General features: G+C 38.8%; 5 protein-coding genes across 19 annotated transcripts; 2 read left to right on the top strand and 3 right to left on the bottom strand.

The window, feature by feature from the left end:
• The first annotated feature begins 38162 nt into the window (after positions 1–38162).
• Positions 38163–46096, top strand: NXT2 (nuclear transport factor 2 like export factor 2). 4 transcript variants are annotated; one of them, XM_049827835.1, is made up of 5 exons: positions 38186–38247; positions 39028–39169; positions 40472–40558; positions 41740–41884; positions 42802–46096. In XM_049827835.1, exons 2-5 carry the CDS (start codon positions 39116–39118, stop codon positions 42978–42980), a joined length of 465 nt encoding a protein of 154 aa, XP_049683792.1. In that variant the 5' UTR covers positions 38186–38247; positions 39028–39115; the 3' UTR covers positions 42981–46096. The 4 variants fall into 4 exon arrangements, with proteins under 4 accessions (XP_049683791.1, XP_049683792.1, XP_049683790.1 ...); XM_049827833.1 differs by lacking the exon at positions 39028–39169 and adding an exon at positions 40138–40219 and having other exon boundaries at positions 38191–38247; XM_049827834.1 differs by lacking the exon at positions 39028–39169 and having other exon boundaries at positions 38163–38247.
• Positions 46097–50233: 4137 nt separating this feature from the next.
• KCNE5 (potassium voltage-gated channel subfamily E regulatory subunit 5) lies at positions 50234–50849 on the bottom strand. The gene has a single exon (XM_049827838.1). It carries the CDS (start codon positions 50581–50583, stop codon positions 50272–50274), a length of 312 nt encoding a protein of 103 aa, XP_049683795.1. The 5' UTR covers positions 50584–50849; the 3' UTR covers positions 50234–50271.
• Positions 50850–56704: 5855 nt separating this feature from the next.
• ACSL4 (acyl-CoA synthetase long chain family member 4) lies at positions 56705–123716 on the bottom strand. Of its 10 annotated transcripts, none has more exons than XM_049827817.1 (18): positions 123635–123716; positions 108639–108733; positions 105052–105100; positions 76261–76304; positions 72604–73121; positions 72111–72288; positions 70267–70376; positions 70038–70176; positions 68443–68593; positions 67146–67269; positions 66296–66367; positions 63249–63388; positions 62600–62772; positions 62323–62397; positions 61903–62094; positions 61253–61367; positions 60413–60570; positions 56705–58551 (listed from the first exon to the last, which is right to left on the bottom strand). In XM_049827817.1, the coding sequence occupies exons 5-18, from the start codon at positions 72952–72954 to the stop codon at positions 58394–58396; spliced, it is 2136 nt and encodes a 711-aa protein (XP_049683774.1). In that variant the 5' UTR covers positions 72955–73121; positions 76261–76304; positions 105052–105100; positions 108639–108733; positions 123635–123716; the 3' UTR covers positions 56705–58393. The 10 variants fall into 10 exon arrangements, with proteins under 10 accessions (XP_049683774.1, XP_049683779.1, XP_049683781.1 ...); XM_049827822.1 differs by having other exon boundaries at positions 72604–72843; XM_049827824.1 differs by having other exon boundaries at positions 72604–72840.
• Positions 123717–124328: 612 nt separating this feature from the next.
• TMEM164 (transmembrane protein 164) lies at positions 124329–170201 on the top strand. Its single transcript, XM_049827832.1, has 7 exons — positions 124329–124426; positions 124718–125315; positions 140889–140938; positions 142590–142656; positions 153313–153391; positions 163264–163364; positions 163762–170201. Exons 2-7 carry the CDS (start codon positions 124851–124853, stop codon positions 163966–163968), a joined length of 969 nt encoding a protein of 322 aa, XP_049683789.1. The 5' UTR covers positions 124329–124426; positions 124718–124850; the 3' UTR covers positions 163969–170201.
• Positions 170202–173635: 3434 nt separating this feature from the next.
• Positions 173636–254186, bottom strand: AMMECR1 (AMMECR nuclear protein 1). 3 transcript variants are annotated; one of them, XM_049827829.1, is made up of 7 exons: positions 253718–254186; positions 217607–217717; positions 192699–192813; positions 184214–184304; positions 182405–182501; positions 177310–177383; positions 173636–176002 (listed from the first exon to the last, which is right to left on the bottom strand). In XM_049827829.1, the coding sequence occupies exons 1-7, from the start codon at positions 254182–254184 to the stop codon at positions 175893–175895; spliced, it is 1065 nt and encodes a 354-aa protein (XP_049683786.1). In that variant the 5' UTR covers positions 254185–254186; the 3' UTR covers positions 173636–175892. The 3 variants fall into 3 exon arrangements, with proteins under 3 accessions (XP_049683786.1, XP_049683787.1, XP_049683788.1); XM_049827830.1 differs by having other exon boundaries at positions 173636–177383; XM_049827831.1 differs by lacking the exon at positions 217607–217717 and having other exon boundaries at positions 173636–177383.
• Positions 254187–288358: the final 34172 nt, after the last annotated feature.

The raw sequence follows: 288358 nt of genomic DNA, 5'->3' as shown, positions 1-288358 counted from the left end.
CATACTGATTACATACAGTCTCTGTATGTCATTACATTATTATATGGATATGGTACATTCTCTACCGGACATATCTTTTTGAGGATGAGCATGTCTTGTTAATATGAGGAATATTGTCAGTGATAGAAAGAATATAAAAATAATAATTTTAAAGATTATCATAATTGTTGAATCCTGATCTGAGTCCTAAATATTTACTTGTATCTGCACATTACTTTATAAAGGGATGTCATTTGCAGTGTTGGAAACTTCAAAAAATACTGAAGAAGGTGATAATAGACATTTTTAAGAAGAACTAAGCAGCAGACCAACTGCAGCTGTCAAAGGCTGCAGGATTACAAAATTTGTTGTTTAAATTCAAGGACATCAAATGCAATAAGGAAACAAACACATAGAACACTGCAATAGTAAAAATGTTACACTTAATTATTTTTTACTATTGTGCAGTTTTTAACAGGCCGTATAAAGTCTGCAGAACCTGCAGCACTTAAGACTATTTTTTAAGGCACGTTGTAAATGGGTCGAACTTTGATTTTTCGGGGGACCTGTGGCTAGATATTAGTTGTTAAAATCTCAAGCAAAGACACTGTATTCACCTGAAAATGTAAGGGTATATTTATTTTGTAGCTTTAAAATGTTGGCCTAATGTGCCCTGCTGAAAATTGAAAGCAGTGAACCCTTCTTTTGCAAGTGCTTTGTTCCACACTTACCAGAAATCTTATAACAACATTGCTGAGATTTTGTATGTGTAAACACAATGGAAAATCCAATATTAATAAAGAACTGTTTCAATTTAAAATTTTAAAGAATACATTTTGAAATGCAGTGTGGACTAAATGAGAATATAAATTGTAATACGTATCCAAATTAATTTTTATTTTCAAAATACTGATTCAAACAATAAAGTACAAAAATAAATCTAGCAATCACAAATCCATTGTGTTTGCAAAAAGTGTGAGCTGACTCTGAGAAAGTTTTAGTGAAGCATGGAATGTACAGAAAACCTTGAATTCTTCAGTTTCATTTAGTTTCGTTTGGCAGTGTTATGGATTTAGTTCATTAATTGTAGTCTTCTTAAATCATTGTAATGAGAATTTCTCTCAATCTTCCATAAAGTGTAATACACTCCACTTAGGGGTGTTCGGGGAATGTCTGTATAGCTCAAACACATGTACCCAGGATCATGTGCACAGAATCAGACCAGCCATGGGGTTTCTGGAAAATGAAGTTTGAGCAAAAGGAGCACTTCATCAGGTCTGATTCTGCAGCCACACCCGGTGTGGAACTTTCCTTGAAGTCACGCACATTTTTATGAGATTTCTTGCCCTACTTTTGCAGACTCCAGAGACGTAGAGAAGCATCCAAACTTGCATGTGTTTGGATGAACTAACCAGTTTCATTTCTTAAGGACTCAAACTAGAGGGACAGGATATTTCTGAATTATGGGAAGCTTATGTCTGAATTCAAATACTTATATAACATTGACTTACATGGTGTGTGGATAAAAAAATGCCTGTGATAAGTGTCCTTAAAGCCAAATTCCCTCATGATCTTAGTCTTAAATTTTGATTGCCCTTGGGGAGTCGTAAAAACACACTTGGTAAACTAAGGGAAGTCTCCAGAAACACACGGATTTACAGAATTGTCCAGTATGTCCTTGCAGACTTTCATGGTGATGATCAGCGATGTCTCTGCTGCCTGTATCACATATTCCACAGAGCAGCCTGCATTATCGCACTGTCTTGCCAAAACCCCTTGCATTGTACTGTGGACAGTCTGGCAGTTACTGAGGTGACATTTGGAAACAATGCTGATATAATCCAAGAGTCTAGCCAAAGCCCATAGAAATCATTATATTTTGGGTTAAGCTTGAAACCATTTTGTGGTTTAGTTTCCAACCTGTAAAATGGAAAAAATACCACCTTTCTTCCAGATTTCCTTCTATCCTTCTTAGATTGTATGTTTTCTTGGGCAGGTATATTTGTCAAATATTATCTAGTATATTACCTGCATAGTACCTATGAAGATTTGAATTCCAATCTCGATTAGGTCTAGACTCTATGTATAATAAAAAATGATTTTACTAGGAGTAAACTGTAATGTATTTACAAGCTTTGTGTCTCTGTTCAGTCAAATACCAAGTTTCAACTCAAACTTTGAGAGTGGTCATAACTGTACTGTGTGATTACTACACCCACTGTGATGTGCTTATCAGCAATCTTCTTTGCAGTTATGTGTATTTGCTTTATTTTTCAACTGTCTCTTTGATCCTTCTCCAAGCTTGCTGTTCTGTGACCATTTCTGTTTTTATACCCAAGAGCAAAAGCTAAACAGGAGGGATGTGATTAAGGATTTAGCATAAACCTATTAGATACTGTGTCATTAAAAGCAAAAAGCACTTCCCGTGAATCAGAACATTTACTCTATTAAAATGGATAAAAGTACAATAGAATTCACGGATTTGCTTAACATTTTTAAAGAAAAGAATCCAGTTCTCTGTAGCGATAATGCCATGGGAACTAAAAAAGAGGCATTTTGTCTTGTTAATCACAGATGTTACTATACAAATTCTTATATCTGATCTACTTGGTACAAAACTGTATTATAATGATTAAATGCTAAAAGCTTTGTTTAAATAACAATAGGGTCATCTTGCAAGCTGATACCCTCCCATCTCACAGATGAAAAAGACAGAAATTGAAGTGTAGAAGCACAGCTCTTAATTGCAAAGAAGGTAAATTTTCAAAACTGCTAAATATATGAGACCCCATCAGCATCATTTTTCTCCAGCTTCCTGCCGTTGATACTGTGATCTACCATGGCATTACTCCAGTTTCATTGGGAATTACCTCTATTGAGATCTTGACCTATTAACTGTGCTGTGCTGGCTTCATGCTGATATTCGTTAACTGAATCCAAATCTTTCCACCTTGCCAATGATGTTTAATTCATCACAGCCACACTGATACAGCAGAGGTAGCAGTCGTCTTACATATGTACAACTTCATAGCTAGACTTGTTTATGTTGTAAATTAGTAATTAAACTTAGTTGAATTTCTGAACGATCAACACTTCAAAAGTCAGCCTCTAACTACCTATGGTTGCTCTTAATTCAAAATATTGGCATGTAAATTTAGACATCTCCCTCACTGATTTTTCTAAAAATGCATTGCCATAAATCACTTTACCAGTCTGTCAAATGAAGGACTATAATACTTATCTTTTTTCAGCCTAAGCATAATTTGGGAAGCTTAACTAACACTCCACAGTGTTCTTTGTGTGACAGGGGTTTTTTGGAGGTAAAAGCCCAAAGAAAGAGTTAAGGATGAATCTGAGTGATTAAAAAATCACCTTCTGTGGAAAGGACTGTAAATAAAGTAAGGGCATAGATGAACTTGCTCTCATTCCAGTCTTTTAGCTGCAAGGGGCCTCGAGCATACCACATGCTTTTTCACTTTTAGAGGCCCTCTACGTAATACAAATTAAAACCAGGGCATGCCTTTTCTTAGAACGTCTGCCAGGCATTTTATTTTCATAGCTGTCAACTTTAAAATCATGCTTTCCTCTTACTGATGTTTTGATAGAGGTGGAAGAAAAAAGTGTGCAAGTGAACTCCTGATTACTTGAATGAAAAGTGTTAGTCATTTGGACCATTTTCCTTCTGTCCTGCAGGTTCCTGGCTGACCCTTTTACATGGAGGTGGGGGTGGGGAGCAACATCAGTCTAGACAGAAGAGGCCAACAACTAGTTGTCCACTCAGGTTTCAGATTATAAATGAATAGCGTTCAATTTCTCACAGATGTTTGGCAGTCGCTGTGCTTTCGCTCTAATCACAAGCAGGATTTCTTCTGCCTGAAGAATGCAGTGACCAATAGACATACATAGACTCATAGAATAATGATTCCATCTGCAGTGGTTTAGATTTATCAACTAGAAAACAGTAAGTTTTTAAAAGTGAGATCACTAGGATTATAGTCTTACTAAATATATTAAATTATTCAGACCTGGCACATCTTCTTTTAAAGTTTGGAGGGTTGAATGTTTTTTTCACGTAGAATGATATTTGTCAGTGGATTTGGTCCAGCGATCAATTTAGTCCTTTAAATCTAAAGTCAGGCTGTATCTGTAAAGGCTGTTTAAGGATTAGGAAAAACATAGAGTTAAAAACTATATGTATGCCCAGCCTACAAATAGAGTAATGGTTTAGTTTTCCCTGTGCCACCTAATTTAAAAAATGGTAATCTAAAAACTGAGGCATTAAATACAACACTCTTAATTTCTCTTTGGACACTCAGAGCTTCACAGTTGCCAATTACCATGTCAAATTACCAAAAATGTTGTAACTCAAGTTTAAAAGCACATCTCTTTTTTTCCCCTGTATTAAAGAAGAATCTAATTTAGCAGCTAGGTGTTTAAAGGCTTTGATCTAGTCTGAACACAGGCAAAGGTCCAGGTTGTCTCCATCTTCTCCCAAATTATAAACCAAAAATAAATTCACTTACTGTTAACTGAAGTGAAAAAAAGGAAAGATAATACAGGTTGAACATTTTTTACTAAGTGTCAGAGTGTCATAGAATTTGCACAGTAGGGTGGTCAACAAAAAAATGATGCAAGAATGATGACAACAAAAGCAGTCCAGTGGCAAACAGGATAGTGTACAAAGATAATATTCCAGCTTAAGCCTGGGATAAAGAAGTTTTACTCACTGTATAAGTACAAGCTGATACTCTTCTGTCGCTGAGCACCCCAATGGCTCATTATAGTTGTTTATTTAGTTTATACTTCAAAATATACAATGAGAAAATTATGAGAAGCATATTACTTCCTGTAAAGTTATCCCAAATGTGAAAGAACCCAACCATACTGTGTCCCTTAACAGGGATTCTGTTCTAAGAGATGTATTGGGCAATACAAACATAAACATTGCACTTTAAAAAGGAAACAGAAAATGTAGGCTGAATAGCAGCAAGAACTTTGTGACAGAGAGACCTATTAGATTGTGAAATAATAGTCTCCCAGAATAAGTGCTGGAAACAAAATCACTTGGAACATTCAGGAACTGATGAACAAAGTCTACTGGCAATACAAGGAAGGGGACCATCATGCCTTAGCAGAGCAAATGACTGCTTCTTTCTTAAATTATCAGGGACTATCGTTTATTACTTTGTGCAGGAGGTATCACAGTACGTATAGCTGAAGTTTCCAGATACGATCACAATTCAAATAACATTAAAACAATACTGTCTCACTAACATTTGGAAATGAAAACTAGTGTAAGATAGTCAAAGAAACTCAAAAAACTGCCATAGACAGTCAGGGTACATACAGGAAAGGAGCAGGTCAATAAGGAATAAAACCAAGTAAAGGTCTTAGCCTAACTTCTCTCTATCCATCATTGTTTGAAAATGTTTGCATTGTAACAGAAAAGAGGAGAGACTGATTTAAAGAAGGAGGGTGATTGTGTTATTTTGAATGACTTGTTTAAATTTTAGAGGATATTCTGAAAGGACAGAAATAACTGAGGAGGATGTGGGTGAGTAGATGCAAAGGACTGATTGGAATTGGAAGAATACTTAAAAATGTTCCCGGCATTTCTAAAATCAATTTTCCATACTTACATGCTATAATTACCTATCTGTGATTTGTCAACAAAGGAACAAAAAACCTATCTGTTGATCTAAGTTTCCAGGAACACCACTCAAAATACACATTTGGAATGGCAAATGCTTAAAGAATTATTCAAACAACAGACTAAGAATTATTGTGCTGGAAATTTATAAATTTTCTTGCATAATTTTCAGTTATTTATGTCAAGGAAAATCACGGCCTCCGCAGGCTTTCAACCTGCATAATGACAGAATCATTAAATCAGCAACTTCTGATGTGTACAGTTGTTCCATTTTCCAAATTTTACATTTATGCTTCTGAGACTGGGAATGCCATACATTCCTAGCCAACATGTGGCTGGAAAGGCCAAGAACTGATGTCAAAATAACAACCTGTGAAGTGACAACTTTGTAAAAGAGGAGCAAAACAAAAACAAAAATCTATCTTAATGCTGCAAGATCAAGAGTTCCTTTCAAACATACAGTGATGGTCATTCATCTCCCATAATCTATATATTTACTGTATGTTATATTTAAGTTGCCAAGTATAAAAGCAAGGGCAAAGAACTTCCTGGGTAAAATTTTACTGTAAAGTCTAAACAACAAGAAATATACAGCTTCAGGCATGGAAGTTTGATTCTTTCTTTAAAGGATGTCTTTCCAGTTCTAACAGAAAATTATAAGCTATCTATAAATATCAGATCATAATAATTTTCATAATAATCAATATAGGCAGAAATTTATTTTTCTTCTATAAACTTCCAAAATTTCTGAAGAAAGGCTCTGATCCTCTAGAAAATTATATCAGTTTTTTGGACAAGTAACGTTCCTATAGAACATCTTTCTGTTTCTCTAGAACCTGTGGTTTTTTAGTCTATGCTACATTTTTTAGGCATTTTCCACAAAGGTCCAACTTTTGCTGCTATCCACAAGAGAAGCAAATATTTTATTCTATACTCTTTCAGTATTATTCCTTAATGGACCAGTTTGGGGAAATCTTTCTGCCCCATCTGAAAGTCACCAATCTCTTCCTTCTTAGTAAAAATGTCGTTAGATTTTTATCATTGCTTCTTACTGAACTTTGTCCGCTCTGAAAAACTAAAGCAGGTAGGTCAACAGAGCTTTCTTAATGCCATTGATTGATCCAGGCAGGATTTGGAAATATGAAATTCCTGGCTTTTGCTGCTGTATCCAGACCACTAGACCACATATTTTTACATCACGGAAAATGAAACCTGATTACTTTGCAAGATTTCTTTATGTGTTGCTTCTCTTACCCTGTTTGCATTGCTTTCTGCTGTGGTAAAGATACAAGATTCAGATTTTAGAGTTAAAACTCAGCTTTTAATGACTCTGAAAACTAAAATCTTTTGAAGAATAATACTTTTATTACCCCCAATGTTCAGATTACTGCCAGATCAATCAGCATTTCAGCATGGGATGACATTGTTTTCTTCTGGCAGTAAGTAGCCCACATTATGACTCAAGAGGTTGGTTTTCACTAGAAGTGCAGTTTTTCCAAGCCATATTCAACTTAACCGTATCATAATTTAGGAATTTAATTTGTTCCATATTCTTGCAACTGCCGCTCTTAGCAGTTGAATGGGTGGCACTATTTTTTTGAAGCTTGGGAGCACAGAATTTGTTTGCTTAGGCTTTTATAGAATTTAAGAAATTAAAAAAACAGATAATGATTCTACTTCTATATAAGTGCTTATGTATATGTGCCTAAGTACTTGCATACATACATGTATATAGGTTCTTACATATGTGTATTTTTTCTTCGAAAGTAACCTGGTTAATTTTTTATATTGTATTTGTATTTGTATTATCATGCAGATGCTGCCCCTAAGAAAAAGCTATTGCATGAAAATAATTTTGTGCGTAATAATACAACATAGGCATAGGCAGCCTATTCCACCCTTCCCATAATATTTTTCTGGGCAGGAAACGTCACAGGTTTTCTAAGACAGTCATAGATATGCCCAGAGCTCTGCAATATCTCAGTATTTGTTGGAGCCGGGATGGGGAGTAACCACAAAGGATATAATGGTAGTTCTAGTACAGCCTCATAAGGAAAGCATCTGAAGTGCTCTGCATACACTGTTCTTAGATCCAAATGTAGCTAAGAAAGATTTCAGAGGATGAGTGGAGGTGGACATGAAGGAAAGTGAAGTATCTGGGGAGAGGAAAAGAGGAGCAGAGGACTGGAAAATGGTAAGAACAAGGAGACTCGAGACTGGAGTACAAAAATTCAAGAGAACTTAGAGGAGAAAGGGGGGAATGTACCAACGGGAATGTCGGAGGGGCTGGACAGGGACCCTGGGGTTATTTCATCCTGAGGAAGGTGCGTAGTAAGCTGCACGAAGTAGCTGCCAAGCCGTGCACACATCTCAGGGTGGGTAGCCAGCACCAGCTAATGCCTTCACTGATGCTGCTGCAACTGAAGCTGAGAGCTACAAAGGAGGAAGACAGTGAAAAAGCCCCTTTGTGTCGCCCTTGCATTCCAGGCTGACAAACTATGATGCAGTAATGGACTGTGTCATGCCCATGTGAAGAGAGATCACTCCTCAATGAAATACATCCATTTCTGGAGAGGAAACGTGAAATTCAGATTGCATTAAGTGCTGCAGAAGGTGTTTTTGGCAAAGAAATGAGAATGCTGCATCAGACTGACGCTAATTGTATTAGAAGACTGACTCACAAATTAAATATGGCTCAAATTGACACAGAAAAAGCTATGGGAACTTTATTTATATTAATTGGTGTTTTGTTTTGGTTTTGTTTTTTATTTAAAGCAATATATAGCCGTTCAGGACTGATTCTTTCTTTTAGGTCCAGAAGGATGTGATATTGTTTATCTTGTAAAAGCAGCTGCTGCCTTTGTGCTTGTGTTCAGGAAATAGATAACTTTAATGATTCATGCCTCTTAACATTTATATACAAGAGCTGTATCAAGCTCCCTGTAGCTGCTGGACTCACTCACATGTTGGGCTGATGTCCAATAAGGGATGCAAGAGCATGTATGATAAATACTGAAGATTCTGTTAAGTCCAAAATTATTCTTCCTGTCGTGAGGATGAAGTAGGAAGGGAAAGAGCTTTCCCATTATGCCACAAAAGTGCAGAATCAATTTTGACTGCAGCCCTAGAAATTCTCCTTCATAGGAGAGGTACAGTGCAGGATTAAATGAGGTCATGCTTTCATCTCCCTCACACCTACTTCATTCTGGTGTGCAAAGAACTGATAAGAATAGAGCTCTGTATCAAAAGTGTGTAATGGGGAAGAGAAGGGAAGAGTGGAATAACAAGGGAGAGGCAGGAGGAGCGTTTAGGAGCCTTACCACCTCCCTCATGAAGGGAGTTCACAGTCGGGCAGTCTTCTGAGAAGATTTGCTTCATGGTACTTGTGCAATTGTCCTTATAGCAGTACATTATTGGAGGTGCAATGGCTGAGAGTCTGAGTAGCTCAGATTCAAACTTGTCTCTTAGTTTGATTTTCTATTGCTTACGTTCATCTTCCAGCTACATTTTATGAATGAAGCTAGTTGCCTCCCACTTGTTGCTTCTACACAGGACAGGAAAGCAAATGTATTACTTTTCAAGACGGGATGGCAGAAGTCCAAACATATCTAACAGAGGAAGGAAGCAATCTTATCAGCCTTTCTGGCCCATTGATAAAACCATAGAAGGAAATCATTCAGCTTTAAATGAGGAAAAGGAAGTCTCAGATAAAATTTAGAAGTTGCCTTGGGAGTTTTCATATCACATCAATGAAAAAGTCACATACAATTAACCAAGCATTCCAGCCTGTATGAAGTGCTTTATTTGTCATATCAAAGTAGAACTACTTACAGTTTTTGACAAGCTTCTCTACTGTGGATCAGTTGACATTTTTCTGGCCTGTCTACTTTGTCATATACCTTTTATCTAAGCTCTTTATGGAAAAAAGCTGCAGCAGCCATCCTGAAACATGTTTTTTTGCTCCATTCTTGTCATAGAATCTAATTTTTAGTCACCACTACACATGGAGTATTTTGGCATCTTGGTCTTATTTTTAATTAAAAAATCTAATTATCTGTATTTAAAGCAAATAATAAACACGGTTACTTGGGGGTTTTGTACCTAAGCTGGTATCTCTACATTTACTTGAGAGTAAAATACTTGTTCATTGGCTGCCTCTGTAAGCCAGGAGCATATTCTTGCCAAACTGTCTCACTTGCAAACTTGGTCATCTATCAAACATTGCTTTGTTACTCCAGAAGATCTGGTACTTTAAATTGTATTTGAATATTTGATCTCATCATTCTATTTTCAGTCTTATAATAGGTGACAACTGCAGTTACCATTATGGGTAGGAAGTTTGAAGCATAATTTCTTTTTAGGAATTTGAATGTTTTTCTCTGAAGAAATGAGCAGATTGTCTACACGTATCTAGTAGTAAATACATGGGATGGACAACTGTATGAGATTCCTTCCCTCTTGGAATTAATACTGTGATGGGCACCTGAAAAATGCCCCAGACAGCAGAAGACGTGCTGCTTTCCTACTTCAGGTTTTTTAATGAGGCTAAAATAAAATTCTGGCTGTTCTACCTACTTTATTGTTTACTTATTTTAAAGCTTCTTGTTTTGTTATCATGGACCCACTGTGTGGTTGTCAAGCCTGATTTACTAGAGCCTTGTTCACTGTGACCTTTAAAGTACAGCATGTTACTGTACCAAAGTCGGTTTTCCAGTAACAGAGGAATGATCAGTTGACATAGCCATGGCCTTTTACAACTTGCAGAATTTATGAAGTCATAGGCTTTCTTTGTGCCGTTCTTTGTACAGTCAGGCTGTAGGTCAGTAATATGTGAGCTAAGTCAAATCTTAAAATGTCTCTCTTCTATCCTGCCTCTACCTGTTAAAACATGAAGGATGCTTTATATACAGCAGAGGTAGAAGTATATCGTTGAGGATCCACCAAACAAAAAGAAAAACATAAGTTCTTACAGAATCAGCTGAACAGTTGTTTTCCATCTGTCAAAATGTGATAGTCCTGGTTGCTGGTCATTTTTCAGGCAAAAGAGGTAGAAACCAAAATATTCACTCATCCCATGCAGTCTCCAGTGTAGTCAAAACAAGCTCTACCAGAATGACAAATGCCACAGACCTTGGTCCAGTCAAGTGATTTCTTGGCTCTAACAAGCTGCTACAAAGTATTTTAAACTTTTCTTTGCAAATACTCAGACTGCCTCCCACTTCTGGTTGTCTGTAATTTAGGGCAGGACTCTAAAATAGAAAGGGGACACATCTGGGCAGTCTGCAAACAAGCTGAAATACATAATAGATATAGTATAGAAAAGATCTTTGAATTGTTTATAGGTGTAACAATTTGTCATATACATACATATATATATATATGTCCTGATTATTTAGCTTAAATGCTGAACAAGCTATGTCTTTAAAAAGAAGGGATTTTTCAAAATACTTTTTTTTAAACCAAAACACAACACAGATTACACGCTGACTTTCTGATGATATGATTTATCCTAGACTGAAAGAGAGGGATGAACTATATAACATAGAACTCCTGGTCACACTGGTTCAGTTCACAGGAGCATCTAGTTAGGTTCCAAATATGTTTCCATGTTTTCATAATAGAGAGTGATAAATGGTAGATAGAGCAAGACCTGTATGTCAGTGCAGTTGCCTGAAACCCTTAGAAGTCAGTGGATTGGAAGCTATTAAAATACAGCTTCTCTCTGTGTTTTCTTTAGCTTCTGGATCATTCCTTAAAATCAGATTACTGGTTTCACTTGTAACTAAGTACTTATGTATTGACAGTTACCCAGGGAGAGGTTAGAAGAAATCCATTCTATGCACACTGAAAGCAATATAACATCTCTTTATCTCCTGGAAGTACTTAGCCTCCAAACGCATAGTAGCCCCTCATTTGGGTTTGTTTAATTCCTCTGTGCACAGCCTATTCCAGCTATGATGTTTTTCAGGCTTGAACCAAAAAGGTAATTCGGACAGGTGTCGCACAGGTTTTAGTCTTCAATTAGGTCAAATTACTATTAAATCTGACAGTAAGAAATAGGTTAATTGCTTTAGACCCAATTTAACAAGAAGTAGCCCTTGTATAAAAACACTTGTCTTATAGAAAAAAAAGCACATTTTTTTAATCTAGGTGAAGGAAGAGGGAAACTTTGCTTTATTTTTAGTATCACAGTAAGAAAACTTTTATTTTTAATCTTTATAGAGAGACGTTCAAATGTTAATGTATTAAATAGTCAGTATAAACTCCAGGTCAAACCTGACAAGGTATAATCTTTTACAGCTAACAGAAGACTTCTTTCTGAGCCATTCTTAGGAGCAGGCCAGGTAACCTATGGAAGAGACAACAGTATTTTGCTCTCTTTCAAAGACTGAAATTTTGAAGAAATTGCATTTATTTCACATTTTACTTGAGCTTACACAGCCTCACTAATGTTCTAGTCATAAGCAGAATCAAGGATTGACCCGCTGTCTGCTTCTCTGCACTTTTTGACTGATTGGGGAATGAGAAGAAAGAATAAGGCAGATATAGTTCTTGCTCCCCCATGAACGTGGCTAAGCCACTGTAGGTCTCATTGTACCAGAGGGTTACTCCACAATAGTTCCTACTTTGTGCAGTATGATTTTCACTAGGACTTTGGCTCTTGGTAATCAAGTATGCCCAATAACACACCTGAAAACTTGTTATATAGGCATTTTAATCTTTCATATAAATCCTGAAGTGAATTAAACTGTAAAAAAAGAAGAATATCTTAATAATACTGATAATTTCCTGTTGAGCTTCATCTTACCATTAACTGTCTATCTCAGTCGTTTATAAAGCCTGCTTGACTTGTTGGTTTTATTTGAGAGGAACCTATGCAGTCTTTATATGTTGCTAACTGAAATAAAAGGAGTGGGAAAAATGCAAACATTTAATATATCTTCTTGTGGACTTGCACATCAGAAGTTTTATAATAGGTGTTTTCCAATTTATTGCTTTCCTACAGTCATTACTGGAATAACTCTGCCAAAACATTGATGGGACATATGTTACAAAGCATTTGCAGCTTCAAGACCTAAAGGGAGGGTCATTTTCTTCTGGCTGATTACATATCTGTTATACAGGAGAATGTGGCTCTCTTCTCTGAGAAAGCTAAAGCTTTGTTTCCCATCCAAGACTATATCTAGGTACCAGAAAACATTTGTAATAACATAGGAGATTAAGGCCATATAAAAAAGGAAGAAGAATGAGAAAAGGTTGATGGGGGGCAGAAAAGGGTAGTTTGGCTCCTCTGGCATGGAATTACATGTCTGGACTTTATCTAGCGAGCAGGTTTGACATTTATACTGTGTTTATCTCAGTGTGGCATCAGAGATCTGGATTTCTGTCTGTGTGACTATAATAAAGTCACTTTGCCCCTCTGTGCCTCCATTTCCACCGTAACCTCGTATTTGTCTTCATTTAGAATTTGAGTTCTGTGGCATTGGAAACTCTGTTCGTTTGTGTGTGTGCAATCCCTAAGGCATAAATCTCAGATGCAGCCTCTGCATATTGCTGAAATACAAACATTACTATTTCTTTTGTGACTCTGAAGGAGCCGTTTGATCTCTTTGCCTTTATTTCTTCAACTTTAAAATGAGACAGTAACTCATAAGTGGGTTATGAGGATTAACTGATTAGTACTAATGAAATATTTTTAGTTCCTCAGAAAGCTTTTAAGGACAGCAAAATATTGTTGAGGAAAAGGCAAATATATTCCATTTGGTTTTCATTAATTCACATATGCTATATGATTGACTTAAAAAATATGCGCTTTTGATCGATCACATAGAACAGTCCCTCTCACGGCAGAAGTTTCTTAAGTGTTGTAGCTGGCTTTTTACAGCTTTGTGCAAGGGAAGTGGAAAGAGGAAGGAACTGTGCATAAGTTTGCTTCAAGAATACCAGGAATTTTAATGATTTCCTGTGTCAAGTCTGAGGGTCCTCCTCTACCATTCGGGAGTGACACTGTGTAAACAACAGTAGAGTAACCTCGAAAGACTAGTGAGCTCTCTAAGAATTAAAACTAAACTAGTATGTGACTTTTTTCGAAGTATACTGGACCAGCATACCAGAAACCTGTTCAAATTTCAATTAAGAAAATGAAACAGCAGTCCGTATCAAAATCTGTCTCATTTTAGCAATACGAGGTGTTGAGAGCTGGGCTAGCAGTCTAGTGGTAATACCACCACAAATTAACAAGGAACCATTCCATCTTTTGTTCTCTCAAGTAACCAAGAATTAGGGAATCTTGCCATATACAGTGGAACACGGAGAATTTCAGTGCAGGAAGTTATATGGAAAGGCCTATTTGAAAGGGTCAGAAAAGCCCATTTTTCCCAGGAATCCATGAAATAAAAAGGACAACCTGCCAGCCTTTAACACAGATGGAGGTTAAAAATCCTTCTTTCCAAAACATTTTTCCTAGGGAATGGTAATAAGCTCTAGCTGCAGTTAGAAATCTTCCTCAGAGATGTTGTGAATGGCTAGGTGACTTAGTTGATAGTGGGAGTGTATAAGTAAGAAAACAGCTAGATAGTTTTTAATTTTAAAATTTAATCTTAAAAAATTAATTTTCATATTTTACAAGATTTAAGGTCTGGCTGGAAAGATATTATTTTTGTTACTGAAATGACTTAGCAATTCATATGGCTTTCTTGACTTCAGATATGTATATATTAGAACCAATAGCTTTTCAGTGATAGAACACTCCATAAAGGCTTTTCAAGTCAGAAGTATTCCATATTTGTTTCCAATTTGCATGGCAACAGGAAACTATCGTGATATATTTATATTTGCATGTGTATGTGTATATGTGCATATAGGGAATTTAGAAATACAGTAACCCTGGAGGGATGCTGAATATGTTCAGGCTGAAGAAGAGAGCGAGACAGGCTGCCTGATAACTGAAGAAACAGTTCATTTTATTCTGTGCGGGCAGGCAGGAAAGGGAGTGCAACATAAGCAAGACATTTCATTTGTGGTTGAATCCACAGATGAGCTATTGTAGAAAGTATTCTCCAAAACATGCTTACATGAGAGATGGGGCACGTGGTACTGATTAGATTTAGTACCAGCAGGGCAGTTTTATTGCACAGAAACATTACAGTTTGAAAGCTGCAAACGTGTTTCAGAAGGCTGTCCCTTTATTGTTACACGGCCTTAATGGGAATTAATGGTGCTCTGCACCTTCTCAGAAAGTGCTCTGCACCTTTTTAGCTGTGGCCAATGTTACAACTGGAAAGATTCAAAGCTAGACACAGTGTTTTCTTTTAATAGTCAAACATGCTGGAAAACAAAGGAGAAAGCATGCCTCACATTCCACTGAAGTCAGTGGTTTCTGTCTCTTTTTGCACTTCAGATCACTTCCAGTCCCGTTTGGCAGGAGAGGAACAGCCTGTGTTTGAGTCTGTGTTGTCTGCTTTCATACAGGGGCACTGAGCTCACACCTATCAGGCAGGGAGTGATGCACCCCTTGTGTTACCCTGCTGTTTCTGCTGTGCCCAGTCACTAAATGCCTTCTTGCCTATTAGCGGATAGATTAGCAGTACGGAAAAAAGAGATGATAAAAAACAAATGTACAGCCTTTTTTTTTTACTTGGTCTTCTCCTGGCATACCACTGATTTGATTTACACTCTTTTTTATCTAGGTGATACCTAGAAGTTTAGTCAGTGGAATGTTTAGGTGGATTTATTCAGATACATTAGATCTGTAAAATCACGGGAAGGAAAAATTTTGAGCATTCATTTATCTGAAAATATAATATCTGAAAAATGTCAGTAATTAAATACGAGCTTGGGAAACACAATGCCCAAAGGTTGTACAGTATTGTTATTCCTAGAGCATCTTCTGAGCCTTGATGTAACAACAATTCTGAAAAATGTTGAACGCCATTCTTAGGAATTATTTTTCTGCTAGAAACAGGTTTACACAGCAAATCAAAATGATTTTAGAATCAGTTTAACCAAATTAAGAAGGTTAAGAAAATATATTAGTATATGTTGGATTAAAAACACTTACAACATTTCAGCCTTTATTTATCTGTTTTCTGCTTTTTACCTCCTCTCTTTTTTCTGGACTATAAATCAATGGAATGCTAAATTTCCAGGTCTAGACTTTGTTTCAATGACTTTTTCCAAACCCGGGAGAATAGGAACAATAATAAAAATACAACAATAAAAACCACAGAAGACTCTCCCCTAAGCATATAATTATTCTTCCACTGTCAGTAATTCCTGATTGGATTCATGGTGATGAATGGAAGAACCCCCAACTAATTTCACTTTTTGATATAAATTCTCTTTCATATTTCCCTTTATCCTTAAACTACTGCTCATGAGAGCATTCTGCCAAGATAGTACCAAATCAGCATTTCATATATCACATTTTAGTTGTTTTCTAATTGTTTGGTTTTACATATGGATTTAATTTGTTCATCTAACAAAAGTCAGGGTAACCTGAACACACATGATTTAGCAAATATGCAAGATTGTATTATAAAAAAACACAACTAGTGTGCTTGCTAGAAGGAAGTGCCAGGGGCCCTCCCAACAAGAATTGTTAATTACTTTCCTCTTCAGCTGCCATAAAGAACTCATTAAATGCCAAATTATTTCCCTAAACAATGAGTAGCACTAGTTCCTCTTTGGCCTATGTGCTTATTTATTAAGAATTACAACTTCCTTAACTGATACCTAGATTCAAACGAAAATAAAATCTAACAGGGAAGCTATTTTTGAGTCAGTTGTGGTCAAGGAAAACATCAAAAATATTCTTTAATGATGAAAACACGATTTAGTTTTCAGGCCCCCAAATCTAAAAAGCAGCAATATGAAACTTTTCCAAATGTCCTCACATTTTATTTTACCCTTAAGCTGAGCCTGAGGACATAGGAAACACCAGCCTCAAGTGTCTGTTGCTTCTTAAAGTTCTAAATGCTTTCTAACAGGAGAGTTGAGTTATAGCTCTTCCTCCACTTGAGTGAAAGCACGAATAAAGTGAATAAAATACATACTGAATGAATGTTAAGTTTTGTAACACCTGGGCTAGTGCTGGGGTCAGATAACAGAAAGCGGAGATCATAGGATGGCTTTAGACCCAACAGGCTCCTGCAGAAATCAGTGGCAGCATTATTAGTAGCATGACATCACATAATGAACTTAAGGAACAACCCTGCTCGTCATTTGGTAACACTTCTGGGCTTTGTCAGGAGTGACCCTTGCCATGATCTTTTGCAACCCCAAAGAGTACCAGTTGACAGGAACTGCTAAATGGTAGTTACTGTTTTTAGCAGAACTTCTCTATATTACACTGACGAACGTGCATTCACTTACTGTGCAGAGAAGTTTATTAAAGGGCAAAATAGCAAACCATGTGATGGTCAACATCATCATTTCAGACTAGATGTGGTTCTGGCCACACCTCTGTTTTCCCTAGTCACACCAATTTTCTGGGTGTTGCTCTTGGGAAGTACAAAGACTGAATGCTCTGCTCGCACAATAACAGAGTGCTCGGGACACTGTTACTATTTTGATTTGTATTGCACTACTTTTATAAGTACATTCAGTAACTTTCAGTGTATTTTCTCACAGAAAGTACAGCACAGTCTGGGCCTGATTTTCATGAGCCTTCATTGCTAGTAGACAATAGCATATGGTAGAGTCATCTGACGTGTTGTTATATTTTCCTATACTAACCTTTTTGGGGAGGAAAAAATAAATAACTGTTTGACACACACACAAGGAATGTTGGTCTGCAACCCAGGTCAATGTAAGCCTACAAAATTCCTCTTGGTTTTATTGCTGGCATTGTCATTAACAGTGTTCTGGGCCTGTTATCTGGTCAGATGAATTCTTTTTCTGTTATTTCAAGACATTCCAGTACATTAAGCTTAAAGTTGTCATTGATGTGTATGCAGTTTATAAAATAATGTTACCATTACCTCACCATTTCACTTTGCAATAAGATACCCTCCCTCCTAGTGTTCTGCCCCGCAGTTTGACAATGTCATGTACTCCTCCCAGTGTTTTCCCCTCAGTAAAATCTATGACTGTGGTTTTCATAGTAATTGAATTACTATGCTGAAACAGTTGTGGCCGATTTCGTCACATTTTTGCTGAGGATTAGTGTGAAAGGTTATTTGGTCTTAGGTGCTATCTGACTTAGAGCAACTGAATCTGTACACAGTAGTTTGCGGTCTACTTCATTTCAAAAGGACCCAAAAACCCGTTGTGCTCTTTACAGTCCGGTCCTCTATAGCAAAATTTTGTCCCACGCTGGTGATCTCGGCAGCCAGACTCTGTACCAGCAAACACTGCCAAGGGCTGGAGTGTAGGCGCTTCCCCTTGCTGATGTTGACACCAAGATCACGTTGCTTCTTACTGCTCCTCCCCCTCTTCCTACTTACCTTTCTTGCTTTCCATGTATTCCAAGAGCGGACCCTTTAGCTCTTGACACATCTCCAGCCATGCATGTGCCCAGGCACGATCTCTCCTCTGCCAGCTGGAGAGTGCAAGCATTTCATAGTTTTCTTCCTTCCGAAGATCTTGTTTTATTGTCATGTGGACACATTTGATATGGTGGATCTTTGGAACGACCATTTTCGTTTTTAACACGTTAGTGCTGCATGTTCTGATGAAACCCAACAGCAGACAGCAGTCAAGTCATCGCCTCCTGAGAATCCTTATAGCTAAAAAGCCTTTGTCCGTCTCCTAACACAAGGTAAGCAAATTGGCTCCTAGGATGTACGTTTGGAGAACTGTGGCTGGGGTACTAGCAAAGACGTGTTGAAAAGAAGGAAGAAATGTAAATGAAATGGAGAAATATGTGCGAATGAAGGGGGGAGAGAGTGATGCTGAAAAGAAGAGAGAGAGTTAAGTCATGAAATTTTCATGAGAAGGCAGGCTGTGAAGGACAAGGCACAAAAAGAGAACCAAAGCTAAAGAAGAAAGTGAAAAGAATCAGTGAAGAGATGTAAACCCCAGTTCTAACAGACAAACTGTCACGACAAGTAAAGAACAACAGGCAGAAGCAGATTGCATCTCACTTTTTGTACTATGCTCCTGGGAGGTCTTTGCAAAGTGGAGAAGCTTGTATGCATACGTGGTGTGCTGGGTAACTGCTGGGAGGATTCCCTCTTGGAGCAGTGTGAAAAGGGTGTATCTCCATTTTTGTATCACTTTCATCTGGAAAGAAACCAGTGCCTCAAGAATTGAAATACCATGAGGTAAGTAGAAACAATTGTGAGATGAGAGACAAATACCTGGGCAAGTTCTTTTGCAAATCACTGGTGTAGACATAGAAAGCAGGTTGGTCCTTATCTTTAGTGATATCATCTTCCTTCCAAGTTCATCGTGAAACTTAATCATTGTACAGAGACTACTAACTTTAATCCTCATTAGGGAATAAATAAAAATAGACTGTACTCCAGATTCCCAACTCACTGAGTAATTACTTCGATTTCAGGATTTACAACAATGTAACTGCTCAGAATGTTTTCTCTCTTCCGGCATCCAAATTGCTTTGTCTGTGCAAGCTTCCATGTTTGGACTTATAAATACAAAGGCATATTTTATTAAGGGATGCAAATTAAAATTTTCTCCTGTTTTTTAAAGGCCTGCTTTCAAGGCACTCGCACCCTCTCATCTGTTGGGAAGCAGCTACGTTGCCTGAGTTTTCAGAGGCTGGATATCCACCAGTGCAAACAAGAGATAGGCGTCAGTTTATTTGGAATAGCTGCCAGTGTTGTGGCAAGTAAGTCTGTGCCATTTCAGGGCCCCTGCAATAACAGATGTCACACGTTGCAGAGAGGTCACGCCAGCTTGAGGATGCAGATACAGGCATAAGTTCAAAACATGGCAAATTTATTATTATTCAAGGGGTTATGTTATTTCACAACTCCTTTTCACAGCTAGAATTTTCCCAAAATAACCTATCCTTATGTCTATGACTTTAGTCTAAGACATATTAAAAAAGTAGTATACAGACTTGGGGTTATGGGTTGAAAACTTAACTAGAATTACTTATTTTGAAGTGTCATCACCACATGATCACAAGTAATCCACCTGTTTTTTTTAGAGGACTAGTGATTCTTTTTTTTTTTTTTTTTTCCATAAAATGAGTGGAGGGAGAGGGGCGGTCAGCAGAATTTACTGTTCATGTAATACCTGTTCAGAGCTTGACTGTTATGTCTACATCCTAAAATATTACGCAAGAAGGTAGAAGTGTTGTTCATGTTAATAAATTACATTTTGTCTGTAAACTTCCATTCTCAAATGAGTAGACATTACATGCACCTACTAAGCCTAAAACCCTTGATCATTTAATTTGTTTTAAATTGTACTAGTGGTCCATAAAACATCCACACTGGTACACCAGTGTAACTCAGTTGACTTTGGGTCTATCAATGCAAAATTCACAGAAATTTATCTGGAAGCTAGTGTAGTCCATGTCAGACTTTTTTGAGCTTATTGCCATTTTATACAAGCATCTAATTGCTGTAAAGAGTCCCAACAAGATGCTATAAGAAAACAATTTGAAGTAACCTGAGAGAATCGACAGAACATTGCTCTTTCTAGGATCTTATCCTCTAAACCTTCCTCCATGTAAACCAGCATGTTACCATTGTAATTCAAGTCTTCACTGGGATATAAGTGAAGTTATAATTTCTCATTGCCTGCTTTAGGATGCTGTAATATTTCTGACCTGCATATGTACAGTCTCAAAAGTCAGACAGACTTGTAAAGCAACTGACACTGAGATTTTTCACAGTAGTGGGCAGATGGTACCTACATGCAGGTGGATGGCTACAGGAGACATACTCTGACAATACAGAAATGGAACTGAGGAAGCCCCGTGCATTTTACTTCACAGACCCTTGGCAGTCTCCTGACCTTACTGCCTGAATTAGAATTGCCTTAGCATTTCTAGTTCAGAGTTTGTTTATGGCAGTGGCTTCTTTTTCTTGATAGTTGTTCAAGGTTGTAAAGATCTGTCTAAAAATAAAAATTAGAACGTGTCCCTTGTGCACATTTCTGTCTCCTTTCTCAAATGAGACCAACCAGAAAGCAACTGACACTAATACTCACAGTCTTGGTTGAATATAGAACATCGCTGAATACACCAGGGCACCAGTGAGTGCTGCGCTCAGTGCACAATGGCTGTGTGATTCATTCTGGCAAAAGACTAGCATTGTAACCTGCGTTAAGTCACTAGGAAGAGATGCTCTTTTTGTAGAACTCTCTGGGATGGGAGAAATAGAAGTATGTACTCAAGGTGTATAGAAGCCTTTACGGATCAATGACAAAATTCCCTTGGTTCTCAACAGTCTTCAATGTCTGGGGTACCTAGTGTAAATACTGCCAAATTTCCCTTTTTTTATTAATCCGTCAGGCTCTTGCATACTCCAGAGCCCACTTTAAATTATCATCATCATTGTGAATTTAAGCATATTTTGTTCTTTTTCTGAGCTTGCTAAGATGCATACCATCACTGTCATTTTACCTTCTTGTCTTTCTGCTTGAAACTGAAAAAGAACTTGGAAGCATTTGTCTGAGTGCCACATAATCTTATTCCAAGTATCTATGAATATAAAAATAATTCACTTTTTGAATATTTTTCCTATACTTTGCTTGAATTGTATGTGAGACACTCAAAGGTACTGTCTGTGTTTAAAGATCCTTTATTACAACATGATTTCCAAATTTCAGTAATACTATTTTATTTTGGTTTTATGGCTGGGATGTTAGACAGAGACGTAATATACTAAAAAGCTGTAGCTCTGTGTGGGATGTATGTAGCTTCTTTTAGGTAGCTTGAGAAAACATTTTGATATTCAAGAACATTCCCCCATAATGTTCTTGAAAATACCTAACATTTTGTGCAATCTGCTGAATTCCAAAAGGAAAAAATATTCTAAAATGTGTCAGACCTTTACATAAATATTCTTCTTCCCTCTCCTTTTGCTCCTTCTGTCTCAGGAATTGATGTTTTAATAATGAGCAGGAATCTTCACTAAAGACACAAGTATCATCTCTTTCTCCTTCTAGAGGAGTCTGTGTTTGATTTTTTGCAGATTTTCACCATCATTTCATCAAAGATCTACCAGATTGCAACAGATGCCTGAGCTGGGCTCCATGAGGTTGCTGGTTCTTTTGCTCCCCCAGTTGTAGAGTGCTGTGCTTGGAATGAAGTTATTTCTATTGCTTTTAATTACTATTACTAATTTTGCAGAGGTATGCAGTTGGCGATGGGAAGCCTGAGTACTTGGCTAAGCTAGTGCTTGCCTGTGGTAAATGTAGTTTGTAAGAACAGCTTAGATGAAGTTGTGGCTCAGTACTCCAAGCTTTTTAAACTCTTATCAGTGTCCTAGCCCAGTCTGAAAGGTTTTACAAGCTTTGCAAAATAAGAAAGCTTTCAGGTCCCCATCTAAGGTGAATAACAGTGCTCTACCTTTTGGTGGTTCTGGGACAAGACATTCTGACACCTACTATCCAGGATCTTGTTCCGTCACTGTTTTGGTGTGATCGGTACTTTAAAAATGAATGCCCAGACAACTGAAAGCCACACTTATCCACAATGAAAGATGGACGTATGTCTATGGTAGTGAACATTTACAAGTATACCTTCCAGTTTTTCATTCCTTACTCTTTGAAAACAAAGTTCCTCCATTGGTAGAAAGTAAATATATTGCACCAAATTTTGTCCTTTAGACTTTACTCTGACATGTGATGACTAAATGTTACCCTGATGTTTGACCTCAGTCACAAACCATATACTGCTTGGTAGTCTAAGAATGTTTAGCCCGTGTCTGACCTCATCAATCATTACTGGAGTGTGGAAATACCGCGATGCCGTCATCCCTCGTGCGTGGTGGGGAGCAGACTGCGTCAGGGTGTCGTTCAGGTGCCACCTCTCGGTGAGACGAGGAACAAGTGTGTCCAGGAAAACAGCTGGATTTGCTTTGGCTTCCCATCTCGCTGTCTTTTCTGTGTCAGTGAATTTAAAGATCGGCGGCCTAAGTTCACTGAAAGACTTATCCTTCCTTAACTGAATGATGGAGGCATAGGTATCTGCTGTTTATTTTTGACCATGTTCCTTTACACCCTTTCAAAATCCTTGAGCTTAGCGATGTTTAATCAGATGCCATTTTTGGAGGAGTAACATTTTGGGTGACTTGTTACAATAAGTCCACATTGTTGATCCGAAAAGGATTATTTAAAAAAATGTCTATATAGTATACTTTCATCTTTAGCTTAGTTCAAAAAGTAAGCAAATCTGTTATGAGGCATCAGCAAGCCATGGCTGCGTACAGCTGAGAGGAAAGCAGGTCATTTTCAAGGACAGGGCTGTTCTGCTTGTGTGGCATACACTCTCTGCCCTAGAGTTTCATAAAACACACATGCTTCTGATAATGCACGCTGGTACTGGGAAGGTTTTTTGAAGAGAGTTTTCCTGTCTGTTGATTTGTCGTATGTTGTGAGCAGTTTAAGTTAACATGCTGAATATTTTCACTCATGCCATAGTCTCCTGTGCCACAAACAGTACTTACAAAGAAGTAATTAGGTGGATAATTGTCTGGCAGGTACTATCTCTGCTAACTAGATTTCCCATCCATTATGTGCTTTACCGATTCTATTATTACCCATTGGAATATACATTAAAAGCAATTTTTTCAGGATGCATCTTGATCTACTTTTTTCATTACCTTCACTCCTGGTGCTTATCTCTTACTGTTCATAAACATCTATTTTGATGGGTACACTTCTGTTCTCTCAGTTCATCAGAGATATTACATGACTGTCTTCAATTTCCACATTTTCTTGTTATGCACATTTGTATGGTGATTTCATCAACTCTCATCTTAAAGCTTGTCTGTGCTTCGAAGTTTTTCAGGTCTACCTCTCCATTTCTAAGCATTCTCCTATCACATAATGTTGCTTCATTTCCTGTTGAATATCTGCTTCGCAGGAAATAACACCACAGTCCTCCCCGTTGCTCAATCCTGTAATAACGAGCTGCTTCATTCATCTAGTATTCAAATTCCACTGCTTCATGCAAAACATTCCCTAATAACATTTCTAATAAACACATTTGTTCTTTCCCCACAGCCATTACTCTCTAAGGTCACTCCCCAGCCCTGACTGTTGAAACGTCTTCCATACTTTCCATGATCTGAAATTTCCCTCTCCCTTCTTCCCCATAGTTTGTATAAAAGGTATTTGCTAGTCTTGTGTTCTTAGTCTGGCAATCTGACCACATCCTTCAATCTTCTCTGCCACACAATTTGATCTGCTGAACATTACTTTCCACCTCCCCTTACTTAGGTGTACTTAGCCCACAGTGAACCACCTTAAACTTGACCTTTTTGGAGGTACTACAGGATGTGCAATTTTGAGTAGAGTTGCACAGCTGCACAAAATCCCATTCGGGAACCCTGCACATTAGGTAAGAAAAAATGCTCAAAACCTAAGGACAGGAACAAAATGTAACATTTTCCAGTATTTCAAACCCCATAGAGAATCACTGATGACGAATTTAACAAGCAATTGTTTGTGTCAGACAATATGACAACTATTGAGCAAACAGCTGTTGTTCCAGATGGAATATGTATGACAGCTGGTGGGTCCAGGTGCATCGCTCTGGAATAAATCAACAGAGCATTGGCATGTTGGTTTATTCTCGGCTGTTTTGATGGCACTTATACCACTTTTTTGGATGCTCTGATCTCAATCTTTAGGAAACCATTTTTTGTGCAATGGTGTATTAATGTGTTGAAATTTAAACAATAGGGAGAGGATTTACAGTGATTATTAATAGATAAGAATTTAGGGGGACAGCCTATTATAATTCTGTGAGCACCTTGATTTTTTTAAAACATGATTACAGCAGATACTCGCTTTTCCTGTAGTTTGTCTTTTAGATATTCTTAAGGTGTTCAGGATCAGAGAGACCATTTTACCTATAAGTAGCTTACCTATATCTTCACTTTCCTGATTGGGACACTGTGCCAGGTGCAACAATGGCTGAACCTTTATTGAGGGAATTGTCTACTTTCTGAGAACTGAACTAGGATCAGTAATAAATGCCAGCTAGGTCCCTGAGTAAGTTGGATGGATTTGACTGGAGGTTTAAATGTGTAAGGTTCTACAGCCTATTACCAGTACACTGAATCATCTTATTATCTGATCTGGTTTAGTGCCTAAAAGGAAAGAGTATCTCTCAGAATTCCTGCAAAATAATCTTGAAATGTAAATCCAAAGGTCATCTAGGAAATCTCTCATGTTTCTGACTCAGCTGGTTTGGTCATCTTCTTTCTGAAGAGAATCTTCATATCCTTAAACCTCTTCCCAAGAGAACAGCAGCCTGGAGAAACAGTATTTTTGAAGATGATAATCCCTTTCCTTGCCTTTGATATAAACTCTGAAGGAATGCAGGAAAACAATTTGTAAAATGTCTTAGGCCTTGTTTTTTTCTGAATATTTACCTTTCTTGTCTGTTTGGTGATAAAATCATAAAGGTTCTTATAAATCACTCACAGCTTTTGTTGCCCCCATACTTACTACTATGTTTTTTAAATATATTCCTCATTGGCAGATTAGTACAATCATGGGAGTTAATAGTCAGATTTAGTGTTCTTTGGTGAATCAGTACTTACACTGCAGCAATGCAGAGTTTGTTATTAATAACTGTAGTGGGAATGAGAATTCATCCTACTGAGTATTTGTAAATGCAGTAAAAATGTAGCGGGAAGATTCACATGCTTTCTGTTATAAAAGATCCATTCCAAATGTTATAGCTTGTCAATAGAAAAATAGATTGGGCCATTATATAAAAGGTTATACACTGACCTAGCTTTGGGTCTCCATAAATAAATAGAACCTGTAAAAGAGTGGACATAAAAAGGAAATGTGTGTCTGGGCTTGCTCCTAAGCCCTTATTCTCATCTTTGGGACCAAACATCACTGTTTTAATGGATATTCCTTAAAATGGTTGGACAGAGGGGGGGACTCACAATCAGATCTTACATTGTACTTTTGATCCGAGGGCTGAGAATATTCAGGAAAAAGAGGAGTAGATGGTATCCTCCATGCAAGTCTTCACTCGCAAAGACGGCAGACTTACTGTTTTGTCACTGGGGAGCAGAGGTGAGTGGCAGCCTTTGTGTGACACTGATATCTGACAGTTCCAGGATCTCCATGGCTATCCCACATCTACACTGACAACTTCAAAGGAAGCACAGAGCAGGGGTTGCCTTCACAGTGCCCTACCAAGGTAAAGAATTTGCATGCAAGGAAACCTGTATGTAAAATATGGGGTTATCTGTTTGGAAAAATGTTTGTCTTCTCCCTACTAAGTGTAGAAAGTAAGTTATTAATGCTGTTCACTGCCAGAGAGCAAATTGTTAGTGTAGCCAAAGAGAACTAGGCCACTGGCCAGAAATGTGACAATGATTTTATGGAACCAAGACAATTCACTGGAAGTGCTTCTGCATGTCCTGTGTCTTACTTCAGTAAATTTGATTGGAGGGTATATTTATAGCATAAAGGAAAACACAAATGAGAATCAGCTCATTTTGTACAGTTCCTCTTCATTACTGATGACCCTTCCTGTTAAAAGGCTTGTGAATAAGAAACTTACTGTTCAAGCAGCCATGTTTGTTTATATTTGTTTCACTGACATGTTTAATGTCTCCTTGAGTCATTTGTAGGTACAAAATAGCACACGCTCTGATGCTAAAATTTATCCTTTGGGCTCCAAGTTGGGTCTCCTCTTGTTTCCATCTCATTATGCATGTACAAGGCTAGAAGGAATAGGGAGAGAAAAATTCCTTGTGAAAAACAAAGAGAAAAATTTCAAATATTTAGGTCTATTCGAATTGATATACTCCGAGGAAATCTAACGCACAGTTCCAGTTAACAGCTGCTGTAGGACCAACAGGGGGAACTCGCACCTGTTCCGTGAGTTCTCCCAAACTGACAGTAATTATTTTTATTTTTATTTTAGAAAAGTGATAATTAATTTAATAAAAGCAATGATATGTTGAAATTGTAACTGGGGGAATAACCTGCACAACATAATGGAGCTATTTTAAGTTGCAATACGTTTGGTACCCAAACTGCTTGATATTTTAACCCTGTCTGTATTTGTCTTTAATTTGAAATTGCTCTGATGGCTATTGATTAGTTTCATCTGAAACACAAGCATCTGTTACAAAATATTGATTTTTGCATCACCTTTTAGCCAAGTAGGTTAATTGAATGGTGTTTGGGGAAATTATTTCAGATGCAGTCTCTGTCTAATATTTGTCTTCAAAGAGCTGAGGAATTGTTTGACATTTAGCCAAGATATCTGCTAAAACTGGAGCTTGAGCAATGGGGCTGTGTAACTGAGGTAGTGATTAAAGTCACATTTTGAAGAAACTTTGTTTATTCCCTGTTTAGAGAAAACAAACAAACCAAAGGCCAGATCTGGCTTCCATTAGAGTTAGTGGGAGTTTTGTAATCTTTTTAACAGTTGACTGTTGGACTACTGACATTTTAGGGAACACTCAGCACCATTGTCTGTGCAGTTTAAGTTAGCATAGAGTACTGAACTGTCATGCAAACCCACCTATATTTACAGTGGTGTTTTGTATTGTACGTGGATGTGGTACTCAGGTCAAAATAGGTTTTTTTGGTTCCAGGTTTTAGTTCAAATTCAAAACCTAGTCTGGGTTTCAGTCAACACTTAGCAGACGGTATGCTTATTTACCAAGTAACAAGTGTTGGCTCATTAAAAGGAGACAACATATTTCTAACACTTCACCTTCTCAAATATCGAAGGGGAAAAGAAGGCACATTTTGTCAATTGAATCCCACTGAATATTCCTAGTAGCTCTACATTTATTTGTAAAACATTCTGGAAGAGACAGTAATGTGATAAAGCTTTTTTTTAAATAACCCCTTTCCTAAAAAGTACACTGTAAAATGTTGATGACAAACTGTAAAATAATGGATCATTGCTGCAAAATAATAACAGTCTCCCACCATCTGCTGATCTGTATATCTGTCAGGAACAATCAATATTACCGAAGCACTGAAAATATAATCAGAAGAAGAGGTGATAAGCGATTTCTGTTTCTCCTTTCCATAGTATGTGTTTTTATATCTCTTGTCTAAATGTTCCACTGACAGCGGGTTGCCTTCCAACTATCTTTCTTCAAATATTTGTGAAGCAAAAGGTATATGAGTCACTGTTTTGTGGTGGTAATGCTTATCTTGTGTTCTGTGTCCCTTAGTGGATTCTTTCGTTCAGTTGTCATTATTCTGTTGCAGTTAGTTAAGGGGTTCCAGGCATTCATACAGCCCATTTCCCTTTGGGCTTTGGCTTCGCTCTACTCTGCCCATGCAAAGGACCACAGAAATAGACTACTAGATGAAAATGAATCTGTTTCAGTGACGATTTCTGTTCCTTCTCTAGAGACAAAAGACCTTTGTAGAGAACTAATATGTTCCACTGATTTAGTTTGTTGATTTTATTAAGCTATAAATAAAAGATATATAGATGAAGCTTATGGAACATAAGTTAGAAAGCTATTAGGATAAGAGAAGCAGGTTGCAAAGTCCAATACAACATTTTTTCCTGTATGATTTAACAAGTAACTCAATAGATAAAAATAGATGTATTGGCTTTGCCAATGAAAGTTGACTGGTTTACTATCAGTGTGTCATTATGTGATAGAGAAGGATAAAACAGATTCCATTTTATATCCCTGAAACAGTTTAGTTGTTTATACTTGTGGTGAGAACCTAATTAATCTACTTTGGAGTTACCTTTCATCAGTACTCTGCTATCCACATTCTCAAAGTGAAAACAGTGAGCTTGATGCTTTCCTCACATTAAGAAAATTTACCACATTCCAACATAATTGCCTTTACTAAATAACTCCTATTTAGTCTGATGCGAGATTAAAATTATCAGGCCAGTATGTTCATCACTTAGAAGAGACCACCCTGGAATTCAGTGAGTTTATATATGCTCTCAGTGTGGATTATTTTGTAATGATGGAAAGGGTTTGTTTAGCAGGTGTGCCAACAAGCATCATGGTCTACAGTGAGTTAATAAGTGTACTTTTCACCATATTGATGTTTTTCCATTAAAAGTATATGGTTTCTTGGGTATAAATTTACATAGAATTAGGCTTCCAGGCAGTCGGATACACTGTCAAAACAGATTTTACACATATGTAAGTATTGAAAATACCCACACCTGTCTAACTAGAAGAGCTTCCATTGTACAAACTGGAAGAGTGTTTAAAAAAACACTACAATGCTGCAACCATTTCTACTGCCTGCCTGATGTTCACAGTTTTCGCAGCTTGACTGTAAACCTCTGCAGTCAGTTTTATTTTTTCACTTCTTGACTTGCTGGCTGTGCTCCCACAGCTGCTGTAAGCTGACCTTAGTGCCTGCTGCTGCCAGAAGGGGCAGTCCTGCCCTAAGCGTATGCTTCCATCACCTTCCTTGTGCCAGTATAGGTCAGGGAAATTAACTGAAAATCAGCCCAACAGCAGCATGATTTTCAGCCAGATCAGTTCTGTGATCAGTCTCAGCAAATATCTGCACAATTGCAGGCAGAAAGCAAGTGATGGGAATGCAGAACTGAGGATAGCACAGGAGAAAAAATGGGACCAGAGGTTTCTGGCAGTGGGTTGCCAGATATGTCAAATTCAGGTGGCAGCCAAAAGGTACCACTTCACAACATGGCAGGAGTTGGTATAACAGCGTGTTGGTGCTCTTCTCACCTGTCTTCCTTCCCTCCCCTTCTCATCCCAGCCATAAACTCCAGCTACTTACCTTTATTTGCCAACTACTGCTTGCAAGACCACTCTTGGATCCATTTCAGCTTGCCAAGTATATTGAGGGTAAGAAGAGGTGGCATCTTCCACCATTTTAGTTAAATTAGCGCTGTGAAAGGTGAACTTGATAGTCAGAACAGAGGGAGTAGATAACACAGAGAGCAGGGAAAGTCCCAAAGAAAGGTATGCTGCTTTCTCTGCTGCAGAGCTATTGTGCCAGCAAAACAGATCATAGAACCACAATTCAGATGCTCAGACAATGCAAAATATTTTACAGTATTCAAGGAATAAAAGTAAAACATTTTCATACAAATCTGAAGGCATGTACTCCGTTAATAATCATATAGGATTTTTGTAACTCTTCCATTTATAAAAAAAACAAGCAACAAAACTCTTCACTTCCATCTGGAAGTAAATGGTTCTTCACTGGAAAATGATTCCTTAAATGGTCCCAGGTACGTTTAGCCTGGAGAAACATTACTTAGCACTTGATTGTTGTTAAGTCATCCCACTAACCAGTTAATTGTTGTGGCCTACCTACTGATGCCCAGCATTCAAGTCTGAGCCAAATGTAAATTGAGCTCAGAATATCCTACAAGCTGACCTGAACTAACAGTTTCAGACAGCGTATAAACCATAATTCTAGCCCTGCAGGCCTTTCTCATCTGAGTGAACTTTGCTCAGTAGTTCTATTAAATCTATAATGTGAAATGGTTAGTGCTCCATCTATAGCTGATCTAAAAATTATTCATAAAGATTTATTTTTAATGAAAATTTATTTTAAACTAAATTAGACTATTCTCAAAAGACGTTTCTTTCTTTTTTGAAGGGGAAATGATATTGGGGAAAAAAATCAGACACCTGAAAATTGGGAGGAAAAAATTGCTTTTGACCAAAAACACATGAAAATTTGTTCACAAACAAAACTACCTTTTTTTTTTTTGTTTGTGTTCCTGACTTTAAAAATGCTGTGTTCATTGAAAGTATCAATGGAAAAGGAACTCATTTTCCAGCTCCTGTTACCCATAAATATCTGATACTTTGACCTGGACAAAAGGATGGGACAGCGATGGCCAATAAGTCTCACAGTACCTTTTTTTTTTTCAGATTCTGGTGGTCTCCTAGTGCAGTTTAGAACAGGTTTAGAAGTTGTGTTGTAGCTCAGATTTTTCCTTCTAATTTTCCATAAGTTTGGGAAGCAAAGTGCTACTCCCATTTGAAATTGAAGTCCTCTTGTTCTGTCTCTGAGCCTGATACAAATCTACAGTGAGATCTAGAATTGGGCTTATTTTACTAGTGCTCCAAAACTGGAGATGCTTCCCAGTATTTTATAGACAGAATTTTTCTTCAAAATGCAATCTGGCTATGTAAGTGCAAGTTATGTAAAGGGAAAACTGGATGCAAGAAAGGCATTCTTCTTTCCAGGTTTTAGTGAAAACTGAGCAGTACTAGATGGTGACAGGAAAAAGGACCAGCCAAACTATTGCAGCTACAGTTCTTGCAGCCCTGATGAGATGATTGTGGAGTGTGCTGGTTCAGCTGCACACAAGTTAAAGAAAACCATGGTCATGTGCTGCAAGTGATGCTTCTAAAATCCTTCTCAGCTGATGTGTATGATGCAAGGCACTGTACAGGTATTTCATACTTCAGATATCTTAATAATAGCTACTTGCAACATTTGCAAGTCCTGTTTTGTTTATACAGGACACCACTGGGAGCTGATATTACGCTGCTAAGTGATACAATATACTGCTGAAGCCATCACCAAAATTTCAGTCTAAAATTTTGAGATAAAAGGACAAGGGCAAACAGAACTACCTTACAAGCCTTAAGGGTGAGACTATAAGCTCCTTCCCTCTAGTATATAAATATGCCTGTGTGCACATATACATGCTTCAGCTATCAGCTTGTTACATTTAACTGTTGTGGAGTCCACTGTAATACAAATATGTTTACCCAGGTTTTACTTACATATGCCAGATTTTCATATGGGCCCAAATACTGTTTCATTACCTAATGAAATGGATAGGATTTTAAAGTTTCTTTAACTAGCAGCTGTGGTGACACTTTGAACTGACCTGTTCTGAAAATTTATCTCCACTTGGGAGTGCTTTGACATGGATTAAAATAGGACAGTTATTTGTACTTGATCTCACCATATCCCAGTGGGTCAGTGGAACAGTTATCACTTCAATATATAGCAAGTTCTGTTTTTCTTTAAAAAACAAGAGGGTATTTATCAGGATAAGAGTCATTACATTCCTCCAGTTCTGGTATGACAGGAATTTGAGGTGTAGTGGTGCACAGTCCAGAGTCCCCCTGGGATTGTAACAAACACAGCTTCTGCCTGGGTCTATCCAGAGTAATACGCCTTTTATGTTGAGAATGAACTGGCCAAAACAGGCTTTCTTAAGCCCACTGTAGTTTAATAAATCCAAACTCCACCTTTAGCAGTATTTTTGTATCCAGCATATAGGTCAAAGTGTCAATGTGCGGAGCACCTGAGACCTACTCCCAGTTCTCATTAAAAGCACCAGATCAAATCTTTGAGTTCTCATGCAGCCCTTGCTCAGGAAAAACCCTCAAACACTGAGTCATGATCTTCACGGGCATCGCATTAATGAGAACCTGTCTGGATTTGGCTAGTGTCGGTTGCTTCCTTTGTTTTAGGAGACAGTTCCTTAAACTTCTATACATCTAGGTAACAATACTACACATTTTGGTAACTTTAACAAAAGTTGAGAATACTCAAGTTTCACAAGAACCAATCACTATTCAAGAAGATTCATGGTCTTACAGAAGAGCATATATGACCTACATGACTGTATGAGAGCCTTTAGAGGTACTGCTTTAGCAGTTTGACAGCTGAAGTGTTATGTGAATCACTGACCTTGAAGGAATTCTTCCAGTAAACATCACTATACCTGATAGATCTTTGAACTGTTAATTGGACATTGTTAACAAGGGTACTGTATGCAGCATGCGATCAATGAAGGCTGATAAACTTAATAATAAGAGAGTGAACCTACCAGTTTAATTTTAATCACTGACATAGGCTGTGGATCATTTCTTTAGTCTCTATTCAGTAGAGTAGCTACTGAAATTTGCAAGAACCTTACCTTCTGCTGCCTCCTGGACTTGCCCTTCAGTGTTGTGTACAACATTGCAGTGAGATTTTGAACCTGCAGCATTCAAGCGTGTTATGATTTCAGTCATGTTACATATTTCTGAATCAATAAATTAAAAAAGCATAGTAGTTTGTTGGGTTCTTTTAATAGAGGATATGCTATTTGAAATCTGTCAGTGTTAATTATGGAACCTCAAAGGAGAATAAATTATAAACCCTTGAAAATTACAAATTCATTAATGTAAGTCCAGCAAGATTATTTGCAAAACTAAGGACTATTCATTTTATCAAGGGTAATCAGGACCTACAGACCTTATTTTAGTCTGTTACTGAAGTCATTACAGAAATATCAGTCTTTTGTGACACAGTACAAGGTTAGTTTGAAAAGTGGCCTAGCAATGTGCAGTCTGGCTTCATTTTTGTGTAGATACTAATGCAAGTGTACATAATTGTCAGGTGAGGATTCTGTGGGAAAGGTGTGAACTCTTTTCATCTTGTTGGAGATTGAATTCTACTTTCATTCAATGTAGTCATTATTTGCCCAGTGTCAAAATAATTTTCAATAAAAATCTATGCATTTTGTCAGTGATTCTGAAATTATCCAGTGCTTTGCTAACAATTTTAATTGATCAGCTGATGAAAACAAAAGAAAATCTGGCCTAATCCAGATGGCTGAACGCATTTCTGAAAGCTTAATACATTTTTGCTTATCATTAGTTATGATATTTTGAGTAAATTTGACTTAAGTTATAAAGCAGTTACTTCTAAGAATTACTTCCTATCTCCATACAGATATGGAAATAGGTCATCTTATTTTCCCTTCAATTGTGATTACAATTTTAATTCATTGTTCTTAATATTGGCTATTTGGGAAGATTTCCAGCAACTAATAATTTTAAAGGTTAGCATTATTGATTATAGAATCAAAAATACCCCATAATTCTAAGTTCATCTCACAGGTGTAAAAGCTGATCCCAGCTATTTCAACAAAGCCACACTTTTTGCCTCTGATCTGTTCTGCAAGATCTAAACTAACTCAAAATTTCCCTTCCATATGGTAAGTGGGTGTAGTAGAGCTGCATATTCTAGGAACCATCTTCAGAAATAAAGGTATTTTAATGAGTCATCTTGATGTAAGCTGCTTGAACTCTGCATGGGAGTTCAGTGTCATTACTGCCGAGTCCTTCTGGCATTTCTATCTTCTACGTTCCTTCTGGAATAGAAAGGGGTGGGGAGCATGGGTAAGTTGGCTTGAGGTATTAGAGATAAAGGCTGAGAAACTGTTAGGAATATCTGGGCTTTTGAAGAGAAATGATGAGTCGCACTTCGTTGTTACTTGAACTAAATCCAAATGCATATTTAGGGAATATTTGGACAGTATACAATATGGCTATAATTTGTTCAACACAGAGTGGAAATTCTGTCTGCTCATACTACTCTTAAGACTTAAATACCCAAATTAGAGGCTTGCTCAAGGGAAAGCAACTGAAGAAGGAGTCTTGCAGAAAATCTTTGATACGTTTCAGATGGACTCCTTTGTTTCCTCTGTAAATGACACTTTCTAAGGAAATAAAATGAAATTTAAGAGAATCAGATTTAGGTTAGGGTTCTGGAAGTCTAATTTTGCTGAATCAGCAAAACTGCCAGCAAAATGCTACAAAGATTCCTACTAGCTGGGATAGGTAAAGGAGTGAGAAAAGGTAAGCAGAGAGTCTCATTATTCCACTAACGTCATCTGGAATGGTACTTGGAGTTGTACATTTACATAAACTGTTTCATATAAAAACTACTTAAATGCTTCCAAATATGATAATTCTAGAATCATGGATTAGCAAAATCTGAAATTTTAAGGAAACTACTTAGTGGAAGAATAATTTTTCACTAGCAAGGCTCTTTACTGCCACGATTCTTGTCTCTTTTGAAGAACTAGTAATTTGTGAAGAATAACTTCTCATTAAAGAACTATGTTGAGTCTACTCTAATGTGTCGTGTTTATCCAAGAACCTACCAATTTTGTTCTTTGGTATAACTTCTACCAATTTGTGTAGGACAGACATCAGATTTACAGGTCCATCTTGGAGCTTTTTTAGAAAGTTGGCCTCAAATTTGCCACCTTCCATTCTTTCCATTCCTTCCATTCCTTGAGGACAGATCCTATTGTAAATTACAGATTACATACCATAGTAAGTATGTCCTTTAGGAGCATATAACCTGGCATATAACTTGTCACTATTTGTTTTATGGATTTGTTCTAACACCTTTTGTACTGACATTCCACTTCATGACAGATCCTCCATTTAATTCTCTTTTAAGAAAGGCTTTAATATATGATACTTTGTAAACTCCTTCATGTTGATCAAAGACATGACAAGTTTGTTTAGCTTTCTACTCCAGCCTTGTCTTCTTTTGGTACGCACTGACCACTTGTTGGCCTTACAGATTTTCTGGCAAGATTCTTGCTTTCAGTATGTTTGAAAAAGAATTTCATTCATAGTGTTTCTGCCTTAGTAAAACGTTTCCAGGACTATTTTTTATTTGCCTTACTTCCTTTTTAAATCTTACTAGCCAAACTCTATGGGTTTTTTTCTCCATTTTGAAACAACTTAATTTTTTGGAGGATGTCTCTCTACTTCTAATTCTCTACCTTGGCCTGTTATTAAGCATTCTGGACATTTTTTGTCTTTTGTAAAGCATGTCTGCTAAGTGGTACGCATTTGTTCTGAGTATCCCATATTTCTGATGTCTTTGTGCAGTTTCCACACCACCTGCAAATAATTTACATTTCTTGCTGCTCTTACTTTTTCAATTAAATACTGGGGTGGTGGTTTTCTTTTTTTTTTTTTTTTCTTTTTTTTTTTTTTTTTTAAATCTCTGTTTTTCCCAGGAGTTTAGACCTGAATACATTTTGGCCACTGTTGTGAGCCACTGAGTGCCTCTTTCACAGTAATATTTTGAACCAGGTCTTGCATACTGCTTGGTGTTAAGGAAAGTTTTTTTCTTGTTGTTTTCCCCAATTAGCTGATCCCAACAAGAAGTTATTATTCTAAAATGATATCCAAAATTTTGTGTCATCTTCAGAAGTAGCCAAGAATGAACTTCACATCCATGTTTTCAATTTCCCTTCCATTTGACATGTTACTTCACTGCATAATGACTGGTGCTAAGGCAAGCAGGCAATAGTCATAAAGAATCATCAAATTATCTACCTTCCTAATTTCCAGTGGAGAGTCTGCACCGAGTCCTGCTGAGAAGCGTTCTTCTGATTAACTGTTGCCAAAGAAACTTTAATGATCCCACTGTGTCAAGAATTTCTAAATAAACAATATATAATCTGTAGAGAAAAATCCTGACCTGACAGAAAGCAGGCTTGTGATCTAATTAGCTACTTAAGTTTCTACTATTTCTGAATTTATTCTCTACACATTACTTCTTTTGTTAGAGCAGCCATTAATATATGAGAGTTGAAGAATTTTTTTCCTCAGATCCCTATTTTAATGCATTTGAAAGATTCAAAGAACTTTGCACAATCTGCCAGCAACAAGGCTTGTGCTAAGCCTGTTGCTCTTCCAGGTTTCAGAGATGCATGTGAGTGAATGAAAAGGTAATGCTTTTACAGATACTTACCTCATTTCTATTGTTTTGTCCAGATTGTTCACAGTCTATGTCATAACACAAATGTAATTCCTTTGGTCCACTAGGATTTAGAGTCATCATTTCCTACAAATGTGATTTATAGAAAAGGAACATGACACTACCTTTTTAGACACATTGTCATCAATATGATGAAAATAAACATGAAACAGATAATGGACATACCAGATGGGACTGATTCTTTTTTAATTTTACACCAATGTATCTCAGAATGGAGTACAGATGTTTATATGATGAAGGTAAAAGATCAGAATTGCAGTTTTCAGTTCTGCAATTGTCTCCCTTTGTGACCTTGAACAAATCATATATAATTTCAGTGCCTTGCTTTTTTATTTGGAAATCGATGATAGCTCTTCTTTATGTAAGAGAGGTTTTATGAAGTACTTTTATTAATTTGAGGCAAATAGATAATATGGTGATGTAGTGACACTTGGGATTTCAAAGGGGAGGATGCTTTGAACTTTTGTATTAAGCAATCTTCATTGACCAGTTGTTAAGTCAGCAGGATACGCTCTTTCATAGCGATACAGCTCCTACATGACAAATTAGTATACAGCTGACGTGGCTGGATGTGATCCACTATACTAAAGGGCGTAGCCTCAGATGCCCGGACCCAAACTCAATCTTCTCCCAGCAGCCCTGTCACAGATGCACCTTTCCATTCCTGGAGTATTTGTCACCTTCAGTATATGATTTCTTCCTGGTCAGCTCCACATCATCTTTAGTAATTAATTACAGACCTCTTGAGTCTTGTCAGGTCTTTTCCTGTTATTCACCGCATGACGAAGATTTAACCAGCCAGCTTTACGACTCAGCTCGTTCCAGGAAAACGGCGCACGTTTCCTTTGTGCCCTTGCCCGGCTCCCTCCCTGCGGCGGGAGCGCAGGCCTGGGTGCATCCTGCCCTGCCGGCGCAGCAGCCAGGGACCTCGGCAAGTCTCTGCCATGCGTGGCAGCAAAGATGGGGAGAAAAGGTGCATGGAGGAAAAGCGCAGAGATCTAAAATGTACGTAAAATCAGGGGCACAGAGCTTATGCACTGACCTCTTTTTACATCCACGGTGTTCCAGACACAGCGTACGGTACCTGTGACCGTGCTCTCTGTGATAGCAAGTTGCACTTGTGCTATCAAGTGAGTAACTAACGTGTGCGATTTTCCACTCCAGTTATTGGCCAGGGTATGTGAGGCATCTTTATCCTTGTTTGCATGCGCAAATTAACGTATAGATCACTAAAATACCATTAACCACAGCACGTAAGATGTCTTGAACATTCTGACAGCTCTGGAAGACGTTGAAGTACCCAAACTCAGCGGGTTTTTATTCATTAAAAAATACTGATTCATTGTTTCATGTAGCTGGAAGGCACTGCAGAGAGGCCGTGTGATGCCCGTGTACTTCTCCGGGGACGAGGTCAGTGCCGCCCCACGACACCACTACTATTACCGATACAAGAGGCGACACTACTATTACCGATACAAGAGGTAGGAAGCCGATCACCGCGTTTCGTTAGCGTTGAGTGCCGCAGCGGAGCCGCAGCAGTCCTGGAGCTACCCTCAGACCTTCGCAGCGACCGAACACCTGTTGTTTCTCGAAGCAGGAGGAAGAAACGCCCTTCTCTGGAGACCGCTTCCCACCAGGCCGCCTCACAGACGGCTGGCCACCCACCGACGGCCCACCCGCGCTCTACAAACGCTACAAAACGACGCCTTTGGCTTCCCTCTCCTCGCCCGAGCGCGGCTCGTCCTCGGACCAAGCTCCAGCGACTGCGAGGACCCCGGCCCCGATGTAGAACGTCGACCCCCAGGCCCGTCCTCGCCCACCTCAGCCCGGCGGCGGGGCGCGGGGGAAGCTTTTCGGCGCGGCGCCGCCGGGCGGCCGGAAGTGGCGGACCCGAGCGCGGGGCACATCCGGCGCCCTCCCGCCGCCCGCGCGCTTCGCCTCCCTTCCCCATGGCCGCCTCTGTGGTGAGTCCCCGCGGCGCCGGGCCGGGCCGGCGAGAGCTGGGCTCGGGGCCGAACCTTCTGAGGCTGCGGAGGTGCTGAAACCGCGGGGAGGGTCGCCGGGGGTGCCAGGAGGTGTCCCGGCTGCGGGTGGGAGCGGGGAGGGAGGGAAGCCTCTCAGTGCGGGGCGGGGGGGGGGGGGGGGTGCGTGGCTCCTTCCCACCGGCCCCTCAGCCGCTGGCAGCTCCCGGGGCAGAGCCGGTGTCCGTATGTCTTCGGCGGGTTCCCCGCCGTTCCAGCTTCGCTTCCAGCGGCCGCGGCATCCTTGTACAGGGGCCTGAGGGCAGGCAGTGGTTTGTGTGATGAGCCACCGTGTTTTGGAGAGGCCTTAACTTCTTGGAATTGTCGTCAGAGTCCTCAAGGGCTTTTTTTTTTTTTTTAGGTTGGTTGGTTGGGTTTTTAAGTTGTGGTTTTCCTGTTAAACACTAGGAAGAAAGATTCCCGAGTGAGGTGATTAGACATTGGAACAGGAGCCCGAAGGAACTGTGAAATCTCCATCCTCGGAGATGTTCAAAACGTGGCTGGAGATAGGACCCTGAGTGGTCAGATCTACCTTTGATGTTAGATCAGGCTTTGAAGTTGGCTCTGCTTTGAGCTTGGATGTGGACCAGGTGGCTTCCAGAAGTTTCTTCCAGCCTAAACTGTTCTCAGAATTTAAAAATGTGTTACGGGCTTTGGTTATAAAGAACTTGCCCAGAGTATCAAAACTAACAAAGCTTATCTTCCATTTGACTTATATTGCAGGTGCCCTAACAGCTCATTCCAGTCTCCTGGTGTTTCCCTAACGCTCTTCCTCGCTGCCATTCTGTGTGTTTGGCAGCTAAATGGCAATATGTTTGGTTGCTGGTTAGAAAGTTTACGTGTGCAAGCGTGTGCTGGTCGGGAGGTAACAGCCCTCTACCCTAAATAACATAACAGGCTGAGTTATAATCACTGTTCCCTTAGTGGGAGGTCCAATACTCTTTGCCTCCTGGTGCCAAAAAGTTTCTCTTGGCCCTTGCTGGAATACAGCGTCTTTAAGATCACTTGGTCATCTTTGTTTGGAATTGGTCTGTGGGTTCAGAAATTGCTGGAGAAGATAGGAAGGTGAAGAGCAGGCTCGTGTCCTTACAGAGGGAGATCAAAGGAGTAGTATGTAGTAACATGAGAGTATTTGATTTTGTGGAGTAAGCAGGGATTATTTGATAGGCTGGTAAGTATTTTGCAGTATGGAACTTTCTCTGAATAGAAGTGTTTCTTGTGGTAATACTAGAGGAATTCATGGTAGTTCTGGTTTATATTCATTAAAGGCTGTCGAGAAAATGTAAGTAGTTAAACTGTGAAGTACTGATTGAGTTGCAAATATTGAGAATATAATGCTGAAATAGAATAATGATAAATGATAATATTTTAAACAAAATATCATAACAGAACCAAATGCAGTTTTGTAGATGTATGGGCAGCAGAATCACTGCTTTCCAGGATGTCACAGTTCAGGGTCTGTAAGAGGTCAAGGGCCAAACACCTAAAGAAACCGACCAAATAACCAAAAGAGATCACAGTGCAGTAATGTGACAACAAAGGCTGTTACCTTTGGATGAATAAAATAGAGAGGTGTAAGGCAAATGATGAGATGTGAGGAGAAGTGTTTGGTTTTTACCAAAGATATAGTGTGGATATAGCAGTGGAGTGATTGATACTGGAATACATCCAGCGTGTGTGCGTGTTCTCATTTTTATATATATATTTTATTAAATTTTATATATGTATATATAAATGTGTTTTTAAAAATGAGACTATGGTGGCAGTGTGATGGAGTTCTTGCTAATTTTCAGAAATATGTTGAATAAATCGTGTTCCTTAACTTTATTTCAGAACAGCCATCACAGCAACAAATATTTCACTGAATAATCGCATGTTCACACCACTTGGAGCCAGCTGTCGCCCGTTTTTCAATGTAAATATTTACAATTTAAATACAATAAATTTATCAGCATTCAGAATGAATCCTAAAACAGTCACCTTGCTAAAAGCTGGTATCTCCTGCATGTAGAAAAGGAGTTTGGAACCAATTTCAATGTTATTTGACATCATCTTTCAGTGAGGATGGAGAAGACCAAACAAAGTGATTTGTTGGAGAAATTGTGTAGATGGCTAGGTTGCATAAAATGGCCTAACTTAAGTATTTGGTATGATTTCTTCTCTCCAGGATTTCAAAACCTACGTGGATCAAGCTTGTAGAGCTGCAGATGAATTTGTCAACATCTATTATGAGACAATGGATAAAAGAAGAAGGGTACGTAGATATTTTTTTTACAATAGTGAGAACTGTCTCGTACATTTCTTGCATGTTTTTCTAACTAGCCTTAGCCTTGAAAGCACCTGAAAGTTGTTTACCATGTATTGTATTGGCCAGGTTGAGACCTCTGTTCCTCTTAGACTGCCCTGTAGAGGATTCCTTACGCTACTGTGTAGCATTGTTGTAAAAGGGGCCCTTTTAGAAAGTGCCTTAGACTTCTTCATGATAATAGTTCAGTTTGTGTCCAGCTGTGTTTTACAGGTACAGGATTTGGTCCATACAGGCAGATAAAACTTGCTTTATTTGTCTCTGAGGTCAGGATTTAGCTTATTTTTTTTCCAAACTTTTTTTATTAGCAGTTATTACTTCTATTTCTGGGAGTCTTCAGGAGTGCCTGAGGGTAAAATGGAAACAGCTCTATCTGGCTCTGAAAGTCTTCATGGACCACATTGACGTGGTATCATTTAATAGATAATGTGCACCAAAAGAGATCTGTGGAGGCTCTTCTTTGGAATTTTAAATGTGTTATAGCTGTAATTTAATAATTTTAGATTATGTGAAAATATCAGGAGTTGCATGTTACTTCATAGTCACTTTGCAAAGTAGGTTAGGCAGAGATGTTTCAACAGCTTGGAGGAGAGTTAGGCAGTTACTTGACTGTTACAGCTTATGAAACATTTGGGAAGTTCTGGTCTGCTGCTGCAGATAACTGTCCTTTTTAAGTTTCTAGTGTTCCTGGTCTTGTCTGCCGTTTTGGTTGGTTCTTTTTTTACCTGAAATTATCCTTTTCTGAAGTAATCTGTGTTGTGAGCAGACACACCCCCGAAAAAAAAAAAATCGGCAATAAACTTTCTGCAAAGGTAGCACTATCCTTTTGTTAGCAACTGGTTCGGTTCTGTCATTAGCTGTGTTGAAAGAAACTCATCAGTATTTAAATTTGGAGGCATATGAGTCACTGTGCAACTTATAAAAGAGAATATGCTCAGTTATTTTTAATTCTTGGTCAGGAGCACTAGTTGTTATAAGGAGCTAATGTTTCAGGAGGGCATTTTATCTGTCACAGTAACAGAAGAAATCAATAATTCACAACATAAGGATTTAAAGAATGTTGGTTTGTGTCTTGTCCATTGTATGTGCTTACACATTTTCCCCAAATATGTATATTCATAATCACTCAGGCTTTAACAAGACTTTATTTGGACAAAGCAACGTTAGTTTGGAATGGTAATGCAGTGTCCGGGCAAGAAGAACTGAACAAATTTTTTGAAATGTTGCCATCTAGTGAATTCCAGGTTAATATGTTGGACTGCCAGCCCGTTCATGGTAAGATTGTATTACAATTTACTTATTTATTTTTCAGTCTTTTTGTAACTGTTGAAAGTGAACTGCAATTATAATAGTGCTTAATACTTCTTTTGGAACAAGCTTAGAGAAAATACTGAGGGTTGAAATGTCAAGTTGTGCATAAGTAAAGCACAAATCAAGAGGTGCAGCGACTCCACACTGTCTCATGTCTGGGAAAATATTTTAAGGACTTTTTTCTTAAGATAGTATTCAAACACGATGTATTTTTATGTATTGAAAAAGTCTGGCTTATCAGGTTATGTTGTCCTTGACAATCTCTAAGTCAAGAGACCTCTACTGTAGACTCTGATACTGACCTGCAGTATAATGTGGAACAAATCATTAACCTGTATGTACTTTGATTTCTCTACATCTAGAATAGATGCTAAGTTCTTCAGATTTCTAATTAACAGTTGCTAATGAAAGGCTTACATAATTGAGAAGTTGATAAGTTCCCTTCTAACAGATATTTTGGGACTCTGAGGAAAAAGCCTGTGGTCAAGGACGCTTGCTTTGCTCTGCTGTGAAAAAGATATAATCTCTGATAGCAGGGGAAAAAAGTGTATGCAACTTGCTAAATATAAATATATATATGTATATCTCAAATAATGAGAGCTTGTTCTAAGCAAAAACTCGGGTGTTCATTATAGTCCTCTAAAATGAACAACATGAGATGAAAATAGAAAAGCCATTAAAAAGCAGTGTAGGTGAGCAAATACACCATTGTCTGTGTAGAAATGGTACAACAAAACTATACTTTTCATGGGTGTGTAACAAATTGTTAGCCTATAACTAGGATAATCAGAATTGAATGAAACTTCTGTGTATGTTTCCTACTTCTTTACCTGTTAGCCTTTGTTCGAGTTGTTTTCTTTGTACTTTTTCTCCTTGTGAAGAGCAAGCTACTCAAGGCCAGACAACAGTCCTCGTGGTGACAAGTGGGACAGTAAAATTTGATGGTGACAAGCAGCGCTACTTCAATCAGAACTTCTTGCTGACAGCACAAGCCACACCTACCAACACAGTGTGGAAGATCGCCAGTGACTGTTTCCGCTTTCAGGACTGGGCCAGTTAGTGAGGATTGGCTACGGGAAGTGACCTCTCTCATTCGACATGTTGAAGTTAGCGGTACGGACAGCCATTCTCCACATATGGGAAACGCTAACTCTTCGTGTTGCAGCTGTGATTCTGGAAGGTCTGCAGACGTTTCGGAGTTGATCCCGATGACCATGGGTTTAGTAGTAAACAATCATAAAACGTGAGAGGTTGCTTGTGTTAGTTGAACGTAATAAAATGCTCAAGGTAGTGAGGTGTGTTGGAATCATTCCTAAAATGCCTTACAAGCAGCTATGCTGCCACTTCCAGACCTCTTGTGTGTAGTGCTGAAACTCTACTATTTGAACACAAAATCCTCTTAATGTACAATTCTGACCAAACGTGTAATTTTTTCAACTTGAAAAGACCTGATTTTACAGTAGCATCTTCCCTCTTTTGGAGAAGATGCTTATGGCATGTAGATAGAGTTCTCAAAGCTACCTACTCTTGATTGTAAGAGGCTAGAAAGGATTGACAATGATTTCTGGTGTTTGTGAAAGTAGGAAATACAGCTCCTCAGTGTGTAATCTCTCAAATAATCCATTGGAAAGCTAATGTTACAGTCTGATATGAAAGGACTAAATAGTCTCATCAGGTTTCCTTTTGGCTTAAGCTTCTCAGCCTTTGGTTGTAGTTAATTTACACTGATCCATACGCAGGACATGCTGAACGATTCAGAGCTCCTGTGCCAATAATTCTTGTCTCATGCACCTGAAGGACTTCAAACTGATTACTTTTCTTTTGAAGTCTTACAGTGTAAGAAATAAGTCAGTTACATTGTTTCTGTTTGCTTTAACTGTAATTTCTGTTGCCATGCAGTTTGGACTATTTTTCCCATATTCAGTCTGCAGGTTTTGATTCCCTACTGTCTTTTCAGGAAACACTATAGTAAAAAAGTGGCACTGAAAGTGTGCATTACTGTGAAGCCTTCAATTTTTCTCTTCAGTACTGTTATTCAGAACAGGTGCTTTGATTATTTTCAACTTAGAAGAACAGCTCTGAACGCAAATACCATCCTCTCATGCAGGTTTTTGCTGTAGTTTTCATGTTCTTTTTAAATATTGCCTTTAATTATTGATTCTGGGGGTTTTGTTTGTCTTTAAATTTGCAGTTTAAAGCTTTCAGCTGCTTTAAAATAGTTTTCAAGACTGCAGGTTAAGACTGTCCGTCTTAACTTGGGAACTTAAGAGTAAATCTGAATAGCAGATTTGTTTCAAAGTGGTACATTTATTTGAAACTGAGTAAAAAAAAAATATAACAAAGTTTAGCTATATATGTGAGAGTACAGTTGCTTGTAACTGAAAATACATGAGGGGAACTTGTAACGCTGATCTTAATATGTGTTGCAGTGACAGCAGCAACCTGAATACAAAACCAGTTACGACTGCAGCTCACTTGTTTTTATGACTTAAATCAGGAAAACTGTGAAAATGAACAATGTCTAACTTGTGTAAAACATCTTAAAAAATCTGTAGTTTGCGACATAATCCCACAAATAATGGGATGCTTAAGTGGAATGGGTAATTTTATTTCTTTTTAAGGCACTCTAGTCTTTACATCATTAAGTTAGAATTAGTAACCTGTCTCTATTCAGAAGCTGTTTATGTTCTGAACTATTGTGTAACTGTTTTTCAGCCTGAAGAATATGAATTCCTGCAAAACAATGCAAGAAGTCCAGAATTTTTGAAAACTGTAACTACATTGTTATTTCTGTATGTAGTGAAGAAGGAGTCGCTCTATTTAATTACTGTTTGTTCTTAACAGAATATGCGAGGTTCATATATTTGTATTTCTTCTAGAAGTTTGAAAAGAAAACTTAACCCTAAATTTGCCTGTTAATTGATACAGCATTGTTGAATTGTGACAGTGGCATGGTGTGCTTTTCTGTTATTTTTAATTTGCTGTTGATGACATAAGTAGTGTTACAGACCGGCTTTGCATACACAAAACAGGTGTTGACTTTTGAAATGTTGTAATGGGTGCAACTGTAGCATTTGCTTGTTGAACTTTGAAGGCAGTCACCAGAAGACACACTTCTATCTGTACCTGATAAGCTTGTCCTGGAAATAAATACTTACCAGGTTTTTTTAATTCAAGTTTTAATTTGTATAGTAGTTTTTAAGCTTTTTCTAGGCAGATTGGGAGATTTAGAATATATGAGGCAATGTTTCAATCAGATGTTATTCTTCTCAATTATTTTCATGTTATTCAAATGCAGGCTGCTTTTAAATCTGACTTCTGCAATTAATATTAAAAAACCCCAACCAAACAAAAAAAAGCCGCCACTACATGGAACATTACCTAGGAAGCTTACTATCTGGCCTAGCTGGACAAACCCAGTTTAAACTCTTACTTAGTAAGATGTGTAGTTGGAATTGGACTTGGTGTGCGTACAGGGTTTTTTGGAGAGAAATTAGCAGAAGAGAACCTACAAATGCTTTTTATTCTGTTCAGTACAAAACCATCTGGCTGGTTTAGTGTTCCTTGTTGCTGATTCTGCTCTAATATCAGAAATTTACAACGGGTGTCTATAAAGTGAACATGTTTATGCTCTAAGCTGTAAATGGGAGTTAATACTACCATTTTTTGCTGTTTGATACCACGTTACTAATGTACAACTCGTCGGTGAAGCAAAGCCAGCTGAAGAGCTAAGCACTTCCACATAGTAAATTGTGGCTCCTGAAGACTTGACAGATCTTCTCTTTTGTGTATGTTCCCTGTATTGTCTTTCTTAGTCACTGTGTTTATGTTGCTTTGTTCTTTTGGCGTACTACAGTTAAATTCACTTAAAATACTTGTGCTGTTCCTTGGTCTGGAGAAGAGTGACTTTTTCAGGTGGTATGAATGATTTGTTCTGATAGTTTTGATATGCACATGCTTCCTTATCCTGCTTGGAGAAAAGCACGTTATAAATAAATACTGTTTTATCAGTAAAGTAACTTTCTACATTTGAATATATTTTGTAAGTTTTTGAAATTGTTTAAGACCTGTTGTAAGATTAATTTAAAAAAAAAATAACCCTACCTGATGTTCTGCTTTTTTATTATTAGAAGTTTTCATAGTTTGTTCTTATGATATTAAAAGTGCAAGAAGTAATTTGTGGCTTCCTTATCTTTATGACTCGTGTTCTAGGTACGAGTTATGTGTTCTGATTGTCGCAGCATGGTGCTGGGCACTGCAGAGCAGGCTGGCTGTGAGCTCTTTGTCAGCGCTGCAGTAAAAAAAATGTGGCTGGAATAACCACCCTATAGCAAATGCCTCCCCAAGAGCACTGTCAGGCAGTAAAGGGTGTTGAACTGGCTGGAGTAACAATCTCAAATTGACGTTTCCCTCTAAAATTTACTGAAGTTTAGACTGCTGTCCAAAAATTACCTGAAGTCAAGCAAAACTTCTGGCAGATCCTTGGACTGTAAATATTTTCACAGAGAGCATATTGTTGTGCCTCTGCTGTTTCTCTGCTAAGAAGAAATGAAACACTCAAATAAGGAATGGTTCACATGACAACTCTGGTGATTTATTAGCTTTATTTTGCTGTTTAAAACATCAGATTACTACTGAACGTTACACGGTGTAGACAGCAGCTTTTAGTTGCTGGCAATGAAAAGATGGGGATGCTAATGCAAGGTCAACAGTTACGTGGAAACAGACATTGTTCTAGAAACAATGTGAAATATATTGTAATGTTCTTGCTGTGTTTGAAGGTGTAGATTTCAGTGAGGTTTTGCAAGCAGCCACTTTTTGTAATGATCCTGAGCAAGGCTCTGACAGCTGATGCAGTGTAAAGGTTTAGGAGTGCTGGGAAAAAGAAATCACATTTAGGGCCAAAACAGAAGATATTTTTGCATGCATGTTGAAAGTGAATCCAGAAATTGCTCTTTCAGTATTCTCCCTGGGCTGAAGAAAAGAATAGTTAAGTCTTTCTAAACAAGCTTTTCTTTTCTGATCTTAACTGAGAAGAAGTAGGTCACTGACAGCTGAGCTTATTTCTTCAGAAGGCTGGGTTTAATAATATAAATAAATCTATCTTGTTATCTTTCGTGTCCAGTGATTGAATGGACTATGTTGACTAAATGGCCATTTTGCCCTGCATCAGTAATACAGGTGCCTTAGAATATACTATTGATGGAAAAAAGTGTGTTGAATTTCAGTGGCCAATTTTTGTTTTCTTCCAATCTAATTCAGTTCAGTCCCAGTGGGTTTGCAGCTTCATGGTTTTTTAACGTTTCCAACCAGTACACAATGTATTGGACTGATTAAAACAAACAAAAATAAATAAATGTTGCTGCTGGGCTTAATACTTATTTATGGAGGTCTCTGTATGCCACAATATGAATTCCTCTTGGGCGTTCGAGTACTTTGGTGTGTGTATTCGTGCCAACAGAGTAAGAATGAACTCGACGTGAACTTACATTACCGGCTCTGCAACGTAACCTTCTGCCAGCTACGGCATGTTCCTAGGTTCTGAGCGTTTAAAGCAGACTTTTCTTCAGAACTCGGCACATCCGTGCTGAATCCTTAGGCTCATCTGGATGGAACGATCCTTAGGGGCACTGTGAGTTCTTGTGTGTAACTGAATTGATTTAGGAGGCTTGAATTCCTAACGGACTGACGTTTTGCTACTCTGAAAGGCTTAATTTTATTTTTCATTTTCTCCCGGCCCTGGGGCAGTGCTGCTTGGTAGGGCAGTCTAACCTGGTTTCGTAGGGTTCCTGTTCCCAGCTGAACTCTGCGGGTGTTGCTTTCATTGGAAAGTCTGAGGGGTTCATTCGAGTGGGTAGTTCTGTTGTCTGAGTTCCATAGGACTCTTAACTCCCCTCTATAACTATTCCATGGTACACTTTCCTCTTTAATTTGTGATTAACAGAGTTTAGAACAGTATGTGGACTGTAACAAAAAATGGTACTGTGTGTTTATGGGAAAAAAGATAAACTGTATTAAGCATATCTGTATGTATGGTGTATATCTTGTTCCAGTGTAAGCTCCAGTTAATGCACGATGATGTTATCTTATTTAAACATCTGTTTGAACTGTAAGAATAGACGGACTGATGTAAATCGCAGATAACTACAGTTCGCTGAGACCTTGTGATTCTTTCAGTTATTGAAAGGTACAGATAGAACAGCAGATAATTAGAATTAGATGCTTTGTTACTTGGCAGGAGGTCTTGTGCTTTCCGTATTTGTGAACCGTCTAATGAAGGGTAAACTTTTTCACAAGGGTAGTCCTTTTTTTTTTTTTTTTTTTTTCCTTAGGTAGGACCCAAATACAGTCCCCTGGGGGGGGGAGAGAAATGGATTATGAAGGTACGTAATCAGTGGTATTTGTTGGACACTGACTCAGAGGGACTGCCACAACAAGCTTTCAGCTTTGTCTGCAGAATGAAGCAGTGGAAGGCAGTTAGTCACCAGCCGATATTAAATACAATGTGTTAAGCACACATTTGAGTGTCCACTGCATTTAATGTCTGCAGATCTCTCAAGAAAACTGGAACAGTCCTTCCCCTATACTTGTCTAATCTGAGTTCAGGGGTAGCGGTTAGCACGGTAGTTCCCAAACACTTTCTAAGCTGTTAGTCTGTAATGCCTCTTAGAGGCCAGAGTCCTGCTGATGGGCAGCGGTCAGGCAAGAAAAAGAGAAGTTAATCACCGAGACAGGTTAAATAAAAGGGTTTGGATGTGCATAACGATTCCCTTTTTCTTATAGGGGGAAACTTTGGTTGTGGTCAGCCTAATTCTGATTGTACCGAAGGAAATCCTCACAGAAAATCTTCTAGTGGGGCTGATACACTGTTTTAATTATCCCAGTGTGAAATTTCATTAGACAGTCAGCTTCTGCAGCTTAAAATATATAAATGTGTGCATCTATGTATTGCTTATGGCTCTTCAACAAATCGAGGCTGAAGTTAGCACTTGCATTTTCCAGAGATACTGTCTGAACCCCTGCAGATGGAGGTAGCTGACTAGAACTTTTACTGTTGTCTAACTGCTTGACAGGGGATTTTAAGAATATAGGCAGTTTGTTGGTTTCTCTGACATCCTCTTCCCCACACGATGCTAACTACTGCGTTTTCTTTGCCAAGCTAAAGATTTCACATACATCTACTGATAGAACGCTGGCATGTAGTACTATTGCATATACTCCCATTGAAATTGTTTCTGGAGCTTGAATTTTTTCCGTGCCCCATACTTTTAAATTATTACAATGTCTAAGTATTCACAAGATACTGGTTGATATGTAACAATACTTTGTAATTTGGTCTGTGGATATTGTGGTAGTTTTCTACAGTGACAAAGCTGACTTGGCAACGGCCGCTCCTCTCAAGGGCTTGTGTTTTGTTTTGTTTTTTTAAACTCATCACTTGAGGTATTCAGTTTACAATGATTTCCCACAGTTATAGTAGAGATAGCAAGATGCAGTAGTTGCCAAATATAGGAAAGCCATTCAGCTGTGGAAAGAACAGGCACAAGTGTTAGGAAACCGAAGTCTACAACGTAAAAATCTCTCCTCCCTTGAATTTAATGTCAAAGCTTCTTTTGCCTGCAGTGCGGTTTGGGTAAAATCCAAATAGTAGTTTGGATTGTGTAGTGCAGCATTGCTAGTGAAGGTACTTGTTCCTCGGAATTGTTCACTAATCTCTATCTGAAAAAAAAACCCAAACCAAACCAAGCAATGATAAGACTATTAACGTGGCTGGAACATCAGAAGCAACCTTTGCCTGCCTAGCTTTTTTTGTAGAAAGCGTACGCTGTAGGTTGTTTTACTCTTCAGGTTTAACTTGTACAAAGATAGCCTTGGAACCGCGCGTCTCCGCGTGGGGAAGGATGTTCCCGACGGCTTCGGCGGTTCCCGTGCGTGGGCAAAGCCCCGTACCGAGGTGGACGGGGCGCTGGCGCTTTCCGCGTGGGAACGACATCGCTTTCTAAGCTCTTTCTGGCGAGTGCTTCCACGTAAGCCAAACCAACCTTGCTTTAACTGAACGAGACCCGACCCTCCCGATCGGTTGTACCTGGCGTAACTCTCGGTGCTCGGAAGCGACCGGAGGGCCCGTCGCACGATAGCGGAGCCGCTTTGAAGGAACGCGGAGCGCTGCCCGCAGCAGCGGCACTGCGCGGGGCGGCAAACGAGGTAGAGCGCGGACCGATTTTAAGGCCGACGACCTTAAACTGAGCTCTGAAGACGACTGATGAGAGAGAGGCCTCCCTACGTACGCGGTGCAGGCGTTTATTGATGAAAAGCGGTACAAACCAACCCGGGAGCAGGCCGCGCTCCCATCAGCCGGGGCCTCCCTCCTGGGCCGGCTGGCCCGGGCCGCCGCCGCCGTGGCCCCAGTCGCGTTCGATGTAGAGGTGGTAGGGATCGTGCTTGGACTCCAGCTTCCGTGAGCGGGTGTAGGCCAGGATGAGCCCCCCGGCCAAGCAGCCGTAGAAGATCATGATGAGCAGGATGTACAGCGAGGCGTCTCCCCCCGGACCGGAGCCGAACCCGGCTCCCTCGGCGCTGCCGTTCCCGCTGCCGCCGCGGCGCAGGTCCCGCAGCAGCGCTCCCAGCAGCGCCTGCAGCCGCCGCGCCTCGCTGCAGTTCATCCCCGGCCTCGGCGCCGAGGGGAGCGCGGCTCCGATCCGATCCGGTCGGTTCGGCTCTGCGAGGTGCCCTGCGCTCGGCTGGAGCCTCGGAGGGAGCCGCTGGGACAATGGGCTTCGCGCTCCAGTCCTCAGCTAGCGCTGGGGTGAGCTGCTTGGAGAAGCCGTGTCCGTACCGGTGCGGAGCGCCGGTGCTCGGAGTGCCGTGCCGGCAGTGAAGGTGAAACGGCTTGGGCGACAAACCCCAGGACCGAGCCCCTCTGCTGGAGAGGCGGCAGCCTCTGGCAGACCCAGCCTCCTCCCAGGCAGGGAGGAAAGAAAGAGCCTGGCGTTCGAAAAGGCTGATTCCGCTTCCTCACCGTGCCCGGTTTCATTCAGATGCACGCTCCCATGCTAGAAGGGATAAAATGATCTAAATCTGTCCCAAAGGTGCAGCTGGAAAAAAGCAATCGCGTAGAAAACAGCTGAGCAGTCAGCGCGCCTCTGCCCCTGGGAGCAGGTCCTGCGCAGGTGAGAGTGCTGAGCCCTGCTCGGCACCGGCTGGGCTCCCTCTCCTCTGGGAGGGAACCGCGAGAGAACTGAGAAAAATCTCCGCTCGGAGAACAGCGCAAACTGGAGACCCCTTTACAGGCTCCCTGAGTTACAGAAGCAAAATCTTCCACAAAAGTAAATTCGTGGGAAAATCCACATCCACCAAAATAAAGCCAGGAAGGAGCTGGATCTAGTCACTTGAGCTTTGCCGGCTCACCAGCCCTGTTGCAGGGCTCTGTGGCAAAGCCCGCGGGCTTAAGAGCCCTCGCCCAGCACCGCGCTGAGAAAACCACGGCACATCCACGCGGCGTCCCCGGGCAGGCTGACGGAGCGGGTTTGCTCTCGAGGGGCACGTAACGGAGAAAAGCAAGGAGGTGTTGCAAGGAAAGGTGGAGGCACAGGAGCTTAAGCAGCAGCAGCTGTGGTGGTCAGACACCCAGAGGCAGAATTAATTGGAGTAATTAAAACAATTGGTAATTAGCTGAAGAGGGTCTGTTCCTTGAGCAGAAAGGCCTGGAGAGGACTGAATGTTGTAGGTTGGGTTTTTGGCCGTTTCCAGTATGCCTGTGCCAGAGAGGGTCCTGAGGCTGCAGGAGACAGGCAAGTTTTTTCTCCCCCTCCGCCCCCCAGCCCCTTCCCTCCCAAAGCTCTGTGCCCATAGTTATGGGGGTTTTGAAATCCTAGGAGTGCTTCAAGGGCCTCAGATTTTTTCCTGCTCCCAGGTTGTTTATCTGGTAACTTTTTAAATTCAGTTGTCATTGTGCTTGTAGTTGAATGTGGCAGTTGCACGTGTTGTAGATTCACAGTCTCTCCAGCGTTGAGAGTCGTTTTTACACTGTCCGGTTTCTTTGCCCATTTCCAGGCGGTGGCATGGGCTGATGATCATTGTGTTCTGTCCCATTTTCCCCTCATTGCTTTCAGGGAAAAGGATGTATTTTAACAGCAGACCAGAAGGAGTGCCCGTCTGTAAGGGCAGCTGGAAAGGCAAGCTGGCGTGGTATTGACTTGGGCTTTTCTGTGTGAAGGACTTGAGGCAAGAGTGTGGGTCCTGCTGGGTGAAGTTCTGAAAGAATAGCAGCTGCTTTTCCATAATGCTTCTCTTTTAAGTTGCTCCAGAAGAAACACTAGTAATAAATGGGATGTTTCTGCAACAATATATTCTCCCTCCTCCCCCCCCCCCCCCCCCCCGCCCTCCCCTTAGGAGTTGCAATTCATTATTTCTTATTTCTGTGTCAGCAAAATACAACTGAGAAACCCTCTGGTTACGATCTCTACTCCCCCCAGCATCAGTGGAATTTACCAGCTATAGGGTACGAGCAAGAGATTGCTGCCTAGTCAGTAAGATGTGTTTCTGTTGTATATACAGGTGGGTTTTCTTCTCTTATGAGTCCTTTTACAAAATCATGTCTCTTAAGCAAAGCTTTTGGCTCGGATAATGTTGCAGGCATCTTGCCTTTTCATTATCTGTGGGTGACCTACTGAAACTGTATTGGTGGCTAGACAACGGAAATAAAAAAGCAAATACAATAGATCATAGTTTTTAGTAGTTAGAAGGGCTGAGTATCCATTTAGAATCTCAAAAGAACCAAAAACCAGTCTGATGATTTTTCCTCACATAGCACCAGGTTTTGATCTGCTTTTCTGTAGTATGTTTTTTGTTGGTGTGAACTAGTTTCTTGGTATCTTTCCTCTGAAAGTAAGGACTCTGCTTGCCAGTAAATGCTTAGGATGAGTTGTATGTAGGTTAAAACTGAATCAGACTGACTTCTTAGAAATACAGCTTGGGTTGTGGTGTAGTATTTGTTCGCAGAGCTCCTTAAGAAGTCACTGTCACCACCCGTGCATTTCCACTCCTCACAGCAATATCATTTATCGTTATTGTGCTATGGCAAGTGTTCAGAGCAGAGGTCCAGGTTTTAAAAATAACAAGGGGAAAAAAAAAGTCACAAGGTGAGAGTTACGTGTTCTGGAAGGTAGTGAAGTTGGAGGCTTTGGGAGGCAATTGCCCTCAGATGTATAGGGCAGGGGAGGGGGTATTGTATTTTGAACGTAGGGACAGAGTGGCCCTGGTTAAATGGCCCTGGTAAAATTTCATCAAAACAGGCTCATCGGGAGAGATTGTGTTTGCCTAGACTTGGAAGACAGAAAGTGAAGTAGGGCAGGCAGCTATAGAGCACAGTGATCCATTCTTCGTGTTCACTCCCCGGGGGAGCACCGTAAGTAACGAGCTGATCTGTATCCAACAGGAAAGGTTTAGGTCAGATACTGTGTTGTTTTAAAACAAATAAAAACCCCAGCAACACCTCCCAGGGCTGGGACTTTCGTTAAGTGCTGAATCAATATGCGGACTCGCTACCCGAAGTCGTAGTTGGTTGGGCTCATTTTATTCTTAAATAGGCTCTATGACGCTATAGGCCTGTTTCAAATCCAAAGTGCTAAATTACTTCCCCCACCACTTCCTTATCTGTGATTTAAGTTTTACTTTTTAAAAACACATCTCTTTGCTTTAGCATTTTAATGATATTGAGATCATGTCTTGGAGTGACAGGTATTCATGCTCAGGGTCTGGATTTTCAGAAATAATGGGGATGGCGTAGATGTGGTGGTCACACTTCTGTAATCGAAGACGGGTGAGGGTAAATGCAGAAATAAGCATGTGTAACAAACACATGGTGACTGCTGGCATCTGTTAATATTCATTGTTAACCAGGTTACTGGTGTTTCAAAACAGGAGAACAGAAAAATGCAACAGGTTTTGGTTGGTTGGGGTTTTTAAAAGCATAGGTGAGGACTCTGAGATCAGACACTGCACCCAGAGAGCGCTCTGTTTGTCTAATTTAATTAGCATTGTTCTAGTGTCAAGACTACACGCTTCCAACTGAAGACAGTTTTGGACAGATTACCTGTGATAATCAGCTTTGTTAAAACACTTTATCAATATAGAATGGATCCAATTTTCTTCAAAACCTGTCTCTCCTCAATAAAGGTGTAGCAAGATTCTAGATATTACAGCTCCCAGTAGCAAAGCAACAGTGCAAACACCACCCCATTTCTGTCAGAACTCATTCAAATTAAATTATGTGAAAATGACAGGCCAACAACAAATGTGTATTTAGTATAGTCAGCCCTATTCCTCCACGGCTGATGTAATCCTATTGTGTTAAAAAAAAAAAAAAAAAAAAAAGAAAAGAAAAAGCCATCAATAACCTACTTTGCAGCAGCAGCAAGTTAACTGGAGTCACGTTTTGTTTGTTAATCCAGGCAAGGTCATGCTACTGTAGAATACCTGAGTTTTACTCTACGTGCATCGTCCAGAACTCCATGTAAGCAGTGACTGCAAGTTTTACTGATTGTATTTTGTAAATCACTTCTGTGGCATCTTATGCGAAAGAAGCATGAGACTTGTTATTTTTAAGCTCCTAATGTTTAAATTTTAGCCTCCAAAAGGGAAACTGATTTACTCTCATGTAAGTAGAGCTTAGCTGTTAGGCAGGCTCAGTTAAAACAAAACAAAACCAAACCCAAATACATACTGAGAATTTATTTCTTGTGTTGCAAGTAATAGCAGAACATTGCTGATTTACCATTAGAATACAACGTAGTTATTTGAAACCATCATTCTGGGATGTGGTAGATTTGGGGGGAGAGGGTTGACTGAAAATCAGTGACCCGTGTTCTCAACTTGCGTCCTGTTCCTTATACAGCCAGAAAGCATCTGATGGGAACTGCAGCCTAATGTACTGGCTTACCTGGCAGGCAGCTCTCTACATCGCGTTACGCTCAAAGTTCCCTGATGTTGTAATGGGCACTAAAATTGCATTGGGTTGGTGAAATACCACCTCGCCTACTCTTAAGGCAGTAACTTATTACTTTTGCTGTTCGTACTTTTTTTTCCTTGCAAGCCATTCAATGACATCTTACTGTGACGTGCAGCATTACTGCTGCATTATGTGCAGGAACGGGGTCTCCTCTTCCAGCCCCCACCCAAGGTTCTGTGTCAAGGTTGTTCCTGAAAGGTGTTTGTTTAACCTTCATTGATTCTGAGGCTCTGAGACGTTCGGTGGCAAAGATCTTGAGCAAGTAGTTCAGTATTTAGTAAGGATTTACTTTTGTTTTGAAGTTCTGTGTCTCTTTTAGAATGTCACTTAGTGTAAACTTACTCTGTTCCTCCTCTTCCACTGGTGACAGCTCTTTCGTGCCTTTGTTAGGGTAACACTGGATGTAGTTGAAGGTTAATCATCTCTTGTCCTGTGCCATTCCCCTTCAGGGCAGCTCAACTTGACTATAATCTTCCTTCACAGCTCAAGTTTTCTCCTCCCACTGTTACTGTAGTTCTACTCTGGCTTTCTCTAGATATCCCATGTTTTTTGAAGTAGAGGGCCTAACTATAATCTTGTATCAGACGTGTCCAAACTGGATTTTGTTTCTCAGACTTAGGAGGATAATTTTTAAATTCTGAACCTGCTTTCTGAAGAACTTGCAGCTACTTTGAACTTTCACATTTAGGAAATGAACTGCTCCCTCACACTTCAGTCCCATATTGTATGTCCTTTCAGTCAAGCACAGGATATCATCCGCAACTATCACATAAGGGTTTTGAAGCCATATACTATCACTTCATCTGCATCCTAGTTCCTTACTTTTAATAATGTTCTTACCGAACTGCAAGTATGATATTTGCAATTAATTTGTGTATTTGAAGGCAGCCTGATGTAATCCTTCCCCTTCTCCAAAAATGCTTGAAACGCTGATGCGTTTCAAATTGTCTTTGGTAGCCCATCCACATTTAGTTAATTTCTTAAAAGAAAAACTAGGCCCACTCTAGGCTTTGTTTTCAACGTCTGTAGCATGTACCCGTTGCTGCTGCTTTTGCGAAGTTCTTCTAAGGTATGCTCAGTTTCAGAGAGAATGTGAGGCACTGAACCGTAACTACAGACAACTTGTGCAATATATAAAGATTTTTCAGAACACAAACTTGTTGAACCATTTAAACTGTATTCCACTTTTGAAATGTTAACGTTGTGTATATGTGTGTATATATATATACACATTGCAAATAGCAATCCTCAGTCAACCAAGACACAGAAGATACTTGCAGTCTAGATAAAATACATTTCATATAAATACATTCATGGTTTTAAAAAAAAAAATCATACAACCTGCTGACAGACTCAAGTGCAAGTAACTTTCTTACATGTATTTAACTTTTGTGATGTTAACAGGCTGACTAAAGGCTATTTAATAGTGACCCCTTTTAAACATGGAAAAATTGGTAATGTGGCTCCAGGACCGAGTCATTTAAAAAGCTGCTACTGATAGGGGAAATATTTCTTGTTGTCATAAGCCCACTGTATGTTGTCTTAAAAAAAAAAAATAATTTTCTTTTTTAGAAAAGCTATTTCCTTGTTCCTTTTAGTGACTCTTGTACTTCCATGCACAAGTAGATACAGTCAGCTTTATGTACCAGATTTTCTTTTTCCCTTCCCTCTCGGGGTTCTTGGAAGATGAGCTGGCAGTGTTGAGGACTGGCCACAGAAAGTTATGCAGGGGGAAGTCTGAAATTGGTCCCAAGGAGAAGGGACGGTTTAGTTAATGAGTATATAGCCATGATTTATTTTTGCCAAAATCTGCTTGAACTGGAAAAAAGAAAAATACACATACATGCAATAAAGGAAAAACTTGCCCTGAAATTGCAAGTTAGTGTGTTCAAAAGAAGCATCGTACAAAATCTTTTACTTTCTGTACAGTGACAATACCAAATAATTTTTCATTTTAACCATCATATACACAACACAAATATTATGAATAGAAATCTATAAATACTTTAAAATGAATTTGTAATATATAGCAGTTGAGGGCCACAGCTGTACAAAATGTAAGCAACATATATAAAACCATTAAGAAAGTGCAAAGTAGAACAGTATCAAGAGCCTCCACTTTTTACAGCATTTACGGTTCAAGTGTGAAGAGCTAGCAGGGATGCAGGAGCTCAGTTACAATTCAAAAGACACAGTACAGGATTCTGCACACAAAATGATGAACTATTATTAAATTATAGCTTCCCACTTCTTCACATCTATGACTTCCAGTTAATAAGAGAACACTTTTATAATGAATTTCTGTAAAGAGTGATTTGTCCCTTCTTACAAGTTCTCTAGAACAAAGGTTCCCTGGTCACAGACTACTTTTCTGTAAGTAAAACAAGACAACATGGGAAACTACTGTTGGCTTCTGGTTGCCTTGTTATGCTTACCATATTTAAAAGGTGAACGGAAATACCTTTCCATAAAGTGAATACAGACTAAATTTAGACCCTGATCCTCTACATTACAGACAGCTAACCTGTACCATTACTCAATGTATGTGAAGGTCTAGAGCATCAGTGCCTTAAAAACAAAACCCCCAAACTCCTTTGAGTTTCAAATCTACTTAGAGACAACTGCCCATCAATTTCACTGTTGGTTGCCAGCCAAGATGCAAGTTTTGCATTCTGCGTTCAGGTGATGATTTCTCATCAGTACCTCCTGTAGCAGTGCAAGTCTTTGTTTTCTTTTATGCTCTGTGTCTTACTGGAAAGCTCTGCTTGAATTAAAATACAGTGGCAAGTAAAAATGTACTTGGTGAGTTGGAAGTTGAAATATTCAATGATCTTGACTTGGGTTAGAAGGCTTTTCAGTTCACCTTTATTTCGGTACGTGTGTTTTATATTCTTTTTTAGGCACTGTAAATATTCAAGATACTAACTGATGTGCAGAAGAATCCATCCATTCTCAAGCAATGCATTATTAGTGATCTCTAGCAAGTTCTTGACTAAAGTTATCTTGGTTTTGTTTTTAAATGGAGAAGGGTAGACTTCAAATACTTTTTTCCTCCCTCACTAAGTATCTTACTATGATAGAAGAACCATCACAATTACATAGTTTTTTCTCTTTGAAATATAGGCCAGACTTCAGAATGAATTAAAGAGAAGTTGCAAGCAGTCTGAATGTGCTAGAGAAGCAATAATAATAAAATTACCTGGTTGTACTGCTTCACATAATGATGTCTGTCTCAAAACTGGAGATGATCACATGAAACTCGACAAAGACCATCAGTGTCTAATCTGCTAATAATTCAGAATTTGGAGTCTAAAATATTCTCTGTTGTACTTGATACAGATTATAGGAACACTCATCCATTTGGTATATTTTCTCAATGTGTGATACCTACAGTATACGCAGACATCCAAAACTGAGGCGTGAGAAGGAACCCTCTGCACAACTGTCCGGTCAAGGTAACTTGTTTATTTGCCTCCATACATTCTTTCGATGTCGTTGAGGTAATGGTTTTTCAGTTCTTTCCTTTTCAGCTTGAAAGCATCTGTTACTAACCCAGTCTCTGGGGTCCATGGTTCAGGGCTTAACCGTACTTTGATGGGTATTTCAAACCTTTCTAATTTCACTGCAGGGACAAGAAGAAATAAAACCATGACTAAGATTACATCGCCAAATGAAATACTAATTCATGCTACCTAAAAATCTAAGGTGAGCACCCTGTAGCTTGTATAGTAAGGTGTCCTACTTCATGAAGTAACCTTACAGAGGGGCCACAAGCAACTTTAATCTTGTACCAATGCTGAGTGCTGGTTAGTGTGCAAATATTCTAATAACACACTGTAATTACAGCTCACATTGGATGTGACGGTGTAAAATCTAAAGCTTGCAACAAATGAGTGGGTAGCCTGAAGATCCGAGACTACTGTCACAAGAGGATCTAGAAATGTAGAGCTGTATCTTTATTATAGGAATGTAGTAATAACTAGATTAACTCAGACTAGTCAGATATACTTCCTGTTTAAATTATAATGAAATACTTCTATACTTCCCATGGCTGAATGACTCTTTCCCAGATTTTTTCCTTCCTTAGAGTTTGTTTAGAGTTCAAAATAAAGGGACGTCTCTGTATTTTTGTTACATTAGTCGCTTATTTTCCCTTTAGCTGGAAGCAGTTGCTTGACACATGCACAGCCTCACTGCAACCAAAGCCGCTTCTACCTCTTGCCCAGACAAGAGGCCAGAGAGGGGTAAGCAAGGGGAAGGAAGGTAACTGCTTCGGGGAGAAGGGCAGGGAGCTGCTGCGTGTGTGTAATACTTGGTGGACTTTGCCGTCAGCTCCTGCAGATAGGCCTGGAATGGGATCCCACATCCATAGACTTGTGTTGGGATGTCTGGGACAACCTGTGGCAGCACAGCCTCAAGGTGGCAGCAAACGAGGGCACTGGGGATCCCTGGCTGTAAGTCTGTCTCCAGGTGCTCTTCTGTCTCTACCTTCCAGCCGGCGTTGGAATGTACTGTTTCATCTTACTTAGATACCTGCCTGCTTGTGATGAAGGTGCATTATGTTCTGCTAAAAATGAGAATGTTCTCTTTAAAATAGTTTTGGAAAACAGTTTTGAATAAATTAGTTGTATCTCAATGGTAGATTACTATCTAGAAGGTAGAAAAAATGTACAAGCAAAGATTTTGAATAAGCAAAGCTATATGGATAGTGATTTGCTTAGCTCATGATAGAAAAACATAGATTAATATATTTAAAGCCAAGTGTGAGACCTACTGATTTAATTTTTTTTTTTAAAGGCAAGACTTAAAAGTGTTTTTCATTCTTGTTTTCTCAGTTTCAAAAGGCAGATTCTCCTCTCTAAAGTTTGAGGGGCACTGCTTAGCATGTGCTTCAGTCCAGTTTTACTACTTCCTTGTATAAGGTGCCAACTGCTTTAAAGAATTTTTTCCCCAGTTAGTTTGTTAATTTTTTGTCCCCATCAAGGATTGATGAGGCTTTTGATGATTTGGTACCACAGCAAGGAATAGCAGGCTTTTAAGCCATTACAACCACAAGGATTGTGGTTGTTCAAAGCTGTATGGGACAAAGTTGTGTGGGAAAAAAATCTCTTTGAAATCTCTTGCTTGACTAGTTTTCTCACCAGCAAAAGTCTTGTAACTTTCTTTCCAAATTGACAGCTCTTTTGGAACTTATTTTAACTGTGTTAGACAAGGAACCTGTCTCTAGAATTTAGTTGAAAAAGAAATTTCAGATTTTTTTAGAAAATGAAAAAAGATAGAAGTAGTTAATATGACCAAAAAGTGTGTCAGTTCCTGGGATAATAGGCAACAATTTCATGTGATTTTTGCCTCTGATTACACTCTTAAGTTTTGGCAGATACAGAGGCAACAGGAAGAAGGAAGAACAGTTAGTGAGGATAATGGGAAATTTTTGCTGGACAAGCACCGTGAGATTGGCTAGCATAATATGCCGCTTTACTTACTCTTGTTTGCCACTTCTTTAATCTCTCGCAGTATTTCAGCTTCCATTGTAGGATTGTTACAAATATCTACCCAGGTTCCACTGATGCCTTTCTGCTCAGCTAATGCTGTCAGCTTCTTCTGATTAGGGACCACAAAACTGATCACGTAAGACTGGTCACTACCACAGGATGGCAACAGAAAGAAGGAAGAAAGATTCAAACAGCTGAGCCTTCCATTTCAGGGTGTAAAATGCTTACTTGATGTTAGATGCACAGATCCATAGCGCTTTCTGAACTGTAATTATTCCCCCATACAGAATCCTTCTTGTACATTAAATCTTCACAACTGATGACTTATCAAAGGTATTTTAAGTTGGTTTACGACGTTAGGTTTGATCGGTATCGTGCTTTGCTGTAATTTCATGAGCGCACACCTTGGTTTAGCTTCCCAGCTACATCTGGTGTTTAGCTCGTTCTCCCTTCAGGTAGTGTGTTTGAGTTGGGGGAAGGAGAGGAGAGACTGGGACTATTTCCAAAACGTAGTGGAGAGCTTTGGATCAGGCCCAAAGCATCCAGATCAACTTTTCTCTGGTATTCTGACAGAAAGCCAAAACACATGCTAAATATAATGATATCCGTTTGGGGAAGGGATAGGATGGAACTGGAGTGTATTAGGATAGGAGAAGTGCCAACAGAAAGAGATAGGTCATTTCTTCAGGTTTTAGGGATAACTTGCACTCTGGTAGGTGCGTTTGTTCAATGGAAACCATGGAAAACGATAATATATCATCACAGAAGTGGGCCAGAGCCTATATTTCACGTTTACCCTAAATGGAGTTTCTAAATTAATACCACTCTTACCTTTTGGCATAAGCACAGATATTGTCAATCAAGGGACAGTTCTTCAGTGCTGCCTCTACTTTGCCCAGAGATACGTATTCTCCTGCTTGTAGCTTTACCAAGTCTTTCTTGCGATCTAGGAGTTAAGGGGGAAGGAAAAGGAAAAAAAAAAGCTTGTTCCATTTTAAACTCTTGCATTTCCACAGGCTCATTTGCAAAGCCACTATATATGTATTTTGTGCAATGCTATGCAAAATTCTTAATGAATATGAATTAAAGCATCTTACTAAAATTTTAAAGCAGCTAATGGCATGTATGTATTCTGCCAACTTTATAAAGGCTTCTGTAAAAAAGTTTATATAGCACTATGCTTCTTGTCACACAACTTGTATGAAAGTGATGGGGACTCTTATTTTAAAGCTTTGTAAATAATACTAAAAATTAATCTTACATTTAAAGTCCATGTGCTAAATTTAGAGAGTGATAATGTCACAGGAAACAGCATCGCTTCCAGAATTTTCCTACAGCTGTGAGGACTTTTGGGAATGTTTTGTACACTGTGATTCTGGTAACCTTAAACTCTGGCAAAACCAGCAGGATTAACAACATGCTTATAACTATGTTTAGTCAAGATCTTGTAATATATTAAGATATCAAAAATTGAGGCCAACCTATGATCTGCAGACACCCATCTGGATGAAATTCCCCTATATCTCCTGTACAGAACCATCTCTGACCATTCTCATCAATGGAGAACTCTTCTGTTGTCTTCTCTTCATTTTTAAAATATCCCATTGAGACGTTAGGTCCACCAATTAGAATTTCTCCTCTAGGATTAGGCTTGTCTTTGTTAGTATAGCCCCCTGAAAACAAGAAAATCCCCACACAATTATTTTAAACTTGTATATTCTGCTGCCAAGAAAGTATTTTGAAACTTCAGCTTGAAGTTAATGCACACAAATTGATGACTATTATAAAAGATAAAGAACAATTACTTCATATGCCACACCTAGCTAAGCAGATAGGCAAAGAAACCAGCTAAGCTGTGGTTACATTAGTTACTCTGAAATCAAAACATTTAATACTCTCACCTTCTTGCCAGTCTCTCAACTTTATTTCACAACAAATAAGAGGAGCTCCAACTCTGCCGGTGCTGTAATCAGCAACTTAGGGAGAGAACAAGGAAGAATACAGAGATTTTTGTCATTTGAAATATAAACTCAAACCTTAAATAAGGCAGCAATTTATCTCAAGTTACTTTATTGCGCTTAAGAACTACAGATATTTTCACTTTACAAAAAATCCACTAAACCCCCATGTATATGTTATGTATCTTAAATTATGTATTTCCAGAAGCATTTTAACTACCTTCTGTAATTGTTCCAGCTCCACAGGTTTCTGTTAGTCCATAGCCTTGACCAACAGGACAGCAAAAACAGATGTTCATGAATCTTTGTGTTTGAGGCGAGAGCGGTGCTCCTCCAGAAAGCATCATACGGACATTCCCTCCCAGTAGTGCCTTTACTTTTTTAAACAATAGTCTTGAAAGAAGGAAAAAAGCAAAAAAGCATTAAAAAACATTCACGCTGCTCACTTTTTACAAAAAGACACAAACGTTCTTTTTCCTTTCTATCTGGAACACCTTAAAAATTAACTTAATCATTCACAGATTTTAGTGGACAGCAGGGATACTCAAAAACGTTACCTCTTGTGTAACACTTGAAGATGGCAGAATTCCTGTAACTTAACTAAACAAATTAGAAAATTTTATTACTTAAAAAAAAAAAACCACAATCCAGTGAAAACTAACTAGTCATCTGTTCTGAAGATTAGTCATTCCCACCATTAAATATTTTACCTGTTTCCAGGAAGGACTTGGATTATTTCAGTTAGTCATTAGATGGTATTTTCATGTTGGATGAGAATTGTCTGATATCAGATAGCTTAGATGATTATTCTCTTAGACTTAACAAATCACAAAGAAAAAGGTAACACTTGGACTGTGAATTATACTTACACGTTACACAGAGGTGCATCGTATCCCCTCTTGATTTGTTCCAATTTGTAGTCATAGCCTATCTTGAACAGAGTTCTCTGAATATAGTTCATCTCCTGAACTTTACTCATGACATTTTTATAAATTCTGTCCATTATTTCCTACAAAGTGTTAAAAAAAGCAAGGAAATTACCACATAGAATAGACTAGCATGTGTAAATTAAATTCCATGTTAAAATAAAACCCCCATATTATTCTTCCTTTAAAACAGATAATACAGTAAGAGCGAAAATGTCTGCATCACTGGTTAGGCAATGCTTGGCTAGAATGTTTTTAATATGTGACCAATTAGTCAATCTATAGACCATCGCAGCATGGAGGTATTTGAAATGGGTGGAATGAAGTATCAAAAATGCAGTAGAAAATTAGTGACTTAGCCTTACTTTCCTCCATTGGGTTTCTTCTCCTGACACCAGTATCCCTAGAGAGGAAGAGCCCTGATGCTCTAGCATATACCTGAGATTAGAAAACTTGCCTTGAATTAGGCAGACGGGTAAGTCAAGGGCTGCAGGTCTTCAGGCATACCGCAGTAATTCATAGTACCTCTTCCATTTCTACAAACAGCTTTCTAAACTTCAGATTTGGTTTTAAAATACCTTCCACCCCCCATTCTGAAGATGTCTTCTCTACCAACCACAGCTACAAATCCTGGGTAACATACCATAATGAAACTTGCTATGTTATATGGCTTATGTTACTGGTAACACCTTCACCTGTCCTTCAAATGTGACTAACTGATTTGGAAAGTTTTGAATTCAAGTTTTAGCTAAATCTCTTTGCTAAAGCTTGGTATATGCCATGCAAGATTGATCGTGCTTAGGAGTCGTGACGCTGTACTTTATGCACAGCAATTGGTAAGCACGGGAGAATGAACTAAGAGATTTCATTTCACCGCTTCCTTTTCCAAGTGAGGTTTTTCAACTTTCAAAGCAATGTGGTTGCAGTAATTCTAGTTACCTGACAAAAAACCCACAATTTCGTCACAGGCAAGAAATTAATTTCCATTAAAATAATAAGCTTATGATCACTAAAACACACAGAACTTAAATAGTGTTCAGACTGGTGAAGTATTTAACAGAAGTTTAAGGATTGGCTCCTTCAAGTTTGTTACAGAGCACAATGCTTTGAAGTATTTACGTGCTTTCTAATAAGTCAAATTAAATTTGAAAAGAAAGCTATGACAATTATGTACTTTGAAATATCAGAGATCAAAACATTAAAGTCTTATTAGAAACTACTCTCATTAGTGTTTTTTATTAGTTCCTTCAAGTCTTCACAATTAGGATTTAAGACAAACAGGAATTTCAAAAAACTGTACACTATTTTCAGCCCAGTTTACCTGCAGAATATCATGTAGTATTTCCAGAAGCCAGACAAATATCTTAAAGCAGAATTAATTGCAGGGTTTTTTTAGTCTTTTAAAGACTACAGAGGCGTGACAAGGTATTCAGAATTACAAAGGCTGGAAGAAACTATTAACCCTTACTATAATGTTCTGATTGAATCAAATCTTTAGAAATATTTGTGTGTCTGGATTCTGTTAGAATTATTTTCCATTTCATTTCTATTTTACTTTCTAATCACTGGTGATGTTACGTTTTGATGATAAAAACATGACATAGTTCTAGGGAGAAAAATATTTATTAGATTACATTACTAAGTGTTGTTCCTACTAGGGCCTTCTGATGTGTTTTTTCCTCTTTGCTGTAGATTGTTGAACTCTAGATCCTGTATGCTATCAACTGAAAATGGATCATCAGTTTCAATTTTATTTTTTCTTTGCTAACTTCTTTGTGATAGTAAGTCTGTAGACTCAAGACATTTAGGTGGGGTTCAACATTATCACTGTTAATTCATATGGAGCTGTCTTCATGGACTTTTTTTTGCACATGCATGAAATATACTCCTTCCAAGAGGGATTATGGCCGTATTTAAAATTTAAACTGGTTTTGCTGGTAGTCTAGCATTTGAATTCTCCCCAAGAAATAAATTTAAATGGATGTTTTCCAAAAAGCTGGGGTTTTCAGCTGTATTAATCTTCACTTGGTTAATTATTAAGAAAAAGACCAAGCCTATATATATATATATATATGATTATTACTTTATAAAACAAAAAATGCAAGCGAGTAATTAATTTAGAAACTCTTGGCGATTCCCAAAAGATGCTGCAGAACAACCAAATCCAACCAAAGCTCACTGTTCTTAAACGAGGTTAAATCCTCCTACTCACCCATCACCACCACGTGGCAAAAGCTGGTGCTACCAGTGTTATGAGCAACAGACGTGATATGATCATAACAGAAGCACATGTGATTCCAGGACATATGAGGAAGGTTTTTATATTAGAAAGATGCAAACACTTGTGTATTTTTCAGATAGCACTAAGACCTTGTGGAATGCAGAAGCCTGGTCACCCAAAGACCAACATAAGCTACAGAAGTAATAGGGGTTATAGTTTCCTGATCATTTTTTCCTGTAAGAGGAGACTAAGCGTGGCCTGCTTACCCTAAGAACAGCAAGAGAGACTTAGTCTAAGTGTTACCTTGGAGACAAGCAGCTGAGATTGAGCATCCCAACAACTATGGCAGCGCAGTTTAACTTGCTAAGTTCTGTCACTCAGCCAAATGCCCATATCCTGAAAGTGTCTGTCTTGGCCAAAGCCACCCTGCTTTCTCCCTATGCAAAAAGGAGTTTCAGACTGTGAAGGTCAAAGACTTTTTGTATCCTATTGTTGTATCAGTAGCTCAGTAAATGTCACTTGTGACTATTAAAACACATTTACAGTTTTGGATCAAAAAGGCTCTTGGCTTTATATTCTTGTGCTTATCTGCAGCATCAGTACTCAGTTCAAGCAATGACAACTGGAATTTCTATATTCTGCTTTTTTCCTTTTAGTGACAGTTACTTACATATGAAGAGGAAAAAATGTTAGCAAATAGATTTTTCTAGCATGAACATGATAGAAAGCATCAGATTTTTGCTAAACATATCTGCTTCTGTATACTTACAGGCACGGCTGCCATCAGCGTAGGCTTAAGTACAGTACAGTCTCCTTTGCTTCCCTTCTTAATTTTACTGGACTGTAATAAGGAAAAAATGTCAATCTATGGAGCTGAAAAGCAAGCAGCTCTTTAGAAAAGGACTAAAAAAGAGGGAGATACATTAGCATGTAATTTGTTTAAATCTTTTCCCCTGTCCCTCCAAAAACATTTCCTGCGTATTTCCCCCACGCACATTGTGACGGAAAGTGATGATTAACAACAATTTCAACCGAAATACTAGATGTTTTACAAGCCCAATCTGGTTAAGTCCACTTTGTAGATCTTTTTCTTACCTATTCCCCCTAGTACTTGCTTTCTCCTTCATCTTCCTCCAGGAGTTGTTTTTTTTTGCCTCTATACCAGCAAAACATACAGCAGCCTTTTTTTCCAGCTTAATTTGCTCTTAATTGTTAAATGGAAAAAGGCAAAGGGCTAAATAGAAGATCTACAATAACTGGATAAAGAACTGATAAAGTGAGACCAAAAATTTAAAATCACTTTAAACAGTCTTATGTTCAGCTCATTTCTTAATAGCTGTTCTTATCCTGATATCCAGTGGATAATGCTATATGCGTTTATTAGGTTTTCTTTTAGATTTCTTAAGTATCATAAAAGTAAAGGTTTTAATAAAACATATGGTATGACCCCCTGCTATAGTTCACCAGGAACATTAATTTGCATAATTTTATTAAAAATTACATTTCTGATGTGTGCCATGTACATCAGCATTTCTTTAATGAAGTAGGATAGCAAGCAAGGAGAACGCAGACTGCAAAAGCTAAAATTTGCTTTTGCTCCTCTCCCCACCGCCCCTTACCTGATCGGATAGCGTGAGTGGAGAGGAATAGCCAATCCTGCAGCCGTAAGTGATGCAAGAAATTTCTGCTGTCAATTCTAATACGTGGGCCAGAGGCAAATAACCGATGTAAGTATCCTTGGGTCTAGAAAAAGAAAGGATTATCTAATTAACAATGATGCACAGGTAGACTGAAAATACAGTTTAACAGTTTTATTGTGTGCTTAGTTATTCCTTTGTGAAAGACTTGGATCACAAGTAAGGCTTATTCTTCTGCACACAGGAAGGGTGTGATTTCAAACCACAGTTTATAAACAAAATGGGGAAAATACTACCTTACTGAAATCAGTCGGAATTATGGGATTTGCCTTGTTTTCTAGGAAACGTAAAGATTCCCTAGTGCTCCACTGCTACTTCCTTTCCTTGTGGGAGAAATCATCCCAGGTACGAAACTAAGGATGAAATCGCTCTATTTTATAATAATCACCAATGATTTACAAATCCTTGACAGTCATCATAGTGTCTCCTTCTAAGATACATTAGTAGAAAGAGAGCTGATCACTGAAGTACTGAGGCTTATTTCGGGAAATAATTTCTCAGTGATTTCTCAGCAAGAAACTTAGAGCTGTCACTTAATAGAAGCTTTTAGCATCAAGTCAGAACTGGTTTTATATCCTATCACAAAAGTAGTTTAGCAACACAGCTTATTTCAGCTATTAAACCCTTCGTGAATGCAGTGACAAACACACCTGCATTCATGAAGAATTTCCTCAAAATATTAGCGTGAAGGAGTTTGCAGTTGGTTTTACTATCATCAATGCACAATTTATTACTCTCCTGCTCATTTTGGTGAAGTGCACTTGAGCAGATTCTGCAACATGTGCATTATCTATCCAACAGAGCTGTCTCTAGATCAATGGACGTGGTAGGCTCTGACAGACTTCCTAAAGTGATCCTAGCTGCCTGAAAACATCTAAAAAAAAATTTCCCAAGTTTGATTAGATGAGGAATCTCCTTATTTGATGGCATCTTCTGATGCACAAGACCGCAAAAATCCATCACAGACCTAAAGCTAAGGGTAATAAAAAAAAAAAAGTAGAAACAGCAAGCGAGACGAGCTAAAAGGGTGTCCTTTTCAAACAACAGGGTAAGTTCACAAACACAAGATATATTTCTTATAAATTAAAGATTAGTAGGCTTACAATAAAGTTAAGAAATCTGGTACCACCCGATGCTAGCAACAGACTTTTATAAACTTGCATATTTTTGGAGGTTCTGTTTTATCTCTCCGTACACATGACAACTAAGTGTTTCTTACCCCAGTCCAGGTATTCTCTCGCACTGTCCTGTCATTCCAGCTATTAAGTTTTTATGCATCATCATCACTCCTTTAGGTCTCCCAGTAGAGCCACTGGTGTACATTACTAAAGCCAAGTCTGTAGGAACAGGTCTGCTTGGCAGAAGGCTTGCTACAAAATGCAGGAGAGAAAAACTGTTATTGATTCTTATCTACTTTCTAAAAGATTGTTATTTCTGTAATTAATCAATGTCAAAGTGTCTGTAATCAATGTGAAACAGGTGCATCAGCAGAGGTAAGCACAATGTACTGCTAAGTGGTTGGTGGTGGATGCAGATGAAGAGACTAGTGGTCTGTTTTTAAGAGGAAGGGAGGGAATGCAGATTTTGGAAGGAGTGACAAGTATTTGGGCATCTACACAACCTGGGTGATACTTTTGCTATTATGTCTTATAGCTGACCGAAAGTTTCATAGAAAAAGCCTTCTGAAGATGTAGTAAACCTGTCAAGAGCAGTGAAGGGGAGAAATACAGTACTGGAGAGAAAATGGTTGAGGGAAAAAAAAAAAAACACAAAAAAACCCAACACCCCAAAATGCTGCAAGTCAGCTTTTCTGTCAGTCACTCTTCCAAAGCCAAGGTTGAGAGCTAAGACTACTTTTTTTTTTTGAAGTGAATCTTCCTCAGGTAAGCTGCTAGTTAGTGGAAAAGCAGTAAGCTTACAACACTTGACTTTTGATTTTTGTTTTAATCCCTTGGCATTCATTCTTAGGATGAAAGTTATTAGCTTTCATGGCTTTCACAGGTAGAGAGGCAGCAGAGTGCCTGCAAGGGAAGGAGAGTTTTCGGGGAGGGGGAGGAGGGGGGGAAACAAACCACCAAACCACAAAACACCACCCCTCAAGGTAACTGCCAGTTTGTATCCATACCTTAAGCTGATCAAAGATAAGCAGTAATGAATATGTGCTTCCCTGCAAAAAGCTCCTTTGCCAGTTTATCTCCTCTTTCATTGAAGAGAGAGATTGGGCTAAGCACAGAGTGCTGATTTAAGGAAAAGAGATGATCAAGGTTGGTTTTTCCTTCCTTAAAGCAGAAGTTTACAGTCACTCCTGGCTGCCAAATGTAGCAAGGGATGTAATGGTTATTCCTCTAGCCCAAGGTGCTTTTTAGCTACAGGTTGGTTAAGAAAAAAGACATTTCCAAGCCAACAAGCAAAAAAAAGCTTCAGGTGCTTTCTCCTCTTTTCTTAGGAAAAATAGTGAAAATAAGATGAACAAAAGGTAAGAGTAGCAGAAAATGGAACACTGCACCAGGTTCTATTTCACTTCCTAAAACAAAGGTGGAGGCTTAAATTATTCTGATTATGGTTTAGAAGTTAAAAATAAAGTTTTATGCTAAAATATCTGACACTTGAACAAAGAGGCAGGATGATAAATAGAGAAAACAATTTTTCCGTTTATTTAAGGAAAGCCAGAAGATGAACTGATAATCTGCCGCTCTCTTTGTGTTAAGAGACCTGCACGGATGGGGATTTTTTCTGCTACGCATCCCTCTTAACCTAGGTCTGATTTCACTGTTAACATTGCTTCATTAGTTCTCTGTGAAGTGATTCACTTACCATTTTCTGGTTTGGCTCCCAGCTCTTCTACTGTCTGCATACTATGAATTTCCACATTTTCAGGGTATTCCGATTTATTGATAGTCTTCTTGTCCACATAAATGATATGTTTAAGACAGGAGACTTGGGGCAATGCCGTCTATAAAAGAGAAATTAAATTTTTAGCACTGATCACACTGTAAAATTATTATAGGGTTGCTTGTAGCAGGTGAAGCTGGTACCAAATTACCTTAAGTTTGCTCTCAAGAAGTTCTACACTAGTGACCAGATATGATGCTCCACACTCATTGAGACCATAGGTAACTGCCTCTTCACCCAGGGTGGCATACAACGTAACGACTGTTACAGTAAGGAGAGAGAGAACATGAAAGAAATGTTAAAGTAATACTAAATGCAAAAACTGTTGCTTTAGCTCACTGGAAGGCATTGGGGGGGTGGGGGGGGCATATGTAAAATTAACTCAGGAATTTTCTAATTTGGAAACAGAACAGCTTTTAATTTTTCCACATCAGAATTTTATGCCACAAGAGATCTCTGGAATGAGGAGGACAGGTGTACAGGAAGCCTTTCTTTGACCACCCTCGTGGTAAACACTGAAGAGGCTTCCTAGAGAGGTGGTCAATGCCCCAAACCTGTCAGTGTTTAAGAGGCGTTTGGGCATTGCCCTTAATAACGTGCTTTAACTTTTGGTCAGCCCTGCGTTGGTCAAGCAGTTGGACTGGATGATCATCTTCCAACTGAAATAGTCTATTCTATAGAAGAAGAGAAATCATCAAACCCCAACAATACTGCACTAAGCAATCACAGAGTAAGCAACTGAGAACACGTGTTCTGCCCCAGAGCTCTCTGCAACCAGAGCTCGGGGGGAGAGGTGATGTTGTAAACATCACAGGGCACCAGTCACAGCACTTCTACAAGCAGCTCTTTCAGCAGTGTCAGCTCCTTTGCTTGCTCCTGTGAAATTACAGATGGGGGCAAGGCAGAGAATCAGACTGGTTTTTGTGTTGCCAGATTATTTTTAACCCTGACTGGGTACAGTGATGTCACTGAGTGCCTCACAGGCACCAAGGAGTTCATCTCTTCCCATCATCTCTCTATTGAAAAAAATACCTTTCTTTTGTATTGTCTGCTATCTCAAACTCTTACCTCCAAAGACCATTAAAGGAATTTAATATTCTTGTGAAATAGGGTTCATGTGGAAGGGACAAAAAGAGAGTAATGTTGTATAGCTGATTCTTCCCGCCTCTCAAAGCATGAGAATCAAGACCCAATTAACCATCCTCTCCTACTTCAATAGCAATGTCAGCTCTTCCATTATTGCCCTTTAACAGCCTCTCTGCATACTCTACTGTATGACCTACTCCTCACACAGTCAGCTACTACTAATACTGGAAGAAAAATAGGCAGCCTAAGCGCAAGCAAAAACATAAGGTGGCAACAAAAATAAGCTATGGGTCATAGTGTGTTGTACGCAGACTGGGCCTGTGAGTGCATAGTAACCTTTGCCACTTCACCAAGAAGTTTGTATGCATTAAGTCAGATGAGAGATTTTTGACAGCTTAAATAAAATTAAAAAAAGAAAAAACCCGTAGACATAATTGTAATGAACTTGAGCAGTTTAAAAATGTCACCAACCTCAGATAGCATATGATTTTGATTACCATTCTTTTCTCTTCTAATAACTATTTCATGTTTTGGATGCATAAGTCAGAATACAGACAGAAAATACTATAAAAACATTCCACATTTTGGGGGGGAGAAACATAACTACTGACATCTTCAGAGTATTTTAAAAAAACCTGAATAGTAACCGTACTGTTCTGTCATTCTAACATCTAGCACATTACTACAATAAAATCAGAAAAAATAGTCTCATAAGTATGAGCAATTTAATTTTAGGGATCTCTGCAACGCATAGAATAGACTGGAAACTTCTAAGAATCAGACCACAGGCAGAGCAAGTTTATAAAATTCTTACACCATCCATGATGGCACTGGCAGATTCTTAACAGCCAAACCAGTGCTGAGAAATGGTTCTAAAATACATTAGAAGTAAACAAGTTCAGCACTCACGAGGAAAGTTGTACTTGAAGCAGGTTAGGGCTACAATCATCCATTCTGCTCGGGTCTCACAGAATATGACAACAGTACTCTTTGGGGTCAGTCCCAGGGCAGTCAGTCCACTCCCCAAGCGATTCATCTTCTCATTTACTTCTTCATAGGATAACCATCTGTAAGTTCCTAAAATTAACTGGTGAAGAAAAAAAAACACCTGTGATGACAAGAAGCTGCTGATACAGCTCTACAAGCTTACATGAGCTGGTGTGTAACAGCATTAAGTGCACACACTGCCATTCATTAAGAAAAAAAAAATTGCTTTCATTTTTGTTGAAGTAGAATAAATAGTGCATCCTGTATTCTGTTATATTTTAACTACTATAAAATGGATGGTTTATATCATAAGATAACAATTAAGGAAGACCTCTAAGGAGACCTCCGTTGTTGAGGCTAGATGCAAAGCAGCTCAAAACCAAATCAGAATTAAGTACAAAATTGTAAGATTTACCTTTTTGAACACTTTTCCATTTGGTTGCATTTCATTTTCTTCACTCAGTATTTCTCTGGTCCCAAGACAGTCCTTCTTCCCAAACTTTGCTAAAGCATGGTCAAACAGCTTGTCCAATGTGTCTGCTCCAGGAATGTTTATGTTTGCTAGTGAGTCAAGATGAGTGACAGAACGGTAGGGGCTTCCAGGTTTGTCCGAGATGGGTTTAGCTTTTAAACGTTTTGCCATAGCCTTTTTCTTCTTGGCATTGGTAAGAAAATACCATGGAATAAATACAAGCATACTGTACACAGATATTAACAAGTACACAGGCAGCAAGAGAATGGCACATACTTCTAGCCTAAGTTTCATTGCAGGTATTTAAAAAAGAAAATCTCTTATTGTGTTCTGAAGAAGGCAAGAGCAAAGCAGCAGTGTAGTATGGTGTAGGAAGAAGCAACAGTAAGTGAAGCTTAGGTAGTTCTGTTTCCGAGTAGCTGCTAAAATTTTAGTAACCTTTGAGAGCCAACAGTGGACACCTGTGGGTGAAGACCAGAGCCAAGCAGAGAGCAGGAAAAAAAAAAAGAAAAAAAGAATTAAATTAGTAATATTACAGTCAGTCCGTTAGTTTTAGTCCTTCTAAGAGTTCACTTCAAATGCATCAAGACAAAGGAGACTGAAGTAACTGATTTAAGAGGCATGTACACTGCATGAGATAGCAGTGTACTGCTCTGAAGGCAAAAGAGGATGAATCTTTTCCATACTTGTTTGTTGCATCCACAAATATTTACTTTTCAAAGACTTTTCCCCCTTATCTCTGTTTGAATAGTTCAGGGCTGTTGAGATGAAGTCTGTCCTTTACATCATAATATTGTGTTTAAGCTACTTGAGTAATGCTACAATTGCGTAATTATGGGAAAGGTCAACAGTTGTTTTCCCCCTAAATATTTGTACTATGGAGAAAAGATACAGTAGATCTCTTTAGTGCTTTTCAGATTATATCAATTTATATTCAGATTAAAATGTATCTTGATACAAGGTCCTGAAAAGTCTACATGTAGTCATCCAAAAACAATACAATATTCTAACACTGCTTTATTAACTTTGCCCCAGCAACGGAATTTTTTATTTTTTACTTTTCAACTATGAGTGTCAGGCTCTTGGAAAGGCATTACACAGATTTGCTTTCCCCCCTCCAAAAAATACTTCAATATATGCATTTCAGAACTCCAGGTACAGAAAATGGAATCCAATTTGACCAATTTAACCCAATTTAAAATAAGCCACAATTTGGCAAGATTTTGTCTCCATGTCAGAAATCTCTCCTCATTAAGGAGGAAAAATAAGAGGCAAAGGTACACTAACAAAAGAGCAGTACCTCAGACACCCAGGGGAGTGAGTAACGCTGACTAGCTTATTGCAAAGCCCAGTCTTTCATGGACAGAATCCAACAAACAGAACAGATGAGAATAGGAGAACTTCCAGGGCTCCATCAAGAATTAAAAGAACGTGGACACACCTCAAAATGTACCTTCGTTAATGTATTTGCCACCCTCAGGTGATGAGGGAGGCTACAATTAACATTTCAGGGTAGTAGCAGTCAGATGACTGCTACTAACAGCGTAACAGCAATCTATCAATGGGGTTTTTAATAAGAATTCCAACATCTGCAGTTGTGTTGTAGCTGATATCAACAGCATTTAATGTAATGTAAGATTAAGAGATCTGCAGGTGCTTAAAATAACATGATCACCATGTTAGTTTTTTTAATTAGAGCTAGAGAATAAAATTACTATTGAATGATAGTATAATGTAGTAAAATAAGCTCAGAGTTGTTCAGAAAAAAAGAGTATTCTGCATGTTTCTTTTTATAAAAAATGAATGCTACATTCTTTTCAAAACATATATGCTTATTCTGCTGTAGTTAACCTCCTCATCATCAACTGCTCAGGAAACAGTCAAACTTCAGCAGAAGAGATATAATTTTACTTCCCTAAGCTCCAGTTCTTTAAAATGAAGGTTTACTGGTTTATAGTACAAATCTTGTATGATATTTTCATTCCAGTTAATTCAGTGCTCCAAAAGCAGCAGTTGAGCTTGTATTTAAAACAAAAGCCAGCCACAGTGCTAAGACTACAGTAAGAAAACTTCAGGGCATGCCCAAGATTAGACACAACGCTAGATGTTAAAATAAACCCCATGGAGAACTCCCACTGCTCTTCACCTTCCAACAAAAAGCATATGACCAGACACAATGACTTGGATAAAAAGCAGACTTGTTGGACTAACGCAAACAATTTTATATACTGAGACAGTACTATAGCTTTTATTCAGGCTGAGTAGTAGCTTTTTCAGAAGTAGTCCTAATGGTAAAAAAACTACTCGCTAATAATTGAGAACTGACTCATTTAGAAAGGGAGGAGAGGAATGGGCTCATATTTACTTAAATTCTTTAGCCAATGTTCTGGACTGACCCCTACTATAAAAAGACATTTACTTTAACTTTTCCATTCAATTTAATCTCCTGTACATTAATTTTGTATTTCACCTATTTAGTTCTTGTATAACACTGAACAACCACAAAATTTTCAGAGTATTTTCTGTGTACATGTTATTATTACAGCAAATACAAAGAACTGAAGATCATACTTCCACACGTTGATTTGCTTACTACTTTCTAATGAAATCTATATTGACTAATGGTATCTATTAATATATACTTATTGCAATTATCTAATCTTTCCACTGCTATTTTCCACTCCCTCTTATTGCATCTAGGCAATAGTGAATTGAACTGAAGTCTCTGGCGTAAGAGCTGTCCCTTTTTTTACCATATCTAAAATGGTGGGGACCTGCTCCTCTTGTCATCTAAGCACTGATGAGATGCAAATAACATGATGACTTGCACCAGTACTGTCATGATTCAAACATATATTTCACAATATCCAATTCACGTTTTATTACTGATTATCAATACTAAGTCTTTAAAACTGAACTAGGTTGCAGAATGGATTGTAGGACTGTGTGTGAAGAGGACTGTGTTTGAAAAATTACATCCTACTGATGTAATCTAATAATCCTTTCTACATGCATGAAATGTGTGGGTTTATATGTGAGATGATCTTCAAGCTGACCAAGCAACAAACTCAACTCAGTGTTGAACACTAACTTAAGAACTTTTACAGTTTACTGGAACAACTTTCTAACATGCTAAAAACCATCATCAGAATGTTTCAAAGTACTGGCTGAAATAATAAAGTAATGATAAAAAGGTCTTAATGGGAAAGAATGTTTTCCTAAAACTGGCACGCTGTTGAAATCACTTTTAACATTTGAATTTTAAGTGCATGGACAAACACACTTCGTATACTTGCAGCCGGTTAAGCTAATGTTCACATTAGCAAAAGTTAAAGGTTGCATTTCTTTCACTTTGAAATTTCAGATTCATTTGAAATACTTTAAAAAGTGTTTATAAAAACAGGTAACTTAATTTGTACACATTTGTGGTAATTTAAACTGTTTCTATCTTGACAAAAATCAGCTGTAATTCTTAAAAGACATCAGTTAGAAAAACTTACTGTCCCAAAAAGACAGACTTGGCCCTTTCCTTTGAACATATTCATATAAAAAACTGACACACACACACATGCATATATATACACCCATAGGTATACTTACAAGGTATCTGACAGCAATGAGTGGGTTTTCAGTGATGATTAGATCTGTATTAAAACAGAAAAACAGAAACTATTAGAGGTTGGGAATTTTTCTGCCTTGCAGAAAGGAAGAATCTTTAGAATTTCTATCCTAATGCTCCTGAAGAAGAATAGCCCATGAATTTTGACAAAGGTGGCACACGCTACCCATACAAGAGGAGAGCAATGATATTATTGGAAAAGACTAAGCTTGCAAACTACAGCATACAGATAAAGATGAAGGTACCCAAAAGGAGTTTAATTTTTAAGGGATCCTCCCCCTCCCCCCATTTAAACATGTTCTGAATAAAGCTATGAACAGAAGCTTAATTTAATTTTAAAAAAAAAGAAAAAAAAAAGGCAAGAAAGAGACTTCAGATTCCGTATGGTCCATTTTTCTGTCTCAGGGCAGAAGCAACAAGACCTTTATCATTTGTGATGGATGAGTAACAGCAGAAACATTAACTCAGTACCCAAAAAAGTCATAAGGAACATGAAGTAGAGTTTGGGTATTGAGGTAAGAGGACAGTTTACAGAACAAAAGCATGGTTATGTAGGTCCCATGACCAGTGAAAAAAAAAGATGCCTATATGTAACTATACAGATGTGGCTTCAAAAAGTCTACTGCATAATTGTTCTCTTGGACTACTTGGTTTTATATACAGAAAGCTTTTAACTGATGTTTAACCTAGTTATATTTTATTAGCCCTCCCCGTAAGTCTAAAATTTCTGTCAAGGTACCATTTTTTACGGACTGAACCGGTGTTAAACATCCCTTACAAAATACTCCCACAAACTTTTTCTCTTTTAATATGAAATAAGAGGTGCAACAATGATGTTTTTAGTGTTACTGCATTTGCATGTGGCTGTATAAGATTTTGATCCGTAACGGGATGATCCCAAACTTGTGCCAAATAAATTTTTACCGTATTTTAAATAGAATGCAAAACAAACTGACATACTGAACTTACAAAAGTACCTCCATACCAATTCCATTTGGTTAGAAGCCAAATTTAGCTACTCAAATTACACCTTATGCCTTCAATCTCTTATTTAAGTTCAATTGGACTTTAAGAGAAAGTATAATAAGATACAACGTTCACATCGATGTACCACCAAGGATACCTTCAAGGCAAGCCAACCATGCATTACTAAAGTATAACTGTTATGTTCAGTAAACTTTCTCTTTCCTCAGAAATGAAAGAAAATGTAGCACTCATGAAAAATTTCACTGTATCAAAATAAAACCATTATGTAATACTAGAATATTTAGAATATGTAATATTTTATATTGATTTACAAAGTTCATTATTTCTCTTAATTGTGCAATGTAACCAACCTGTTTAGACGCTTATCTATTTTGGAAACAGCAGAGCTTCCAGTTCTTGATGTAGGAAACACAAGTTCCCAGCAACAGCAATCAATGTGTGCCAGGCATGACTATAGTCTAAGAAAAAATCCAAACCCAACAAAAATAGATGTAGTTTCTCTCCTAGATAGCTGTGCGTTTCAGCATCTCCAAAGGATTTTCCTCAGGTGAATAAGCTTCTAGCAATTCTGAAATGGTAACTCTCCAGACTAGAGTTCATTTATCATTGCCAATGATATGTTACAGTGTTCATGTTAGAAACCTCACTCATGAGGTGACGTTTTCCTTAGTACTGTTATACGCTGGGTGTTTACAAAACTTCTATAGTTTGAGCTTACTGTAGAAAACAAATAACTGATGCGAATGCTCATACAAGCACTGACACTGTATTTTATGGACTGCCACACATGGAAGAGCTGGTTTTTGAGTATAATCTGACTTTGATATCCTCAATTAAAAGCTTCAAAGACAGATAATATCCAACACACTATTCCTGTCCTGCAGCCAGGGCCACGGAACAAAGTCTGAAATCCGAACATAGATTCTAGAACAGAAGACACTCCTCCCTTTGTAGTTTTTCATGAATTTAACTGAAAATCTAAGAAACAACTGGCAACTATTCTTTTTTTAATACAGAAAAATAGCTTTTAAATAGTCACAAAAGCTTATGGGACTAAGTAAGAACAGAAGTATGCATGGGGAATGGGGAGAGGGTTTATGCCTCTGGAAGCAACTATTCACAGCAGAGGAAATGCCCTAATCTTCTCTGCATTTAACTACTCAAACAGAACAGGATCAACTTATCCAGGCACACACTACTAGAATTTCTAAGTGAAACTCAACCCCTAAAGAAGTACCTGTAGCTAGAAATATTATCCTATGCAGTTTAATTTTAATGAGGCAGCAAATTATTATCTTTGCTAGAAAAGGCTTTCATTAGCCCAAGGCCAAAACACTGTAAGGGTTTCATATTGAACATATATGAATAACAGTGTTTATTGTCCTTCCCCTTGTGTTAAAAAGCTTGCCCGGGGTCCAATTTACTACGTAATAGCATGATTAGAAGAAAACACACTTCTTTTTCCATCTACTTCAAACATTATTTGAAATGTTTTTTCATTGTGTTAGGGAAGTCTTCTAGTAAGAAAGATGACATTAGAGAGGAAAGGGTAGTATTCTAGTTTGTGAAGAAAACCTGGAATCTGCAAAGCCAGAAGTTGTTTAGTTTAAAAACACCAGCGGAGGAAATCCTGGTTGCCCTGCAATGGAGCTCTTGCCAACTTCAAACGGAGACACAATTCTGGCTTTAGCGTAAGTACTCAGGGTTGACTCCTTTCAGGAAGTTCTGAAATCTTCCAAAAGAATCCAGTATGAATAAGTAACAACTATTTCTGCAATTTCTCTAGCATTCCAGCAGGTCTAAACATTTTGGAAACCACAGTAAGCATTCATAATTTGTAAGCGGAAAGTTGGTTCTAAACAGTGAAAAAAACCTGAGTTGACCTGAGTAAGTACATTGGTTATTAGTTACAGTCAGTTTTTGGAAAGGAATTCAGTCAGTATCTAGATGTCCTGAATTTGTTCCAGTACTAGAACTGAAAGAGCCTAGGATTTCAAAAAGAAATTACAGAAAGACTGAGAAATATCACATTGCCAGGAAGATGCAGCAAGCTTAAACGCATACTACCAGGATCTCTCCAAATTTGTTTTTTCCAGATTTAAACCTGTCACACACGAGAATGAGAGAACATTTCTACAGATGAGAAGGATGATTAAATAGCAGTAAGAGTTAGAAGAATCTTGTGGCTAATTACAACTCTTTTTGGGTTAGAAAGATTTAAAGAATTAAAACTAAGGGAAATGATTCAGGTTTTACATCATGTCAGTGTTTTTTATGAAAACAAACTGCGAATATTAATCCAAGTTACTCATGGTATTAAAAAAACAGTATGCAAGGTCCGATTTTTGTTCCTTTCTCGCAGGCCGATTTCTACATATTTTCCTCTTGCACAATTTTGTACGTCAAAGGGCAATGAAAACTCCAGAGGTAATTTAATCAAACACCAGCAGGTTTCAGCAGTACTTCTGTGCTCTATCAGTGCAACAGTAGCTCAAAGCCTGAGAGTTTTCAAGAGCTCTTACTATATAAATACTAGTACCTATGTCCCAACAGACAGAGAGGGAGGAAAGTCAGATATAGTAGATCCTGATATAAGTTGAGGGTCCCTGTTTAAATATATATGTGCTATTTGAAATAGCAAAAACATACGTAGCCTTAGGAAATCTTGTTTCTCTTGCTGCTGCCTAAAAAGTAGTTAATACAATGTTTTACTTAGCTACTAAACAAAGATCAGATTTATTTTTGGTTTCAGGAACAATATTATTTTTGTCCTTTATATTTACTACTTCTGTTTTACCGCCTCAGAACACAGACGCACTTAATGTCAATCAGAAGAAAAAAAAAATCAACTTGTAAGTGTCAAGTGTCATACATCTATTGCTGCAACAACTATTGTAGTGAAAACCAGACCAACCATGCTTACCCAGTATTTCTCAATTATCTGACAGACCGGTGTGAAACTCTCTCCCCTAATCTTGTAACATAAGGGCAAGCAAATATTTGGTGAAAGTGTAAGAGCTGTTTGTGTGCCCCAAAGGCAGAAAACATAAAAGGCCAAGGCAAGATTCCACAACTGAAAACTGTCCACTGAGAATACACTGAACTGGGAAAGTATTTCCTCTAGACCCACCTCCATTACTTTTGCCTCATTAAATTCTATCCAGAATCTGCACTGTAAATACCTAAGGCTCATTCACTCCAATGCTTCCTCTCTCACAAGCCCGTACTCAATCTGTACTGGTTATGCTGTGATCTGACAAAAACCCTGTGGTACACAAGATTTCAAGTCAATCCAATTTATGTTACAGTATTGTGAATGCTAGCAGTCACTATAGCTAATAGCAAACTTGGCTGTTTCAACGCTTTTTTGTAGTAAAAGGAAGTAAGTGAGAGGCATCCCTTTGTTTCATTGGCATTTTAGTTACTGAACATGGTAAGGACTGGTGGCTTGGACAGACAGTATTTCAGAAGAGGATGGAAAAGGAGAAAATCTATAATTGAAAAATACTGAGAGTACCTCAAAACTCCTCCAACATCTACCAGACACACTTGGACTAAGGACACAAAAATTCACAAGAAAAATGCATATTCTATACTAACAAAGAAGTATTTACTTCAGCCTGATCCCCTCAACATACACCCCAATCTCATCAGGCTTTATGGCAAATGTTACTCTTATTCCAATGTTTCAACAGCAGAGGGATGTGATCATTCTGTTTCCACCCACTTTTTAAAACAAGCACATGAAAAGGCAAGCAGGACGATCAAGGACAAGTTTTAGAGGCTACGTGGCCATGGAAGTTCTCCAGCAAAAGCTATGTAAACAGTCTAGTAAGAATTGATAATCTCTCTCTTCCCGTGTGTAATACAAAATGGATAGACTGACTAGTTTTGTGTTTAGCTACGCAACCATTTTGCAAAGGAAAGATTATGACTTACATGGCTCTGACGATCCAACTAGTGAGATTTAAGTTATCATAGTCTTTTAATTTTCTGCTTCTTTCTCAGCAGTAAACACCTTTGCAAAAATAGAAAGTAGTGCCCTCTTCTAAGGTTCTTGAATTATATACAGTCTAGAAGATCAAATCAGTTTAAGACCTACAAATATAAAGCCCTATTTGCCACACCTTCCATAATGTTTTTCTTGCCTGCAAACTTTGATACCCCAAGTCAAATAATCCCCCAATACATACAATTTATACTAAAACCAGTTTCATACATTTCATTCACTTCATAGAAGATCTGTCACTTGCTTCCCTGCATGAAAATCATGCCTCCTTTAAATACAGACTAGGTAAGTTCAAGCTTTTTGAAAACCTTCTCTTATTTTAGGCAACTTCAGAGAAATTCCAAAGCTTGTTGTTGCACCTATTGTTTTGGAGCGTATTACAACAGAACATCTTTGCATTCGCCTATACTGTATCAGTTTGAAAGTACAGACTGGAGATCAATTCCTCTCTTTATCGTTGTTTTATTTTTAAGCATTACAAATGAAGCCAGTTAAATTAAAAATAAATAAATAAGGAGTACTGAACATCCAGACTGTTCTGTGTAGGTCTGCATCATGGACTGCTTGTGTGGTCTCTAGCATAATATGTAACTACAAAGAAGCATTTAAACCTAATTTTTATAACCAGATTATGTTTAAAATTTTAATTTTTAAGGGTGCTTCTAACCTGAAAATGTGACTGCAGATACCTATTAGAGGCCAAAAAAAGACAGTTCAGCTAGAAAAGGGAAAAGTAAAACAATGCCAAAGCTCAAGTGACACTTCACACTGAACTTGAAGACGTTCCCTCCATTTTTTTCTGTGTGGAATACAGGCATCTGAAAACTGGTATCATATTCTGTGGTGTTTTAAGTCGAGCAGTTTTACTTTGCACTGAAAGGGACTAGTAATACATAAGTTACTTCTTTCAGGTAATAACTTCTTAAACTATGCCACCCTTTCATCTCACTCAGCAAAGAACTGATAGTCCAGATTTTGCTTCTGTCTCCTAATTGGAACACAGCTGACAAAGCAGGAACTTCCTCAAAGCTGGGTTTCTTAACAGAAGCTGTTACCCAACAGAAAAATTAAGAACTCGGATTTCCCTGCATTTTCAAGGTGCAATAAAAGTAAATAACTGATGTACAGTGTTTTACAGCCTTCAAAGCCAGATGTAATATTCCTGTTTCTGTAATGTTAATGAATGTGTGATGGAGGGTACTGCAGATACGTAAGTTACGTTCGTATTTCTAACTAATGTTTTGCTTCTAATTGCTAGGTGCTTCCCTGCATCTATTGAGCATTCATTTTTACCTGTTTTCAACCTATTAACAGTATTAGGAACATATGCATAAACAACAGGTTGTTTAAGAATTAGGGTGCTCATCTCCCCTCTTATGTTATCACCCTAGGCTTATGATAATCATTTCAACAAGCATCCTTTCACAGTGTAAGGAAATTAGGACATAAAGTGCTTTTTGTTTCACAAGTAAAGATGAAGGAATACAGGAAATAATCTCCCTGGATAAAAGTTTTTCAAAATTTACCCAGAGACAATGTCTTAACACTTAATATGCCTGTTGGATACAACTGCTTCACCAATTCTTAGAGTGCATGCATTCAAGTTCAGGCTCTGATCAAGTCATGCTATTAGGGTTGGACAAATGTTAATGATGTTTTATTCAACAAGGCAAAAATTCATTGACATTACCCTAGCTACATAGATGAAATATTAACACTTATTTCCTGGCCTTAAATCTGTTATGTTACCAAACATCTGCACAGCATGACCTAGGAGGAACTCTATGTACTCTTGTGATGACACATTAGCATTAATGGCATTACCCAATATAAAATAAAATAGTAACATGTATCTATTACTACATATGAAAAAACAGTTAGGAAAAAGTAAACACTGAATCATTCTTTTTTAAACAGGATTCAGCTAATAGATTCGTCTGACCGAAGCTTAGTAACATGAACACAGGAGAGCCAGTCATTAAAAGCTACTTCCTTTATTTATAAATTTCCTGAAATCTAGCAGCGTTGCTCTGTCATAACCTTTCTGTGAAAGGAGCAACTCAAACAGTAAAATGTTAAAGTGCATGAACACAAGTCCAGTCTGGCAGCCAAACATGCAATGTAATGACAGAGATCATCATAATCCCTCTTAATGCTCTATTGAAGGAGTCCAGTAATATTAACCTCCTGCGTTCTAATGAAATCCAGACACAATAATGGACTACAACAGCTTCTCCCTTTTGTAGTTACCCTGACAGATTATGTACTTCTTAAGTGTGTTGCCAACAGTGACTGTTGTGTAACTTAACAGACTAAGGTTCTAAATATAAATCCATATTACTTCAGAAAACCTGTCTCTTCAGCTTTCATTTTGACAAGAAATTCTGCTACCAATTTTGTATTTACCTTTATTGCTTTTAAAAAAACTCCACTGTCTCTCATCAGTTGCATTAGGTTGCTTTATTCTCAGACATTGATCATAATTTAGGTAGTGAAATTAATTACATACTCAAAAAAAGGGGGGGGGGGGGGGAAGGGGGCTGGGGGAAAAGTAAATGTTCCTTATCATGTACTACATTAGCAGTCTTTTGCCTACCAAGAAGTGTACGGGGGGATGGGGAGGTTTTTTCTAAAGTTCCTACAGGTTTTTCAAAGTTCTGTGAGGACAGTCAGCAAGAGGAACACCAGAGTTGGGAAATATCCTTTCCCTTTTCTTTTAGGAGCTCACATCCAAATGCAAATTCCTCCCTTTTTTTGTGACTAAGCAAAAAGAATTAGGCTTTCTTATCTGCAATTTGAAGAAATTCTGTCTCTGCAGATGTTCTGATATACAGATGACTGGGTGTGCACTTAAAAAATACAAGTTTAAGAAAACTGTTCCCACCCACGGTCATTTGAGATGGTAGCCCCTGAGATTTCAAGCATGAGTCATCTCTATTTTTCATTTTCATTGTGTAACGAGTTAAGCTGCAGAGGAAGATGGTTTGAGAGTCAATAAAAATTAGGAGTATTGGGAGCAAGCATATTTTAATCTTTTGCACAATCACAGTATTTTCCAGTGAAAAAGCAATGATGTCTTTTGTATGTTCAAGGAACTGAATTTTATTGTGGTCTTAATGCAAAATTTTAGCACAGTCTATTGCTTGGTTCATGGTGAACCTATCCTATCACTTTCCAGCCAAATATACCTAGATTCATATCCAGAGATATCTATCATCTCTAGATCCACACCTGGAATTTCCAGATAAAAGATTTACCTAAGATAGGACTTTGTACTGCAACTTTTTGCTCACTTTAAACTTTTTGTGAGTCAACTTGCTTTCCGCTACTTTCATGTGCTTTATGATAGACTGAGATATCTTTAGGGTGCATTTCTTATAAAAACATTGTTTGGCAAGTCAAGTATTAATTTTTATAAGGAAGATCCAGAGGTATAGACTGGGGACAGGTTGTACGTGGATAATAAAACAATGCAGCGTATACCAATTTAGTCAGAGAAGTTGGGGATTTTGCCCATCAGCAAGGGAGATAATACTGGTGGTGGCATTTTCTACCAGGGAAGGCAACCTTACTGGCTTACTATATCATAACAGTTCTTTGATTTTTATCTGCACTTCAAAGAGGAAGTGAGATGACCAAGCAAATTTCAGTACATTTTCTCCTAAAAAGCAAAGTACACATCCAAGGTTTTAGATTTAACAGCTCTAAACAATATTTTGTTCAGTCTGAGCAGTGTAACACCATCAGAACAGGAAAACAATGCAAAAATAGTCCAAACATAAATATTCATGCTAAGACAGGAGAACAAGGTAGAAACTAGCATGATTCTTAGAGAAAAGAAGTTTCAAAAAAAAAAAGGAGGAAAAAAAGACCTCCGAGACAGTTTTAAACAGCAAGGTTTTGAACTTCACCACCCCCTAATACACATGCATGCACATTTATCACACTTCTTATTTACAGACACCAATACGCTTGTTTAAGGTGTACAATTTCAGAGGCAGGCAGCTTTTGATGTCCTTAGTCCAAAAATCCAAGCAGCTTTTGCAAAAAGGCAGAGGACGTACTTACACAGGACTGGGTCACAACATCACATGCTCAAAGCCTGAGCTCGAAGCGGAGGCAGCACAGAGCAAGCTGGCTCTGGCCCAGGAGGTACATAACCATATTATCACATACTTGTGCCTCTGCTAATATGTCCTACCCCTCTGCAAAACGTACGAGCACAGGACAGCTGTGCACTAGCACAGACACAGAGCTTCCTGAAAGGAATTTGTTCGAGCCCTGCAGGCTCAGAAGACACAAAAAAAAAGCGTGCGTGAGTATTTGGAGCAAACCACACAGCTAAAACTCAAGCGGCTTGATGGCATGACTTGATATTTAGGTAACTAGATCACCTTTAATATGAATAAAGCAGGAGTCAAAGTAGAAGCTGCAGAAGAAAGAAACTGTTTGTACAGCACTAGACTAAACAGACAGTAAAGTGGTCAGACTTAACACATTTTGAAGGAAGCATGAAGAGGAAACTGACGCTGTTGACCATTCTTTCAACTTATTTTTAGGAACTTTTTTGCTCTGAAAAAGGGACAGAAAAATCCTTAGTATGACACTGTGTATCACAACAGCAATTCATGGTTAATAATAAAAAAAGATAGAATTTAATTTATTAACAAATAAAGTGATACTCAAAAAGCTAACATTGTCAGAAAACGTTTCCATTTTCAACTTAAAAATACACAGTCCCCACTCCAAGTCTATCACTATTTGGACTGATCATTATAGTGATGGTAGAAGAAAGTTCCCTGTTGGAAGGTTTTAGTCAGGGTTATTTAAGTGCCCACTCCCTAGTAATTGTCAATCTTACTGCTTCCTAGCACACAAAAACCCAAGTCACTCTTTACCTTTGATGCAACTGCAATTCAAATGTTTCTAGGTAAATAGGCCAACAAATTCACAAAAAATATAAAAAAGAAAAACATTAAATAGTGAAAATTCTAGGCATCTCTTAGGTTATAAGCATATCTAAACAGACTATTCAATCCACCATTTTCCTGGATTGGTAATATGAGCTTTGTCAGCTGTTTGTTGTTGATACCATTTGTGCAACTGCAAAATACTACCTGCTACTTGAAAACATGGAACAGGCTGATCATGTACTTTTACTTTAGGTCAGGGCATACCACTAGAAACTCTTTCCATTAGCATTCTCAATTTTCACCTAAATGGCACGTTCTGAGTGCCTTCAGTTGCTTGAATGAGATAACATGCTAGCAAACACTGTGCCTGATAAGAAGTTTTAAAATGCACTCTTGGTTAAAGTCAGCATTATGACATTAGACTACTTTTAATAGCAACAACTTTAAAGCTTACCTTTCTTAAAGATCAATCTACTTAATGCTATCCAAGTTACAGAAATATTTTTCATTTTCAGCTTTTGAAGGAAAGGTAAACTTATGAACTAAGAGTTAATACATAACAAATTTATTAAACTGTTTTGTCTGTCTGAGGAACACCTACAAATTACCTCAGAGAAACAGCCAACAGAAACCTTATCCACTATGGCCATTCAGGGAATAAAATCACACACACCCCCTTTACATTTGCATCCAACGTCTGCGCACAGACTACGACTCAGAAAGGGAGGAAAACAAGTCTTAGAACAGTTGGTGTGGTCCTAAAATCTCATCCTTTAGGTATAAAGTAGTACTAGCATACACACAAAGTATGTTTGTATCTTATTTACATGCATGTATTCCAGAAATTATGATCCAACCGCAGTGGAAGAGACCTGCACATACAGGTATCCCAGAGAAGGTTTCCCTAAAGCCCTGCTCCTCCTGCCATTAACCCTCCTGCCTCTGCTCACTGCCACTGCTTGGTCATCTCTCTCCCCACTGCAGTTCAGACCAATTGGGTCTACGTTAAATGAGGATTATTTTCCAAACAACACTAACTTTTTAAATGGATGTAGGTTATACCTGAATAACTGCAGTATTTTTACACTGGGAAACGGGAAGAGAAAGACTACAAGGCTGGTCGCTGCCTGATCTTTTTCATTAGGTAATGTGATCTGGAAAGAGTCTTATTTCTTCATATATGATTATCATTCATCGAATCATCTTTGAGCATTCAAATAATCTGAACTCAGCTCAAGGCTAGAACAAGTTTTTATCTGGCAGTTTTAGTCTAACGTAACTGAAGACTGTTTAGCATGCTCTCTTTTTCAGTCAAGTTTTACGGAACTGCAATGTACACTGCATGGGTATTGTTATTTAAAGGCATGTAAGAAAAATATGCCTGAAAGATGAAGCTTCAGTGAAATATTGAAATACCTATACAGCTTCTCTTATATGAACTTGAACAGCAAGGATGATGTGTAATCCATAAACAAGCAAGACTGAGCCCTGACAAAGCCAGAATGGCAAAAAGTAAGATACTGATACAAGCAGGATGCTCTCCATGGTTTTCTAAGGCATAATCTTGCTCCAATCCCTGTTCCAATTCCCATTTTCTCACCCTGCTTTTTATTGAAGAATAGCAAGCTTAGCTTCACCTTCCACTTATTCCTCTTCCCTGCAGTGATACATTTCATAACAAAAGCACTTTTGACCAAGTTGTTCAAGACAGAGGCACTCATAAAAATGCAAAATTATTTGCATGCTTATGAAATAAACAGAGAATCCATTTTCATAATAAAAATTAAACACATCTGTCTAACAAAGGCACAAAACCAAGGCTATCTTAAATTCAGTATTAAATTTTACTATGCAAATACACAGTATGAATCAGCTTTACATACAAGCGTCTTCATGGAAAGTAATATTCAAAATGACAAACTGATGGTCTACTATGGACAGACAAACTACTCCATCCTCACTTCCTACTACCGCATCTGGTGCAAAAAGACCACAGGCACCACAAACCAGGATCTCTTGCGTTTTTTTTCATATTTCCTTTCTGTTGCTGTATCACTTTGCTGTTACTTGACATTTACTGTGAGGGTGGTGAGGCACTGGCACAGGTTGCCCAGAGAGGTTGTGGCTGCCCCATCCCTGGCAGTGTTCAAGGCCAGGTTGGATGGGGCTCTGAGCAACCTGGTCTGGTGGAAGGTGTCCCTGCCCATGGCAGGGGGGGTTGGAACTAGATGATCTTTAAGGTCTCTTCCAACCCAAACTGCTCTATAATTCTGTGATTACCACTAGCTGCAGATTTACTGTCTCAACTCTTCTATGTAACATTCAAAGCTATAGAAAATACTGTTGTAAAACGACACCTTACCTATATACTACTGTGATTCTTTTAGTACGTATGTTTTCATTGTGCAAAAAACCCCAAACAAAACCAAAAGTGCCATATCAACAACAGAAAAGAGGTTAGAGAGGTTAGTAGTCAAAGCAAATTTTAGGATATAATGCAACTTGAGCAAATTACTTTATTGAATTGACATAAAGTGACCTCAGTGTAATGGAGACTCTGACAGAGAAGTGAAACCAGTGCAACAAACCTGCTGGTTCTCTATCAGAGTCTTCAAGTTTAGCTTCACAGCAGCCAACTCAACCCAAATCTGGACTGCTGTGATCCCACTTTGACTGCTCCCTTGGGCTGCAAACTTTTGCAGGCAGCCAATTATACATAACCTTTAAGTCAAGGCAGTTGTCCGATGTAGCTCCCTATTCAGTCACACAAGTGCCAGTGCAAGGGAGGAAGTGACAACCTCGGTTTAGTTCAGCTGACATGGAATTACTTGCACCTTTACACTGTAGCTTTGTAAGCACTTAAAACAAGCTTAAAATGGAGCTACAAGCATAAAAGGAAGCTACTGCTGAAAGAAGTAGCCTCCACCCATTTTTTGCTGTCCCAGTCTGTCCCTTCCCTTTTGCCAGGAGCCAGAGCGAGCGAGTACCGGCTGCAGCTTTTGCAAGCTTAGTGCGTCCGTGGAAGTGCAGTATTAGGAAAAAAGCAAGCAGAAGCTGTAGCGTGATAGCTAACCCACTTTTCTCTTTATTGAAAGCCAAAAAACCCCGACCCCAAACCCCATTCCCAGATTTCTTATTAAAATTTTATTACAGATTATGTATTCCGAAACACTTTAATATGCATAATTTGTTCTTTATTGAAGGTCAGGAGTTAGTAATTGTCCTAATCCAAAGTGGCTGTATGGTACATAAAACAGCAGCTGACTACTGAGGTGACAGTTTAAACTATGAAACAAATGTCCTCATTCATAAGTTTTTGGGGTTTTGCTCCGAGCCAACATCATCACCGTGCAGTGATATGCAGTTTCCAGCTCCTCAGACTTAAGTAGCATATTTGAAGTAGTGACATTTCATCGGCTGCTCAACAACTCTTGCTTCTGAGACAAAACATTTGTTGAGAATGACTCACTGTGGATTCTACTTATCATATACTTCAGGTAAACTGAACACACTGTCTTTTAAAAAATTATTGCATGCATAACTACTAGACAGGAAACAACTAAGTACCTGACAGATTACTAAAGCAATATGTGAAGTGTATCAGTAAATCTGGCCAGTTACATCAATTTGCTATTTTTTTTCAGCTAGATACCTGCATCCCCTTATCAGCAAGTATCACAATACAGGCTCCTTGTAATCTTACCTCTAGCTTCACTCAACCTTACAAACTCAACAGAACACTGATGGCAGCACTCATTTAAATGTGAAAAGACTCATTCAGCTGTATGTGCCACCTGCCATAAAGATGTGCAGAATTGTGAACTGCAACACTGTGTGAAGTTAGACCAAATGTTTTGTAGTACCTGCTCATCTGTAGCCTAACCTGACAGTGAGTGCTCTTCATATTTCACCGAGTGTGAGAACTGACGGTGCAGGGCATTAGATTAGACTGCAAATAATGAATATTCATGTTTCTGCAAACACAACTTTCTTAGTAGACTTTTTGGTTCGAGTTGTACAGGTGGCTCCTAGTGTACAGAAACACACATAATAAAATTTACAAAATAGTAACTTATTTCATATATCAAATCAGACTTGTAGCCAGGTGAGCAATCATTACATGAACACAAAAATAAATTATTTTTATTTGGGGGAAGTTCTTATTTTAGCAAATACTCTTGTATATGAAGCTTGCTATTGACCCGAGTAAGCTGGATGTAGAGCGAGCAACTCAGTTGCTCAGTTTCCAGAAACACAGCATACCTTTAGCTTTCCCTTTAAAAGACCAGCAAGAGGTTGACTTGAGTTTCAGGCTCATCAGTACATGTTATCCTGAACCAAGGAGCATAGTTCATATGTTATAGCAGAGCAGCTAACAAAAAATTCAAGGACAGGAATCAACAGGTGTGTCCATTGATGCTGCGGAGGGTAGAGAGAGGAATGAACAAAGAACAGCGGGCTCTCTCCAGTGCCAACGGCTGGCTCCTGTTAGGAGCTGTCAGCCCCTCCGGCCATACTGTAGCTGGGGCCCTTTGGGTTCCACAGCAATAAATGGGCAAGTTGGGAAAAAATAATCCCAGGAAAAGCTATCAGATATATCAGTATGACAGTGTTTCTGTCTGTAAAAAACATTTGAGCAACTGAGGGACAGTAAGAAAAATGCATTTGCACTAGCAGACTATTAAAGAAAACTGAACACAGGTGTTAAATCTGTTCTTGCTGTGACACGTAACAAAGATTTTCTGGCAGCCATGGAAGAGCAGCCTTAGGACACACATGTGCTCTGCAGAAACCATTTATTTGTTTTATATTTCTTTTCCAAGAAACTGAATAGGGAAATACAAAAAACCCCACACTTATAACGACCACTGACACTGAACAAAATTTCTCTTTGTTGTATCACATACTTAAAATTATGATTTATTCAGTTCCTCTCTGTGCTAATATTTTTTACTCCTATGAGGAGGATTTGTGCAAACAAGGCTCTTAAAAAGGCTTAAGGGTCACTTACCAAGGAGAACATTTATTCGGGTTTTTTTTTTTTAATGGACTACCCTCCATTTCTAACCATGGAGCTGAGTCGATGGCATGTAAGGGATGTAACAGCTAAGAAGCGCAAAGAGTCTGGTGGGCAGAGGCATGTCTAAAAATACACCTATGTGGGAATGGGAGGAAATATGTTAAATAAGCAGCAGCTTTTGCACGCTTGACATTTGTTTTGAGTTGTGTTGTTTAAGGGTCAAAAATTTCAGCATGGAAATAATAAAAGTGTTTTGGAGTGCTCAGTCCCCGATAACCCCAAGCGCAGGAGCCCACAGATGTCAGACCACACACTGGTGCGCACATGAGCATTACTGCTCACAAGCCTTGTACACATGGTATGCTTGTGGACTGCCATGGAAGAACAATATTCAGTAAGAATCTTAGCTAAAGGGACTACTACTACTCAAGTTACTTTTCTAAAGTTACACAGTAAACACACAAACAAGCAGGTTTATAAACTAGATATCTAACTGCAGTAACTATAGTTGAAACTGAGTAACTGCACATACAGAGGAAAACCTCAGTGAAGATGCGGTTCAGAATGCACATCTTGTATCTTGTAGCACATAGAACAGTGGTTTAGGAAAAAAGCAGTAATCATCCTTTCATGTTACTTGAATCTACTGTTGTGTTTCCTAGAACCTAAGTCACATTTATTAAGCATTATTTAAATTTAAAATGCTACACAGTTAGGTAAAGCACCTAGTCAAGTAGAACAAGGATCAGAGTACACTGTACTGTTTTCACTTTAAAATGGGTTGCACAGCATCATAAAATAGCTTAAAAAAACCCAAACAAAAAAAGCCAGGTCTGCTGTACAGTTCTAACAAGTAATTTTGCAAAACACAACCATTAGCTAGATGTTAAGAAAAATGTTTTCCATGTTAGCCATGCTTATACTACAACAAAAGCGCAATGGGGTAGGCTAAAGGTGTCATTAACAGATATTTTAAAAATAAATTATACATTTATTATAAATTTAAATATTTTTTAAATGAAATCCTCTGAACACAAGCATTTCTGTAACTGTCTTACTGTAACTGATTACTTACAATCTTATTTTCTATAGCAAAGAGAGTTATAACAGAATACCACTTCAGAGTTATTAAAATAATAATTTTAAAGTCTCTTTAATTAGTGCAAATTTTAAGAGTACAAGTACTAGAATGTAATGTGCTATTTTAAGTCTGTCCTTGTCATGTCAACTTGTTTCTAATTTCAGAGGCTTTCAAGCATACCCAGATTTTTTTTTTTAATTGATATATACATCAATATTCTAACTGCCATTATACACTTATGCTATAAAACATTCCCAGTTATCAGTTTATGGAAATACAGGCATTCTCCCTGCACACTAACAGAAGTGATGAGCAAAAATCATGAGATGAGATGAGCTGCAGCATCATCACACAGTTTGAAGTAAAACAGATGTGCACACAGGTATTCTGTTCTCTTTTTTGACACTTAACAGCTGCTATTGACAGACCAATGAGTTTATAATAAGAATTAAAGAAGAAATATAAATCTATTGCCTAATAGGCAAACTACAAGTATGCTTTTAGAAAAAGATGCTCAACTGATGAAGCAGTAAAATACTCTAGGGAATCAATAGTCACATCAATATATATCGAAGGAAATCCTAGTTCGTTAGTTTTGTCCTCACTGAACAACAGTGGCATTCAAGTGTAACAGACTTAAGAGTCTCGGATTTAAAGTGATAACCAAGGATCTACCTTGGATCACTTTAAATCCGAGACTTTTAAATCTGTGATAATTGGTGGATCACTTTATCTCTACCTTGGAGATAAAGATATCACACCTTGAAGCCCAGTGAACTCCCAGCTGCACAGTATCCATCCATTTGGCATTAACTGTACTACAAAAACACGCAAAATTTAAATACAGGAGAAAAAAAAAAAAAAAAGATATTTTCTCAATATCTACGACTCCTTACAAAACACTTTACTGAGGTAAAAAGTACTCTTTAATTTGAATGGAAAGTCCAAGTGCTTGGCTCTATCTGAAGCAAAGAAAGAGGGAAACAATTCCTTACATCCTTCACATTACACAGCTATGAATCTAAAGGCAAAGCAAATAAAATGCATGCTGCCTTTTTGATGTGGTAGCATTAGCTCCAACCTCACTTCCGCTATAAGCAACTCACATACACAAACTTTAAAAATCAGCCATTATACAAATTGACATTCTGGCAACATGTTGGCTAAAGGAAAACATTTCCCACCCCTCCCAGCCCCGTGCCCACAATCACCTTTCCTTACTTGTTCTGTTCCTCTATTTCCCAAGACTGCCTGTGCTATTTATTTCCTTACTGAAAAATGGTTCAATGTGCCTTCTGAGTTTTCTACTATATTTGGGATCATCTTAAAATGTAAAATAACTCTCCAGCCAATTCTACCAACATGCCTCGCTCACACACACTCCTCATATCTAACCTCTGCAGAAGATCGAGTTCAAGCCAGCACCAAGTTTAGTCCTGACTCAAAAGCTACTATGAGCTATGGCAGCACAGGTCAAAATTAGCATGGTCGCCTGAAGAGTTGAAAGGCTTCCTACCTAGGGCAACAACAACAGCAGCAGCAGAAGGAATTTCCACCCCCACCACTCATTCCTAACCTCTGTATCATGCACTTGGTCAGATAAATAATGTTACGCACATCTGGCACATGATGAAAGCCGTATCTTGATTACAAGTACACTTTATATGAAGTATTAGGTAGGCACTGATAGCCCTAAGAAGTGGGGCAGGGAAAGCAGACCTGCTGTAGTTTAAGTTCTGTCCAGTTATTTCTGTTGATCTCGGCCAAGTGGCTCAATGCAGATCACACTAGGTACCTCCTGCAGAAAAGAAAACTGAAACCACATCTCCCAAGCGATTCTGGCAACTGGCCAGAAGATCCTCCTCTTTGCAAGCACAAGTCTCATTCCATATACTGTCTTTTAGTTCACGTCCATATAAAACAAGTGAAAACTTCGTGCAGCTCCAGCATATCCAGGATTAAGGCAAGGTTGTCCCCGTCTGCCACTCAGACCACAAACAGCAATCTGTGAGAGAGGGCCTTGGCGCTGGCAGGCTTCATGTCCACCACCAGTCATTACAGAAACCTGTCACACCACTTCCAGTGTGTGTTTTACTTTCAGTGCAATACAAGTTACTCTGTGGGTGAGTGGCCACAAAAGAAATAACCAGCACTGTGTTCAGCTTTCATTTTTATGTGCCTATCTACAGGGTTCAAGATTTTGAGGAAACATACAGCTACTAAGAGTGTCAGCAGATTATGGGCAATCCTGATTTCCCTCCCCCACCCCCAACCGAAAAAAACAAGGAAACAAAAGAAAAGCAATAGCAAAGTATTAATAATTCCTATCCACTATAAAGCATAGCTCTACTAGCAGAGGAGAAATACTTTCTTATGCTTTCCCTTGGGCCCTTCCGTATAGCTAACCAATTCCACTAAGCACCTTCCAAACGAAGATGTGACAGAGCAATCCCAGTTACAGGGAGAAGAGGAGGTAACTTTGGAACAAAGATGAACACCAAAGCAGTCACTCTCTAGCTGCTGTAGAATGCAGGAAAATTAAACAGCATAGCCAACTTTTGAGATGTGCCTTCCACAAAAAGGGTGGAAGACATCGCACCATCTAAATAACAATCCAATATATGAACAAATGGAACAGAACTATAAATTTTGTTTCTCAGGAAATTGCTTCCCTCCTTCAACGAAATTTCATTCTCTCCTGAGAAAATACATGTCCTGAAGCACAGTGACCACAAGCTTAGTTGCGTATACAATGAAGATTTCCCTTAATAATTAACTCCAAGTCTTTTTTTAGCTCAACCGATTCCTTATTCAGAACAGTTTTCTTATAAACAAGCACTCATTCATTTGTCATATTAACTACCTAACTCTATTAATCATTAACTTCAACAGATTTGGCATGTTTACTTGGCTCAGGCTACTGTTTAATATTTCATTTGGGTATTAACTTCATATAAAACAGTGTAATAGGCTGCATCTATTTTACTAGATATGTATCTTTACATCACTTGGAATGTATCTGTATCTAATGCCTTGCCTTAGCGATTTGTTCAACAGTGGTTTCTCCAGTTTTATAAAAGGACTGAAGCATAATCCTCATGTTAGAAGGATGTGTCATCCACTGAACACTGGTAATTTATTATGCTGAAAATTTATAGCTGCTGGTAAGTGTTAGATTATTCAATCAACACACAACAGGCAACGCCGTCACTTGTTTGCACAGTATATGTTACAAATAGCGTTAAAGGTAATACATAAGTAAAGTTTACACGAGATGCAAATACCCAAATAATTAACACATCATGAAACCTTACCACAGTGGGGTTCCTGGGGGGGAAAGTTGTCTTGTCTGTTTCAAGTTTATACAGTTCTGTAGTTTAAACAACAATGAAGGGGAACTGGCAAATACAAAGAAATGAGAGGCAAGTTAAGAATACATTAAATAATTTCTAAAATAGCTTTTATGTGGAAACATTTAAGGCTTCTGTAGATCTGTATTAAAACACAAACTTTGCATCCATGCATGAGGAGCGGAAGAAAGAAAATGAAGCCAATCTTTCTGAAACTGTGGAACATTGCTAATTCTGTCTCTTGTTTGGGAGAAAAGATTGGTTTGGAGATTTGTTTAAAATGTAAGATTTTCACATCTTAGGAAAAAAAAACAAACCACCCATGTCTTTCATCATTGCAATTAGTCTGAGATGACAAATCCCAAAGACTGGAAAAGTAGAACTTAATTAAAAGAAAAAAAAAAAATCCTATGTTTCCAATTCCTATTTGTAACTTCATTTGCTAATTTTTGCACTTAAATTGGCAAGGCTATAAATGCAAGGTTGTCTATAATAGGAAATGACAAAGCGTGTCATATTTGTATTTTTATGCTACAACAGTCCAAGATGAAAAGAGCAACCGAGTAAGGACAGATATTATCTTTAACCTGATAGTCATCTTTTACAACCATCAGGGACGACAGCTGTCCGTTTACTTTATAAGAAGCAATCCTTAATTTACACCAAATTTCTCTACAACCTCCATCTATATTTATTGAGCATCCTCACTGGAAAAAAAAAAAAATCGAATACGAAACAATTACATTAGGAAAAAAGGTGTTATAGTACAAAATAGTTCAAAGGTTGCTGTAATTATTTCATTAAAGCATTAGGTAAACCAGCGGCACTAGATAAGTGCAGCCCACTGTCCTTGGCCGGTGGAGTGTCTGTCCACTCTCCTCCTGGGGCAGGGGAAGCATGCAGCACACGCACACGCTCGCTTTGCATCCAAAAATCCACAAAGCGGACCAAGACATTTCAGTACACGAGCAAAGCGAAACTCATCTCAGGGGAACGGGACGACAGAAATACTCGACCGGTTGCTTGCTTTACTTTTAACAGGTGCTCTTATGACGTGAAATCGAAAAACATGCCCCGTGCGTAGTGCTGAGCAACGAATCGCGCTTCCCTGGGTTCCTGCGTGTGCTACATCAGCATCAGACCATATCCTGAGCCCAACCTCCTTTTCTGCATCTAGAAGTAGGGGGCGGGGGGGGGGGGGGGGGGGGGGCTCACAGGGAGGAGATGGCACTGTTGATGTCTCGGGCAGGCCCACGAAACCCGCCGGCTCCCCGGGAAAGCGCCGAGGAGCAAAGTCAGGGATGCTGCGAAGGAGCGGGGAGCGAGCAGCCCTGCCCCCGGCACCGCTCAGCCGGGCAAGAGGCCGGCGAGGGAGCAGAGGATCCTGCTGCCGGCCATCAGCCACAGACAAGGACGGGGAACAAGGCGGAGGGGGGGGGAAGGCGGCACAGCCCCGGGAGCTGCGGCGGAGGCCAGCCCACGGCGAGGGGAGCGACGGACGGAAAGATGCTCGGGGAGCAGCCGGGCACCGGGGGGGAGCCTTACTGCAGAGAACGGACGCTCCCGCGCAGGTTTATTCGGGGTGGCCAGCCCGAGTACACGCACACACACACAGGCTCACACTCACCCCCTCAGCCCCCGGGAGCCATGCCCGCGGCTTCAGGGAGTCTGGGAGGGATCTGACCCCACGTCACCCCACACACACCCCCACCCCCGGCGGATCCTTCCCTCAGCTGACCCGGCTGCCTCCGCCCAGGCTGCTGCCCGCCTGGGCGGTCCCACCGCCGCCGAGAGCCGGCCCCGGCGCCCCGATCCCTTCCCCGCGGGCAGGGCGACCCTCCCTCCCGCCCCTCACCTCATCCCAGACGCTGACGGGGCTGGGGGGGGGGGCAACGAGGGGAACCTGCCTCGTCTCGTCCCGTCCCGACCCACGGCCGCCTCCCCGGCCGTTACGCGCACTCACCTCACCCCACCGCCTCGTCCCGGCGCTGCTCGGCGGAGAACGGGGCCGGCGGCTGTACCGGCCGCTAAAATGGCTGAGGGAGCGAAAGGGGGGGGAGAGGGGAGGAGGAGCGAGCCCCCGCTCTGCCGGCTCCGCCGTCCAATCCTCCCGCCGCCGCCTCGCTGACGCGCCGCCGCGGAGGAAGGGGCGGGGGCGGGCCCGCAGCGAGGCCGCCGCCGGCTGAGGAGAACGATGAGGAGGACGATAATGATGAGGACGATAATGAGGAGGAAGGAGGAGGAGGGGGGCGTCCCAGGGCGGCAGCGGGGGTCGGGCCGCCCGCCCGGCTCCTCGGTAGCGGCTCTGGCCGTGACGCCCAGCCGGGGTCTCCGAGGCGTCGCCTCTGAGGGAGCCTGAGGGAGGAGGATGTGGCGGGAACGCGGGCTGGCGGCGGGGTTCAGGCAGAGCTCTGCTGCCCCGCCGTCCGCTCCACTGCGTTCGTTTTCCAGCAGGGCTCGCAGCCACAGCCAGACCGATGGGCACACGGCAAAAAAACCCACTTCGAGGCCCAGCCCCAGCCTCCCTGCTCTGGCTAGGGGGCCCGAAGTGGAAGCAGTAAGGCGACGAGGCCCCATCGTTCAGGCCGGACAGGAGAGCGCCGGGGGTCTGTCAGCCAGTTTTGCCTCCTGACGATCCAGAGACCGCCAAGCCGGGTCGGAGGCCTCTACGATCTAACTCGGAACAGAAGAAATGGGTTTCAGCAGCAGCAGCAGCGCTGACGAGAGCAACTGGGATTACTCACAGCGCGGTTCAAAAAGCCAGAGGCCACAAATATCTCTATGATTCATGCAAAAGTTTGCCAGATGGTTTTACGTGTTTTGGAGTCTCGGGCTGCTTCGTAAGACAACTAGCACAAAATACCCAACTTTTGATGAGATAGATACAGAGCCGCTTCTTAACAACGTGTAACGGAAGAGGAAACATTTCGTGCTCCCTCTGCACCGAGCACAAGTCCAGCACAGTCCTCCCCCAGCCCATATGGAGTGGGACAGAGTGTGAAAAAAGCAATTACAAAACAAGCCAGAGCTGTATTTGGTAACAAGAGTTTGCTCCTATAAAAGACAACACCTTGCAGGAGGCTAAAATTTCCTGGCAACAACTGCATATGCAATGTGGCTGTTATATTTAATAGTTCTCATTCTTGGAGAAGCAAAAAGCACATCACTTCCTTGGATGGAGGCTGAACTGAATCACTGTGTGGGTTTTGCCTTGCTTGGGCTGTATGAATTTTAGGGCACTCACTTATTACTCTCGCTTTGTTCTAATTTGTTTCAAACCCCATTGTTTGGCTTAATGTCAAAACATCATCAAATAATCACTAATGAGAGGGTGTGGATTGTGCAAGATGCCCAAAGGCATATCTGTTTTATGCAGATTAAATGTTTTTTTGATCTAACCTCCCTGTACTTGGGGAACATTAGGCAAACAAACTTGCTACACCTTTTTTTTCCGACTACAACACCAACACATTAGCCTATTTTCTAAATCTTTCTCATAAGCAGTAAATGGGTAAGAGAATATATTGGTAATTTCTTCCAACTATTTTGCACTTCCTATAGTCTTAAGTTTTGAATTAACTGAGCTTGGATTTACCATGATGTGTCCTGCCAGTGGGTACAGAAGCACATCTTGTGCGTAAACCAGCTAGAGCACTGGAATGGCCGTAGTGGGTCAGAACAGTGACCAAGTTAGCATGGTATGCTGTTTCCAATGGTGCCTGGTCATCTCCTGGGCAGATAATGAATTGTGCAGCTCAGAGACTTTTAGCTAAAAGTAGTTTATTTCTGCTCTTGATAGACAAATTAAAGGAAGACAAATCCGATTGCTTTCTTAATCCATATACGCTTTTGGCATCTATGGCTTGATGTAGTTCCACAGTTTAACTTCACACTGTGTGCAAATCACTTCTGTATGCTTTGAGCCTTCTGTCTGGTATTTCCATTTGATGTCCCTTGACTTTTGCGTTAATTAACTGTGAATTATCATTCTCTCTTAACTGTCTCCAGGCCACTCCTTGTTCTATAGATTTGTACCACAGATTCCTCACGCTACTACCTCATTCATCTCTCTTCTAGGCTGACAAGTCTAATGTTTTCCAGGTGCAGTTTCATAGTACCTCCAACAAATTCAAGTTGGAGCTTCCATCTCTCTACCTCAGACTGCATGTTCTTGCTCCCACATGGATTTCAAGTGCTCCAGGTTGTGCGCTCCTACTAAGTGCAACTCTTCCCTCCCCTCTTCCTTTATGTCTTCCCTCTTGGAGACCTCACCGAGCCATGGGACCTCCTCATCAACCTCTTCTTGGCCCTGGACAAGCTGGCCTTGAGTGCCTTAGCAAGGAGCTCAGTGGGGAATCCTGGTGCCGGCGGGGCTTGTCCACTCACGTCCCCAAGCTGAGCACCGCTGAATGACATCCAGGTTCAGTGGTGTCGTTGGGGGTGCTCAACAAAATGCTTTGTTTGTTTCAGAAGGATGAACATCTAAGTCAAATTAATGATTTCAGCAAAGTTGGAAGCAAATTTTGGTTAATTACAGTCTAAGGAAAAAATATAACCTGTCAGGTTATCGTTAGAAAAATGAGTCCTAAAATTAAACTTCCTACGGACAGGGTATCCAAGAGAAGAGTCAAATACACCTTGTTCTGTGGAGGCTTTAGAAACAGCACTTTGGGAAACCTTTCGTGTAGCTACAGGTATGCAAATGCCTAACTGAATTACACAGGATTTACACAGTTGCTCTTTTATTTGTCAGAAGAAATAGTTATGTTTAAACTAGTTCTTTGAAAGCTTTCAAACCTTCTTTTTTGAAAATGAAGCAGAAACAGATTTATTTGCTCTGTATAAATAAAGGTATGGTCAGCTAGCAACACCCTAAGGACAAGTGGAATGCTTCCAAAGCCTTCAAAACAGGTAGCTAAGAAAAATAAGCCTGTTGTCATGAAGCTTACATTCACTACAAGATGTCTGAAACGCCTTTGCAAACATTTTAGGAGTCCACAAACAAAAATTAAAACTGCCTTTATATAACAATATGTCACATTATCTTTAAAACCAAATCTGACTGAAAGGATTCTCTTTCTCTCTGCTTCGTTTCTTTCTGGTAAGAAAAACCCAGCAATGGATTTCTCTGGAATGTGATCAGTATAACAGAACTTTCCAGACAGTGCAATTGCTCTGTACCAACACTAATTTTCATCCTTATCATACAGGTCCAAAAGAAGCAAGAGAAAGGTGTGTGGAGGAGAGACCAAAGTCAGTCTAGAAGGTCTCTGGTTTTCACCCCTGATTCAGGGCAAGCTTGCAGATAGTCAACAACTTCTCACCTCACTCCTGGTATCAGCAAAGGGATTGCATAATGTTAGCACTTCTAATCTAAGTAGTAAATCAATACTTGGAGCCTTGTGGGTTGTTTATTTATATAGGAGCAGTGACTGCTGAAATCAACTATTTCCTTGATGCAATCCTGTTTCTTCACAGAATGTGCAGTAAGAATCAAAACAACAGAAGACAAACTTTGTACACAAACTTTGCCATTTTGTAGCAAGCACTCTCCAAATAAAGTTGCCTTGGTTTTGTCTCAGGCTGGGAAAGTTTTAACATGTTCCTTTTTTTTTTTTTTTAATTGTATTTCTGCTACTTCTCAATAAACTTGGAGCACATCATGCAAAGAAAAAAAAGCTGAAGTATGTCAGACCTCCACATTAACCCTGCTCATCAAGAGTAACATACTTTTGTTCACTCCAGGTCTTTTTAAACTGCCTCTCAGGTTTTAAAAGAAAACACAACAAAAACAACATAGCAGTCAATCATACACATTTGGTGACACACAGGATTATTGATCTCTCCAAGGAAGTGCATTTCAAGGAGGAATTTCAAGTAGGGGGGAACTGAGGGATGGCCTATCAAATAAAGGGCAGTGTTTTAAGAGAAGGGGCCTACCTCCAAATGAATTGTTTTGTTCTTTGATGCTTTTTGTTCAAGCTAGTTCCATTCCCTTCTTACTCTTACACATGAAACCAGACTGGAAAATTATCTGCAAATCTGTTTGGAACAGTTGTCATAAAATAACCAATTTCTGTATTTTACATAAAGAATAAAAAAATCTTTATCACATCTAGTATTGATAGCCAATATACTGGGCCTTCTGGGGAAGGAGCAGGGTGAAAGTAGAGACAAAATTTGATAGGTGTTCTGAACTAAAAAACTTAAATCAATTTTGTTACCCTGATCTACACAAATATCACTTCTCATTCTGAGTCATTATGTAGAAAATGTACAGCAACTTGCAAGCATTACGTAATTAAATCTTTGTTTTAAGCCATGTTCCATGCATGAAATAGAAACATGTACCTGCTTGCAGACATAACATTTGTATTCTGTAAAAACAGCACATTTATTACCTGCTCAGATTTGCACAGAGTTTAGAGCTACTTTCTTTTCCAGAGGTAATGCTTGACAATAACTTTCTGCCTGCTTAGGCAGCAAGAGACAACTTGCTGTAGTATTACCCACGTACCTATTACACCCCACAACACCTAGATATCTGCAGCATTTCAGAGACTGTGATGTACTCAATTAATTCATCGGACATAGGAGGCTGCACTACGCATCAATATGTACAGCCCAGTAAGCTTCGAGGTTCCATAGCCATGATAGCACACATATTCATGGGGCTATGCTTGGATTTTGATTCTTTCATCCAAGGGAGCACCTAGATATTTAATGGGTCAAATCAGCACTTCATAGACAGTACCGCTGAGATCGGTAGGTTTGCACACTCCATAAAGTCAAAGGAGAATGTAGTTTCGATGTTCTCTTACTGTATAATTTATGACAAAACTGAAAAGCTCCATCAGGAGCAGAGCTTTAGAGTATTAGATCCTACATAGGATGCTGTATGGACATGGAATTTCTGACTGAAGAATATACATTTTATGAAAGGAAAGCAGTATTGACAGAGGTATTTCTGATCTATACCATACTAAATCTAGGGAAAGATTTGGCACTCTATATTAAATTTTATTGGTGCCAACAGTTACATGTCTTATTAGTAGAACATATGCAACTGTACAATCATTAGATGGCTATACAAAACAAAGTACCTAAAAATGATTTTCTGGACTTTAGAGGGTACTTTGAACAGTCATTAGAAGGAGGACTTTGAGTAGTTCCCACATAATGAAATATGGTCTAGTGCTGCCTAGAGACATTCAAAAGAAAGTAAATAAAATGCTCTAAAAAGGAAATGTTTTCTTGATTTTTTACAAGATCCAGCTTGAAGCACACAACCACAGTTAGCAATAGCCACGACAGGCCAGGCTTACTATAAAGAGCCCATTAGATTAGTTTAGATCATGGCTAAAAATATGGCTAAACAATTGTCGTCTTCTGGTGTATTCCACACTCTTCTCATCAGGATCTCTTGAGTCATACAATTTCCTTTAAGGGAATCATAACATTTCAAACACTATGCTGCCCTAATTTAGTATGAAACCATTTGGGGAATTCATTAGAGCAAAGACTAAAATCCGGTGAGGACCTTGACTTCAGTAGTTGTTCTATTTACATATGCCACGGCATAAGTTTGTCTTGACAGAAACAGCAAGGCCAACCTCCTAATCAAAACTTCTTGCCATAATCATTTTTTTTTATTTAGAACCTAAATAGCAAAAAAAATTTACTTGTTCACCTTAACTTTATTCCAATTCGTCATCTGAGTTCAATTTTTATAAAAACATGATACTCGATCAAAAAAAATCATACAAGTCCGAATCATGTATGTCTGTGGGCTGGCTGCTACTTCAAGTACATTTCTGAGAAATATCTAACAGGCAAGTACAAACAATATCTTCTGTTGTACTCCCATACAAATCATTCTCACAAGGAGCAGTTGCATGTGCACACATTCCTCTGAATTTGTAATGTAAGAAGTAACATTGGTAAGATTAGAATGACTCAACTTGTTGCTTATCTGTTTGTAGTCATTCCTGTAAGTTTTGGAGGCAAATATACATCAGTAGGTTTACATGAAGGACAGACATGACCTTGTGTCCAAAACATGTTTTGGTGCATGAAGGAATGCTTAGTCATTTTAGAATAACTGGCTCCCTATGTAACAATTTAACTATTACACAAAGATTAAATGGTGTGTTTCTTTGTTTATTGATGTTTCATTTCTTAAGGCAAAAAACATAACTCATAATCCTTAACACTGACAGACTGCAAGCTCTTTTCTATACTTATTCACATAAAATCACGTCTAAGACAAATTTCTGAAAATAATTTGGTGATAAATTGGCAATCTACTTATGCAAGTCTTATAAAGTCGTCTTGTTATTGTGAACTCCCTCATGTGATTTTTGTTAAAGAAACTGTAAATGACTCTTGGAACAACTGTTTCTATCATTATATATCCCTACAAGAATCAGTACAAACTGATCCTGCTTTCATCAGGTATACTTCCTTTTTGTTTCGGATGTGCCCAGAAGGTAAAGTTAGAGTCACAACACAAAACTCCAGCCCAAGGACAGAAAAATTGTATATGCTTTAACGCAAGTAGGTAGCCTTCCAGTCTTAAAATATTCTACACATACTGTCTAAATTACAGCAAGCTGCCAGTCTGCCCTGACATGCTCCAGCAGTTCTGCTTCAGCATGTTCCTGAACTTGTAAGGGAGTCCTTACAAGACAGTCTTGCAGCTTCCATCCTTTCTGTCATGATTTACAAGATGGAGTACCTATAAGAATCTCATTCACCCAGCTTGTCAAAATGTCAGGATTTTGCTGGAATTCAAATTATGTTATTTTCATTCTGTCTTTGCAGCAAAACTTTCAGTCATATCTTGATTTTTCTAGCACAACCTCTTTCTTCAGAGGCTGATTGATCGCTGCGTTGTTTCCCATCAGTCCAACAGAATTGCCTCCACAGCACTGTGGACCATTGAAAAAAGAACACAAATTCCAGGAGAAGAGCCTTTTAAAATGTTATTTATGGACAGCTTGCAGTAGTGGTACAGACCCCCTCAGCAATTGCACATATTGCACTGAACAGTGTAATAAATGTGTATGATTTTTTTTTTTCTTGGTCACCTTTCAGAAATCACCCACAAAACATTCCCCACATAATCTTTTCTCTCCAATCCACCTATGTTTATACAGGCTCTTGCTTACATGGGCAAAGATGCCAGAGTAACCACTTCTCACATTCCTAGTAGCATTTTTCAGTCAAAAAGTTAACATTTCCTTTGCATAGTAGCCTCATTGTCAGAATGTTTGGGTCTAAATTGATCTGTTTCTATTCATAAACATTTGTGGTACACAAAAAGTCTATCCATGAAAAAAACAGAAATACATACAAAGATGAGAAGTACACCTTAACACAGTGTCTTTCAAAAAGATATTTGAATTCTTACCTTAAAAAGTACTTCCCATGAGATCAAGGATTTGACTCAGTGCTCGGATCTGTAACATAAAAGCACTTTTAATGAAGAGTCCAGGTGAACTTCAATCTTTAATGCTATGGTAAAGTTAACAAAACCAGGACTGTTTTAAATGCTTGCACTTGTGACATTGACTTCCCTTTTGCTGTTAAAACAGAAGAGAATTCTACTTACACAATCAGTTTGTCCTATCAGTAGCTGCTACCTACTTGTCCATGTTGTTCCTCGGGTTTACGCCTAGCGTCATATATGTAAGAAATATTTCTAAGAGAATATTTACACAATACTTCTAATGACTACGCTTTCGTTTCTGTCAGTAGTTCTATTATGAGTTGATTCCTGGAGTCAATTATTTAATTGATTCACATGACACTATATATGCAAATTGTTTGGAAAAATAATTGTTATTGTTGTAGTAGTTACAGAAGAGGTAAACGCTTGTAAATGAAACCTGGTTCGGAATATTTGCAGACACTGGAATTGGGGTAGGGAATGGCTGCATTCTGAGGGCTTCTCTGCTCCTGCTGCTCTTGTACTCAGAATTCAAAACTGCCTGAAAGCAGACACCATCACATTATCTGTAATGATACCTGGCTCCAAAGGCCAGCTCAGGTATCAGTATTACACACAGCTGACAAATACCACGATAACAGTTTCTTTTTGTTCAGGTGAATAGTATCACTTACAGACCGATTTTCTTACAGGACAATGATAGTTAAGAAAGATGATGCTGGGGGAGTTTCAGCTTTAGCCTACCTTGCCTAGATAATTTAACTTCTTCATTAATATACAACAGAAGCATCTTCAAATAAAAGACTTGTAGCAGCTTGAGAAAATTAGAAGGTAGTGCAAAAATAGGCAGGGTAACAAAAGGTACATTATATTTGCTAGACAAACAGCCTGAGCAATTCCATTTCTTACCAAGATTTAGAATATTATTTTCATGACTTCTTCGAACTATATCACTAGGCTTAACAAGAGATGTTACTCTTCACAAACTTTGCCTTGCTTATCCCCTGATTATCAAGGCTACAAACAGCACTATGACTATTTCTTCTTTAAGCATTATTGATCAGTATTTACAGTAACACCCTTCAGGAGAAAAGTCAAGAGTAGCATAAGTCATAGGTAATGGAGGACTTGTGCTAATTCTCAGAATTTAAAGGGTTGCTTAAAACAGCGCAGATATATTTCTAAGATGTGTTTTCACACCGGATTTATGTATGTTATGGTGAACTCTGAACTCCCAAAATACCAGCTACACCTGTCTTGGGCTGGTGTAGTAATTTCATTCCTTCTTAGGAGCAAATTTCCCATCTTAAAAAGTAAATTCTGTGATTTGGAGACTTACAAAGCACATAATAGAACATAATTTCACCCTTTCCCCTTTTTATCTCTGCTGTCTATCAAACTTTGTTTTGTATCTGAACACACTCCCTTACAAAGTAATTTACTCTCGACTATTTCTTTTTCTTTATGAATCCAGCCTGCAATATGCTTCCATTGAACTTAACTGCAAGCTTCCAGTACTGTCACAGACTATATGTTTTATGTCCATGTTCACCAGAGCAGACCTGGCTGGCTGGGAGGCGGGGGCAGACAAGCTTTGCAATGCTTTTTGTGCAGTTGGAGTGCAAACAGTTGGTTTTAAATGTTACAGAAGTGTTAAAACACCTTAGGCAGAAAGCTTGTCAAGGCAATTAATCAGGAAAGACCACAACTCAGGAGTCAGGTCCAGACCAGGGCTCCTCCTCTGCAGGACAAAAGATGTTGTCTTGTCCAATGACAGAAGCTACTTGTTTATAGGGACACAATTCCAGCATCCCTGGGTTTTTTTGTTTATTTTTTTGTTTTTCAATGAACTCCAGAAAAAGCAAGCATTACCTAGAGCTTGTGGGTAAAAGGGAAAAAGAAAAGGAAGTCCAGCAACGTCTTTTTAGATTAGAAACCTTCAAACATAAATAAAGGAACAGTGCAGGTGTTTTAGGCTCCCATCCCATGAAAGCACCACTGGAAACAGGGCTGAGGCCACAGCCGTGCACAGCACATCCATACTCTGACAGGAGTTGCATTTGGACTCCTATCAGTGAGTAAATGTGAACGTTAAATCACTAGAGCCTATTTTCAGAGATGCTAATGGGAAATATTTTAGAAAACTGTACCTGGAGGATCTGCAAGAGACAGACATAGTTTTTAGGTAATATGTATGTATGCTGGATAGACTTTGCAAGCTACATTTATCTTTCCATAGCATAAACCGATCTTTATTAATCTGGAATTTTGGCATCATATTTGACTCCTAAGAGACTTTCACTCAATGATTTATTCTTTGGGACACAGAACCTTTGTGTCAGATAGGCTGTCTTACTTTCAAAATTACCTGTTAATCTAGCCAAGTGGGGGGTTATTCCCTAAAATTAAATCATGTAATTCATATTTCCCTGGGAAGCAATATCAAAGAAATGAAAGAGGAGAAAACTTCCTGATTCACCTTCCTCTCATCACCAACTGCAAATCTAGATTGCTTTCGGATTTTAATCTCTGTTATGTTATCCTTTAAGGGGGAGAAAAGGAAAGCGGGCAGCAACACCACCATGCTTTAATGAGCTGTGAGTGTAGTGATTGGCATCAGTAATCTCCAAGTTCTGCCACTAAAATAAACTGCTTATCCTTTCAATTTAGGGGTACTGGTAGCTCAAAGATGCTGTGAAAATTAAGTAGCTAATGTTAATAATAAAATTTAAAGATGCATGAAGTGGTTATTACAATGTGGACTGGGGAGAACACCCACTCTTGTGAATTGCTTACACAATTGATCCGGTAGCTTTTCTCCTTAGACACTCGGGAAGACAAGGACTCAAATATCATCATGTCAAGTATGATGTAGAAACAAACCAACAAAATCAATGAGATAGATAAATTGGATTGCCAAAATCCCCACTGTATTTTACTTCTAAAATTTTGAAGGGTAAACTTGAAATATTTTTGATGACTGAAAGTGGAGTGACATTGCTGACATGGCTGAACACTACAGAACTGCAGTAGCTATCTACTCTGTTATCAATTCATTTTTATCTCATTTGATCTGATTGTAATTATGTACCATTCCAGGACCAGTCTGAATGATACTAGCATAAACCATGCTACTGAGGTTTGCTCTTCTCCTAATGTCTTTGTTCAGTCTATCCACAGTAGTACTGATGGCAGCCAAACATTTAACTATATGTTTTCACAACAGTGCCGGCAATACCTTGTAATTCCAGGTACCATCTTTTATTGAAATTCTTCTTAGTATTAGCCCATGAAGTACACAAAACAGAAATATTGAAACACCTCTGACTTTTTTACCACAATTAGGAAGTCTGAAACTTCAACTTGAGCATTTGACACAACGCTGCTGAAGAGAGAGAATTAAAAGCTACATCCTTATTCAATGTTACAATGATGTTCACTTCCTTTCCCAGAAATGGCTGACCACAGGAGAGAAAGCCCATAGACTGAAATACTGCTATGCAGAATAAACAATTACTCCTATGAACAGCAGATCTAATGAAGCCTACCTGTTGGGTTTTTTAAATAGATTTGAATCCTTAGCTCTTTTTCTTCCATGGAGTCCTTGTTTAATAAGGGCTGACCTCTCATTGCACAACTTGTGCTGTGAATATAAAAGATCATTTAATATTATTCAACATTTCCATGATAAACCAGATTGCCATGTGACTGTACATGCAAATCCTGTATATCTGCAATTTTGACCCAATGTCAAATTCTTTTCAAAAAACCAAATTGATCTCAAGTTTAAAAACACTCTCAGGCCTTTAACTAGGTAAATCACATGTAGCTGTTTACACTGTTGACAGAAGTTATCTGATGAACTTCAGCCTATGCAAAGGGTTAAAAACAATAAAAAGCTTATAAGGTGGGATACCTTTTCCTCATAGAGCTTTTATAGTGAAGTCTGGGGTCAGTCCTAGTTATCTTGTGAAAGAAGCTTTGTCCAATGCCTCGGTCAGGAAATTCAGATTAGAAAAAACTGAAGCACCAGTCTCCTTGTTCAAATTTACTCACAAAATTAGATTTATAATGAATGCTACTGTTTCTTCCTTTTCCCCATATTAATAGTTTCAAATGTGAAATACTTTTATACTCTTCTCCAATACACTACAACAGCACTTGAAGTGCATAGAGTACTTGCAGTGTAGGGGAAGCACTACAAACAGAAGTGACACTCTAATCTGTAAACATCTCCTTTGACTTCTGCGACTCATTTAATGGTAAACCTATCAATTAATTTCTGAGACTTCTATCCCATTTTCTCTTTTTATGTAGTCAAACCAGCAAACGCTACGTCAATGCAATTCCTACCTCTTTATACCCCATGCACAAAAATTTAGGACTTTTCAGAATTCATCTTGCAAATAGACATAATTAAACCTGGGGAAGTTACTCCCCAAAGCAAAGGAACAGATACTGCCACAAAAACAAGACTCAGTGAGAACTGGATCAGGCACTTAATGAGCTTCCATTGACTTCAGCAGCGTAGGACTGTGTCCTTCCTAAGAGGCCATCAACTTAAATGACTGAAATATTACCAAATATTATCAAATTAATCTCCAGTATGACCCCATTGACTTCTCTGGTGCTACACTGGGCACAAGTCTGGCCCACATGCTATAGAAAGTGTTGGCACAAATGTAAGGGAGTTCAGGAAAAATGGTAGAGGATTTGTGATGAACAGGAGGCTTAAACAGTTTTAAACCAAACACCCAAGATTTAACTTTAGACTAATTATTTTTCTATGGTGTAACTTAATGGCAATTCCTCTTAATACTGGATTAAAAAGTTTAAAATAAGCAAGCCATATTCAATGCCATGGGAGGTCTACAGTGATAATACCAATTAAGCCTAATAATCTCCTAAATCTGTAGCTCTAAGACATTCCCCTGGGTGTTAGTTGATACTTTAGCCAAATACTGAAATGTGAGATTCAGGTAAAGAAACAAATCAATAGTCAGAGCAAGATTAAAATGCCTGCCATTAATCCAAAATAATCATAAATAAATGCTGCAAGTTTTTATCTAATTATCAACATATTCCCAGAAGGACTCCTGCTTTTTTCCCCACAGGCTAAGTGAGGAAATTGAACAAGGATGTGTAATATTCCATGATAACATCAAGATGTTTAGGCCTGTCTGGAGACAGAATGGGTGCAAGTGCTGGAGCTGATGAGTGGACTTTCTGAGAATTCTTGTTCAAGGTATTTCAAAGCAAACTACCCCATTTGCAAAGAAGAGATGAACCCTCGCCCTTTCCCTAACACCCCCCCTTCTAAGGATCAGAGAAGAGAGGGGAGGGAAGAAGCACCTGGAAATTAAATTTCAGAATCTGACTGAGAATTTTAAAATCCTCGGTTCTACAAAGTTTAGACTACTACGCTCTATTCCTTACAGTTTAGCCAAAATATGTCAGATTATTCAGGCCATTCAACATCCAAAAATATACTGTGGAAGCCTCTTGCTTCTGCTAATAGGCAGACGTATCTAAGTGTCTGTGTAGCAGTACTTAAGCAGGATTGTCAAGAGTTAGATTTACTGTTTATTTTGACATTCTATTGACACAACTTGTATCTGTGCCTCAAGCTCTACCCCAAATTGCTAGTGAGCTGTGCTGCCTGCATCCTTTACTGATTTTTTTTTTCCAAATGATCTTCCCCAAAACCACTCTACCTGTGTAGTATGGCAGTGACCAGTGGCACAGGTAATTTCCATTTCTTTGCTAAAAATGACCTGCTTCGAAGCAAGGAAAGGACAGCTGTTTAATAGCAGTAACCACTACAAGACTGGGAGCCTGACTTTTTTTCTGAAGAGGTGCAAACCAGGCTAAAATCAAGCAGGACCTGTGCTGCCACCTGCTGCGCAATCTTATTTATTTTTTGTTCTCAATTAAAAATGCAAGCAATTTTGTGACAAAGATTCTATTGCAGAATGCAGGTGTCTAGCCTAATTTCTCTCATAAAAAATCCTCTAGAGGGGAGGAGTTAGACACATACGGGAATGGAGAAAAATGTGTCTTGAAGCATTTCAAAATGTACACTCATAGTGCTTTCATGCAAAATCAAACAGGCGGGTGCCTCAGCTGAGAAGGTCACACACGTCTGCTCTGTGATATTAGTTTACATGTGCACTATCTGCATGTTTACAACCCAATCTACTTTAATCTCTACAAAATCAATAGTCTCAAAATACCAACTACTGCTGACATTTAAACTGTTTTACAAAGTATGTGAATAAATGCATAAGAACTATTTTTAACCCTACAGATAATACAAAGGTTTGGCTACGTGTTAATCATACTAAATTGCACTCATGTGCTTAACTGAAGGTCTTTTCCCTGTTCTTTTTAAAGAAAAGCAGAAGGTTTGTGGGTTTTCCTTATTCACAGAACAGATAAGTTGCCTCAGCTAAGAAATTTTCACATCAGCTGTATAAGGCTTCCCAGCAGACTTTCTTCAGTTACTAGATAAGCAGACCACTACGTTTGTCTCTCTCAGAACTCTTCCACCCGCTACTGAAACACAAAGATATCTAATGAATAAGAGGAATACTAGACTTGTGTCACTTTGCAAAGCTCTTTTAATTCCTCATGAGAATTATTCTAGATAAGTGCAATATATTAAAGTTAAATACTGTCTTGAGGTGGAGGGAGGCAGAAATTGCTGAAAATAAAGCAGACTAGTAAAAATCTGTTGAGATCTATGTTGCATTCAGTACATAGACAGAACAATTTTCTCCGTTTGATCACTAGTGCCCCTATGCTCTCTATAATTATTATTAAAACTTTTGGGGAAAAGATGGTGAGTTGACTAAAATATTGACAAAGGATAACTAAAAATACTTGGAAAACATTTGCAAGATCTTGTGAACAGAAAAAAAAAATCACCATGTTTATAATAGTACATGTTTGCAGAAGGTATTTTGTTGCTGACAATGCCTCAGTGATTGGGTGTTTCTCCCCTAATGTCACTGAAAGACTTGAAGCCCTTTTCCGAACTCACCCCTCTACCCAAGACAGGTTTAATTAGATCATTTGCATGAACCCACTTGCTCACAATGTTTCAAAGCAGAAAAAGCAAGTCTCAAAGGAGCTTTTTCATGCTCAGTGCTACTGCTGAATATCATATCTCAATTCCTCTTCAGTTCTTTTCTTCCAGAGTTCCAAACCTCATAGTTTCTGCACAAACTAATTAGTCCAAACTTTGGTATTTGCTTTATACCTAAAAGCCAGGATTGTAGCTCTACCTGGATGGCTTTTCAAGTACTCTCTCTTGAAAAATGGTTGCTCTTGTCCTAGATCTTCTCACAGGGTTTCCTAGTTCCAGATGACTTCTCTAGGCTTGTATAGACCTCTTTTACAGGAAAATAAACATTTCTGCAAGAGTGCACATAATGAGAAAATAAGAAAACTAATGTCAAGCATCAGTCTTAAGCTCTATACTAAATGTACACATTGCATTTATGGATGCAGTACCATGAAATACAGGGCATCTATTCCCTTCTTAAACCTTTTCCCCACTTATCTCCTGGGATAATACATATATAGTACTGCCCAACCTGGAGCCCGTTTCCAGACTCTTCTTCCAATGAAGGTTTCAAAAGCTCAAACAGGGCTACATGTTTCAGGTGACTGATTTAAGTCACAGTGCAATTTTTGCTTCGTATTTTAATGGGAGCTGGAGCAGACCTGCCAGCTAGCAAAACTGTCCAACCAAAAGATACTAAAGAATTGTGGGAGGACATCAAGATCTCAACAGAGACGTCAGTGCTTTGGTATGGATGTTGCACTGTTGTTAAAATCTACTCTGTATTGGTAGAATGCTTTGAACTTGATCTTGCATCACTCAAATAGTTTGTTCACCTCTGTCAGGTATTTCTGGGGAACAAAGTCAGATTCCGACATATTACAAAATAGTTCTCAGAATACAAGGAATTATTTTGATAGTACCAACTAGACCGCACTGATTATGCTGCACTTTCTTCCATATTAGTATCACCTCCCTGTCAAGTAATAGCAGGTAGTCTTCTCTATCCACAAGATACCAGTGAAAATACCTTCAAAGGTAAAGAAAGCAATTATATAGATACCAAGTATGTTTTAAATATACCTTATTTCATTTACATAATTTGCAGATACCTCATGGCATTACAGAAATAGGAGAGGGCATTACACAGATGGTTTTAAAGAAACTTTTGAGAACGCTGTACCTTATTCTGCTTGTGTGATTTTTCTTTGTTTATCTAGCTGACATTTGTGCTCTTTGGACTTTATAAATGTCAGCAAACAGATCTGAAAAACACGAATAACTTGAAATGTTTCAAGCTGCGATATAAATATTTTTGTTACTTCTTTCCCCCTTTATTGGATAAAGTTTTCAACTACATGCTTCCAGAGGTCTGGCCACTCCTTTGAGCTATGCACCTACACCACAGTTTGTGCTTATCCCTTTTTCTCTGTTTCTAGTAAAGAAGGCTTTAGGGAAATAATTTGGGTACCTCTTTTCACCATTAGTCAGAGTTTCTAAATGGAAAAATCTCTTACTGAGTCCAATATGATCTACTGGGTACAACACCTGTACTGAGTACCATAGCCCTGACCCCCTGTCTGGGCAGGAAAAGATTGCGTCAGGGTTGAGATTGTGGAAAATGTCTTCCCAGCAATCAGCCAGAGGAGCAAAAAAACACCCAACTAGCTCTGAAGCATGAGGCATACCATTAGCCAAGCTGTTAAAATGCTCTCAGGTACATAAGCCATGAATCCTGATAAATTTAGAGAGCTCTGTGGTAAATATTTCTAACATTTATGAAAGAGAATAACAGGGGCTGAGCTATCTGGAGATCACAGACCTGAAAAGGAAAAACTCTTTTGCCTTCCCTGCTCTATTACTGAAAACTGTTAGCAAGCATCCACTGTTGTAGTATGAATAAAGGATTCATCTGAATACTGAGATGAGAACATAAACAGAGATATTAAATCTGCATAAGATACTTATTTTCTTGTTTCCTTCAAACACTGTGCATTACATTGGCCTAAGCAAAAAAACCTCTTACATTTACACATCAACTCCATTCAAAAAAAAATGCAATCCTTACACATTTCAAGAAAACTTAATTCAAGTTCTTTATCACTAAATTTCAGTCCAGTGACTGCTGCGGTTTAAAGCTGGTTCCTTCCTACCCCATCTCATTAGAGAACTGCAAAACCTATCTCCCTCTTTCAGCTCCAACAGGACAGATCACAATTCCTGCCTGCCCTCTGCAAACATTGACAACTTTTTCCAACATTTGTTCTGTCAATGTATGAAGTCTTAAAAAAATGCTTGGTGTGCCTAGGCCCCTGCCAAGCCCTCAGTGACCAAATGCCCTGTCACCACACCTTTTGCAGAAACAGGCATATATTCTTGGTATTTGAAGTAAAACTCCCTTACAGAAGAGCATTGTGTCTCATGCAGGTGTCTCATGTATCATTAGAACACAACTAGTCCAATTCTTACTATTTCATTTCCTGGGGGTACAAAAGTAGTAAGAACAACAGTGAAATAAAACCACAAAAATCGTCCTGCTACTGAAGAATAAAGGGTGGTTCGTGGTTTTTTTTAATTGTGTTAGTTAGTAGAGCATTATAATGAGCATTTAAAAGGGTGAACAACCACTGGAGGGCTCATTCTTCTCTAGAGTCGTTTTAACAAAATGCTGAACTAAACCTTTCAATAACAAAGAATATAAACATGACCTCTGTGTTGTGTGAGGCTCCTACACTTGAAATGCATGAACTTGCACAGAAAACATCTGAATATACCCATTTTTCCTCAATAACTTTTTAAAACAAACTCTAAAGACATGCTTCACTGTGGTCTTCACCATGGGTTGCAGGGGAATCCTCACTGACCTGGGTATCTGCAGGGTTGTTTCTCTCACATATTCTCACTCCTCTCTCCTGGCTGCTGTTGCACAGCAGTTTTTTCCCCTTCTTAAATATGTTATTGGAGAGGGGCTACCATCATCACTGATGGGCTCGGCCTTGGCCAGCAGCAGGTCCCTCTTGGAGCCGGCTGGCATTGGCTCTATCGGACATGGAAGAAGCCTCTGGCAGCTTCTCACAGAAGCCACCCCTGTAGCCCCCCCGCTACCAAAACCTTGCTGCACAAACCCAATACAAGGGTATAAAAGCAGCCTTTTGGTATTTTACAGCATCTATTTTCATGTATTATATTCAACAGAAATGTTAAAATGTGTGACTGGTATCTCTGTATGCTAATAAATGATAGGAGGATCTAACAGAACCCATGTCTGGCTCAGAAATCTTTGCAAAAACTGTACACTGCCTGATGTATCGCTGTAAAAGCTGAGGTGTTGAATGCCTCCTCCCCAAAATGTCAAAAGACATAAAAATACACAGTGATAACACAATAATATGTCATAATAGGCCTGATCATATACTATTTCAAATACAAGTACAAATTTCGTACAACTTAATTAACCAGAGATTACATCATGTAATAGTTGTCCTTCCTACCTTCTGTTTTGTTTCTGAGACTGGAATTACATTTGTTTCACATTATGTTAAGTATAGCGGTTCCCTGATTTTGAATACCAAATGTCACTGCGGTATTATAAAGGTAAATTACACACAGAAGCTTAGGGAAGACACAAGTGTTCAGAATCTCTCAGGCTGAGATTCATAAGTAGTGACAGAGTGTCTCATAATCAGAATTTAGATTTCAGTTTTTAAGACTGAACTCAGTCTTAAGTAAAAGGGTTTTCAGTAAGTCTTTATGGATGTCAGTGTGCCCCTTAAACTACAGCAAAACAGAACAAAAATAGAAAGCAGATTCTTCTCCCTGCAGGTTTAAAGAATCACATAACTCCTACATATACCAGTCATAGCTAAAACAACTCTAACAAACATGAACCAGGCTAACAATTCTTGTAAAACTAATATGGCAATCAAATTAATCAATTATTTCATTCATTGACTTCACTTATTTTTCTGAGACAGCAGCATGAAAAGTACCCTGTAGTCTACCTATAGATATTTCAGAGATCACCTTCCATTTGGGTCTGGTTCACTGAAGGACTGGCTAAGCGTCGTTAGGGAATTTATTGAATTGTTGCGGTTATAAGCATCTATAAGCATGCATTATATTAATATAATATTTTGACTTGGAAGGCAACAGTGGGAAAAGTGCTGTTAAGGCTGACCTTCCAAGAAAAAGAGTTTGGGTGGTTCTTTGTGAAATGCCTTTTATTATACTTCGCAATATTATGGTGCTAGCACTGGACATGAAACAAAGCAAATGCCTTGAAAACTGAAAAATGGCTAAACAATACAGGGGACAAACACAAAAGGGAGTGACTGTCATTGAGCACTTTAAGGCATAGTTTAGTTACTGATGTGTGAAAAGAGCAGTCATCTTCTTTCCATCAGTTCTCAAGACACTTCAAGTTTAAGAACACATAAATAACATCTGGATGGAAACTTTGATTTTCTTAAGAACACATTTTATATGTTTTATAGCAGATCCTTTTTTTTTCACACTCACCTTAACAAAAATATTTTTCCTCAACCTCCAAACAACTTCAGAAAATGCCTTTACTCATTTAACATATGAACATACAAAGAAACGTTTATCACCATTTCTCAGATGTATCCTCAACCTGTATTACCGTTCCTGACAGTGCTGTTTGACCTTTTTAACTTCAACATGGGTACAGTAATTAATATGCAGATGAACTGTTAACTATGATTTCCTTTATCTCAAAGCAAGCCTCACACATTCATGATGTTTCTGCGTTTCTCCCTGCTTTTATGTCCAACTGGTTTTGTGTCTATTAATATTGCAGCTTTTTATATAAGGGAAAAAATAAGTCAAATACTGCAAACATGACAGAAATGTGATTCAGTGAAAAGCTGGTTCACACAGTTTTCATCTAACAAGTTTCTGTTGGTGGTTTATATAATTATTTTCAGTCCATCAGATTAAAAACCATGAAAATGTGATATGCTTTTTAAGCTTTTATTTTGAATGGTTCAAGTTGACATTTACTTTTTTTCAGTATTGTCTAGCATATGTTCTAGCTAAATTAGCTGACAGGGAGAGATATGATAAATGCAACAGCCTTTCATCTTTCTCTCAAGAAAATTCCTTCAGAGGAAATCAGCAATTACACTACCACAAGCCTTTCTTTAAATTCATAAAAAATATATGTGAGCAACTGACTAAACAGAAGAAAGTCAGAATAACTGATGGAAGAATCTCTATGAACCTAGATTTGTAGCAACAAAAAAAAAGAAAAACAAACAACAAAATTACACAAAAAAGCCACCCTGTACTGAGTGGCTTACCAGACTGACTTTTTCCAGGTGGTTGCCCTATAGGCACTTCTGGTTGCAAACGTAGTTTTCAAAATGTGAACTGTAGATAATACAACATGAAAAAGTATAGTACCTATAAGCACCTCCTTTTCTGGGGGCAGCGAATATTTACTCTAGGGATTAATGACAATATAACCACCAGCTCTTGATTATTTCACTTGCTGATATAATCATTCAAGAAGAAAGACAGGACCTTACTGATTTGCTGGGAGGCATAGTCTTGTGCCCTAGGAGGGAGAGTGCTGATTTTTTTGCCAAAACTTGAGAATGAACCACCAACCCAAACATGATCTTTTATAAGCTATATACAAAACCTGGATGATTTAGTCAGGGTAGGGAAGCAATTTTTCTAATTCGTGAATGGAAGAAGGTACATTTGATTTAATTCCTGGGCTACAAGGAATGCAGCAAGAAGACCAGATGAAAAGTGGAAAGAGGTAGGATGTTAGTAGAAAGCCAAAGAGACTCTGGTTTCTATTTTGTACAGAAACAAGCCTTCTGGTTTACAAGTCTAAGCAGTAGAAATGTTGTTGCTTTCTGCACACACGACTTGACTATATTCATGCTCATAGTCTGCAAGTGCTGCCCAGTGGCTATTCCAAGTCTCATTCTGACTGCTGAAAGCATACTTCAGATGGCAATACTGTGCCCACTACTGTTCTTTGGGCAAGAAATAACAGACTAACAAGGAGTCTCAACCCAGCTTCCATTTTAAACTTATGAGAGTGATAAATTCATTGCTGACTCTGACTCCATTTGCATCTCCAGAGATCATCAGATCAAAGACCCTGCACGTAATGTTCACATTATTTTGTTAAAAAAACTTGTAAATAAGCAGCAGTACTTTAACTGACCACCTAATCCCAACTCTTTGCAAAACCTGTCCCCATTCCTGCTTTTTCCTTCAATCCAGGTGCCCTCTTTCCTTCCTGTTTTAGGTAGGCAATTCTCATTTCCTTCCTAGTTCCTACGTCTGCAAGTAGGAATTCACACAAGGCTCACTTCTCACTATCTGGACCAAGCACATAAAACTACAATAATGCTAATTTGCAAGCTGAGGGAACAAAGCCAACTGTTGTCCCCAATGCACAGCCAAACTTGCAAGACTGTGTCACTCATGGCTGACCAGTAATAAAGGTGGGAGAAGACAAGACAAAATGGAAGAGAGGATAAAATGGAAGAGTTACAGATGTAGCGAGGTGGGAAGTTTTTTTGGTGCAGTGCTGACTGCCACAGACTATGTGAAATTAGACAAGACAAAATCACTTTATGCTTCAGGTTCTTTGAAAAAACAGGACTAAAACCCCTTCTTCCCTATGCTTCGAAGAGATGCATCAGCTCCAAAACAACAGACTGGTGTCAGAGGACAGCGAGGGAAATGTGCTCAGAGATCTGACAATTGCACCCAGCTCCAACCGTTATTAAGATGACAGTCCCTCTCAGGGTTTGTTGTTTTTTGTTTTGTTTTGTTTTTTTAGCTTTACATTAGTACCCACAATCTAGTAGATTTTTCTCCTAAAGCTGTGGTCATCTGTTTTTGCATAATACATTATGAGTTATAAATAAAGGATTAATCATTCATCCTGGCACTTCAAACAATTTAGTTTTCCATCAGCTAGAAGACCCTAATAAACTCCTAATCATTAGAAATCTTTTTATTCCTTTGTGCATAAAAATGCATAATAAATTACAGCTTCACTGTTAGAGTAACCCTGCTGATGTCCTCAGCTATGCCTGTGAATATTGTTATCCACCAGAAACATTTCAAGACTTAAAATATTATTTTACTCTGTTGCTCATTTTGTTTGTGGGTTTTCTTTTTTTCTTTTTTTTTAAACAACTCATACAACAAGGACACACAATTTCTAGTAAATCTACAGGTGTAACTATATACTGATGTGTAGAATCACATTTCTAAAATACAGCAATATAGCTTGATGTTGAGGAAAGGTCTCAATTTTTACACATAAATTCATCGGATTTGAGGACAGGCTTAAGCTAAGCACGTGCTTAAATGCTCTTCTGAATAAGAATTCAGGTCTTTTAGTCCCTCTGCTTTGGAGTTCAACTTCCAATGCTTATTGATGATATCTACCACATACAAACAAGACTTCAGGCCTTGCCTTTATTTCCAGGCTTACTTAAGATGGAATTTGCAAATTGTACATTAGGGAGAGACAAGATGCAGAGTTCTATTTTACAGGGGGAGCAACATTACATGAGCTGACTTTGAATTTCATACGTGGTCAGGGAGCAGCGAGAGTGGGGCTGCTCCACCAAGGCAGGAGCCAAGGACGACCACGCACGGGTAGGGAAGCGACCTTGCCAACAAGGCTGCGATCCCACAGCACCGCGCCAGGCCAGCAGAACCGGGCTGGGGACGGCGACGGGTTCCGTTGAGAGTCCAGTGATCATTAGAGAAAGGAGGGCTGGCAAGCCAGGTCCAAGGCCAGTGCGGGAGGCCCAGTCAACAAGTCGGGAACCGCCAGGGACAGAGCTGAGGACGGAGGTCTGCCTACGGCACAGCCTGGGTGAGGACTGGGGTCCAGAGCCAACACGGAGCTCCCAGGCAGATCACCTGCCAGTAGAAGCCCCACACAAGGCTGTTCTGGGTGGTTAAGGACTACTGGTACACCCAGGGCCCTGGCATTTCTTCATGGATTAACGTTAGATTTGACCATTTTTATATTTCAAGAAGCCTCCACCAGAAAAATAAATGTCATGTTAGATACGAGAACAAGCCTCAGGCTCTTGTGCAAGCACTTTAGTTACGGGAATTTATTGCTTTTAGAGAATCATTTCTATTGACATAGGAGATATATGTGTTTACAATGGAACTTAGAGCCTAAATTACTCAGTGAAAGGATGAGAAGAAATGGTTAACAAACAGAAAAGAGCAACGGCTTAGCATTCAGTCAATAATACTAAATTGTTATTTGCAGTTTTCAGAGTGCTTTTCAAAGAAGCTGAGGAAACTGAAAAAGAGAGAATAAAGGAACTCTGCCTAAGCCACCCAGCAGATCAAGATCAGAGAACCAGATCTTTTGTATTTATAGTGGGTCACAGTCTGAAAATGAATGAATGATATTGTGCTATTGCAAAGAAATCTCAATCGTACCAGGATGTCCAGTTTTATACCAACTACGTTCCTTCTTTCTAATGAGTGGGAAATCACAGCAAAACAAGAAATCAGCAGGTCGCCTCCTCCATCGCCATGACCCAAAGTAGGATCAAATAGAGCAGCAAAGTGCTTCAGGTTACAACTACCTCTGGAATTATAACTATAATGTTAATCAGTTTCCTCATACAGTCGACCACATAGCCCCAGAAAAGCTTATGGTGTAAGACAGTGTGAGAGAAAATGAGTAGCAAGGGGAAGAGGAAAGGCAGTGATAATTTATACCAGGCAGCTTATACCAGTATAATGTGGTGAACTATGATGCAACTTGATCTTACTGAATATATTCTTTATTTTTTTAGAAAAGCATGTTTCCGAATGGTCAAGACTATTTTAAAATTTAATCCTGTCCCCCTCAGCTTTGTGTCACCTGCAAAATTAATAAGTATATTCTCTGTTCTGTTGTTTACATTGTTAATAACAAAAAGACCCAGACTGAAGACAGGGTCTAGGAACCCAGCAATATATTCTTTCCTTTTGACAGTGAACTACTGCTTGCTATACAGTCAGTTTTGTATAGACCTTAGAATACATTTACCCAGACCGTATTTCTCTTTTTAAAGAAAATGTCATGTAAGTGTCAAAAACCTAATCAAACTGACAACAGGCGCTGTCCTATCCACAAGGCCTGTTCCTTACTGGAGGAGAAAATCAAGTTATCATCTGGCGTGATTTATTTTTGACAGATCCATGTTGAATGCTATCATTCCCTGGTTATCATCTAGGTGCTAGTAATAGTTCGTGAGGTTATTTGTCCTAGGATTTTTCTGGGCATTTAAGCTAATTACACTGATTGAGCTGTATTTCTCTGGCTCTGTCCCCCCTTTGATAGCAGCCATTTACAGTTGCCTCTTCTGCTTTTTCAGCATCTCATTCACCTTCTTAGTTCAGCCAATTCCTTAACTGTCTTTCGATCACACTCACTAGACTCAAACAATTTGAAAACCTTTGGTTTATCTGAGTGCTCCTAATCTGTTGTTTACCTACTCTGGGCTGAGCTAATTTATTCTCGGCATCACCAGTCCTAACTATCTGCTTGCTTGTGATCTTTTTTGGAAGTCTGATACCACAAAGGCACCAATCACTTCAGCTTTCTTTATAATTTGTTGAGAGATTTTCTTCTCTGGTGAGTAGGGGATTAATCTTTTTTCTCTGTCTTCCTCTTAGTATGAATATACTTATGGAGCAATTTTTATCTGATAGCTCTTGATAGTTCATTTGTTTTGCAGCATACTTTTTTTTAGTCTTTCTTTCTTATTCTTAGTAATCTGACCTGTCTTTCTTTGTATTTTCTTCATGTGCTTCAGGTCAACAGAGACCTCATGATGTGGTCAAGCTAACCTTAGTATTATTTCTATTCTACTCATAACTGAGATAAATGCACTCTTTGAATTATTTTCCTAAAGCATCATTCCTTTTCTTAACTCCTTTCTTTAGACTCACTTCCTATGAGGTCTTAACTATTAATTGCTTAAGTCTTTAGCTTTCATGACATCTGTTTTTATTTAGCTGTTCTCTTTCCTTCCTCTCCTATGGACAACAAACTGTCATTTTGCAAATGCTCTTCTTTGTGGGCAAAATACCGACCACTTTCATGTTCTCAGCCAGTTACTCTTCACTGGCATTCTCTAAAAAAGATACCGAACCACCCAGCAAAGCCCTCATATTCTTGTGGCTAGTCCATGTTCTAAAGAAATCACTACATCTGAGATACCAATACTTGACATCGTATTGCTGTTCTAATTATAGGTCTTTTTCACTCCACCAAAGAAAAGCTCAGGAAAGGAGAAGTCCGAGAAGCAGACCACAGACCACTGCAGAAGGCGAGACACTGAGTGAAATGCAAAGGCAAGGTCTAAAGCTGCCTGGGACTGCTTTTAGCAGCAGTAGCTGTCCTCTTGTGTGTGACTGAGGGAGTGGAAAGGGACAGATCTGTTCCAGGTTGTTCACGGCAGCAGACAATCCAATTGGTAGACCCCTTGAGAGCAAATACTCGGTGCTTATCTTTGTGAGCAGTATTTCTGTATTTTAGAAATAGGGGAAGAAAAGAACTGCCAAAATATTGGTGTCAGTGCTGAGCTGCTTGTTTTGAGTATTCAGGCTGTGAAGCAGGTTAACGCAGCACGTTTGTGTTGCAGGTGTGTGCATGTCCAGTTAGCGCGGAAGGCATTTGCAGGAGGTTTGTGCCTATTCAGGTTGTGCATCCGGTTTCTGCACATTCACTTTCTGCAGCAGGTTTGTGCGTAATTAGATCAACAAGAGGTGTTGTAATGAATCAACAATGGCTGAGAAAACAGCAATTTGTAGAAGAATTCTTATCAAGCTCTAATTGTGGAAAGGAGCCCTTGAAGATCTTGGAAAAGCCTGGTGGGTCCCCCTTCTTACCCAAAAAAAGAGAAATTTCTTTCACAGCAGAATGGCACGCAACATACTGCCTCCGGCTTTACAGTCCAGGTGTTGCTGCCTCCCCATCTGTATGGAAATCACTTTGACTCAGCCAGTAGAGGTACCTGCTTGGTCTTTTCAAACTTATTTGTGGAATTGAGCTTTTATTTTCAGTAAAGCAGGCTCAACAGTTTGGCTGGTGACTGTGCTGCTGTAGTGCTGTCCTGCGGAGAAGGGCAGCCCCGTAACAGTCAGGAGAGCGACATGCTACGGGCAGGGTATGTGAAATGAAATCTGTCGTACGAGACAGCTCTCGGGTTATGTTCATTCGTGGTTCCAACTACCTTGCCAACATCCCCTTAACCCGCTACTCTACCTAGATCTCCACCTGCCTTTGCCTTTCACGTAGAAACAAAGAGTTCCGTATTTGCAGTGCAGCCGCTTCACAAAGCCACAAACCGGTTGCACCCAGGAACCAAACCCGGCCTCCGCCACACCAGGCGCGGTTTTGCACACACGCTTGCACACACACGCAACGGGGCACGGCTGACAGCACACACTTACCCCCACCGTCAGGCCGGGGCTGGGCTGAAGCCCCTCTCAAGTTTGGCCCTTTGCGGTGCGCCGTGAAGAACGCAGGCCACTGCCATGTCTCGGCCGGCGAATCCCACCTGCGATGGCACTTGAGAAACTAGTTTATCAAGTTAAGGCCGCTTGTTGAGTCGAGTCGGCAGCGGAGAGGAAGACTACCGCCGGCCCTTTACTTCCTCTCGGCCGGTGGCACTGAGGGGAGCCGGGCGGGTGGGGACGCCAGGCCGAACCGCGGGCAGCTGTGGCGAGGAGGAGGAGGAGGAAGAAGAAGAAGGGGAGCAGCCGGGCGAGAGCTGGGGCACCAAGCAGGAGGAAGGCGAGGACGCGGAGAGCGAGGGAGAGGGGAGCGCAGCCCGCCGAGGGAGCGGCGGCCGCGGAGGTGAAGGGAGGCGGTGGGGAACGAAGGCAGCAGCCGCGGGAGGCGGGAGCAGCCGGGGCGGAGGGAGGAGCGGGCGGCCGGGCGCAGCCAATTCGGGGGGCCTCGTCCATTTTTCGGCGTGAGTCAGGCACGTCGGTGGGGTGATGCCACGGCGCTGGGAAGGGGCCGGCAGAGCCGCGGGACGCGGCGGCAGCCGAGAGCCACCCGCCCGCTCGGGCTCGTACTCTCAGCCCTACGGCCGCTGCTGAGGAGAGCCCTGCTTCCTCCTTCCCCTCCCTCGCCGAGGCCGGCGCCATGGCTGGGGGCGCTGGGCCTGCCTCCTCTCAGCCGCGCCGCGCTCCCTGACGGAGCGGATAACCGCCCTTCCCGCCCGCCGCCTGACGGAGGTACCGGACACATCGCTGCGCGGCGGGAAGGGGGGGTGGGCGGGCGGGCTGAGGGACGCGGAGGAGGAGGAGGAGGAAGGGCGGGCTGTGGGAAGGGAGGCAGTGGCCCGGCGTTGGGAGCGGGGCGAGGCAGGTCGTTCTGCTGTCCTGCGGAGGAGGGTGAGCCCCGTGAGGGAGAGCGACGGGTGCCGGGGGATGGCGGCGGGCGGGGAAGAGGAGGGCTCCTGAGGCGAGGGGCTTTTCGCCACCGCTCACGGGCTCCATTCATCTGCGGCTCCTCCCTTCTGGCAGGCTGCTGCGTGTGTGGGTCTCGTCCTGGCGTCGAAGGGGAAAGCCAAAAATTAGCCTTGCCCCAAGCGGAGCCGCTTGCTTCTCCAGAAGGTTGGGAAGGAAGGGGACTACAGAGGGGCCGTCCTTGCGTTTCATGTTTCGTCAGCCCGACAGCATTTTGGCTTTGATTCCATCTTGCTCCTACCTGTTCCTGGACAGTGACGGGGAGGAGGAGAGGCACCGTCCCACCATGTCTCGTTACAGCCTCCATAATCTCCTGGACTGGATGTATGGGGGCGTGGACCCCAGCTTTGCTGGCAATGGAGGGCCAGAATGCGCGGCCTTTCTCTCTGGGCAGCAGCGCTTTCTGGAGAGTTTGGTCTTCCTCAGCGTGGGCGTCGTGGAGATCCTTCTGTCCCTGTGGAAGCTCAGGCAGCTGCATTTCAGGGAGCTGGAGGGTCATCTGCTGCAGCAGCCCCAGCCGAAGCAGGAGAGCTTGGGCAAGAATGTGCTGCTGGTGGTGCTGTGCCTCATCTTTGGGCTGGAGGTGGGGTTCAAGTTTGCCACCAGGACTGTCATTTACCTCCTGAATCCCTGCCATGTCGTCACTATGATGCAGGTAAGGCTTGTGTACCGTCGCCAGCAAGTTTGCTTTAGTTTTATGCTTGCAGAACGGTATTTTTCCCGTAGGCAGTCTGTGGACCAAAAGCGCGCAGCAAAAGTACAAATGCCAAGAATTGGTATAAATGTTTTAAAACTGACTTGGTTTTCAATCACCTGAACTGAAATCTATGGAAAAAACCCCCACCAAACTAAGTCAAATGAAAAGGTGAAACTGTAGCTATGACTAAGGGCCAAATCTCTGTTGAAAATGCAGAAAATTAAGACTTTCTCACCACTTGCTTCCACCTGATCCTTGTTTCAAGAATAGAAAATGCTGTTTGCACTGACAGCAGCGGTAGAATTTGCACCAACTTTAATGAAAACAAGATTATTGCTAAAGTGGCTATGTAATTTACAGGAACTTTTTCAAGCAAGTGACTTTTAGGGGTGTGAATGTATTCTGTAAAGGTGTTGAAGAAACAAATTACTCTTTATTTGTGCAGACAATGTTGATTTACCATTCTAATTTTAGAAGCTGAATAGTAAGGAAACAAGTGTTACCAGTGTCTCTTACATGGGGTGAACAAACCAATCTGGCTTAATACCTGTGGATAAACTATGTGCTTTAATGACTTGTGGCTTGGTTGTTGATGCATGATAATGTGCAATTTGTGTAGCTTCCAGAATAATGGAAACATTTATAAGTAGTTATTGAACTACAATATCTAAAGCTTACAGGCTGTATTTGTCAGTAGTCCTGTCCATGTACTTAACTGGCAGTTTCACTGAGCTTGGTAAGGAGCGTGGGAGATGCCAAAAATAATAATATTTTGTTTAATTTTGCTAATATCGTACCCTCAACGCTGGACAACTTACAAAATTTAAGCTCAGGAATTAATAGAAGAATGTCAAAAAGGCTTTCATAAAAGCTGCTGTGATAACAACATCTGTCTAAGATCAGTAACAGATGAAAATCAGAGCAATGCCGTTCTTACTCTCCCTTTGCAGAATGCTAAGTGATCTGGGCTGTATCGGATCAAGCAAGTTGTTAGTTTCACTCCTGGAGAGCATTTCCTAACAGGGATGGAAACGTTTTTCTGGTTGTAACAGAGGTTTGAGGGGGGATGGGTATTATTTCAAGAGGCAAAAATGCAGCTCTTACGCCATATTCAAGACCTTTACAGCAATTAACTTACAGTTCCAGAACTTAATTAGTAGGTTATGTAAATTCCTAAGTAATGATGCAATGTTAGCTTAGTATTTTACACTATAGGATACTTGCCTCCTATGAAGTGGTATCAATTGCTGTGCAGTCAATTAGTCAGTATTGGTAATGAATGAGAAAGCAGAAGGTATGCAAGAGCTGTAGAAATAATTAAAATAAAATAATATAGCCACGTGCCATTTCTTGGCAATGATCAATGTTTACTGGAAAAATTTCCTATTAATTCTCTGGGAAGAAGGTGAGGATATGTTACCATTATGATTTGAAAGTTTAGTTGTCTTGATATGGTATTATAATAGGGTGTAATGATGAGTATTCAGCTAAAGCTAATGTGTATACATAAATGGGGGAGCTAGTATTGTTTACCTCATTCATTGATGCTCTCCCCCAGGAAGACAGAGACTTAAGCTCTGTAGTCAGGCATGGGCAGTTTTTAATCTCTTTTTGATCAGTTGTGAAGCTTTTTTAATAATCCTATGCTAATTACTCATTAGAAATGGCATTTCAGCATTTGTGAAATTGAAAAGATGGGTATGTCAGCAAAATTCAGAAGCCATGTCTCTTCATCCTCAAATAGATGTATTAGAAATAGACCTGGGCTTAATGTAGGGAATGAAAATATCTGCAAAACCAACATCTTTCAGCAGGGAAAACAGGTTAGATACAAAGATCATAAATGAAAAGTAATACACAGTAGTTGGGATCTTGCAAGCATTGTTTTTCTGGCCTGCATTTGCTGAGGGCAACAGATTGGCAAGATGAAATACATGAAAATATAATTTAACCTTTGCTTCTGTTCTTGCAGTAGTTTATGCATAATCCTGCTGCTGTGCCCAAACATTAGGATGAATAAAGTAGGAGGTGAAGAGATGAAACATGCTACAACAATCAAGATCACTTTAAAGGGAAGCCAACAGTAGCTATTGGTAAAGGTCTCTTCTTTCACTCAATTTCTGTTTTCCTTTTCTTCAGCTGAGACTGTTTCACCTCAGAGCAACAAAGGCTCTGGGCTCTGAGCCAAAAATATTTGGAACTGGAAATTATCCTTCAGATTTTCTCAGCATAAAAGCAAAAGTCCTGCTTTTAAAAGACCTAAGACTGAAATGAAATCACAAAATAAAATGGGAATTACATCTGTGGTGCATTTGGGCAGACAAAACTGCATAATATAATGTATACTGAGCTCTACAAATGAGTCTGTTTTGATCAGATGTCTAATTTCTGCCTATCACACCAACCTGTGTTCAGATCAAATCTTTTTGATGACTGGGAAGAACTAGTTTAGATGTGTCGTCACAAGGATGAAGTGTCAATCAAATGAACATATTTAACTGCCTAAACAGTTCTCATCGTGTCATGGTTTAACCCCAGCTGGCAACTAAGCATCACGCAGGCGCTTGCTCACTCACCCCCTGCCCCAGTGGGATGGGGGAGAGAATCAAAAAAGAAGTAAAACTCGTGGGTTGAGATAAAGACAGTTTAATAGAACAGAAAGGAAGAAAATAATAATGATGATAATAATAATAGAATGACAATAATAATAAAAGAATGGGAATACACAAAACAAGTGATGCACAATGGAATTGCTCACCACTTGCTGACAGATGCCCAGTTAGTTCCTGAGCAGTGATGTGCCCAGCCTGGCCAACTCCCCCCAGTTTATATACTGGGCATGACATCATATGGTATAGAATATTCTTTTGGCGAGTTTGGGTCAGCTGTCCTGGCTGTGTCCCCTCCCAACTTCTTGTGCCCCTCCAGCCTTCTTGCTGCTGGGCACGAGAAGCTGAAAAATCCTTGGTTTAGTCCAAACAGTACTTAGCAACAACTGAAAACATCAGTGTGTTATCAACATTATTCTCATCCTAAATCCAAAACATAACAATATTCCAGCTATTAGAAGGAAAATTAACTCTATCCCAGCCAAAACCAGGACACATGGTTAATCAGTTTTGGAGAATTTGTTGCCATCCTGCCACCCAGTTGAATTACCTAGGAACAGTACTACTCGCTTCCAGCCCTGGTCCTGGTTTTGGCTTTTTGCATAGCTTTTGGAAGAAGAAGGGCAATATTGTTTCTTCACCAGTGACAGAAGTGCAGTACCATTGAGAGATAAATACTTCAGTTTTTAAAAATCTCTCTATATATTTTAAACCAAGGAGGAATGAAAATTTCTGTGGTTTATTTGACAGCTATCCAATGGGGATAGGATTGTTTTTTTGCAGTACAATATTTACTTAGTGTGTGGTGCAGCGGCAGGGGGGGAAGTCTGTGAAGGAATTCATACTAAGCTCTTTCTTTAGATAAAGAGTGTTCTCATTGAATATTATTTGAATAGCTCTATTAAAAAAACCCAACAAACAACACTTTCTTTTTAGGACTGAGGGTGGGACCAATGATACTGATGTAAACCTGGCATGAAAGGGTATCCTAAAAAGGAAACATTAAGTCCACTAGGGTGTTGCAAACCTTTTCTCTTTGGCATAGCAGGAAAAAAAATCATATATTTAGGGGACCAAGTGTTATATTTTCAATACATTAATAATTTTGAGTATTTTAGGTCCCGTCGTTATGGTATTGAAATTGAAGATGGGAAGGGAATCTTTTAAGTTTCTGATTCAGCAGTGTAAGAGGGAGGATTCACCCAACAGCCAATTACAGCACTACTGTAATTTCTTTAAAAGTTTTGTAAAGGAGACTTTTAGCAGCATCCAGAGCATGGTTGTTAAGTATATACGCAAATGGTGTCTCCCTGTGCATGAGCATCAGAATACTTACAGCATTGCGTTAGTGAGGTGAAAGGAAAATTTCATGCCTTGCAATGTCAAAACCAATTATATCAAAACCAATTTGTTTATCTGTTCTATATTCTTTAAAGTATACATTTTTTAACTTTTCAATTAAAACACTTGTGGTCACATAGCAGTTCTTCACTCCAGGTTCAGTGAAGGAGCAGTTAGAATTTCCATCAAAAACTGTGTGTTCCTCATGATTTGTTCCTGTACCACCAGTTTGTAATTTCTGACACGCAGATTTTGCAAGCTGTTATTTGCAATCAATGCAGCTTAATGAAAATGCATAAAAACAGGTGTTGCTTGATGTCCTGTAAGACATCAAGCTGGAGTTAACAGGCAACTATGGTTAAATGTAGACAAATATAAACCAAGACCCAGAGTTAAAATTAGTCTGTATTGCAAAAGAGAAATTTGGAAAACAAAATGTAAGGAAAAACTATTATGTGAAGCCATCTAAATCAGAGTTTGTGGGTAACAATGGTAGTGTGAAGTGATCTCAAAAGGTCCTGTCCAACCTTAATGAGTATGTGATTATTATTTTTTTCTTTTTTTAATTTTAATTTTAGATTTGTGAGTTGGATCTTGAAGCTGATAGTTTTAATTTGGTTTCTTGGAGCTTTGCAAAGACTATTCAGTTCTGAACACTGAAGGTTATGACTGACCAGTTTGTAGAAATTAAAAGTGTGTGTGTGTGTAAGTGTCTTGAAACCTTGTTCAGGGAAGTGGCAGAAACATGACTGTAATCTAATCCTAAAATGATAGGTACACCTAGTCCTGTTAAACTGTTGTGAATTGTCAGCTTGCTTGATTTTAATATGCCAGTGCCTTCTTCCAGAATGGTGACTTAATACCAATCTGTAAAATGAGTTTTGGGACTTTTGTTTTGGGAAGAGGTTTGCAAGTGTTCTTCCTATAGAATCATTTCTTAGTGGTAAATCCTCAGCTGGTAAGTTGTCATAATTCTCGTCTAATTCTACAACCAAATTATTGCATTTAAGACAGTTAAGGACTGACATTTGTCTAGAATAAAGAAAATGTTTTTGTAGGAAACACCTGTATTGCTGGATGATTACTTCAGTGATCTTTATAGGCAAAGAGAAGTAAACTAAAGGGGAAGTGATAGGTGGAAAAAAGACAAGGGAAAGAAGTATAGGGAGTCTGGTTTTGTCCAGTGATCTTGGTCTGATGTTAGTGTAACTAAAACCAGTGCATCTGCAGTTCAGTAAATAGTAAATCCTGTGTTCATTATTTCTAGTTTTAGCTTCTTTTGAGACCTGGGTCTTTTCTGTCCTCTGCAAAAGAGGCCACTGTGCTTTTAGAAACAATGGGCTGTTTTTGGAACTTGCATAAAAAATGTCTTGGCTGAATTCTGCATTGTTTGGGAATATGTCCCAATGCATAACAGATTAATTATCTCCCTCTCTCTCCACTCCTCCTTCCCTCTCTTTTTTTTTTTAACTTGGAAAAAACATGATTATATGGTCAAATGTGATTTTTCAGGTGTGAATCTGGGTTTAATTTGCATACACTGCTCCTAAATGCTTTGTAATATTTGGAAGAATCCAGTTAAATTGTGTATGGTTTTCTATATTCTGTCTCTTCAAAACCTTGAATTAAAATTAAAGGGACGTTCATATCCTGTCATTTGGGAGTGAGTATGAAGAACCTTTGATTATAGAAATGCAGTAAATTTTTACAGAAATAACAGTGAGTAATGTTATTGGGTTATGTGAGCAACAGCCTGCAAGTAAAAGTTTAACGAGTTATTAAATTTTAAAGCAGTATTCTAAATCAAAGATATTTTTCAATAGTTTTGTTCATTGCTTAATGTATTAAGATTGTTGGTCAAGATGTAGAGCAGCGAAGGCAAACTTCCTATGAATATTTATACATTTTTCAAAAAGTCTCTAACTGTAAGGTTCCAAAATCTTCCTTTTTGTATGTGTGCATATTTCCCTTATCTACATAATTTTTTTGTGTACCTCCTACGTTCCAAAACCTGGTACTGCTACCTCACAACTTGTAATTTTTAAAGTACCTCAGAAGACAGGACTCAATTTTAGGGGGTATGATAAAACTGAAATTTAGTAGAATTTGATACGCTAAGGACTGTAAAAAAAAATTCGAATATTTAAGAAAAGCAAGGCTATATATTTGGAGTACAGTATGATTTATTTCCAAATCATTACATTTAGGGGGTGCGTGAGAGTGTTGTAGCAAGGTCAACAATCCTTTCAGTGCTCTGAAATGCTATCCAGTAGGCAGAAAATTCATCACTTAAGTGGAAGAGGTGTGTAATCACAGCTCACAAACATATCGGATTATGAAGTATGCAGCTCGATTTTTAGATCTGCATAATACACAAGTCTTTATTTTTACAACAGCAAATTAACTTGTGATAGTTCCTCTTTAAGCTGATTGCTAGAGAGGAAATAGTGTGTGGTGAAGAAGGGCAGGTGAAGAACAATTACAGCACTGAAAGCACCAGTATTTCTTGGTGGCAAGCCTTATTTCTTGCAAAAGAGTGCATTTTACTGCGAGAAAGATGATAGCAGCTCAAGGGGCATAGATATGAAGTGACAGGTCATGAGGCAGGTCTTCAGTTCCTTTATACTGGGTGTGGGATGCTCCAGAACTATTACTTTGCCTTTCAAAAAAACCCATGGCTCGCTTGTATAGTTTAATCTGCCCTTGGTTCCAATAACTGTCAATTTTTTCTTAATTATTACAATTCATTTTTAAGCAATGATTTTGTTGTGTTTGAGAAAACACTGTCAACTGAAGTTCAGAGGCTTTAACTGATACTGTAATTAATGTAATGACTATTTATTGAGCTGAGGAAAAGCTTTTCTGTGATAGTTTTAACACTGTATATAGTTTGTTTCACCATTGTGCTTATTTTTAGTAAATCCCAGCACATAGTAGAGAAATTGAGAAATACTAGTATGAGGCAAGGCAAGGATTCTTATTCAGAAATAATAGTAGTTTTTAATTTAGTATAAAAAGAATAGCAAATGTGTCAGAAGGCTGTGAATTGCAGTTTTCTTTGAAGAGATGACAGTTCATCCACTTTAACTTAGACAAGATTTGGCCAGTACATGCTTTACCTTGAGCTGAAAACGTGCATGCTTTGGTCGAGGTGATAGGGATCACGGTAATATGTCATGCTACCAGTGAATATTCTAGTTGAGGAATTGGAGTTTAACGCTCTAGGTTAAGCCTTTGTTTTGAAGTTGCTAGGATATGGAAATACCTGCTGTGCTGGAGGATAGAATGCATATGTTGGTAATTCTGTCCTTTCTTCTGTATATTCATAGGAGAAAAGAATATAAAAAGTGGGGAGTTGACAAGAAGTAATCTTACTCTCTAAAAAGGAGTAGGAATTGCATGAGTGGAAATTCTAGATGAAAAAGCTTAACTTTCTCTTACCCCAAATATTTACACTGAGGATTATTATCTAAAGGCCATCAGATGAATAATTAGGTAATCAGATACTGGTTTGTTTTGATGAGATCATCACAGATTTAAAGCAAATACCCAAGTGTAACATGTAGTTTGAGCAACATGTTATGGAGAGACAGGCCTTTTTTTCATTTCTTTTTTCCTCTTTTGCTTCTGTTTTCCTCTTCTGTTTTGTTTCTTTATTCTTTCTTTTTTTTTTTTTTTTTTGAGAATGTATTGTATTTTTAGGATGGATTTTTTTAACCTATTTAGCAGTTTCATGCACCATTCTGTGTAGGTTGTTTGCCAGCTGATGTTTCAGGAATAGCTGCCTGAGGCCTTTAGGAACTTCAGTAGAGTGGTGGACTAAATCAAATAGCAGCAGTAACCATATTGGACACCTTTATAAATTCCAGAGATTGGGATGACATTCATCTAATTATTTCTATTCTAAACCCACCTTATTTGTTGTCTCCCTTGCACTGCTGTAAATGTTTACACGCGTAGTCACAGATTATGAGTTTTACCACAGTGGTTGTACATCAACCACATTTCACTGTAGCAATTTGAACTGTGTTGACGTTCACCGTGAACAAGTTCTGTACCATGCATTTGAAACCTGCGAAGAGTGTAATGGGACTCATGTTTCTCGTGACACTTCCTCAGGGGTTTAGATAGATGTGGTAAGGGTTTACATTTATTCAGATTGCCAAGTAATTAGTGTCAAGTGAATTTAATTGTTTATATTTTAACACTTTAGTAGTTAGTGAAATGCCAACTTAAATTATCAGGAATATGATGCTATATGCCTTAGCTTTTTATGGATTGTGGTACTATTGCTGTTTCTTTGGCAAAAAAATTATCTGTAATAATGAAGCTATTAGATATTTATTATTCTGCTGTTTTTAAAGATTACAAATTTCTGTTGTAAAATCCTACAAATTGGGGAATTGCAAACTGTGACAAGAAAGAGGTATTGGTGACTTGAGGCGGAGTAGAGCAGGACTTTTCTACAATGGTTTTGCTTCTGTAGGAAACTAATATGAAACGTCACGCTTGGGGAAAAAGTAACAAAAGTGAATGTATATGAATACGCACATGAAAATCTTACTGTGAACTCATGCAAGCTTCCACAGTGTCACTGACAGGTATAAATGCAAGTTAATCTAAATTCAGTGCAAACTAAATTTTCTTAAGAAATAGGATGTTTGAATATTATTATTTTTTTTAATTCAGCCTTTTTTGTCTCTTTTACCCCCAGGTAAGTTTTTGATTGTCAGGTTTTGCTAAAGCATTAAACTGGGAATGGGGAATGAAGTAATCCACTACTAGCGAAGGGCTGGTGCAGATAGTGATTAGAGAAAAAGGAAGAAAAATAACTGCAGTGACACTTTTTCTCTGAAATACTAATTCCTAAGATGTGATAACTAATGCTACTGCACACATAGAAAAGACCTGAGTCTTATGTTAATAATTAATCCTAAAATACAAGAAGTCTAGAAATCTTTCACCTAAGACTGTAAAAGGGAAGAAGGTGAGTACTGGTTTGTTGAGTAAGCAAACTAAGCCTGTGGAAGGGGACACTAATCTAGAATGTCCCAATAAACAAATATAATTTACAAGACATTAAGATTGTAGAGGTTGGAAATTGTTCAACTTGGTACACTTCTTTCATCCCTGGGTAGAACTGGGAAACTGGAAGGTTGGAAGGAGGGACAGGCAGCTGCTTATATTCCTACAGTCTGGTTTATATAACACAGAAACTACTTTTACTGTAGTATTACTTAATGCTCTGCCAGCAATGTTGTTTTGAATCATGAGTATTCTTAATGCTAGATTAACAGTTCCACAGGACACATTAATTAATCCCTGAACCTGTCTGACTGCTGCAGTAAGGCAGCTGTGATTTTTATGCTAAAATATTAAACACATTCAACTTGCTGCTATTTAGCAATGAAAATGTTACATCTTTTGATCTCTGTTCTCTTTTCAGATTTGGCAGTCTGAACTTGTCAAATCACAGTTACAATTTTTATTTTTTTTTAAGTTACCTTTTAGAAGGCAAACAGATGGCTGTTCTGTGCTGAATTGATAGTTGACATCTAACTCACCTAGATGCTGGATCAAAGCTCTAGGATGGAGTTGTTAAAACCATTACTTTCTGATAAATGATAGGGTGATTGTTTTGAACTCACTTAAAAAATTTATTTTAGAGTTAATTAACAAAATCTTCTACATCTTTTAAATTAGCTGCTTGTATGTTCCTTGCCTTAAGTTTTACCATTGTGCAGGAAAATGGATGTATGGTAAAATACACTTAAACTTAACACTGTATCTTAGCCTTTTAAACATAGCTCTTAATCTCTTCTGCTCTGGAGTGTACTTCGATACACCTAAGAAAGGTTGAAAATTTTTGCTTTAGTGCAGATTGATCGAAGCCTGCTTCTCCCTCTTTTTTTCTTTTTTTCTTTTTTTTTTTTTTAAATTCATTCCAGTTTTGGATAAATCCAGTTGCCATTATTTTTTCACATTGCTCTGAATATTGCAAGTAGAAATTAAAATCTAACCTCTTGAAGTTTTCATTTTGAAATGGTATACTAAAATAATCAATTTATGATCTGGTTACGTGATCACAACTGGAATGTTTGAAAAGAAAAATATGTTTCCAGTCTGCTGCAACGAGATACTAAATCAAACAGGCGGCTCGGGGACAGACAAGCTGCTGTTTTGAAAGGTAAATGAAATCTGTGCTGCGTGTGTGAGGTGCAGTGGTTTTACCTGTAGCATGTGTAGCTATCTTCTGCCAGAAACAAATCTACTCAGACATCTGTAAGTGTTCCATTGATATTATAAGTGCTACTTCGTGTGGTGTTTAATATGGAATGGTTAGAGTTGTGTGACTTGTTCTTTTCTTACCCTGCTACCTTTGGAATTGTCGTCTTTTGTGTTTTTAGTTTGTTTGTGATCAGACAAGATGATCTTTCTGTTACGTGTATTTCTGTTTCAGCAGGACGAAGACTGGTAGAAGAAAAGCCTTTCATGACAAGTTTTGATTGCACTCTGCCTCAGTGTACTAACTGAAAAATAGTGTCATTAAAATACTTCTGAAGGGAGCTCTTAGGTGTAGTATTTTGTAGAAGTTTGGAATGTTTTGGAATAAAAAACCCCAGCCAAGTCATAGGACAAAAAAATAAATCATCGGTGAGCTCTCCCTATTTAGAGTGCTCATGGAGTGAGGCAATAACATTCAATGAATAGAATGGTATCCAGGCTTGGGTATTTGAAGAGGTGTTTTACTTCAGTTCGGAGACAGTATTGCTGTTACACACTCCAGTTGCATCCTTTTCAAACAAAAGATTATGCATGTCTTTTGAGAATAGCTCTTGAGATTTTTACTAGTCTTGATTTTTGAAATGTTGAGTACTAAAACTAGTGGTAGAATGTGGCATTCTTACATGTCAAAGAGACTAGGAAGTACTAGACAAGTGAGAAAATTTGCAGCTGACATTATTTTATGGCAATGGTCTCCAAACTTTTTGGACTTGTAACATAACATAAATATATACATCCTTGCCAGTATCTGAGAATTTTCCTAGACATAACTCTAGCATGTACCACAGCCTCCCATTTTAGGTATTTAATCAATTTTTTTTAGGATCTCTATTTTAGGCAAGTCACGACTCATAATGGCAGGCTGGGTAAAATGCTTGCAGTCATTCAAGTGTAGTAGATTTTAGCTACTATAGGTAGTAGCTCACTAATATATTTGGGACTGTATGTTGAAGTTTGAGTTTCTCAATATCTGAGTATGTTGGGGTTGTAATAAGGCAGATTTAGTAAAATCTGCTCACCTCATGACCGCTTCCCTCCCCCAAAAAAGTAAGTAATCCATAATAAAAGTACTGTAGAGGCACTGCTGGATTAAAAAAGCACAATCATACAACAACAAAAGCCTTTTCCTTTCTTACTGTTTTCAATCTAGCAATACAGTTAAATGGAAAACAGGAAACCAGATATGTTTGATGGTTTCTGTTCTTTACTTTTTCCCCCCCTCTTTATACTGATGTACTTGCCCATTGCTGAAGTCTAGGTGTGCAAACGGTAAAAGAATTTGTTTGAATAAATTTCTGTACAAACTTAAAAAATCAAATAACAGAAACCTCTAATATCTCCAAATTAATTTGATAATTGCAGCACATGTAATGCTTGAGGTGCAAAAAGTGAAAATACCATTAGGGGTTAACACAGTGCATAGAGATTACGAAATTGGATTGTGTTAAAGGGAGGACAGATTAAGGTTATCACAGTTCTTTTTGGTTTCATGATGTTGCAGTCTTTTGTAGATTTTGGGGTGTTTGTTTCAGTATTAGATTTTTTCCACGCTTCTGAAATTTGGGTACCCATACCTATTCCTGTCATATTTTGGCACTAGGAAAACATATAATCAATAAAAAAACCTAACTTGCTGCAAAATACCGGCTTACTTTGGTTGATAATTAGCCTTTTTTCCATGCATGTGAGTTTGACTTTTACCTAGAGACACCATTGCAATGTCAAGGAGTAATTTTTTTTGTAAATTCTGACTTCTGAAAATGAATTTATGAAGAATGATCTGTTTTTTCCCAGCTACCCAGTTCATTTTTAACAGTAACATTTCACTTGTTTGGCTATGCTTTCTTTTAGTGATTAAAAAGGGAGTGAACGTAACAGGGATTTGTGGAGGGCCAGTGTAATACTTTGTGATACCTACTTATTGCTATCTGTCAAAGAAGTTTTCTGAATAAACTAATGCAACGTTACCTTCTTATTGTCTTCAGAATAGTCATTTTACATACAGGGTCTTCTACCTGCTACACTGACACAAATTAGTAATATAATCAGGTTTAAGGAAATAATGATCTCTGAAGTTTACTGAACTCAAAGGTCTTTCTTGGGAACTCCATCAAATACTGAATGACAGTCGCACATGTTTCTTTTAGAAAATTAAAAAAACCATATTACTATAGGTGGAAAAATACCAATCTTTTCCTCCTGCCTTGCAGTCTGTCCCATACCTGTAGATAGCATTTGGAGCTTTCTCTTCTTCTTAGTGCATGGTTAGAAGAAGGGAAGGTGGAAGGGACTGATTTACAGCCCAGTCCTGGGTTTGTTCAGAGCAACTGTAAGTTCAGTCTCTTTAAGATCTTGTCACAGTGAAGGAATAGTTAAGCAGTGCGATCCTGTACCTTACAGTCTCCAAATTACAACGGCCCTGCTGATCCATCATGTGTTGCGATGTGACCTTTGTATTTGGGCTTATGCAGGGGAGTGCTGGCCATGCAGTTCTTCATGCCAGAAATATTTCCCATGGGGATGGACGGTGATATTTATGGTCTTGCAGAGCAATTATGAAGTGTATTGACAGAATTTCTGACTTTTGTTTTCATCTGAGTCCTCAAGGTTGAAATGAACTTCAGTTTGTGGATGTTATGAGCTTCTCTGCAATTTATTGCCTGAGAAAAATTGTAGTATCATCTGGTCCTGTGCTGATGAAAAAGACTTAGACATACTGACTCAAAATGTTGTCCCCACCTAGGACTTGTTATCTATACATTTCCTCAAGGCTACTCATGATTTTGACCCTCACTTTCACTCTCATTAGCCTATAGGCTTTTCAAGATTGAAGAGTCTTAATGTGTTAAGTCAGTTCTATGCTTTTTGATCATTCTTGTTGGCCTCTATAACCCTGTTCTAATCTGCTTTTTGGGGGGGATGGAGAGAGATTAAAGGGGAAGAGAATGATAAGCACTGTGCCCAGAATTCAGCCTATCAGACAATGTTTATAGCTTATTTTTCCTGCCTGAAATAGTTACTTTTGTACATTTTGGATTTCAGGTTGATTCTTTTGTCCTTCTTTTCGTTTTTAACGTGAAAATGTAACAGGTGACAGATCTGACAGAATAAGGAGGGACATTGAAGTTGTTTCTTAGAGTTTCTTCTAAATTGAAAGTTTAGTTACTCTGCCTTGGACAAGGAGAAGCCCACTTCAATGTGCTTTAAAATATATTCTGCCCTGTTTACACTAGAACTCTGCAGTGTGCTGGCAAAGGGGGGCTACATCTGTGCTAGCCTGAGTGCGTAAAACCTTGAGAGTTCCAGCAGGAAAACAGGCTGGGAACTCTTCACAGCCATGCTGCTAATTTAATACGACATTGTTTGGTTTATAAAACATAGCTGTTTCCTTCTGCAAGGCAAAGGATTTTATTTCCAGTATGACAGTGAAATATAATATGATTATGGGATAAGTATGTGAACACTTGTGGCAGAGCTTGTGAGCTTGTCTGCTGTGAACTAGGTGTTTTAAGACTGCTGATTACTGAGCTGAATGATGACACTTTTTACGTTTTAATCTACTCAGTGATATAGTTATTTGAAAATTGGATACAAAAGTGTCTTGTAAAACATCCTTTTTAAGAAGTTGAGATTTATTTATCAGGAAAAGTATATACATATTTAGAGAGACAATGCTTGATATTAAACTGCTAAAGCTGAAGCATTTGAAGATCTCTTCCATTATCCTAAAGTTTTAACATAAACATTCTAGTTATGATTTCTCTGCTGCCATAAAAAATGGAAGTCAGGCTTATTTTCCGAAAGATCATTTACAACAGAGGGACTTGCATGCTTAAAAGTATTAAATATTTATTTTTCCCTCATCAGTTCCTGAAATTGTGTTTCATGCAGCAGAGTTGATGTAAAAATAAGCAGCTGTGAATCTTGTTCTCTTCTTTGCCTGTCTCCATGATAGTGAAGTATTTTAAATTGGTATGTCCATTTCAGTCATTGTAACAATGCCATCTTTTTTTTAATATTACCTATTTTTTGTCCTCAGTGGTGAGATTCAGATAGTATACAGATTTGTATTGTAGTTTTTGCTTTGCCGTGTGGTAGTTGTACTGCTGCAGCGAGTACATGATCTGGTAGTAATTCATCTGAATATACATCAGAGGCCTCTTCCCAGCCCTGCAGCACTTCAAAGAAACACGTTTGGTGAATTGTCAAATCTGACTTGTCCACAAAGCAGACATATTCTCCAGATGTTCTCACCTGAAGTGATTTAATGATAATTTGGTTTGTAGGTTGGCAGTGAAATAATCTATTGTGAATTTATTTTTGCAACAGCAGTAAAAAGCGTGATCTGTTCTTTTTCTGAAATACTTAGCAGACAGCAGGCCAAAGTTTGTTCTTTGCAGTAGTGGACAGTATAAAAAAACCCCGATTTCTATCACTGAACGCTTCTGTGGTAATCTCTTCATAACTAGAGTAAGACGCGCTGATACGAAATTTTTTAAGTTGCTGTGAGAGGTTTTGGACAGCAGTATCAAAAGATGACAGTTATTCTCTAAATTTAGATGGGGCATTGTTGCAAATCAACAATACTTTCTTACATAAAAATGTAAATCAGGTCCTATTTATGGTAGGAGTATGGCCTGTAAAGAAAAACAAACATGCTGCTCCAATTGTATTCAGTTCCTTTCAGTCTTGTGAAACAGCTGGCTGATAATTGGTGAAATTTTTACAGTACTTTAAAAATACTTTATTGAGTGTGTGGCAATGGACGTATTCAAAGATGACTACTAAACTTATGCCTAGAGCAGGTACTGTGGTAGCCTATGTGAAGAGGCTTTTATAGACAGCCGTCTCGCATGAGATCTTGAAGAGCTGGGTCTTGCACTGGTAAAGTGAAGGGAAATATTGTCATTGTAAATGCTTGGTCTTTAGCTCAGCAAGGACCTTATGATTGAGAGCTAAGGGGGCTGCTCTAGTAAAATGATTGGTAATACAGTAATCTGCTTTATGAGAGACCTGTTATAATGACAATATCAAACAGGCTAGAATTTGACTTGTTTCTTAGGCACTGGCAGAAGCCAAACCCTAGATGCTGCTCATACTGCTTGAATCCTTTTATATGTAGATAATATGAGACCCCTTAATTTGTTCAAGATTTTTAGTCTTTTCTAGCTCTGCTGTAGAACAGTTCTTCTGGTTAGAAATTATTTGTGACATGCAGAACTGGGAAAGAAAGGTACAGAAAAAGGAGTCTAAAAGAGATCATATCATTAATTTAAATTTGTTTCTAACGTTTCAGATTTTTCTTCTTGCCTGTCCTCCATGTCGGATTGCAATGATTCTCTTCAGGTAATGCCTCTACTATACTTCTGTCTACTTGCATAATGTATTTTAAAAGTTAATCACAGCTTAAGTCATAAAATATTAAGATATCTATCCAGTTGGAAAGGTACATTGGTTGGATTGAAAAATGACACCTTGAAAAGGGTCAGGGCTTGAATTGTGGGTGTTGAGCCGCACGCCCTTAGTTCTTTTGTACTAGTGGTTTTGGCCTCGCTTAGCAACATGAATTAGTTTGGTAACAGGTGAGAATGCAGGCATCTTTCTACAGATTAACGTACAGGCTTGTATAATGTATGTCATGGGCCTTTTACCTTTTTATTATCCTCACTAAAAATTAGTAACTGGGCTTCATTGAAGGCTGTGTATACAGTATGGGTCTAGTTTTAAAATTGTGGCTATAAGTTAAATAGTGAAAGCAAATTCTTGCTGACTTGGGTATTTCTCAAATCTATGCAATCTTTTCTAAAATATTGTGTATTGTTACTTACTTCGGGAACCACAAGAGTTTCTAATGTGCAGGAAGCTCTAATGGACTACTGCAGTAGAGTCCAGTAAGCAGCAAAGGGGGGTAACTAGTCATATTGTGGGGAGGGTCATGGGACTTCCCAGGCAGAATGGTAATCAGGAATGGCTGTAGTTGCCACCGTGACAGTTAACTTGGCTCTTTCTTGTCAGTGACTGGAAAAAATAATATTGGGGGCACACCTCATGAATTATTTTGGAACTGCTACTGTCTCTCTGCAACTTTTTTCTGCTGTTCCTTATTTGGGCAGGGAGTGGGCTGAATGCAGAGATGCTGTGTTAGTGTCTCCATCTCGGAGAGTGTGCAAAGTTATGTCTGGCGTCCAGGAAATCCTGGATTTACTATGCATTTGCAAAAGACCAGTTGCAGAGCAGAGGCCACAATATTTGTTGCTTTTCAGAATGAGCCTTTCTGTTTTCTGACACCCTGACAGGGTATAAATTACGTTTGAAAAACTGTTTTGAAATTGTAATACCTTTTCCCCCTCAAGTTGCTTTTAAAGTCCTAACAGTTTATGACAGGCAGTGGTTGTCAACAGTTTATTCCTTACTTTGTGTCTTATGTAAAGTAGACTGAAACAGTACTGATACTATTTTTGTGTTCATGTGACACAACAGTGGTTCAGAAAAAGATGGCTGAAAGCTATACAAAATACAGTATTATAATACTACTTTCCTGCCTTATTTGCTTAGGACTTTCTTCTTTTATTTAATGGACTTCTTCCAAATTCCTGAAACTTTACTTTGAAGCTGTATGTTTATAGAGTTAGACAGGAGTAAAAACCTTTATCAAATACATTATTTTAAGCTCTGAAAGACAAATGAACAGCAAAATTCTAACTATTTAGCAGCTTGCATCATGAACAGGATTAACACAAATGGGCAGTCCAGGCTTTCTAGGAATCCAAAGCTCATTATAGAAGGCAGTCCTCCTTTAGGAAATTATTTAAGTGTGTATTGAAAGAGAGGTTTTTGTCCTGGTTATTGTATTTAACAGTGGTTTTATTCAAATTTAAGCCAAAAGAATTTTCTTAAATCTCTTGCTACCTTTTATTGAAGAGATACTACCTAAAATATGTGAAAATACTGCATTTTATTTCCATCTGTGAATATAACATCACACCTCTTTTCTCAGGTTGCAGATGCATATGCTCAATGGGGCCCTCTTGGCATTGCTGTTTCCTGTTGTTAATACACGTCTGGTGAGTGTCCTGTACTTTTCCTCCTCCTTTTTTATTTATTTCTGAAAGATATTGTTTGGCAAGATGTTAGACCTTTGCTTGCTTTGGCCTTTTACAGTTCATTTTACCAGGCTGTAGATTCCTGGTACAGGTCACTACAATGGAGCCAAAATATGAATCTTGGAATTTTGGGTTTATAAATCAATGTGGAAAGCTAACACTGCTGTATTCAAAGTGTTAATTCCATCCTAGCCTTTAAATGGAGGAATACTTAATGCCTTTGAAAGAGGCTTTCACAGGCTAGTGTTGTGGCCTGTGGTCAAAATTCAGCTTAAGGCTTTTCAGACTATATGTAAGTGTAAGATTCCTCAGGCATGGAAAATGTCAAATGGTGGTGGTGGTCGTCACCCCGTCTCCCCTAAGGTTAGGCACAGCAGCTTTCTTTTTTCCATCCAGGTTTTAAAATCTGCTATAAAACTCCTGTCTCCTGGATGAAAAATTAGCCAGTGGTGTCCCTAGTAAGATTCTTAAACCTATCAAGAGCTAATGATAAGAAAACTCATCCTGAGTCTGAGTCATATGAAACATTTCTAAGGATTATTTTTAAGAGCTGTTATGCATGCATATGTAGGGGGTGTGTGTATGTGTATATGCCTATATGCTTGTTCACTTTTTGTCATTTGACTTATTTGCAAAAAAACGCAGTTTTTTTATTTGCAGTTATTGTCTGTTTTTTAAGGTAGAGTTCACTTAAATTTATCTGCTTATGTGTTTATGGTGTCTGGATAAAGTACTCATATCTATATCCATATAGCATGTGAATTAATGATATTATTGACAAAATTGTTGTGGACTTCAGACTCCATTACAGATCTTGTTAGTGGTTATCCATTTGCTAAATCTTGACTGTCTCAATAAGATTAAGTATAAAAATCTGCATCTGTACTGAACTTAATGGATGATACGCTATGTTGATTGGCCACACTGGTAGCTAGGAGACCTGAAAACTGACAGTTTTATTGTTGGCTCGTAAATGGTTTCTTTTTTCCCCTCTTTAAGACTATAAGATTTTGCACTGAGACACAGTTCAGTTACTAGAGAGAGGATAATACATCTGTAGGCTTTTACATATTAAAAATAATCTTCCATAAAACATGACACACATGCACAGGAGGTTGGATTATATTTTTCAGATTTCAGTGGATTTAGTAGTATATAACCCTAGAGTTCTTTCAAGATTTACGTTGCCCATCCTAACCTGGTAACTACATATATTCTTTTCTATACTATAACAGCTTATGTGCAGTTTGCAATTATGTTTTATTAAAACTTGATACTGCTGAAGGGGCAGCAAATGAATAAAACCAGTGTTTTTTCCTGATAAGGAGAAGTCTTTATTTTGTATTTCAAACTATCTAGTTTGTAAGTAAATATAAACTTTATCATAACAAAATTATTTTTCTGGGTAACCTTTTAAGGATAAAATGTTGAAATATTTAATACATCATTAGCTTGTATTTTCTCTGCCACCATCATAGATCTCATTCGTATTAGGGCAGTGGTGATTAAATAGGAAAAATACAGACTACTTATAAAATTCTCTCCTTAATTGAGGATAGAGGAGCCAAAGGATAATGTCCAAGAGCAAATATTTTTGGAATAAATACAACTTAGGATATTTTTGGCCTAACAGCTGCTTGCTGGGCTGTTCTCTTTTCAGTGTTTCTTCTGGCACAGCGTAATGTGGGTGATGTTTTATAGCACTGCTGCTTTGACCCAGATTCTCTTGTGGTAGACATACATTCTGCTCTGCAACTGTCACTGTAGTTTTTTACACTGACGTTGTCCTGAAAGCAATAAATCTCTCTTAAAACTTAGTAGGAAGTTCAAAACAATCGCAATAATTTGGTCCATGCTGTCTGCTCTGGTTTGTAGTATCTAAGTGGAAAACTTTTGATTCAGTCAAGAACTGTTGTGTCTTTATGCCTCAACTTTTTAATTTCAATTTTATGACATTAAGACATTTATTTTAGCATGTACATTTCATACAAATATTTTGTATACTTGGTTACATCCATAAACAGTTGTAATATATAGTGTGTGGCACAAAGAGGATGAAAAATTGGGCACCTAACCCAACTATTAATTTAGAAGTGAGGAGGGAGGAGATGTCTGGGGCAGAGAGAGATCTGAGGTCAGTGGGAACTGGAAAGCAGGAGACTATTTGCCTCCCATCACTTTGAGAGGTTGTACCAAATTGATGTATTGCTCTAAGTACCAAAACGCCTTGCTGTTACCTTTCATAGTGTAAAATATGTTTTATCCTTATGAGTTACTTGATGTACAGCTGGATGTTGTCTTGTTGTAGATAGTTTATGTTGTCTTCAGCTGACATTCTCCTAAACCTCTCTCTTCGATGTGGATTGCCTGTCAGTTACCTTATAGGCAGTACATGATTACTGTTGAGCTGTAGTCTCTTGGAGAAGCCTGCTAATTTAGCAAGTTCAGCAGTACAGCACATACATGCTAGCTAGCAAATTGTGTATCATTATGGAGATGAAAGCAGTGAGAGGCAGGTGAAAATATTAGATGTGTTAGGAACTAGCAGGTGTCAGGATTTTGGTTCTAAGTGTTAACCTGTTCAAAGTAATTTCCAGAACACCTCTTACAATGTTTTGTGGCACAGTCTGTTGGGGTAACGTATTTTTGCTACCCATTACGTTACTTAATGCATTGTAAGTATTCTTTTTTTATATATCATTCAATGCTAAATTATCCTGAAAAAGAAATTTTTCAAAGCTTCTAGCATAATTTGACATTTTCCATTTTCTTGTAATGTATCCGTTAAATTTTTTTAGAATGTCAGTCATTTCGAAACTATTCTTAAATGTTAGCCTGTTACCAGTGGAAATGGAGAGTTGAGATATTCATTGAAACTACAGTAGAAATTTTCTACCTTCTGTTGTTTTAACCTTTCAGTGACACTATACTTGTTAAAAATCTTGTTGGACTGTAATGGGCACCTGGGATAGTGTTCCAAAAAAAATGTAGCCTGAAAGATGAGGTCAGTCTATTCTGTTCTTTCCAAGAAAATTTTTTCCTGCCTTGGCATGATGTTGAGGTGCCAACAATTAACAGTCTTGAACAACAGATGCACCCACTTGTATTTATTTGGCAACTAACTATTCCAGTTATTTGCTACATTATTTACAATGTGCTGATGGAGTGAAATTTTGTGCATTAGAATAGTCATAATCATAGGATAAAGACAAATCAGTTTGTTTCTTATTCAGTTAATGTTTTTATGAGTTCTTACTACCCTTTCAGAAATGAAGGGTATTTTAATTTTCTCTCATAATTTCATTCCTTTCTCATGATGCAATTCATTCTTGGTCAGCATTAAGAATTTGCATAGAAAATGGGGTAGTCTTTTATGACCCTTAAGTAAATAGAGAAGAAGATGCTAAGGGAATCAGATTGTTAGGTTCCCAAGTGGCAGCCTAGGAAGGCATAAGATGATATAGAGGAATAGAAAGATGTCTTTTTACTCTGTATTCATATTATATGGAATACAGTGTAGGTCCTGATAACCTAGCTATGTGACTAAATTCATTTAACTGCCACAAAGACTCCAAGTGTTTGGAGAGTAAGTGTTTTTGTTTGAACTTTCATATTGCATTTATCAAATTTTAAGGGAAACCCTTTCCACTGGTTTAAAAGTGTTTTTTTTGCAAGCTGATGTCCTGAAAATGTTGATATAAATAAAGTAAAAAAACAGGACATGTCCCAGAGGTGTTGGACTTGCTGTCTGTGCTCACACAGCTGAGATGGTACAGTTTTAATGTTTCCAGAAGCCACTATATTCTATTATTAGAACTATTTGGCTTGAGAGGAGGTACACATTCTAAATCTGTTTCAGGAACAGAATCATACTCTAAGCAGTACTTACATTGAATTTGTGTAGTAGAGTAGATCATTGCCTGCTGTATTTCTGTTGGCCGTTAAGGTAATAATTCACTGTACTAAATAGTTTGCCTGAAATGCCTGTGCCTACACAGCAAAATGGAATAGGTTTTGGTAGCACATTAGGTCATATCTAAACTGGCTTAATCTAACTGGCACAAGGAGAAATAATGGAACGATTGCACATTGTGGGCTGTCGAGAGATTGTGCTTTGGTTGCTGGTAGGTGCTAAAGCCAAGGTTTCTGCATCTTTTGGAAGTCATCTATGCTACGTGCATTAAAATGGTATGGGTGTGTAAGTGGAGCCTACAATCACACTTTCATTTGGAAATGTAAATCTACCTTCTGCTGGTGGTGATAAATAGGCCTAATATTGTATCTAGAGGAACTGGAAAAATACTACTTCTGAAATCGGTATTACTTATCTTGTATCAGTCCTGGGTTTTGACTTGACCTTACAAATGCCTGACTATGCCCATTGCATCATTAATGCGAGCTGGTTTGTATAATCAAATTGAGTGACCAGAAGACAGTGGTGCCTTTTTATGAGACACAATAGGCACCAAGTATAGCACTAGTCAAATACTCAAAACACCGATAAAAGTCAAAACAAATGCATTCAGCCTAGAGTGCACTGAACAATGCCTCTCCCTGATTTTCTCGGTGAGCATCATCCTCTGCAGTGGCAGGCCAACTGTCGCGGTTTAACCCCAGCCAGCAGCTAAGCCCCATGCAGCTGCTCGCTCACTCCGCTCGTGTCGGGATGAGGGAGATAATCGGAGGGGTAAAAGTGAGAAAACTCATAGGTTGAGATAAAGACAGTTTAATAGGTAAAGCAAAAGCCACGCACGCAAGCGAAGCAAACCAAGGAATTTATTCCCCACTTCCCACGGGCAGGCAGGTGTTCGGCCATCTCCAGGAAAGCCGGGCTCCAGCACATGTAACGGCTACTTGGGAAGACAAACACCATCACTCCAAACATCCCTCCTTTCTTCTTCTTCCCCCAGCTATATCTATTGCTGAGCATGACGTCCCATGGTCTGGAATATCCCTTTGGCCAGTTGGGGTCAGCTGTCCCAGCTGTGTCCCCCCCCAACTCCTTGTGCCCCCCCAGCCTCCTCGCTGGTGGGGTGGGGTGAGGAGCAGAAAGGGCCTTGGCTCTGGGTGAGCACTGCTCGGCAACAACTACACTGTCCCTGTGTTATCAGCACTGTTTTCAGCACAAAGCCAAAATGTAGCCCCATCCCAGCTACTGTGAAGAAAATTAACTCTATCCCAGCCAAAACCAGCACACCAAGAAAAAAATTCTCATAAAACTTGTCAGAATTTAGGGATGTCATGAGTTGGAATCCTGGGGCCTTGCCCTACCTGGATTTTCTGGAATTCATATACTGCTGAAAATACAGTTGTGTTTCTTGCTTTGTTATGTTTCTGGTCTCCTCCACCTTTGTAGCAGGATATTATTTCTAGTCCTGTGTTCTACGGTGTCTTCACTCTACAGACTGTCAGCACAAGAGATGCTCTTTTATAAACTCTCTTGAGTTCTGTAGCTTGTACATGCCAACACTGTCTTTGGTAGCAGGTGCAAATTCTGGTTCTTTCCCTCTGTCTATAAGCCTCACCCTAACAGGATTAATTGAAAATGAGGACTAGATAAAATTCATTGGTAAAACTGATGAATTAATGATCTTTTAAGGGAATTACAATTCCCTGCACTAACTGGATTGTGTAGAACAGCTGGGAGGGTGATACTGGTTGAGACACCTACTTGAAACAGAGATTGCTTATTGGGACCCATCAATATGTGTTCATATCAATTACAGACAAGCGGGTATATGGCAGGAAATCTGAAAGAAATACTGCCCCTAAAATATAATGAAAAGGAATTGTTGCAAATAAAATCTGGGATGCTGCTTTAGACCGTCATGTGGATGGGCGACAGCCCTGCTACGTCTTTATTTGAAGGGGCTTTGCTGGTGACATTAATGCCAATATTAACATAATTTTTTTTCTCAGTCTACTCTTTCCCATATATTAAAATATAAGGGAATGTCTTTTCTGATCTGTGCCAGATGTATAAGCTGGTGCCTGAGCTGTAGAACTGCACAAACAGTGTAACAATAACCTGAGCATGGATCAGCTTCTTGGCTGTTTGCCAGTTCGGATGTGTGCTGGAGAAATGAGTTATGGTAAGACTGGAAATAGTCCATTTTCCAAATGCCACTTGTGTTTGGGTTTTTTTTTGGTGGCGTTTTCTTTTAAGTCTTCATGTCAGTTTTTAGACCATTCTTCTAAGCTTCTCTGTCAGCTGTTTATTCTCTACCAAATACGTAATTTGCTATCACAATCCTAAATATGCTGAGAAGTAACCAGTGTGTTACATGGGCCTAGTAGCTGTTTGCCCCATGATTTTTGTATTGTATAGCACTATATAGGTTCCTCCTTTCTGTTGTTTAATCTGTTCTGTGGTCTGCTTTGCAGGTAAAAAGAAAAGCCTGTGTTTCTGGTTCATTTCTTTGATTACTGATTATGTTTAGGAAACTAGCTACTGATTATAGGTTATGAGTCTGAGTTACTGATTATGTCTAAGAAGGTGGCTGGTACAGAATGACATTTGATGTTTACTAGACTTTGTGCTACATGTGCTACAGAAAAGACCAGAATCTGGGAGTTGAATTCCTTCTATTCCTTTTTCTGCCGTACTCTGCAGTCTTTGTAAAGGATGGTGGAAGGAGAGCTCTTGCACAGTACAGTGCTTGAGGTGTTGTTGCAAATAAAAGGCTAAGGTATAAATAATTAACAGAGGGAGGAGTACTACTTTCAGAAAACAGAGCAAAGTGGTAACCTCCTAGCCCACTGAAAACCAACTGCTGTGTCTAAGTGGGTTTAAACTCATTTAAACTAGTATTGTGTGCCATACCCTTTTGGGGGAAACTCTCATGGAATATCTGACTTTGGAGCTCAACTCAGCTGCTGTCTTGAAGAGATTTTTCTAAAGCTTAGTGGAAAGATCTAGTTGCTTCCTTAGGGCAGTAGCTGGTTTGAGTTAGGACATTAAGTACGTGCTCAGAGGACTGCTGTTGATGGCTGTGACTCTTCAAGCTTAGAGATGCAAGGGTGAGCTTTAATACTTCGTGATACAGTTTCTTCTTTTCAGTCTCCCAAGCAATATAAGCAGCTGCTAGGAGTTTAGCTAGACTGGTAGAACTGTACATAACTTTCCTGTTCCTGGGGTGGAAGTCTAGTGCCTGCTCACTATTCTTGGTACTTTTCAGAGGACCTTCAGCACGTGTCCAGGGAATGTGGCACTTTTGAATCTGCATTATACCAGGCTCTTCCTGGAGGAACAAAATGCCATTTATTTTTCTATCAGAAACTTCATTACAAAATGTAAAAAGTGAATAGTCTGAATATTTATTTCCAGAGTACTTTGTTAGCACGTTTTGATCTTGTATTTTAGAGGAATTGTGTATGTGAGTATTAGTTTGGTGTGTTTTGAAATGTATATGATTTTATACCAATGTTAAAACCTAGGAATGGATGAAGCAGATTTGCTTTGCCACGAATAGGAATCTTTAAAGGAGAAAAACTTACTTATTGTCTTCGGTAACAGAGTAGCCTGTCCTCTATATTCATTCACACTGTTAAGGGAGCCTAGAATATAGTAGAAGAAATAGGTAATTTGTCCTTTTGTCTTGTAGCATTAGTTATTTTAAGATTCTGAGTAAGCGAAACAAGATGAAATGCAGGAAGAGTGATGCTGGCAACTGGTAGGGTACACAGGAGTTTAATACAGAAATACCAGCAAATAAATTGGCAATTAATATACAGAGTTCAGATGAGTCTATCTTGGTAACAAATATCCAGTGATTCTGAATCTCTCTGGGGACAAGTGTGGTTGAAGAAATGTACCATGAACATCATTGGTTTGTTACTAGGGAAATACTGCTCTTCGGAGCGGCTGCTAGGTTTCCATGGTGGCATCTGACAGGAGAGAACAAGCCTCTTGGGGCCTATGAAGAAGGTCCACTTTGGAGATTGTTGGAGTCTGGGCTTAAATATGTGTGGCCTTCACGAGTGCCTATGGTCAAATATTAGTAGAGGGACCAACTCAATATTTTCACTTAGTTTGTTCTGTAAGTGTTGCTTTGATTTTTTTTATTTTTTTTTTTTAATTGCTCAGACTTTACCACTTGTTGAAGCGCTTACTTGTTTTCACAAAGAGGTTCTTTAAATCCTAGATTGATGGGTGATCCCTCCTACCTTGTCTTCACTTGCAGTTTCTCTTTGCATTTAAAAGGTACCTATCTATCTGCTATCTGTGAGTGAGTCTTTTATTGATAAATCAATTTATAGACAAGACCTTTAGAGCTAGGTGAGTCAGTTGCCCAGTACAACTTTATAGTTCATCTTTTGTGTTTGTTCTTTTTCTGTTTGTTGTAGCCTGGCTGTACAGCTTGAGTGCTTGGTTGTACAGAAATTCTGCTTTTGCGACTCTATAGCAGGAAATGCACTTGCATAATTAGCCAGGCTTCAGAACAAGCAATCTTTTATAGTGGAAAAAAAGATGTTTTGTTTTACAAAAAAAAATATTGTCAACACTACTGCAGCAAAACAACAGTTACTCTGTTTTCAGAAGTGTCCCGAGCGTAGTGTTTGTGTAACTGGCCGTCACAACTCTGTGAGTATAGAAGCCCTTATGAAACACAGATACTAAATAGAGAATGCTCCTTGGCAGGAGTGAGTGCCTCACGTTGTGTTGTTTATATCAGGAGCTATTGTTTCTGAAGCATGCATGTTCCAACTGGGAGAGGTACAGCTTTTTCTCCAGTTAGGAAAACTGCTTTAGCCTCTTTCAAAATAATTTTGATTCCCCTCTGTTTCTCTCAACAAGGGACAGCAGAAAAGGTTTAGATTCAGGAAATGTCGCAACTTCTGTGAAGTTCTTGCTTATGCATACTATTATCTTGCTTGGTTTTATGTTTTGATACAAAATACTTGGAATAAAATAACCCAACAGATTGTATGGAAGATTTTTTTAGCTTAGACTCCCAAGGGTTGGCCGAACATCTTGAAGGTTGCAATCAGGACACTGATAGTGTTCAGCTGGGGGATGCCGGGACTAGCAGAATCTAGCTGTTGGTTTTAGCATCTTTTATATTCAAAATAGGCTATAAGAATTGTTGAATTTAAAAGATCACTATATTAATTACCAGCTGTTTATTGACCGCTTTTAGGAAGAAACCCAAACTCTGTTTCAACATTTCTTTACTTCTGTTGATGTAGAATTTTTTGTAATGTTTCTGTTTCAAGTATGACTGAAGTCATACCTCAGTGTCTCAGAAAAATAATAGAAAAGGAATGCTTTTTCCCCTTTCCCTTTCCTCCCTTTTTCCCCTTTCCCTTTCCTCCCTTTTTCCCCTTTCCCTTTCCTCCCTTTTTCCCCTTTCCCTTTCCTCCCTTTTTCCCCTTTCCCTTTCCTCCCTTTTTCCCCTTTCCCTTTCCTCCCTTTTTCCCCTTTCCCTTTCCTCCCTTTTTCCCCTTTTTCTTCCCAACAGACAAGCCGCAATGGTAACACTTGCATCTGGATTTGCTTTAGCCTGCAGAATGATAGAATGAGTCTGCTTCTGAACCAAAGCTAATGGCTTTGTGTTATTCCTGTGAGATTTCATACTTGTGTGGTGGTATTGTCCAGTTTTCACTTCTGAGAAATAATGGACAAGTACGTCTTTTCAGCTTTGTAAGTGAGCTGCAACAAGAAGTTGAATTCTCAATTTTGAGTTTGAATCATTTCTACTACTGTTCAGTTGTAAATGTGCTGCTTTAGTTTAACAAGTAGATATAGGCAAAGGCATTTACAGATGGGAATAACTTTCAAATACAGTGCATCACCTTTTCTAACTGTCAAAGAGCTAGAATTAGTTGGGTCTGGATTAAGGGGCTCAAATTAAACTCGGAGTTGTGGTTCAAGTTATTTTTAGCACAGTCTGTCTGACTTCTCCTCTAAGAAGTAACATGAATTCAACTAAACACACAAATGACTAATTTTAATTTCCCAAAAGTTGTCAGCAGGTGAGAAATACGTGATTTACTACTAACTGGTAACTTGTTTACATATATCCTTCTGCAGCTTCTCTTAAAAACCTATAAAATATGTGTTATTTTATATTTGGTGAAGCTTAGCAGTTTCACACAAGCATGCAGATTGCTATAAATCAGGTCTTTTGGTTTTTGCACAGGCCTCCTTTTATATATTTATTTATATACTTTTATATATGTAAAATACCTCATTTATAGAGTTCTGTCGCTCACAAGGTAGCAATTATCTTTTCTTTCTAAATAGGCTACTGTCATATGGGGTGTGCATAGTTTCTGGTTTGATTGCTTGAGGGTTTTCCATTGTTATTGGTAATTTATGCTAACTAAGAAAGGGAAAAGAGCAGTCTTATGTTATTCCTTCTTTGTTGTGCTTCTGGCTAATTTTGAGAATTGTCTACTTGAAGTGCTGCATTGCATTTGTGGCAAGGGGAATGGAATGGGTGCAGTTAGCTGCACCTTCAAAGCACTGACTATTAATGTCACCTCTTTGTTAATATACATCGGTGATAAAATAACTGAACTGAAGGGATTGTCATGGGTTATAAGGAGAATGGTTCCTTGTAACTCAGCTGTTAGTGATGAAAAACATTTACAAATATTTTCCTTATTCCACAGCTTCCATTTGAAATGGAAATTTATTACATCCAGCATGTGATGCTTTATGTTGTGCCCATCTATCTGCTGCGGAAAGGAGGTAGGTTGGCAATTTAGTCTGTGCGCATTGAATTGGTCCCATGCAATGAAAAAGCTGTGTTTAATGGTTACCACAGGCTTTACTCTTGCTTTTTTTTTTACCAATTTTCTCTATGTTGTTACTTAATAGTTTCTGATGTTATGTTGGAGTTGTAACCTGGGTAACAAAGACTTGTATCAGGCACTGAAATGGGAATAAAAAAATGGTCTTTTGCCCAAAGGGATATCAAGAATGTATTGTCATAATGTGCACTATCTTCTTGAGTAGCATCTCTGCCATATTGCAACGTTCTAAGTTGTTGGTGGGATGTATTTTTAAGACTTTTGCCTTCTTGGATGTCTCTTGAGAAGTACTGCAACTTAAAATGAGCTGAAAAAAAAAAATATTATTGTATCCCCAAGTAAATATTAGTCAGCTAGTTAGATAAATTCCTGAAATTCTGAGGCTCTAATGAAATGTAGAGACACATATTAGTGAAATGAACTAGCTTGCTTGTTATCTCTTCTAACAAGATTACTATCTTGCATTTACTTATAATAATTCAGTAAATCTGGGCATCCCAAATTGTTCTACTGGCCAGTGATTTTTCTAATTGTCGCTCCTTAGAAGGGAACGAAGTATGTATTCACCTGCTGTGATGCTCTGCCCCCCTCTAGCGTTGACATGCCTCCAGCTGCATTTTCTAGCAGAGCTAAATTGTTTCATCCAGGAAATAAAAGATGATGATTTATGGTCCAGATGTTTAGTAGCCTTCAATGAAAACCCCAAGGATGTGATGTCAAGCAATGGGATACAATTTGCCAAATGCTCAGAGCAAGCATAGTCAGCCTCTTCCATTCTGGTGAATCTTTTTTATTTTATACCAGCGGTCACTTAGCACCTTTCACACTTATTTCACTATGGGTTTGTAACCTTTTTGTTTTTCACTGCCGAGTGAAACGAAATTAAAATGATCCAAAGGAAGAAGTGAAGTATCATACTTCAAAAGATCATAATGCCAAAAGAAATATGCCAGCCACATTTAATTTTAATCCATCTTTGATATCTTAAAATTCTGGCAAATAATGCTAAAGTGCAGTATAGTTGTAGAAGTTACAGGAACTCCTAATCATTGCAGAAGGGGTCTGGGGAGAGGGGGGACAAATATAAACAGCCATGTAGTACACTGTAGGCAATGACAAACCAAGCTCTTGTGGTGTCACTAAATCACTTCTTTTGATGGCCTTGAAGTTCCCATATAACATCATTTTAATGCATGTATTTCTTTTGCTTTAAAGTTTGGCCTTGGATGTTACTTGATGTGTTCCTCTGATTTTTGGTTGGTTGGTTTGCTTTGGTTTTTTGTTTGTTTTGAAGTAAAGGTTCTCTGGGTTCTTCAGCACCAGTTTTCTGGGGCTGACGGGACTGTATCTGCGGTTTGAAGGGCTTTGTGTTGTACAGTTGTCACCCTAGTGCAGTTTTCTACATTTTTGGCCTTTATTAATTTACAGGTATTTGCTGCCATCTAATGTTGACATGATAGTACTAGAAATTTCTAAAAGGCTAAATATGCCAGCCAAGATTGCCCTAGGCTGTGTAACTAGTAACTGTTCATGTTCTTATGCAGTTGACTACTGATCACCTTACTGACTGTAATACCTCGTTAGCAAAATGCCCATGGACTTTTGTAGTAGTTATGGCTAGTGCCACAGGAGACATAATGTATGATTTTTGATGGAAAAATTACTCAACCTGAAAACATTTGTTAATATTTTGTCATTTCACTAGCACCTTTGTTTAAAGTACTTTCTGAGTAGATCACATCCTTTAACCTAACTATATCTTGTGAAAATTGGGTTTTCATCACTGATGTCGATTAGCATGCAGCTTTATTTCTGTATTTTAAATGGAAATTTCCATCACTGAATCTATGGGTTATGGTTGTGAGAAGTAATTGAAGGGTAGTAAAATTGGAAAAATGAAAAGGAATGGATCATATATGGAAAAATATAGTACTTCAGTTTTATTGGGAATCTGCCAATATTACTGAAGGCCATCACAGGATCTCAATAGTAGTATTAACATTTCTCAAAGGAAGGTTGAGCAGAACACCTGAAGCAGCGTTGATTTGAGGCTCATTCTATACTGAACTGCATGTCCAAGTTTGCTATGTCCAAGTTTGCTGACACGCTAATCAAGTATCATACCAGTCATGCACACACATTCAATATCTGTTGATGTGTTTCTTTTTTGAAAGGAAACTGGGTGACAGTAAGCAAGGGCTATAATCATTTGTTTTCTTTCTCTCCCTGCTATTCATTACAGTGGTGAAGACGGGTCATGTTGCACTGGCAGCATCACCTTCATGTCCCCCCCCGCCATGTAAGTGTGGGGACTTTGCTATGCTTAGGATCAAATTGATGAGAGAGATGTTCAGAACTCAGGCTTCAGTGTTGCGCAGTGAACTCACCGAAGCTTAAGCATGTATTTCCTCTTGGGGATTAAGACCTCTTTCTTCCTCGTCTCTCTCCCTCCCCTCTGTACTGGGTGAATATAAATTTCCATAATTCACTTTCTAACATATTTTCTTTCCAAGTGCACATACGCGTGTACACATAAACATGCATGCCAGGCTAGACAAAATAAATGTTAATGCACTATAGCTCAGGTATTTCTTGGCTGCAGTAAGAGGCTCTCGTGCAAAATATCCGTCTGTAGTGCAGATACAACAGGCCAGCACAGAAGATTCCTAACTCATATATATCTGTATATCTGTAGTTGGCAACTTTTTTTCAGAATGAATCTCACCTTGTATCACCTGTGAACCCTGCCAAAAATTATAGTATGCATCTGGGCAGGACACAGCATTCCTGAAATAGCTGGATAGGCTGAACCAAAGCTATAGGTCAGTTTTCTCTTTTTGTTAGGTGAGACCTTTGCTTCCCTGTCAAAAAAAAAGTATGAATGTTTTTTGCATCTTCTGGATTGGTTTACTGTTGCATCATCTGAGTGCTAGGATTGGCAAAAGGGAGGTGCAATGAATGAATTGTCAAGGTGAAAGGAAGAAGATGGGAACCACAGCAGTGCAGATTTAGACCATGGAACCAACCCCTTCATTGAAAAACTCCTCAAACCACTTTCATTTACAACCAAGCTGGTCTTCTGAAGCATATGAGTATGCTCAGATAATTACACTTTACACTACTGGGATACAGATTACTGGTAGGAGGCTTAGGGAGACGGCAGCCGAGGAAGTGTAATGTCTCAACTATTTCAACAGTGCATTAACCTGACCTTCTAAGATCAAGGTATTAGAGACCTCCAGTGGTGGTCAGGACAACTGAGTTTTTCTAACTGTATACTCTTAACATAAAGAAAAAAATATTAGTTTGCCCTGCATCAGCCTTAGAGACTCACAGTTCTGACTGTCGTCCTTAAGCTAGTTTGGTCAGATTTTCTGATGGATTTGACAAGATTAGATGTGCACCTTATTTCAGAGCTTCAGATCGTATTGAAATTTAATTAAAATGGAATTGTTATTTCCTGAATGCTGTGAGCAAATGATAGCATTCCACAACAGTTTGAAATAAGGGTTAATTTGTAGCAGCTCTCTAGCAGAGGAGTTCAGGAGATAATCTTCCTTGTGTTTTGAGATCCCCAGCATTATTGAGTTGACTTAATAACTTAATGAAGTAGAAAAGGATGTTGATGTTGAGGTTTTTTTAGGATTTTGTCACTTTTAGGAGCAATTTGATGTATGAACACCTGTACCTGAAGTTACAGGGTATCATGTTTGCTTGATCAGAGGCCTTTGTAGTGGTGTCACTGACACGTTAGCCTGCAGGGGGAGATAGTCTCCAGCATCCACTCTGTCCAAATGGCTATGCAGATTCTCAAAATTCACAATTCAAATGCAGGTTGTCCACAACTGTTGAGGAAGTAAATTGATTTGGTTGTATTATTTTTGAGCGGGGGGAATCTTCTTTTGGAGCCAATAACTGACAGTAATGGCCTTGTAAATTCTGGACAGTCCTGTGGTCTGGCCCCGTGTATTTTAAGAGCTGATTCACTGTTGTACAGCTGTGCACAAGTGGACAGACATACACACCCTAAATAATTAAGTAGGTGAGTTGTTTGTTGGGAGTAGAGTCAGAATTTTCAGCTTATAAGGCAAGTGCTGTATCTTTATAAGCAATAAAGAAACTGTCTCTCTGACTCAAGTCATAAAGCCCTTTTCTTTTTTGATCTAAGTGTCTTCAAGAGTGGTATCAGAAGAGATGAAGCTCTATGGCATTGTCAGAAAGTCAGTAGAGGTTGATGGTTTGTTTTGTTTTGTTTTTTTACTTTTTTCCCCTTTCATGGAGCATGTCTCTGTCGCACTTCAGATAGATTGACAGAAGCAGCTCTGTATAGCCAGCTTTCTTAAGGGCACTGCAGTGTTTCTTACCTAATGAGAAGCTGGGCTATGTTGTAAGATGTAGAACACAGATACCAAGTACAGACGAAAGGATCATTTTTCCTGTGGCTGTAAACTAGGAAAGCGCAATTAAAGCAATTGCAGATCTGAACTTGTGCTTTTCGTTGGCTGTTAGGACTTGCTGGCAAGAGTGAGGGAGTACCATATTTAAAGATATTTCTAACTGTTGTACCCTTTCTCAGGCACTTCCCCACTTTGTGACACTTACCTGTATTTAGCTGCATCTTTCTTTAGCTTTTAAATGGAGTTATAAAGCAGGCTTTATTACATACCTTAGTAGTAATTCAGGAAAAAAAAAAATCACTATATATTTGAATATAGTTACATAGTCATAAATCTAGTTTATCTCCATCCTCGTTGAAATACTTGATAATGCGCAGTATAGCTCTTTTTCTGAAAGTCTTAATTATTTGGAGACCTGTCAACTCTTGTGTGTTATTCTCCTACTGTCCTGCTAGCAGCTTCTATGTTGTGAGTCCAGCTTTTCTCTACCTCCTGAATCCCATGTATTTGACATAAGTGTTGGTTTCACTGTGCAGCTGTGCGTGTACTATGGCACCTTGAGCAGCAGGGTGCCATCAGCTGGAGGTGTGTGCCCTTGCTCTGGCTGCAGGCTCATGCTGCAGTCTCTCATGTAGCTTGATGGTTTCAGGATAATCTTATTTGATGATTTAAGAGAGCTGGAGAGGAAGAAGAGGGGACATGTATGTCTTATGTTGTGTGACCCTCTGAGCCTTATGCACTGGGCAGTTACATTTCCTTTGAAACTATGGTGGCCTATTATGAAACACTTAAAACTAAAGAAGGATGTTTATGTGGCATTCTCTGAGTGGGCCCAAGGTCTGTTAAAGACTTCTCTCCCTTACCAGGAGATGGAGAAGTTTAGAAGGATATGTACCAGTATATTGGGGAACTACTACTATATGAAGGAAGAACTGCTGCTGCTTCTTTATGGAATATAAAAAATGGTTCCTGAGAGGAGCAGGTAATATAAGACTCCTGTCTGAGCCGATTCTGATGAGACTAGCTGGCATTGAGGGAAATGGAAATCTTCTGGCATAAGGTAGTATTTTGAAATCTACACGTAGATTCAGAACAGCTGTAGGGGAAACTGGATTTCAGGCTCATCCTCTTGAGAACATTTTTCCTGTTTTCCTCTGGAAAGGAAGTTTGGTCTCTAGGCTAGCTCAATAGGCCACACAACTAGAATTAACCCTTTGATCAAGGAAAATAAAATGGAAATAAATCTGCCCTCACATTTTTATAAGCTTGAAAATGAAGGAATGGTAATAGTTGGTCTGAGTTTTGGATTAAGGAGGTCTACCTGTAATTGTGAAGGAGAGTGTGCTGGGCTGGAAAACTGGTAAAGGTCTATCAAATGTAGTGGGAATGAAAACCAGACATTAATTAGGAAAAAGAGATTATTTTAACACCCTACTAAATTAAAAAATTGTACTATATTTAGGTTCTGATTCGAACAGAGGAGTAGTCTTCTCCTGCATTATGTCTCACAAATACACAAGGAGTATTACCTTCTGTTAAGTTGCATTCAAATTTTTACAAGCCTATGTTTTGAGAACTTTAAATAAAAGTAATAGTTTACAAGAATACTAGAATTAGCACAAGACACTACGGGGGGGAAGCAGTATAAAAGAAATTGAGTCACTTTGTTGATTTTTAAAGCCATACTTCCATTTCATAGATGGCAAAACTAACCACTTGGCATGTTCAAGGTCAACAAATTCTTGTTGCAGAAGCAGATGATGAACCGCAAACTCTTCAATCTATATGAAAACTTTTCTATCGATGCTATTGAAATAATGAAGCTTAATTTAAAGTGAAATATCCACTGCCGTGCTATTTCAACACAAGAGCAAATATACGGCCTACTTGGATGACCCTGATTTGGAACGGTCTCAACTGTCTGGGGCATGAGCATTTTTGAGAATGAGATTAGTGCCAGACTGGCAGTTGGATTAAATTTTCGAAAGTGCTTAACATATAAGAATTGCCTGTGATCCTTAGTGAATAGAGGGTGAAACTCACTGCTACCTATTGAACTTGATTTTCTACGTAAGCAGCAAGTAGCTTTTGCCAAAGCCAACACAGGCCATTCGAACAACCACTCAGCTGGGTCTCAGTTCTCCTGTTTGTATGTTTCTGTTAACAGACTGTACTACAGAAAATAGACCACATGGCTCTGTTATACAGTCATCTGTTGAATAGCAGGACTGTAGAGTAATAAAATCTGTAGTGATTATTTATCTAATGAGAAATGCACAGAAAATTATCCCAGGTATGAATTTAAAATGAGTTTCCCAAAGCATACTTGGGAATCCAGAGCTCTCTGAAATGTTTTCATGTGGAGGTTGTTGTTTCCTTTTTGTCCCTTGATGTCCAAAATAATGTTACTGCTGAAAATCTCACTATTATTTTCAGAATTGCAAACTCTAGCAAGGAGGGATTTTTCTATATAAAGCAAGATCAAAAGTCTGTAGAGGGTGAGAGTTGCTAATACATTTTTTTGAAGTTTTGCAACAGAGAGAGGATGTAGCAGTATGAAATTCTTTGCTGGAGGGACCCAAACAGCTCACCTAAGTGACTTCTGAAACATGATTCCCTGACTAGATTGAAGCTGGACATGAGAAGCTTGGGTTCAAAGCCAAATTATGCCACTGATCTGTTTTGTCATCTTGTATAATTTCCTTAGTCCACTTTTAATGACTGCCTTCTCCCTCCAGTCTTGTTTCATAGCTGGGTTCACTTGTCTATTTTAGTGTTTATATACTACCTGCACTGTAAGTCCCCCAGATATGAAGGTCTCTGGATTCTGGCTTTTCTGAATGTTTACCTCTTTAGACTACTACCATCTGTTCTCGGGCTTTGTCAAATACTTCTGAAATAACACAGGCAACTGCCAACCAGGCGAGTTTATGCGAAACCAAATTCGGTATAGTGCTACTCTCTGCCAGTTCCTGGGAGCTGTTTTAGATAGCTTATTTAAATTTTATTTTGTGTTTTGCATCTAGGTTAAACATGCACCTAAAACTGCAAAGACAACACAAAGAACCTTTGCAAGTCAAATGATGTTTTCTTTGCTCTACAGCTGAGCAGGGAGCACAAAGACTTTCTGTATAGCTTGACCAGGTCACTTAAAGTTGGTGCAGCCAAAAATAGAGCCATGGTCTCCTGAACTCTGACACCAAGGCTAGCTGCTGCTTCTCTTGCTCTCTGTAATGAAAAACCATATTCAAGGTGGTATCATGTATCTGATGTTTTCCAGCAGTGGAGTTTAATGAATATCATTGCTATTTAAGTAAAGTCTCCTGTACCATTTTCTAAATAGGATACCAGCTCTTAAATTGTGCTTGCTAAGTACATTCGAAGAATTAGACTGCTGTGAATTTTTTTCCCTTTACCTGTAGAGTACTCCACTTAAAGTTACTCATGTAGAGTTCACTTTTACCTTTGGGTTTTGCTTATAGTTCAGACACTTCTTCTGACCTTCACCTTCCCACTGGATAAGAAATCTTATTAGCTGCGTTATGCTTTCAGAGTAGCTTCTCTGCTCATATTTATCACGGTTGCACCGAGTCACAGCTTGCTTACTGAAACATGGTGTGCCGTTGTATCTCGGGTAATTACATTAATATTGCTGCTCATTAAAGTCAGTGAGTGATATATGGAGTGCATATGTGCTGCTGTCATTCAAGCATACAATCAATTCCTTAATCTCTGTTGACTAGCAAGAGAATAGCTATGTTATTTTGAGTGGACAATGAATAGATGTACAGGTTTAGACAATGAAGCGTAGGTAATTTTGAAATTGTAACGTTCACAGAATTATATCTAAATTAGATTATTTCAGGTAGCTACTGCAAAATCAATCTGAACTGGCATGATGGGTACAAGCTATGGAAGAAAACTGTGCAGGAAAGAATTGTAAAAGGGCAACAGGGATTGAGAAAGCAGTGCTCTAGGGATTTTAAACCTGAGACAGGATGTACCATTATACGGTGGTGTCGTAAAGCAAGTTAACAGCAGTTATTTGCCTTTATCTACATATGACACCATACATAGGCATACTCATACCAGCTTTAGTCTGGTGAGTTCTGTCATAGCTAGCTATGCATGTGTAGTTAGTTCCCAGTAGCCCTGTACAGTATATGCTGAAGTCTGTAATTACTTCCAATTACTTCCTGGTAATTACTGAATGTGCTAGCTAGCAAAGGCTAATATGAATATTGCACTCTGTGCTGTAAGCTATCCTTTGAGTACTGGATACATGTTCCAATATTTAATAATATCTAATGGATCAGAGAGCAGACAAAGGCAGATAAAAAATGCCAGCGTATTTATACAATCATCTGAAACTCTACAACTTCTTATAGCAGCTGAGCAGCATGACATGGTGCATCTTTTTTTTGCCCCTAGGTTAAGTTATTAAAGTCATAAGGAAAATAGTATTTTTCCCCATATCTTACACTGAAATTTTTATGTGTGCTAGTAAGAGTGTTGAGAACGCTGTAAACTCTTTTTGTTCTCACCATATGATGTTTGAATATTTAATTCCAGAAACAGTCTTCTATCTAAGGGTGATTCTATTAGATCTGATTGCCTTGGTATATTCTAGATCACGTGATACTGTGTTTTGTCAGTAAATTGACAAAACCTAGTTTCAGGAGGAGAGAGAGAAAGGTGAACCCAGGAATAATGTGATATCTGCTACTTCATTTGAAGGGGAAAAAAAACCTTTACAGTATCTGTAATATCTACTGATTATAAAATTGTTTGTAGTGTATATCTGAAAATACCTCCACAGCAGTTTTCATTTAAAAGTACAGTCTGTCATTAATGGATTGACCACTTTATACGGCTTTTCTGTTCCTAGGCTTTATTGGTGCAAGTTACTTTTTAATAGTTGTTAAACTATTAAAAACTAGGAAATGGTAATTAGGCTATGTTCTAATACAGTGCTGTGCAAGAACTGCCACTACCTAGGTTAGTTCTGTGCATGCTGAAGTCATAGCCCCCATAAGAGGCAGGTGTTTAAGTATAAATAACCTGATTTTTGAAGATTCATTGTATACCATTACTGTATTTTAAAATCATTTAGTACTTCTGTGGTAGAAGGAAGAATGCAGTACAAATCACTGGTGTTGGTGAAAAATAGGCAAGCTTCATGAGGTAACATATTGTACATTTTACTGCTGGACCAGAAGGAGGGAACAAACTGAGCAGGACGCTCCAGGTAAGAAGTAAGGCTCTCAAATGTTAATTACTATAATGGTATTGAGTAGGTTATCAGCTAAAGCCAGATGCCCTAACATCCACAGAGCAGAAGAGAGGATTATTCATGAGTGTTTGATGGACACAGCAATTCAGCTGAATACTAATGTATTCCTTTCTTTTCAAGGTATCTACACTCCAGAACCACTCTGCAATTTCTGGTGGGCTCTTTTATCCACGGGGTTTATGTTTGTGTATCATTTTAGCATCTTGCAGATTCTGGGATTGGTAAGTAAATAGAGGTTAATAAATGGATAGTTTGCAAGTACATTCAAAGTAAAAACACTGACTAGTTTTTCAAAACATCCCGCTATATATGGATAAGACTACTTGCATGCAAATTTTTAATTGCATGATCTAATGGGCATTTGTATCTCATATCTCACAAGCATTGGTAAAATATTTCATAAATTGATTATATACCTGCATAAATCCACCTATTAAATGCGCACAACTGAATTTGGACCTGCTTTCCTTCTGAAAGCTGCCCTATTTGTGTTGAACAAAGGAGTGCCACCTAAACATTTTTGATTATTATGGTATTTTCAAAATTACCATTTTAGGTGTCTGAATCAGTGCAACACAAAAATACTATTAATTTATAAATTTGTTGTCACTTTCTCAGGTTACAGAAGTGAATTTGAACAACATGTTGTGCCCAGCCGTCTCAGATCCTTTTTATGGGCCCTGGTATCGAATCTGGGCATCTGGACATCAGACTGTCATGACCATGACTCATGGGAAACTTGTAATCCTACTGTTTTACAGTGCTGTCCCCATCTTTAAATGTAGCATGGACTTGCTTAGACTCCCAGCTAAGAAAATAGACTGAAATTTCTCCCCGCGATGTAGTATACATACAGGAAGCAGAGATACTTATACTGGAAAACAAAGAGGAGGGATGAGACGACAATGTGTTTATACTTCTCCCCACAGTTTAATGCCTCAAAAACACCTCTATAATCAAGTGAGGGGTTTTTTAACTGCTGTTTCTCACTGCCTATTGCCAATGGCAAAATTAGTGGCCTTATTCTGGAAAAGGTTCATGTTTTATACATTTTGTGTAGATTACAGTAGAATCTTGCTAAGCTACAGTTTAAAATTAGGCCAGGATCTGTCCACATTCCAGCAAAGAGAGTGGCAATGCTACCTCGTTTTGACTTATTTTCTATTAAATAGAAGTACGCTTATATCATAGGATAGGAAATAAAGCTGAATTACAACACTCCAGTAATGTGAACAGAACACACGTTGAAATGCATCATCCTGGCTTAACTCTTAGCACTTGAAGGTTGCAAAATGGTCAAAGTGAAACGATGTACACCTAATCTCCCAGTTGCAAGTGCAAAACAGTGAGGTTCTACTGTATTTTCTTTAAGCTGGTTGAAAATGTTGGGGAACAATAACTCATTAAAAAAAAAATTTTTTTTTTTTTTTTTTTTAAGCGACTACTTGATTTCTAAGCTGCTGTGGATAAATATCTATCTGGCTAAGTCTCATCAGATCTTGATGCTTTGGTTATGCTTTTATTTGAGTGAGTGGAAAAACACCATGTTGAAATAATTTCAAAAGACCATGTTACGTATAAGCTATGATAACGTATTTCATCCACTGTTCTGACCTGACTTGGAACAAAAATGTTTTTTTCACTTAGCTTAGATTGGAGAGGGAGTGGAGATACAATGTCCAACGTAAACATCAGTTTTCCTTTTTTACTTACTAAAATTTTGAAACATTCCTCCTCTGTGTTCTAACACTGATCTTCACTCAGTAGAGTGGTTAGTGAAGAAACAAAATGAAACTATGTTCTGTCTCTACAGCTCTAATACATTCTGTATACTGATTTTAAAATACAGATATAAAAAGTCAAATCAGTGCAGGCCTCTACTGAGCAGAAAGTGTTCCAGTTTACTAGTATGACTAAATCTTCCTGTCAACATGTCTTGTGGACAACAGGATGTAGATAGGCAGAATGATAAATAGTAAACTGTGTGTACCTGTTCAAATTTTCCAAGGCTAGAGGAGAAACTGGTGGGCAGAGTGACGGGAAATCTTGAGTGTGTTCCTCCAGGTAGTTAACTGTGAGTCTATTATGCAGACTGTTGTCTTTCAGGGGTATAGGAATTTTGTTGTACAAAAGTTTGTTGCAGTTTATAGATTCATTGTGTTGTCAAAGCTGTGACTTGTAAGATAAAACAAAACCATACCTCCTCCAGCCGGATCACCTGAAGATAGGTTCTGAAGTTAAGGTACAGTCATTTATACCTCAAGAAGGCAAAGTAAGAATGAGAAGTGGTTGACTTTTTTTTTTTTTTTTTCTTAAAATAGAAAAATTTTCATTGGACAGGGAACCAATGGCTACTTGGAATATTTTTTATTCCATATAATTAAAAAAAAAAGTACACCTCAATCCAAAATATAGTCCCACATTCTAATTTACACACTGGTTCCTGGCTTTCTTCCATTCCTTGCTGTGTATATATATACATAATAAATATACTGTACTCTCACAACTTGAGAACATGTGACATATACCTAAACTATCCATCAAACATGTATAGCTAGTCTTAGTTATACAGACTGTATGGCTCCTTGTCTTTTTAATCAGAATTCAGCCTGAGAAAGCTATGCACCTGGTAATAAGAACTGCCAGCATACGGAGTTAACTGTCAGCTGTTGATCCTGCAAATGTCTAAGTACATAATGAATTTCATCAAGTAGTCTCACTGCTGCCTCAGTAAAGCTGGGCATATGTTACTTAAGTATTTGTGGAGTGGGGCCTAAAGAATGAAGGCATTGGTACTGAAGGCCTGAATCTGTCTTTGGAAGACCACTTAATTAGCTGCTGGAGTGATAGAAATTTTTGCTATTTATTTCAGCAGATTCAGTATTTCGTGGTGAAATACAGGATGTTGCTGGGAGATGCTAAGATGCAGTGCTGGATGTTAAAGCGTCCCCCCTATTAATATACTTCATCTCCTATGAATAGCTGAATGAAATCGACAGTGATTCTTCCCTCCCCATAGTTACTGTCAAGTGTATCATGGTTTATTTATTTACTTAAGAATTTGGCAAAATGCCTTACGTTGAATTCAGTCCTGTTTAGAAGGAATGTTTGGTATTACAATAGAATTATTTTAGCCAAATTTTGCAAATACTATTTCACATTATTATTTGCTTAACTTCACTGACGTTTTGGTTTTTTTAAGAATCTTTCCTGTTGCTTTATTTTTTCTTCAGAATATTGTAGCTACTGGGAAAATTTCTGAGTTACGTCACAGTAGCAGGCTTTTTTTTTTTTTTTTTTTTTTAACTACAACATTTCCTGTCTATAGTCATATGCTTCAGGGCATTCTAAACAAGTATAAAGCAGCTGCTATTTGCCACCATTGACTGCCTCTGGTCAATTAAGACTGCAGGAGCATTTAAATAAGCTCAGGTGTCTCAGTGCAGGCTGTTTGCTTTGCAGGCAAAGTTTGTGAGCTCTTCCGACTGACTTAAAATTCAGTAGCAGGAATGGCAATGTTAAATATAGCTACCTGAGGGAAGTCCCTGGGGCAATTTGGATGAAAGCATTCTTGGTGCAGTTGTACCACTTGTACCATTCACTTTGATAGCAGAACCACTGTAAGTGATTGCTTCTGCCTTCCCTCCCACCCTGTACCACAGAAGTCTGTTTCTGTCACTGTGCTGTGACTCACGCTTTTTCTCTGTTACGCTGGTCCAGTTGTTTTGAGTCATGGTAGAAATTTCAGGCATAATTTCAGAACATGGAGTATGCTGACACAATTGCTCATCAAAACCAATGGGACACTTCTATTCCCCTTCCAGACCTTACCTGTTCAGGTTCTGGAGCTTGTTGAATTCTTCTGTACCAATTTAAGTTGCTAAAATGGCTAACTGAAGAAGGAAATTTGGCAAAAAAGCAGAGAGGTAAACCAACTACTGCACCCAGTAAGGATTTTGGAGGTATTGGAGCTGCTGTAAAAGAGTTGAATGGTGCAGTTGGAGGCAGGTGGGAGGGAAGGCAGTGGAACCTTCAGCTTTTGTTTGACAGTAAGCTGTTGCTTCTTTGCTTGTTGTACAGTATCAGTGAAGCTGGCTGAGATAGAACAGAATCATTTAGGTTGGAAAAGATCCTTAAGATGATGGAGTCTAACCATAAACCTAACACTGCCAAGTCCATCACTAAACCACATCCCTAAGCACCGCGTCTACACATCTTTTAAATACCTCCAGGGGTGGTGACTCCACCACTTCCTGGGCAGCCTGTCCCCGTGCTTGACAACCCTTTCGGTGAAGAAATTTTTCCTAATATCGAATCTAAACCTCCACTGGCACAACTTGAGCCCATTTCCTCTTGTCCTGTCGCTTGTTACTTGGGAGAAGAGACTGACATCTACCTCATTACAACCTCCTTTCAGGTGGTTGTAGAGAGCGATAAGGGCTCCCCTCAGCCTCCTTTCCCCCAGACTAAACAACCCCAGTTCCCTCAGCCGTTCCTTGTAAGACTTGTGCTCTAGCTCCTTCACCAGATTCGTTGCCCTTGTCTGGACACGCTCGCTCCAGCAGCTCAGTGTCTGTCTTGTAGTGAGGGGCCCCAAAGTAAGGCTTTTAAAATGTACTATTTCATTTTGGTTTATGGTATGGCACCACAAGAAACGGTATCAGCATAGCTGAGACACAAGCTTCACAGCAGGTGAAGAACAGGTCAGAGTGGGAGCAGAAGGGGAATGGACTTCTGAAGCTAATGTCATCGAACTTCCCAGCCTTTATTCCTCAGCTGTCTCTGGTATCTCTTTGGAATACGCATCAGACAGACCTTGTTCAATGTGCAGGATATTGGTCTGACTGGGTAAGACGAATACTTAATCTCCATAGGAGGTCTTTATTCTCTGCCCTGGCAGAGGCCAATTTTCTTTTCCCTGATTGGTTTGTTTCATAGGCAGTTATGCTATATGGATGATTTCTTTGGTTGCTTTTATACTTATTTATGCTGGAAATTAAAGAACAAAACTGTACTGCTATCCTTGAAAGCTAATTGACATTCTCTCCTGTGGTATTATGCGCATGATCTATGTCAAGATAACGTGAAGCTGTTGCCCAGTACCTGGTGATGAGTTTTTACATTGCAGCAGTGCAATGTACAATTGAAAGGGTAGTCCGAGTCCTCCCTGGTCAAATGTTCCTAAATCTTTTGCCACAGTACTAACAGTTAGGAAAACGTTAGCAATAGCTATGGGGCAGAGCAGGAGGGGAACCAGATAGCCAGACAAACTATTCCTTTCAGCAGCAGCTTAAGCCGACTGTAAAATCTCACCCTGAAGCGGACTGATTTGCTGTCCACTAGCAAGTCAGGCACAATACCAGAAAAAATTCTTGTGCAGTGCCAATGCCTAGACTTCACGGAGAAGTTGGTATGTATTAAGGTGTCTGACCAGAGCCTTCTGCTCTCCTAATTTCTAGTACTGTAGGCACTTCAAACAAAATAAACAAGGAGAAATGAAATTGATTGCTCCTACTGCCAGGGACTGTCTAAATGTACCTCCCAATGTACACATAAATGAAGCATTAGTAACTACAATAAACTTGTTTACCGATCGGTTTGTTTATGCAGCCTCAGAGTAAGTAGCCCTCTAAAGCAGAAAAGCGAGCTAGCAGAATTTCTACACCCACCACCACATCTGGCAATTCAGCCTGTGAATATTGAGATTATTGTGCCAAGGCTTTAGCTGTCCAGGATACATGCAGTACTATTTTTCAAGGATTCAGACACCGTACACAGTGTTTGAGCTGTATCTGTTTAACTTCCTCCTATTTAAGCACCAAAGAAGAATTTGCATCTTGTTTCTTTTGAAGGGTGAAAATTAACAGCTCTTAACCGTTCTTGTATAAATCAATGAAAAGCCAGAGTCTATGACCACACCGCTCTACTTGGTTTTCGTTCAGCTTCTTAGGGCTTGACAAATGCTGCTTATAAGCAAGGAAGTCAGTCCATTCGCGTACCTTAAGGTTATAGAGTACCTCATTGTAGATTTATCCATCTGTTTCTGGCCACAATCAGGGTTTTGATATTTCTGTATATTTGATATCATTTTGTAAAGCCCAGTTTAGTTTTTCTTTCAGGAATGGCTACTTGCAACTGTTAAATTACTGTACTTTTATGTTCTAAGTCAGTCTTGCATCTAAACACCACAGGCATTTGTTTTCTATGCATCTATAGCTAATGGAAAATATAGACGTGCTGTTTTTCCTCACTGTTGCAATTGTTTCACTAGAGGTGGATTCCTAGCAATTCAATTAGTCCTAATAGTTAACAAAGCTCTGAAAAAGCCAAAAACTAGGAAGAGGGCATGTCAGCCCTGTTAGGAGGCGAAAGGTTTCTGCAGGCAGACAGGTCAACTTTGATGTTTTCATTTTTACAGTGACAAGACTCATAACAAATCTGTTGATTTTTGTGATCTCGTACTCGAAAGTGATATTGCTGTAAATGTCTTGCAGCTTTTAGTGTAACTTAGTCAAAGCCAAGCCGTTTTTTTAAATGATTTTATTTTTTTCTTCAGGGTCAATTTTGTACTTTTTTTAAATTATTTCTGCATTTACTGAGTCATTATCTCAATGCTGCAGAGGACGCAGCAGGCAGAACAGCGAGCGTACCCACACCCCTCTCGCCAACCAGACTGTGCCGGGAGTTGCTCAGGCACTGGGCTGAAGCACACAGCGGTCTTTGGAAACGTGCAGCTCCAGTTCCCCTACCCTCTAGTTCAACCGTGGCGTTATCCAGGCACAGAATGGTACGGCAAGGGCAAGGATGGATGTGGAGAGGCTCAACTGCCACATATGCTGTTAGTTCTGAATAATTTGTAAGAGTGTTATGAATTTTGTAAACTTTTTAATGTGCTAAAACTTGGTTATGAGGTAACATTTACAAATAAGGGGCAATTTGTGTACTTGTTTTTGTATTTTGGTCTGATGTTCTTTTTTGTTGTTGTGCCCTAAGTCCAGATCACTGGGCAAATAGTTGTTAAACCTTTGAATTAAAATAAATAAATGCATTTTAATGGATACTGTACAGTTGTTATCATTCTAATTGTGCCAGGCACCGAGTCTGTCTTGCTTAAGACTTTTTAAAACCAGATAGGAAAACCAAAATTGGCTTTCCACTTCAATTTGTAGTATTTACAGTTAGAGTCACAGAAGGACTTTAATTGATAGCTAATCATCAAATCAGATAAGAATATGGAGTCTCCTGTCAAGCAGTCTGTACTGCTAGATGTAGTCCACTTTGCACATAGCAGTTTCTGTAAGTGAGAACAATGATTACCAGGATTTCTGGAAGTTTTAAGCATTTAAGTACAACCTGTGCCTGTGATCTGTCAATCAACATGACCCAAGCCTGAGTTTACTGGCAGACCTCACTGTAGGACATCATAAATCCTTTAATCACTGTTTAAATATTCCCTGTCCATGTCTTTCAGGTAAAGAGCTCAGGAAACAGCATTATAGTATTATGATGCTTTCTTTACGCTTCTTCTGCTGTTCTTGCCATGACTTTGGCAGGCGTCTTTTATTTCCTGTTCTATGTCACTTTAGTAGAAGATCATGGAACATGTACAGAGGTTTTTAGCTCAAAACTTTGTTCAGAAAGCTACTGTAATTAAGGAACTCAATCTTACACCATAGGTGATGGCAAAGTCGTTTTAATGCACTTCAGAATCTGGCTGTAATTAAAAATACATTTAAATAGACTGCAGTAATGTTGTGAGCCAGTACATCTCAGACAAGCAGGTATTCATTTCATTGTGGAAGTTTCCTGGCAAATACTGTTCCTGCAAAAAGAACGTACTGGATCTGCCCACCTGTATTATTATATATGTTATAGAAGTTTTAAGTTTTCATGCAGCTGAGGAACAGAACCAATTCTCCAGCTTAATTTCTCTTGAACAGTCTAAAGACTGATACAACAGCTTAAGTAGAAATCTAGTATGAAGTGCTTTATGGAAAGCTGAGATGAATTTGCAAGCAATTTCCTTTTTCAGGCATTGCTAATTATCCTTTGCATCTCTCTATAACCCCAATTGTGAAGTCAGTCTTTCATTGTTTAATACCAATAAGCAAGTTTCCACCTCTGAAACATCTTGGTACTATTTTGCTAGTTTGATTTTTATGGTGTGATAACTCCATAGCTAGCTAAAATAGCAAGAAGAGTGGGAACTTTTGGTAGCAGTTTTAACTAGCTATACATCTCAATGGACTGTGAGTTTTAGGTGGGTTTTACCCAATTCAGACTAACGATACCAAATCTGTGAGATACTAAAACAATGGAAGCTATTTACTGAGGCAGGTTTTCCCTTCAGAGGTTTGGGGTTTTTTGGGGTTTTTTTTTGTGGTTTGTTTTTTTTAATCTTCTAAATCAAGCCTTCAAAGCAAGTAGAGTAATGGCCGCATCAATCTTCAACTTGTAAAGGTTACATAGCTTTTATTGGTTTGTTTTTAAAGACTCTGCACCTACAGACAGGAGATCTATTAGTATTGAATTAGTTAAAGGCAAACAAAAGCACTTCTAAAATCAGATCTGAATTCCAGGGAGATGTTAGAAATTTCTTGCTTTGTCTCAGGAATTACCCTACAGAGGAAATAAATAATACATTCCCTTTAACTCAGACTCTCAGTGCACTAAGAATGTGGCTCAGGGAGCAGAATTCTCCAAGTCAGTTTTACCTGTCCGGGTACTTTGTTTTGTCATCGGCTGGACTGCAGGTTTGTGGCTTCACAGGAAGACGCTCCTTCCCGTCTCTCTGGTGTCAGCACAGCTGTCCGTACCGACGCAGAGGGTTGCCGAGGCTTCCTCACCCACTGACCAACACCCCGGGAAACTCTGCTACCAAGCTGGAGTTACTGCAGGGACACTGAAAACTGCCATAATGAAATAAAGGTGCTGGTGTGCTGTTCTCTTTGGCTCTGCTCAAGTAAAACAATGTAAAAACGGCCCCACTGTGTTAAGACTAAAAGTTTTTGGGGAAGGGGGAAAAAAACCTCCTCCCTGTCAGTGCAAACTCTGCACTGTAATTTTTTTCCATAAAAATTATATCAACGTGACAGTCTCCACATTAGCTAGGTACGGTATGCAAGATAAGATAAAGAAATCCCTCATGGCAAAGTAAGCCTCGATATTCTTTAAAATCACACCTACTGCTGTAAGTGTAAATATGAAGAAAATGTACTGAAATTATTTTAGGCGATACTTGAAGATGTTCTTTGATACAGTTTGCCACATTACTCCCTTGAATAATGTTGCTACAAGTAGCATAGGCAATGTGTCCTTACACCAGTGTAACTGGTTCTGCAACAAAGTTTTGCTTCAAAAGGTTAAAACCACTTCCCCCTCCTGGAGAATAAGGAGCCCAAGCCTGGACAAAATTCCATGTTTAAAGTTAGACATAAAAAGTACAAAACTGAACTGATATGAATACTGATAAATATACTGATATCAATAATGATATAACTGATATAAATGCTGATTGAACTTGGAGTGTTTAGTGACTTGCTTCTGAATTAGACTGAAAGCTGCATGCACCTGTCCGCAATCTGCTCCTACGGCAGGCAAAATAGAGAGACAGAGTTAATCACAGAAAAATACTTCTAACACATCATCAGCCTTTAACACTAGGTGCAAACGTTTAAATAGAAAAATTGACCAAGCCGCACAATTAAGCAGAGAAACATGAAAAGAAATAGTGATTCTTTTTCCTTATTTTATTGGGTAAATGATTTAAAAGGTAATAACAATAGTGTTAAAACTACTACAATATCTTTCCACAGCCATATCTCACAGACCCACAGATAACCTTCTATTTTTTTTTTTTTTTTTTGCTTTTTCCCCGTTTTTCTCTTTTTAAGCCGTACTTATATTAAAATGCCCATTTCAACAGTTTCTTCACACTAATAGCAATTAAATGTGGAAGGAAGGAGGATCTAGTTATAAAGGAAGGGGGTTCAGGTAATCTGTGATATTATTGTAATCAATCAAGTTACTAAGAAAGGAAAAGACAGAGGCCTTACAAGCTACTCCAGGTAGCTCTAAGCCCATTGTGTGTCACCATTGCATTAAAGATAACTCAAGATGCTGGTGAACAATTTAAAGTAATTCTTTTTGTAACATATAAAACACTAAAATAACTTAGAAACTAGATCCAAATATCTTGAAAAGAATCAACTTTGATATACAAAAACAGTCATAAGTTGTTACAAAAGTTTCAAACAAAAGTTTGTTTTCTCAGTGCGTTTATGTACCAGCGCAATTACTGGGTCCAGAGCAAAGAAAGAGGTTTTTATTTTTTATTTATTCTTTAACAGTAATAAAAAACGAGGAAAACATATCTTTGTATATAAAGAATCATTGCTGGTCTTAAGAATAAATGTAACCAGAAACCCTTAAATCTGAGAGGCACACTTTGGGTTTCTCTCTTTTTTTTTTCTTTTTTTCTTTTTTTTTAAACTTTTTTAAACATAAAAGGAAAGTCACCAGTTTATTTAAATGGAGGAGATATTCAGACTCCCCAAATAAACTTAATTCAATTAACATCACTAGCAAAAATCAGTTAGAAACTGTACAAAAATAAAAAAGTTAACACATTTAATCCTGCAGGGATTTTGTAAGGACTGGAAGGCAGGCTTTAGGAGCAGCATTTGGGCATGGCTGGAGGCTTCTTTGGTTCGATCTAACACACATAAGAGATGTAACCTACTCCAGACAACAATTTTAAAAACCCGCACATTTGAAGACAAGTAAAGAGGTCCGTATACAAACGCCAGGGTGTGCAAATGGATTCGCCTGCCTTGATTCGATAGTGTATCTGAGGTCAGAACTCTAGCGTGGCCTCCCCCTGCTGTCATCAGCATTGGGGTCGAGATGGTGAGCAGTCAGTGCTACAGCGGTCTAGGCAGAAGGAAGGCCACTTGAAGCGTGACTAGGTAATAGTTTCACGTCAAGTCTACAGCTTTGTCGTCTCAATTCAGTTTACAGAACAGGGTTCTTAGGAACATTAAGCAAAAGAATTAAAAAAGCCCCCAACAATCTCTTGAATGGAATAAGGCAAACTGTGTAGTGCTCATAAAAATTAGCATTCCAACTTAAACAGTGAAATAAGCTACTTGGTTGTACCTTAACTTCTTACAAAGTACCCCAAATTAAGACCAAAAAAAATTTAAAAGTCTGTATCTAAACCCAGCAATATATCTAAAAGGGTACTAAACATAACTACAAGGGAATGACGTTTGTGAAAGCAATTGTTGCTCAGCTTTAAGCGAACAGACCTGTTCTGTCCCAGTGCATGTCACAGTGAACTGCACGTTTTGTACAAATAAACCTACAATTACACAGAAACGATCCATAGCATTTTCAGCACTTGCATGCTGAGGAGGTAGGTGCCCTAGAAACACTGTAGATAGACTGATTATTCCAATCTTTTAAGAAAAATATCATACAATCTGATTGACCACAGACTCTGTAACAGTTTTTTAATGAGTGATACAAAACTCTGGTCCAGAAGGGTCTGGCATTAACTCATTTCAAAAGCACACCTTTACAGTTTGTATAACACCCTTTTAACTATATTTTTAAGCAACAGCTACTAAGAGATAGACAAAAATGCATTGTGCATTATGCTGTATACAAAAAGGAGACAAAACTATCCTTTTCTCCCCCAAGCCATGGTGGGAAGTATTGCTGACCTTGTCCTTAAAAACCTGCAGGATTGTTTATTCATCAGTATATCATTATTACACTGGTAAGAAATTCTGTATAACATCTGCATATATCGAAGATTTTTTAAAAAATCTGATATGATTTTAGATCCGCATGACCAGTCACGTGACCTGCTTGAGGTTGATTAGCACCTTTCAATACATATATATTTTTATATATAATAGATCTTTTTAAAAAACTTCTAACAATGAGCTCATACAGAAGCATGAGCATGCTGTAACGAGATGACAGATAAAGATGGGGTTGGATGACATTTTTTTTTTTTTTTTTTTTTTTTTTGCAGCAGAATGATTCAGTTTGTGCTCAGTTTCCCTATAAGGGCAAGAAAAAAAAACCAACACAACTCTATCAGGTAGCCACTTGTTCACAATTTCCACTTGAAGACTAATCCATTTAAAAGTGTTCCCCAAGTAGAAACAAGACAACAGTATCATCCAAAATAGCCTCTGTATAAACATCTATTAATTTTTGCAGCCTCTGGCTGGCATCTTTTGGCTCCTGAAATTTCAGGCCCTCTGCTTATAAATTAAGGCATCACAACTGAAAATGTTAATATTTGGACATCAAATGCTGTGGATGAAGGAATACCAGAGACCTTCTACAAGAACCTCCATGGAAATTAAGTGGCAAAGCTAACCTTGCGTAAGGGATGAGCATAATTTATCCGTATCTGGTTTTGAAACCCTATTGAAACATTTTTACAATTAGTCTGATTTTTTTAACAACTGAATTTTAATTGATTTTATCTATTTGAATTTTATATATCTATGTATTTACAAACATTCATTATTCAAAATAACTGGAATTTCTGCTTACTGTGTTTTACTTACTCATATTAGGAAGGTCTTTTCTGTAATAGATGGCGTGTATTGTCCCCTAGAATACGCACTGAACTACAACAGGTATTAGTGGGAGTTCTGCAGGCACATGAGCAAGGAGCTAGCTCCTACCATAAACTGGGCTTGCAAATACACCACGCATACCTTTTACTAATTCCTATTTTTACAGCAGGAAAAAGTTGCGATCAGTTTTCTTTCTTCTGCCGTGTGGAGGGGTATCAGAATTATTACACAGTACTTACAGCTCTCAAGTACTATTCCTGCAATAGATGAAAACATGTAAAATTATGGCATACTTGTCCTGTGCTCTTTCACAACAGTCTTTTTTCTTTTTTTTTTTTTTTTTTTAAACAATAGTTAACGTTATCTAACTATTCATGACTTGATAAAACTCAACAAGTTCAAAAGCAGAAGAAAGAACAAAACAGGGATTTTTCTTTTCCAAAATAGGTTTGCTATAAAAAAAAAAAAAAAAAAAAAGAAAAGAAATCTCACTTTAAAAAAAAAAAATCCCCAGAAACCTGACACCAGAGCAGACTCAATATAGTTTGCTAGAATGTCTGGCATATTTGCTATATTTTTTCTATGAATTTTATATATAAGTATATAGTTATGTCATAGTCAAAGGCACTAAAATCTAAATCCGTTTTCTTCCTAATATGACATTGGCTACTCACCAACCTGTTTTTAAAAATGAATGTCACTCCTAATTTGAGATCATCAGAAAGGCATCATCTCATTACAAATGCATTATTATGACTAGTCTTGACAGGGCTGGATTGCCCTTGGTTCCCAGCACAAAATGGGAGACAAAGGTATCTGGTAGCCTACTGGATTATGTCATGCCCTATCAATTAGACCACTTGATTCTGAAAATGCTGCCGTGTTAACGTCACCTCTCATTGTACATGTAATTGCTTCTCTTCATCCAAAAAAGCATTTTGTATGTCAGCCTTGACGTTTTGGCTGTATGTGCTGGATCTGAAGATCATGTACATAGCTACAAAAAAAATCTTTACTGTGGGGGTGAGATATTGTACGCACAACATTATTAAGAACGTTATGAAAATGCAATTCATTGTCTAGTATAATACCTGAATCTGATATGTTTCATTCCCTGTCACACCTACTAATGCAAAAGCCATGAACGCCTTTTTGCTAAGCAAAGCATCCCTAACTGTAATCCTTAAACTCTTCCTTCCATCCACAGTCACAGAAAGCCTTGATTGATATCATTCAATGTTAACAAAGTAGAAATTTAAAATTTCATAAAAAACCCAAGGGCTATATATGCTGCAAAAAAATCTGCAGTGACTCAATAATAAAAAAAGTATGGGATCTTTGTAGTAATGCAGTTTTCCCTCCCGTTGCCATGATGAGCTTAACCAACTAAGAAGCCTCAACATGGCAACGGAAACTATCATCATAAAATGGTACAGTAATAGAGATAGCTAGACCAAGAAGGGGCAGGGTCTCCTGGGAAGAGGTCTGCAGAGAGGTCCAGTGACTGGTCATGCGGCTCAGTGTCAGGAATAATGGTTGTACGGTGGAAGGGGGTGCCCAATACCATTTTGGAAGTGATGATGCTGACGATGGGCAAGATACTCTGTGTAGCTCATCGTCATCTTCTCACTACGGTACCTAGAAAAGAGCAAAGAAGCAAATTCAAGAACTGTTACCAGGAAGCTGTAAGTAGCACCGAAAATACTGCACTAGTGGTATGTTTAACGATAACAGCTCTGTGCTTCTGATGTTATGAATAAGACTAACTTCAGTTGCGCAAGGGCAGGGAGGGAACCGCCATGGCTGTCAGGGTCATTCTTGACTCACGTGATAAATCACAACATAAGTGCTTATGAAAAATATTTTAAGCAAACAGAACTGTTAAAAATTGCTGCCTACTACGTTGCTTGAAGCAGAGGGAATAGAAGCTCACGATGATTTATTAAGAATGTCCCATATCTTCAGCCAACTCTCTATATAAAACCTAGGAGAAAAACTAAACAAGCACTACAGATTTTTGGACTGTTTTTAAACAATCAGTATCAATTGCCTGCCAAATTCTGCTATTAAAATAATCCCAGCTACATTAAATGGCATTACATTCTTTTTAGACTAGAATCATAGACTGTCTCAGGTTGGAAGGGACCCATCAGGATCGAGTCCAACTCCCTGCTCTTCGCAGTACTACCTAAAACTAAACCATACGACTAAAAGTGTCGTCCAGATGCTCCTTGGACTTGGACGGGCTTGGTGCTGTGACCACTTCCCTGGGGAGCCTGTTCCAGTGACTGACCACCCTCTCGGTGAAGAACCTTTTCCTGGTGTCCAGTCTGAACCTCCCCTGATGCAGCTTCATCCCATCTCCTCGTGTCCTATCGCTGGTCAGCAGAGAGAGATCAGCACCTCCCCGTCCCCTGCTCCCCTCGAGGGAGCTGTAGACTGCAACAAGGTCACCCCTCAGCCCTCTCTTCTCCAAGCTGAACAGACCGAGTGACATCAGCCACTCCTCATAAGTCTTGCCCTGGAGGCCTTTCACCATCTTGGTCATCCTCCTCCAGACACAGTCTAACAGTCTGATGTCCTCCTTCTATTGAGGTGCCCAAAACTGCACACAGTACTGAGGTGGGACCGCACCAGTGCGGCGTAGAGCGGGGTGATCACCTCCCTCGCCCGGCTGGCTGTGCTGTGCTTGATGCACCCCAGGACACGGTTGGCCCTTCAGGCTGCCAGGGCACTCTTAACTCATATTCATCTTGCCATCCACTCAAAACCCCAGATCTCTTTCCACAGGGCTGCTCTCCAGGCTTTTGCCCCCCAGTTTGTCCATGTAACCAGGATTACCCCATCCCAGGTGGAGAATCTTGCACTTGCTCTTGTTAAATTTCACACGGTTGGTGGTTGCCCAGCTCCCTAGTCTATCCAGATCTCTCTGCAAGGCCTCTCTACCCTCAAGGGAGTCCACAGTTCCTCCTAGTTTGGAATCATCAGCAAACTTAATTGACTCCTGTGTCCAGGTCATTTATAAAAATATTAAAGAGCACTGGCCCTAAACCTGAGCATTGGGGAACCCCGCTGGTGACTGGCCACCAGCCTGATGTCACCCCATTTACTAAAACTCTTTGAGCCTGACCCATCGGCCAATTGCTCACACAACGTATTACGGCCTTGTCTAGCTGTATGCTGGACGTTTTGTCCAGAAGGGTACGGTGAGAGACGGTATCAAAAGCTTTGCTGAAATAAAAGAACTCCACATCTACTGCTGTCAACTAGATGGGTGACCTTGGCATAAAAGGAAATTAAGTTACTTAAGCAGGACTTTCCCCTCGTGAACCCATGCTGGCTATGACCAATGACTGCATTCTCTCTCGCATGTTTTTCAGTAAGTCCCAGAATAACTTTCTCCCTAATTTTACCAGGCACTGAAGTGAGACTGACAGGCCTGTAATTACCAGGGTCTTCCTTCTTACCCTTCCTGAAAAACAGGACGATATTTGCCAGCTTCCAGTCGACTGGGACCTCTCCAGAGTCCCAAGACGGTTGGAGAGAGGTCCCACAATAACATCGGCCAACTACATGTAACTAAAAGCAGAATCCAGGCCCTGACAACAAATGTCTTAGATATACTTGCATCAGTATTGTTTGACAACAAGGAACATATTGCCACATTTACACTTATCCGTGGAAGTGTAAAATCTACACAAAACCAACACTATTCCACATTTCCACAAATTTCACTTAAAAAGACCTTGCATAAGAGATCTGACAGATGAGGTTTGGTGAATCCAGCTAGTGATTTAAAATATTGCCACCTCTCCTTTCTATCATATTTTTCTTCTGGAGTCGCTCTGGTTGTTCTCTCCTCTTTTAGGTCTGAAAAAAACACAACAGATGGCTCAACCACTTGCACTCACAACCCAACACAAAAGTTTAAACTACTGTGGAGTTAACCAACTGCAGCAATTAAGGTGGCAAACACATTTTGCTTCTGTTGCCTCTTTGCCGGAGGAACAGCGCAGAACATCTTACACTTGCAGCTTTTTGCTTCAGTGGACGCGTTTCAGAGCACCAAAGGTGCCCGCACTTCCTCGATACAACAGTGTTTGTTAATGATGTACTAATTTAACAAATGGCCGCTGGTCCTTGCTGAGAGATTAGCTGCAGCTCGTCTTGAATTGCTGTGAATGGTAAGCGGCACTCTGCACTTGACGAGTAAGCCGGTCTGTGAATGAAATCCCCTGCCACTGAAACTAAACCGTAAGCTTGGCAGTTAATGAAGGTTGTAAGTGGGTCAAAGCAGGCCAAAGGCTGCCTGACGGGAATCACATCTGCTCGTTTAAGCAGAGGGAGGAGAAAATGCAGTTACTGTCCTTACACGTTCTAGACCCCTAGAACCGGTACTCTTCTTTCAGCTCTGCTATTTTTTAGCTCTCTTCTTCAAAACGGGGCCAGAGCTACTGGGTATTCACTTGCAGTGAAGATAGTTAGCAATAGATTGGTTTTGATCAGCTTAGAGCTTTATTCACACGCAGGCCATTCACTTTAATGTAGAGACTTGAAAAAGAAGTTAAAAGGCACTTATTCCACTCTTCCAATAGATGTTTTACTGTATGACAAGAAGTTATTAAAATGAGACTCTAAAAAAAGGTTGTCCGATGCTGGGAAATGGTTACTATTTTAATACTACTGTTTATAATATGTTAGTAAAAGCTGGGGTTTTAAGCAAGTAAAACAGCCAAAAAAAATATTTCTTCTGAACATTAAAAATTATGCTTTGTTTATTCCACTTATCAGGCCAGTGATTTTGCTAGCAGTTTGGATGTTGTGAACTTAAATACACTAAACATGGGGGGGTTTGGTGGTTTGTTGGGTTTTTCTGGGGGGGCAGGGGGTAGGTTTTTTGTTTGTTTTGATCTGTGCTCACATGCCATTGCTCCAAACAAAATCATGTAGCTGAAAGAAAACATGTGCTATACAGAATTTTTGTTTCTTGGAAAAATATATTCCTTATTTATTGAGGTGTGCAGAAATTGTCATTTAAGTACTATAGCACTCTTACTCTTGCCCTCAGCTATCTCCGTATATTCTTTTTGAACAGAAGATAGATTGGGGTTCTGCATTTGGAAATTCAGCTGGATTCTGTAAATCCTTCCTCCCTAATTTAACTTTCAGAATAGCATGTTTTCCTTACTCACAGCTACTCCACAGTAATCGGGTTCCTACAAGAATCCAGAATTCGGAAGAGTCATTGAGGTACAAAGTCTTTATTCTTCCTCCACAAGATCACTGAACAAGCAGTTCCTCTAAGACTAAAATATTTATCTTTCTAATAAATTCTTTACCTTCTATCTGGTCTAAACATTAACCTCTACTAAGTAATAGCAAGATCTGTAGATGAAGATGACAAATGTGGGAGCTAAAAAGAACCAGAATCTCAGGTCTTTGTCCTATGAAAGTACATAAAGAATCAGGAGAATCCAAGTATTTTCAAATGTCTGAAATGAAAGGATTGGGTTTTCATTATGGACAAGGAAGACAAGTCTGGCTTGCACCTAGCTGCACTAAGTAAATAAAGAACTTCCAAAGAAATGAGGACACAGAAACAAGAGTAAGATACACAACATTTTTAGAACTGATCTTGTGACCTACAAGTCCCTAAAAGTTGATAAAAGATAGGAAGGATTAACAGTTTTGGAAAAAGGATTCTAGCTTTGTTACTTGTATTAGCTGTATGTCCAGTGTGGCCTCCCTGAAGAGGATGAACAGTCAATACTTCCTTATGACATAAGATTTGGAAAAGTCTTATTTCTCGAAGCATGGAATAGATAACTAGAGTTTAGCAGTCATTTTACACTGCCAGCTTATAAAAATACACAGTTTTAGAGGCGTTCTTATAGACATTTACTCCTCCACCCTTCACCATGTAACTATAATATTATGGGCAGAATCTCTGCTGCCAATTCTAAAATATTTTGGCTCCCACCCACTAAGAAGCCCTCAGGAACACATTTTATTAAATTAGCAAAATCAAAATACACTAGCGTGTGAGTGACAGAGTATGGAATAAAATATTAAATTCATGTCTTCACTCCTGAGACTACGCTGACATAGTTTAACTAGTACGCTGACTGTCAGATCAGCTACCTAGTTTGCATACCTAACATCTGTTCAGATAAGGGAAACCTGTATTCCAGAGGAGATAAAAAAGACCAGGTGCTTTCTCTGGGAACTGAACAGGTTACTAGGACTGAGGGGCCTCCATGACTTCACAGCAGCAGACCCATAGTGCACCATCTGCTCAAATACAAATCGACAATGGCAAGTAATCCTTGTTAAGAGCCGCCAATGAACAAACTGTAAAAAGCAAGAGCTAATACACTGCTAAGATTTTCCAGAGTTACGAAACAAAATTTGCGGGTACCCTGACACGTATGTAGCCTGATATTTCACAACAGCCTTTTCTTTCTTGCTTAGTGCCACTAATCCCTATGCAAGGCACAGACAGTCTCAAAAGTCCATACTGCTATTACGAAAAGAAAGAAATCTTTAATAATATATACAGGAAAGTGTACTATTAACATCTGAAATAAGCACTTACCAGGAACGAACACACCGCAGTATTACAAAAACAGGACTTATCTATAGTATCCCATGATGCATACCTGGTTAGCTTTATTGTTTTCCTGAATTCATTAGTAATCGGAGCTTTGTAGCCTCCTTTCCTCAATAAGGAATCTATGGTTTGAATGTGGTCCCATCCTGTTGAATTTTACAGTAGTAAAAATCAGTGAGAAGTACAGCAATAAGAATAGATTTTGCAAAAATACAGTACAGTATGTAGTGTTATTGATAATGAAAGGGCTCTGCTGAAGTTCTGCATAAAACATACAACGTTCTTCCCTACTTAAGAACAGCTGAAGGAAATATGACATACAGGATTTCTTTACACACAAAGTTTTCTCTACGAACAACATATATTCAACGTCTATTTTTTTATCTTGTAGTTGAAATATTTTAAAAGCGGACCCACTATATCCAGGTGTCCTAGATTGGGGGCGAGATACAAAATTAAACTTTTCTGAAAGGTTCAGGTACGATCATGTATCACAATCACTTTATACATTATAAATGGATATGACAGTATGAAAAATTAAATTTCTGTATAAAATAAAATTTAAAAGAATTATTAGTTGAACATGTGCAGAGAACTTCAGAGATTAGACTTCTTCATAAATATCACAACTCTACAGTGATATGTCTAATTTCAGAACTACTAGTCTGGGTAATAAAAAAAGAAGTGAAGGATTAAAAATACAGATTCATTACTGTTCTCAATAAAATCTTCATGCTATTCAAAACTCCTACTTACTGATTTAAAAGAGCCTAATATTTTAAGTAGCTGTTAGACATGTTATTTCCAAAAGATGCAATTAGATTAGTCACATTGTTACATTTAAAAAAAAAAAAGAAAAAGGTAGTTTTGAGTACATAAAAATACAAATGGTAGTTTTGGGTACTTTATAAAGAGTCAGATTGCAATGCACAGTCTACTAATACTATTTAGAAATTTAAACACCATCCCCCCAATTCCTGAATTTAAAAGAAGCTTGGAAAGTCTCTAAACTTTTAAGTGACTATTTGGAACCAGAATTATCAATTAAAGATGATCCTCAGTAAAGATTTCATCCTATTCCTTAGTAGACCAACTCAAATATAAAAAGTGGAGGGGGGGCGGGAGGGGGGGGGGGAAGGCAGCAAAGCAAAATGTAAAAGATTGAGATACGCTGTCAAGCTTGGAAGAAAAAAACCAACATCGTGAGTAGCCATAGTCAGCTGCTTGGTCCAAAAGATTACTATTCAACAAACTCTACTATAGTTTTTTTAATTCACAAACTTAAGTTGGTGCCTCTATCAAAAGGGACTTTAGCAACATTATTCTGGACTTTCGTATTGGAAGTAATTCCCTTCCATCCACCAAAAACCCCAGGACGCCAGTCTTTTTAAAAGCAACTAAGTACTAGCAGAAAGTACCCAACTGGAAAAAAACCCAAAACAAACAACCCCACCATAATCATTGCAAATTTAGGAATAAACAAGCTGTTAAGATAATTGACCAGACTTCCCATCACTTAACAGTTTTTGCATGTCACTAATATCACAGCATAACAAGTATACGAAAATTGGCAGCTTTTAACAACCGTAGTTGGTTGACAGCACTGTACCACCCCTCCATATTTTGTCTTCCTACAGCTACACAGCATTTACGACTTGTTTAAAAAACAGCTACAGTTAACTGAATCCCTATAAGGGGACCGATACAGGCATGTAATTGGCATTTTATATAAGAGTCTTCTTACAATTAAATATTGCTCCATCATCTGACATCAGTGCAAGGTCAAATATTGCATTTTAGATTTATATGTATGTTTAAATTCTTCACCAGATCATATGAAATAAAGTGCAACAATGACCTTGCTCCTTTGCAACCTCCGGTAAGTAGGTGGCGGTGCGTTTTGATCCTTTTTCATTGATGAATTCTATTCTAATGCCATGTACACCCACCTGCAAGAAATGGGCAACTTTATTAGTACACTGAAAGAAAGAAAGATACAAGAGATTTCTAACGTGATAAAGCCCAAAACGTGAACCTTTCAGTGGTTAAGACCATTTTGCAAAGAGTTTCAAGAGGTGGTACTGAAGTGAATGTAATCTTTTTGAAAGGTGTTCACATTATAGCCTTGTAAGATCAGTAGCAGCACAAATATGGTCCTCAGCTCCCCACCACAGAGCTTCATCTCTGGTCTGAAGGAAAGCCAGCTGAGATGCAAAGGTTGTTCTGTCTCTGGGTTTTACTGTCTTCTTCTGACACTGGCAGCAATGTTGTTGCTGATAAAATCACCTGGTTGCCAAATATAATCTGCAGGCAACCAAACAGCTGGCAAATCTAATGATGCTTCAATTAAGAGCATTAATTTTGTTCAAAGTAACAACTGAACAATGAAAGATTTGTCACACTACGAACTTGAGCCTGGAGCCTTCAAAATTTCTGCTAACGTATGACGAGGAAAAGGAGGTATTCCAAAGCTTTCAGCTTCAAACTCCTATTTCCATGCTACTTAAGTACTCTGATACGACAAAATGCCAGTAGGGAAACCAAAATTACTAATACCAAAGAGTTAGACATATATAAAGTTGAACTGCCAAACAAACAAACAAACAAACAAAACGGCTAGGCACCTTTCCAGGGCATTGTTTAAGCACCCCTGTTTTCAAGGTACAATAATTCTGTTGAGAGTACCTGCACTTGGATCAGGCATGCCATAAAAGATACTCCATTGCCAGTAAGTTTTCAGTTGCTTTTGAGTTCTGTGCGTAAACACAAAGCATTAGTAGATGGACATTTTTATTTTCATGCCCACATAACTAAGATGTTATTTCCATTTAAATCCAAAGTTCCCAACATTGTATGTGGAAATGAATAGTTCATGTTTAAAAGGGTATGTTATTTGGTACGGCACTTCTTTTTGGACACAAAATTAGTAGAAAAATGCTGTAACAGTTTTTCCAGTGACAACCTATTTTACTGTAACCGCATGACTGTCAAAAAACAAATAAGGAATATTTACAAAGCTCTACCACTTGTTCAATTAACATATTTGCTTATATTAAGACTTTATTTTTTAATCTTTATAATCATTATATGTAACATAAGCATGGGGAAATGGGAGGAAGAGTCTCTTATGGCTGGCCATGGCCTCAACTATTTTCCCCCATGAACCTAACATTCCTTACATAGGAAAAATGACTTGGAGACTAATGAATTTATTAATTCACTGCAAATTTTAACACTCCTAAACCTAACTTTCATAACATATAATCGCTACAGAGATCAAATCTCTATACTCAGATGATGTAATTATGAACCCAAAGGACCTGAAAGTAAAATGAAACAGTGTTAGAAGCTGAAATGAGCCTACTGAGTTTATTCCAAGAACAGAGTAAGTTTTTGCAGCTGGTGATTTTGTAACTGTTGATATTCAATTGCCTGAGCACCGAGATCAAATATTTTCAGGTTTTGCACACCTTCAAATCCTGCAGAATATTAGATTCTAAATTCTACACAACTGTTTTGCATAACAGCGACCATGTAGTATTCATGAGAAACTAACCAGAAGCACTAGGGATGTATTAAGTATGATGCAACATTCAAGCAGTAGGTAATTGCATTGCACTGGATGTTTCCCATTAACCATTTTAATGGCCTTTTAGGCCCATGTCTGTAGAAGAGAAAGATGTAAAGCAAAATGAATAGGGCAACACAATGGCACCCACAACTCCTCCGGTTCAGAAAATTTCATAGCATTCTGTGAAGCATGAATTCCAACTGCGTAGCTAAGCAGTACTCCTAGTCCAGTACAAATGGCTTTTCATTGTTTAGCTCTAGTTAATCAAAAACAGGCCGGAGTTAAATAAATGGAAGCCCCACACAAGCAAAATAAGAATGATCCACGCTAAGACTGGCATGGGCACAGTTAGGAATTTATTTTGACTTCCTCAAGTAGACCAACGTTCCTGCATTGATGAAAACTTCTATGAAATTTCCTAAACCATTCCTCTCCAAGATGGGAGGTAAAGGGTAGGTACGTGTTTGGAAGGCATTAACTGGACTGTAACTGGCTTGCCTACCAGGCTCAGCACAGAACGTCATACAAAGCCTATGGCATACTTCTCAAAACAAAGTACTGATACACTACAGGCAAATGTTTGTAGAATAACATCTGTCTGTGCAGTTCAGAAAAACAAGCCAAACAATCATCTTCTGCAAATGGAGTTTTACATTCTGTCTCGTCTATCACTATTTATTAGGGAAATGACTACACAGAGGTATCCTGAGCTGCGGAAAGACCACACAATTGCCGTATCAGCCTCCCAAATGGGTAGGAATCTATTGAGACTGTTGCTACTGGGAGAGGAAAATGAGATAAGGAGAGACTTTGAAAGGCAACAAACCAATCTCCTCCAACAGAACTATTTTTATAGGGTTTAGAGCCTGAAATTCTGTATACTATTTATCCAGTACCTGTAGATATAAACTTTTTGGCCCACTGTATAGGTGGCCAGAGGCTACCTAAAACTAGGTCCAGTGACACTATTAATTAAAAAACGCAGACCTTTCCCTAAATCTAAGGATTGCATTAAACTACATATTTTACTTCTGAAGTGACCTCAACAGAACTTCAAACTTTGTTGTGTATTTATACATACTCATTTATATGCATTCTTTTTTTTAATTAATCATTTATTTACATACACTATGGAATGGGGGAAAACATGTACACACATTTATTGTTTTGCCAGGTGCTTCTGATACTTTCTAGATTATTGCCCGTAATGCCTTTCTCTCTCTATCTGTCTCAGTTGGGCTAAGAAAGAATTGCTCCAAACCCCACCCCGAAACCAAAGTTCAAGCAACTCTCACGTTCGACTGTTCTGACTCAAAGTTCCAAATACAGTTTCCAAATGTGTTCCTCATGTACTGACTCTCCAGCCGTACTAAGAGGAAGAAATAACATGATTCTCATTAGACTATCAACATGAAATTTGGATAAGCATCTAAAACATCAACACTTGTTGAAATTTAAGCTTCTAGTCCACTGTGGAGTAAACGATCATCTAGTTATTCTGTTCAGTTTTCTCTACTGCACTGAAACCTGTAAGAGATTTGCATGCAATTATCACCAATTACTTTAAGACAATTTAATTGTAAACATTTTTTCAGAAATACATTAAAACAGATAACAAACAACCTGTTACAAAGGATCCACATGGGATACCCCGGAGCTGGAGTAGCGCAACCCCTCCTTGGTGTCAGAAACAAGTGCCTGCCTGGTCCTCAAGTTCACTCACTGTTTGCTGTTCTCCTCCGCTCAGGACTGGAGCCACGGCTCGACGGACAACCCTCACTGCCGGCGGAACCGCGACAGATTCTGCTTGCCCGCTCTCAGTTCTACCAGCACAAGCGTTCACGTAACCCCATGACGAACCAGACCAGGCTGTTCTGGGTTACGGCTAATCCTTCTGCTGACTTACAGCTTGTCAGCTCAAGCTTTGACCAGCGGCAAGCTATAAACATTTTCAAACAAAAAAGTTGGCCTGTAACTTGTACGGTGTTCCGTATGATACCACATAACACAGTAACTTTCCCCATTATTTACCTAACTAGTACTACGAAAATAACCATATACAAACTTGTCTGGAAATGGAATGCATCAGGTTAAGCGACAATTGCTACTTATTAGAAGCTGACCCCCCTTTTTATTAGCCGAATTCTACAGCTTTTTAGCCTCGCACATGTAGCAAATATGCTGGCTTCTTTCTGATCGTCTTTAGTAGGGCTTAAATATTACACTCTGATTGAACAATGGAGGCAAAAGACTACTCAGGAGATGTGTCCTCTGCTTCATGACAAGCGTTTTTTTTTTAACGAATCATGTATTTACATACATGGAATCACTGAATATTGTCCAAACAGAACAAAATATCGAGATCAAGACTCTTTCTTCTCTGTTCCAAGGAATATAAGCTGCGAAAATTTCTGGTGCCGCTGCACTTGCAGGAAGGAAAGAATTTCCACAACTCTTAAATGTGCTAACTTTGTCAACAATGAAAAGCCGCCTTTCAGTCAACATTATTGGCTACAACTATTTAAGCTAATATTTAAACCGGGGCATACAGGCTAAAGGCCTTCGGTATCACCACAGCAAGCATGGACAATTCTGCAGCTTTTACTTTACTGAAGAACAGTGACTTCAGGGCAAAGATCTCTTTCAAGGTATTTTAAGGAAGAGCCGCTGGTCAATTCTAGTTATTTATTACCCTGTTGGAATTACAATAATGTTTTCCAAAAATTTTCTTCTTATAATTACATACATTCATAATGTTTTAATACAAAAATAGGGAGAGGGTCTGAATTAGCAAGACAGGCTTTACCTTCTAGCAAAAAACCTCACAGATTCTTAATTAAATTAATGAGAAAATAAATTTAAAAGGTGTTCATTTGCTGTAACATGAAATAGAGAAGAAATTAGCGGAGGCACTTTTTTTTTTTTTTTTTTTCCCCCTAGAAATACAGAAAAGCAAAGCAAAGCACGCAGGGGATACATGAAATCATTTCCCATTGTAATGTACCTTGCAGCCGTACTCTCTCAAGGAGGCAGAGCCTGTAGCACCAAAGTTGGAATTGCAAGACCTACAACATGATCACACCTTATATATGGCATTTCTGGAATCTGAATCCACTCACAGGACCTTCCGAGTGTAGGCTTATTTGCCCAAATTGCAGACTTCCAAGCTTCACAAACCGAACAGAAGTTCTTTCTAAAGGACCTAAAGCCACGATACTTCACAGCAACCTATTCAAACTCTTCTACATTTCTTCTGTTGGGGTGCTGCTAGCTACACACACAGTTCCCAGTGCAACACGAGATGCAAGTGTATCTGCATTAAGAACAAACTGCAAAACTGGAGGCATCCTGAGTCAGGAATTCAAATTTGTGCAGGAAAGAAAAGAGTCAGTAGAAGGACAGATCAAAAAGATGAGCTCAAGGAGAATGGAAATATGGATAAAGCTGAGTTTATGTGGGGAAAGAATGACAGCTATCAATATCAAATGTGTTTAAAAATAATTGGTCTTTATGACTTGTCTCCCAAGTAGTCCTTTGATATCTGATCTTTAATAAAAGAGCAGTAGTATCAAAAAAGGAAAAGTACGTTAGAGTTTCTCATGTTGCCCGCCTCTTTGAGATGGAAAGGCTGTGAAACTCCACCCCAGCAGCAACTGGACCACAGCAACGTTTCATGGGTTCTGTCTAGCAGAAATGAAGAACCAGTTCATACACTCCCAGTGCTCATTTCAAAGCCCTACGTCTGTTCAGCTATTCAAGTGCACTGCAATTCATATGAAGTCACATATAAGTCAGAACACTAAATTATATTTTAGGAAGCATCCTCATGAACGATGGCACTGAAGTGGTCCTTTAAAAGTTTGTACTTTCTCCTAGTTACTTTTATAAAAAGTGAAAACGGCAGCAATTTGTAAAATCATATGGGAGCTAATAGCAGTCAATTCACTCATATCTCCTGTTTACTTGGTTAAGTTTCTGCTGCAAAAGGATCTCACATTGCTTTTTACAACTGAAATATTAATTTACTTAGTTTGGGAAGATAATTCATTAATCAGAGAAAAGAAGCTTTATCACTCTGCTTCAGGATATAGGAGACACTCCTGAGTCGTGTCTTCAGACGATCTTGTCTCCAAGCCACCGGAGCACTGCGAGTTGTCTGAACTGGCAATTCTGAAATATTGTGATCTCTGTCAGCAAATTGCTGAATTGGCTCCCACAAGATCATCAGTAGCATACCTACAGAGGTAAGGTCTCCTAACCAGGCTGATGTTTTTCAGGATGATCTGGAAATTAGCATTATACGAGACGAAAGATGCAGAATCTCTTTACATCATACTCTAGACGTCCTGAAATGTCTTTCTGCCATTAATATTGTGTAACTGCAGCTCCCTTAAAAGAAACATGGATGACATAAGCTATCTCACTGACAGGGGTACAAACAGTGGTGAATCATTCTTTTAAGAGCCAACAATTACAAATTTTGTCCTTCTCATATTTATACACCACCCCCCGCCTTTTACATGGAAAGCTTGTGGCTCATGAAGCAGCTTTATATGACACCATCACTTAAGAAGCATGTTTAACTTATAGGAAAAAAGGAGAAAAAAAAAATCATGGAACCTACTTGGTGACCTTTTCTTAGAATTCCTAGGAATTTGCTAGAGGTTTTAAAAACCTATCATTAAAGAAACCTTACGTGAAATAGGAGAGAGCAACAAAGCAAATGAGTAACACAAGAACTATTATATTTCTGACCCCTCCATTCTTCCCTCCCAAGTCAGGGCTTTTCAATAAGAAGAATCGTGAGAATCCATAAAATCAGGCAGAACTGAGCAAGGCTACAGTTCTGCATTAAGCTTGTTTACACTGTTGTTGAAGTCTCTAGGATTCTGCAACAAGATATAGAAAGGACATAGAAAGTAAAAGCCTCCTTTGTTTCATACAAGTCTTAAAGTTATGAATCAGAAATCTCCCAAGGAACAAAGTTAAAACCAGTCTTTCCAAGGGAGAGTGGGTTTTTGAACTCAGGCTTTGGTTTCAGCTTCTCTTTAAGGATGAATATTTTGGTCATCTTCAAAGTTTATTATTGAGAGAATAAAATGGCATCTAATAATATTAATAGACTACCACATGGAAAGAGCTAAATGCTATTTCATTATGCACTTCACACTTCTAAAGAGACATTTTCTAAGTGTATTCATAGTCTGATTTTTTAATAAATTATAATAAATGAAATTAAACTGAAAACATCACAATGGTCACTACCAGAAGTCAACCTAGTAAAGCAGAAAAATTCTACTAGTTTTCATTTTGACTTCCAGCTTGGTTTAGTATTAAGTCCCCACAGTTTTGATTACTTGAAAACATTGTTTAAAGCACTCCAACAGCTCAGTGACAAGACAAAACTACCGCTCTGAAAAAAAGCTTCTTGTTGAGAATGCACACACACAGTTTCAGCTAAGATTTATTTTTGGTCTGACATTACATAAAAAAATGAGTAGTTCTGATTATGGTGAAAATGCTGATAAACCCCAAAGGAAACTTGCATCTCATTCAGAATTACATATCAGAAGGTAAGAAGCCTTTGTCATTATGAGTTGAACAGAAAATGCATTTTTATTAGATTTTCAGCTACTGTAATATTCATAATGCTGAGATTACTGCTGGGTACCACCATTCTGATACAGTAGGGCCTCTTACCATTTTAACAACAAATGAAATTTCTATTCAATATACATTTGTTATATGTGAATACAATAGAAAGCCTCTTTTTCTCTTAAAAAGGCCTAAATATTTCATAGGGCCAAGTCATTATTAAAGGGAAATACTGTAACTTGTGTGGTGTCTCTGGCATTGTAACATGTCCACTATCATATATGACAATTTCAAAATTTTTTTTATGTCCACTCAAATATAGACTCAAAGGGTAAGACAAAAGTCATACTGAGATGAGAAGTTCATCTTAAGTAACTTGTTTTTTTGCAACTGTCTAATACCAAATAATTTTGGAAAAAGCAGAAGAATACAGAGTAACCCTTCCCTTCAATATACCTTCCCAGAAATAATTCTAAAAGCAGCATTTGCTCCTTAATCTCTTTTATGCTGCTGTTCCAAGAAAATGCATGCACATTTCCTAGAACCTAACAATTAAAATAGATTCAGCTCCACGCATAAGTAGCAAAGAAAAACAAGAGCAGTGATTTACTTGGCCTCGCTGCGTAAGGACTTTGTGGGGTCTGTGCAGGCCACTCTGAAAGCAAAGTTAGTTTTGGGAAAGATCGATGGCTCACTCCTACAAGCTAAATAAGGCAGCTTGTTTTGGGATGGCAATGTTTTGCAGTGCTTGTTTCCAGAAGCATACATCAGACTATTAACTTTCATACTGAAGCATCCTCTTCTCAGAATCAATGGCCTGATCTACCACATTTCTGTAGTTACCTATGCTGCAAAAGAGGCCTCAGGACACCATCACTCAGACAATACCTTGCTTGATGTAGTCTTAGACATAAATACGGCTGTGCAGACCGCTCTTTCTCTGAATGCCTAAGTGGGCAAAAATACAACTTCATTCCATTTTCATGGCTCAGACTTTTAAGGTGATGATAGTTCTATCAAAAAGGATCTTTTGAATCTATGCACAAAACAATGTGTATAGAGTACAAACCAGTGACAACTACACTAAACATATGCAGATAATTTAAATGGTGTGACTTCTGCTTTAGATGTTCATGGTATGAAAGTAATTTTCTTAAAAGGTATCTGACATCCTTACCTCCCAGTCCATGTAGTCACATACATCTTCAAAGTTAGTGAGTAGAGACACTGAGCAGAAAAGCCGTGGCAGCTCATCCCTCGTCATTGGGGGGAAACGACTATCTTTAAGGGCACTGTTGAAGACAAAACAGAATTTCAAAGGATTTTTTTGTTTGTGTTTGGGGGTTTTTGTTTTGTTTTGTTTTTTAAGTTCAAAGTTCTAATGAATCAACTGAAAAGTATAAAGGACAAAAAAAATCCTGATGAAATGATGACCAGTTTGATAATCCAGTTGCCAGTGTAACACTGACCAACATTCCCAACTTTTTCCTTAGACATCTGTTTCAATTCTTGGCTGGCCAGTCAGGTGGTGTTCTGAGGGTCATTCTTTCCTGAGCTCATTTTGCTACTGTGACCATCTTATTAATGAAGCAGCAGAAAGTTTTTTGAAAAAGTTACAGAAGCAATAGCTCTTCTACTTGCAATTTAGTAGATCCCTTTCAAAAAGGATTAAGCTATACAACAAAGTAGAGAGGGAAATTCTATAGGCTGCAATAATCAAACACATAATACAGTAATCAAACTGTAGAACTTAAATTATTCAGGGGGGGGAAAAAAATCCAAACAAGCAGAACACTCTCCAAAAAAGAATATTATTCCTGCTTATTGTGTGAATATAAAAAGAGAAAAACATCCAAGGGCTCTACAGACCTGTAAACCTACGGGACTTGAAGATGTTCTGCAAAGCAGAGGTAACGATTAGTAACAGTGAAGCTTGCAAACAGCTAAAGCTAATCCTCAGGCCAACGTACCGTTCTACAGACAAACACACACCTAATGGGGTAAAATTCAATACAGAGAGGACCTATCTGTGCACGTTCCAGCACGCTTTGAAAAACAAAGCAGTTAACAGACAGCAAGCGGTACCACGAGTAAGAACATTTGTAGAAACCTACTTACATAAGTTTGGTTAAGAACCAGTTAAATTGGAAAAGGGAAGGTTAATGTGAGTATGGTATCTCATAATTTTTTATTCTTTTAAGATTTGAAATCTGACTTGTGTGACTACAAACATGCTCATCTCCAACAAAACCAGTGATCTGCTAACTGAACTTCCTGATGAGTAAAGAGAATTTAAGATTAAGGGACCTACTAAAGTGCTACCAAGTTCTTCACGTGTCTCATTGTTTCATCTAACAATTAGTTCATTCTTACCCATTTTACTTGGCATACAGTCAGTGGTTGCCATTAGTTGATATAATTACAGCCATGGCCATGGTGTTTAGAATGTGGCTGAAGTCTCTGCATCAGATGCCACCATTTTATACAAAGAGTAGTACAACTTTATTAAAGCAGACCAAATAAGGACGCATAAGCAAAAAAATGTAAAGTTTAGCTAAAGGAAACAAGATGGGTGAATCATGACAGATTTGAATACTGATAAAAAGCTGAGATACGAAACCTTCACGTGAACACAGTGGAAGCACAAAGGCACACAAAGGCACAAAAGCCTCAGGCATATACAGCAAACAAAAGTCGTTCAGTTTTAGTGAAAGCAGAGCAATGCAGTAAACATTGCATACTTATTAGCAAGCTTAGCTGGCTAATTCCATTATTTAATAATATGACAGTGGCCTAAATACCTTGCTTTCACGTAACTACCTTATGATAACTAAAATATTATCAAATGATAGTGCCATTTCAACTATACCTAGTTCCTTCAGAACTGCTAGATGCTATTTTATCTGTACAGCCTGCTGAAAAATTGCTCCTCAACACCTCCATGACTAAACACATCTGTGCCCGTACCCTGTACTAGCACTCCTGCTGCTGAAGGTAAGTGAGATATCTGGCAGAACAAGATCAGAGATTTGAATAACGGTCTCTGACACCGCTGTGACTGGTGAATACAGAATACTGCTGCTATTCTACTCGCCTTTCCCCGTCTCCAGACACCATAGTACAGTTTGTTTTCATTTTTCAAAACAGCTTTGTCTCTCTTGCTACATAAGTAAAACCCAAATTTACCTGGAGAAATTTGTGTTGACAAACGATCAGCAATTGGAACAAAACATACCAAAGGGAGATGCCAACAAGAAAGCATTTATTTGTACTGGTTAGCTACACATGAAGTATGCTGTCTGCTTGTCTTGCAAAATTTACAAAACTAACATAGTCCAGCAATTGTAACAGGTGCCAGTTTTAAAAGAACTAGCTTAAAACTTAATAACCCGCCCTAATGAGTTTGATCTAGGTGCATCATATACTACTTTAAAACTTGGAAATGTTTACCTTTTAAGTGCTGTATATTACAGTTAGAGCATCAGTCATCTTCTCAATCATTCTTTTATTACCACCATGGTTGAAACTCTAAAGTTCCAGATACCTTTTGAAATCCTAAGAGCAGAGCGACTTCGTATCATCTCGTCACAGATTAACTGTTTTCTGTTTTGCATTTTTTTTTAATGGTTGGTTAGCAGGAGACGTATGTCATTAGAGATGCTTCCCGTCAGATTTCAGCCATTATCCTTAAGCCTATATTTTATCTTTGGGGGTAGTGAATAAATCACTGTCTACTGACTGTTCTGGTGATGTCAATAAAACAAGTGGATGGTGTCCAGTGGAGTTCCTCATGGGCAGCTGTCTGTGTTGTACAAAACCTAAGCTCTCAATGGTTAACAGACTGGCACGACCCTCAGAAATGTCAGCAGATCTCGACACTTACCAAAGACAAAAAAGCTTGCATGAGCTTTAAATTTAGTCGTTCCTGTTCTGGGAAGAAAGAATATCAATTTCTAGAGGCAGCAGTTTGGCATTTATCATACGTTCCACACACTCTACAAAGACATATATATGTAAATTCAGACTTTAGCCTCACTTCTCACATTAGTATATGCCCCTTGGTGACCAATTCAAAGCAAGCACAAAATACAGACAAGATAACATATGTTCGTTTTCTTCAGAAGCTTGTTACTGGTCTGAGCTGTTCAGAATGGAAAGTCACCGTATAACTGTGTGTTGAAATTCTTGGTTAGTAGAGGAGACTTTCTTCTGTTTATTTGACGGAAGCATTATTTTTGTAGTATTAGAATGTGATTTTACAATCTCATTCAATGTCATATTCTTCTGTTAATTATTCCGTTAGAAAGACAAAAGGATTCTTATGGAACAAAATCTGGCATATTAGCACTTTTAAAAAACATTAACTCCACAATTTTTCTGTTAAACTTAGAATTAAGGAAAGGTAAGTGGAAATAATTAGTAAAATAAGTTGGAAAAATTCAGCATAGTTCAAAACTACTTTTAAAGAAAAAAATACTAAGTTTAAAAGCATTTTCTAAACCATCCGTTCTTTATTCCTTAATGCCCAGAAGTAATTTACATATATTGCTGCTGACTAAATGGAAGTACACAGCAGTGAAGAGTTGAAAAGAAGCAGTGCCAAGCAAGGGGAATTCTAGCTGGCCAATAAAAGGACATTAGTTTTTCCACATGGAGTTCTGCTCCATGTTAAAAGTGAAGCAGGCAAAGTCAAAATTGAATCCTGTTCAAAGAAAACTATTTTTAGACACAAAATGCATGCACACACACGCACAGCCTTTCTAGTTAAATATTTATGCAGTCTTGGGTGTCCTACTAAGATCAAGTAATTGCCACTCAAGAAAAAAAAACAAAACAAAGAGTTACTCAACTATCAGTTTTTCTTCAGCTGAGCTATGCTATACAAATCTCTGCCTCTCCTCAAATGAAGTTTATTTGGCCATAAGCTCTCTAGAAATGTTTTTCAATAATTTCATTTTCCATGTACCACTCCTCCTTGTATTTGGGACATAGAAAAGCTTGCAAACGCTTTAAAGACACTGAAAATATTTCAACAAAAGGAAATTGTTCAAAGTATTTTGAGGTACCGTGACAAACAGCATGACGTTTAGCAAAGAAAAAATATAAGTTTATATTCCTTAAGACTGCATCTTGTTTTTGTAAAATGCCACCAGAGAAGCTCTCAGAATCATCTGAAATAATAGTATGAGCAGATGAACCAAAATGCAATACATCATTGTGTTGTCCATCTGTAATTTCTGTAGGCTATAAAAGTGCTTTGAAAAAAACAAAGCATCAGCTTCAGCCTTAAAGAACCTATGGCTCTTAAATGTCATGCGGCAGATGGGTAACAAACCGTAGGACACAAATTGGGGAAATAAGAAATAGTAATGGAGTTACATTACTCAGTTTAGAAGTGCCTGAAAATCTTTATGACTGAATTTAAAGGATCCTTTTAAAAAGTCTGATAGCATATAAGTATCAAAAATAGTAAAGAAGGATTTAGGTGTAGATGAATGAAGGTACTACATGAATTAAATTCTTAGCATTTTATTGTTTGTTATTTAATGATGATTATTAACAAATTTCTCAGTAAACCTCTGTTTTGGGGACAGGCACATCTACAGACACAAACTGGAGAGAGTTTAGGCAAAATTGGATACAATTGTGTACATTATTGGAAATTACTTTGGGGGCTTAAACATGACACAGGGGAAGGACATGTAAAGGCAACTGTCAAACACTGGGCATGATATAAGTAATACTCACTTTTATAGGAACTGTAAATGAGGCAGAGACATTAAGTGACTCATGCAATTTAGGAGGCTTGCACAGTGAGTCAGTGACAGACTCAAGAATAGAATCCAAGATCCCCGACTCCTAAAAATCTACTTTTTGTGACAGCCTCTCCTTCACAATCTGCTCAACCTACCACGTCGAAACATAGCTCCCAGAGGATTAATCAAAACAGAACTGGATTTATTTAATTAAATTCATCAATTTAAAAAAAATAACTTCCCCATTATTTTTTCAGTTCACTCTGCTGTTGTCAATTTTCTCCTAACCAGTTTCCAATATTGAACACAGCTAAACCAAACCATAATTTTTTGGCATCTAAACCATTCTTCAAATGTCACCAGTAGAGTTACAAAAATAGGCTAAAGATCTCATTTTACAAACTATTACCCTCTTCTGATAAACAGTACATTGGCACTACTGTTAGATGGCAGGCAAAGGACTTAAATTCTATTTGCTCTGAAAACCCCTTTCCACTTAGCTCAGTAAGTATAACCCTGAGATTCTTGATTCTTTCACTGAATGAAATGTGCTTAGCAGAATTACCTTAGAAAATGCATTTAACAAAGAAATGGCCCTATGTCAATAGACTGAGCCCAAAGAGCCTAGATACTGTTCTTCAATTAATTCAAACCACCCTGAAATTAATGACTGGCAAACTCACTGGATTTTAGATAACAGCAAAGCGATGACAGCAACAAGGGACACTTTGTGCCAGGGTTTCAGAAAAAAGTATGTAAATAGTTATTGTTTTTTTCCATTGCTGGGTTTCTAATCAGTGAAGTTAGTTAAGATTTTTACTTTTTCATTCAGTAACTTCAATAGGATGAAATTAAGGAACACTTAAGCAGATCACCAGTATTTTCCTAACGAAAATCAGCTATCATAGCTCAGTTTGGCAGAGACCAGAAAAATCTAGCAGCTTCCAAGTCACGATATGCAATTAGTTTTTAAGCCAGAAAAACAGGGCAGAGCGTGCGCTTCTTCAGAAAGTGAAATTATTACGAACACAACTCTCCTAGTTTTCAGCATAAGGGATCAGACAGCGTAACACAACACACGACAGCCTTCTAACAACTTTTATTTATGACCAGCAGAGTTTTGCCAACTTAAATGGCGATTTCAAGGAGTGATTTACATGCATCATCAAATCACTTCAATGCAAGGAAAAAGAATTTATTTACATTGGTTTTTTTTGTTTTTGTTTTTTTTTTTTTGGTCAGACTGGAAAAATTTCCAGGAAACAAAACAACTGTGAATGACGTGTTTTTCCTGAACCCTCCCTTACATTTGGGAGACAGAAAGGGAAAGAACAACATTGATACTTCCTGCACATTATGTTGCTAAGTGGCAGTCACGGGGTAAAAAAAGAAATTCGCACTTGTTGACATTTGGCACAGAAATACTCTTCTGAAGTTCTTAGCTATTTTATTAGCACAGTGCAGCAGGTAATGGCAACGGCGTTTCAGGTGGGAGAAATAAAATATTTATCTGGCATTTTGGCTCTTCAATCATATTTTTTTTTAACTCCACAAAACTGAAATACACCAGAAAGTGTCTCTCCCAATCTCTTTCTCAATTCAGACATGTAGTTTAATAGGAAGAAGGAATATTCTAATATTCTATTTTAGACAGTTATTTTAGCTTTGACAAAAACACCATTCCTCTAAAAGACAACTCGGAGCATGTACATAAATTAAGCATTTAGAAAGGCTCATCAGAAAAGGCAACCTCCATTCACTGACTATGTAAGGCAATTAAGTCTCTATTTTAGGCAGCCAGAGGTACTTAAAATAAGCTGTCTCTATGTCCTCCAAAATCCCTTAGCTGTCTAGTAAGCGTGCAAATTTTTAGCAGTGTGGAAATTGTTAATTGGCTAATATCAGCAAGGCTGCAGTTACAGGACACAACAAACTAAGCCAGCAAACACATCGCTTAGTTTGAATTTACCAAGAGTCATTCAGCTTTTTTTTTGGTGTTTTTTTTTTTTTTTAAACAACTATGCAGGACTGGATATTGTTAGCCTTTTGCAGATGGCATAAGAATGCTATAGAAGACATTAATATAATACACTGATTAAAAAAATACATTGTATCTATTAAAAGTAGACCCAGAAACAGAAAGAGATGAAAAAAAGTTTACAGTGTTCTATTTCAAACATTTTCATAAGAGAACACTTTGGTGTGTTCACAATATCCTGAAGGACAAAACAATATACTGAGTTTTTATTACCAGTTTTGAATTGCAGAGTGACACGGAGGAACATCTCAGCAAAAGAAGAACGATCTACCAAAGAGAGAACCATTATTCGCTCACTTCAGTAGTTTCCTGAGCTCCTCTCCCAGTCAGATAACAGTGACAACATGGACAAGAACTACATTTCAAAGCTTTTTTTTTTTTTTTTTTTTTTTTTTTTTTTAATTCAGATGTCAAAAGATGTAATACCTTCATCTTTAGGGAGTCTGCTAAAGTCAAGACACCTAAACTTCTTGGTTGGTAAAATTAATTCATCTAAATCTAAGACATGCTAAAAAACCCTAAAAATAAAATGGCAAGGTTCTGAATCAATGCTGTAGCTTCCTGCAGAACAAGGCAGGGGTAATTCACATTCCCACTGGGGATACCATCATTTCTGCATTTCTGTATTCTATGAAAGAGATGCCCAGCTGTGGTGCGTGTTAATACTAGTGCTGTGCAAGCCATGTCAAAATGGGTCATGGTCTGAAAACAGAAGTGGCTGTTGCTGGTAATGACGGAACCCAGCAAAACCTTAACAATCCCCACTTAATGGGACTACTTTCAAGAACACTGAAAAAAAAATAAAATTGTAACACAGGTAAAGTTAAGAAAAACTGTATTGAAAATGGAATATATTTATGGCTGTAAATTATATATTTTTGTGAACATTTCATCACTGAACTGGAAATTCTTGAAATATATATTTATAAAAATATGAACTTAAATATTAGCCAAATACGGGGGGGGGAAGAGTAATTCAGGTATTTTGTTTGGAGTACTCCTGAAACCTGAACAGAGACAATCAGGATATACTGCATTCAACTGTTTCCCCATCATTGTTTATTGCAGTTGTACATAAAGTTAAGTATTTTTTAGCACCTGTTCCTCGTGCTATATGAGCTCATTGATTTTGCATTTGTGCAGAAGTAGTTCCATTAGACAGCAGGCAATACAATAGTCACTAAGGCATCACAGCATGTACACAAAGGGTTATGGAAATCTTAAATAAATTCTTTAATACAACCCATGTTTAATATTGACCGCAGTCACAAGTGGAAAGTAATTTAATGGCTTCGATTGTATTCTTAATAGTATCTGTGTGTGTGTGCGCGCGTAAGGTTCTGGGATCTTGTTGGTTTTCCCCCCAAAAGTTCACCAGTTGTTTAAATCAACAAAAGAGGTATTTACAGACTATTTCTAGGGGTACTTAAAATTTCCGGACAAATCGTTATTTTAACCTTGATTTCGTACTCTGGCTATCTTGACTCACGGTACATGCACAGGTCAACTCCAGAGCACATATGGAATGACTAACACGGGTCTGGGATGCTTCTCCGTGAATCTGCAGTCGATGTGAGTATCTGTTAAGACATGGAGTTAATGTGCACCTGCGTAATGACCACTGTCTGAAACTCCTGGAGGTTTAACTACTGCTGGTTCTTCAGCTAGGTCTGTTAGTCTGATGTAAATGTCAGATGAAAATGATCAAACTCCTCACTTACTCACCATTACAAAATTTCTCATAAGAAAAGAAAGCTCATAACCATGGAAGCTGTAAAAGCTAAGGCTTCCATAAATTTCAACAGAGCTTTTTAGCAGAAAAAAGAATAAAGATGTTTTTTCTACTGCTCTGACAATTACCCAGAGAAATATTCCATCACACTCTGGATTCTTCCAACTAACCCCAGTTTACCATTATGCCACAATAACGTTACCCTGTGTAGACATAATGCCCAAAATTAATTTCTTTTCCTTACTACTATAACATATGAAGGAAACAACGAAGGCTTGTATGGAAAGGTCCTTAAAATTTAGGAGATTTTGCATATGTGCTGTTATGGCCTTCAAGTGGAAAAGTATGACTGCAAAAGTTGCAGCTCCTGCAGTCTGCTCCCATCAGAAACTATAATGCAGTTAGAACTTTAAAAATCCACAGCGTAATACTGTAGTGTCCCGATTACATTAGTAAGAGTCAAGTTTCTATGACTTCAACTTCCTTACTGTTTCCTGAAGTCAGAAATCTTACACTACGTCGCTTTCATGGTTCTAAAGGACTTACTTTTCTTCTTGAATGCGAGGAAAGAGCAAAGAAGTTAAAGACTCTGCATTTTTCTCATATTGTTTTAATCCTGCAGGGCATGGGGGGATCATTTTGCATTACTATACAATATGCCCTAGTACACTGAAAAAAAATTAATAAATCTTAACCTAACTCTAAGACGTAGCAGAGCTTCAGCAACAGTTTAGAGGTACGCCTGCACAAAGGTATGCTAAATCCAAAGTCTCCGCCTAACACGTCAGCGAGACATACATACAGCTTACAGCTAATTACAACACAGAGAGTGCAATTACCCTGCATTTGCCCTGGTGTAGCGAAAAAGCTGTAACTGCCATGTTCCAAACACTCCGTACTTCTAGAACTGAACAAAGCCAGTTCAGAATATCCATGCAAAACAGTTGTCTGTACTCTGAATTGCTCAGCGTGGACCTTGAACAGTATTTTCTGACTACAGGGGAACATAAGGTAAAGCAGCTGTATGCAGTAGTCTCTTTGTAGGTGGCAGGTTCTTTTCTGCCTTTTCCCATATTGTCCCTCGCCCCTTCCTGCATCTGTCATCGTGCTGGGATAAATGAGGACAATGGAATTCAATACGGCATGACAATTTCTGTGTCATACTCATGCAAACATTCAGGAAGCTGAAAGGTGTCAATTGCCATAGAAATGTCCTGGTTTGATACATAAGAAGGAAATCCACAGCACTTAAATCTCAGAACATAACACAGTAAGCTTGTCACAGGCACTCCCGATGCTTATTTAAAAATTGAGTAACAAAACTGACCAGGGTTTGGCGTGTAGGTTTTTGTTTGGTGAACACATAAGACTAGTTGGAAAACTCTAATTGAGCTCCAACTGGACTAAATTACAATGTCACTAAAAGGCTCTCCAGCAGATGGCAAAGTTTAGATAATTAACAAAAATGAACTGCTCAATTACATTTAGAACTGTACGGCTTGAGCAACACCAACCACTCAAATCCCTAGGAGCATAAAATGAAATCTCTAGAATTCTTTACATCTCCAGCAAGTCTCTCAATATTGACCATTTAACCCCCAAACAGATACTGAAGTCAAGACAAAAAACTTTAAGGCCACTTTATTGCTGAATTCAACCCTCCTTTAATCAATCCACAAAATCTTACTCCCCCTTAAAGATGCATTCAAGTAATAATTTTTAAAAAGAACAAGTTAACATGAAATATTTTTAATTATTTATGAACTTTAAAAAGCCTCATCTTTAGCCCATATGGACAAAAGTGTTCCTAAACATCTCAGCAACGCAATGATATATAAATACATTAATATAATTTGAACATTTACAAGTTCAATTTCCTGCAGCTTGTAAAAGGGGTTTATGTTTATTATACTGTAGAAAGTCTGGAACAAAAGAGTACTTAATTTTATTAATATCTCTTTTGTCACCAGCAATACTATAAACTGTATTTTCATATAAAAATACGATGTAGTTGAATTTTTATTAGTTGTCAATATGATTCACTTTAAAAACAACCAAGACAGTAAATGCTGGGGATGGAATTGTACAATTAAGCTCAGGTTTGATACTGTTTGTCACAAATACAGAAACTATGTTTTATAATCAGGACTTTGACACCACAATGATGGACAAATTAAATATATATAATCAGGTTAAGAATAAGGAAAGCAAAAGGCATGGTAGAATATGCGGTAACTGAACTGAGAAGGAAAAAGATCATATTCACTTACTTGAGGTGTTGCATTAAATGTTTCGTAAAAAAAGATTAAGACAGTAAAATATTCTGAAATATGAAGGTATTGATGAATATAGTCTGATAAATGAAGTGAAAGGTGACAGAATCCAGTCCTGAAATTCCTGAACAAGTACTTAAATTGAGAATAACCCAAGGTCCTGGGTTCTGTCTTACAGACTAGAATACAACCACTCATAATGCAGGGCACTGAATAATGACTTGTTTCCCAAGATACGCGTTTCATCAATATCACAACTCAACTTGGACTATGTTTAAACCAGCTGGTTTTTATCTAAGTGCAATCTCTTTCACATACTGCAAGTACATCTGCAAAGAGATGCAAAGCTGAGTGCTGTCAGTGTAAAGGCTGGTATGTGAGCTCATGGCATCTTACTAATTCTCAGTGTTTTTATAAATATAGTAAAAAAGACAGGCACAAGACGAATCCCTTGTGGCATGTTGTATGTAACAAGACCTCAGGGGAAAGAAATAGCCACTCCTTATTTCATGAGAATTCTGGTTTCTAGACACTTACTCCTGCTATCATGAAGCCATCCTAGAACGCAGCACGAGAATTACTGCATCGGGACAAAACTTAATTCCTTATTTAAGACAACAAACAAGGCTTCTCAACATTTTTTCAGTTAATTTTGTGCATTGTGTGTATGTTTTGGCTTCATACGTGAATCTCATTAACAGATTAAGCTATGACTATTCAATGCCTCTACAAATCACCAATTAAAAAAAAAAAAAAAAGTGTTTTAGATATATAAACACATTCTATACATCAGGAAGCTTTGCTTCCTGCATTTTCTACCCTTGATCTTCTTCCACATACAAATAAGTTCTCATTCCCCTTATAGCAGCTCTGCCACTTCTCTCTTTCTCATGAGGGCAGGTCACCATTTCATCCCTTTATTCCTTTGAGCTTTCTGTCACAACCCTGTCTACTTCGGGTGGCACATTCAGTGCCACCTGCAACTTCCCCAGCTTACAGAAGTGACTGGATGGGGCATTCACAAATCACTATATCTAAGGTCAAGATACCCAAGCAACAGAACTTTGCAAGCTCAGCTAAACAGTACATTCAGTTCCAAGTCTGGCAGCTGTCTCTCTGTATATGTTTTCCACTCTAAAACAGGTTTTCAGTAGCACATAAAAACAGCTGAAGGGGAATGAAAGGGAAGTTCTGAAATGAAGAAGAGGCAAAAGGTTTAGGTTAGGCTACATCTGTCTATAGCCTCAAAAACTGTAACTTAAATATTCAAGGAGCGCATTTAACTCAACAGCATTACATATATTTGAAAACTCTGCTCAGCTACAGAATAAAGATTATTACAAAACATGAAAGTATAAACACAAATGTTTGACTATGAGATTAACTGAAATGTGAAATCTGTGCTTACTAATTAAATATTTTACATCATATCTTCTTAGAGAAACTACAGGCCAAATTCTTCTCCCTTTGAAGGTAGCAGGAGTTTCGCCATTCACTGCAGTAAAGCCTAAACCAGCAAATTACTATGTTCTGTTCTTGTGTTACCTTAGCTTTCAACTACCAGTAACATCTTACCAATGTTTTACTACATGTTTAACTCAGGGATTTATACCAAAAGCAACTGAAGCCTGATTATTCAATGTTAAATGAGGATACAGCACGTACACACACAAAAAACTGGTTTATTCGTAATTATATCCATTAAAGCTGCAATTCAACACATCTATCTGAAGTGTTTAATATTTAAATGGAAATAGGTTTCATCATCTTTCTAAAAAGCAACTCAGAGATGCTTCACCTCCTGAATGTCAGGAACACTTTAGTCAAACACACAGTTTTGTGAAATTATATGTAACAGCTCATGGAAACCTACCTTTTTTTTTGGGGGGGGTGGGGGGTGGGGGGTGGGGGGGGAGCAGGGTGAGAATTTCATGCATTGTAGACTTGCACAAACCTGAAGAGGGTTTTCTGAGCAAGAAAACAGAAAGTCACCCTTTCAGCAATTGAAAAAGCAGAACACACAAAGAGGGGGTTGCTCTAACGAATGAGGCTGCATGCAGTGCAGAGACCTCCACAGACAAAGCACAGCTGCTGCTCTTTGCAATGAGGGATTAGCAGTCTAGGTCAAAGGAAAAAAAGCCTCTCTGTAGCTAAGTGAGCAAACTGCAGAATGCATCCTCAGCACAGATGAGAAAGGGCCATCTAACCAGCTTGCAAATTGTGTAGAAGCTTCTGGGAACAGAAACAAAACCAGCATCAGTATCTTGACGGAACATGTAAAAATATTTCTGGTGAAAAGCAGTGATGCCCTGTTACAGGACTGAGGTTGCAGTGACCTTTCTGTTATTTTAAAATTACATTTCCCCTTTCCCTTCTTCGTGTTCATATATTTAACAAGCACTTTTTCTTCAGGGCAAAACCAACATGCTATCTGTGGGGCTTTAGCAATAGCACCTGGAAGTAACTGGCCTAGAGGTAACAGAAGCAGCTCTTGTAATTGTCCTTCATAAGAACCGAAGCTGTTAGAAATACACATATGCACAAAGAACTTTTCTAAATGCAGACATTCAAATCTCAACTTCCATACAGTTGAGTCAGATTATATTTTGGCTTTAAGTGTGTTTGGCTTTGCACTGACACTTCAGTTGAATGGGATATAAGCCAATATTTGTAGAAAAATTATTACTTAAACTTTTTATTACATACTAAATATATTTTTATTCTAAATAACTTGCTTTAGCAACTTTTCTCATAGAGAAAAAATTAATAGTCTCCTAAACAGAGAAAAATGGTTTGAATGTACCAGTGTGAATGTATTTCTAATCTGGCTTCTGTTTATGAATAAAACACTGAAAACGTTACTGGCAATTAGGCTGGTACCTACAGCGGCAAATTAATTGCATGGTACAGATAGCTGGGGACCTATTTTAGTTTATGGTATTACAGAAGTATAAGTCATTAAAATTAGGTGAATGAGAAGTATCAAAAAGTTGTACTGTTCAAAAAACCAAGAACTTTTCTCCTTTTCCCCTGTCAAACCAAATTAAAACTAAATAAGCTTTACTCAACTGAAAAATTTAGCAAAAATAAAAAGGTGTAACATTATTCACTTCAACAAAGTCACATATCCTGGCTGGTAGAAGTTTGATATACCTGATTTCATATACTGACTTACACAACCGCTAGTAATTGCCATTATTGCAAAGGCCCTTTTCAATGAATCTGGGGTTGCAGCTTATGACAGATGGGGAAGTTCCCAAGAGCTGTGCTCAGGCACATCAGAGCACTCCTTAACATCTGTACAAGTTCCCTAAGTTCTTGTGGGAGTTATTTATATACTGTACTTCCCCAGCCTGAGAGACTGCTTGCCTAACTATTGACCCTTTATTGCAAGTAATCTGCACTAAGAAACAAAGATTATACCATTGCATTGCAACAGCAAACCTAAATTTAAGCATGCGAGCTGACAGACTTTGTAGCCTGTATATTATATTTAAAACACAGGTGCATGTCACCCTCACCCCACCCCCAATATCCTTGTTTTAACAATTGAGTCTTATCAGTCCTCCTGAAATTGGTATTGATGGCCAAAAAAAAGCTATTCTCCACTATGGTCAAAAAGCTATTCTCTGTGTCTTCATTACAACTGTATTTAGAAAAGTTTAATTAAAAAGTTTTGAAAATTCACATAAAAGTAGAAGTCTGTGAGGTTAGAAATATTTTTTGGATCTACATCAAATATTTCTAAAGAACTGTTTATTTACATGCTTTCACAGCATTAGATGCTTTGTAAACTGTATCAGTGCATTGTCATTTACATAGATAGCTAAGAAATCAAAGGACGTTCAATTTCTGTTTCTAAAATAAAGGCTATCACCAATATATACTTGTATGAAGTATAGCTATCATTCCATACACTTTTACAGAGTACAGTCAAAAATGGCACGATTTGAGAAGTGCATCAACAATTCAAAGGGAAGAGACAAACCTGGAGTGCTTTTGTCCCTCATATTATATTTTGAAATCACGTTAGGAAAAAAAAACCACACCACCCTGTTATTTTCAGGTAAATATATATTTCCTCCTACAATGCATCAAGTGAATAGTAAAACTTCAGTCATTTGTAAATGATGAAATTCAAGACAGGTCAACTTTCTGCCATCACCCCTCCCAAGATCACAAATACATACATGATATGAGTTGAAATAGTACAGAGTGCTGGAGCCTTTAAGACTTTTGGACTACCTCAGCATCTGACGCGTGTTTAGGCTTAGATGTCTTCAGACATCCTTCAGCATTTTATATCCCACCAGAGGTGGATACGCTATTTCTTCCAAGAGCTTTTCCACCATCTCAACTGTACAGCTCTGTAAAGGACACTTCTGTCTTCCTGGTGTCAACAGGAATGATTTTTAGAAACAGGTATCTGTTGGTACTACTTAAAAATACCAGAAAATTCTGCTACAGTTTACAAGAGCATTTTAATTCTCATTACTCTGGTCTATGGAAAATGGTAAATTCAATTTCAAAGCTTCAACATCGTTGTGTTAAAGTGAACAGAGATAGCGAGGGCTTTTGGAGCCTGGTCCCCCACACCCAGTTCGTGCTGTTTCTTTTTTATACAGTCTTAAAAGGAAGCATCAGAAAACACCTAAATGGAGGAGGTGCTGACAGACTGAAAACTTTAATTGAGACTCCTTTCCCACAGTGCCTCCCACACAAAGCTGCAGAGTATACAGCTTATAAGCATGAGACAATTCTTTTTTCTTTGACCTCACTTAATCCCCGATAACTTGTATTAAAACAGTAGATTTCACCAAAAAAATTAGCTCCCTAAGCCAAACAAAGCCTTTAAATTTACTTCTAGTGGGTGAGGTATCTAATATACATACCACAGCTGCACCTCAATTTCCAGTGTCTTAGGAAGTGAGGGACAAGCTATGTTAACAGCCTTCTCATATTTAGCACATAAAAACATTGGCCAGTATGTGCAGCGGGAAGTTTTCTCCACCACCCTCCCCTCCCCGCCTTAGTAATAAAGTTGTGGGAAATGTCCCTTACTCTATCTTAAAAATAAACATCTACTGCTAAGCTGAGAACGGCCAGAGAGAGAAACTTGCCCAGAAGCAGGTAACTTCTATGCCAACTTCTTCTATTCTCTCCTAGCTAAGAGTTTCCAAATACGCAAAACCTTTCTTTAAAAGGCCAGTGCTCCGAGCCACTTCATCTACACCTCCCTGCTATGCGAGCACACAGTCCTATCTTGTATTCTTCAGCACCGGCCCATAACCCAGTATGTCTTTGTAGAGCTTAAGAAATCAACAAGTCACCAAAAGACTCAATGGAAAGCAAATGCCATTCCAGAAGATTTTTAGGAAAAGTTTTGAAGACATTCCCTTTAAGAGTATCATACAAAAAGATGAAAAAGTTGACCAAAAACCATGGAGTACCGACAATTATCCATACTAGTAATGGAAAAGTAAGAGTTATGGTAACGGAGAGCTTTGCTAGGAAAACCAGGGCAGCCAGTTCCCCTGACTCCACCCTTCCTCCCAAATACTTATGTCAAGTAATATTCAAAGACAAAGACAAATCTGACTTTCAACCAAACTAGTGCTTCAACTCAACTAGAACTCTGTCTTTGAACTTACAGGGTGTGCACCATTTTCTTACCATAACAGAAGGAGACTGTGTGGGAAGAACATGAAATGCAAGAGTATCGTGGGAAAGACGAGAGGCACAAATGACACAGCTCCTCCCTGAAACCCATCTGGTAAGTCTGAGTAACTGCTCGATGCCCCCAGTTACTCATTCACATTCAATCAAATTTCAGGAATATCTGATTTATTCAAAATACTGCAAATTACATCAACTAATGCAAGTTATTTTGCTTGATCATGGCTTTTTCAAAGCATGCATTTTCTGAGAAGCATTTTTGAAATTCCCAATTTTTAATGCATGTTTTTTTAAAATAAGATGAAGTAAGTAAGTATTTTAATTCTGGACAGTTTCCTTATTTACACCAAATTCTACTGCTGAGACTTTAGACTTATGACCATCTCAACAAAACCCCTTCCAAACTTCACTGAGCCACTTTATACAGATATAGCAATTTTGTAATAATTTTTAACTCTAAAATTCCATTTTTCCTAGATTTCCATTTACCTTTCACAAACAGTCAATTCACAGAGTAAGTTTATTGCACCAAATGCAGTAACGCATTCCCCTGTGCCAAGGAATTCATATTCTATAATTCAGTTTTCTGAACAAAATGGTAAAATGGTTATCAATATTTGATAACCCTGGATCTATTTAAAAAGCTTTGGTAAGGCATCATTATGCGTTCGTCCTTTCATAAAGATAATAATTTTAGGACTGTCCTTCCATTTGCAGTGTTTTCCTTTGCTTTCTTTCAGGAAGTGTTGCTAAGGAAACAGCCTATCATCTATCATCAGGTCCAAGGGCCTAGCAAGGTTTTTGTCAGGAAAACTAGACCAACGTTTACAAAACTGTTTGGTTTTTGTTATTGTTGTTGTTGGTTTTTTAAATAAAGAAAAAAAATGCAGGCAGAATTACTACATTCCCAACACACATAATGTGCAAGAAACTTATTCACTAGGGCATGCTCCTTCTCTCTCCTGAATAACATTATTTTATTTTCATTTCATAATGAAATAAGGAGAAGCATTAAAGCAAAAGTTTGGGGGCTTTTTCCACTCCTAAAGCCAGTATGGTATTTAGCTTTGCACTTTGAGAAGAGGCAGTAGACAGTTCTTTTAAGCAACAGCTCCCTGAAATAACGACCTGGCACTGTGCGCACAAAATCATTGAAGACCTACTTACTGAATTGACTCACATAAAGTAACTCAGTCTGGCTCAATAAATTTAAATTTGTATACTTCATTTAGAGTTTCTGGTATTGTGAGTTTACATCACAATCCATTTTACTACTAAACAATTATATTCCACTATAACAGATCTGAGTATTTACCCAAATTAATGTGGTGTTATTTGTAAAATTCTTGTCTACAATACTTGAGCAACAAACTTTTTTCAGCTTAGATGAAATTTAGAAATATAAGCAGCTCCAAGTTTCAGTAAAGTCTCATCTCTATGCAGATGACATGGCAGGCAAAACACGAGCCTGTACAAAATATATATATATATATATATATGTTAAAATAATCTTGCATCAGTTTCATTGAAGATGGTCCGTCATCATTTAAAAATTAAGGTGCTAATACCTTAATTTTATATTTTATCAGAAGCATTTTGGGAAACAAAAAGGGGGTTCTAATATTATTAATACCACCTCTGGAGGTCAACACCACCATAAGTATATACATATCTATATATCATCTAATTTGTAAAGCAAAGTTTACTGCTGAACTGTCTTAATACACTTTGGCCCAGTTCTGACTTAAGAGTTTAAGACAGTTCTATTAAGTCAGCTGCAATTCCTATAAAGATTATAATAAAATATTAACGTTAAGACAATGTACCTTATCTCTACTAGTACTATACTTAAATGTCCAGAACGCCAATGGAAACCCTGTTCATCTCACATGTAAAGCTGTAACTTCAAAAAATAAGCAGAAGGGAACAGAAATGTAAATTAAAGGACAAACCAAAATAAAAAGAAAATAATAATTAAAAAAAAAAAAATCAGAACTTGCACAGGCTCCTACTGCATTTAAGATTAACTTGCCTTCTTAAAAAAGGTTTTCCTAACAACTTACAGGAAGGCTTGTAAGCTAAAAGCTTATCTAATTTTATGTGACTGCATCAGCCCCACAAAAGAGATTACATCTCTCTATAACATCTCATCTCACTTATAAACGAGAACAACCTGATTAAATTGCTTTTGCTTACCAATTTGAGAAACTTAAAGGATGCATTTTCTAATAAACACGATGTCTAACTGTGCTTGATAGAAATCACTTTCAATACTTCTGCCCCCTATACTGATTTTAACTGAAATGCACTCATTTGCAATAGAATTCCACCCTCCTCCTTTCCTGCACTGCACTTTGTTTGGGGGAGAGAAACAGCACATGGCCTGGATTTGACACCTGTTGAGAACTAAAAAACAGAACTCATTTAAGCCTGTTAGCAAAAGCAAAAATTACAGCTACCTTTGTAACTGATTTATACACAAAGGTAAATCAAGTGCAGCACAGTCCAGCAGACAGGGTCAGCAGACTTCAAATTTACAGAAGAGTAAAAACACCAAACAGAACAGGAACATCAAGTATTCTGTATTTTGGCAGCTGAGGCACCTCACAAATCCTGCAGCCACACAACAAAAACCCTTCAAGATGCCATATCTTTAGCCCTTGCACCTTCTGAGTCACGATAGAATATGTTTTTAAAATATGTCTAGCAAAAATTGGTTTCAATATTGTCTGCTGCCTTGATATGGCCTGTTGTTTCCTCGGGTCCGTTCCCACCTTCTCTGCACAGCTACTCCCTCCTCCCTTCCGAGCAATAAGGCTACAAGGTTACAGTGCTTATGTATTTCCAAATCTTTTTCAAACGTGGCTTCGGCTCAGATGCCTCTTTCTTCTGCTGAGGAGTTTTAGTGACTGGAGATTACTACAAAGTGATGAGAATCACTTAAAACACTCTCTGCTGCTGACAACATGACAAGCGGGATCTGCCTTATACTGGTCTCTGGAAGATGCCCATCTCATGGCAACATCCTCAACTACCGATCTTTCAGTGGCGCCCATGAAACGGTCCTGCAACTTCTTCAGCATCCTCGAACCTTCCTTAGGGCCAGGGAGACCCCACCCCAGGCTGAGGGAAAAACACTCAGTGCGCGTTTTAAGTATCAATTTGGTACCCCACTTCCTACCTCCCCAGGAAAGCAGGACGCTCCGATATCACTCCGAACCGCAGACTCCCTGTCACTCAGCGAAGGGACATGGTGGTCTAAGTGAAAGACACGTGCTGTGGCCGCCTGAGAAGCCCCAGCTGCTTGCAGCCTTATTGGCTCAAAAGGCTTTGGCAGTATGTACGGCCCTTTTATTATTAAAGCTTAGTGGACTTTGTAAGTTGAACCCCCGTTAAAAACTTAACAACTAACCGGGTTCACGAGGGGTAAGTGGGAGTTCGGAGTTACACATTCCAGATGGCTGCTGCCACCGCCTTCTCACATGATGCTCAGTGGGACACACCGGTGGTCCATCCACTCCGCTAGACGCGGAACCATGTTACTATAGACCTCCCTAAGATTCTCACCTTGAGATCCTCCCTCTGTTGCCGGTCATCCTTTAGGAGGGGCAAAATCTGTGCCCTCTGCCTCAGTAAGATGACCTTGAAAACTTAGAGGCAACCAGCAGACGCCTGCTTTTCACAGAAACATACAAATGAAAAGGAAGCAACACGATGCTTCCTGGCTTTAAAGACAACGTTAAACATGCAAGAACAGCATTACACTGGTGAGATCAGGCTGTCAAGAGTCTGCATTGCTCTCTGCAGAGTTTAATTTTGAAAGTGATAGTGTAAGCTTCACCTCACAATTATCAGACATTTTTCATTGGTGGCCACCAGATGCAGAGTAGTAATAGAATAAAAAAAGCTGACTTTCAGCAGTGGTCTACTATAAATCAAAGCCACAAAATAAGATAGCCTGCAAAATATCATCAGTGGGCAACACAGAGGCAACAGTGTGCTCTGAAATATTACATAAAATGCTATCTGCAGGAATTAATTTGGACTATGACTTCTGCGAACAGTGAAGGTCACAGCAAATGTCAAAACCATATATAATTCCCCCAACTCTGCAGTTCAAAAATTGCCGTCAGATACACGAGTATGCTTTGCCCTGGATCAACAGCAATGACTATCTACACCCATAGCAACACTGCCCGATAGTAAAGACTTTGGGAAGTTAGCACCGGGTTATAGGGGCTGATTACAGGGAAGGGTGAACAAGTCTATGATTAGTAAAAAGAAACAGGAATTAAACAGTAGTAACCTCAGCTAAACACAAAAGAGAAGCTGCCCTGACTGTACAAATATTTGCCTCTAGTAAATAAGGCCAACACATCAATATTAATGTGATCAGTCATTCAGTTTTTTTCAATTTTACCCCTTAAATAAGTTTGCCATAGTGTAGTCTTGCAGTTCGACGGTTAACTTTGCTGTGTGGAACAGGAAGAAAGGGTCAATGTTTTTCACAGACAGCAAGCAGACGATATGGCAGTGACACGACTAAGACCCTTGAAGTCACTGACAAATAAATACACAGCTGTAGTTGATGCCACTGGTAGCCAAATCTTCACATGGAATCTACACCCAAATTCAGTTACAAGAAAGTTGGGTTGCAGGTTTCATATCCTTCAGTCTTGTGCTTCTCATCCCAAGCTTCCCTCTGTTTTCTTTTCTTGATAGACCACATCTAGGCTGAATGTCTGACAGCAGTCATATTTCTCTCAGGTGGAGTGGTAAGTAGAACACACAACAAAAAGACTGATAACACCATACGGTCAATAGAGACAGGCCTATCCTAGTTAAGGAGGGTGAGTTACATATTATTTTTAAATTTAAATCCAGTTTTCAGCTATTATGCTAATCCACTTAAGGCTTGGAGACCTCCAATTTTTCTTCGTTGCTTTCTTCTATGACAGAAGGCTCTGTCACATAACATCTCCCTTTATCTGCCTCTTCTGTACTATTTCCCTCCCCAGATACATATTCTAGCCTTGATAGGACAAAGCAATGCAGAGTTAAAAATTTATACAGCTAATGCAGAGTTAAAAATTTATACAGCTATACTTGTTATATCCACTAGGCATAAAATATGACTTCAAATTATATGAAATAGGTAGAAAAAACTAAACTAAAATGAACAAATTAAACCATTTCATTCAGTATCTCAAGTGTTAAGAGGGCAGGAGTTTAAAACTTCAATGCCAAAACCTAAGTCTTACTGCCGAACAGAATACATGAAAAAGTAATTTATCAACCTGTTACGAATTCTGTGGTAACCTGCTTCCAAGTTCAGTGTATTTTCTGGAAGGAGCTGTAAAACACAAGGTATTTTTCATAATCTGGATTGGTTTATTTTTACATATTCAGGTGGGATATTCAATTAACACATTCAGTCTAAACGACTATTTTGCCCACAATAAACTACTTGCATCCTATTATACAATATTCAATACTGTAAAACATTTTGGACAAGGTTAGATTTTTATCCAACTAACCTCCTAGTAAGATTACATAAAAATCACTAAATCTGAATCTATCTTTTCATAAAGTTCTGCAGAAGTTTTTAATAATACACTTCCTTTCTCCTGTGTTTCACAGATATAACTGCTGAGAAAATTGAGTTCTAGCACGTAGATTTTATTAGGAATACAGTACTAGCATTTTTACTATGGGTATTCTCATCCCTCCTCACAACTTAGGCAGATGCATCCAATTAGTGGTGAATCATTCTACATAAATTTCCTGTTTAGAACATACTGGCAATACCAGCGTAACAACCTACAGAGCTCAAAATGGGGAAGAGAAACTACCTTGGTCATACAACATCACCATTTTTGTTTATAGACAGACCCCCAAAAGGTATTTTTTAAGTGGGAGAGTGCAGGTGTCCCAAGAAAGAAATTGTTCACTTCAGATTCCTAGATGAACTATCATTATGCCATTTTGAAGAAACTGCACTATTGTATGCAGATAGATATGTATATGCTACACATTGTATACAATATACAAGTAGAGATCACTACTAGAATTAAGGGAAAATTTGATTTATCTTGATCCTAAGCACTACTCAGCATATTTGTAATAATGCTTGAAGGAAATTGAGGATATTCTGATCGCTAAGCACCTGGGCATTTAAGAACAGCTGTTCTTCTGTACCATTTTACTCACTAAAAGCTGGGCCACAATTCCACAGAAGGTGCTGAAAAAGATAAGAATGAAATAGACAAACAACCTGGTTCTGTTTAGCCATGCTGTATCTTCAGAATAACTGAAAAGAAGTGCCTCCCAGCATCAAAGTAAAATAAAGTCAGACTATCTGCCTGTATACTCAACTGAAAATTTTGGTCAAGTTCCACTTTCTGAAGTGGAGAGTCCATTCTCATTCCACCTACTTTGCTGATTAATTTTTGCCTTCCCTGAAGAAGTTTTTCTTTTCTTTTTTTTTTTCTCCTCTTTCAGGAATTGTTGTATCTTCTGCAGAAGCCTATTGCCCACATACTGCTGGATCAAGCTATAATATCCTAGTTTCTGATCCCTCCTAGGGAAGCCCATGGAGCTCCAAACTCTGAAAGTTCATAAGTGGATTTCAGAGGTGCTTCTGTTATTCCTCAAATGCTCTCATCTGGAAGCTCTGTAGTTAAAAAGACTAACACCATGAGGAAAACTGATCACAGGTAAACCTTTCTCTTTTTAAATAATGATTGATAGAAGGGAACAACTTTTTTGTACATTCAGATATGTATTTTACGTTTCAATGGTCATACCTGAAGTTTGGGGTTTTTTAAAAAAAACAACAGGAAACATTTTTAGTGCCCATAGACATGAAAAAAGCTCCCCATAAAAGGTAACAAAACCCAATATGCCACTAAATATAATGTTTTATTTTAAAACAACTGATGATGTCACAAAGACTTTTGAAAAATAGCTGGGTATATAGTTTCATTTCTCTCATCTTGAAAATTACTGAATTATCTATCCTCTGAATAGCCTAGTAAAAGCTTCCACAGCATGTGGCCATCATTTAAATACTGCACTGAAAATATTTCAGTTCCCTTTAATCTGCATTACTTTTCATATACTTTTTGCTTCAGCTTTTAGAATTAGAATGCAGTGACAGGAATCTTATAAGCATTTTTAAAGGTAGGCAAGAGTATAGCCCTATCTGACTTATGAGAAAAAAAAAAAAAAAAAAAAAAAAATATATGAGCAACAACGACTACTTTTTTGCCTATCGCCTTCTTCCTAGTCTTAGGGGGCAATTTTCTGTACAAGCTCATTGTTCTTGATCAGGCACTGTAAAGCATATACTTAAATGAAAGGCTCTCCAGTGCAGGGTTTTTCCTCCAGTCTGGCTCAGTAATGGTTAAGATTTTAAGGCTTTTAACCTTCAACAGAGAAATTGCTTTGAATTTTATTATAAGCTTCTTCTCATTGACCGTTTTGATTGCTAAGGTTTTAAAGGACACAACCAGAAACATTCCAGACCACATAATAAATAAAACCAACACAATAAAGGTAACTAGGTCTTTCAGAAGTTTGTAAGGACTCCTGGAGATGAGCAGTTGATTTCTTCAAGCTGAGCAGAGAAGCATGAAATGAACTTCAGCTTGCAACAAACTAGGGAGTCACATAAGAAAGAACATGTCTCATTTTAATATTACTTAATACTGGGATTGAAAAGGCATTTTAACAGAAATAAGGAAGATCCTGTAGTAGAGGAAAGCCTCAAATCTAAAGTAATCTGGAGGCACCAGTTATTTTAAGTGATGACAATTTTAGAGGTCTACACATGCCAGAAGGTAGTTTCTATTTTAAAGCACTATAAACAGTCTATTGTAACCAAGTGGAACAAAATTCCATTGATTCTTTAGAAAATAAACTTAAGAAAACTCTTAGAAAAAACAAGTAGAAAGCTTGCTACTAGCTCTAGTGATAAACTTATTAGTTTTCACTCTATGCAAAGGAAATGGAACAATATTAAGGTGAATGAATTTAGGTGTAGATCAAAAAATGAAGGATTATGCTGCCAGGGAGTGAAGGATTATCATCACTTACCTCCCTCATCCAGAAGCTTCCCACTCAGGGGCTGGGATGTATCTGAAGAGTAACATGTAATGGAAATTTGTAGCATTAAATTAACTGCAGCTGATTGGAAGCACCTGATGGAGAAGAGGTGAGAATACCTGCTGTTTTAGAAGTGTGAATAGGATAATCCCCAAATCTGACTTTCTGGTCTTCTGCACTGACATTAACTATTAAGGTTAAAATTAGTCTGAACACTGGAAAAAATACTATAATGGTCAGTTACAATAAGCTACTGGAGAGTAGTTTTCCAGACCAATAAAAAGAAAAAAGGCTCAAGTTATGGTTTTTAACTGAAACCATAGCCTCATGACACAAGTAGTCAAATAACCAGGCAATACACTTAGCATCAAAAGGAGACACAAGTTTTCATTGATCAGTACAGTGACACAGCCAAAAAACCCGTAACGAACCAAAGCACACCCATCATCTCCTCAGTAGACTATTTAAATACTTAAGTCAAGGCTACAGAAAACAAAATCTTACCTAGTAAGTGTGTACTCCCTGAGTCCTGAATGCAGGTTCATGGCAGAAAAAGTACCTATGCATCCACGCAATCGTTTATCTCGACCAATCTTCCACGTTACAAACAGTGGGCTGTTTTAGGGAAGAAAAAAAAAAAAAAAGACATGATCACAGAAGCAATATTGACAGTCGGTGTGAAATGTCAGCAACAGTGCCCTTCCATTTCGGGCAATGGGGGACCAAATCTCTAAAATAACTGTATCTGAGCAGGCCATAGTATTTAGAAATGTTCTCTGCAATTCTTTTGCCTGTTCTAGAAACATTGCTCATGTGATATAATAGAAAGTAAGAATACTGAAATAGTTAATGGACAGAATGAAACTGCTTGGTAACAGATATGATATGCTCAGTGTCCCTCACTGTTACCCATTAGCCTTCTGTGAATGGGAAAAGCCTCGTCTTGGATATCTGTACATAAGGAATTCTTTACAGAAGGGAAAAATACCCCTGTCACACTAGCCACCCCACCACCTAAACACAAATACTTTGGTCCTTAACACTTCTGGCAAGAAGCTACCTGAAATTCTGGGAAAACAAAATTTAGGAACACTCTCCAAAATGAAAGAACTGCCTGAGGAAAGGATATTTTCTCCATGAATCCCAAGTTAGTATTTAAGAATCTCAAATATGACAAGGAGTGGAGCAAAATTTCTAATAAACTGAACATACCTCAATTATATGAGTGTGACAGTTACAAAGAAATACTTCTGCTATCAAACAACTTTGTACCAATGTATACACTAAGTTAACAAAAAGAGACAAACCATACAACTTTTTGGCACCAAAGTTCTCCTTGCAGTTCTAGAGCATCACATCAATATGCAAGCAACAGAAAACTACACAAACTTGAATGTCTCAGGGGAGTGCACATGGCTCCCGGATACCCAGTCCTCAACTCTAACAAAGATTTCTAATCCCGAGATGAACAGGGACATATAGAGAAGAAAAGAATATAAAATTTACTCTTTTTCCAGAAAGGAGACAAATCAAAGTGGATTACACAAACAAGAGTGCATTTTCCCTTACTGTTAGGCTTAAAAACAAACAAACAGACAAACAACCCACCAAAGCTTAAAAAAAAAATTAAAAATCAGTTAAACAACTTGATATAGAGTATTCTTGGTCACTAATAGGTTCACATTTCTGCAGAACAAGCAACCCCTTCCCACTCCCCACCGTCCCTGCCCTTAAATCCTGAAGTAAATCTGGTGTTAATGTTTGTGGAAAGTCATAGGCCATTCAGGCATAAATACGTATCATTCTTCATATGATGACTTCAGCCACACTGCACTAACGCTGACAGAAGCAAGGTGCATCTCTGACATTTAGAACACCTGCCACCACCACACACACGCTTAAGGATGCACAACTGATTTCTCTCCAAAGCTATTTGATCAGGCACTGCTCTTCAGCATGATACACATGGACAAACCATCATGCTGAATTCATCCTGTTTTTCTTTACAGCTGTTTCTTACACAGTGTCCTTACTATATAGTCCATAGCCATTGCTATGATGATCAAGAGGTCTAGGATGAAGTAACCCACCTTACTCTAGCATCTAAGAAGTCAGAGATTACAAAGCAAATAATTACCACATGTGCCTTTAAGGAAGGGAGCAGATCCAGAAGCATAGATACAGTCAAAAATTCACAAAAAGTCAAGTTGGCTGTATCAAAAAATAAGAATCATCATCTGTTACTACTCACAGTTGCAAAGAATGAATAGATTTACAACAGTGCACTGTTAAGATTAACAACTCTGCACTCCAAGACAACCTTTGGTAACTATGTCTTGTCTGACTCCTCACCTGAAGGATCAGCAAAAATACAATCTGCAAGTTTCTCTGTATTTTGTGAAACAGAACCTCCCTTTCTAGTTATGCTGAGATTCTTAAAATATACTAAGGCTAAGAGCTTTATTAGACGAGCAGATCAGCCACTGCACAACTGCATGAATCACTGCGCAGTGTAACAGAGATAGAGGTAACTGTACTGGGGGTATATACATAGGTATGTGTGAGGTTTGGGACTTTCAAGGAATAGCTCATATTCCTTTTCTCCTTCCATCCCATTTGCTTTGTCTGGTATGGCACAAGACATTCATCAAGTGATGGCAGAAAAGGATATGCCTCTCAGTCTTTACAGCACCAATGCAGTAGCATCCAGTCCTCTCAACTTTCCAAGATCCGTTGTTATCGCCTGCTGGTAGAGCAACTTCCTCCTTTTTTGATTAAACTGGATGAGTTCCCTTCTTTCAATAATGATGAATAGAAGAGGAAGCTGAAGTCATATCTTTCTTTTGGATTTCCTTTTTTTTTTTTTTAAAAGTTGTTTGATAAAAACTGACGAGCATAAAGCCAGAAGGGACTATTACCTAACATTTATTAGAATGCAGGTTATTACACTATTCTCCATTCAGATCAACAAGTGGCATTTTACTAGAATTTTCAAGAAAGGTATTCCAGTTCCCCTAAATGGTATTAACAAAATTATTAGATTGCAATGGCACTGAAGACACTCTCTCCCCTTGCACAGAAACAAGCCTGAATAAGATTCAAATTGGACTTCAGGATTATTCTCTTGACCTTTATCTTTGGATTATGAGATTTATTAGCTGTAATACACTTAGTGGCGGGCTATAATTCAGGGAAACATACGCATTTACTTTTCTTGTCAAAAGGGAATTCCTTCTAGGATGCATCGTTACTGCTACTTTAAAAGGACAACAGAGGAAAACATCCAGAGACCATCACTGAATGTCAAATAGATTACTAAAACATTTGCATATGCTTTGAAGGTCCTTGTCAATGAGTACCAACAGAAATAGTAAAGGTTATATACATACATTTTTGTACCAGCGGTAGTAGTAATATAAACATACCATTTGGACTAAATTTAAACCTCTATCCATTGAGTAAATGAACACCACTGGTAGCCATACATGCTATACATAAAAAAATCTGACTCAAGATATTTTTCCAGCCTTTCAACTTCTGTATCCCCCACACTTGCCTCCTTGTTTCCCAGGAGCCACTAAAGGTATCAGCATGTCTACATAGAAGATATAAGCCTACTGAACAGAATTACTTTTCTTAATTACCATCACAGATGTCTTCAAAGTGTAATATGGACCAAAGGTTCAGAGCAGTCAGTGACCCAAGAGGATTCTAACTCTGAAAGATTCAAGAAATAAGGCTGAAAGGGACCTTCAGGGCTCCTACTATCATAAGGAATAATTGCATTATATAATTCTGTTCATAAATGATCCACATTCTCCATCTTAAAAACTAGAAATAATGGGGACAAACCCCCCAAAATGCAAAATTAGAAGGTTGCCTCAAAACCTCACTGAAGTTCAGAACTTCTGGAAATGTCCCGATTTCCTGCTGAAATGTTTTCCCAGTCAGTGCGTACCTAGCTATTCTTGTGCCAACATTGTCCTTTAGTTTAAATAGTTCTTTTCCCTTCCCAGTTATTATTCCCCAAAGTATTTATAGAAAGAATTCATATGCCTCTTCAGACTTCACTTTGCTGAGCTAAATGGGTTGTGTTCATTCAGTTTCCTCTCAAAGGGGCTCTTTCCATTCTGACCATAACAGCTTTTCTCTACACCTTTTTCCAGTTTAAATTTGCCTTCTTGAACATCAGTGTCCAGCACTGTACATGGAATTAGAGGAGGGTCTCACACTTGCATTAATGCTTCCATCTCTGAACGAGAAACACTGACTGCTACATTTTAGGATTAATTCTCACAGCCTAATATAAAGTCCAAGTCTGCCATTCAAAACTTTACAGAGCATTTCTAGTCTTACACTAAAGAAAGACAATAGAAAACCAGCTTATAGAACCTGGACAAGCTATGCAGAGAAATGAATTTGTTTCTTTCTAGCGATGTTCTTTTGCTTTTTATTGGCATCCTTGGTTTCAGCTGCTTGCCTATTTTCTCCAAGCCTGCAATGCTGCTCTTGTGTTTTAAAGCCAATAACCCACAAATAAACTTGCCATCTAACATAACTGCAAATCTGAGATCTGAGGCTAAGCGCCAAACTCTACAGATATCAATGTCAAGAACAGCTAAGTAAATACGTACATTTTCAACTTGAAAAAAAAGAAATCCTGATTTTCATCTGTTATCTGTTTTTCTTAGAATAAAAAGGAGGAGTTTATTACACAACACAGTCAGACCTAAAATGAAAATTTGCACCTCCAGGCACTTGAAAGAAAACAGAAGAGCACAACAGAAGAGAAAATCTCTAGTAAAAAGCAGAAGAGGTGGCAGATGTGATGCAAGGAGTCCATTTTATCTAATGACGTACAGCAAGGATACGCATCACATGCTAGAGACCCGAGTCCTCTTTTTGCCTGAAGAAGTTTGAACCCACATATCCCACAAAAGTAGGAGAGCATATGGAGGTGGAGCACGCTCCCCTTTCTGACTCTGGCTCCCTCTTGATCTAGTATGAAAGCTGGGGGGGGGGGGGTGGGGGGGTGGGGGGGGTGGATGGTGGTGGTGGTTGTTTTTTTTAAAAAACACTCACCAAACCAGATGCTGCACTTCCCTGGGAGGGCTCTAACAATCAGCTTCAAGTAGTTCTCTTACTCAATTTAGGGTGAAGCATCTTATTAAAAAGCAAAACAGCTTCGAGCTTGGGAGTGAGCCCTCTTGAACCAAGAGACTTGGAAATTCACTTGTCTGATGGGTTATCCAGCTTCTCATCCTGGTGCCGGGAACCTCTGACATATGCTGCTGACAGCGTTAACAGGAGTGATGCTGAGCACCCTGAATAATCAGTAGCTGAAAGTTGGTGGAAGATGTTTCAAACTGCACAGAAGCAGAAGAAGGGACAATAACCAGACCCTTAGAAGCATCTCTAAATATCTTAATTATTCTTCTTCCATAAGGGTCTGTATTTTGTGATTTTTTTTGTTTGTTTGTGAGCCAGACACTGAAAAAAATATTTCCATCTAAAACTGTTTACAGGTGCCACAGCAAATTCACAAGCAACTTGAAGATAATAAAGTTTCCAGCCAGCCATTGCCTAATTTACTATTTACTGAAAAGTCTTGCCCAGCTCTGATCTAAATAGCAGACAACTGTTTCAGTTATTTGCCATAGAGGTTGTCAAGCTCTACTCCATGAAAACCAGCTGATCACATGTATCAGTTTTCCCTACTTTCAGCTGCAAAACTGAATTAAAGAGACACTTGCAACACAGTAAGGGCTTAAACTAATATTGCTTCCTTATATACCATTGCTGTCATCAAAAGGGGCATGCATACATAGTCTGTCTTCCTGATAGACTACTGAAATATATGCATGTATCCAACACCTTAAACACTGACCTTAAAGGCTAGCCAGAAAATGTGTGGCTGAAGCACAGGAGCATGGGTCACCCGATCAGAGCTGGGCCCCATGTGTCACTTCAGCTACTATTACACTATTTTCATTAATGAAGAAACTAGGACAGGCCTGTACTTTACTTGAGCATTAATCTGTTACAACTTGTGGAGAACTGGAGCACTCACATGAAGGTCACAAGGTATAAACCTATATAAACACAAGGTATAAACCTATATAAACATTGAATGTCTCAAAATAAATCTCTTATACACCATGCTTACCAGTGCCCTAAGCATATTTCTTACTAATGTTTTACAATCAAAATCCCCTAAACCAATTATTGACCTGCTTGGTACATGTTACTGAAAATATTTAGACTGAAAGCAAAAGTGTGCAAGCTATTTTAGTAATCAGTCAGCTATCACAGGAAGAGTCAGCATGTCCGTAACATACATTGACATCATCTAGAAAGCATTGTTAAAAATATCTTCTTTTAATAAAAAGTAGCACTGGATACAAGCTGCCTTTTATTTACCAGCTCATTCAATAAAAAAGTGAAGGGATTTTTTAAGTTGGGGTGTGGGGGAAAAGGCAAAAAGTGTGAATACATAGGTCTTTTTCTGATACCTTCAGAAGCAGCACGAAGTTTCCTTATTATGGATAGCGAGGAAAAGAGAGGGGATGAAATTGGGAAGAATAGGGGAAAGAATGGGTAACAGACCAAGAATATTTCTCTACTTTTATAAAAGATGAGTGAGAACTTTTTTGGTTTCATTTGAAGGCTTCCAAGTAATAAAAAAAACTTGTAGGACTTTGAATTGAAAAGGATTAAAATTGATGAACTGAGAAGTAAAATGATATTTAGACAGACATCTTAATTATAGTTATTTAACCTACCATCTTTTATAACCAGAGAAGTGAAGAAAGTCTCTACAGCCCTAATGTTACTTGACACCCAGGGCTGTAGGATCAGACACTTTGAAAAGTCAGCACGCTCATCCCTTTGTAATACCGGAGTGCTTCCACCTCAGCTCTGAGGATTTCCAAGCTACAACACACCCAGAAAGTACTCTAAACAAGCAAAGTTGCAATGGCAGTGTTGTCCTTTTTGTTTTACACAAGTGAACAAGCTATTGTTCCTAAATTCTAGAAATTTTAACGTTTATATTTTTTAACATAAAGCTTACTCTATCTTATTTGGGATCATGCTACACCTTCAAATAATGCTAAACCCTCGCATAATGCTGTTTCAAACTAGAAGCATCTGGAGAAAGAGAAATTAAAGTTTATCATTAGAACAGTACGCTGTGATCCCTCGCACAAGCAATGCCAGCCTTATTCACAATCACAGAAAGCAGCCTCCCTGCTAACTGATGCACTCTAAACTTTGTGATACTCCAGGCTGTGGCATTGCCAGATGTCACAATTCAGTAAGCTAATTTGCATTACTTAGTATAAAAGAATACAGCTTAGTAATGAAGGAGGTAGGAACATGTACACTGATAGCTTTATCAAGGGCATCTGTACATACACTCCAAAGCACAGGAGGGGGGCAGATATGTTGAAAGTTATCTTGTTCCAGATGAAATGGGAAACTTTATGGATGATATTATGGAGCTGGACAACAACAAAAAAATCTGGTGAGTGCCTTTCTGCGACAGTCATACAAGCACACAACATGGTGCGAGAACATTTTAGCTTACCAGATATATTCTGGAAAAAATCTGATAAGACACAAGAAAGTCAAGACAAGAGTTCATGAACTTCCAAAGGGGAATAAGCGAAAATGGCAAACCCCCACCCCAAATTTATAAAGACAGAATTTGATAAATGTAGGGAATTAATACATAAGATTCTCTGGAAGACAAGAGAAGCAAGAAAAAGAAGAAAAAGGCAGTAGCTCCTCACAGGAAAGGAAATTTCCTGAAATGAAACAGGCACAAGTGCAAAAAAGACCAACAATCACAGTAATAGATCCTCTTGGAGAAACTGGAAATAAATCAGGTTACTGAAAAGAAAGAAAAACAGGCACAATGAAGACAATCAATCTGCAACATGACATATGAATATTAATGAGTATAAAGGAAAAACAACTATCACTTATGAGAAGACAGACAAGGAAATTGTTGGCCAGCTACTTAACTCAGAGACTTAGCATCTTCTGTTGCCAGATGTTCGTCTAAGAAACCTAAACTGTAAAACGTTCAATTTAAAAAATCCTAATGGTAAGAAACATGAATGCTGGGATTGACTGCCTGGGAGGACGTACAGCTGCCATCATCAGTGTATCCTCAAAGGCCTCCAAAAAACAGGCCACTGTCAGGAATACTCTAAATATATTTGATTCCGCCCTTTAACGAGAGAAAAGGCCAAATGGCCTCCTGATGTTTACTGCAGACTCCTATTCTGATTTTTTATGATGCAATGTAAAAGAACAAAGGGACAATTCACAAATGAAACTATCTGTTAAATTGTGGAAGAGACAATTACAAACCTCCAGGATTGAAAAAAAACATCTGAGAAAAAACAGATTCATCTCACACTTCTGTAGGTTTCCTTCTATGTAGCAGTATTACAGAAGTGCAGAGAGAGAGAGAGATGTAACATTAACCATATTCTAAAGATCAGAAAACAATTTATTGCTTCAAAGAATGTAAGACTGAGTAGCTTTGGCAAGGTTCAAGGTGCTATTCAACATTTACTTGAGTGTGTAAGCACTTTCTGAATCAAGAATAGAAGCCAGTTTCTTCAGCAACTTAGCTAAAGTTCAAAGGGATTGCTGAAGTGAAAATTTAGAGAAGCCCATGGATGATATTTTTCCTATTCTGAAAGCCAATATAAAAAGCCTTTTGCAGCTAGATAAAAAAAAAAAAAAAAAAAAAGAAAAAAGCAGCAGCTAGTTTTTCCACTACATTGCCACTTAACACATATTTTTGATGTGAGTTGAAAAAGCACTACTTGCTTGACTACCTTTACACAATCGGAGAAAGAATTAGCTACTGAGTAAAGTGTCTGAAATCCATTTACCCTATGTCCAAGTACACACATATATGCAAACACCTCAACTTACTAGGATAATGACTTCCATCTAGCAAAATTCATAAAGACTGGAGCACATCTCAAAACCCCATAGATTTCCCTGAACAGGAGGAAATTTATTCTGTGATAACATTCTTCTTTGTGGGAAATATGCTGAGATTCTTAAAAACAGTTTATATTGCATTACTCCTTCAACACATTCAGTCAACATGGACGGTTCATTACTGCCAATAAATGATGATCCGAAGACAATCACCACAATCTACTGGCTTCAGAAGCTGGAAGCAAGACCTGCAATTTTTAAATTTAAAATACTATATAATTACTGAAAAAGTTATTAAATACTTCTGAGGGCACAGCATATTCTTTCAGTCATTCTCAGTACTAAGTGATCAATTGAGCAACTCTTCCAGCTACTGTATTTCAGAAACAAGCATTTTATTAATTTCATTCTTTACCCGTATAACAGACAATATATTTGGTGGGTTTCCGGAAATCATTACATGTCCTAGAGAGATCAGCCTCATAATCAAAACCTGAGCTGCTAGGTGTGAATTTGCTAGCAAGTTCTGCTTATCTAAGCAGCTAATCTTAAGGAAGGTCAGAAAGCAGCTACTATTTTAAGAAAACCTAGTTTAAACAACAGCATAATCAGGGTTAAAAATAAGAGGACTGCTTACTGGTAGGTCATTTTCTAAAGTGAACCTACAACACCTTAAGGTTGCATTCAATATGTTAAAATTCATTTTTAAAATGGACATAAATTCACAAATGCATCCAAATGATGTGGCTGTTCATTCAGCTGCAGGACCAGTGCTGGTGGTGTTGTACACTATATTAGATGAGCTGAGGCAATATGGGCAGCATTCCAGAAAAGAGAAGGTAAAATTAACAATTTATAAAGGGGATGAGGACTTTTAGGCACACCCAGATTGGATGTTCAGTCAGACACTACTCTGTATTTACAAAGTTGTTCTTTCGCACCTTCTCCCTCAAACTATCACAAGACAATACATCAACTTATGAAAGAAATTAAGTTTCTATGACATATGTTCCCAAGTTAGCTGTTCACTTTGCTAAAATAAATATTTACATGTAACAAAATCCAGAACTACTCAGAAATCACACAAGTTGGTTATGTAGGCTTATTTAACATTGCTAAAAAAAGATTTGAATATTTACAGTTCATCAAAATTGACAGTAAAAATTACATTCTACACAAGCAGAGAATCACAGCTCAGGACAAAACCGGTTTTACCCACCTCTGTACTCAAGACAGTTTTTAATGATGCCAGCCCACAAGTGTGTTTGAAACTGAACATGAGGACTTGCAGCATAACTGCTCTTTCAAAAAACAACCTTCAAAATCATAACATCCTCCACAGAGATTCTCCTCAGGCAATGTCAGAGCACTTAGTCTGCAGCACCACAGGTCACAGGGCACCTGGAAATTCCTCAGGATGGCACCTTCTTTACAGGTCATCTAATTACTCGCCTCACTGCTCAGGGTTACTGATGCATCTTTAAGTCTATGTATCTTCTTTTAGGGTGAGACACTTGAATTTTCCTCTACAATGGAGTGTTTCTTACCCAAATTCCCATAATGACAGCCTCAACTGTGTATAAATTGAGTTTGTATGAGCGACTGATTTGTCATGCTGTCTGCACAGACACACAGCTGAGTATGCATACACTAACCAAGAGGACATACCGGTTAATCAGCTCATTCCACTTCAAATTACAATGCTTCAACGAAGTTCCAACTGCAGTTCTTGTCTACCACAGACTCCCAAGATCATCAAGCTGTTTTATATCTCAATAGGCAGATATCAGGTTTATACATCTGGATAGCTGCTAAATCATTAAGTTAAATTAAGTTATCTAGAATTGAGTATCTTCAGAACATCAGTCCCTGGGGCTGTACTTTAGCTACTAAAGCCATTTATATTACCAAGACATTAAGATCAAGTTTAGGTGAGGATCCAACACAGATCCTATGCAGTTAGGCCAGAAAGGGTACAGGCATGGCTATATTTTTTAATTTGGGGGGGGGGGGGGGGGGGGTGGGTGTTTAATTAAGGGGAAAAAAAAATTAAAAATCAAACCTTAAAAATATTTCTAGCCCGTACAGCTATGGAGATAGCTTTCCAAGTATGACCCAAGTATTAGCCAATGCAATATCACAAGGTTACTCCAGCACCTTGGCTGCTGATCTTAGCAACAGCAGTGTTAGCACAGCCTTAATGTTTACTATTTCTTGTCAGAATCACGCATGCAACAGGGAAACCATTAGTCATTTCTAATTTAAAATACTCTTTGCAATGATGAAGAACAGTGGCACAAAGCCATCACCCACACAAAAGAGGGAGGACAGGACAAGATTTGAGAGTAGCCATGAGGAAGAAAAAAAGCAAGAAGTAAAAAGGAAAATTCAAAGCTTCTCCAGAAGACTGTGGAAGTGAAGGAGCAGTGGGGAAAGAGTAGAGTTTTTTCATCTTCCTCTGAATGCTGAGTAGAACGAGTCTGCTAGTCTTAAATAATAAAAGCTTACGAAATAAAAAGGAACTACCAGAATGGGACAAGGGTTTACATCCTCTTTAAAACACTGCAATTGTGATGCCAAGGCTCCTCAACAGGGTATTATCACAGTATTTTCTGTGATCATGCACACCATGATCCCCTGCTCTTCCACATTTACCTCTGACTAGTCGGTTTAGCCTTCTATCTTGTAAACTTCTGCTAATCCTATCCAAGCCCTGGCCACCAAGGTAAACATACATACATGCTCCTCAAAACCAACCAACCAAATATCTCTATGTCAACACCAAAAATCACTAAAGACAATAAATAATCAGCTTTGCCTTTTTTAAAATACTTGATTGTTTATATGTATTCTTTCCATTAAAGGTGCCTACAGGTCTCTCAGCACAGGTCTAGGAGCGATGCAGCTTGAAGACAGACATCCCTCAGCTACTTCCAGGCGAGCATGCTTATCTGAGCAGTACAGCACCATAGGTGTCAAAGCAGATAGGATGGCTCTGCACTTAGCCTAGTTGATTCTGGTTCTTTTTAAGCACTAGATCAGGAATTGCTGAACTGTACACTGTTTTATAACAAAGCCATAACCACATAACACCCCTCTGATCAGCATTACCAGCCTCACACAATTTGAGATGTGACAAAGCATTACAGAATGGGAATAAATGACCAAAAATCACAATTTACTCAACGAACGCTACAGAAACACAGCAGTAACAGGCGCTGTTGATACTGCTCAAGATAAAAGTGATGAAAAGCAGGTGTGCATTTGGACTCTCCAGGTCCCATCTCTTGCCAAGCCAGGGAGCCTTCCAACCACGGGATTCCAGCCTTCTCGGCAGCCCAGCATCAGAATGGCAGGGATGGAGTAGCCACAGGAGCCCAGCTACACGCAGCTCCTTGCGGGAAGTAGTAGGGCACTCATGTATCCTCAATGCCAAATACCATTGGTATATACAAATGTAAAGAAAAACAATTTTTTTTATCTGGGAACTGACAGCTTCAGTGTGTACTCCTGCCTCCATCAGACTCTGAACTCATTACACTTCAAAATTCATTCTTTGCCCGTTGTGCTCATTTCTGTATTTCATGTATTTTTATCCTTTCTTTCACCTCCCCATCCTCTTCCATCTCCTTTTCCACTTCTGTCCTCCCTCCATCTTTTTCATATTTAATCAATCTCCCTTTGTGACCAGTTTTTGAAAAGGTGGGAGAAGAAATAAAGTAATACTCAAGTTACTGCATTCCACATACCCATTACAAGTCAGTGAGTTTTGAGGCCTTTTTCCCTAAATGGGTTGCTATTTTCATTCATAAATTCTGGAACCCTCATTTTGACTAAAACCTCTAGATGATTCAGCATGTTCCCAAAAACTTAGTAAAAAGTTATGAGAAAGGAGATTTTTAATTTCAGAACGCAAATATGAAGACTTAGCTCCTCTTATCAAAATAATGCTTAATCTTTCAAGACAGTACACATGCTTATTAAAAGCATCCAGAGTAAGGACTGTACCTCCAGATAAACTTTTGCTCTCATGTCAAAAGCAACCAAGAACAAGCGTCAACGTGTATTCTAGGTTATTAAGCACCATAATTTGTAACATTTAATAAAATTATACAACAATATGTATATTTACATGATAAAACTGTTTGCATTTATGCTCTGACCTACTTAAGCAAATTGTTTTTCCCCAATTGCACAATTATGAACCAGAGCAGAAAAATTAAGACTTTATGAAGTTAATAAATCAATTCAGTGTCATTACAAATTATTAACATTATTACTTCAGAGTCTGCAGTCACCTGATTATGACTTTCTATGGGGCATATTTAAATATTTCTAAGGAATATAACTTTGCTTCACAATACCTTTATTATTAGTCACACATTATACTACTTTTAATCAACTCAAACTAACTTCAGATTATACACTGAAACTATTGGGTTTGCTAACAAAAACTATTCACAAAAACTATTAAAGCAAAGATGGTATTTTCTCCCTGGCTATTCCTACCTTTCTTATACCCCAGAAGACATTAAATGATTTTATGTTCCCTTTCATAGCTGTAGACAGAAAAACCAGGAAAGTACTGCATTTGATCCAATAAATAGTTTGCATCAAATAACTTTGGCTACATTTTAAGTGTTTTGAACTGGTCCCAGCCAAAGTCACCTCCCCACCCAATTTTCAAAGAAAATGAGCAACTTAAAACCACATACTGCTCCCATATCTAAAAACGAGCTCAAAACCATGTACCCCATGTTCAAGGGTAGTCAGATTAACAAACATGTTAACAAATTAACAAGTGTTCAAATTAACAAGCATTAAAAGGACTGGCAAACTTATCTTCCCGAGCAACACTATGCAGCCTCCTTTTGAGAAGGAGCAATTAGTCCTGTATTAGAGATACTAATGTCAAAGAAAAACATTTTAAAGGATGCAGCACAGTCACCCTAAACACACGTAACTGGAAGCTTTGCAAGTCAAAGTTGACACAATTTCAGTACCAAAGATGTCACGTATAGTCTATGATCATTCTACTTACAAACTGGAATTGAGACAAAATATTTCCAGTGAAAGCATTTTCATTCAAATAGTCTTTTTTTGCAATGAATGCTTTGAAAGGATTCAGCAGAACACTTTCCCAAAATTCCATGAAGTAAAATAGATCCAAACGTTTTAAGAACACAACATCCAAAATGTTTTAGAAAGCTGGATAAGGTCCCCAGAACTTTTTCCCCATAAAAGACTAGTGAAGACAACGCTAAAGAGATCAGATAAGAATAGCTCCAGCTCCTAGATGCTTTCTTTCCTTAGAAGTCACTAGCAAGAATGCAGCAAACATTAGTTTTGAGGTGCTGGTATAACATTTCCCCTTCTGTCACTAACAGGATGATTCGGGCATAAAATTAGTTTTGAAAGTTGATAGAGAAAGAGCATCCTATAGGCACTAAAAGTCTGGAAGTTTAGCGTTGCAGCCCTATTTCCATTCTTCTAAGAGAGCAAGCAATTCCACCCTCACAAGTAGTTGCTGCATATTAACCACAAACCAAGAGCCAGAGAATATTGTTTTGCACAGATTTCAGACAGCAGCATAACACACAGCTCCTACCCTTTAGAGTCTACACATAGTACCTTAAAAGAAAGCCTGTTCTCATTGCCAACAAAGATACTGAATTTTTCCTTCTGATTACTTGACAGTTTTACACAAACTGCCAGTGATCATTAGCACCAGGGATGCTGGGTTTTCATAAATTGGTTTTTTTTGTTCTACTGAAATATTACCTGAAGCAGTTAGTCAAGACATCAGTGAAAACCAGGAGTTGTAGTTACTAAAAGGTCACACAAAATTTTATTAGAGCTATAACTGGGATTCTCCTGCTACAGATGAATCATAACTTATCTTTTAATGAATTTCAGCTAACTCTGAGACACCTTGTTCTTTCAAAATACTAGATGAATGAGCAGAAGCAGGCAGAAATGTATGCAATTTGTTCTGGAAAATAACTTTGTTAATTAAATCCACACACTTTATACATACAAGACACTAGACATAGTCATAAAGGCATCCGTTTGGACCTTTAAAATGCTTTTTGTTAGTTGCCAAATGCATGATGCCTGCTGAGACATAAGCACCTAGGGGCACAACATAAACAGCTGAACAAAAAATTTATGCCAATAACTGAGAATTTGCCAAGCCTGTGAGAAATTAACACACAGGAGTTTTCTGCTTAAGTGAAACTTAGTTCAAAGGAATGAGAAATATTTAAAGAAACCTAAGAAAAAAACTGGAACTACACAGGATTTTTTTATAGCAGTAATATGTTACAGAACTTATATGCCAAGGTGTCAGCTGACAGGAGATACTGCAATTCAGCCAAACACTCAGAAATATTCCTTTAAAAAAAATCACTGATCCTTCTTCATGTTAAACTACATATTCTAAAGGTCCACTGCATAACAGTAGCTTGCAAGAGACTTGAAACACTAGTAACTATACAGTAACAAGATACATTAGAGTGTACTTGAACATTTTTAAAGTGTATAACTTTGAAAATTTAATAAACATTTAATTATTTTGGTACTGGTTTTAAGAAGCTCGTGATAATGTTGCAAGATGAGCTAAAAAACAAGCCTCAGCAGAATTTGAATTTGCCCTCTAATTCAGACTTCACTAACTCTACAGCTGGAATGAATTAATCTTTTGGATCACAAGAATTACTCTTAAATCAATGCACTCTAGATTGCACTATTTGTATAGAACTTAGCCATGTAATTTAACCAATGAGACAACAGTTCAAAGGCAGACTAAATACAGTGCTGGAATTAGAGCCAAATGGAATTTTTATTTTTGCAACAGAACAGACATACTAAAGACAGTGCTTTTAAGACCGACAAAGATGACTCAACATCAGGGAGTTCTCACTGGTTTGAAAGCAATGTCTGCTATGGAGACTGGATGTTCTTAAGACAGACATCTGTCAGTCAGCATAGATATAAAATACAGAGATTATCATCCCTTCAGATGAACTAGATGATCTCTCAATGTCTTTCCACCCCTTAAATCATAAATGACTGCATAGATGGTTGAGTAATAGTAAAGTTTGGAGCTGTTGCTTAAATAAAAACAGCCTCACCCAACATTCCCATTCCCAGATAGATAGCCTCCTTTCTTGTTCTGGAACAAACATGTGTGTGATTGGGGAACTGATATGGTTAAAAATATCTCTCTCCTTTTTGCCAGCTTAACTTAGACCAAGCTTGTTTCTCTGCTCTCTTTCACTGTGCAGGAGCACGTGCAGGGATGTCAGCTCAAAAACAGAGGAAGAGCCAAAAGGGGCAGTGAAAAAGCACAGGGATGATGACTGCTTACATCTGTACGCCACAAGAAGACATGCATGCGGTACAGCTTCGACAAAAAGGAACAGCAGTAAGATTTTTAAATTTATATTACACCATTATGATTTATATTACACCAGCCTATATTGCTGGAAAAAGCAGAGGAGCTTTCAGGCACATTGCTGCTTTAGCAGATTAGGCAAAGCACAAGACAGAACAAAACTGCTCATAATGTAAATATAACCATGCTGACCTTGAACAAGAAAAACACTTAGCATTTAGGCAACAGAGAAGTGTGTTAGCGATAGGCCAGATGACCAGTCGCTGGTCCCTTTGGAAGCTGGATGAACCGCAGTTAGTAATAGAATGATGCAGTAATACGTAGAGCCAGTGTATCTAATTGAGGCCCCAGTTTTTAGTACACAGCAGACATGCCTTGGTTACTCTCAGACATCAAGACAACAGACAAAGCACCATTTTCTGAATAAGCATACTGGTTACTACATGCTGTCACTAGCCATACAATTAGGCAACCAACAAACACAAAGACACCGGCTCTAGTATAGGAAATTACTGGATGACACAGCAGCATCTTTACAGGCTTCCCCTGTTCTTATATTGTTTCAGCGGTATCTGCCGTCGGCCATCCCTAGGAGACAACATACAGGGCTAAGTGGATCCTCATTTGGGACATCAGTTCTTTCACTGTCTCTTATCAAACACAAGTTCACTCAGATACAGAGATGCTGTCCACAATACAGTTATTTTGCTTAAAAAAATGCGCTTTTTATATTTGAAGACTGACAAATTTAGGGTTATGCTTTCATTGCAAGGGAACAAATCTAAAAAGTTTAAAAAAAATGAAAACAAACCAACCACAAAACACTGCCTCGTATGAACTTCACTGCAGTTTTATAATCAATAACTAGCAATGCCCCTGAAAAAGGCACTCCCATGTTGCCTACTTGTTTTCTGTTCCATGCTTCATCACGTCTTTTGCCATCTCAAGCATTCATGTGGTTGTAAGTCCGGTCAGAGCTAATCTCTTAGAAACAACCCACCCTCCAGTTGATATTACTGGGTCCTGTTGAACTAGGGATCCTCCTTGTAGCAGACAGCCTTAAAGACTAGGAAAAAGCTGGCGGGGGTATCAGACAACTTTACTAGACACACAGCTAGCTGCATTTGTGGCATCTGACAATCAGTTGGCACACTGCCCATCAGACGCAAAGGGAGCAACCTCACAAGGCATCTACATTGGCTACTTGGTGATTCAGCAAAGAAAACAGTAGTCCGCAGGATCCACGATAGCAACGGCAGTGTATGGAAACACAGGATGGATGCTCTGGAGAGTAAGCTCAGGTCACCCAGCAGAAGACTTACATTCAGGATTTTCATGGTGTTATTTTCTGAAATGCTGCCAGTTCCACACGCGAGGCCTGAGAGGGAGGCTGAGACAGGAAGTCAATGATACAGAGGGAAAGGATTTGGGCATGATGGGAACAGGAAGAACTTGTTAGGCATGCACATTAGTCATGCCAAAGTCAGCGAGACTGGAATGCTAATGAGTTTTGGAACTTACAAACACTTCTACACTACTGCTAGAAATTTCAGAATTAACACATGGGAAACCCAAATGCTTGGCTTCACCTGACACCCTCAAAGTAAAAAGCATCTCCAGGACTTGGTGGAAGGAGGACAAATCAATACAGTGTAATGCTGAGAGGCTACCAGCTTGCTTACTCAGCCTTTCCAACAGGAGTGACAAACAACAGGCAGGTGGGGAATGGCACAGTATGCGAGGACATATAAACATTTAATGGCATAAAATATTACAGAAGAGAGACCCAATGAAGTTACGGTAGAAGTCGCATAATCAAGTAATAAAGATGTATCACCAACTGCACTACCAGTTAAGGGAGATTATAAAGTTGCAAGTCTAGGAAAGATAGTAATAGTGATCCCCCCTCCCCCCCCCCCCCCCCAAGTAACGACTGCTTCCTTGGAAATTAGTGCTAGGACCTACATGAAAAGATGCCATTTTTGGTTTGGCTTTGAGTGGTACACAAGACCTAGTTAAAGGATACTGATAGGAAAGCTGCTTTGTAACTGCGCCTGTAATGCAATTATATTTCAACATTGTAGTTGAATACAGCAGGCCATAAAAGTATTTGGCACATGGATAATGAAATTCAAGTAAGGAAACAGTGTAAAAAAAAAAAATTGAAGTAATTAGTAATCCTCCCAACCCATTCCCCCTCAAAAAAAAAAACCCCAAAAAACCAACTAACCGCAACACACACAACCCTAAAAGAAGAAATCCAAACAGCAAAAAAGTGCAACAGCTTGGAGTCTGTTAAAAGCAAAACCACCATGCCCCACCAAAAAAACCCCAAAAGCAGACAAAATTCTGTATTAAAATACCAGGTAAAACATTCACCACAGTTAGAAGAGAAAACAAAAGCAGTCAAAAGAATACCTCAACCTCAGCAACAAAAGCCTACACCCTGCATGACTGCATAGGGAAGTTAAGGAAGGCATAGGAGAGAAGTCAGCTTTTAAAAACAGAAAGCTTGCCTATTGAGAACAGAAGAGATGATAAAACACATGGTAGGTCAAAAGTAAGCAGTAAATAAAGAACTAAAAAAGTTTGGGTAGCACCCTGCAAGTTACTTAAATACATCAAAAGCAGGAAACCAACTAGAAAAAACAGTGGGATCTCTTGCCAACCACAGTGAAAAAGGGATACCTGGATGACAGAGGGAAAAAGGGATACAGAGAAGCTCACTGAACACTCTGTATCCAGTCTTTACCGGTGAAGCAATTGGAGAGACATTCACACCTATCTTTATAGTATAGTCAGAGGGACTAGGTCAATTTAAACCAAGTACAGAGGAGGCATTAGGCTGAACAGACAAGTTAGATGTAGTTCACTTAGACCAGATATTTACAGGACGGTTCCAAACCTGAAACTCAAGAACTGCTGGGCAACAGGTTGCCAGTGTAACTCCAGTGCACACAAAACACCCTAAAGGGACTGGCACTACAGAAAAGCAAATGGGATTTCCATCCCTGCAAAGTAAGAGCAGATCAGATCACTGTGCACACAGACAACCACAGTCTATTGGAAAGAGTACGCACAGCTTCTGTAAAAGGAAATCCTACCAAGACCACAACTCTTCCCCCCAGCTGGTACCAGCTTACATATACTTCTGAATTTGGGGTCTGAGCTGTGGGATCCACTGAACGTCTGGGCTGAACGCTAGATAGTCTTCTGGTAGGGATCAATCGGGTTTATTTTGGAAAAAACTTGTAAGTGTAATCTTCAGCCACACAAAAGGGGCTTAAGACTTTCTGTGACAGCCTGCACATTCCTCTGCTACATATTGCAGGCTCCTGGCAAACTTCACCATCTTAAAACCATGATGCACAGGTTTGCTGTACATTGCAATGTTTGCAACTACGTGCTTAAAAGCACCATGGTGCACCGAGATGAACTCAGTAGGGGGGAAAACAAACAAACACACACACACACTACCTTGTTTAGCCTTATATTCCAGCCTGTAAGCTTTATTCTAACCACTGGGGAACTGGATGTAGGGCAAACAATTGGCAATAGTGCTAACAGCAGATACATGAAAGGAAGTTTGTCTTATGTGATTGCTTTTTCTTCCACAGCTTCTGGATGCACTTGCAGGCACCAGTCTACCTGCTGATGGTGCCAAAAAGTCACTGAGGTGAAAAGAAAATCAAGTTGAAACTCAAGTATTTCTCTCCGCTAATATCTTCAGCACTGCTGGAGACAATAGCAGGCTAATAGTCTCAACCAGAACAGTTACATCCTCAGAGCAGAAAAAAAATCCAGGTTAAAGCAACTTAAGCTGCAGTTCTTGGCAGCCTAAAATTAATAATGGCTGGTTGCAAGGGTCCCATCTCTTCCCAGACTGTATGGGAAGACCCAATCCCTTAAGCCAGCTCTGGCATTTAGTGTGCTAAAAGACTCAGCAAAAAAAGTCTTACAACTCAGCAAAAAAATAACCTAACAAAAAACAGTAGAGTATCTGCTGCTGACTTATCAAGCAGAAACAGCACAGCAAGCATACACTGATGAATGCAAGTAGTACAAGTGAGGGTGTGGGGCACATATGTGAGGATGTTTTGTTTGCCATGGAGGTGCAGTCTCATCCAAAAGTTGCATTTAACTCACATTAGTTTCCCAAACCAGCAGACTATAGTCACACCATTAATTATGCCTGCAATAGGTTTGGTATGTGAGTGAAGTCAGATTGGGAAACTGCAGTCCAATTCTATAATGTCATTCAAGTGGCTCACAGGATACAAATACACCGCATAAGATGGTCAGCTATTCAACACTAACAATACTAAAGGAAAACAAAATTCTGGAAGATCTAGAATTAACCTCAAGCAAAGAGACTACAGTGTTTCCACAACAAAGCTTAAACATTTCTTTCTAAAATTAAATATTCTCTCAAACACCACGAGACACAAACAGTCTCTCATAACTATGTACAGAACACCTTCAGTAAGATCCCTTCAAATGTCAAAACTGAATTTCAAAAACCATCTCATCAGCCTGGAAACACTGGAAAATAACCAGGGTGCATTTTAATTTTGATGCATTAAAACCTCTGTGTTCATGTTTTGTTTTGTTTTTCTTCACTAGATACCATTTTATGAAAGCAAAAAGCTAACCACATTTTCAAATTAACTTTGAAAATTATGCAACATATCTGAAACTATCTAACATGAAATTACAACTACATTGTGCACCAGCAATATATATAGCCTTTCAAAAGTAGTACCAAGTTCTCTGAAAATACTGTATGCTACAACTCTGTCACAAAAATATATAGCATAAAATTGGTAGTTTTGTTAAAGATAGTTATTTGGTATACTACCAAAAAGCCCCCAACAACTCACTATCCATGAGCAGATCCCACACAACCATAATTCAGTCATTACTCTGGGAATTAACTTAAATAAACCAGCTGTGGACCAAATCACTGACCTGAAGGGTAGTATTATTTTGTTATTAAATCTGTACATTGGTTAGTCAATGAAGCTTCTAAAGGCCAAACCACTGAAGATATATCTTTATTCCAGACGACTAAAGATTCAACCATCCTACTGCCTATTTATTTTTAAAATCAACACACTTATAATGGTAGATGGCTTTTAAAGTACTATGAAAAAGGCTATAAATTCCTTGAAAATAACAGAGATGGCCAAGTTGTTCCTTTTTGGATTTCTCAGTGCAATGCTTCAAGGTGCCAGGCCTCCTATTTTCACCTCTTCCAACGCAGAAGAATTCAACTATCATCTCACTCACTGACCAGACTCCAGACTGCAATTTTTATTCACCAGACCTGAAAGCTGGAGGTTGGTACCTATTTTTCTTTCGGTAACCTGTGACAGGTGGGTCTACACTGATCAGCAAGTTCTACTAAAACAAAGCATAGATTTACATACTTTGCTCAGGTACAGCATCCACCCCATCAACAGCACTCAGCTCTGTGCCAGACCATACACGTGAACAGGAGCTGGCATGTTCCACCTCAGCAGTTTACCTCATGGTGTGAGGCCAAACTCTTTCTTTGACCATCGATCCCAGTTTTATCTCCTTAGAAGCTGCCACTCTCTCAACTGCATCCAAGCCCAACACACAGGTAGCAGTCACCATCCTTCAGCTGATGGGGGAAACCTCAACTGAGATGAGCGGAAACAGAAGAACAACCATTTAAAAACACTGACAAACAATAAACATATTGTCAGCTGTGGAAGCAATAATCACCTGCTCTCTCACTTTGCTGGTGCTGGTCTGGGTTTGTCTTTTAAAAAAAACAACAAAACAACAAAACCCCCCCACACACACAAACAACAAACCCACCAAAACCCATCTTTGCTTAAAAAGCTGTTCACATACCACAATTTCAAAACCCATCAATTTGAAATCTTCTGACATCTCAAAGTAAATGTGGAAGCCCTGACTTCCTCAGATACGTCAGGGTGAGCCTGTCATTTCAGCTCCCCGTTACTCCCTTTCATAAAACCTGTGCTCCTAAACTGCTCCATTTCTTTGCTGTCATGAATTGCTATACAAATCAAAAGCCATTTTCTTAGTTGGCTGAAGTCAAGCAGTAAATTCTTCAGTATCACTAGTTTAAAAAAATTTACTGCTTAACAAATGCTTTGTTTGCCATTTGAGTTGTCATTTCCTTAGGTTTTATTTTGGCAACCCTTATTAACAGCAAAGATACTGTGTTCAGAAAAGCAATACCCCATTCCCTGTTCAACATGAACCATTACTGAGTTATGGTTCAGTTCCAATTCAGTGAAAAATTATTTATACGCATAACATTCTCCAAATTCATTACCTCCACAGAGCTCTGTTACTGACCAACGTTTGCCTCTTTGTCTCCACCTTGAGAAAGACAAAAGTCTTACTCAAGCCAAAAGGATGGTGGAAAGAACAGTTTCTCTGCCAAAGCAAAACAGTTTATCAGAAAACAACCTCCACTTACTAAGTTAGTAATCCTGCTAGACCTAAACAGGTCACAGAGAGCCAACCTGGGTATCTCTGAACTCATACTGAAACAAATAATCTGCTCAAAACCAAGTTATCCCACTTTCTATCAGAAGCTGCCTACAGACAGTTCATCTAACAGTCCTTAGAGATATTAAACTTCATCTATCATCACTATTCTCCAATAATAATGTTCTCTTTAAAAGAAAAAAAAGCATCAGTGTCAGTTTAAAAGACCTATCCCCACATTCAGCCACAGAAGCCATTAGTGCCAGGCCTGAATGTTCTGTCAGAAATATCTGTGGATCACTACTAACTACTATGGCTGTACAAAAGGACATGAACAATTTACCAACATCTGCAAGTGTCAATTAAAAAAAAAAAAAAAAGAATTTTTAAGCTAGAAATAAACTGACAATAATATGATATGGACAAGGTATGCTTTGTCACAATAGCCTGATAACTTGCAATGGCAAAACAAATGTTTTCATTCTTGAAAACTTCATCACCAGAAGATTTCTCAATCTAGAACATACTACCAAAGCAGAAGCCTCTAAGGGACTAGGATTATTGCCATCCATCAGTCCCCTTCCACAGGAGGACCATGAGAAGGGAAAAACACCCACACTGATACCTAAAGCCCAAATCCACCCCAATGAACTCAGAAAGAATGAGGGACCTTTTAAACTATCAAATCTATTAAGCTCACTACCAAAGGCAATGCATCATAGATCTTGATCACTTTATGATGAGAAATATATCTAAACTATTTGGATTGCTTGCCCCCGCTAATCCTATTAAAGGTTACTATAAAGCCATACTGCTCCAGTAAGTAGAAACCTTGCACTCTAAATCTTACTCAAAGTCATTTTGTATTCTTTTGCTCTTCTGGCACTACTGGCATCTAGTTTAAACACTTGTGTGCCTTTGTCTTTCTCTTCCTATATACACATACATATGGACACACAAACATATATACACATACACCAGTATGTATACACACATATACATACACACCACCCCCAATCAAATTTTGTACCTCTCAGCTATTGTTCTGATCCTCTAAAGCAGCCTAGCTCTTCTCCTCTTCCTTTGCAAACTGATCTCACACTTCTTCCAGGCACTCTGGCTGCCCTGCTCTGCAAAGAGAAAATGTCTTTCTCCTGAGAGTAGCAGAACCATGAAGTTTTTAAGATCTCAGCCACTCTCTTGTAAAATTGTATTTAATATATTCCTGTTTTTACTGATAATTTCTCTTTAAAATAGCCACTTGCCCTTTACATATCTATAGCATAATGAAGGCTAAGACAACTGGCACTCAACTGGTAACACCTGGAAACCACTAAGGAGAGAAACAAACTCCTAACTTACAAAATCAGTTTTTAATTACTCCTGAAGTACATGAAGCTGCTCTCTTAAAAAATTGATTTTCATCCCATTTCTAACAGTATAGCCCCTAAGTATTTCAATCATTTCTGTAGAGCATTCTGATCTTCCTCCCAACTTTGCCTCATTAAAATTTCATTATAATCTACCTGTTGTTGGGTGGGTGGGGTGTTGGGGAAAATTACTGATAAAAGACATCACTTCTGGCTCAAGACATCCCAAACTGCAAGTTGCTGAAGACTAGAAAAATATTTTGGGAAGTGTCATTATACAGTCACTGCTTGTACCTTCCTTGCCACTCTACCTTCTCTTTCTGTTCACCTCCATTTTTCAACATTCAGTAAATCAAGGAATCTTGTTTCACTACAGAACCGTAGTTTGCTGGCTCTAACAGGGCAGTAAATGGGTAACCATACCCTTCTCCCAGTTCTAAAATGTCCATAAGAGAATGGTGTTCACGTGACTAGGACAAACAGGATGCCTAGAGCAGAAACAATTATACAATATGATTTTTGGAAGGTCTTGTCTTTGACTTGCGCTAGCAGACTTAAAACTGTCTAAACTGTTCTCAGAGAAAGGATGCGCTGAACAGTAGCCTAAAAATACCAGGGAGGATACTGTGACTAGGAGGACCCAAACCGAGAAAAAAAACAAATGGAAAAAAAAAAACTCATTGAAAATTCTGTGACTTAATTGAGAAGCAACAATTGCCTTTGAAGGATTCAAGCTAACTTTAATACAACCATGATTAATTTCAGATATAATGGATAACAGTTTAAAAAAAAAAGAAAAAAAAAAAGAAGTGTATGACTCCAAGTTGCCAATTTAGGCAAAAATATTCTGAGCCGAGTCTGGACGGCTTCCTGGCAGTGTAATCCACTCAAAGGAAAGAATCGCAACAATAGCCAATTTCTATAGTCCCTCTTTCTACTACTTTAACAAAGAAAAGTAGGTTGAGGTACCTTACATTTTTCAGTAAGAACAAAAGGTAGAGAGATTGAGGGTCTCATCCAGGTTTGTCCACCAAAATGACATGGTCAGGAACAAAACACAAGTCTTCCAAACCTCACTGCAGTGATTTATCCTTCAATTCACACTTGCCTCCTCTAACAACTTGCATGGAGAGAAGTCGGACAGAATCTCCAAAACTCTAGAAACACTCAATGGTCCAATGGCAAATCAATGTTTTAATGTAAGATTATCTCTTTCTTTTTAGACTTATCCAATCACTTAAAAGCAAATAGAGGCCCTATCTGTGGAACCACCTGAAGATTACTGACCTCTCTGCAATGGCCTCTTCCCAGAAATTTCTGGTATCTCCAGAAACCTAAACTTCAGTGTCAAAATGTCAGAGACCACACCAGACTGCTCCAGTTTTCTCCTGCAGAGCAACTTCCATTAAACATTCTACATAAAGTGACAACCAAGAAGGCGTATTATGCTTATATTGCCTAACTTTTAGATGTCTGTGATGATCCATACATTTAGATGACTGCTGCTCAGAGGAAGAGCAAATATCTCACATCTCCAGTTTGTAGCATATGGACTTTCAAGATGAAACCATATCTAAGCATGTCTAAATGGCTTAGCACTTTTCCTAGACAAAAAAGAAAATAAGGACACTTTTTTAAACCAAGACAAAATTTCAGTGGAAACTTCAGAAATAATCAGACCTATAGCCTCCATAATTCAATTTATGAATTCTGACAGTCTCAAACAGGCTGCAAAAATTTACTGAAACCATACCAGGAACCATTCAGGAACAGCCCACTTATTTAGCAGGGACAAGAGTTTCTTATTTCCAACCACTTAGCATAAAACACATTGTAGCACCAGTGTGCTCATCATCTTCTTCTACCTTCATCTATCCTGTCTAGTGTGACTACTTTCAGCTTATGACAAATAAGACTCATCTGCTGCTGAGCATCTCTGACACATTTACAGAGGAAGAAAACACACTCAAGTTAGCAGAAAGGCATAGGGTAGTAGGCAGTCTTTGAGTAGCTTATTCCAAGCCACTTACATTACATATGTAAAAAAAACTTAACACCTTGAAATCCTCCAAAATTAAAAAAAGGAGGGGGGGGGGGGGGGGGGGGGGGGAAAAAGAAAAAAAAAAAAAAAGGAAAAAGAAAAAAAGCAGCTGGCACCAAATAACCTGAAGCACAGATTTCATATTCTCCCAAAAAAAGGCACTACTGGGAGCTACTTTTTGCAGGGGCTTAGATTTCTATGTTAAAATACAATCCAAGCACAGCAAACCGCCAATAATTTATCCTTGAGGTGAAAAGAAACCACAATGGTAAGTGTACATGGGAATACTTGTCTCACTTCAATCTTTTTCCTGTGAAATAAGAGAAAGGTAATTTGTATTCTATTTATCCTTCTTTATAACCCTTTCTTTTCAATGCTTGGTTTTATCCAGTGTTCACTGCAAATAAACAGCACCAATCTTTATTTTCTTTCAACTTTTATTCCCAGTATTTTACAAGAACCCAGATATTATGGTGGCAAGTATCCCACGTGAGATTTTTGCCACCTGCCTCTTATCTGTTTACTTTTCAGTTCCAGTTGAACTGAAAGAGAGCCAGAATTATCCTCCCATTTCTTAAGGAAGAGTGAGTCTAATCACTAGAATTTCATTCTCTCAGCATGTTGATAGGGATTAGCTTTAATATTACATTTCCATTTGGTTCTTCAGAGTTTGGAAAACTGTACAACACTGTGCCTAAAGAACTTGCCTTCTATTGCTTGGCTTGCAGTTTTTCATCTGGGCCAGTGGCTTGCTGAAGTTTTGTTCCTCTCATGCTTATGGGATGCATCACCTGAATTACTCAACTACCTTCAGGCACTGCAGCAGTCTTTGAAGAAGGCTTCTCTCCTCACTCTCTTCTCACTATGACTACACCTTTTCTGTGGGTTTTTCAACCACCTCCTCAGCCTCCAATACTCTCTGCAGAAAGAATACTTAGAGGAGGCTGGTGCAACACTTTTCTAACTGGCATTCATTGTCTGCTTAATGTGGCAGTCAAAGTACTGAGGACCAGAAATTTTTTCTTTCTCCCTATAAAGCTTGCAAGGGACCTCTACCTAGCACATCGTCTTCCCAAAAAGTCAATCTTTTAACATGCTTATTTACACTGAAAAGAACTACCTTGCAACTTGTCACTCACAGGCAGCTGAACTTATCCTTGTGTTCACTTAGTGGGTAAGGAAAATGGCATGGCACCTAATCCTTATATTCTTACAGTCACCTGGAAAATGGGCTGGAAGCAACCAGATTTACTTAGTTGGCCCACATTGTTGCCCATCAGTGGAGGATCACACGCTTTTTTCCACCTTTCATAATACACCTAAAACTCATGAACTCTAGAGCTTCATCCACACAATTCTTATCTCTGTGGAAAATGCCACATGGAAAACAAGGAAAGCGATTTAACTCTGGAAAGGATGAAGCAGATATAATTCTGATGCTGATTAGAAGAGGATTATGACAAGGATCCTTCCCTCCTTTCTCCTGTTTCAAACATGTACTCCAACTCCCACCCAGCAGAGGAGGCAGTATCACAGATGCTGGAATCTACCCTGTGCCAGCGAAGCATAAGTTACAGGAGTATGTCTATAGCTCATATATTACAAACACCACAGCCCTAGGCAGGACCTTGCCAAAAATGTCACAGAGTTCAAGCTAATGAGAAGAAGGGCATAAAATGAGATTTTCTACGGCATTAAGGATTGTGAGAACTCACTCCCAGAAAGGCACGAGTGCTCTGGGAAGATATACACATCTCTATATGGCCGCTGTCCCAGTGACCTTGCCACAACTCAGTGGAGCTGTTCTGCATTCCGTAAGATGTCATTCTCATGAAATTAGCACTTTAATAACCTTGGCTGCAAATACTCAGTATGGCAAAGCAATATTCACATACTTACAACAAGCACTGCCTTCCAGGAAGCTATCAAAGCCCAGTCAGATCACAAAAGTTTAAGGCATATCTTATAAGGCATAGAAACACATGTGCAGTCTGTTAGGGGGACAGCAGGAGCTGAGATGAGAGATGAGAAAGAGATGAGACAAATGCAACAAATATCTCGCCAAATAAATGTTTATGGTCAGTGGAGCAGGCGGGTCCCCCACTTGACAAATGAAGCCCTTTATGCTGATCCCTTTTGACAAGACCCCAGCTACGAAAATGAAGGGTTTTTTAAAAGGTCATACAAGTAGCCCAGGAACGATACCTATTGTTTACAGTGCTGAACTGAAAAACACCACAGCTTTTGGTAAGTCAGCATATACCACAGCACTACCAAATAGTAAGGAAATCTAGATAATGTATCAATTCAAGTTCAAATTATTAACTACATGCTATCTGAATGCAGCACTAGGACCAACTTAACAGCTACGTTCCATTTTATAGCTATTGCACTCCGTAACATGCTTTGTTATTAAGGACACGTTTTTGAGAATTTGTGAATTAACTGGAGTAGAGCTACCCCATCTTCTTATTTAAATGCAAACTTTGCAATGCTAAACTGAGTAGTAGTATGCTCTGTAGGAGCATAAACATCATAAAAAAGGTCAAGCATTTTCATAATGCTTTGCTAATGAGGGTCAGGGCCTGACTGGACTTGTTTTGGCCTCCAGCCTAGCAACAGTTTCTGTACTGGCCAAACTCTGACAAGTCTGCTATTATTTTTAAGTAATTTGCAACTTTCCTGCCTTCCATACAGACTCTTACCACAGAAACCACCAGTATATGGCTCAAACAACTTCTATGTTAGCATACTAGCACTTCTACTTCTGAAGACAATAATTTGATGCTATGGAAAACCTGCAGTTAACTGTAAACAAGTACTTAATGTAAAAACAGACAGCTTGGCATACTGAGCTTGCTCCATTAATTACAGCATGAGCCTTGAGAGAACCAAAAACTATAGACTAGATAAATATATTTCATTCATCGACTGGTCACAGCCTAGATCTGTAAACTAAGCAACCCGAGCTAGCCCAGTCTTCCAAACTTTTACTTCCCGATTACCTCTTAGCTGTCAACAACAGCAACTACTCCCTATCTGTCTGGAGATGAACAGTTAAAAGGATGTTTAGGGCTCGATAACAGAACTGTCCACACACTTGTTTCTTAACAGATACGACAACATAAATGCCAACGTTAGATTTCTCTTGGTTCAGTATTCAATGCTAGATAACATTACAATTATAAAGTTGTCATAAGAAACAATGTGTTTAACTCACAACTGAAGAAGAGGCAGAGCTTTGCACTCTTTTAGTAACTCCATATAAAATATTTGCATTCTTAAATCATTAACTTCTCAACAATTTCTAGCAAAGAATATCAGAGTTAGATGCACACGTAAAGTAAGTCAAATCCAGACCCAAAAGATATTTTTCTCACAGGCAGACAGGTTAAATAGGAATATATGATGTCAAAAACAATGTCAAAATTTGAATTTGCAAAATCCACAGAAAACTTTATCAGCAAGTTATCTTCAGTACAAGATAGAGTAAAAGAAAACATGACAAAAGACATGAATGTAACTAAAACAAAGGAGGCAATGAGTGACCAGACTGATGGCACAGGGAGAGGTGGCTGCTGACGACTCACCCTAACAAGGGGTATGAGAACAATTAACTTCTGCAAAACTAGTATTGCAGTGAATCAGAGCATTTATTATAACTTTGTGGTTACTGCTTTTAGCTGAAGAAACAAAACCAGGGTCCATCCTTAAGACTGTCTGTGATGTGATCTCCTGTACTAATAGAAACTATCTCATTTGGACGTAACAGCTCACTGAAATGAGCTTATGAAGGAAAAAGCCCCCAAATTATAGTTAACCTAATTTGGAGTTTATCGTAGCAATATTTTCTCCATTCACCAATCATATCAGAAGAAGAACCTACTGGCAAAGGTAAGTTCTTTCTGAAGCCAGGCAGCTTTATCCCTTTTCCTCCTCTGCTGTACCAAGATGCATTCACCAGTCCTGCTTTCAAATATGCTGGGAATTCCATGCTGAGCACTGCCACTGCCAGCCAAAATACACATTTTCTACTGCACTGTATTTTATAAACATCTACCACAGAATGCCACTCTGAAAGAACCACCACTTCGTATTCCAACATTTAATATTCAACAGCAAAGACCATGTTAAGTCAGAAGAAAATACTGAAGCTTATACAAAACCACAACATACACATGAAAAACAGAATGAAGTCAGACACACAGACATGAGAGAACACTTCCCTGTCTGCATGCTTCGTTGCTGTGTTTTTTGTTTTATGACTGGTGTTGATCTTTAGCCATGACCAAGCAATCATTATAGCTGTTGTGTAATGTTACCGAGTGTGACAATAAATACAAATTATTGCACAGTCTGCCACTCAAGTAAGTCTCCACTGCCATACAACTAAGTCCTGCAGGGAAACAACAAAATTTCAAACTTCTGACGTCAAGAATAGTAATGTCAACAGGTACAGCTGAACTCTGAGTAACGACTGTGCAGGAAGAACATTGTTTTTTTAACGACAATATGAAATTCATACTTTGGTAAGCTTCCAGGAAAATTTTCACAAAAATGCTTGTACAGAAACATATACCAAGGCAAGCAAGGAGTCAAGCACAAGGCTCCAACTTTAAACATTACAATAAGTTGTAGGGACTAAAACAGGAAGTCAGGCTGCAGCCAAGAAACAAGAAATTGAGAAAAGCATGTAATCCTATGAACTTGCAAGCCTAACATTTTTATTTACATGTATGTGCAAGCATATGTATACACCTACAGACAAGCCTAATCTTTCTTCAATGCCTTAAAATAAAGCATCAGACAGTAACTTAATATTTTTGGGGAAAAAAAGAAAGTCAGCTTTGGGACTGTACAGGAAAATTTTAAACTATTTCAGGCTAAATTGAATTTCAATCTACTAGCAAATCACTACCACTAGTGCCAACATAGTATCAAGACACAGAAACTAAGGCAAAAAACTGGATGGCCAGTAACAAACCCTAGAACCATTTCTTTACTACAGGGCCAAGTTACACTCACTCTGAGCAGAATCACAACTTTGAGAGCGTGTAAACTAACGGGCACAAGATTAGCTAGCTCCACATTTTTAAACCAAATTTAAATGTCTCCAAACTTCTCTAATGAAGAATTAAGGTAGTATAGTACTGCCACTCCATACGCTTCTAGAATATGTAAACTGGTAGATCTTAGATCTGAAAACACAATGAAATACAAAGGTCAGGCACATCAACACCACAGCATATCTGTATCTCTGTCCTGTAGCCAAATGAAACAGTTGCTGCAAAATACTACAAGTCATCAATGAAGAAAGGAACTGATGGATTTCCAAGCTAAGCCTTTAGGCCAAAACTGGGTATCACCTAGAAAATATTTTAATCCAGAGGCCTTCCATCACAGAAGATGGTCAAGCCATACAGATTTTTTTCTGTGGCAAAGAACGTGGTTGCCAGCAACACTTCTGTCTGATGGCTGGAGCCTCCACGCGTGCACGGGGCTGGCAGCCTGCGCAGGCACAGCAGGTCTGATGCTTCCCTAAAGCACCATCTACCACAGGTACGCAGATCAGCTATGCACACCATTTAATGCCTCTGGCACAGCCCCTTCCTGCCAGATGAGGAGGATATGAGCAAGCCACCATCTAGGCATTTGATGCCAGGCGCTCGCGGTAAATACCTTTCCCAAGAGCTCCTCAGCCACACGGGAAGCTGGGCACGGGCCACATTAGCCATTCCAGCTGCAAAAATCACGTTCTTGGTTACCACGTACTAGATGACAGGGGCAGAACAAATGATTCCCTTTACAAATTTTGTCAAGTATGTGTAGTCACCACTAAAATAATGCTGCTTACTAGCGGACAGCCTTCAGGAAGGGACTATAAGACTTCCCCACAAAGATGTCAACATAAAAATTAAGTAGGCAAGCTGAAGAGCTTGAGACAGACACTGTGCAGCATCAAAAACTCAGAAGGGTGATTTCTGTGTGCCACGGGAAATCTTCAGAGTGACCAGAGATGTGACAATCTTTAAGAAAAGAAGTCCTCGTTCCCCACAGCACAGCTTCAACTATGCTCCTCTTCGCACACTTACCCTTCCCATCCTGTCACAACCTTCTTGCACATGCTTGCACTTATGCTCACTCTCCTACTAGAAGAAAAATAGTAGTGGGTAGCGTGAACCTTGAGCCCTTTCACACTGGTGGGTGGCCTTTTTCCACTTCCACAATGGAAGGCGGGACATGGTATTCTTTCCACCGGTCACAGAGGCATGGGTTGTGCTGCACAAGACCAAACCAGAAAGGAAGTAAAGGGATGCAAGTTATTTGTCAGAAAGGTAAGAAACACAGGAAAAAAAGGCTACTTGGTTTTCCTTCTCCCTAAATGAGTGGGGTAAAACATTTTTACAACTTCTCCTGCATCCCCTTAAAATTTATTTCCATTGCCACTTCTAGAAAACCTGCTTTTAATCAATTGCAGTGTTCCATAACTTTACTCAAACTGTGTTGCAAGAACAGTGTCTGAACGACACTTTGTATAAGTGAGCATTTTTGTCTGGGGCAGCAATTTTCAAACTTTGTATCAGCTTCCACACCTCCTGGATGATTTTTACATTCCTTCTGCACCTGTAGTTTGAGAGCCACACTGGTAAAGGCAAAGGGAAAGTGCATGCCTTGCAGAACATACCCCGTGAAGAAGGGAAGGGGTGGCTTAGAGAGCAACTCGAAGTGAAATTATAGGTAGAAGAAAGCTCTTCAATTAAGACAGTGATAGAATAAAGTGTTGGCAGATCAATGGAAGCCTACAAGAGACAAGGAAGGCTGGAAGGATTTGCTGAGCTGATTCTCACCAAGACATTGCTGGACAGATTCCGTTTCTTCCAGCTATCTTCTTTTGACTCCATGAGTCACTCTCTCCAACCCAAGAGCTCCCTAGCAATAGCCTCGACCAACACCCCACAGCCTGTGCTTTAGGAACTACAGTCAGAGATATGAAAATGCCAACTATTTCATCCATGTATGGGCTGTGCTCGAGTCCTAAAACCTGGACCCTTTCAAAACAGGCATTTTATCTCATTCCTACTAACTGCTCCGAATTTCCTTCCCTTGGAGCCCTGGCGTGGTCCTCATCTTGGCATCAAAGTTACAAAAATCTGGAGGTGTCACAAGCAGGTTTTGTTCAAAAGACAACACACCAGAACCTCTTGTCCAAGTGATTCAGCCACCTGCTTTTCTTTGATCGTGCCCAGTTTCATTGTTCGAAGACCTGCAAGGAATATGAGTCATGCTTGTGTGAGGATACCTGCTTACAGGTCTTTCATCCTCCTTGTAATTAATGTAATTTAAAAAAAATACTTCTAGAATTCTCACAAAAACACTTATTTTAGACTACTACTCTTAGAACAAATATTTTGGTCTACGGACAGAACCTCCAAAGGGATTCCAGGCAGAAAGCTGCAACATAGATTCACTAAAAAATGCCAGTTTCCATTCAGGTTTTTTTGCTATACAGGATGAAGCTCAGCTTCAAAGACAACATCGTATTTTTGTGAGCTACCCAGTTATCGATAAGACTGCCTGCAAATCTTTTGAATCCTAGAAGTCATGCTGCCTCTGAACACTTAGCAGGAGCAATTTATTCACCGACCTAGAATTTTGTATGTAATACTGAACAACTTTTTCAAAGTTGCTTCCCCAACTGCACAAACATAATCAGCTCACAAGGCTGCTGAAAGCAGCAGTTCTGCCATCTGTCTGCTTATTCCCACCTCACACTTGTGCAGGCACAAGTGTTTGTGAAGCCATGCAACGAACTAGAGGGAACCAATCTCTGTGAAAACTAACCAGGGAGAAAAATAAAATTATGATTAGATCATTTCTCAATCTGTACAACCTTGTGCATGCTGGCACAAGCATGGGAATAAGCAGAAATGATATCACTAATTTGAATGGCAGTGCCATTTTCAGAAGTCCATTGACGCAGCAACTTTTCACCAGGTCTAGCAACTAAATCTGAAGAACACTTAACCATACATGTGAGTTTTCGAAAAAGACAAATAATTTTACTTAATTTGCTACTGTGTTCTTGTTAAAGTAAGAAGTGGGAGAAGAAAGGTGAAGTGATCTACTGGTTACTAAGAGGAATCAAAGTGCTTCCTGGAAAACATTTCAGCGGCAACATCTTCACCCCTGCCTCAGTTTCCTCCACTAATAAAACAGAGACAGTAGCACTAAGCTGTTCAACAAAACATTCTGCAATACAATTAAAAAACGTAACAACAATAAGCTAATACCATTACAGAGAGAGACAGACAGAATTCAACTCTCTTACAGCAATGCAAGAGTGAAACAGCACAAAGCTTATGCTGTAACCTGTAGTGATCTGGGATGGAGAACAGATACAGGACAATGCAAAGCAAAATGGCTACTTAGAGCAGCAGTTCCTAAACAGTTGGTATCTACAAAAGGACAGACATGGATTTACAAAAGACCTGGGTAAAGAAACTCACAGTGGAGTCTCCCTGCCCTCCTTTCATTATTGGTACTCTGATGTAATCACATAGGAGTTATGAAGAGCATATAGGGAAGACTTGCTGGGGTGGCAGGTTAAGTAGGAATCCACAGAGCTGGGTTGTCATGACAGCAGCTGAAAGTATGCAAGAGATGTATAGATCCTGGGTGTTAGAACAGCAAGGACTCCAAATAAGATCATTAATACATGACATTATTTCAAACACCGAGAAGCATACACTACATCTCATTAATGAAACACGGACTGCACGATAACCATTTGCATTGGTGAGGGTGCAAAAGGGTCTAGGACATACACGGAAAAATTGTATTCGTTAAGTACCAATAAAGTATGGGTGGGTTCTCACAGATTCATTCAATAGTCATGCTATACCTAAGAGGAAACAAGTGACATGCACTCTGGTGGACCAACACACTCGAGTCTCAGCTGAATCCTGGAAACTCACCACATGAGCTCCATCCCATTTAAAAGCAAAGTAAAACAGTGGAAACTTAATTTCAACAACGCCTTACGTTAACTTTGCATTCAAACAGACTCGGAGCGTGCAGCGCCTCGGTAACTCTTCCCAGCTAAGAGGAAGTAACTTCCTGTCAGAGAGAAGTTGCTCCCTGAAGTGGCTGAACTCTATCTGCAACAGCACGCCCAGCTCCCCGGCGCAGGCAGGCTGCAGGTGCTGAAATGCTGGGCAACGCCGTCCTGGCGGGTCAGTTCTGAAGGCAAGAGGGCACGGGGTTCAAGACAAACACCGAACAAGAGTGGCCAGGGACGGGAACGAAGCAGGCCCTTGGTGGATGCTCTTGCAAGGAGCCTTGGGAGGCAGAGGAGGATGGGAGTAACAGGTGTTTATGCGATCTGTTCAAAACTCTGGGAATTTGGTGCGGTGGATTACGCGGGGACTCGGGATGTCTAACGCTGGGTGATCTTCAGGTGTCGGTCGTTACAAAGCAAGGACTCTGCGCAGTTTGAGACCAAAGTAGCGTTACGAGCGCCCTGGCACGGGGAACGTACCGGTACACCGGCGCTCACAAATCCGTGACTCGCACGACGGGTCTCTCACAGCGGGTACTACTCACCATCCACCACAGTCGGCGAAGCGGAGGCCCGTCCTCACGCACAACACGCGGGCTGGGAGAGGCTGCCTAGCGAAGGGGTCCCCGTAAGGGCTATCGGTGGGACGAGCACGGAGCGGTCTGCTCGGGCGCTACCGGACACAAACCGGGAGCGGGGAGAAGGGGCAGCGCGAAGCGCCCGCGGTCGGACGCGGCCGCCGAGCCAGGGCCCCGCGGAGCCCGGCACGACGCCCTCGCACAAAGGCGGCTCGCCCGGAGCAGGGCGCTGCCGGGGCGGTCACGGCACGGCCGGAGGTGTCAGGGAACGGGGAGGGGAGATGCCGCTAGCGAGTCCCGTGCGCCACGGGCTAAAAGAAAGGGGGGGAAGGGGGGCGGCAAGGGGTTAACAGCGCAGCTTAACGCGGGGAGCCGGCGGCCGCCGGGCAGCGCGGAGCGGGACGCTTCCTGAGGAGAACCGGGCGCGGGAGGGCAGCGCGGCCGGCGCGCCCGCCCGCACGGCCGCGGGGCGGGGGGCGCCCGCGGGCCAGGCCCCGGGGCCAGGCGAGGACAGGGGCCGGGAGGCGGCGGCGGCGGCGGCAGCAGCGGGGGGGAAGGCGCCGGGCGAGGAGGCGGGTGCCGGCAGGGCGCCCGGCCGGGAGAGCCGGGCGGGACGGGCGCGCACGAGGCGCCCACGAGGGCGGGCTTGGGGCGGCGGCGGCGGCGGCGGCGGCGGCGGAGGAGGAGGAGGAGGAGGAGGCGGCGATACTCACTAGGGGTCGTTGGTGAAGCGGGGGCTCCGCGGGGGCTGGTAGCCGTACAGGTGACAGTAGAGCACATCGAAGCAGAAGCAGCACATCTCGGCCGACACCACCATCTTCCTGCAGCCGGGCCCGCCGGAGCCGGCGCCGGGGGAGGAGAGCAGCGAGGCGGCCGGCGGGGAGAGGCCGGCGGGGCCCCCGCCGCAGCTGGGCGGCAGCGGCGGGGAGAGGGCGCAGCCGGCGGCGCCCCCCGCCAGCCCCCCGAGGCCGTTGAGGCGGGGGCCCCCCGGCGGGGGCAGCGCCCCCGGCTCGCCTCCCCCCCCCGCCGCCGCCGCCCCGCCGCAGCGGGAGCCGCTGCCGCCGCCTCCCGGGCCGGCCGAGCCCGAGGGAGGGGAACTGGAGAGTTTCTGCTTCTTCACCCCGCAGCAACCCGCCGCCATCTTGGAGCCGTCTCCCCCCACGCAGCGCTTCCGACCCATGGCGGGGGGGCCGGCCGACCGGCCGGGGGACGTGCGGCGGCCCGCTCCGCCTCCTGCCGGGCCCGCTCCGCCTGCAACGGGGAGGGAGCGGGAGGGAGGCGGCGGGAAAAGGGGGAAGAATGAATGAGGAGCGGGAGGGAGAGGAAGATGGAGGGGGGGGGGGGTGGGGGGGAGAGAGACAGAGAGAGCTGCGTTAGAGCGACCCGGTGAGTGGCCCCGGCTGACAGGGCCGGGGCTGAGGGGGCAGCGCGGCCCGCAGGTGTGGCGGCCGCGGCGGGGCCTGGCGGCCTTTCCCCTCCCCTCCACACGCCGAGCCACCCTTCTCGCCTTCCCCACCGGTGCTTTTTCTCTCCTCCTTCTGCCAGGGAAGTGGAGCAACTCCACCCCGCGTGCTAAAAAAAAAAAAAAAAAAAAAAAAGGGAAAAAAATATAATAAAAAATAAATAGATGAAAATAAACCCACAAACCCGAGCTCCGCAGGAGCCGCGCGGCAGAAGCGAAGCCCTTGAGATGGTTAAAAACACCCCGCTAAATAATTCAAGTGACCTGAGATGCCTTCCTCTTGGGAAGAGGAGGGAGGGGGAAAAGTGTTGGAGTCGGCAGGCTGGGAGCCTGCGGAGAGCGCATGGATGCACCAATTAAACATGCAATAGTGATGGCTAAAAGCCACGGGCTTTATAAATATATAATTTTTTTTTTTTTTTTAATTACAGATTTGGCGATTCACAACCAATAAGTAGCAGCTCAGAGAGTAGGCCCTCAGCTACAGGGCAAGTGGCTGTGACCCTGTGAGACCACGGCCCTCCGTGCCTGCAGCCCAGGCTTCCTCATGGCAAGATCTCTAGGGATGGGAAGTCCAGAGGGAAAAGATGTGAGTTCCTGCAGTGCTCCAGACATCTAAAATTAAGCTTACCAAGCTACCGGGCTGGGAGGGGAAATGTGTTTTGTATTAGCCTCACGTATAGATATATCTGAATTTATGGAGAGACTTGCAAACGGCCATAAAGTACTTCAAAAGCTGCATGTACGTATATTTAGAAAATAACACCTCACCCCTTGGTGTTATGCAGCCATCTCTGGCCTGGGCTGTAACAGCTGTTTAACATAGAATAGCAACACTGCAATATCAAGTAAGACGGGAGTGAGGATTGCCACATAGAGTTAAAATAATATCGCAAGTTTAGAGAGACAGTCAGCCTAAAATGCAGTTAGTCAAGCTAAAATGCAGTCTACAGAAAGTTTTCACAGTCACAAACTACTTAGAGACTCAGTTTTATATTTCTTGTTGGAAATGGTTTCTCCAGCATCCGCGTGGTCTTAATTTTGTCTGGATCTTGAATTATCATGGATTTGGAGAGAAAATCCCCAGTTACTAGAGCTCTAATACTAATGGGTTAAAAAGCCCTTTGAGGGTTTCTATCCAAATACTGGCCTAAACTTCTCTTGCTTTGTGAGTCATAGCCTGAGGTGAAACAGCTGCAGGGAATAATAGCAAACAGAAAGGAGAAGAATTAGATGGTGTAAAGCAGTCTTTTCCATTTTTAAATGTCATGTTTATGTTTGGAGCTGGAGAATGCTTGAGTAGGGAACCCAGTTACCCTCTCTCAAGCAACTTGCAAGTTTCTCTCAAAACAAAGGCAGTGTTTTCCACTTATGAGATTCATTTGTTTAAAATCAGTTAGCAGTGACACCTTCTGTTGCTTTTGGGAAAATAGTTTCTCCAGGTATTGAATTCTGGCTTTTTCTATTTTTTTTAACCATCCTACTTTATTTAATACCAACGTTCATAAAAATATCAAGTAATTGCAAAAGATTATGATGCAGATGCAAATACAAATCATTTATTCCACTGGGACAGATATTTGTAAGGTTCAGTGTAAGTCTCAGAGCTAGGACTGATATCCTTATGCAGTATCAAGACTACCGATAGTGCACAGCGATCACTTTTTAATTAAATATTGTAATACAATTGTCCCTGAATGAAAGGGTAAATTGAATATATTACTCATTAAAAACACTTTACTTTTTCTACCTCTGCTGATGTTCTTTGCTGTATTTGCTTATAGTTGTGCTCCTATTTTACCTCAGTGCAATGTCATAATGTATATGAAATCTCTCTTTCCTAGAGACAACAGCAAACGTACAAACAAAACTGTGGAAATTATTGTTTAGTGGAATCAGGAAGACACAACTGTATTACCAAATATTTTTGTCAGTATCTTGAAGTGGAGAGAACTGCAGGCTCGCAAAACATTTTTCATAGCTCAGTGGAAAATTTCCATTTATATTTGAAGACGAGTTTATTCTTTGGCTAAGACAGCTTCGGTTAACTGCGGCATCTGTTTCATTGGCCCTTTGCTTCGGTTAAGTCTCAAGGACCCTTAAATTTCTTACTAAAAGGAACCCTGAATGTGTTCGGTTCCTTTATGCATATAGTACTTCTGTATTTTGCTAACTTTTGCAGGTTTTCTCCTGTTGGTTGATGACTATGCTGTGCCTCATATGCAGTCAAATGTACTGAGTGAACTCAGTATAAAAACCAAACTCTTTTAGCAGTACGAACAGAGTCAGTATGGTAGTGCAATTAGATCAGTTTAAATTAGGTGTGATGTAGCTCTCCTTTATGACTCCTGCTGTTTAGCACTATTGCTCACCTCATGTTCTAAAGCCCCAGTGATTTTAGAGTTGTCACTTGCTACAAGTGAGAGATTGAAATTAATTTTTTAATTAAAAATCACAACCCATGATTCTTGAAAAGAACCGTTAGAGATATGATGTTAAGAAAAATACAATTATTTGCAGAAAGGTATTTTTCAGTGATCCAAAGGTGCTCTGAAGGATTGCCCATCTGAAAAAAATAAGAATGGCTAGTATCTGAGGGAAATGGTATACTAACAGACACGATCCAATTCCTTTTGAATCCAAGGTAAAATTTGTACTGACTGACTAAAGTCAGATTGTTCTCAAGCAGACTAAAAGATGATCTATGTTCTCAGCAGCTTACAATCACAAGCCAAGAACAACCAGATCAAGGAAACAATGAGCCAAAATTGGGCTGCATCAGTAAGCAGGAGTGATATAATCCTTGCCTTATTCGTATCAATTCTTTTAATAGGCACTGTGACAGGTGAGGGATTTAAAAGGGTACTTAAAATAGCACGTTCAGGCTGTGGTTCCATGTGCATTTCTGCAGTAGTAGTAATGTTGGTTTAAGGAGCTCTACCTCAGCTAATTGTTCTCTTTCCTGTCCCACCCATTCTGTTGTGTTCATGCAGCTGTTTGTGCAGATGTGAGGCAGAAGATCAAGCTGAAAAACAATTATTCTTTCCCCTCGATTATTTTTCAGCCAAATCGGTTCTCCAGTCTGGTTTATCAGAGGGCTGCGCAAAAATCTGTGCTGGCTTATTGGAGTGGCTATACAAAATTGATAATTAATAGCCTTGGGCAGCTTAAACAGTAGCGGTGAAAAATGAGAACGTGCAGCCTAATGTGGCATTGCACATACTTATGGGGAAACTGTCAGAAATCACAGAAGTGTTTGACTTTTAAATAATAGGTGAAGAAAGCCAGTTGAGGAAAGATACGAAAGATAAGGGGTGGATAAAGGGCCTTGAAAGTGACACAAAGTAGTTTATGCTTGAGTCTGTAGAAAAGTCAGAGCTAGGGAATGAAAGAAAGGGAAACAGAAAGCCCTCTTTTGAAAATATATCATTTTCCACTTTCTTAGAACTAAAGGAAACATTATACCACAGTTAATTCTGTAAAAACCAAACTCCAAAAATTGAACAGTGTGAACAGCTAGCATCTCTATGAAGTTGTTAGTTATTATTCTAGTTAGTTATTATTCTAGAGAAGAGTCTGTACTTACATCTCCCAAAATTCAAAGGTTAAATTCTATCTTTGTATCTTCCCATCATAATGATCTTTTTTGGATGGGCCTGCCATAAAATTGGAAGATTTACATGCTGAGAATTCCTTTGGTTTGAGGAGTTTCCACCCGTTGTGGAGACAGTCTAGACAACTCTTCCCTTGCCCTGCAGCCTACAAGGCATTATGGGTGTAGCTGGGAAGAAAGTAGGTTTGCCTGTATTACTTTAGCACATTATTCCCAAACTGGCCTATCACACTCTTGAGGCTCATGTAAGTTTTCCTCAGTATATTCTGCTTCGACAGAATAGTTACTGTTCTTCAGTACGCTCCCTGTTTCAGCTGTCCCCAGGAGAAATTAGATGCAGCTCTGAATCTAGGCCAGAAAGTGTGCACAAAATCCAGTGAAGTTAATGAAAGTTAACTTGCACATGTCTGAGAACAGTAATTGTTCCTACCAGTTAGAGGCCATATCCTGCTATTGTTCCATATATCAAGCCCCTATTGAAGTCTTTTCTAAAAAATCTTGTACAAAAATTCATCTCAGGATGTGATACCAGCCAGCAGACAAAAGGTCCTCACATGTTGTGTTACTGGAATCCTGGCCCTGTTTCATATTTTGAGCTATGTTATAATTTTACCATACTGTGAATCCAATCTGTGTTATTTTAAAATTAACATTGTTTTACAGACATTTTTCACTCTTACGCAAATTTAAGGTTTGGTCCTGTTAAACCATCTGTGCATGGAGCTTGCACTGCAAAACTGGGCATCAGTGTGTTAAAAAAAACACACCACAAAACACCCAAAACAAACAAACAAACAAAAAAACCCCAAAAAGCCCCCACCAAACAAACCCCCCAAACCAAACAAACAAGAAAACCAAAAAGCCACCATGTATTCTAAAATGTTATTTGTCAAACTAAATATGTAGGACTGGACAGTTTTCTAACTAGATATAAAAACATTAAATGTATCAATGGAGTCAGAAAAGTTATTTAATTAAAAACCTAAGGATCAAAGCACTTGCAATAAATGAAAGGTGAGACTAGTAGTAGCTTTTTAATGGAATTCTTTTAACTTAATTCTGTGAGCTGGAATGTTCCTCAAATATTATGTTAATGTAATATCCTATGCTTTTTGAATGTATTTTTCCATTGTACAGTGATAAAAAAAGATGTAGCTTACATAGCTGTATTCTCCATATAAATTCACCATGGTTTCATTGAGGTCAGTGGAGCTACAGTGATTTATGCTAGCTGATACATTAATAATAAGCCTTAGGACATGTTTTTTGACATGGCTGTTTGTAGTTGGTCTCCTTCACAAAATGTTTTCCACTAGTGTAGAGCAACCATATGTATTAATAGCATTTCTCATTTCTGAAGAGTCTAAAGGGCTAGCTCTAAGAGTTTGAAGTTAATAAATTTAGAACAATATATAGGTGTCTCTTTAGCCAGTGCAATCATACAGCCACCCCTAATGACACCAAGCAACAATTGAATAGGACACAACATTTGAGGTGTATTAGGAAAAAATGTAATCATTAATCTTCAAATGAATGAGCAAATTAGGAGGATAGAATGCAATTGCTGAGAATTAAAATCTGATCAGGACACCACAATTACTAAGAATTGCACTAGATCTTTAACCATCCCAAGTGGTCAGCACTTGATTTCATATCTCACCTAAAAATACAAAAATGAAACTTTCATGTAAATTTAGTTAATGCAAGGAGCAGAAATCTCAGAAAAGAGGGGAATGTTAGCAATGTTAATTGATTGTTAACAATGTTAATTGATTAGGATGACAGAAATGCTCCCATGTAAGGAAGCTAGCGGGCATAAATTTTGATCTTCCTTTTGATGTAAGACTGTGTTGAGCTTCCTTTTTCAGATGTTATTTAATTTTCTTGTGAAATGATATAATTTCTTCTAGCTGCTGCTTTTGCTATGTTTTTGCATGTTATCTAGCTTTTGGTGTGAAGGAATTCCACCTCCATTCCTCTAATGGCCAGTTCTTAGCTTAGGTTCATGCTCCCTTGCTCTGGTATTTTACACTGCTGAGATAGCATTGAAGCTGCCATCTCTCTATTCCTTTCAGAGAAAAGAGATATACCGTTCTTTTCTCCTAAGACTGAAGAACTGTTTTCTTTAATCTTTGTGAGCAGCAAAAAATAGTGAATCCTTCTGCTTGCCCTTTACCATTCTAACTTCTGTAAAAGAACCTGTTAATCTTAAGATGGCCAACAACTACTTCCACTCTTCCAGGTGGAAACATCTCATCACATTATATTGGATGTTTTTAGTCACGCCTCATGTAATGTCTTGGCTATTGTTTTGAAAGAATGTTCATTAGCTGCAGTAGACTATTGCAGCTTATAAACATATGCATGTCAGTCATAAGTATTTCTCCTTCTTCAGTATTGTAACATAGTATTATTTATTGAATGTATTTTTTTCCTTTTTCCCTAGAAGTATTAGAATTCTTTATACTCAGTGCCTAAATTACTTAACCTTATATCTTCCAGTGCTTCTGATCTGTACATGTCACCATGAATGTCACATCGATCCTCCTTTCTGTGACTAGTTTTATAAAATCACCCTTTATGTCACTTTGGTGCACTTATCTTTCTCTTTTTCCATGCAAAGAAAAAACTGACAAATGCCAGTGTTTTGCCCTAAAGGTGCTGGTGCTCCAGTGCTATCAACTTGTAACTGCTAAAAGCACTAAATACGTTGTCCTAAAAGATCCTAGAGATACAAATAGAATGTTAATTAATAGCAGATGTTACCCTTTGTTGCAAAAAGCCAGCAGAGCTCCAGCAAAACCTTTCTTACTGCAGTTGTTACTTTCATCTTTGGCAGTTTGTGAGTGGAGCCCCAGTAAGGCTGATCCTCACGGCACTTTGGAGTCATCTCTCGCCCTCACCCCAATCTGCTTTCAAGTATTCAGTCCTGCAGATTCGTTTTTTTTTCCTTTTGTGTGTGGTAGGAAAAGCTAAACAGCTCATGTGCACCACATCCATAACTCTTGCTTGTATCCTTAAGGCGTTAGAGGAGACTAGCAAGCCTGAACCCCAAGTCCAGCAAGCTTCTCAATAAAATTGAATCTGTGGGAAGTGGTAGCACTCTGTATCTCACTTATTCATAGTTACTTATTCATTAGTTTTACTGCTTCCTTTCTGTAGAATTCATGTTCTCCAGCATAATATTTTCTAATGTACTTTCTGTTGCAAAAGTCAATTCTCCTTTCAGAGATGTATAAATCAAATTACTCCAATGAAGTCAATAGAATTTCACTGTAACAGAATGATGAGTTCAAAATCAGGCCTTTTAAACCTGTAGGTTCCCTTGTAAATTGATGAATGATTTGTCTGTTCCTAGGCCTCCTGAGGTATCCTCTGCTTTCAAGGAAAGTGGTATTTATATAGATACGTGTCCATGCACACACAAATTCCATTAAACAAAACTGTATGTCTTCTCATTCTTCTTATCTCCCACATTTGTATTCTCTCTCTAGGGAAGGGCCTTCAGGCTGCCTGCTGGTGGTGATGATTTTTGTCACAGTTATTTCATGTATAAAATAAATACATTCATTTTGAATAAAAAGCAGCTGATAAACGTGCAAGCTTCAACAAAGTTTCACCCAATTCTTGGCACAGCAGTGTTAGCCCTCCCGTGTACTCTTTCTTTCATTCACTATTTCTGATATTCTTATTTTCACATGATCTATATTAACTCAGTCCCTCCTATCTGACATTACAGCAATTAAAGCAGACCTTTTGTTTTTATCGTGATCATTATTTAAACAAAGTAAAAAGTATTTTAAAAGAGTAAAGTAATTAGTATTTCTTGAACTATAAAAGAAGTCATAGTATTCAAGAAGTACTGTTGCTTATTATGTTTTTCTGCTAACTGTTACAAAATGTGAAGTTACAATCTTTAACATCTAGAAATATTTCTGATCATCAAGACTCACATCTGAGTTTTTTGGTTTGCATGTTTGTTTTTCTCAGTGGTTTCTTTGTGGATAATATTCTAGTAACCTACTGACTGCCAGAGATTGCATAAGGGTAACATATTTTGATTTAAACACTGTACATTTGATTTGAGGAAATTACCATTTCCATGCAGAAGAAAGTAATTGAGATAATCCTTAACACTAAAAACATACCCTTTTGTTACTTCAATTGAAAAGAAGAACTCCTTTACTTGTGTATTTTGAAGTAAAACTATAAATATGTTAATCTAGTGGTTCCAATTACAAATGGCATTCTCGATTTGTTACCATCTCCCTTGAAAATGCACCTTTATAATCATTCATTCATTCATTTTGGTTAGCGTTTCTAAAGAGCATTTCAAGATTGGAAGAGTCACTGTGACATACTTGAGGAGAAGCCTAGCACAGCATGTCAAATCTAAGGGACTGTTCTTGAAATATTTCGGGGCTATCACTTCATGGGCTAAGTCCTTATAGCTAACATTCAGTTTACATTAGGGATTTAGAAGAAATTTGGAAATAATTTAATAAAAAACTCCATGTATTTCACTCTCTGGAAAAAAAAAAAAAATCAAAGTCTGAATTCTCTGTTTTTCTATTGCTTAGTTTGTGTTTGTTTTCACAGGTCAAAGTCCCACTGTCCAGTGTCATCACATTCAAATCCTGCGGTGACCTGTAAGTATCTCACCTCTAAATTTTTCTATTGCATTAGAACAGCTGCATGAAAACTGTTGTGATCACCTCATGAATACTGAAAATGTGCCTTTCATTGAACAATCATTAGGCATTATATATGGGCATGGGGTATAGTTTGTCTTGTTATGTTAAATGCATGTAGTTCAAGCATGTAAGCTTACAGTATAACACATCTACATTTTTAAATACTAGCTCATGATAATCTCATTCATTGCATTTTAAATGGAAGACCACAGCTTATCAAATCTACTTCTAACTGTTTCTAAAGGTACCCTTACTTTTAACCTAGTTCTTTACCTGGTTAAATCAGAACTGAAAGTTATCAAAGAAAAATATTACATTTGCCCTTTGATGAACAATTACCAAGCGTTACATGTTCAGAGTAAAAAATGGATAGCATTTTATTTTATGAGTCCACTAACTAATAGTGAATTAGACTAAAACTCCTGTGGGAACACATTTGACATTCACATGAATAACAGATGAGTTCATTATGATCCCCTGCTTATAAAAAGAATGGGAAATGAATTCATAATTATTAAGCATTTAAAAATAACACATTCCCCCAAAAGATACAATTCTGCATTAAATACCCGGCTGTACTTCAGCTGCAGGGCTTTGAAGAACCTGAAATGAAATGGTAGCACAGCATATAGCTGAAACTGAATGGCAGACTGATGATTTGGTCATTTGCCATATTCTTTAACTGCTTGGTAGCCAAAGTAATGAAGATTCATATTCTATTTAATGCATTTAATTCTGAAATTTTTAGATTAATCTTGCTTCCAAAGCAGAGAATACAGATTAGATATATGGTGCATGAAAGGGTTATGCTGGGTATATGTATAAAGAGGAGGATTACAGCACATATGGCTACTGACATGTACTCATGTTATAAGTGCCTGTGGGTATCTCATTTGAAATATATATTAGAGCTGAATTTTGTAGGGCTTTTTTTGTTGATGGATATGTGGTTGTATATATGACAAATACCATTCAGGGCAGTTATTTTGCTAGAAGTGACATTCTCAAATACTTGCCAAGCTGTCACATTAGCATACCACTCAGCCTAGCAGGAGACAGCTCTTCTGTGAATGGTAACCTCTGCCCTGCGGTGACACTAAGAGCATAAGGGTCCCAAAGGTTGCCTTGCCTGTCAGACAGAGAGGGAAGTAAGACATGCCAAGAACAAAGTTCAGAGAACAACACAGAGGACTTGCAGAGGAGGAGAAGGGGGATAAGGAAAATCCTGTTCTTTGAACTACCTGTACCAAGGACATAAACAGAAAAGGGATCAGAAGTAGATCAAATGAAGATTGTTCTAAGTGCTGTCAGCACCTAGAGAGATGCAGAATTCTTGTCTCCCCAAATCTTACATGTGATCTTGATAGCCTTTATGGAGTTGAAGAAAATTGGGATTTTCTGTATGAATTCTGACCCCATGGGTAGCACTCTTTGGTTATCCAAGGAATAGAGAAATAATGCTGTATGTGACTTCTGTATTCCTCTTCCCAGTATAGAGGTAAGGAGATGTGTGAAAGACCTTGTGTGCATATAGATTTTAAAGTCACATTGCTACCATGTTTTCCCAAGTTCCCTTCTCCTTAGCAGCAGCCCAGGCTCTAACACAGCTATGTTGCCATCAGCTGTGTTGTCATGCTGGTATCAGGAGGAAAAGAAGCCATATCAAATGTGATCATACTTGTATTTCACTCAGAGGTCTGAAGCTGCAGTCCATCATGAGGTGGACTCTGTGACTGACCTAGGCTGTGTGCTTGAGAAAAGGGGTATAGAAACAAAAAATGCAGAGTAGGGAGGATGTAGAGAGGGAAGGGTCTCAGGACTGTGGAGGGTGAGGCCATGCTGTACAGTCATGAAAAGGGTCATGAAGACTATAAATACATTAACCAAAACAGAATTCTGTAACGTAATAGTACACTTTTCTAGTCCTACTTACATAGTTGTCACTACTAGGGAAAAATAAATCAAAATATCAGAAAAGCTGGTTGTGCTATACACAGTTTGTGGAATTATTTGAGAAACTGTTAAGTGAAGATAAAATTATTTTTTTCTGCTGTGGAACAAGAATCACCAGATGAGTTTGAGAAGTTGCATAGCTGCCAGTGGAAGAATATTATTTATACACTGCTGAATTACATTGCTTTTAATTTTAAAAGTCTGTTGGCACTATCTGATTTAACTTCTGACTTGATCTGAGTGGGTAGAGTTTGGATGTATGTCCAGACAACTAGGGCTGAGCTGATGCTTCAGAGGGAGGTGAAAAATACCGAAACCTAGATCCCATAGATAAAAACTGTGTAGCAGGGAAACTAATTGTGCATCAGGGAAGCTAACTCCTTCCTGAGTCCTGTGGATTGCTGGCTGAAGTATGTGGTTTGATTGCATTTATTGCCTTAATGCAGAGTTTCAATTCTTATGGGCCCCATGAGGACAATGCAGGAAACCTGTTCTGTCTGTGATGTATGAAGTGCATGGTATGAACCGTTGTATTCATACATTCCGATTCCAAGACCAAGGAGATAATAATAGCCATTCATGCTAACTATCCTACATACACCTTTTTTCCCCCGACAGATAAATTAAGAGTTTGGAGGTTTGTTTGGGTTTTTTGTTGTTTGTTTTTTTTTTGCAAAGCTGATACATTATGAATGCATTTCATATGAAACTTTTAAAGTTTCTATTTTAAAACATTTAACATCTGTTGGAAAAACAGTTACTTGTTTATAGAGCATTTAATATTACAATGTATTTATGATTTTCAATATTTGAGGTAATTGTTATCATAAACAAGTGCACAAGAAGAGAAATGCTGTGATATCTCTCCGACTGATGACAATGGAAAATGTATGTACTTTTTACTTATAAAAATCTGATGGCATTATCTTACTATAACCACTTTGAAGTTAGGATATCAAAAGACTGTCTGCTTTAAAAATGTTGGGTAAGTCACTAAAGTCAATGTCACATCATCTCTGGTCAACCATATGCTCCCTCAGCAAGGCCACTGCTGGTCATCATCCAACATCAGTGTGCAAAAAATTACCATAGGAAACATTATCAGGTATTTTTCTGTTCATTACCAAGGCATTAGATTGCAAGTAAGTTATTCCAATGTTTGCTTTTAATATTCTAGGTATAATAGGGCGGCCCGTCGCATCACCCTTCTGTGGAAAAAGGCAATCCACTCCACAAAGCTTGTAGAAAGCTGTGAATTAGTTACTTTTGACAAAGTCAGACAACTGTGGTCACTAAGATTCCTTCTGGAAAATTAGTAAAGTAAAAGTGGTAGAAGGTAATTAATACTTGGAATGGTCGAGTCCTGACTAAGAGAATCAGAGGAGCAGCCACCTCTGAGAAGAGGGGCAAAATTCATACAAGATTTACTTTATTTTTTTAAAGGAAACAGGTACAGTTACGAGGAGTTCTGAATAGTTTATGTTAGGATTAAAGACTTGGCTTCAGAATGTGCTTACAATAAGACAACTCTCAATCTGAATCACCTCAATTTGTGATGTTTTCTTACAGCAGATAGCAAAACATGTTTGTTCTAAATCTTATGAAACAATAATTATAGTAAGTAAAGGCAATTGGCAGTGATTGAGATACTAATAACACACTGCATTTCAAACATTTGTTTAAAGTGACCTCAGCCTGTTATTTTACTGCTAGAGAACAAACCTCTCTCAAATTGCATTTGTCTACCACTGAAATGCTCCAGTAGTATACACTACCCGAATTAAGGCTAATTGCTAATAATTTATTCACCAGAAGGTTTGCTATTATCAGCTTTGTTTATGTAAAATTGGGATTAAAAAATAGTTATCTTTCTTGCAAACTGCTGTAGAAATTTCATCTGCTCTTATTAGATGTCATTATCTCATAGCAATGATACGAGATTCCTCTCATAACAGGAAAAAAAGATAACCAAATACAATATAGGACTCAAGAAAATTTTGGATTTTAGTTGGCAGAACACTTTTTATATGTGTTAAATCTGTAATACATGTTATAATCTTTCTGTTCTACTTCCAAGTAATGTTGTCATAAAAATTCATGCCAAGATAGGAACAAAGCTTGTGAGTGTAGTAGGTATATATCACGTATTATGTGGTGGTATATAAAATCATGTGAAACCATGTGAAAACATGTACAGATTTTTTTTTCTTTTTTTAATTTTTAGTTTTTCATTACCCCATCTTATGTTCCAGTGCTTTTTGCTGCTCTGATTCAAAATGTCAAGAACTCAGAGATGGGTTCGTTAGGAAAACATATATATCCACTGCACCTCTACACTTGTATTAAATAATGTAAAATCACATCTTAGCTCTTGTGAAGATGTGCTGTCTGAAATTTCAAAGAGATTAAAGTATGTGACTTGCTCTAAGACCTGCTTCTTTTAGCTACTATTTTGATAATTTTCTTTATAACATACCTCACTGATTCTCAATTGTATTTGTTTCAAAGGATGGGGAGTCTCTTAAAATAAGTGGTATTTTTACTTAGAAAATTTAAAAGAAGAAAAAAAAGATAAAAAAGCTTATCATCATAAAGTTCAAGCTACTTGATGGCCTCTGGATATAACTCCTTCCTTTTCCGGAGCGTTGTCCTTTCGCAGTTCTAGGGAACGCACAATGTGCTACTCTCAGCCAACAGACAAGATGAGGAGAATCCAATTAGTTCCTTACCCTCTGTAATTTAGGAACTATATTCACTAGATGATTAAAATTCAGCTATATAGATCATTACATTTATTAACATACAAATGCATTTAAATTTCTTATTTATGAGCTCACACATCACTGCTTGTTCACCAGTGGTACAGGAAAATGTAGTTTTACGTTCGTTTATAATGAATTTATTCTTGCTTGCAAGCACTGGAAGTATGGTGCAATGTTTGTATTTCGAACACTGCGAGGGAATTTTAAAATCCAAGTAATTTATTTATTTTAGTAGGCTGCTTGGAAACATTTGCTCTATTTTTCATTCTAGCAGCTTTTTACTGATTTTCCTTCTCTAGCCATGAAAATTAAATGCAGAGGTTGAATGTTTTAGATCATGTTCTTTCAGGCAACTGAATATATACGTGCCTCTACATGTGAAAAACTCAGTAAATACACTGCCTTTTTTCAAAGAAAAAGATCTTGAGGAAATAGCCATTCCTCTTCCAGAGGTAATTTCAAAGCTGTGGGGTTTTGGTTATGTTTTCCTGTTGGAATTCTGCAGAGATAATTGGTTAGGGTTTTATCCAAGGATTTTCAAAATCAATGGAAAGGTCGTGGGCTCTGGGTTGAGGTCTCAGGGGTGCAAGAATATATTCTTTCCTGTGTCAGAGCCAGCCCCAAAAGGAGGGAGAAAGATCCCAGGTGTTCATGGTTCAACCTCCCCGATCTCAGCACAGATTAGAGATGTTTAGTGGCAGTATGCGAGTGAAGAACAGGGCATGGGATTCTGCCATAACCTTCCCATTTTTCTGTCATCATGATGCCGGGACAAGCGTGGAGCGGTGGATCCAGGAGCCAAACCCAACAGTCTCCTGTCTCTGGCAATCTGCGAGCCAAGTCTGCCTTGTACTGCCCGAGCCCTGAGGAGTGGGTAGAGCTGGTGCCTACCTGAGCAGAGAGCCAGCTCCTGGGTGGTTGGCTTGGGAAACCCTTCCCGGGAGAACTGCCTGGAGGACTGCAGAAGGGCAGAGCTCCGCCTGCTGTTACGTTTCCTTTATTTTCAGACACTGTCAGAGTCTGGTACAACACAACGCTGCGTGCCTGTGCCTATGCAGACTTTGCTGCATAACTTCTAGTTGACTGGAGAGATAAAAATAATCCCTGACATAAATCAACTTCATTCCGCCTCAGGGTATAATTTAAATACCTTCTCCTGGGTGTTCTTCCCTCTTTATCAAAGCAGCAAGTTCACTTTCTAGCCTTCACACTCTAATTCTAGAAAACGTTTAATGAGGGACTCTGCCACGGTGAGGGCAGAGCTACTGCTGCACAAAGATACAAGCAATATCAACTAGGGACACAGTGCCAGGAAACGGAAAGATGTTTTCGAAAGGCTCTTGAGTATTTCCTTTCCCAAGATTGTAGGGCCAAAATGTTGCTGGAACTTATGAACAGAGCTGGACAAAACTGTTGAATTATTTTTAAATTGCTAGAATAACAGAGGTTTGAAAGGGCTGGGGCCATTTTTGAGACTAGGTTGAACTAGACAAATAGTTTCAAGTGAAATAATAGGAAAAATAAGAAAAAACCCCCTCAGTTCTTAAAGGAAATATTTTAATATTCTTAAATGAAATTTTTGATCTTTTGAAACCATTTTCCACTTCAAAATTAGCCTAAATTAAAAAAAAAAGTAAAATATAGGGTTTTTTTAAAAATGGCATGAAACATTTTATTTTTAATTAAATGTAATATTTCAGGTTGTCCCAATTTTAAATTGGTAGTTTTATATTTTGTAAGAAAAAAAATATTCTGCGTGAGCTCTGTGTGAACTGAGGTTTCTGCTTGCTTCTTTCTGACTTTTTGGTTTGGTTATTAACTGGAGAAAACTTCACTTGCTCAGCTCTGTTTATGAAATCTTCATGAGACACTGTCCTGATATTTTTTCGGGTGACTTGTGAAAAGACATTGGTTTACACCTCTATTACTGTGTAAGGATAATAGTTCCTCCCTTGTGCTGTACCAGTGTTAGACATTGAGCCTTGCTGCATGCTCTGCCTGTGCTGCAATCCTGTTCTTTGGGATGAAAATGTAGTGTGCAAGGATTTGTGATTTCAGCAGGCTACACACGGAAAGAAGGATCTCTTAGTTCTGATGTGATTGTGGGATACCTACCTAATGTATCATTAGCTCAATATAGACTGAGTAAAAGAGACCTTATCAGTCACAGATGTTTCCCTTATACTTTGTGTTCCTATTCTTCTCTTTCATGTTCCTTGTTCTCTTGTCAGCCACCAGTTCACTTCAAATAAATACAACATTTAAATTTTTAAGGTGAAGTTACAGAGCAGGACATGAGAACTCCAGGTGCCCAGTCAGGCGTGCTCTCTTTTTCTCAGGCTGATCTGGGCAACTCGAAGGCTAGATCTCCAGATCTGGGGTTCTTCTCCCATTTATTTTTATTGACCCTATGTATGTGGCTGACTTGGAAGGATCCTTAAGGATTTCAGCAGGTGTTTTGCTCAGTCATCATTGTCACTACAACACTGTGGACCTTGGGAAGCTCAGAAAGCTGATACAAGTTCCAAGAAAGGCTTAGCAGACCTTTCCTAAGGGAAGTAAAGTAGATAATGAAATCAAGTGGTACATGTCTCCATTCAGAACATCACTTGAGCATGCATGTGACTACAGATTTTTGTGTAGGATTCCTATCTCTCAGTTTGAATGTTGGATTTTTTTTTGTTTTGGTTTGGTTTTGTTGGGTTTTTTTAATGTATTTTAAATAAAAGTTAATAGGGTGGTCTAGTAGCTAAAGTCTCCAGCAAGAGGGTGACACTATGGGCAGTGGAAAACTATTACTAAGAGCTAGCCTCTGTAATCAAAACAGCTAATAAGAGTTTGCAATCTGAAGAGACAAAAATGAGCAAAAAGAGAGAGGAAGGGAGTGCTGTCAGTGCGGTTTTACAGATGGAGAAGGGGCCAAGCCTTGATTTCAGTAAAGTATGGAGGCAGAACCTGATTTTTAGCATTTCCAAATGTGTACATTTCAACATATTCTGTTTGATACTGGCAATGCTTTATTCCTACGCATTTCTAATTTTAACTGTTCTGATTTTTTTTTTTTTTTACTATCAAAGAGAGGGGCTTTTATAGTTTCTCTTCAGAATGATTTTTTAAATACAGCAGAGCATCGCCATTCTCAGCACAGATTTTCAGGTTTTGCATAGGTATGTGGGGTTTTTTTCCCGAATTTTACTGCAACTGTTCAACTGTACACATCCAGCAGAGAGAGAAGCAGGGAGGGACAGATTTACATACATTGACTGGATGTGCTGACTTTTCAATACAAAATAACAGGGTTATTGTATTGCATCAAAGTAAGAGTCTCAGCCTGGAAGGGATATTTCATTGACACTGAACTGAAAACATAGGCACAGTGTAATGGATCTTAAAATTGGCTGGACTGTTTCTGGATGCCTGTGTTGTTCAGTATTTATATGAAAATCCCTACACCCAGCTTAAACAGAGTAATGGGTTGAGACCTTTCCTCAATAGTACAACCTTTAAGACGATTTCTAGCAGTCGTGCAGGAAATCAGAAAAATGGTACATTCAAGCAGCTTCTCTTTGTCCAATGCTATGGTAGTAGTATGAATTCAACGACACGAGTATGAAGAGGTTTAGTCCTCACACGTGCCTTGACACACTCTAGTGGCAGAAAGTTGCAGTGCCATTTAGGCAATGGAGCCCAGTCGATTTCTTTTCTTTTTGATGCGAAGTAATAGTTACAGTGGATGGAAGTTTAGGTGATCATTATTGAAAGTAACCTAGCAGTTCAAAAACGACTGTTCAAGTCTGTGCTTTTATAAAACTTGTATTCCTTTTTATGTTTTAATATATAAAATATTAATTCAGGGATTTAATTTGTTTGACATTTATAATGTTTTGAGCAACAGACCTTGACCTGATGGAGTCATTGACGTATGGCCACAATATTTATGCAATATATCAAAGTCAATAAACAGCACCTATCCACAAGTCCTAGGCACTTACTCTTTAATGGTAATGGATACAGATCTTGGGCAACCTCATCTTTTAACCAACCATCGTTAAATAGTAAATCAATAACCACATTAAAAAAATGTATTTATAGCTAAGCTCTAGAACCAGTGGTTTTGCTTATCGAACTAATCATAAATGATTCACTGTTTTGACTTCTGAGAAGACATAATGGACCACTTGGCTGCCTCAGTTCTCTCTTAATTTTTCCCTTCATAGAGCTACTCTGTGGCAAAATCACTCAGATAATACAGTAAAGTATCTAAATATATGCTTTATCATCACAGCAATTATAAAGATAGCCCAACCTATGGTGTTTTCTCCAGGATCAAGAAATTTCTGTTGCAATACTTTTGGTTTGGTGTGGGCTGCCACGGATCCTCTAGCCTCATTGCTGTTACAGTTTGGGTTGCAGTACGGTGGAGTATATTTTGTGTTTTACTGCAATTCACATACTAACATGACTAAAGTATTTCGCATAGCACAACTCAAAATTTCCCTTCCTCAGGAAATGTTGCTGTTTTGAAACTCTCATTTGGTTGCATCACAATGAAAACAAAATCCGATTTCCTGCAAAACAAAAAAGTAGAAACATTTCATTCCAATTTAATATTTTAATTTATTATTGTTGCTTACATGACCCAAGCAGATTACATGTATCTAAGGGTCTGCCTGTTCTTTCTTCCTCATTATTCTCTATTTCAGGGACTCCTTCTGTTCTTTCCTCAGCTTAACATGACTGCAGGTTTCCTCTGCAGTAAACCTGTCAGGATCATGGTGGGGGGCTCTGTGTACCCAAATTTCCCATTATCTTTCATTCTCTTTTTGCTAAGGATTTGTGCCTTTTTCCATCTGGCATTCAGAGCCATTGCCATCAAATTATATGTCAGACTTTATTTTGCTCAGCCATTAAGCAACTTTTGAGTCTTGCTTTCTGATTATCTGGATATAAAAGAGTCACATAGATATTTTAGACTGGCTCTTGCTGCTCTGCCTCTGAGGCTATTTAATTTTATTTTTTTAAGAACTTTTCTCTTTATATGGGTAAGTTAGTCCAATAAGAGTAAATCTAAATGTTCTGTCTAAATGCAGATACTTGAAAATATGCCTTTCCCCTAACTCCCCGGAGATGCTTGCTTTGGATTTAAGAGTAGTTTTTAGGCTGGTGCAACTCAATCCTAAATATTGGAAAGATGCTGACCCAAAATTAGAGCGGGGATGAAAAAGTAAATGTCCCATTGAAGTCAACAGGAATACTGCCAATTTGTACCGGAAATGAATCAGACCTTGGGTTTTTTTGCATCCTCATTTGAATTAACATCTTAAAATAGCATTGTCAGACTAGATAGATATATCATAAATTTGTAGTTATGTAATAATAATTATGTCATTATTAGTGATTAGATCAGCTTTAGAGTTTTTTCCTTGTCCCATTTCCAAGTTCCATGAGGACACAAGCTGTGTGTTAGTTTGGAGCTCTGAATTCTTTTTTCTTGTGGAGTGGACAAAGCACTTCCAACACCAGGCATCTGTTATGCATTTATACATATCTACATGCAGCCCTATTTGGATAATACATCATTTTTTCTCACTGTTCTGTAGTGATATAATTAGAAATGGAATGCCATTTACCATTCTTTGGGAGTTGTGCTATCTGGAGATCCGTGCTCTTGGTTAGCATAGCTGAGAGGGCCTAACTTTGGGGAACAACTCACTGCTCAGTTAGTTAAGGCAACACTGTTCAACATATGTCTTACGTATCCCAGGATTATAAATATTCCTTTACATTACTCCCTTTTCATTTTTGATCTAGACCCTAATCCAAGCAAAGAGTAAATCAATTCATAAGAAAAAATAAGAAAATGATGGATAAGTAAACATCCAAAGAATACCACCTTGAAAGATTCAATTGCTTATATCTAATGAGCCATCAGTAGTTGGCCTAACATCTGGACTTTGTAAAGCTGCAGCATGGAGATTATCTCCTGGCATTCACTGATGCAATAACCAGTGTTGAACTATTCAACTTTTGATAATTTATGTGCTTGCTTTGTCCATCTTCACATTTTCAACTAATGTCAGATGACTCTATAATTTGTTTTTGCATCTACTTTAGGCTCCCATTATAAATAAATGAACGCTTGAGTATTGCATGTCAATGTCTTAAAAGTTCCCTCAGGGGCTTCCTTGACAGGAGAGGGTCTTTCTCTCTTTAAGACAGAAAGGGTCAGACTTGGAGCAGAGAAGTTATAATCTAGAGAAGGCTAGAAAATTTGAGTAGTTTCAATGGACAACCGGAAAAAAAATTAACTAAGCATATAACTAACTCGATTACCTTTGGGCAAATCATCTCAGCTACACTGAGGATTTATGTCCTCTGGTGCAGACAAATGAATATGACTGTCTTGCACTCAGAGCCAGTTTGGATTCCAAAATAATATAGCTCTTTTCCCTGCCAGTTTAATAAATGAGATTGGTTGACAGATTCTTCCATCTGGTATGCCCAGACCATACTTTGTAGTGCAGATTTTACTGACCACGTTATCTGTTTCTTTGCAAGGTGAGAAATTAACCTTACTTCTTTCTTCCCTTTCCCCTGAACAGTGAAGAGCTTTTTTAAAAACATCATCAAATAAAGATATTTTGGGCTGTGAGACTACAAGCTTTGTTATGTGGCTACGGTTCCATTGTTTTACTTCGAGGTACTAATCCTAGGAGGCTTAATTTGGAAGTTTTAAATAGTTCTTCCTTCTGTTTAAACAGTTTGGTTGCTTTTATGAAAAAAGCAAGTTTATGTTAAAAGTCAGGAAATATAAAAGTGCACAGGGATTATAAGGCAAGCCAGTGTATTACAATCTAAAAATTCTTTGAAGTGGCTCATTTATTTGCCCCATGACTCTGTAAAGTCACTAAATAGACAAATGCATTATGCAGATAGAGAACTGGAGACAGAGGTTATGTGATGCCCAAGGCCATTCAGTGAGTCAAAGCTGAGCCAGGGTGAAGTTCCCATTTTAGTGTGCCTATTAATAACACCAGCACAGACAAACTACGTGAAAGAACTAAATTTGGGGGCTGTGTGATGTCAGCATGCTCTGCAAGGGTGAAATATCATTTGTTTCCATCTAACTCTAAAATGGTTAAATTATTAGACATAAATATGACTAGATCAATATCTTATCTGAAGGCCTCCTCATACTTAGTGGTAATCTCTTTCCCAGCTGAGGCCTTTTGTTTTTCCTTTGCAAACAGAAAAAATTATTCATTCCAACCCTTTTATACCTTCAGATTTTGAGGATGGACACCCGCATACTGTGTCTGGCATCAAGAAAGTCATAGTCACAGCATAAATGAGAGACAGTGTTAATGAGAGCCAAATTTTGCCTGCATTTGTTACCCTTGTTAAAAGTAGTATTTTTAATTAGTAGACCACTGCTGCATTAATATATTGTATTCTTTGAGCTTGTATACTTTATCTAGCTTTAGATAAAGTTAGTGACTTTAGTTACTAACAAAAGGTAGCAGAGGATATTGCATAATGAGGAGAAGTTGGAGTTAGGATCTGCTTCATGCTTCCGCTGCCACCTGGGAGAAGGCTGGGGACTGCTGGTGCTGCCAGGGGTTAGCAGCTACCGAGAAGACAAAGCTGAGCTCCTTGGACTAGCCAGGCTAGTGCCTACCTCCTCACACACGAGCCTGCAGCTTGCCACTCTAGGCTGCTCCCTCATTTGCTCATTCCTGCCTCTGATGAGCCTTAAATTTCTACTGCGTTTCCTCTCATTTCTGTTAGTCTGTGATATTCCTCCTCTAAATTGATGCTGCCTTCCCAACATATCGCCAGAAAAATTTGTCAGTTGTTTGCTGCAGAGCCCTGCTCTATGAGACTTTTAACAGTCAGAGCCAGTCCTTGAAGAATTCTTGTACTACTCACTTTTTCTTGATGATTCCACTTTCAGCCCAGCCCCTCAACTAGATTTAATAGAATTAGTCTGATGCAGAGTGACAGCCAGAAAAAATAAAACTGTTCCTTCAATTTTAATGAAGGGCTGAGCCATCTGATCAGGCTGTTGCAGTGTAGTAAGTTGCTGTATGTCAGTGGAGCCATTGAGACTATAGCCGCTTTTAGTCTAGCCATTTACAGAGTAGTGCAGGACCAATTAAACCTTTTTTAAAACTGAATTTTAAGCTAAAATTGAAAAGAGTAAACTTAAAAACATAAGTCAGGTGAAGAGAATATAACTGGCCAATTACCATGGCTGTGCTTGTGCACAGTAACTTATTTATTGTAACTTTAGTGTGTGTCTGAGGATGTCATTAAAATTGGAGGGACCCACTTCTTTGATTGTTCAAGTGAAGAAATAACTGTGGTTTTGACTCATGTTCTGACTCTAGAACAAGTTCTACTGTAAGTCAGCATGAGTTCCACTTTAGCCATTGCCCTTATTGATATCCATTAGCCCTTTATATATACTTGTCTTTAGGCGAGGACCATCAAGGATGAGTTATGGAGTGCCTGGCATCACAGCTGCTGCTGAATTATAAATTAGTACATTTATAGACTCAGTTATCTTTAGTATCTTGTGTGTGGATGATTTAACATATATGCACAAAAAAAAAAGGTGTATTAACATAGCATGAGTGTATCCTCAGTTGGGAATGTCTGGAGAGTTGCTAATCCCCGTGGTCTACATTCCTCCTCTGACAAAGATGGGCTTTTCAACTTCCAGAGAGCTCCTGTGTGCAACAGTTTGTTTTAAAAATAAAAAGTTAATATATCCTAGATGGCAACTGCTTTTTCATTAATCAGATTATTTCCCTTCTGCACATATTGTGAAATAACATGCATTGTCTTTCTAATAATAATTTCTATCAATGGCACAATTTAGTACGACGTTTTTCTAAAATGGGCCCAAACAAGCACCACTTGAATGGTTATCTGTACAGGTGGTCACTGTTTGAGTTTTATTGCACTGAATTCCCAAAACACTCAATTCTGCACAGACCCGTCCTGTCAGTAGAACTTCCTTCAGTTGACTTCTGCTTGTGCTGAGAGTAACTTTTTTTCTGAGAGAGAGAAATGGGATCTAGATTTACATGCATGCCTTGTAACTTGTCTAATGACATACCAGTTCCTCTAATAACAGTAAACAATCAAATGCTTAGCTAACTTTCAGCAAAACACATGCAGCTATAATAATTTCTTTCTTCCTGTGGTCTCTGGGAAATGTGTCGAGTCTCAAGATTTGCAGCAAGCTGAGTGCTAACATTTGGGATTGAGTATAAAATGGAACTAAGGACTAAAGGACTGATTCATATTTCTCATTAAGCTAACTTAGTATCAGTGACTTCAGTGAAACTGAGGCAGAGATTCACCAGTGGGAGGAGAGCGCCAGGCTCAGAGACCAGTCTTATGATCAGAAGCAACATAGACAGTGTCGTAGACATTGTCTCAAAATTGACAAGAGGCTTTCAGAAGCAAAAATACCACTTTCAGAGCCTGATCCTAAATCTATTGATACCAGTTGAAGTTTTCACTTTTTGCTTCTTGTGCTTTGAGTTGTAAGTCATTATATCCTGCGTGGCCTTTTTTTTTTTTTTTTTTTTTTTAATTCTTTGCATATCAACATCAGAACTTTTCCCATCCTGAAAAATAAACATTGAAGACCTTCAGTCCACTCGTGCACATACAGGATTTCTCCCATCCCTCCAATCGGTTTTATAAATCACTCAAGAACATTTGCAAGCTAGAAAATGAACACAAAATTCTCCCATACTGAAAAGGTGAAAGGCAAAGTTTGAATAAGTTCCTAAAATACTGTTTCAAAGGCTGTGCTAACTTTTGTTTCTGTTGCAGACTGTAATGTCTATAACCATTTTGATAGGAAATATTATAGGGCTACAATGGTACCATGTACTCTTGTCTGTTCTGGCAGCAGACACAGGTAGCTTTTGATTGCTTATTCTATCTGAAGGCCTCCCTACCTCTAGTGCAAAGTCAAGCTTTCTAAAACCTCTCCTAATAGGACAACAAACGCTGAGTTGCAGTCAAATATTTGGATGATGTACATTAAGTCCTCAGGGGAATTCTCTGTTTGCAATCATCATATTACTGAACATGAAAGGATAAAGCATAAAGCAATTCCAATTTTTCTAAAAAGCCTGAAATACAGGAAAGGACCAAAAGAATCCCTTTTCCAATTTCTGTCACCAGAGATTCTCGGAATTTGGTTTGTACATTCATTAGACATGAACTGTGTTCACCTTCTTGCAGTAGTATGTATAAGTAAAATGTCCCTGAGGATGTTAAACTATTTTTACAAGTATTTCAATAAAATAGTATGTCCTATAAATTGGAATCTCACCATTCTTGCAGAGCTCACTTGGTGCATTTCTGTGAGCATATATAAAAAGAACTGCATGATAAAACCTATTCATTTTTAGTACAGCTATGTCTGCTGCATTTGTTTTATGCTGTATATGTCTTTGTAGTGTTAGCAAACTGCTATGTGGCAGCTTAAAGGTATTATAGCAGAGCTGGTACATAAGACAAGAAAGCTATGTATATAACTGTAAATCAGCACTAGCAGATCTTTTTAATAATGTTTCCATCTACTGTACATAAAACCATTCCCTGATTTGAGTAATTTGCTCAGCTAAATAGTAAAACTAACAATAGACCTAAAATAGGGAAGATCAGGCAATAGAAATATCCACAGTTTCAATCAGGATTACAAATTACAGATCTCCAACAGATGTAAGGAAAAAACCCCAACCCCTGGAATTGATCAATATTAGTGTCAGTCATTGATTTCTAGAACACACAAAGAGATGGTGAGTATAAATGTGTTACTTACAAGTGCTGAGGATTTTAGGGAATGAAAATGGAGACCAGGAGCTGAAGACTGCCTGCCATGCCAGCAGTGTTGATTTGGAAGCGATGGACACAAATAAACGTTCAGCAAAGCTTAAAAAGCTGCAATGCAAGGCTAGCCAAAAGTGTCCATGTCCTTACCGTGCTGTGGCTGGCAGGCAATCCGTGTCTGGGAGCCTTCAGTCCCTCTAATCAGGCTCCGGGGATTTTGTTTGCAAGAGAGATTGTCCTTTAAGTGATCAGTGCAGGAAAACAGAGAAATAAAGAGAAATGAGCAAATTGTACAAGGCAAATAGCTGCAGGTCTTTAGCATGCTCCCTGCGTTTTCCTGAGCTGCATCTGCAGTAGAGAAAATATCCCAAAAATAGCTCAGGCTGCCAATGACTTGCTGAAACCTGAGAAAGAATTGCTGAATTTAAAGATCTGGGTTGCTGTGGGTGTATGATTAAAGTGAGAAATTGCTGGCAGGAAGAACCTAGGATGAAACCACATGCTTAAGGAGTAACTTGTGAGTTCACTGGTATCAGAACATGAGCTGACCTCCGATTTCCCCCTCCTCCACCCAATGCCAGTTAACCCTTAAGAGTTCAGCATGGAAGAAAGTTCTGCAATAGCAGATGGAAGAGGAAATATGACCAAAAAAAGTTCTTTTCAACTGTAATGTCTGTGCTGTAGTGACAGTATTTTATAGCAGTGCCCTATTTCCTAAATTTCAAAGCAGTCAGGCAAGCTGATGTTTTGCAGAGGTCTTGGAAACTGCACAGTTCTAACTCCTGGAAAGTTCAGTCCTATGTAGGGTAAATGATAAATACCCCCTTTAAGCCGTTTCTGGTTCCATAGAGTGAAAGGGATTTCAGGTAAAGTTTTAAGGAAGGAAGGAAGGTTAACACTTCAGGAAATTTTCTGCAAACGCTGACTTACGGACAAAATATCAAGAATTGCCAGAGTATTTGGCACAGCTTGGAGGAGGCACTGACATCTCTATACTGTGCCCAGAACAAATTACAGTAGTTTAAGGACTACTCCAGGTTGTTCTGGTCTGTAAGTGTCCTCTATGGATTCCTTGTGCTAACAGAGATCACTAGAGCGTAGCATACTTTAGCCCCAGTCCTCAGCTTGCTCCCTGGCACTTTTTTATGTTACTTCCCTGATTTAGAAGAGAACAAGAAGCAGTTGGCACAAGGCTGGGTACATTGGCTTGACATCAGTTAAGTTACCCAAGCATTGCCAAAAGTAATCCTCAGTAACCTATTTAGGACAGTATTAAAGCTGCCAGAGCATGGACTAGGAGCTAGTCCCCAGTTTTCTTTGTGCTGACACTGAAAAGGGAAAAAGCTTCAGTACTATAACTGGGTTAGATTCGAGCCTCATGGGATCGGATTATGAGAAGCTGCTACTTTGGAAAGCAATTGTGCATCTGACAAAAGAGCTGAATATTTCCCTTTCTTTAGAATGTGCTTTTGTTTTAACATCGTTTTTTTAAGATGTGCCAAACATAATGGCATCATAGGGAGAACAAAATGTTTAATGTGCTTCAACCATAGTCGTGTGTGATCACTTAATCATTCTGATAGGAATGTCCACTTTACGTGATGAAGCTATACTTCTTTAAATGTATCTGAGCATTTCATCTTGAAGATGCTGTATGTATGTGAGTCTATTTCATATATGCTAGTTGCTGTAATTTCACACTCACAGTGATATTCTGTGGGGCTAAGGAGTTAAGCATTTGCCCTATGAAAATAAATAGGTGTTTAAGTTGCACATATACAAAGGCAGCTGAGAATGCCTAGCTATGACCTTTGCTTTTGTAGGTGCTTTGGAGAAAACGGCCCATTATCAGGTCTTTTGATCTATCTACAGTTCTAACTGTTCTGATGATAAGTGATGTTCTAGGAGCTAGAAGAGTAGACTATTGCATTTTATTTGTATTTATACCCCAGCAGGCACTTTCTGAACTACTTCTGCTGACCAAAAGGAAATGTAGAATATTAGAAATTATGGCCTAAATAATTATGATTCATGTTGCAGCATTCACTCTCAGACGGAAGGCAGTAGGCACTATCTAGCGTTGGTATATATTTTTTCATAAATTTCGTGGTGAGCTCAAGAAGTCTGATTACTAATCTCCTAAAAACTCCTAATGCAAACCTCTGTTCCTGTCTTTGAAGCAGCAAGTGATAATGCAAAAGACTTTGTAGGCACCTTTTTTGTAAGTTAATAAAACCTAAAGCCAGTAATGATGATGGCTAGTGGGTAATTCATCATGTATGGTACACTGCTAGTGATATATCAGCATAGGACTATCATTAGAGGCTAGTGTCTGTGTGTTAGCAGATGAACTGTGCATTAAAAAATGAGATTTTTTTCCCCCCACAAATGAGGTCATTAATTCAAACACTCTTTTTGTGTCTCCTTGTTATGAAGAGGTTGCTAACGCAACACAATAAAGCAGTGCTTCATCTCGAATTGGAAGCTTAGTATTCTGAACCATTATCTCTTTGTTCCATTCTCTCTTTGTTGAATTTCATTAGTGCTGAGAGTCTAGATCATAAATTATATATATGAGACAATGCATATTTTTGTAATTTTTAACTTAAATATAACATAGGGCAAAAGTGAAAAGAGCTTGACAGAATTCTGAGGAAAGAACAGATGGGTGGTTTGGCATGGAGACAAAGACGTTAGCATACATTCATCGTTCTTATAGTGAAGCACTAATGCTTATGGTGCTTATCAAATAGATGCATGGACAAAGTATATCTTCCACTAAGCATGATGTTTTATATCATGATACCTCTAAATTATCTAAGATGCTATTGAGAGCTAAATGTTTGAATGCTCTTGTTCTTCTTTTCTTCAATTCAGTCATTTCTTTAATATCATATGACTTGAGTTTTGCCTGAGCACCCAGACTAAGTTAAGTACTGGCTTTCATCTTTGATTTCCCTGTAAAGTGGAGAAGTACCTGAAACTAGTGCTATCCCGCCAGGACTGACTTAGCTGTGAGCTTACTGTATAGTCTAGTGTGATCAATAAATCATCAGCTGTTGTGTCTGTATGCACATCAGGATTTGGATTTCAGTATCCATTAATGTTTGAGAGTCCTTGCCTGTAGGTGTTGGTTGATCTGGAGAAACAAAGTCCTGTTTCTACCAGTGCAACTGAGTCACCACACTAGCGTGGCTGTAAATGAGAACTCCGATACAGAAACTTGTTGAGCAAAACAAACTGGGAAATGCAGGTAAATGTTTTCCACGCTTCACTGGGGCAGGATGCCACCAATTGTTTTTCCTATTAGACAGTCTCTTGTTCAGGGAGCTCTTTGGAGCATGAACTTCAAAATTATGTCTGGCACATGTAAATCACTGAAGTAGGAAACTTTCCAGTGGATTGACAGATAATTATCTTTTTATGACAATGCTAGAGTTGGTACAAAATTGACATTTTGCATTATCCAAAAGTGTGACCATGATTTGAAAAAAAGGTCTCAAATGCCAGCTGTGGTAAGATCAGTGGGAAGAGAAAGAACACAGTACCTTACACTGCAGTAGGGTTAAACTGGATCTATTGAATCAAAACGATTGAGAGTTCCCTAGGGCATTTAAAAGATTTCCCCCATTTCATTTAATCATCAAATCAACCTTGTTCTGTGATGACTTTCATGTAATACGTTCCTAGATGCTTTGTTTGATATTAAGTGACAATTTAAACACAGTAGTCTAGAAAATGCCAATCTGAAAGCCTAAACATAAGGTCCACTGGATCTTGGAATAATCTATTGCTTAGTATTATATCCTAAATAAGCTTTTGGATGGAATGCTGGTGTTTCTCTGTGTGCCTTATTTTTAATACAGATATTTTTTGCCTTCTGTTATGTCCTTAAAGGCATCACTAGTGTCCCAGGGCATATCGAAATTGTTAGTGTCTTGAAGAATATGTCTAGCTGAATTGTTTCAACAGTAAAGGTCTGGGTTTGATAGTATAGGGCAACCTGAGGTTAATGGCCTTGATTACTGCAACTGTCTTTTTCCTTGTTTCAGTACAGCAATCTGTAGCTAGCACTGTTTATCTAGGCAGTGTGCAAAAATGTGAAAAATATTTTGGTTTATGACAGGAACCTGAAAAGTAAGGCCATTTCCTGTGCCTGACAACTGATTCACATGGGCTTGCTACAATATATTTCTCCTGTTCTAGCTAAGGCTAATTAGGCATAGACGCTGTTACCTACCAGAAGCTCTTCACTCATTTTTTTCTCTTCTCTCTATTTTTTGCATGTCTGCCATACTGTCTGGGACTTTCTCCTTTGTGTTTAAAGCCCACTTTTAATCCCCATCTCCCTTGCCAAGTGCATCGTGATTGTGGCTCATCCCACCTTACTCTATTCCAGACCCATACTGTTGCCCTGTATTTTGCCTTTCTTCTTTAGTTAGAAACCTACTACTGGAAAGGTACCAGTATAATAGAAACTGTAAAATTTATTTTCTTCTCTACAGAGGACTGACTGGAAGATTTTGTGAGATTCCTATAAAGATTCTGTAAAGATCAGTGAAAAAGAAAATTAAAGAAGAAACCGGAGGAAAGCCACAACCCTGCCCTCTCTCTAGGCATTGAGTTCCTCATCAGTAGTCATTGCAAATTTCCACAACTGCTTTTGGCACCATTTCAAAAATTCTAACTCTGTTCTATGCTTTGTTTGATTAATGACTAGTTCCAGAGATTTTCTCTGGTGATCCTCACATGAGACATAAAGAATTATCAGTTGCCTCAGCAATGTCTGGGAGCAGAGTATGTCAAGGATATAGTTTGCTTCCCTGAGTTTATAATGAAATATCTTATTGTATTCCTTGCCCTAAGGTACTAATTTGATACGTTCTGCATCTGCTTGGCCCAAGCATTGCAGGTTTGCCTTAGCAAAGTGAGAGAATATAGTAAGAAATTGTGATTAACAACCACCAAACCCTCAATTACTCCCATGCTATGAAGCATTCAATTTGGCTTTATTATATTTGTTCAATTTTACATATACAACAATATAAACCAGAATACTCCAACGCGACTGACTCCTGGATACTAACAATTCCACTACCAAAGTTTTATTCTGAATGTTAGGGAAAATAGTGAGCAAAATGGTCCTGGTTCTGCTTCATTGCACAGCTATAAATCCAAATAATTCTTTCTAAACTTACACATTTCAGATCAGTGTAGAAGCTGAGTTAGATAATTGGTATATCCTTTCTTGAGATGAGCTTCAGAGTGATGAAAAGGAAGGATACTTATCTCATAGTTGTGATTAGACTGGTTGCTAAATGCATGGACTTCTGTGAAAAGAGTTAGGGCTTTGTTGTTGGACTTAATTTTACTCTGAAATGTACAAATCAGGAAGGGTTCCATTAAAAGTCAGCTGCAGCCTGAAGCCCATCGGTGTCATTCTGTCTGATGTGTTGACTGTGGGGAAAATTTGCTATTGCAGTTGCTGCATTGCCTTTCCCTTCTTTTATCATCATTATCTGTCTCCAGTGCAGTGATTCTGTTCTAAGATGGCTTAGAGGTTCCACTTGTTTAAACATAGTTTTTATATCTCTGCTGCCCGCAGTCAGACTATCTAAATATCCTGGGAAAGTATGCATAGCAAAATAGTATCACTGTAGTCCTTTGAGCTAGGGTAGCGATTTTATAATAAAGAAGAAATGGAGTGGAGAACTTAAATGACTTGTCAAGAGCTGCACAGGAAGAATATGTCAGGATCCAGACTGGAGCCCAAGATTGTGCTTTTTTTTCAATCTATAGCTGATTTGTGGTACATTTTGAAACTGGGAAAATTTGGAAGTTTTCAAAACCAGTTTCAAAAAACCAAAACAAATGCAAACAAAGAGGAATAAAATGTAACGTCAGTAAGGTTTCACAGTGTATACCATCTTCACCTCAGAGACCTGTTGCTACCTTTTCTGTCCCTCAGAGTTCTTTGCACTGCATCTGATTCTCCATGGTGGTGGTGTTTTTATCAGCTCATGGTATATTTTCCTATGAGTGAAGATGTCAAACATCTTCTGTGGCTACATGTACTCTTGAAGTCTTGTATTTTTCAGTTTAGTTAGTACTGTCTATAGGAAACATTGTGTTCATTAATAACTTGAATCAGGAAAGCACTGAAACATGTACCTGAAGATAAGTTTGCATTGCAGTAGGACTATATTTAGGACTATATTTAACCGTTCTTTTGATTAAGTGTAATTTTCATATCTGAGGTACTTCAGTACTATTCTGAGGTATCTTCAGTCTTTCTGGGCTATCTAGGGCTTTCTTGTCTCCCCCTACATATGCAAACTTTTGATTTCCAGAGACAAGATTTTGCAGTAGTTGAATCAGAGGTCTAACTGGGTAGGATTGTTCATCCGTTCCTGTCCAAATAGCCTGCCAGTTCCGACACCAGTTTATCTGATGTGTAAACTGGCCAGCAGGGCTTCGTAAAATTATTCTTTTCCTTCAACAGTTTAATCCCTTGGTCTTTTCTCAAGAAGAATTCTCATGACTACAGTAGGAATTTTGCCTGAGGCCTGTAGAATCCTACCCAAGATGGAGCTGTGCTATTTGACAATTATCCAGTATGAATCCCTAGTGGATCTAATTCTGACCTTTCAGCAAATTGGGTGTGGACAAGAAGCTGAACATTTCAAAAAGTGATGTTATTAATACTAAGCAAGGGAAATAATTTGATGGTATTTTAAGAATGTCCCATTGGTTAGTTAAAAAGAGAAACCCAGAAGTAATATTTAAAAGCAGTTCCACATAGTCAGCCTCAAAGACTGTGGTACAGGATTCCTGTGTTATGGTTAATGGAAAAGAATATTTGTTTGGACAAACAGAGGTTGGGATTTTAATCTACTGATTTGTTCCATGTAACACATTTTTCCACTACCACGCCATGCTTTTCAGTAGCGTCACTTATAAACTCCTCCTAAGGTTTAAATTTATGGGGAAAAGGTTAGTGGAAATGCTTTGAGTTTAATATGAAGTTCTCACCAGATGCAAAGTAACAGTTTACCATAAAATGAAATTTCAGTACCCTGGTGTCCCCAAGGCAGATCCATTACCATGCCTTCACTCCTCATATTTAATATTTAATGTTTGATATTTAATGATCAGGTTTGCTGTCCTATTTGGGCAATACAAAAGCCTCCTCAGATGCACAGCTGAGATTTTCCAGTGCAAATGTGCTATTCTTGGTAGTCATATCCCCTCCACTTGGGCTGTCTACAAAAGACGTTGAAAAGAAAGAGGGGAAGAAGGACATGTAGGTCAGCATGGGCATCCTGAGTCGCCCAGCCTATGGGTGCTATAGCCTGTGGCAGTCTAATTCAGCTTGGGGAAATAGCAGGGAGTGAGATGCTTCTTACTGATGTCTTCCTCTCAATGCCTCCTCAGCTCAACTGAATTCACATGACAGCAGTGATCTTTTGCTAGGTCCTTAGGGAGTATACTCTGTAAAATACAAATTCTTTGCCTTTTGAGGTATGTCTCTGTTGATGCTTGACCTTTACTTTGCTATGACTTTCCAATTCTGCATCATTTCAAAGAACAGTTTGGTCTTACAGGTAGCTGATGAGCTTCCCTTAGCCCAGTGGCTGCCAGCTCACCTTCATTGTTTTGTCAGCATTTCTGGTGCTTTCCCTGGGATGGCTTTTTTTTTTTTTTTTTTTTTAACAGAAAACTTGTGTTTATTTATTTTTGGTAATCATGGAAGCCATTTAATCAGAATATTTAATTATGTTTCTCTCCAGTCTGGAGCCAGTGTGGGTTTGTTTTAATTCGAGCAAGATTTTCTAAATGAAGCCCTTTTTCAGTGGCTTTCAACTCAATTAGAGATCAGAATCTTAACTTCTGTTTAGGGCAGGCATTCAGCAGAGTGTAAGTCTGTCTTTAACTCATACTGACTTCAGGGGTACTGTTCAGGGTACCTTAGAGATGAGCCTTGATGCCTTGCTAGCCTAGGCCTGAATATCCACACAGGGCTTGGGAATTTTAACGTGTTTTACCAGGCCAAAGAAGAAACAAAATGATAAATATTTGTTTTATAACTACCCTTAAAAATTATTGATTTAATTCTTCATTTCAATGAATATGTATTTTATTGGCATCTTAATTCCCAGGTGGACTGAGTTAGAAGCCGAGAGTGATCACAAGTTATGGGGGGAACATGTGGGAGAGGCAGAATGGGTTAGGATGTGTCAGACCCCATAAGTGTGGTCTAGTGTGGTTGGGTTTTATAGTTCCAGCCTTGAGCTAGAATGTGCCCTGTACATGTAGCGCTAGAAAAAACAACATGTTACCTAGATCTGTGGAAGCATGTAGAGCCACTGCTTGAGTTCACTGGCACCAGACTGTTTTTCTTATAGTGCCTTTTGCACTGAAGTAAGCAAAGGGCTGGAACCAGATTCCCTCATAATACATCAGGGAACCAGGTGGTCTAACGGAGCAAAGATTGGTTAGGTATGTTTAACTTTCACCTTGCAAGTAAGTAGCCAATTTTGCTGCTTGTCTTTATCCAGGGGAAATGCGACTAGTGTAGAAAATTTACCAAATAAGAGCTTTAAAATGCAGTTTAAAGCACAAATGTGGCAAACAGCAAATGCTTTTTGAAAGGACAGGACAACCTGTGTTCTGAGAAAAACCTTCACGAACCCTGTGTTTTCAGTTGCTAGAGGGCAGCATTGTATAAACAATGAGAGTATGACATCTTAAGGTCTGAAAGCATCTAATCGCTCAGAGTTTGAATGTGGAACTTCTGAAGGATATCAGTGGTTTCTCAGTTTTATGATCAGGGCTTAATTAAAAAAACTATCTCTACTTTGATTGCTGTCTCAGTGATGTTAACATTCATGTATCTACATTTCCCGTGTTTCTTTTTGGCTCATCATAAATGTTTAAGAGACAGTTGCCTTGGTCACTTTTCTTGCAACAGTTAGCATAAGTAAAGAAATTATGAGATTTTAGGAATAGTTTTCCAATAAATTTTATTTACTATGTGAAAATCGTGTACAATTTTCCTACTTCCCCAGTAGACAGCATCTGCAAAATATTTATGTATTGGCCCTGAAACAGAGAACAGTAAGGTATAAAATTTGTGACAGATTATCTATTTCTTACTTATGGGTGTTGCTTTGCATTCTGTCTCAGAAGGGTGTGCCTCTGCTTTACGTTGCTCCTCTTTGGCTATTCCTTATTTTGCTAATGCAATGCTTGCTGTACATCCATTTTAAAACTGAGTGTAGAATCAGTTTTGTTCACAATGCTTGTAAACAACCAAGCACTAGAACAATACTTAACGATAAATTTTCACTTCAAATACTTGTACAACCCAATTTTAAATTACAAACAATTATAAAATGTAAAGATCTGAAATTCCTGCAGTTTCAGTAAAATTATTGAGCTTTTTATGGCTAGATAGAGCTTTTTGTGGCAGAGAAGTCAGCATAAGAAAATCAGTCTTTTAAAACGTGGCAACTGATGTGGGGATTCTGGGTAGGACATCTTTATCAGGCATCTGAAAACTAAGAACATCTCCAAATTGGGAGCTACTTCTGAGTATTGACTAGAGTTGCTCTGGGTACTGCTGCTTTCAGCCTCCTGTGGAGATTTATTTTGGTTGTTGTTCATTTAACATATTTCACAGAAATAGGCAAAAGCCTCTACAGGGCTGCCCTAAACTTTCCTCAGCTAGGCTTACTCTCAGGCACACTCCCTGTGTCTGGGAAGGGCTGGACTTCACATTCCAGCCCCGACCCTGACCGTGCACTTTGCACTGAAAAGCTGTCGGTGTGCTCGATGTGGAACTGGATGTGAATGATTGCTTATGCAGAGTTTATCTTGCTAGACGTACCATATTTCATAGAAGAATTTTCAATGTCTTTTTAGGGAAACTTTATGTACTTGTAAACTAGTGTGAATCTAAGGGAAGATACCAAAACTAACGTCGGTCACAAAGTTTCTTCTATATTGTC

Source organism: Accipiter gentilis, chromosome 24 (assembly GCF_929443795.1).
Source record: "Accipiter gentilis chromosome 24, bAccGen1.1, whole genome shotgun sequence".
Classification (NCBI taxonomy): Eukaryota; Metazoa; Chordata; class Aves; order Accipitriformes; family Accipitridae; genus Astur; species Astur gentilis.
This window is presented reverse-complemented; position numbering and strand designations above follow the sequence as displayed.

What these genes read in the sequence shown, in the direction of transcription:
- NXT2 (XM_049827835.1), top strand. Translation starts at nt 39,116, where the DNA reads ATGTTTGGTTGCTGGTTAGAAAGTTTACGTGTGCAAGCGTGTGCTGGT. An exon ending in CAATGGATAAAAGAAGAAGG is followed by an intron (nt 40,559 to 41,739) that starts GTACGTAGATAT and finishes ATAATCACTCAG; the next exon opens with GCTTTAACAAGACTTTATTT. An exon ending in GGACTGCCAGCCCGTTCATG is followed by an intron (nt 41,885 to 42,801) that starts GTAAGATTGTAT and finishes CTCCTTGTGAAG; the next exon opens with AGCAAGCTACTCAAGGCCAG.
- KCNE5 (XM_049827838.1), bottom strand. Translation starts at nt 50,583, where the DNA reads ATGAACTGCAGCGAGGCGCGGCGGCTGCAGGCGCTGCTGGGAGCGCTG.
- ACSL4 (XM_049827817.1), bottom strand. Translation starts at nt 72,954, where the DNA reads ATGAAACTTAGGCTAGAAGTATGTGCCATTCTCTTGCTGCCTGTGTAC. An exon ending in AGCTGGAACAATTACAGAAG is followed by an intron (nt 62,398 to 62,599) that starts GTAGTTAAAATG and finishes TCTCTCCCTAAG; the next exon opens with TTGCTGATTACAGCACCGGC. An exon ending in GTTGAGAGACTGGCAAGAAG is followed by an intron (nt 62,095 to 62,322) that starts GTGAGAGTATTA and finishes TCTTGTTTTCAG; the next exon opens with GGGGCTATACTAACAAAGAC.
- TMEM164 (XM_049827832.1), top strand. Translation starts at nt 124,851, where the DNA reads ATGTTTCGTCAGCCCGACAGCATTTTGGCTTTGATTCCATCTTGCTCC. An exon ending in ATTGCAATGATTCTCTTCAG is followed by an intron (nt 140,939 to 142,589) that starts GTAATGCCTCTA and finishes CTCTTTTCTCAG; the next exon opens with GTTGCAGATGCATATGCTCA. An exon ending in TCTTGCAGATTCTGGGATTG is followed by an intron (nt 163,365 to 163,761) that starts GTAAGTAAATAG and finishes TCACTTTCTCAG; the next exon opens with GTTACAGAAGTGAATTTGAA.
- AMMECR1 (XM_049827829.1), bottom strand. Translation starts at nt 254,184, where the DNA reads ATGGGTCGGAAGCGCTGCGTGGGGGGAGACGGCTCCAAGATGGCGGCG. An exon ending in GTGACTACATGGACTGGGAG is followed by an intron (nt 184,305 to 192,698) that starts GTAAGGATGTCA and finishes CATTTCTTGCAG; the next exon opens with GTGGGTGTACATGGCATTAG. An exon ending in GGAGGTTGCAAAGGAGCAAG is followed by an intron (nt 182,502 to 184,213) that starts GTCATTGTTGCA and finishes AAAATTCAACAG; the next exon opens with GATGGGACCACATTCAAACC.